Below are 254,188 nucleotides of genomic sequence, written 5' to 3'. Positions count from 1 at the left end.
CAACCTATTAAGAACTGTTTTGTCGCGAGGAGCGCGAGTGTTACGAAATCTCTTCCTAGCTCTGTTCTTCTCTCTGATCAGGTCCATAATATCCTCGGGCAAACGACCAGGATATTGGGAACAGGTTTATGGAAGGTTGCAACCGTTATAGCGGACTTAATCTGTTGGGTGAGGCTAGTCACTGCAGATTCCACATCTTCTGGTGTGCATATGTGAGGGACAGGTCCAATTTGATCCCTAAGTGCTTTAGACAATCTCTCACACGATATGCCTGAATGAAAGGGAGGAGACAGGCATTCTTGTTCTCCCAATTGCAGTAGAATTGGATTGTGATCCGATGACAATTCGTTTAGTGAGTTAAGGCTGTATTGACGTTTAATGTCTTGCAGGATAGCTATATCCAGGATTTCAGCAGTGCCAAACGTACTGAGATGAGTTGGTTCAATAAGTCCAGCCACAACAGCATAGTTTGATCCTGTGTAGTTGGAAAGGATGCGGCCATTTTTATTGGTAGATTTACTGCTCCAGGCAGGATGCTTTGCATTGAAGTCTCCAGCGATGACGACCGGTCCTTTTACTCCAAGGATGGCATCCAGATCTGAGGTCAACAATGTCTTTAATGGAGGGTTATAAGCAGAAAAAAATTTAAGATTTCTAATTGAGTTTGTGAGGACATTAATTCGTGGGATTTCGAAGTTGATGGTTGTAGGGTTGGTTATTGAATGATAGTTGATATAGTTTTTGATAAGGGTGGCTGTACCTCCACCGCTATACCCAAGCCTGTCGTTTCTGTAAATCTGATACCCTCTGATTTTCAGGGTGTCAGCAGGCCTCAGGTGAGTTTCATTGATTAGAAATATATCTGGGTTATATCTATTATTGAATTCCTGGATTTCCAACACTTTATTTTTGATACTGTTGGCATTCCAAGCGATAATCCTAAGCGAATCTGGGGCGATTTTTTTCCTATGCATCAGAGAGTGCAGATAATATGGATTGAGTTTGCTGTAAGAATCTTTTTGTAACACTTAGTGATGGATTTGAGTTGCTGAAATCCTGCAGCATGTTTGCAAGAGAAGAGGTGATAATAGCTGATAGATTTGAATGTGGATTAGCCAGGTTCTGGGTTTGTACTATCTGTTTGGAGCGGGCCACATCAGCATATGTTCTCGCTTGATGTTGAAGATTCATTTTCTTAAGGGGCTCAGTTAATGGTGGGCGAGCACCTGTTATCATGTTCTCACTCTTGGAGGACTGAGGAGCCTGAACCTCAGGAACTCTCGCACTAGATGACGAGGTAGATTGATTATTTGGATCGTTCCATCTGTTTTTGGGGTGATGTATACACCCTCTATAATTAGCAGGGTGAGGACCCCCACAATTAGGATACTTAGCCGGGGTGGATTTTGGCTTGGCGCAGGTGTTTGTAGGGTGATTCTCACCACATTTTAGGCATCTGTACTGGACTTTGCATAGCTTCTGGGCATGGCCAAATTTTTGGCATCTGTGGCACTGCCCAGAAGATGCTCTTTTTTCTCAGTGGTTCTGGGGTGATTTTGAGTCCACAGATTGATTTTAGATTGTATATGTCTTTGTAAATATTATGAATTTCTATTAAGACCAGAGGCATAGGTGCCCTATTTGATCTGAACATTCTAGTGACCTTTATGGGAGAGAGATCCTATAAGTTGAGGTCAGTAACTATTTCATCCGAGTCAATATCCTCGGAGACTCCTCGTAGGACCACTTTCAGATTTTTTTCGGTGGCAAGTGAAACGGTGTGATATCGTGTTCCTCTTGCTTCCAGCTCCTTTGTCAGATTTCTATAATCAGCCACCGTGGAGGGCTGAATTTTTATCCCCTCATCTACATTTTTAGCCGATCTATAACTTATTTGTAAGTTAGCCATGATGATTCTTAGTGTTGTCCATCTCTGCTTTTCCCTTAGGATAATCGGTGGCACATTTTCATTAGGGGAAGCAGAGGGGGTCTGAATTGGGAGCGTCTTCATCCATACCAACATCAATTGTTGGCTCAGGGAGAGTTTTTCGCTTCTTACGAGCGTGGATCTCTCCTTGATCAGAGGTAGAGACAACTAGATTGAGTTTTTCCTCCATTTGAGGAGAGTCTTCATTTTCTCCAACGTCGACTTCAGGTGAAGAATATAAGTTTAAGTAGCCGGCCCAATCTCGTTCAATTTTTTTGAGAAGCTTTTTGACAAAAGTGAGTGCTAACCCTTTATCGAGTGACTCGATAATGATGTCGGGGTTGATCATGCTAGTAGGCTATGTCGGCTTGAACTTCTTTTGGAGTTTATTTATGACTATAAGAGCCGGCTCCTTATCGAGTAAATCAGTGAATACGTCTAGGTCAGACACGCTCATATCGATTTAATTTCGTATGAGGGTTAGTAGAAATCCTGCAGGTCTAAAGACCTGCCAACAGAAATTTTGTAGAATATCCCGCAACCGCAAAGGACTGCCAGCAATACCAAACATAGGCTAAACGAAGCAATAGCAATTAAATCGCATCTAAATCAAAGTCTTACCTTGAGCACAAATCCAGTCATCATATACACCGCAAAATCATTCATTTAGCTTCAACTGAAAGCAGACAATTCTCTGACTCAACGTAATCTACTGTACAGCTATGATTTTTCAATTGCGAGCAAAGTGATTTAACAATAAAATACTATCTAGAATTATTATATATTTTATAATTAGGTGTATTCTTAATTTTTATATAATTAGGTGTATTCTTAATTTTTATAAAAAAAAATTATGTTTTTTTTTACGTTTATTTTTATTTTTTTATTAAAAATATCGAAGCTTTTAAGTAGATAATTATTACTTTTTGTTTATATCTGTTGGAACTAAATCTGAATATTTTTAAGCAAAGAAAAAAAAAACTTTTGTAGAAGGAAGTTCAGTGATTTCCAGTATTAACAATGTTAAATGCTATATCTATCAAAATAAACTCATTTAAACCATACGACATTATGAAAATTAGATCGCGCATTAATCATGTAAAAGGAGGTTGATTCGAATATCTTTTGCCGACTAAACTAATTTCTGGATTATTAATATTAATAATATTATTTAAATACTCGTGAAATCTAAAAATGAGCAATTTTATTAATTGCATTTTTCAAATATCAGTTGATTAAAATACTGGTGAATAAGGGTTTCAGTTAAATGAGTAACGACATTCCATTTAAATGACGAATTTTTCTTTCGAAGCCGTTCACTTACTGTGAGTGGGCCTTGAAGTAACTTTTCCATATACGCACTAAACCACCGGTCCATTCGGTGATGTAATCTGGTTATGTTGAAGGTCACACACATAGTATACGTTCCGTTTTGATTACTAGAACTTGAACTGTGGAATACGATTATCTATTCGAGTGTTTTTCGATTCCCTTTTGGATTCGGAAAAAAATAAATAAAAAATAATAAAAAATAAAAATAATAAAAAATAAAAAAACACGTCCATCGAATCCATCTGTGGAAGCAAATTACATTTGAAATTTGAAAAAAATCCCTATAGTTTTTTTTTTTATATATTTTTGTCTCAAATCAAACGACATACTGTATATCCAGCGTTATTTTTTTTATTCTTTATCTCATTAAAAATGCATAATATGGTGGTTTTTTAACTGCAAACTTTTATTTATTTACAAATTCACACAATAAAGATTTTCATCAACATTTTTTAAAAATATATTTTTTGAAATGTGAACGAAATAGTCTCGAAGGTACGTCAACATTTTAATTCGATGTTGGAATTGGAAAATCACTACTCCGCTGTGTAGTTCATGAAGTCCAAGGTAAATACGAGTAATCAGCAAGTCATTTCTAAAATTTCGGCCAATCAGACTGCACAGTTAGCCGGAAATAGGTTGATAATGGTGGTATGAGGATTGTTCTCGTGGACGTCACAGGGTCCTCTCATTCCCACTGAACACGCCTTGACCGCTAATTCTTACCTGGCGAATGTTTCGAACTAGGTTTGAGGATAGAAATGACAATGTTCCTCGATGGATCTGGATTTGTCCAGCAAGTCAATGCTCCGTGCCACAAAGCTCATACTGTGCAAGCTTGATTCGAAGAACATATCCAATCATTCTGTGTACTTCGCTAGCCGCTTAATTCTTCTGATTTGAATCCCATCGAAAATTTGTCAAGTGGAACTCAGCATCCCCTGGTCAGAGCCAGTGACTCGTTGGCTCACTGAACTCTGGGACGCTATTCTACTTGGTCCAGACTACCTTAATGATTTGCAGTTTATATTCATAACTTTTAACTTATTATAAAAATATACAGGGATATTTTATTTAGTTAAATGTTTAGCATTTCAGGTTCGGAGTAGTTATAGCTTTTTTAGTATAATATAGTATAGTATATTTTGTTTGTTATTTGGGGTGTTCTCCGGCCGATTTGCATGTATGCCGGATGAAAAACGAGTTTTCGGGAGGAATAAACCCTGCAACCCTCGTCTGAGATCGGATAACTCGATTTTTTTAAAAAAGCACGTAAAAAGATTCATTGTCAGGACGAGACTCGAATTCGGCTCTTCTGTAGTCAGAAATGTTCAGCCAGTCTACCAAATGTACTTATGGAGACGCTGTATAAGCGGTGACGGATTGCCTTGTAAGTGGTGAAATGTTACATCACGAGTTCTTACACGGAGACAACATTATGAGCAACAACCAGTAACAGAATAAGTTAGGCCTTATAGGATGAATGTTAAAAAAAAAAAAAAGAAGAAGAAGAAGAAGAAGATGGCTGTAAAGCTATGCTATAGCGTGCAGAAGAGAAGACAGGCATTGTATAGCACGTGACTGTTCCAATGTCTATATTTAACAGTTGCAGGACGTTAATGAATGAATGAAGCCAGATAATCAATGATTGTTTAGCTTTATTCATTCATGCATTTTGTCGTTACGTTCAAATGGCACGTGGTGTAAATGGTCAAGGGTACTTTCGATATTTCCGAATCTCAGCCACGACATTACTATTCTTGTAGTATATTCGACAATTAAGGCGAAAGAAAGTTTGTTGCTGTTACTTATATTGGCATCGAAAACGCGACTGTAGATATTCCTGCAGATAGCCAATACAAGAAGGCACGATTTTCGGCACAGAACTAGGCTACACCACGGAGTTATAAAACAGTGATGGAACTCATGTCCATGTCATTACAATCTTCATGCATGCTGAACGTAGACGGTTGAATTTCAGTCGGTCTGCAGCAAATAAGTCCACTGTCTGTATGGTAGGCCTGCTAGTAGATATAAATACGTCCTCCAAACGAGGACGAGGGGGGGGGGGGATGATTAAACCATGAGAGTAGAGTAAATTACCTAAGAGTGAACCGGTATAAGCAGTGTCAAGGTGTGGTATCTACGCCTCTCAGAGAGAGAGAGAGAGAGAGAGAGAGAGGTAAAACCTTGGTCGTACTAAGCAGCACTAGTGGGTAGATGAGTTTCATCACCTCCGCTCTGTTTATTTGGGGCTAGAAATGATCAAAAGCGACGGGGAAAAGTTTCGGATTACTATTTTATTTTCTCCATCATACAATATTTCTCAACATTTCTTTCTTTCAATGGTTTTAAAAGTTCAGAATCGGGCCGCTAGATCGGACCTAATGGCAATATTTTAAGAGGCTTCCATGTCGGCCAGTAAATCTCCTTATTGTCTCCTGATAACTGTCTGGAAGAGTTCACATAGTAGGATGTCTAGCACTTCCGAGATCTGAAGAGGAGTCACGTGAAAGTTCATATCAATTACCGTCCTATTGCGCTGATTTTAATCCTTTCAAAGTAATGGAGAAATTCCTGACTGATCAGCATTCATAATCGTCGGTATGGACTGCGATATTGTCGATTAACAGGAGGATATTTTTGCTTATGGTATTTTATGTATGTAGGTTTCTTTTACACATACATGTACCGTACATGTATGTGTAATTACATTATAGTGATCGGTACACTATAATGTACATAGTGATCGGCAAGCAACATTAGGTGTGTTGTTTAAAATGTTCCATGACTTCCTAACATTATAATGTTGTTGGTCTCAGTACGGTGGAAAGAATACACAATTAACATTTGTAATAGTTTCTATTCTAGCTTCAAGCAGAAGTCCATTTGTAATGTAATTGGTAATTCATTGCTATTTTAAATACTTTACACTTATTTATATATTATTGAAGTTTATATTCAGTTTATGTCTTTTTCATTACAGTAGTATTAATAATTAAATTGTAAATATGACAAGTGGAACGTGACATGACATACACATTGATTGAACATCTTATTTCAGACTAAAATCACGCAATGAAAGAATTGGACTAAAGATATTGAGAACGTGTCATATGATCTTACCAAGTTCATCTACCTGTCAGACAATATAGAGAAGAAGATGGTGGCTAGAGGAAGAACTGCTCTTATCATTATCCTTGATAAGTAGACGCATATTTCATTCAGTTTTAACACTATTGCTGATCTGGCGTATGTTTCTTGTTTATCCAGAAGATGATGGGTTCTTTCAAAAAAATATTATATTTATATGATTTTAATAGAGTAGTCGGATTTATATATTCATATGGATCAATATCGTTCGAGGAATAGTATAGATTTTATCCATTTTCTCTGATAGGATGCTAAAGGGTTGTTGTCCAGACGGAGCCTACGCGATGCATCTTGCTAAAATAGAAGGAGGAATGGCGCCTGAGTAATAGTGGTATAACGATAATAACTTCAGATGAAGGAAATGCTATCAATAACGTTTTTCAAGCTGTAGTCAGCATGTCAAATTATGACTGGAAACGCTCAGAATAAAAAGCAAATAGCACACCCAGTATAGGAATGAGACTTATCCTTGATTATTAGACCAATCGATTAGTGGCATTATAGCTATAGTTGTTTCGGCAAACGTCTTTATAAGGACTTTTCAGCTGAAGGTGAATGTGGAAGGAATTTTGCCTTCCAGAAACTGGGATGAAAAAAAAAAGGAAGATCAGCCCAAGTACACATAACACTTATTTTAATTGCTTCAGTCGTTTCAATCGACCTCACTTTAATGAAACAAATAAAAAATAAGTAGATTTTTTTTTAGAAACTGAAATTACAAAAAAAAGGGGAGGTTGGAGAACTTGGAATCGAACCCTAAAGTAGTAAACATGATTAAAACTGAAACCATAGATATAAAACATAAACAAAAAAGAGTAAAATTAATACTAAAAAGTACATGTTCTTGATAGAAAGAAATAAAAATCTCAAGGATGCAAAGAAAGAAAAAATATATAAACTAAAATGAATACATCTAAAAGAATAGAGAAGGTTAATAGAGTACATGAGAATGTTAGGAAGAACTGCTATTATTAGTAAAGAAGAACATTGCATAATGAAATCTAGAAATAAAAGAAAACATGCCAAGAATGAATAAATATTCAAACAGAGGAAATTGAGGTTAACTTTAAAGGAGCTGAAGAAAGGAAAATATTAGTTCCTATTGTTTTCTTTTCTTCGTGGTAAAATATATATTAAATGCCTGGTGGAAAGAACTGACATGAATCGGAATATTTGATAGATGCTTAAATATACAAACAAACAAAAAAAAAGTGTAAGACAAATGGACCAATGCAAAGATTTTGCTAAGTAAAACTGGCCATATAACTCATACCATTTTAAGACAACTTAGAGTTTATGATCACAATATGACGGCAGTTCTGTTATAAACTCATGCCTTCAAAATCATCGATAGCTGTGAGCTTTGCTATCGCAGCTAAGAGTGCAGACCAGCTGTCCACCGATTTCCAAAAGTATGTTAAGGATAACGGATCATTTCCTAAATCTCTTTAGAGAATAAAACGAATGAGAAAATTTATTTGTTTTATAAAAAGCACTTGATCATCAGGGAATAAAATATGCCTTATATACATATAAAATAGATTTACAGTAAATGCGGAGTGCATCCATACAGTTTGAAAAATCAAAAATAAACAAAATAAGGAGAGGAGTCAAGACAAGGAAATTCTCTCTCTCTCCAAAATTATTTGAATAGAATGTTATTACAAGAATAATTGAAAGAAATCTTCAAAAAAATTAAGTAAATGATTCCGAAACAAATATATTATTAATGAAATCTTCAGACTCAAATGAAACAATAAAGGAATAAAATACAATGGAAATATTTAAAATAATTAAAGATATGTAGATACCATCATTTCAGTTGTTATTAGTCAAGAAAAAAACTAGATGAAACGTTGAGTGACTTGATAGAAGAAGAGTTAAAGGTTTTTTTTTAAACTCTTCTTCTTGATAGAAGAAGAGTTTCAAATTTGTTTATTTTTGATTTAAATATATGCAGAATTTTAAAACATGCAAAAGAGAAAAAAAAATCTTATGAAAGTATGATCTACAAAAGTACAAGAATATAAATATTCATGGCAGTTAATAGAATTGGATTCGAGAATGATAAAAGAATGGAATAATATAATCATAGGAGGACAAGAGTTTGGTAAATTAAAGAAGCATATTTAAAGGGAAAAAAAAGATGTTTAAAACGAACGGCTTTAAGCTTATCATTATTTTGATGCGTTGTCTCAACAATACTTTATGGAGTGAAAATCTGGAGATTAACCATGAAATTAGAACAAAAATTACGAACTGCACAAACAGTTATGGAATAGCTGTTTGTGTAGTTCGGGCTGATCACGTGGTTAGACTGAATACGTCCAAACAACTAAATATATCTGAGGCGATCTCCATCACTTGAGACTCTTTTTTTTCTTCTTTTTCTGGTTCGGTGTATTTTGAAGGAGTTTCCGAAAGGATAAACTTTGTAGCTTTTTGTATTACATCACTTAACTCGCTTTCATTAAAAACAAGATCTTTTTCTCGCATCTCAGATGGAATTCGAACCCAAGTTTTTCCAACCAAAGAGCCCGTTCTCGATGTGCTACGAAGGTGCAACTCGTCAAATATCTGTAGATGAATTGGGAATACGCCAATCAACAAAAATCGAATTGCTGTTCCCAATTAATTTAAATATTCAGTTGGTTAATTCTTTTCTTTTCTCTGCCAATTCTGTATTCTTCAGCTGTTGGAGAACATGTTGTGCGCATATATCAATTACTTTTCTGTTTTTTTAAATACCCAGTTTGGATATTTCAGCATGAAAGACAAATAGAAGCGTAGTGATTGTGAAAGTGCTACAAGTTGCATTAAAAATAAATAAAAAAGAAAAGAAAGAAAGATAAAGAAAAAAAAGTCGACTGATTTCAATAGAAACTAAAATAAATATAATTGAAGCGGAAAATTCGCTTGCTTCAACTGGTGATGTTTATAATCCATCTTTACCGTTTGCGGTGACTTTAAAAAAACAAGCAAAAAATGTGTGATTATACTCGCAATGCAAACTGTTCGATCCGTAGTTATTTATAAAAAAATAAAATAAAATGTTGTCGAAGAAATGGAACGCTGTTTATCAATTTGAATTCACAATAAAAAAAAATAAAAAATAAAAATTAACACACTTTGGTTTTGAAAAACAAAGTTTTTTATTTGTCTATTAACGTAGTGTAGAAACACTACGTTAATATACAAATTAAAAAAATTAAAACTAATTCTCTTCAAATTATGTATTTTTAGAATAAACTTTTATTTTAAAAATCCTCAATTCTTTTGTATTAATTAATACGAAAATAACTTTATATCGGTCATGTAATTGTTATTACTGGAGTTAATTTCAATTTCTTTCGATTTAACTAAAACTATCTTGTTTGATTACTTAATCTAATTAATTTGAATTAATCATTTTTATTATCTTTGTATTTAGGTAATTTATGTCAGAAACGCATTAACTAACTTAAAAAAAATTACGAAAAAACATGAAAAAAAAAATGCATTTCCAAGAACGCATTGTATTCGTATGTATTGTATTCAGCTAAGCCAGTACATTTTAATTCTAAATTTACAGCAAATCACAGCGAACATGCCGTGATTCCCTCAAAATAAGTTTTTTTTTTTTTTGCTTTTTTTAAGCAGACACTACAAGGATACGATTCAAGGACAACACCATACTAATTGACAAGATACATTTTATAACTTGTTTGATACGATCTGCTAACAAAAGTCACCACTTCAATTACATTGTATTGTTATCCTGCATTTAGCTAACGCCATCTATATTTTCATAAAATCGAGTTCTCTCAGAAGCTTGTTTCATATAAATAGCTTGTTAGTTATTTTATTTTACTTTATTTTAAAGAATAATTTTTGGTACCATTTCTATGCAGTGTAGAATATAATTTCTAAATTGAACATTTATTAACATTGCAAAGTTCTACAGTTAGTTTTGGTTGAAAGGGAGAACAAGTATTTTTCCGAATAATAAGATTTTCAATTTGGCCAAAATATCTGTAAAAAATTAAACTTGTGCAAGAAAAAAAATACTACTTTTACATTATTCAAATTATTATTATTTTTTTTTAAAATTTTGACACTAGCTTAATAAGCTCCTTATTAACCTTAACGTTGGACGTAATACCTTCTCTCTTTCTTTGTCATGAGTGGTATACCGGACACTAGTGACAATATCAAGATAAGATAAGGAATCGTGACGTGATTGGTTATTTATTTGATGACGTCATGAGTTTATAATGTTAGGAATTTCCCTGGGGGCATATGTGTGTGTGTGACGTCACGTTGTTTGTTTTGTTCGCGTATGGAATTATGGGTGATGATTAGAGATAAGGATTCGTGTCGTGATTGGTGGTGCACTTCTGACAAGATCAAGATAAGATAAGGAATCGTGACGTGGGTGTGTGTTGTTATGAGATGTCGATAAGTAACTAATTTGCTAGTTGTAAATAAGTGACGTTATTGTTTTGAAAGGAAAGGAAGATATATTAGTGGATAAGGAATCGTGTCGTGATTGGTGGGACCCTTCTGACAAGATCAAGATCAAGATAAGATAAGAAATCGTGACATGGATGTTTGTTATTATAGATTTTGGAATGTTTGGAATTTCACTGGGGCCCTCGTCTGTCAGGGACATCACGTGGCATGTTTGGTTCGTTTTTTGCCTTGTGGGTGATATTTAGATATAAGAATCGTGACGTTATGTATTTGGAAATTTCTGGGGAACATATATCTCTCTGTGATTTCACATATTGCTTGTGGCAATTCCACAAGCTTGGAAGAACCTTTGAACAACAGTGCAAATTTCACAAAAAGAAGATTAAGGAACAAACAAAAAAAAAATAGATTGTATTTTTCACTTTATTTATTTTCTGTATGTTAGATTCAGTAAATACAATTTGTAAATAATATTTCATTCAAATAAAATGTGTAAATATAAATGAACAAATTGGGTGTCGTTAATGTGTTATACAAATTTGAGTAAGACCATAACATTTTTTTTTCTTCTTGTAAAATTTCATGCCACAAACTAATCAGGGACTTTTTTTTTTTTAAATCCACTCAATGAAACTGTGTCAACTCTTGGAAGCAAAAGGAAATGGGTATTAAATTAATAGGCAGAATATTAGTGAGAATATTTCACCTGAAAAATGATAATTTATTTATTATATATGTAGATACCTCCAATAGACTAGAAAAAACAATCGTACTTAAAGTACGACTGAAAATAATTTGCAAATAATCAAAATATCTAATGTCCGTTTGTTATTTACAAAGGGACATTAGATATTTTAACCCATCAAGTTACTAAACTCTTAAAAAGTTTGTTGTATAAATAAAAATGTATCGTAGCATGCAGATAACAAGTGAATCAACATGCATATATCAAAAACTACTCGCCATTGGAAGAGAAAAATCAAAAAACATTAACGAACTTAATAGCCAGACCCGGACTAACAGATATGAGTTTTACATAGTTGAACTATGTAAAAAACCATAGTTCAACTTCTTTTGAAATGTCAGATGGAGAAAAATCATGTGAATTACACGTGAGCACCAGTGGCAAATCATATACTATGAACATCAGCGCAAATGTTAAAGCAGAAGAATAAGAAAAAAAAACTGTCTTTTTCACTTTATTTAATTTCTGTACGTTAGATTCAGTAAATAATATTACAGTCAAATAAAAGGTAACATGGAAATTAACAAAGTATATATATTACAGAGCTAATATTCATTTGAAATAAATTCCAGTTTCCTAGCTACACAAAATGTAAACAAACAAACAAACAAACAAACCATCTACTTGAAAACAATAAGTGTATAAAATCCTTAATCAGAAATGAATCATTTTAGGATATGTGTTATAAGAATTTTACACAAAAAAACAGTCGTACTTCCCCGAACTGATAATACTGCACAAAACATCAAAGGGAGAATATGAGTCATGAAAAAGGTGATGATTGGATTGTGGTGTGTGAAATATTATCAAATCCTCAAGTAAGACCAGGAGAATTCCAATCCTCCCAGATGAATAAGTTTAGGATATGTGTCATCACAATCATGTGAATGCTAATCACTTAGTCATATGTAAGTGTTTGAGAAACAACCAACCATGGGAAAATGATTCCTTTTGAACAAAATTGCAACTCATATATTACAGAATGCGATTACTACAAACAGATTAAACTACAGTTCCATAGTCTTTTTTGTGTTGTGAATATATGTTAGCCCCAGTAACCTATAATGAAAAGTCAACTGCATTTTCAGGCTTGTTTGTGTTCTGTGCTGTGAATATATGTTAAAAATGAACAATTTGTAATATTCAGGAAACCTAGATAGTACCAAAGATGTTCCCATTCTGGAAAGAAATGTAAGTTAATTTTTTTAACTTAAACATAACAATTGATCATTGTAATTTCAATAATCACTGCTCGTATGTTTTGGTAAGCTTAATTCTAATACTGAATAGTTTTTTTATGCATTGTAAATAATATCTGTGAAATAAATGTGTAAACTTAAAAGAACAAAGTGTCGTTGATGTGTTATGTATGTTTAAGTAAGATCATTTTTGAAATCACTGTGAATTCACACACGATTTGTTTATTTATTGAACTTTAAGGTTTTAATTTAGACAAATCAAAATATTTGGATGAATTATGAATAAAATATGAATTTGAATTAGAATATGAATATAGAAGAAAATACGGATGAGGTATGGGAAAAAAAGTGTGTTTGAGGGACACCAGTATATAATTAAATTATTCAGAAAAACCTAATAACAGCCGCCATCACGACTTTACTCTAAGAATTCCCACCCTTTAACAGGAAAGAAATACCCCAAAATCTATTGGAAAATTAGTACAGCCATCAATAGACAAAACATGACGACAATGATGGATGTGTGTCACCCTGAGAAAATTCCAAGATAACCTATCTCAAAAACATCGCCCACAATTCCATAGCCAAACCAAAACACCATATGATATCACAGAGAGACATATGTTCCCCAGAAATTTCCAAACACATAACGTCACGATTCTTATCTCTAAATATCACCCACAAGGCAAAAAAAGAACCAAACACAACCAGGTGAGGTCCCTGATAGACGAGGGCCCCAGCGAAATTCCAAACATTCCAAAATCTATAATAACAAACATCCATCACGATTCCTTATCTTATCTTGATATTGATCTTGTCAGAAGTGTTCCACCAATCACGACACGATTCCTTATCCACTAATATATCTTCCTTTCCATTCAAAACAACGTCAATTATTTACAACTAACAAATGACGTCACTTATCTTCATCTGATAACAACAAACATCACGTCACGATTCCTTATTTTATCTTGATCTTGTCATTAGTGTCCCACCAATCACGACACGATTCCTTATCCACTAATATATCTCCCTTTTCCATTCAAAACAATAATGTCACTTATTTACAACTAACAAATTACATCACTTATCGACATCTCATAACAACACACACCCACGTCACGATTCCTTATCTTATCTTGATCTTGTCAGAAGTGCACCACCAATCACGACACTAATCCTTATCTCTAATCATCACCCATAATTCCATACGCGAACAAAACAAACACACATATGCCCCCAGGGAAATTCCTATCATTACAAACTCGTGGCGTCACGCCCACAATGACGTCATCAAATAAACAACCAATCGTGTCACGATTCCTTATCTTATCTTGATCTTGTCACTAGTGCCCAGTGTACTACTGTCATGTATGGACAGTGAAATAATCAACTGACTCAACTTTCTGGGGCATTTTATACTCCCAAATGATCTACAACTTACCAAGAAAACTGATCCTTAGTCTTGTGCACATTCACTGTCATATTTAGTCGTTGCACTTTTTTCGGGGGAAAAAAGTGCAATTTTTAGCAAATGTCTATTCTTCTTTTGAGTCTTATTTTCCACCTGCCTTGCGCCCTGTTGAAAATAGATTTAAGAAGGCAAGGAAGCAAATATGTTACGTTTTAGATACATCAAATCTAATACCCCAAAGAAACAAAAACTCTGGTCTCAGTGATATAAGCACCATATTGCTAAACTCCATGGTATGAAAATTCACTGTACCCAATAACTAGTATGGTTTGAGGAGTGGACAACGTCTCCAACCAGCAGCTTGTAGGTTTGAATCTTAATCAGATACATTTCATTGCCAAGTGTGAGATCATCACCCTCCTTACTGAAGGCCCTTGAGTAGCTAGAGAAGATTCCATGCTTGGTCCTTGATCACAATTTCCAGATGATCAAACTCTTAGCTCATCAATGCTACTCTAACTTTACAACCTTTCAGGAATAGTTCACGTATAAATAAACGATACATAAAATAATACTACCCAAAGGAACCACAGTAAATACTGCATAACCAAAAAAAAAAAAAAAAAATCACGCGGTACTTGGATGACAGTAAAGATAGTGGCGCCATCTCTTATTACCAACCTCTCTTAGGGTGTTTCCAAGCCAACAGTAACAAAACCTGCATCCGGGACTTGTTATTAAAATAGTCTTACTTAATAATCAATCCAACTAACATCAGTAGATCCCCATGATTGCCAATTTATTCCTATCTCTGATACGTCTATGTAGTCCATTTGAGTACAGAAAAAATCGTTTAACGCGATTAATCAATCCATCAATCAATGCGCGGTAAACGAAACCGCGTTAAGCGAATACAGTAAACAATAGGAATAATTAAAATTCTGCCATCAGTTAGCATAAATTGGGGGGGGGGGAATACAGTATAAGCTATATTAGAGGATAAAATCATCAAAGTTAATAAAATTGAATTGCTTAAATTTGTATTTAATGTCTAAACATTTGATTAAGCTACTTTCTTACAAAAAAAATTAAGTAAAGATGTTTGAATCCTGCTCGACGTTTTCATTTTTTCATGCAATTTGCGATAGCTGGCGATCGCTTTATCAAGATTTTGGCGGACTTCGAAGCTTCGTTCCATATCAGGATCAGCATCAAACAAAATTTCCTTTGCATACTCAATGCGATTGAAAACTAGCTCAAGTTCTTTTGCAGTTCGCTTTTAGTCGTAATATTCTCTTCTTGTTCACACTCCTTATCTTTTTCTTCATATGCACGCTGTTCTTCTAGTTGAAGACGATCATTCTCGCTTAACTGTTCTGAATGAGAATCGAGCAAGTTTCTCACATCTTCATTATCCAGTTCATTAAATCCTATTTCTTTTCCAATTGTGTTGATTTCTTCAATAATGTTAGATCTGGGATTTTGCGCATGATAAACTAACATAGGCTTGAATTTAAAGTCGCCTTCTGCATTGATTCCTAATAAAAGCGTAAGACGATCTTTTGATACTTTGTATCCTGGTTGAGATGTTTCAGTTTTGGCTAGGAAAGTTTTCTTTGGCATAGGCTTTCAAAAGAGACCAGTTTCGTCGACGTTGAATATTTATCGATCTTCATAATCACCCTCCTGAATTATCCTTTGCAATTCTTCAGAAAACTTGGCCGCAGAATCAGCACTAGTTGATTCTCCAGTTATTCTTACGTTACACAGTCCAGCTCGATTTTTAAAACTGTCAAACCATTCTGAACTCGCAGTAAAGCTTTTACATTCCTCTTGAAATTTGGTCTCTTTCAATGAGGTAAAAATATTGAGAGCTTTTTCCTGAATATTCATTGTACTAAGAGGTATTATTTTTTTTGCTTACAATCCTCAATCCAGAGTGACAGAAGACGTTCCATCCCCACTGCAGATTGGCGAGAAAAAATTTCGGGTAACATTAAAAAAATCGCGTTAACTGATTTATCACTCGCTTAAAGCGGGAAATAGTATCATTTCACTCAATCGCGCATATCGAATTCGCGTTAAGCGAAGTTTTTCTGTATTCCTTCTGTTCTACCCATAGTTCTTTAGGACCATTGGTCAGAGAACCGAGAAATTCGTAAGCTTTTTTCTATAGATTTCTGTTTCGCAAATTTCGACAAGATCTGACTGTAGTATCTCTACATTGCCATGGCTCTTGCAATCATGCAGCTTTCCTCTTCTTCCTGATTCTGATTCAAGATCATTCCTAGTTCTCATCAGACGTCCAGTTCGGCTGGACCTCTGATGATTCTTGCAACCACTTTTATTATGTATCTCGTTATCACTAGACAATACTTCATTCGGTCTTACAAAACTAAACAGATTTTTATGTAAAGATTTAATGTAAAGAATTTCGTTGCTAGGTGGGAACCACTTTGCACCAATTATATGCTAGTTACGTTTATGTATATGCAATGATTTTTAGCCACTTCACAATGCGAAAAAAAATCTTTAATGCACCATTTAGAAACTATGGTTGCATTTCTAGGATTTCAAGGACGCATTATTATGATAGCGTTTTTTTTTTTTTAAGGTTGTTATATTTCAAGGTTTCTCTTTTCTTTGTTTCTTTCCCCCCCCCCCCCCCCCGCTTCAGGAATACCACCATTCTTGGAACCAATCACGAGATGACAATTCAAGAACGTTTATAGCAACGTCACATTTTCACTTTCCTTTTTTTCACCTTCGTTGCGGGCACTGCAACACACCCAGACACTACTATTCAGCGAATGACTTTGGCGTAACTCCTTCACTGCGTGTATTCCAGGTTCGCTTATAAACCGCCATAAATAGCACTCCTACCATAGCAACATGTTGGTCCGCTACAACAGATCACCTAGTAACGTAGAGTCTACCCACTAATGCATGCGCACCAACACTTTCAGCTTTACTGACCCTTTTCTTTTATTACTCCCACTTTCTTTTCCTCCGTCTTATTTTCCGCCTGACTTGCACTCGGTTGAAAGTGGATTTAGAGGCCAGGGGCATATCTGAAGTTAACTTTTAGGGCCTCTCATATGTAGGTCATCCACTAGAAACAATTTATGATTTCGCATATATACTTCGTTGGTTACAACAGATTCGTGGCGCCATCTATTAGTATCCATTAGAGACAAAAATACTACTTACATATTTTTAAAGTACTTATATCTTTCCAAGTTAATCGGTGGTTGAGTTTAGGGAGAGAGGGGAAGAGATATTTGATCTTGAGAAAGGTTACTGTTTTTCTTGTTTTTGGTTCAATGAAAAGAAGAACCGTATCTCCGATATGAAATGTATATAGATGTAAATAATAAAACGCATGAGAAAGTTCCATTTTCCAAATTATTAAAAGAAAAAGTGCACCATATTTAAATTATGGTTCCTTCTAGACATCACAAAATGAGGTTACGTTCACTAGACAAGATAACTTCATTAGGGGATTCTGTCTGCTACGAGTGGCTAACCTATACGATTTATATGAAACACAATCTTTCTTGAAACCACCAAAATTACTATAATTACTGTAGGTGGTGATATCGATTCTTACTCAATCTGTCGATGTAACCTGATTATCCACTGTTAACCCTGACAGCGCCCTAACCTTGTTCTTGTTGCCCAAAGCTAATGCAGTCTATACGAATGAGATAAAAAGGCGCACCAGGATAATAATTTCAACCTAAACCATTCAATGAGAGATACATAATCTCTGATAATGCATGTGGTTATAGTTATAACATGCATTGTCCAATTCCATGCGAGCAGAGAAACAAAACTGAAATAACATTCGAAATTCTATCGAAAGATAGCTAAAAGCTCATCTGATTGGCCGAGTGGATAGCGTCCACGCTCTCCAACCAAAACAGGCTGGATATTATGTCAATCTTGAAATAGATGGACTAAGTTTAACACAAATGGATTAAAATAGATTATTTTCGTCGTCTGGTGTGAAACCACCATGCTTTCCGTGGGCGGAATTAACACACAAAAAAGGACCGTAATGAAAACGAAATTCTATCGAAAGACAGACATCTTTACTGCACTACTTAAAAGGCACGACCTCTGCCTGTGTCTTTTAAGTAATACAATAAGGATGGATTTGTACCTCTGTACCGAGCCTTGATAAGACCGCATCTCGACTACTGTGCCCAGATTTGGTCACCTCGGTTCCTTCTTGATGGAGAGGATCCAGAGGCGAGTGACTAAGATAATAACAGGTCTATGGAATGAACCATATGAGAACAGGTTGAAGATTTGTGGGTTGCAGAAACTAGTTGATAGGCGGAGGAGGGGAGATATGATTGAGACATTCAAATTGCTAAAGGGATTCTATAGGATTAATTCAGAGGATATTTTTGAGATCAGGACTGGTGGTGGGAGAACTAGGGGACACCTATGGAAGCTGGGCAAGAGTGTGGTTAGCAGGGGTGTTAGTGCTGGGTTCTTTACTTTTAGAGTGGTAAATGAGTGGAATAAGCTGCCAGAGTCTGTTGTGGGTGCTATGACGGTTAGCGAATTCAAGGCAAGGTATGATAGATACTGTGAGAATGTAATCGCATAGTTGTGTGGACATGATGTTTAGGGCTCGCCTCCCTCGATGAGTCTAAGGACTCCTGGAGTCGCCCGAAATAATAATAATAATAATTTATATCTCTCGTCGGCCATCTTAGTGTTTAATCCATTTAAAAACACTAACTGGTCCATTTTTGTCAGGCGATTACAGATGATAATCCCATCCCCCCCCCGCAAATGTTGATAGGTATTTTGGCACGTTGGACGCTCTCAAACATATCTTCTTATACATATCCTCTATACAGCAGCGTTTCCCAAACTGTTTTCCGTGAAAAATCGTAATTAATATTTTTTTTTTAAAAAAAGTATAATGCTTTCCAGTATTACGACTAATATTAAACAAATTTGTGATTCAAAGACAGAAACACCAATCCCATTAAAACTTAAAATTTTTCTTTTAAAAACAATAATTCGTGTTGTTGTGGTGTGTATGTATGTACTATATAACTTATGTAGAATACAGTTTTAATTTTCAAGTGATTTTATAATTTTTATACATATATTTTGATTTCAAAAATAAAATGCATTTCAGCATTAACTATAAGTGTTCCACGACTAAAAAAATTTGGGAAACACTGCTACGCAACTTGGATTGGAACTTCGTTTCCTCAGACCACATGCTGAAAAATGTCAGTACACTTTTTTTTTTTTTCTTGTGACTCCTACCTACAAAAGCTTGTAAACGTATATAGTACTTTTTTTTTAAAATTAAATTTATATTCCCACTCCAGATTCTGTATAGCTCACTGAGAGTGGCGTTTGCACTCCATGGTACTTGATCGAACCAATGAAGACTGGGATTCAAATTGGTCACAAACTAGAGAAACATTTTATAAGCTTTTTTTTTTTCAACCGGTTCCCGAGTTAGTCGATCACAAGAAATAGGCTTTTTTTTCTCCCGGAAACTCGGGTTTTTCGTTCCCTAAATTCAAGAAATTCACTCACGGCCGCTGTGAACGCAAGTTGAACGAAGTAGTGCTCGGGCAGACCGAGAGCTACTTAGTTTGCCCGCGACGGGCCAGAAGAGATCACTGCAGATGTTGTCATAAGTCGTATGCAATGTGTAGTGTATTCTCAGCTCTACTCAACTATTGTTGAGTAGAGTTGAGAATTTTCTACTCAACTCTCCCCCCCCCCACCCCAGATTAAATCCTGCGTGCGCCACCGTGCAGGTTTACAACCTTTTTGCTGTGATAATATAAGCTGGTGTCCAAAAGCTGACGAAGTACATTTTTATCTGTATATTATTATTATTACCTGACACCTCCAGGGAGTCCAAAGACTCATCGAGGGAGGGCACTTGCTCTACAACTCTCCGTCTCCACCACTCAATCCACCAACTACAACTACTTTCATCATCTACCGTCGCCCACCACTAGTATTTTCACAGACAAGCAAAAACACCCATGCCAACAGCAGGATTCGAACCAGCAGCCTTTTGGTTGGAGAATGGATATGCTAACCACTCGGCCAACCAGGCTGGCTATGAAAAACATTTTCTGACCACAGCAAAATGTGGATATAAATTTATTGCCAGCATACTAATAAATTATATTACATTAAATAAAAAAATGTGTTATAAATTTTGTACAAATTAAATTGCAATACAGCAAAAGTTTCAAATTTCTTAAGGATGTAATTAAGGAATTAATGTACAGTGCTTACAGAAAACTATGGGGAGAGAGAGACATTTCGGTATGGAATTTGTCCAAGCCAAACTGCAATGCAGTTCTCACAATGTTGTACCATGCATAGCACCAATTGATTCAGGAGTTCTTGAGGTAAACTTTTCCACTCCTCTTTCAGAGCAAGGATAAAGACTTGTTTTCTGGAGGAGAATTTTGAACAGCAATGGATCTCCATTTTGCATTCCAAACATGTTCTATGGGGTTGAGATCTGGGGAGAGTGTTGCCACTTTGCTCAGTGCAACCTTTTATCCTGTTGTGTGCTACCACGTGACCTCGCATGATTCAAAAATTTGAATGTGTACCTGCTTTCTATTCGAAATTGTGAGTTATAAATTTCTACAAGGTGATTCATCTGTCAGACTAATCACCTTGTAGCAATCATTTGTTTATACTTGCTATGCCACATTGTCACCAGCCATATGGTGGCAATGTGGCATAGCAAGGTGTTATCACTTTTTTTTTTTGCAATGGTGTCCAGAGTGAGTCAAGAGGAATGAATGTGCATAACTTTGAAGATTTTTTTTTTAAAAAACTTCATAGGACCATGGATCAAATAATAATGATAACAGAGTCATGACTGAATAAAAAAATGGCTATCAAGTTTTAATAAAATAAAAACAATCTTGAAGCAAATTAAGTGCTTTCTTCCTCACTGTGACCAGCCATTGCAATTTATCTTTCAGTGTGCAGTGGATATTTTATGCTCAAGCCTATTGCAATTGTCATGCAACAGCACTGCCAGTGAGCTACACTAAGTTCAGCTCACTGATCTGTTTATTTTCAAAGTGTACCTTATAAGTGTGACTCATCTATGAATATTATAACACAAGTTATTCTTAGATGATATACCTTTGTGCACAAGGTACCACATGAATTCTCAAAGATGGAGCTCTTTCACATTATCCTGATGCAGTGAAAAGCATCCCAATCATGTAAACCCTTCAGGCCTTTAAAGAAGTAGAATGGCAGGAAAAGATTCCACATGTTCTCCAGAGTAGGGTTTCTGGATTATGTAAAAAAATAAATTTAGCTCACCAACAGCATTAGTTTACTATAGGTTTATAACCTTACATCCCCTTTATGGGAGATAGTACTTTACAAATCAGCTAATCTTTCCTAACTTTTTATTGTATTAATTTTTTTTTTTTTTAGGAAAGTTATTGACCTTTTTTATTTATCTTACACCAGCTACTTAGGTGGCGCTTTTTGGAATTGTCAGTTAGTGTTTAATTTTGAGCTTAATGTACTGAAGATGGCTGTGACACACAGGTGAAAATTATACTATTAAATAATCTTTCTACGTGAGTTTTTTCCGTTATTTATTTTGTATCTTACATGTGCAGGAGGAGGGTGTCAGATAAAATAAATAAATATTGAAAAAACAAAAAAAGGTTGGCTGAAATTCAGATATTTTTGTTGCTGGTACTGCTATGGTGTTCAAACGTCAGGTGCGAGACATATTAACCACACTACCGGCCAAGATGTCAAGGTTATTGTGGATGCGAAGTGTACATTAAAATTGTAATACCATTGATTTTACATTGAAATATATGATGGATATGAAGCGTATGAGGATGTGTTTGATCCATAATGGCCGGTAAGGTGGTTAAAGCAATATTATTCAAGTGGAAATTTCTAAAATGTAGCTGATTTATTTTCTTGGTATTTTTTTTTTTTACACAGAAGATCATCCTCCTCTATACAAGGATAATGATTTTAAAATGGGGGAGGGAAGATTAAATAACTATATTCCAGATCTGGTTGAGAACTGCTATGTAAAATGGACTATAAATTTATCTGCATAGGAAATGACCATACCCAACATTATGTATGATCAGACTGAATTTCTCAGAAAGCATAAGGAATATAACTTAGTGCCAGTAGAAGAAATGCTACTCCCCCAGCCCCTTTTTTTTCATCTTTGTCTTTTTTTTAGAGGCATTTAAAACAATGCTTAACACAGCTATATTCCGTCACTGAAACTGGTATTTGTAAAGTCCCAAACTAATTCACTTTTGCTATAGGCCAATTAGGCTGAATTTCTAAGGAGACTTTTTTTTTGCAATGCAAGAGTTAGTGATATTCCATCTGATCAAAATCAGCTGAGAGATGCTAACTGTAAAAGGTGGTATCAATGATGGATGAAAACACCCCCCCCTATTTTTTTTAAAGCAATCATTTTGCTATTTTCCAATTACTCCAGTTCTTTCATTAATTAGAAATTACAGGAAATGACTTAAGAAGTCTGAGTCACTAATCATTCTTATTAAAAGAATTATTAGGAGGAGCAAAATTTGATCTGGTTCAAATTATTTTGACTATATTTGAAATACTGATAAGGATGCCCTGAAATTGTTGAAAGTTTTGATGCCTGAAATATTTAGCCTAATAGGCTAAATATTAAATAAAAAAGCCTAATAAATGCAGGATACAGGATGATTCTTCTGAACAAGTTGCATTAGCCAATTTTTGACTGCACTTGGGATAGTTATTTCTTAAATTGTTTATGCTCCCTCATCCAAAAATGGAGGGGAGGATTTGAAGAGGGAATGTGATCTTTACAGATGCCCTCTACAAGTTGCATTATTCAACTGTTTCAGAAAAATTTTTCTGAAACAGTTGAAATTTTTTTTCTGAAACAGTGAAAACAGCGCATTAAAAGAACACTAGAAATAGCATTCTTTTAATGCACTGAAATTTTTTTACAACTGAACTGAATGAAAAGGGATTGTAGATGGTTGCTTCCTTCAGACATTGTTACATCTATTTCAAACTAAATTTGAAATGGGCTTATCAATATAATGAACTCATCATCAAATTCCTGATATATACCTTCAAGGGGGCATACAGGATATAGCACAACATGAAAAATTTACATCATTACTATCTTCTTATCTACAATTTTCCTTAAAACTAGTCTGTTGAAGGTCAAGACTCCAATATTATCAGGTCTTATATTTCTATCTTCTAAGGAACTTTTTACTGTATCGATCCACCTATATCTTGGTCTTCCTCTGGGTCTTTTTCCTGCCAACCTGGCAAAGAACACTTGTTTTGGAATTCTTTCCTCTCCCAATCTGTTTAAGTGACCATTCCACCTGAGATTAGCTCTGCTAATGCATTCCTGGCTGCTGACAATATCAAGTTCTTACCAATATCCTAATTTTTAATATGATATTACCATTGATGCCATCTGTTCATGCCCCTAATCTTTCTCAGAACTCTCACTTCTGCTGTCTCTAGTCTTTGGTCAAGTGTTTTACTTCTGACCTAGCTCTCAGATCCATAAGTTAAAACTGGTTTGAACACTGTCTTATATATAGCTAATTTAGTGTTTTGACTAATTTCTCTCTTATTCTATATAAATTTATTCAGTTGACTTCCTACCATACCAGCTTTGTTCATTCTGTTGTCTATTTCCATATTTAATTTACCATCTTCACTAAAAATCGTGCATAAGTAGATGAAATGTTTTACTTGTTCTATAAGTTCTCCATTCAAAATGCAGTTGATATTTTCAATGTTTCTGCCTATTTTTATTCTCTTTGTCTTTTTAATGCTGACCGTCATACCAAATCTATTACAACAGTTATTCAATTTAGTCAGAGAATCTTGCAGACTTGTAGCGGATTTATTTAGAAGTATAGCATCGTCTGCATAAAGCAAAGAGCTGACATTAACACCTCCAATTTTAATATCAGGTTTAATACCACTTTCCTTCATAATGTGATCCATATAGATAATGAATAAAAGAAGGGATAATGTACATCCCTGTCTGCCACAAGATTTAACATTAAACCATCTTCCTGTACTTCCTTCAATTCTAACTGCTGACTTACTCCAATAAAGGCTAAGTATTGCTTCATATAATGTCCTATTAACACCATATAAGTGTAGGTTTGGAATAGCTTCTCTCGGCATATTGTCATATGCCTTTTCCAGATCGACCAAACTTAAATACAGATCTTTGTTATATTCCCATGATTTCTCAACTATATGTCGTAAAGTGAAAATATGATTCTGACAGCCTCTATTTGGCCTGAATCCAGCTTGTTCTTGTTCTGTTCATTCCCCCTAATCTTTCTCAGGACTCTCATATCTGTGGTCTCTAGTCTTTGGTCAAGTGTTTTACTTCTAACCAAGCTCTCAGATCTATAAGTTAACATTGGTTTAAACATTGTCTTGTAATAAACAGCCAATTTAGTATTTTGGCTAATTTCTCTCTTATTCCATATAAGTCTTTTGATGACTTTTCTACTTCAAGTATGGATATGTATTCCTTACTGCATGCCTGGTCAGTTGCTTGTTTCATTTAGCAGTTTTTCAAAGTAATCACTCCATACTTCAAGGATATCTTTTTCTCCTGTTTTTATGTCACCTTTATCATCTCTAATTCCTTTTACAGCACTCTTTCCTCCATTTCTGAGCTTCTTCAACAACCTTCAGAATATCTTGCTACCTTCTTGATATTTATTTTCTATGTTCTTGCCGAAGTCCTCCCATGACTTTTGTTTAGCCAGTTTTAAACAGTGTTTAGCTTTCTTACATTTGTCTTGGTATTCTCTAGGACAGGGGTTCCCAACCCTATGCCCGCGGGCACCCGTCGACCAATTTGTGTGTGCCCGCCACTGTTCAACTGTGTGCCGTATAGGTTGAAATAATCACGCAACAATTCATGGCATGCTATATGATGCATGCGTTAATGACACATGATGAGTATTAAATGCATACAATATAAAGTAGACGTGCATTTGAAGTTGTTCATTCCAGTTTAATAGTTTAAACTGGAATGTCATATTCTCCTAATTATGAAGCACTGGCCAATGAAATGCAATGCCAAAGATCACACTAACTTACATATATATTTAAAGTTTATATAATGTAAACATTTAAGGTCCGCACAGTTAGCCTAGTGGCTTTGCACCTCGCAACCATATGCCTGGGGAAGGAGTGTCCTAGGTTCGGTTCCTGTCCAATGACGTGAGGAGCTTAAGGATCTTCCTCAGCCATAGCCAAGTTAGCCGGTCTTGGGCGTGGGCAGCAGGATTTTTTCCGCCAGTTTATCTGGGGTTTTTCATCCCGCAAGCAGGCAAACCGGCCCCATGAACACACAGGTTACAGTCATAAATACTTACGGCAAGGAAGGCAACGGGAAACCACCTTGCTCATAATCATCTCTCCCTAGAATGGTAGCATATAGCTACCCTCCCGCGGCCGTATGGCAGATGGGAACCAGAAGAAGAAACCTTTAAGTAATAAAACATTTGATTATAATGCAAACTTTGTATGTATTTATTTAACAAAAGAATTCAAAAAATTTGCTTGAAAAAATAGATGGTGCCCATCGCCCTACCGGTATTTTAGAATGTGCTCTAGGAAACAAAAAGGTTGGGAACCCCAGCTCTAGGATCATAAGCTGACTTATTTGTCAGGAACTTTTGATATGTTTTCTTCTTTTCCTTCACTGTCTCTTTAACTTCCTGTGTCCACCATGGGGTTCTGATTTTTCTATCCTTGCACACAACCTCACCACATGCCTCTCTGTCTGAATCAACCAGTGTTTTCTTCAGGGCTTGCCACTGAATCTCCAAGGTTTGGTTCCTGCTCTTAAACTCTTTCCTTTTTTCTTGAATAATATTTGTGTATTTTAGTCTACAGTTCACATTTGAGAGCTGCTCATCTTTTATTCTCTTTAAAACTTTCTTACATGTTCTTCTTTTCAATATGAAATTCAATTTTATCCTGCTCAAGACTAAATAGTGATCACTTCCAATTTCAAATTCTCTGTACATTCTGGTGTCCTGCACCAGTGGGAAAACATCACTATCAACAATAACATAGTCAATGAGACTTTTATTCCTTGCTTCTTCTCTGGATGTGAATTTGTGCAATTTTTATGTTGGAACATTGTGTTATAATGAACTCAAAGATCAAAAACCTGATGATTTCACTACAGTGAAATCATCAGGTTTTTGGCTGGGAGTTTTAGTGATTATTTTTCATTATGAATGAGTTCACTATAATGGTATTGCTACAGAGAAGTGTGCATATATATATCCATAAGGGCTGCAGGCCCTTCAGTATAAAATGAAAGTTCATGTTTTATTATCGCTGTTCTTAAATTTTTATATATTTATCTAAAAACCATTATTTTCTTGTTTGTAATACAATACCACTTGATGGCATTTTACATAATTCATTTTGTAGCAATAATTGTATTTTGCAATAGTCAATGTGCTGTGTGGGCTAGTATGCTCAAATGCTGGAGCTGCATTCAATGCAGCCCACCCCCACACCACTACCTAATGGGGGTAATGCATGATTTACATGCAGTTATAGCCTCCATAGCTCAGTTGGTATAGATGAAACACTTTGGTCAGAAAGACCTAGGTTCGATTCCCATCCATGACATGAGTAAACCTTTATCTGGTCTTTCAACAAAAGATGAGTTAGCCAGTCTCATATGGAGGTAGAGTGCTTTTCGTCTCTCAGAACAGGTAAACCAGTCCTGTAACACACACTGATCTACAGTCATAAAATGCACTTATTCCCTCATTAGGAGGGCTCCTCCCGCCCTGAGTGACGGGGGAGGAAAGGGATAACCCTATACGAAATAAATAAATGCAGTTTGGGCTGGTAGCAATGCAGCCCCACCACTACAAATTCTTACGAACCACCACTGATACATATACACACACACACGTGTGTGTGTGCAGATAGAAACAAACTGCTTTCAGATTAGTGCAAATTAATACTGTACTGTCCATCTTTATCCGTAACAACTGCTTCATATCTCATACAAGATAATTATTCTGGTAGAGATTTGGTGGTACTGTACTCCACTTATCTTTTAAACGATTAGTAATTTAGCTAATGAAGAAAGCAGCCCTGGCTCTGTCCCAATTTCACATTCTCTCAGGTTTCTGTTGATTTACTTGCATATCTCCAGAGCATTCTGAATATTATTCTCTTTGAAGTGTTTACAGTCATTAATAGATTTAGTTTAATCCTTTATCCCAGTGAGAGCAAACAAAGTTTGCGCCTGAAAATATCTTCAGGACTAAATATAGTGTTGTACTATCTTATCCAGTAAGTAGTGCAACACCAAGGCAACTCGTGGCAAAGGTGGAGCAAGCTACCAGGCACTTCTAACCCAGTATCTCCCATAATGCAAAACACATTTCCTATGTGGATATGTATACTGTTATGCATTAAAGGGATTGGCCATCTACCCAGACTAGTTTCGACCTTTATTGAGGTCTCTTCAGTGGGAGCCAGGCCCAGAGCTGGAGATACCAGGCAGAAGCAGTAGTAAGTCATCTGTGCCTATGGGAATTGCCAAAAGGTTTATCACCTTTTTTAAAAATTACTCTGGATTTAGAGAAAGATGTTGAAAATTTATTGAAAATTTATTTATCACTAGGTTAGACTATAATAGATTTAGTTTAATCCTTTATCCCAGTGAGAGCAAACAAAGTTTGCGCCTGAAAATATCTTCAGGACTAAATATAGTGTTGTACTATCTTATCCAGTAAGTAGTGCAACACCAAGGCAACTCGTGGCAAAGGTGGAGCAAGCTACCAGGTAGCTTGCTCCACCTTTGCCACGAGTTGCCTTGGTGTTGCACTACTTACTGGATAAGATAGTACAACACTATATTTAGTCCTGAAGATATTTTCAGGCGCAAACTTTGTTTGCTCTCACTGGGATAAAGGATTAAACTAAATCTATTATAGTCTAACCTAGTGATAAATAAATTTTCAATAAATTTTCAACATGTTTACAGTCATGTTCTATGACATGGTGTTATAAAAATGTTATGAGAAAGTACCATAATGGCTAGTATCATATAGTCTATGGACTCCCTGGGGGTGTCAAATAATAATATAACTGCTACAATGCAGAACATGCACAACTCTCCAGAATGTCAATCTGGAGAGTTGTGCATGTTCTGCCTCTAGAATCTAGAAGCAATGATCTCATGAACTTAACATAAAATATGAGAAGCAGTCCTACAATAGACACACAGGTTGGAACAATTGGGACAACACAAGTACAAAGTATTCTTGGATCATCTATCATCAGAGAAACAATACACAGTGGACTTGTTCTTCCATGGTCAATGCAAATCAATCATATGCCTCCACTGTTTTCCATAAAAATTCATGGAACACAGTTCACTACACATTGGGAAACACTTATGGATTACAAGATGATAAAAGGAAAAGGTAATCAGGCTTCTTAAGGTGTGCCAGCTTTTCAGTCAGTATTTTAGTTCTACCTGGTCAAATCTTGATTCAGTGTCAGATATTCTGAAATCTGCAGGCATCAGAATGCCTAAATGCTACTCAGTGAGACATATGCACATTTCCTCTAAATGTTATGTTTAAAAATACTGCATCCATTTTCATGGATACAACTGTGGAATGTTCCATGCAATTTATGATATAGCCAAAGCAGCTAAGACTGTGGAGGTCAATGTATGCATATTGATCATGTATGTTCTTCTGGATGGTTCACCTTTTGTAGGATGAGGAAACTCATCTTCAGCTGAAAAAACCTTCATGAAGGATCTTTGAATCATGGACCAGATTGCAACCTATCTTTTCAACCATGCATAAAGCTTTCTGATGTTAAAACTATCATGATGATATAACTGCTCACACATTTTTCTTGAGGATAATGCCACTTCTACCCATTTTAAAAATTTGAGAAATGATTTGTTGATATCATCATTGTGAAATTTCTGATATGTACTCTCAAGGGGTGTGTGCAGAATACTATGATAGTACTACATAAATTTACATTATTACTAACTTCCTGTCAACAATTTTCCTCCCAGTTACTGTGTTATTTGCAAGGAATCTAATACTGTCAGATCATATATTTCAGTCTTCTGGCACTTTCAATCCACCTAGGTAGGTCTTCTTCAGGATCTCTTTTCCTCTTCCATTCTGTCTGGGATTAAACTACCTTAGCATTAAAGAATGTACAAGCAGAGCAAATCTAGAAATGTCAAATTCCTTCCTAATATCTTTTTTTAATACAATTCTATCAATGATGCCATATATTCACTTCTTTAATTTTTCTCAAAACTCTCATATCTATAGTATCTAGTGTTTGATCAACTGTTTTATTTCTAGCCCAAGAATTAATTCTGTAAGTTAAAATTGGTGAAAATATTGTCTTGCATAGAGCTAGTTTAGTGCTAAATTTCTCTATTATTCCATATACATTTCTGGTAATTAGCTTAAGGAATTAACAATGCATATAATGGATATTAATCAAAGCAAACTTTAATGAATACCTTCAATATTTCGGCAACGTCACATTGTCATCTCCAGGAACATACAAATATGGTATGTGCACGCAGGCACTAACAAAAGCAAATGAGGAAGAAGGCAAGAAACTAATATTGTTCCTAAAGTCCTAATGGTGCCCCTAGCGGGATAATTGGGTTGTCTTGACCATTGGGCTGAAGTTCTCATAATGTAGGTTTCCCAAATTTGTTGAGGTTTGGAATGTTTTTTAGAACTGCTGATGATTCCATGAATAATCTTTCATACTTGAACTTGCTGCGGTGTATTATTTTAGTTTTCTTCCAACGAATTCTATGGCAGGTATCTAAGGCATGGTCTGCCAGCCCAGAGTGGCTGTACTGGTGAAAGCGGATGCAGTCTTTGTGTTCTGAAATCCTGATATTCGCTGTCCTGCCTGTTTGGCCAAAGTAGGACAATTTACAGCTGCAAGGAACCTGGTATACACCAGGTAGGTCTAGGGGGAGTGGTTGGTCTTTGGTAGAGCGGATAAGGGATGCCAACTTTTTATATGGTCTATAACACGAAGTCAAGTCATATTTTTCAGGATATTGATTATTTTCTCAGAGGTGCCCCAGATGTAGGGGATGGTGATAGATTTGGTGTAATCTTTATTGTGGAGGGTTGTGGTTTACTGGTTTTAGTATTTTTTTGAGGTTGTAGCTAAGAAAGCGTTGAGGATGTGGTTTAGTTCAGTGGTTAGGGCATCCTGATCTCAGCAGATTAATTTTGCCCTGTTGAATAGTGTTTTTATCACCCATTATTGTTGTGAGAGGGGGGGGGGAAGGGGGATTGCTGGTGAATGTATCTGCCTGTATGGGTGGATTTTCTAAAAACAGAGAAAACCAAAGATCCATCTGGCGAGTGATTAGAGTGTCTAGGAAGGGGAGGTGTTGCTTTCCTCTTTTCTAAGGTGAACTGGACTCTGGGGTGTTTAAGTGTGTTAGGAAGGAGTGGAGTGTATCTGAGCCATGTGGCCAAATAGCAAACACATTATCCACATACCAAAGCCAAATAGTGGGTTTTTGTGGGGCAGAATTTAAGGCTTTCTCTCTTCAAAGGTCTCCATAAAGAAGTTGACCAAGGGTGGGAAAATTGGTGAATCCATGGATGTCCCCTCTATCTGTTAGTAGAATTTTCCTTGCCAAACGAAATAGCCTGAGTTCATTGTGAACTGAAATAGGGCTGTATATCAGGAGGAAACTTGGCTTGGATGAGGTGTAGTGTTTCCTTGAGTGGGACATTAGTGAATAGGGTCAAAACTGACCATTATGTCAGTGTGTTAGAGTGAGAGGTTTTCTATACTGGCTTTGAAGTGGGCTGAGTTTTTTATGTATGATGGTGCGTTGCCAGTATAGTGTGTGAGCGCTTTGGCTAAATGTTTGGCTAATTTGTAGGTGGGGGAATCAGTGTCATACACTATGGGACGTAATGGTACATTTTGTTTATGTATTTTTGGAAGTCCATATAATCGGGTGGGAGGGGGGGTTCTAGAGTTATAAGGTTTTAGTTTGTTAGTGACTTCCACAGGCAAAGAAGTGACCTTCTTAAGGAGTCTGTGGAGAGTTCTAATCTGAGAGCTGGTAGGATTATATTCAATAGGGAGGTAGGTGGTATGGCCTAATAAAGCATTAAGTTTACGTGTGGCGTTTCCTTATCCCCTTTGGTGATCTATTTTTATGCTTTTCTTCATTTGCTTTTGTTAGTGCCTGAGTGCACATACCATATTTGTATGTTCCTGAAGTTGGCAACATGATTTGCCAAAATACTGAAGGTATTCATTAAAGTTTGTTTTAATTAATATCCATTATATGCGTTGTTAATTCCTTAAGCTAATTACCAGTAATGTATGACCTACGTATAAGCCTTGCTACAAGAAATCGATATACATTTTAAAGATACAACTAGTTTCAGCCTTCTTCAGGTATCCACTAAAGGTAGAACAGGCAAAAAATGCAATACATAATTGACACAAAAACGTTCTATTTTTCAAGTCATTCTATCTAACGTGCTATTGTTTGTTGCATGCATGCTTGCAGGTTCTTGTGAGCACCAGTATTTAACAACTGCAGTATGGCTATCAGGGATGTTATAACTCAAATTGCTGTTCAAATGTTCAGGATTAAGGAGGATTTCTCTGGACTCCACGATTTTCCTTTCTAACTCATCACTACAAGTGAAAAATGTTTTTGGATTTATCCCAGCAAACTGAGTGACTCTGTAGATCATCATGAGGGTTATTAGAGAAAAGAACATGACAGGATAACGCAGATGCATGTGATCTTTTATAGGAGATGTCGCTCTTATGCTCCTCAATACGCAGTTCAACAGATTTGTTAGTCTGTCCAAAATAAGGAATATTACAGTCGAACCATAACTTGTAAACACCTGGATATTTCAGGTTATGATGAATAGGCTTCGGATGGCTTATAAGAGAACGGACTTTAGGGAGTGTAGTGAAAAACGTCCTGATGTTGTATTTTTTAAGGACTTTAGTCAATTTATTGGAGACTGAACTAATGTAAGGTATTGAGATGCTACCTTTAAAATAAGTAGTTTCTGTAGTATGCTGCCTAGGAGAATCCAGAAGAAATTTCTTAATTGTTTTTTCAGAATATCCATTTTGTTTAAAGATAAGAGAAAGTTGTTCAATTTCTTTTTGGAGTTCATATGGTTCATTTAAAAGAGATCGTGCTCTGTGTCCTAAGGTAGAAATAGTTCCAGGCTTTTGTGGTGGAAAGTGACGAAATTGACAGTGCAGATATCTGTTAGTATGAGATGGTTTCCGGTATATAGAGATTTTAAATCTCTCAGAGTATCATGTAAGAATTACATCCAGGAAAGGAAGGCAGTTATTTCGTTCTAGTTCGGCAGTGAATTTTATATATTAGGATGCTGGTTGTTAAAATGTTGAAGAAAATCCATGAGAGATGTGTGTCTGCGACTCCATATAATGAAAATGTCGTCAACATAGCATCTACAAAGTTTCGGCTTAAATGAGAAGGACGATATAGCTTTTATTTCAAAATCTTCCAGGAAAATGTTTGCTAGAACTGGGGATAAAGGGTTGCCCATTGCTAGGCCTTGGTTTTGTTTGTAAATGGAGTCCCTATATCTGAAGTAGCCAGACTGAATACAATGCTTTAATAAAGCAAATATCTTTTTAGACAATTTGTTCATAAGTAATGTTAATACCTCCTCAGTAGTGATGTTAGTAAATAATGAGATAATGTCAAAACTTGCTATGATATCATTTTCACTGATTGAAATATTTTTGATATGAGAAACGAAGTCTGTGGTGTTTTTGATGAACGATGAAGATTTATTGGAGAAACACTTGAGGTATTCTGCAAGGTGTTTCGAAAGCTTATAAGCAGGATCATCAATTCCTTCCACAATTGGGCAAAGACGGGTATCTTCGCCCAATTGTGGAATCCTTGTGTATCTTCGGAACTCCATAAATGCGTGGAATAAGAGGGTGAAGAGAACGTAAAGAAAGGCGCATATTGTGAGGAAGTTCGAATGTAGTCTTTAACAGATTGTTTGTGCAGTTTTGTAGTTCTCTTGTTGGATCATCCTGAAGAATTGAATATGTAATGTTGCCTTCAAGCAAAAACCTCCAAGAGATAATCTTTCTCCTGCAGAAAGCCAGGCCTTAAAGAATCTTAAAAAGAACAAAAACATCATTATTTTACCTGAAGATAAAGGCAATGCCACAGTCGTCCTCAATTCTGAAGATTACCACAATAAAATGCTTCAATTACTTGAAGACAACATTATATATTCAATTCTTCAGGATGATCCAACAAGGGAACTACAAAACCGCACAAATCTGTTAAAGACTACATTTGAACTTCCTCACAACTTCGTTTCTTATATAAAAAATATTTCAATCGGTGAAAATGATATCATAGCAAGTTTGACATTATCTCATTAATTACTAACATCCCTACTGAGGAGGTATTAACATTACTTAAGGACAAATCGTATTCAATTGTATTCAATCTGACTACTTCAGATATAGGGACTCCATTTACAAACAAAACCAAGGCCTAGCAATGGGCAACCCTTTATCCCTAGTTCTAGCAAACATTTTCCTGGAAGATTATGAAACAAAAGCCATATCGTCCTTCTCATTTAAGCCGAAACTTTGGAGATGTTATGTTGACGACATTTTCATTATATGGAGTCAGAGACACACATCTCGAACTAGAACGATGCTCTGGACACAGAGCACGATCTCTTTTAAATGAACCAAATGAACTCCAAAAAAGAAATTGAACAACTTTCTCTTATCTTTAAACAAAATGGATATTCTGAAAAAACAATTAAGAAATTTCTTCTGGATCCTCCTAGGCAGCATACTATGGAAACTACTTATTTTAAAGGTAGTATCTCAATACCTTACATTAGTTCAGTTTCCAATAAATTGGCTAAAGTCCTTAAAAAAAACAACAACATCAGGACGTTTTTCACTACACTCCCTAAAGTCTGTTCTCTTATAAGCCATCTGAAGCCTATTCATCATAACCTGAAATATCCAGGGGGTTTACAAGTTATGGTGCGACTGTAATATTCTTTATTTTGGATAGACTAACAAATCTGTAGAACTGCATATTGAGGAGCATAAGAGAGACACATCTCCTATAAAAGATCACATGCATCTGCGTTATCCAGTCATGTTCCATGATGATCTACAGAGTCACTCAATTTGCTGGGATAAATCCGAAAACATTTTTCGCTGTAGTGATGAGTTTGAAAGGAAAATCGTAGAGTCCAGAGAAATCCGCCTTAATCCTGAACATTTGAACAGCAATTTGAGTTATAACATCCCTGATAGCCATACTGCAGTTGTTCAATACTGGCGCTCACGAGAACCTGCAAGCAAGCACGCAACAAACAATAGCATGTTAGATAGAACGACTTGAAAAATACAACATTTTTGTGTCAATTATGTATTGCATTTTTTGCCTGTAATTCTCAGTTTTTTTGTAACTTCAATTTTTTTATTACTGTGTTCTACCTTTAGTGGATACCTGAAGAATGTAGTACTGTCATATCCTGTACACCCCTTGAGGGTACATGGCAGGAATTTGATGATGATGGCTGTAAAAGGCTGAAACTAGTATCATTATCATTAAAATTTAATATTTTATCTCGGTTTAAAGTTATTTAAAATTTATTCTTTAAAATATATAACAGCATGTCCAACTCAGTGGAAGTGACACATCCTCTGCACTAGGCTGCCCAAAGATACTTAAGTTCAAGTCTAGTCGCTGACTGCTGGAACTTTTGCTAAGCCTTTCTTCAACAGGTTCTCGAGCTAGTCAATCTCTGGCACAGTCAAGCAGGTTTTTTCTCCCAGAAACTATGGAACATTTACTGTAGAACCCACACTAATGTCAAACAAGAAAAATATCCTGGTAGGGTTAGGAACTAAGAGATGGCAGTACTTGTTTGCCCGTCTCTTCATTGGTTGCTGCTTATAATTAGTGAAAGTCATGTGCCAGCTATCTCTGATTGGCTACTGGCGGAGACTGAACTGCCCACTCCATCTCCAGAACCTGGATAAGGTTAAAAGGCAACCATATCAAGTGAAATATATTTCACTTGATAAGGAGTCGTTTCATTTGTTAATGTCCCCAATTGAGACTAAAATTAATTTGAAAACATACTAAAAACTTTTGAGATATTTTTCCTTTTAAAAATTTATTTTTTGAAGATATCATTGCATTAAGGAATTCCATTCAATATATGAAAAACAGTTTAACATTAGCATTGCAGTATATATTCAATTGTTTAGGATACATATTTAATATGGAATTGCTTGAAGTTCGTGAAAACATACTTAAGGAGTAGGGGCAGAGAGAAGAAAAAAGAAGGTAAATATTTTCTCACAGCATCATCTGAAATCACTGAAGAAATTCTGATTGCTTGAGATACTTGGGTTTCTTAAAATACAGGAATTTTTTTTATAGCATTATATGTGAAAACTGTAGTATGATCAAAATAGGGCACAAGATCTTTAAATAAGTCAAAGCCAAGCTGTTGGTTACTAGGATAAATAAACAAGATAGAACATTTATTTGGTTTGTTTAAAGAGCTACCTCTCTCCCTCCATAAAGTTTAAAAATGAAATATATATGTGATTTATGAAAAAAATACACATCAATAGACTGTACATAAAAATATGATTTATTCCACTTGATGCAAGTGAAAATAAAGTAATCTTGTATTTGTATCATACTGCTTATCTTCTATACAACAGATTATTGGTCCCACCTGCTTGCAGATTATGTCCATCACTTCATATTGCTGTTTAAATAAAAACAAAACATTAATTTTACAGTTAAGTTAATATAGCTTATGCTCTACGTCATGAATTAAGAAATCCATTGTCATATAACATTTTTAATTCCTTACTATTCAGGTTGAAATAGCCTGATGTTGGCAATATTTGCTTAGGAAATTTAAGTAACCAAACTTTAAACAATATTATTATTTCTGTTGTAAATATGAAAATATTGTGGAGATTAATTGATACAATTGTTGTACCATCATTTTATTCAGGCAATGACAATCAAGGAAAAGGAGTAATCATAATATGAAACACTAAATACGAGGCTAATTTTCTTGAATGGCAGGTAATATCGAGTAGAGTGATGTGGGCAAATATCAGAATATGGAACTGAACAATGAGACTTATTTGTGCCTCTGGTCTCACAGAAGGTTCTACTAAGGTAGAAGTGGAGGAATTTTTTGAGGCTTTAAAGAAAGTAACTGATACAATGAAAAATTGGACCTCGTTAGAGATCTAAATAACAGAATAGGAAATGATTGTCAGACATACAAAAATGTTTTGGGAAAATTTGCAGAAAACAGCAAAACTAATAATAATGGCAAATACCAGTTGGATTTCTGCTCGGGAAAAGGATTGGTTATTACTAACACCATGTTCCAACATAAAAATGTGCACAAATTCACATGGAGAGACGAGGCAAGGAATAAGAAAGTCTCATTGACTACGTTATTGTTGATAGTGATGTTTCTCTCTGGTGCAGGACACTAGCGTGTACAGAGGATGTGAAATTGGCAGTGATCACCATTTAGTCTTGAGCAGGATAAAATTGAATTTAATGTTGAAAAGAACATGTAAGAAGGTTTTAAAGTGAACAAAAGTTGAGCAGCTCTCAGATGTGAACTGTAGACTAAAAAACTCAAACATTATTCAAGAAAAAAATGAAAGAGTTTGAGAACAGGAACTAAACCTTGGAGATTCAGTGGCAAGCTCTGAAGAAAACACTGACTGATTCAGCCAGAGGCATGTGGTGAGGTTGTCTGCAAGGATAGAAAATTCAAAACTCCATGGTGGACACAGGAAGTTAAAGAGGCATTGAAGGAAAAGAAGAAAGCATATCAAAAGTTCTTGGCAAATAAGTCAGCTTGTGCTCCTAGAGAATGCAGACAAATATAAGAAAGCTAAACACTGTATAAAACTAGCTAAATAAGTCATGGGAAGACTTGGTAAGAACATAGAGAATAAATATCAAAAAGGTCAATATGTTCTGGAGGCTGTTGAAGAAGCTCAGAAATGGAGGAAAGAGTGCTGTAAAAGGAATTAGAGACAACATGATAACTGGAGAAAAAAATATCCTTGATGTATGAAGTCATTACTTTGAAAAATTGCTAAATGAAACAAGTAGTGACAGAACAGTTATAAAAAAAAACACTGACCAGGAATGATTTTTAGTGCAAATGGTAAATGAAATATAGAAATACACAACAGATTCAATAAAGATGGTATGGTAAGAAGTCAACAGAATAAATTTATATGGAATAAGAGAGAAATTAGTCAAAACACTAAATTAGCTATATACAAGACAGTGTTCAAACCAATTTTAACTTATGTATCTGAGAGCCTCGAGAAAGATTAGAGACATGAACAGATGGCAGCAAAATGTTAGCAGAGCTAATCTCAGGTGGTAGTATGGTCTTAAACAGAATGGGAGAGGAAAAATTAGCAAAACAAGTGTTCTCTACCTGGTTGGCAGGAAAAACTCAGAGGAAGACCAACATATAGGTGGATTGATACAGTAAAAAATTGCCTTAGAAGATAGAAATATAAGATCTGATAATGTCGGCATCTTGACAAGTAACAGACTGATTTGGAGGAAAATTGTAGATAGGAAGTTAGTAATGATGTAAATCTTTCATGTAGTACTATCATATCCTATACACCTCTTGAGGGTACATGTCAGGAATTTGATGATGATTATAATTGATACAAAATGGGAAAATATAATCAAATTCCTGAAATGTACCCTCAGAGAAGGTACAGGATAATTATGATAGTACTACATGAAAAAGTCAAACCATTACTAACTTCTGATCAACAATTTTCCTTCAAATTAATCTGTTATCTCCCAAGATTCTAATATTATCAGATCTTACATTTCTGTCTTTTAAGGCATTCTTACCATATCAATCCAAGTAGTTCAGGTGCACGAGGCTCAATCCCCCCCCCAAAAAAAAATTAGGGCCAAAAACAATGATGCAGGGGCCCTGGAGCACTCTAGCTAGCATCTCGGGAAAAGTGTAAGTATGGCCCTGCTATCAATCCAGTATTTTGACAAATTTCTTATTCCTTCTTATTCCATATAAAATTATTCAGCTGATTCCCTACTATACCAGCTTTACTAATTCTTTTATCTATTTCCATATTTAATTTACCATCTTCACTAAAAATCGTGCCTAAATAGCTAAAACATTTTACTTGATCTATAAGTTCAACAGGATACAGTTGATGTTTTCAATATTTCTGCCTATTTTCATTGTTTTTGTCTTTTTATTGCTAATTGCAAAAAAAGTAAAGAGCTAAGATTAACATCAGCTTAAGATATTAGATTTAATACCTTTCCTTCACAATGTGATCCATATAGATAATGAATAACAGTGGGGATTGATGTGTGCATTTGTTGCTGTTTTAAGGATACTTGTGACATAATACTGAATGATATATGCACGTAAATAAACACAAGAAAGATATTTAATTAACCAAATATTTCGATCTGGAAATAGCAGACCATCCTCAGTGGTATTACAAGAACAGTTTAAATTAAAAAAAAAATAAAAATACAAGCTAGAATACTAACAATAGATCGTTAAAAACAGAACACGGCACGTGATGTTATATCACTAAGTATTAAGTATAAAACGGAATATTTTGAAGTAGAGACGTGATTGAAAGGGAAAAAAAAATTAATGAGTAATCTTGATTAGACTTTCCCAGATTTTTGATATAGATATACAGTCATTACAATTCAGGTTGGGACGATGGAGCAAGGCCTCCACGTTTTCCTTGAACAAACGTTCGAACCTATAATGGGATCTATATAAGAGGCGGGTCATGGACCAAAAGATGCCGTGGTCAGTTTCAATCCCGTGTTGAGCCAATCCAGACTTTTCAGGTTTGTTGTGAAGAATGGAGGATTGATGTTCTTGGATTCTTTTTTCCAAGAGAACGTCCAGTCTGTCCAAAATAGGAGAGATCACAATTGCAAGGAATTTGATAAACTCCAGGAAGAGATAAAGTTGAGCGTTTGTCTTTAGGAGAAGGAAAATGAGAAGACAATTTGTTAATAGGTGAATACATAGTTGTTAAATCACATTTCTTTAAAATTCTTGCAATAGGTTCTGAAATACCGGAGATATAAGGAATAGGCACTCGACGTATTGAAACTTTGTTGTTGTATATGTGTGTGTGTGTGTGGGGGGGGGATTTTAAGAATTGAGAAGATGTTGAGTACTTTTTTAGAAAAGCCACTGAGTTTCATGTGTTGTTGGATAGCAGATAATCAAAAGTAGAACAATTAGTTTTGGCTCTTCTGATGAGGCATTTCATAATTCCTGTTTTTCGACATGGATGATGGGCTGATTCTTTAAGAATATAATGACCTGTGAACATTGGTTTCCTAAATTTTATGGCCTTCCAAAAATCCATAAGATTGACTATCCTCTTCGTCCAATAGTAGATTGTATTGATTCTCCTACTTACATTATAGCCAAATATCTAGCTAAATTATTGAAATCTTACATTGGCAACTCTAATTCTTTTTTAAAAAACTCCTCAGATTTCTTAGAAAAATTAAAAAATATCTCATTACAACCTACAGATCTTATGGTTAGCGTTGATAAAGAATCTTTATATACCAATGTACCTCTCAAGGAAACTTTAAAATTACTTGCTGACATCTTTCCTGAAGACATTATAAAACTATTCGATTTCGTAATACATTCTGGATATTTCGTATGTCAAAATAAATTTTACAGCCAAGTAGAAGGAACGGCCATGGGAAGTCCTCTTTCTCCTGCTTTAGCCAACTTTTATTTAGAACATTTAGAAAAAGTCCTCTTCTCATCTATTTTCTCTCAACCATCTTTTTGGGTAAGATATATAGATGACATCTTTACTATTTGGCCTCACAGCAAAAACTCTTTACCTTCTTTTTTAAACAGTATTAATTCCTTGCATCATCGTATAAAGTTTACTATGGAAATAGAAGAAAACAACCAGTTATCTTTTTTAGACGTTCTCATCATCCAGTCACCTTCAAATATTCTTACAACTATAGTATACAGGAAACCAACGTTCACAGGTTGTTATATTCTTAAAGAATCAGCCCATCACCCATGTCAAAAAACAGGAATTATAAAATGCCTCATCAGAGGAGCCAAAACTAATCGTTCTACTTTTGATTATCTACAGAAAGAACTTTCTACTATCCAACAACACACAAAACTCAATGGCTTTTCTAAAAAAAGTACTCAACATCTTCTCAATTCTTATAATCCTCCACAAAACAACAAAGTTTCAATACGTCGAGTGCCTATTCCTTATATCCGGTATTTCAGAACCTATCGCAAGAATTTTAAAGAAATATGATTTAACAACTACGTATTCACCTATTAACAAATTGTCTTCTCATTTTCCTTCTCCTAAAGACAAACGTTCAACTTTATCTCTTCCTGGAGTTTATCAAATTCCTTGCAACTGTGATCTCTCCTATTTTGGACAGACTGGACGTTCTCTTGGGAAAAAAAATCCAAGAACATCAATCCTCCATTCTTCACAACAAACCTGAAAAGTCTGGATTGGCTCAACACAGGATTGAAACTGACCACAGCATCTTTTGGTCCATGACTCGCCTCTTACATAGATCCCGTTATAGGTTCGAACGTTTGTTCAAGGAAAGCGTGGAGACCTTGCTCCATCGTCCCAACCTGAATCGTAATGACTGTATATCTATATCAAAAATCTGGGAAAGTCTAATCAAGATTACTCATTAATTTTTTTTTCCCTTTCAATCACGTCTCTACTTCAAAATATTCCGTTTTATACTTAATACTTAGTGATATAACATCACGCGGTGTGTTGTTCTATTTTTAACGATCTATTGTTAGTATTCTAGCTTGTATTTTTTATTTTTTATTTTTTAAACCGTTCTTGTAATACCACTGAGGATGGTCTGCTATTTCCAGACCGAAATATTTGGTTAATTAAATATCTTTCTTGTGTTTATTTACGTGCATATATCATTCTGCGCATTTGTTGCACACCTGATTTTACAAACCATCTTCCTGTACCTCTAATTCTAACTGCTGACTTACAGCTTAAATAGAGACTTAAATGGAAAAACATATATAATCTACATAAATGTTATATACAAAATGCAAGATAAGAATATTCTGAGCTAAAGATTTTGCTTAGAATTTTGTTCTGGGGCCCCTCCCTCATTATTTTGTGCCCTTAAATTGATGTCATCTAGGTGGGGTTGATTAGTCAATGTATAGTACATTGGTATACTGTCTATAGGTGAAAGTTGGGAAAGGAGAAACTTGTTCCCTGATTTGAAGATCTGTGTATTGTATGTTTTAGGATGCACATAAGAAGAGAGATATGTCAGAATACAGTTCATCTCTTACTCATTCTGGGAGTTAGGAGATGAACTGTGAAGGGATGTTGGGTGGCAGCTGTATGCATGTCAATGAATTCAGTAGAAAGTGGAGAAATTATTGATGTTAGTTCACATGAACAATTGTCATGATAATATTTATAGAAGATGCATGCTGCAGAGACTAAATGCCTGTGTGAAAGCGAGTGGAGCGAACTGGTAAGAGAAGAATCGTTATTCAACCTAATTGTCCTCTTCTATATTGAGTCAAGTATTTTTAGAGAGCTTTTAGGGATACCATCCCAAATGTAAGAGCAATATTTGATAGGTTGGCGGATTTGCAATTTGTGTAAGGCTAATAGCTATGTAGAGGTAAAGCAATGCCTTGAGCAAAAGAGCAATTCTAGTTTTTTGGATGCCAAGGAAGTGGTTGTAATGTGTAAATATGCTAAGAGAGGCTTGATGTTAATACTGATGTTCAAGTAATATTACAAGAAAACAGGGTTTTTTTTTTGGAAAATAAGGCAGAACTGTGATTTGCTAGTATTGAAATTGACAAGGCATTCTACAGTGTCTATTAAGCCCCACTGAAGAATGACATAGAGATCAAAATTGAGGATAGTGGGGACTGATGCTGTCTAAGTTGTAGTGATTTGTGTAGTAATTTTGTTGAATGAAAAGCATTTTGATGTGTTGTCATGACAAACTGTGCACTGGTTTGGCAGTTAACTAAAGTAGATTAGATTAAAATTATTGATATACAGAAGAAATAAGGTAATAATCTTATTTTGTGGTCAATGATCCAACTGTCACTACTTTGGAGTTTCGCTTCTAGTTGTTGACAAAATTGATTACCTTGTTTCTGCTGGGTGAAGGTAAGTCATGTTGGAAGCTTAATGGATTTTTTACAACACTCAAAAAGAATTAAAATAGAATTTAATACTTCCTATATTTCGTCCTAGTCACTATACGGGGATTACAAAAACAATTAATGTAACATATACACAAATAGCAAACAATACTAAGCCCAACCACGTGGGTGACACTAAAGTCCTATCTAGGTAGAGCGCCCTCTAAGGGCAGTAGTAGGTGGCCTGGAATGTAAGGTGGGAACTCTGTGATGAGTGTTTTCCAAATCTTCGGAAGCTTAATGCAACCGTATTTATTGAGATTTGGTTGGGTGAAGGTAAGGTTGGATGGGATTTATAGATGTGACTGAAGGGGGGGTCAGTGAACTTGTTCATGCTACAATTAAATCTGATGTACTCATCAGTGCATCACAGGTCACTTTGATGATGCACAAGAAGTTCATTGTCTTTTCTGTTCGTGGGTAATTTTTCTAGGATTGAAGTTACATTCACTATCTAAATTAAGATGTCATCCTTTAGCACACTGTCAGTTTTTGCATAAAGTTCAGAATGATGGCATGAACTTATTTTCAGCCTTCACTGATTTGTGTACCACTGATGCAATGGGGCAGTAGAGCTTGTTGATATTAATGATGGAGGGTTCATTTATATTGAAGTACTAATCATTGAGCAGTTTGGTGATCGAAGGATTACAATGATTTCACTTTGCAGGAGAAAATCTTGTTAATAGTGATGAGGTGCCACTCTAGGCTGTCAATGTGCATTCCTAAGTTTAGGAGTTGTTTTACTGAATGGAAGCACAGTGAACAGAAGAAAAGCTAATTCTGGTTGGTAAGCAGTTTATGTACCAATTCATCTGTATTTTTAAGCAAAAATGTGACCGGTGGCAATCTTTTTTGTATCAATGTCTTGCCTGCAGTGTGATACTTTGCATTAACATTGGTTTTGTTGTTGTTGTTTGACTCTGCTTTACTGACAAGACCCAAAATGTTCTGAGCTTTGTTGCTACCATCTTTGCTTTGTGTGGTAGGCATAATGAGCACTTGCACACAGCTGATATTAAACTCATAAAAAATTTGCAAAGGAATATTGAGCCCCTTAGGATTTGATGCTGTGATTTTGTTTTTGAAAGTGATAAAATATGGGAGCAGAAGTTAAGAGCAACTTATTCCATGGGATACTCCTTTTCATCCTACTCAAAACTAAATGGTGATTGCCTGCTCTTTCAAAGAAATCCCCTATATACTCTTGCATCATGAAGATTCTAGTAAAAGTAAATATGCATTATTAATTTGCTTTTTGATTCAAATTGTCTCAAAACATTCAAATTTTTAAATTTTTCTGCATCTCTATTTGAAATTGTATGCCATTCCAAAAGTAAATCTTCAACATTTAGTGTTGAATACTACAGCTATGTTTTTACTCAAATACCTTATAATTATTATAAAGTATTTGGGTAATACCTTATAATAACGAGAAGGTCCCTAATTTGTCTTGGTAACATTAATTTTGTCAATATAGGCAGTTCCCACCATCTGAGTCTTCATTAATTGATTCCTGTACTTCTGTGGCCTAGAATTGAAGAAATACAAGTAAATAAGTTCCAACATTTATGTTGTTTCTATGGCAATGTGCACAAAACTGTTTCCTCTTATATACTACTCAATGTGCCCCCATTCCTCTTTCAATCTTTTTAGTTTTATAGTATTGCTTCAATTTATGGTAATTTAATTTGCACATTATTATTGTACTCATTGGCTAGAAATCTTTAAAAAAAAAAAAATGATAAGACAGCTCCTGTGCATAAAAGAAACCATACTAGATATGGACTAGATGTTAATATAGATATTATTACGCATGCACCAAGTAATAAAAAGTTTATAAAAGTCATAAGCAAAGTAGTGAACAGTGTCATCTCTGGCATAACAAGGACATGGTCATGTACATGTTATGTCAGAGATGAAATTAATACTGTTCTTAAGAAAGCTAAATAAATATTATAGCTAAAAGATATGATAATGGTGAGGCATTTTTGAAGTAAACCTCATGCAAGGGAGTGATGCAATGAAGATCATTTGAGGGTTAGCCAAAAAATCTCCATAAGCTTAGTTCTCATAGGAAAAGAGCCTAATGACCTTCAACAAGGCTAGGATTCTCTGGGCATCTGATATCGTGGACGATAGGAGTAGTGGATAATCATCCAATTAGTTTTTTCTTCAGTTTCTGACTAATCCTAAACAGCAATTTAAAATGGTTCTTTTACATGCTTTCCATAGGTGTGTGTGTGTGTGTCTGGCTCATTTTTGGTCATAAATGTACTCTATTTCCTTTGTATTGCTTACTTTAAGCTGTACTAGATGAGTTTATACTGAATATTACTGAATATAATATTCAGTAATATTCACTATAATATAATACTAAATATACTGAATAATGAGTTTATACTGTTTATACAATAATGAGTTTATACAATAGCTTGCATTTTCCATTTATACAAGTGTAATATTAAACTCAATCAACTATTATGAAAATTTGATCTTTCTTATAAATGGCTTTTTCACTACTGATGGTCATTTTTTGGTCTATTATCCCTTTACAAAGAGGACCCCTGTATTACTGCAATTCTTTAGCTAACTCCAGTTCATTTCCATTTCTTCTTATGTTGACCATGTCTATTTTCCATTCTGCTGAGTTTAGGTTATTTCAGTAGTTTACTTCCATTCTGGTTCTGTGGTATTAAAAAAGTTTCTGCGATAAAATTATGTGAAACTGGAATGCAAATAAAGAATCTACTGACTATAATTAGTTACAAGCTGCCATTTCTTGAGCTCAAGCCCCAACATTATCAAAAACATTAACAATATACAGTCATGTGCATGGAGGGTGACAGTAGTACTCTTCATGGTAATCTTCACTGGTTTGGCAGTTAACTAAAGTAGATTAGATTAAAATTATTGATATACAGAAGAAAGAGGGTAATAATCTTATTTTGTGGTCAGTGATCCAAAGATGAAGATTACCATCTTCATGATAATCTTCATCTTTGGATCATTATATCTTCCGTTATTATTGTTGATATCTTCAACAATAATTTCTTCCTGTCAACATTAATAACGGAAGATTAATATCTTCCGTTATTAATGTTGACAGGAAGATAGGGAAGTATGCCAAAATGTATGCAAGTTCACACCATCAATTCTATTGTAGTTAATTGGGTATTGTATAGATTTTGGCACAATGCCTTATCTTCATGTCAGCATTAATAACAGGAGATTACCACCATGAAGAGTGCCACTGTTGCCCTCTGTACATGATTGTCCTTCCTCTCAAGGTCATCTATTTCCTGCCTTTGCTGACTGTATATTGTTACAAGTGCATTTTATAATGCTAGCTTGAGCTGGAAGAATGTCAACTTGTAAATAATTAATTTTAGTTAGCAAATTATTTATTTGTATTCCAGTTTCACATATATTCCAGAAACTTCAACATGAATTGAATGATATCTGTTATAACATTTTAGCATCACTGTGAGTGTTTTATGCTAATACAGAATTGCAATTTTGTTGGCTAAGTATCCAATTGACAGCTCATCCTTGTTGATTCAGTAAGCAAGAATATAGTAGAAATTTTTCTTAACTATTATACATGATACATACATAAATAGTATTAGTAATGACTGTATAGAGAACTGACTAGTCTGAAAATCTCTTCCTAACCAAAAAATTAAGAGGAGGGAAACAGAACCCATTCTTAAAGCAAAGAAAACATATTGTTCGAACAATTAAATTATCAATTTCTTCTTTCTTATCAATTCATAAAAATAAACATTTACATACATGATCGGTAATATCAACTTCTGGAAGAAGTGCTTTTATTGATGATTGCAAAATCTATAATGCATGAAGAAAGAAAGAAAATAAAAAAATAAATTAAAAATATGGTTATGCATAATTACACAAGAAATTATTCTCATTGATGAAAATACATTATTCAGAATGTTTCAGAATATAAATACATAATACGTAAATAGGAAGTGATTAAAATTCAGTTGGGAAGAAAAAATGTGCACAGTTTAACACAAAATAGTCATAACTGAACTGATTTAAAATGTGAGGAGACTACTGAAAAGTATGTATAATAAAGTTTATTATACACTAAATTTTCTGAAAAAAATCATGATACTCCTAAAATGTTTAGAGTAGGAAAGAGAAGCTAAGTTATTTGTAGTGATGGAGCAAGCACTTTGTAACAACTAGGTTTAAAAGTTAAATTTAACAGGGTTTATTCCATTGTCATAAATAGTTTATTATAGATACTTTTTTTTTGTATATATCATACATACACATTTTTCTTTAAAAAGAATCACAATTGAATAATTGTGATTCTTTTGTCTGAAATTGCCTGCATGGTTAAAAAAATCAAGACTCTCATGGTGGATTCAATTATTAATTTTCTAACCATGCAGACAATCTCTACGTTATCCCTGTGGTTCCTATGAGTTTACTATAGTCAATTCAACATAAGCTTTCATGGCTAATTTCCTAGGAACAACTTTCTTCCAAACTGGTTTATTATTTGTGATAATGGTTACACCTGGTTAAATGTATGAAAAGAGCTAATCTAAGGTATATCTAGGAAAACTAAGCTAATCTATAGTCATTAAAAACAGAAAGAAAGAAATGTTAGCAAAACAAGCATTTTTTTTTTTGCCAGGATGACAGGAGAAAGACCAAGATCTAGGTGGTGGTTTGATACATAAGAAGTGTCTTAGAAGATAAAACATGATACTGAAATTCTGACAGATAACAGATTAATTTAGAGAAAAGTTATCAACAGGAAGTTGGTAAGAACATAAACTTTTCATGTAGTATTATCATAATACTCCCAACACCCTTTTAAGGGTACATATCAGGAATTTAAGGATGACAGAAATATTTTGAGAACATCTGGAGAAAGAGCAAAGTCCTAATAATAATGATAATTACTTGCTGAATTTTTTGTTCAGGACCAAGAGTAGTCATTACTAATACCAGGTTCAACCATAAATATGCACACAAATTCATGCAGACAGAAGACATAAGAAATGATAAGTCTCACTAATCATGTTATTGTTGATAGCAATATCTTCATGCTAGTTTTAGACAATCTGTATACTTTTGTCTTTGTATAATTTGTGCTTTAAACAGGAAGTGATGGACAATTTAGTTTTGATCATGGTCATTGTATTTTTCGATGCTGTTGGAATTATTCACTATGAATTTGTTCCTGAGGGCACCATAGTGAATGGCCAATATTATTTAGAAGTAACACAACGTCTGTACACCAGCATGTAACATATCCGGAAAGAAAACTGTTCCACAACAACAATTAGTTTCTGTTGCACAAAACCAATTGCAAGTGCCCGTGCACTGCACACCGCCTGTGAAGCAGTTTCTAGCTATGAAACTGATCTGTGTGATCGAACATTCCCTCTATTCTTCAGATTTGGCTCCTGCAGAGATGAAGTGTGCCTTGAAAGGGGGAAGTGCTCAGCAACATTGAGGACATCCAACATGGTGTGACCCAGAGACAGAAGGAGGTTCCCATGCAGACTTCCACTATGCCTTCGAACATCTGTATGACAGATGTAAACATTGTGTGAAGGGAAATCATTTTGAATCTGTGTGTTTTGTTTTGATATAATAATTGTTGTCTCGTTACTTAACAGGCATACACAGTATGCCTGTTAAGTAATGAGACAATGAAAGATTTTTTATCCATGAAGGTAAAAACTATAATAATTTAGATATTTTGACATTTATTTTCTTTCTTTTTTGTCTAAATTTTTGATTTTAATTACAGCATGGTTCATTATGAAGATTTCAGGTAAACGATGATGAGTCCTGAGAAGTGTCATGCAATAATAAGTTATGCTGTGTAACATTTCAAAATTTAAACATTAATTCTTCATTTTTATAACTTTATACTCTTCTAGTTCTTCCTTATGCCTCCTATTATTGTTTGCATTTTTACTTTTTTCATGTGTTGTTTGTGCTTTATGTTTGTTCTGTCATCAACAAATGATTTCCCACCATTTCCTTTGTCTACTAATTGTGACATCATTTGCTAGGAAATTCAGTTCACAATCATAAAAGTTTTCAAGCTTTTACTGTCTCCAATAGTAAGCTTAAAATAGAAATGGTTCCATAGTGCTCAGGTTGAGATTTTTCAGTAGTTCATTATTGTGCATCGTTTCATTATGATAGTGTTTACCATAGTGCACACCCATTGTATACGATGCAAACTGGAAATTATATTAAACAACACGGTCTTTACTTGAGTTGTAAGTTAGTAGTTGGAAATTCAGTTCACAATCATAAAAGTTTTCAAGCTTTTACTGTCTCCAATAGTAAGCTTAAAATAGAAATGGTTCCATAGTGCTCAGGTTGAGATTTTTCAGTAGTTCATTATTGTGCATCGTTTCATTATGATAGTGTTTACCATAGTGCACACCCATTGTATACGATGCAAACTGGAAATTATATTAAACAACACGGTCTTTACTTGAGTTGTAAGTTAGTAGTTGGAATTCAGGGGTATAGGAAGATGGTTGGATGTAAAATCAAGTGAGATAAGGGTGCACACAATCTCCACTATTATCATTTATATGGATTACATTATGAAGAAAAGTGTCACAAAACCTGAATATGAAAACTGAAGAAGTTAAACTCAGCTCTTTACTTTAAAATGCAAATTATACCATACTCTTAATTAATTTGGTGCATGTTTCCAGCATTCTTTATCTAACAAATTTGGGATAAAAATCAGCAATAAGGCCAAAAATATGAAAATAGTCAAGAACACAGAAAAATTCAACTGCATTCTCAATGTAGAACTGTGGACCAAGTAAAATTTAAGCTATTTAGGCACAACTTGGAGTCCTGACAAAGGAGAGCAAGCAGAGATATACTGCTGATATACAGCATTATTTGAATAGGCTAGATGCATGGGGCCCACGATAACAGCTATCAATTCAATGTAAGTGTAAAGTTGCACATTTTGGTAAAAATAAGATATCCAATGGCATATTAATTTATACTGGTGGGATTATGCCTAGAGTAACTGATGAGGATAGAAATCTTGAAGATATAGCAAACAGAAATTTCAAGAATCACATAGCAAAAATTGCAAATACAAGTCAGAGGATAACTGTGATGTTGAAATAAACATTGACATGTAAGGATATGGAAGTTATTTTACCTGTGTTGATATGACTACACCTGGACTTCCATGCACAGATTTAGTCTTGTGGGTTCCAAAGAGATAAAGAAGCTGTGAAAAGGCTGCAAAGAGTTACAAAGATGATATTGGGATTATGGAACAGATTGAGAGAATGTGGACTGCAGACAGTGGTATAGAGAGATGATATGATAGAGGTCTATAAACTTAAGAGGATATTATAGGATATTGGGTGATAAAATTTTTCATTATATGGCAAGCGGAGAGAGGACAAGGGGGCATCTATGGAAGTCATGTTTGTGTGCAGTTAAGAAAGAGATAAGAGCTGGCTTATGCTTCATGTATTTTATAATTCTTCTCACTCTTATTCTCAGAATATTCTTTCCACAACCACTTCACTCCCATCCTATTTGTTCTTTGAACTCTAGAGATACATTCAGATACTTTCTCATTTAAGCATCTCTTCAAAGCTTCCTATGCACTGCCGATATCCTTTCTGTTCAGTAACCAATACCATGGAACTAAAAATAACATTCTCCCAAGTTTGTCATAATTTCTAGATTTGTAGTTCAGCATGTAATCTGTCCTGATTGGCACATCCATACAGTTGGCTACCTCTCGGGTCAGTACAGCATGATTACTGTCCCTAACTGGTGGTAAAATAGTCACATTCTTAACTGAGATCCTATCTGATGCTATGATTAAATCTAACATTGTTTATCCTTGAGTTGCTTTTTTCACATACTGCTTGAGAAAGTTGTTTCATGACAGCTCAATAAATCCTCCTTTGTTCTTATGAGTTTTCTCTGCTATCCAATCAATATTCAGATAATTTAAGTCACCCACAATAATTACTCATTTAGTACCCAGTAGAGTAAATTAGCAACACATTTCATCATTCCCAGTACATGAACTACCAGGTCTGTATCAACACCCTACCATATAGACTGAAACCCACTGCTACATGGGACATTACTACTTTCATGGATTTCTATCCTAACTATACTCAAATCATCCAAGCTCTACCAATCGACCAACCTTTGCCGGCAAAGGTTGGTCGATTGGTAGAGCCTCTGCTACTAATGGCTCAGTTAAGTAAGTTTGAGCACGGTTAGTAGTTGAAAGGGGGCCAATCGTTCGATGCTGTTGGCACACTCTCCCTCGATGAGTCTTTGGACTCCCTGGAGGTGTCAAATAATAATAATAATAATAATATCATTAGTAGCACTCTCTTTTCCTCTCCTATGTCTTCTGTCATTACTAAAAATACTGTACCCTTGATAATAGTTTCCAGTTACTACATCTGACTCTGAGAGCCAAATTCACTAATGCCAACAATTTTAGCCCACAATGTATTCACCAAAGCAATGAACTCAACCACTGATATTATTATTATTCTGGAAGAAAAAGAGAAAGTTGCTTAAGTGGGCCAAGAAGTTACCTCCTTGCTTTCTTTTATATATGTATAAATCTACAGTCTGCTTGGCCCAGTTAAGCAACTTTCACTTTTCCTTCCCGGACACATTCAAAATGCTTAAACCAAAAGCACTGTCCATCGTTTCGGCAGATTTCTAACCTTGTTCACTGCCATTCGTATCATTACCATGTCTGCACATCCTAGCTAAACTTATATACATATCCTCAGCATTCCTCCCAAGATGATCTAGTCTGCTTGCTTCTCTGTATTAGGTCTCATTGCAATAAATTATTTCACTAGGTACCTAATGCCACATTCATAAGTGCAGGCCATCCCTCTTATACAAGTCTTTTTTTACATCCAACTCACTCCATGCATCCAAACACTCAGACCCATTTTTTTATACATAGCCTGCATAACGAATCATTTGCTACCATATCCCCCCCCATGCTTCTTAACTTATTATTAACACATCTTGGTAATAAACTAACCATTTTTACTTTCCACTTTTCTTTCTCATCTTTCATCAAGCCTTTTGTATCCTCTCTCATACAATATTTATCACTATTTCCAACTGGCACTACCATCTTTTACTTTTCTTTTCTTCTATTAGCTTTATCACATCCTTTATTTGAGCAACCAGGAAGCTCGATGTAGTGACTGTCATCAAACATAAATGTAATTATCAAATAACCATAACTATACGACATCTTTCTTCCTTATATTTTATATTTTAATTGACATTCCTAGTTATTATTATTCACTGATAACTTGCGAATTTCTGAGCTTTTGTTCCTGTTATTGTTGCTTATTTTTCTTTTCTCGTCTTAATTCTTGTCAACATTTTTCTGCCTTCTTCAACTTCGATGGTTGATTTTTGAATAATTCATTTTAATCTTGAAATTTCAAGAGTTAATATTTCTTCATTTACATCATCATTATCAAAGTTTTAGTTCCACGCTATCATTATCCTTAACTTTTGATGCAACTTTATTGTTCTGTCGAGTTTTTGGTGCAATTTCTAAAAACTATCTAATTTAACATTATGTCTTAAAATATATTAGCAAATGAGCTATTCTGAATAGCTCATTTGCTAATATATATATATATACACAATAAAACCAGTAAAAAACACAATAATATAGTAAAAATACACCAACTAATCTAACCTCAAATTACATGACTGCCTGGTTGGCTGAGTGGTTATCATATCCACTCTCCAGCCTTTTCTATATAAAGTAAATACTTTCAGCATTTCTTTCTTAAAAACAACTGTATTCTGTAGCTAATTACAGTCTGCTTTTTTGCTTTTAAATTTTTTTATTGTTGCTGTCCTCAGTAACTCCCTTTCATTTCATGATATTTAAATTTTAGCTCTTTACGGACTGTACATCAATCTCATGGTGTATAGTCTGAAGGGTATCTGGTGGTCACCGTTTCAGTTGTGAATGGTGTAAAATGTGGCATTACTTTTTTTTTAAAAGAGCACACAGCTTTTTTTTTAATATATATTCTTAATCAGTTCATGCCATCATTCAGTTATTAGAATTTTAGTCTCTTACACATGTATTAATTCCATCTACTTTTCATAGTAAAATTTGTAAACTTTTATTCTGAAGCCAAAATAACTTTCAATAACATTGTAATTTATTATTTAATTTTTTAAAATGACTTTTTTTAATATTCATGAATTTTTAAAGTAACCTTACTACATAGAGAAAAGTAGAAAAATCAGAGGATCATTTAGTATCTACCATTATAAATAAACAAAGAATAACCTACTTACATTAACCTTAATTTGGCTTTGGTCTAGTTCCGAAATGTTAACAAATACTTGCAGACTCATTTTTGAAAGAGGTTTTATATCTTTTTCACAGTATTCACAAGAAACTGTTCCACTGAGGGTTGAAAAAAAATAAAAATAAAATAAAATAAAATGAAAATATATAAATATATTTGATGCAATAATTTACATTAAGAAAAACCAGTTTAATTTTCTAAATAGATCCATCCCCTACTTTTATACTAACACGAGACGAGACTATCAGTTGCATTATATTAACTATTACACAACTGGATGAATGAAACCAAAGAGCCAATACATTAAGAAGGTAGAGTTGTATCCACAGAGAGCTTTGGTCAGATATTTATGGTTATTTGAATTTGCTATGACGCCATGTAACCGACACAATTGTATTGCTATATGTTCTTCCACACATACAGTATTGGAATTAATCTCCAGTGCATCTCATACACTCTCATACATACATACAGGGTGTTCGGGATAAATTTGACATATTTATAATTAATTATATTTTTCCGTAAGTTACATGTATTAACACACACTTCTCTTCATTTAAAAGTTTGGACCCTTCTTCATTCATATACAAGATGTCAGAAAGGATGGATAGCTGGAACCCACCTGAATCATGGAAGAGAATAACTTGTATCATGATGATTCGTGCCCGCCATCAAAATAAGGATATTACGACTGCTGCCCAATGCTCCCTGAATACAGTAAAAACAATCAGGCATGAACTAGAGACTTGCAATGGTGACTACGAGGATGTAGCAGGAAGAAAGATCCCTAGCAGACGATCTGATTGCGTTCGTACAGCAGAATTCCTCGCAAATCTGCAGGAACAGGTGTTGAAGAACCCTGGCATTGGAATTCGGGCTTTGTTCGTGGAGTTGCTAACTGTAGTCAAGCCCTGGATAACAAGGGTAGCCAATGGTAGGCCGTATGTATGGCAGCAGGATTCGGCCCCTTGCCACACCTCTGGGAAAAGTCAAAAATGGTTGTCTGAAAATTTCTACGACTTCACCAGTCCAAATGTTTGGCCTCCAAACTCCCCAGACCTTAACCCCATGGATTATTTTGTATGGGGCGCAGTTGAAAAAGACACCAATCGCACTTCCAGTAATACAAAAGCCCAGTTAATGGATAAAATTAAAACAGTTTTTGCGGCCCTTCCCAGGGAGACTGTAGCATCAGCTTGTTCGAGGTTCCGAAGCAGAATTGAAGCTGTGATCGATGCTAATGGTGGTTATTTTGAGTAAATCTTGTTGATAGTATTGTAATTAACTCTGCCTGTAATCTGTAATGTTTTTTTGTCAATTCATTAAATTTAATAGATACAAAGAAGATTTTCTTTTTCCTTACGAAACTGTCAAATTTATCCCGAACACCCTGTATATACATACTCTGTAATTTATCTTGCTAGAATAAAAGCACTATTGCAAAGTATGCAGGCTGTAATTAGGGCTGTGGAGTCGATACATAAAACCTTCAACTCCAATTCCTTTTATATATCAACATAGGAAATAAATAATAAATATACTAATTATTTATTTCCTATATCGATTGAAAGGCACTCAATATACAAGGCATTTCATCATTGCCAGCATTGGTCAATTGAGGTTATATTATTATCAAAAAGGCTATAAATAAAATACTAGGCATATAGGATATGAAATAAAGAAACGATAAAGAAAAAAAAAAAAAAAGGAACATCTTTCTCTACCAGTTCTCTTCCTTTTCAAGATTAAAGTATTGTTTGGATATAAAATTTAAGTGAATGAACATGAAACATTACATGAAATGAAATAAAAATTATATTGTAGAAGATTGAAAAATTGTTCTCTACATTTTTAAAGTAACTTAGCATCTAGCTGCAGAATAGGGGTTAAATCAGAAATGAAATCCAAAATTTATTAACAAACTGTTCTTAGAAACAAAATTGCTTCTGTCAGATCCTCCCTCATGGAAGCCCTTAAATCTGATTTGACATTTTCAGTGTCAAAAACAGTCTTTCAACATTACTCGGGTAGGTGACATTGCTGTTGCAATTCTAGCTACATCACTAATAACCTCTGGATACAAGGATGGCCTCTACTATAGTCAGTTTCGATGAGTGATCATATTTTTCCACTTCTCATCCTTTAAAACACTCTTGCTGAAATTCCTTTATTTTCACATTTACTTTTGAACATTCCATTTTGTCCAAGTAGGCTTCAAAATCTAATTCTTCATTTGAACTCGAAGAGAGGATGATCCTAAATTACTGATGCTTCTAGCTTCATTCAGTAGTTCAGTGTTTCAGGTAGTACTTGTAACCGATTCATGCAAACTGCTACTTCACAGAGTTCCTGTTTTCCCGTAGTAATTTGGTTTACTGAACAAAGTACGGTTCATTGGACCGACATAAATAGCAGCTAACAGCATTTGATTATCCAGTAAGAGATCCTCTCTTTTCTTCATTGAAGATACAAATGCTATCAGCAAAATTAACTGTCCACTTTTGTTCAGGTGATACATCAAGCTCTTCAAGTGGATAAATCCACTCCAACAAGAATTTACCAGGTGTTAAATCCTCACATTGCAACTTCTTAGCGACAGTAAAAAGGTGAGAAAGTAGACTTTTTAACTATGTCACTTGCACCCACAGGCTTTCAGTTAGTGAAACATTTATGTTGTCTAGCTCTTCAAGCAAATGCCTTATCAAGAGCCTCTGTAGCTCTGTCAGTATAGACGACGTCCCTTGGTCGGAAAGACCTGGGTTCGATTCCTGTCAGTGTGTGAGGAACCTTTATCTGGTCTCTTTTGACAAAAGGTGAGTTAGTGAGAAACCCCTCATACAGAGATGGGGGTCTCTCACCTGGAAATCAGGTTTTTCATCCCTCCAGAAGAGGCAAACCCGCTCCGTGAACACACGCATCTACAGACATAGGACACACCGGGAGACATAGGGCTAACCACTTATCCTCGAGTTACAGTTGCAAAGACTCAGAAAGGTCATGGGTGTTTAAACATGTCATTGTGGCGTTGTAATATCTTATCTTTGTTCTTATTTTGTAGTGTGTGTGTGTGTGTGTGTGTGTGTGTGGCCATCTTAATTCCTTAATCTTTTCTTAGTATCACTTTAACCTTACAATTCCTACAAACGGTGACACTGCTGGTGAATAAGCCTATGAACTAAGCTTGTTCATGGGTACAGACAACTATCCCCTATGCTAACAGAAAACAGGAAAATTTATTTCATTATTGACTGTGCCACCTGAATTCTAGACGTAGAGCATCGTAGATATGTTATAGCACCTGTAAGATATAGCTAAAATTTTATCGTGGGATTAATTAACAGTTGTGGCAATTCCCCAAGTTCTAAACAAACAGGTTCGAAGTTTTTGTGAGGCAGTGCACTGTACAAAAATCAGGCAATAGTCGCTATGAAGCAAACAAAACACATTTTATTTTAACCTAAAGTAAATCTACACTAGTATACACTTTTCATAATCTTAACATGAATATCAACTTCTATCTAACAATATGTGGAGGTGAATAGTCTATTACAAAACCTCAATGTCAATTCATCTACAGGATTGGATGGTATACCAGCTCGTGTCGTACAACAAGCGGCTAAAGAACTGTCAGTGTCTTTGACCATTTTGTTTAATTTCAGTCTTGGGTCTGGATTAGTCCCAAGAGGGTGGAAAGAGGGGAAAATAGTTCCAGTGCATAAAGGAGGTTCCAAGACTGCTGTTGAAAATTACCGGCCGATCAGCATATCAGGAATTGTTGTCAAGGTCTTGGAGAAAATAGTCAAGAGGAAAATACAAGATTGGATAGATGAAAATGGGATACTGTATGGGGGACAGCATGATTTTGTGAAGGGTAGATCATGCCTCAGTAACTTGCTCACGTTCTATAACACAGTGACGGCTGAACTGGATAAGGGTAACGGGTTTACAGTGATTCTACTGGACCTTGCTAAAGCCTTTGATAGGATACCACATGGAATTCTAATCAGTAAACTGCAGCATATGAGAATGGATATGGGATTGGTGAGATGGATAGGAGGGGGGAGGGTTGATGGAGAGATATCAGAGAGTGGTTTATTCAGGAGTAGAGTCCAAAAGACTGCCTGTGACTAGCAGTGTGCCGCAGGGTTCTGTTCTTGGACTACTACTGTTTATTTTGTTCATTAATGATATAGGAAAGGACCTGTGCATCTGTTTGCGAATGATGCAAAGTTAGGTAGAGAAATAGTGAATGCTCAGGATGTCAAAATTTTGCAGGATGATTTGGATAGTTTGGAGGACTAGACTAAGGAGAATGGATGTCAATTTAATTTGGAAAAATGTAAGGTTTTGCATTTTGGGGTGAAAAGATTAGCAGCAATATATCACATTGGTGAAACTGTACTCCAGGAGAGTGACGAGGCCAGGGATTTGGGAGTGTTGGTGGATAGAGAATTGAAGTTTAGGGGGACACATCGCAAAAAGTGGCAAAATCAGCTCATCAAATCACTTGGCTGCTGAAAAACACTTTAACGAGCAGAGACAAACAGGTTATTTTTCCTCTGTATCAAGCTTTGATAAGACCCCATCTAGACTACCGTGCCCAGATATGGGTGCCAGGGTTTCTTCTCGATGGGAAGGAGGTGGAGAGGATCCGGAGACGAGTGACCAAGATAATAGCAGGACTATGGAATGAACCTTATGAGAACAGGTTGAAGATTTGTGGGCTGCAGAAATTGGTTGATAGGCAGAAAAGGGGTGATATGATTGAGACATTCAAATTACTGAAGGGTTTCCATAAGATTAATTCAGAAGATATTTTTGAGAATAGGACTGGTAGTGGGAGGACTAGGGGCCCATCCATGGAAACTTGGTAAGAGAGTGGTTAGCAAGGGTATTAGAGCTAGGTTTTTTACTTGGAGAGTGGTAAATGAGTGGAATAAGCTGCCAGAGTCTGTTGTGGGTGCCATGACTGTAAATGAGTTCAAGGTGAAGTATGATAGATACTGTGTGAATGTTGAATAGTTGTTCTTGACATGATGTTGGGCCTCCCTCGATGAGTCTAAGGACTCATTGGACTGCCTGTAATAGTAATAATAATATTAAACTTCCCATTATAGTGAGAGGAGATTCTCATATTATACAATTCTGGCAGTCACTATCCTTACTTATGCTATACTATCATTACAATCTCAATCTTTGCTATCTGCAACATTCTCATTTAGCCTAGTAACGTTATGTCCAGTGGACTAACAATCATCCTTTTGTACTTAATAATTAACACAAAGATTTCTACTCACAGGTCCTTGACAATACATATAGTCCTATTAGCACATAAGATCCTTAGCTGTTTCTGCCAACTTCTCCAATCCGTTAAGCGTACTGGAATTCCTCGTACTGTGCTCGACAGGCATCCTTCTGTAATTCATGTGTGAGAGCAGCAGCACATCTTCACCGAAGGAACTAGGTCGACTCACGGTGTCCTGCGTTCGTGGCATGAGGCAAGTTCCTTTACTTCCTATACACTGCGGAAACTTTCACTTCTTCTCTGGGACCGCCCGTTTCTCCACAGGTTACATATCCACGAGTCCAAACTGACCTGTGGACTGCAGCTAGATGACGATGTGTGAGTGAGAGAGAGAGAGAGAGCCTGTCCCTCAGGCCTCCTATATACGGTTTTCGGGAGTTCTGTGTTTCAGGATCAGAGATCCCCCGAATATCCTGCGATCACTCCGATAGCAGCGGTCTTGACCTTCAACGAAGGCGGAAAACTTCCTTGCTTGAATGACCTTCAGTGCTATAGTTAGCGTTTAGGTCACAAACATAATCCTTTTTAATTAAGGTAAACTTATTTTAATACTAGGCTATTTTTTTACAATATCAATTTGATAAGCATACATAAAGTGCACCACTTGAATATTTATACTAATTAATAATTTTAAGAACAATTCTGTGTTACTCTTTGTACCAGATACCCCTATGGGTTTACAACTAGTATGGCAACGTGTAGTTTGACTATATTTACACATTTTTAAGCCCTCTGTAAAAGTCGATGCTGAAAATTTAAAAATTTCTATTGCATCGAATTTTACAATGGGCGCTTAAGTGCCTGTTAGGACCACTGATAGGATAAATGCCTTATCATCAGATAAGTGCTTCCCCAGCATGTTGCCTGATCCAAAATGGCTCCTTTTTTTTTTTTTTATAGCAAATCTCAGCAGAATAGCATCTGTTTTAAGGACCTTAGCTGAAACAGCTACTTGCCTCAACTTCTCAATGAGAGTAGCTGATTGATGATCTTTCAATCCATCTCTTATTGCTAGTTACAGGCTAATACAGTTCAACATATGCATTGTACTGTTCATACTCTGCAACTACCAATAATTCACAAGCCACTAACAGTGACACCATCTAAAATTTCAATGCTCTTTTCTGTTTATGAATTACTTGCAGAAATGTCATCTTCTAATATTTGCGCGATTTCTTCATGAAATTTATTCATATTTGAACCATTATCTGTTACAATACATAGAACCTGCTCCTTTTTAATTTCAAATTCTTCTAAAACATCTTCAACTAACTTTTAAGATATTTGTTGTTGTTGTGATGTGTCTGTGTGTCATTAACTCCCAATGTCTGAGTTATCATTTTATTGCTTTCATCAACAAATCTAATATTAATAGTAAAATAAATGAACTCTGTGAAGTGTGCATCCATTTTAATAAAGACAAAACGTCCCTTCAGATTTTTTCGAAGTTCTTCTTTCTTACATTTGGCCTCTTCAATTATCAGTATCCTTATAGGAAGATAATAAATTGATTAACTTTTTTTTTTTTCAGCTTACATTTTAATTTCAATTTCTTTGCAAATTTCAAAATAAAACACATTTTATGATAATTTATATATTATATTACTGAAAGCAGCAAAAGATACCGGAGGAATGGAGAAAAGTATTCTTGTCTCAATCTACAAAGGAAGAGGAGATGTTCAAGACTGTGGCAACTATAGAGGAATCAAGCTGATGTCACACACATTAAAAATATGGGAAAGAGTAATTGAAGCAAGGTTACTGCAGGAAACGAAAATTGGTGAGGAGCAGTTTGGATTTATGCCAGGAAGAGGGACAACGGATGCAATATTTGTGCTAAGGCGATTGATGGAGAAATATAGAGAGATGCAAGTGGATCTGCACATGGTGTTTATAGACCTGGAAAAGGCATACAACAGAGTGGCCAGGCAGGAGGTATGGAATGAGGAAGAAGGGGGTGTCGGAGAAGTACGTGAGGTTGGTGAAGGAGATGTACGAGAGAACAGAAACTCAGGTCAGGTCTAGTGTTGGCATGACAGAAGGGTTCCCTATTGTCATAGGGCTACACCAAGGGTCAGCTCTGAGCCCCTACCTCTTTGACCTGGTCATGGATGTACTAGTGGAGGATGTCAAGAAGGAGGCACCATGGAGCATGCTGTTTGCTGATGACATTGTTCTATGCGAATCATCCCGAGAGAAGCTTGAAAATACCCTGGAAGAGTGGAGAAAAGCATTGGAGGAGAGCAGCATGAGAATTAACCGGGTGAAGACTGAATATATGTCAACAGGGAGTGACGAGGATATCGTCATACGACTCCAGGGTGAAAGGCTAATTTCAGGGAAGAAATTCAAGTACCTTGGGTCGGTTGTCGAGAGGAATGGTGACCTGGATGAGGAAATACAGCACCGAATAACATGCGATTGGATGAACTGGAGGAAGATGAGCAGGGTCCTGTGCGACAAGAGAGTGAGTTGTAAGAGGAAAGGAAAGCTCTATAAGATGGTGGTGAGGCCGGCGATGCTCCATGGTGCGGAGACGTGGCCTATAACCAAGGCACAGGAGAGGAAGATGGAGGTAGCGGAGATGCGGATGTTGAGATGGATGAGTGGTGTGACAAAGGAGGACAGGATAAGGAATGACTACATCAGAGGGACGGTTAAGGTGGGACCAATTGGCAAGAAGATACAAGAAAGTAGGCTGAGGGTCGTTTGGACATGTTGAGAGGAAGGGTGAGGAGTACGTTGGTAAACGAGTGGAGTATATGGAGTTGGAGGGAAGGAGGAAAAGAGGCAGGCCCAAGCTCAGGTGGAGGGATAAGATGACAGAGGATCTTAGGGAGAAAGGATGGAGTCCGAAGGATGCTCTGGACCGGAGCACTTGGAAGAGGAAGGTTAAAGATTGGTGCGCCGACCTCGTTTAACATGGGATAAGGCAGAGTGAAAGAAGAAGAAGAAGAAGATTAGTGAAAGCAGCACCCCATGTAAAAATTCACAATTCTGAAGGGATGTTTTGTCTTTATTAAAATGGATGCACACATCACAGAGTTCATTTATTTTACTATTAATTTATTATCACATGAAATAGGAAATTTTAACATATTATTATTATTAAGAGAGACCTCCAGGTATGTTACAATTTAAATTCATCAGGAGTCAGAGTCGGTATATTTTTACAGACTCCGACTCCAGTAAACCAAGAATTGCTTCTGACTGACTTCACATCTGATCGTAACTGCCTCACAGGTTAACAACATAGATGTAATTTTATATCAATATCATTACACTAATCCTGTTATTATCTATTGAAAAGCTTACTCTCACTTAGTAAAGATCGTTATCTTTATATTTTAAGTAAAAAAAAAAGTTCTTATTTAAAGAAAGACCAGAATTCATCACTGTTCATATACAGTAATACAACACCTTAAGATTATATGACGCTTTTCAATTATGACCAATGCTCATTTATATAATGCAACATGACACTGCTGCATTCATATACAGTAATACCCCCACCTTACAATGCTCCACTCACATGATGCTGCATTTACTCATATGATGATTTTAGTGACATCACTGCAGTGAATCAACAGATATACACTACTGTAGTTCCCTCCACCTTATCTGCAGGGGATATGTTCCAAGACACCCTCCACAGATACCTGAAACTGTGGATAGTACCAAACCCTATATACCACGTATTTTCCTATGCTGCACCACCTACCTGACTCAAGTAGCTCAGGGATGCTGATGATTGTATTCTCATAAGCTCTCAGGTCAACTTACGAAACTTTCATAGATTCTACATTTGGCTTTGAAATAATGTTGGATCTAATATCCATTTTGCTGATGTAATTAAAAATTGTTTATTTCTGGAATTTTACATTTAATATCTTTGGACCAGGGTTGACTGTGGATAGCAAAAATGTGCATATGGTACTCGTGAACTCAATTTATTTATGACACTGCAGCTCACTATATCTTTCTGTGTTTTGGCATTTCAATGTGAATTATAAACTGTTTATAACTATTATTTCATTGTTGTTAATAGTGCACAGATAAAATTCAAACTAAGGATAATATAGATTCAGCTAGAGAGGTATGTGGTGAAGTTGTCTGCAAGGATAGAAAAGTAAGAACACCATGGTGGACACAAAAAGTTAAAGCAGTCCTGGAAAAGAAAAAGGCATAACAGAAGTTCCTAGCAAATAAGTCAGCAGATGTCCTAAAAGAAGCCAAAGAAAAGTCATGGGAAGACTTTGGTAAGAATATGGAAAATAAATATCAGGAAGGTGACAAAATGTTCTGGAGGCTACTCAAATGACTTAGAACTGGAGGAAAGAATACTGCAAAAGGAATTCATGTAAGAGTTTTCATGTCACCTTTATCATCAAAGATGATAAAGATGACATGAAAACTGAAGATAAGTATATCCTAGATGTCTGGAGTAATTACTTTGAAAGATTGTTAAATGAACCAAGCAGTGACAGAACTATACTAGAAAATTTTCAAGAGGAATGCAAAGAGGAGTACATATCAATACTTGAGGTACAAAAAGCCATCAAAAACTTTAAATGTGGAAAGACAGCTGGAACAGATGATATCTGACCAGAAATGCTCAAGTATGAAGGCATAAAAGTTTTGCAGGAGCTACACTGCATAATTCAGAGGGTCTGGTCAGAAGGTCAAATTCCTGATGACTGCAGAAGAGCTATCATAATAGCCAGCTAAATAAAAAAAGGGAGTAATAGCTGAATGTGAGAATTACAGAGGAATTTCTCTACTAAGTGTCCAGGTAAGATTTATGAAAGCATAAATCTTACTTGGTAGATTGAGAAAGATTGTGGAAGAGAAACTCGGAAAAGAACAAGTTGGGTTCGGACCAAATAGAGGTTGTCATGATCAGATTTTCACTTTAAGACAAATAGTTGAGAAATCATTGGAATATGAAAAGGAACTGAACTTAAGTTTTGTAGATCGAAAAGGCATAAGACAAGGTGCTCAGAGAAAAGCTTTTCAAATACTTCAATTACATGCAGTTAATGGAACATTATACAGAGCAATACATAGTATATATTTAAGTTGCAGTCAGCAATTAGAACTGAAGGAAATACAGGAAGATGATTTAATGTAAAATCAAGGGTAAGACAAGGATGCACAATATGAAAGAAAGTGGCATTAGGCCTGATATTAGAATTGGAGATGTCAAACTTAGCTCTTTGCTTTATGCAGATGATGTATTCCTAAACACATCCAGTGCAAGTCTCCAGGATTCTCTAACTAAACTGAATAACAGCTGTAACAAATTTGGCATGAAAATCAGCAATAAAAAAACCAAAACTATAAAAATAGGCAGGGGCAGAGAAAACTTCTTCAGCTGCATTCTGAATGGAGATCCTGTAGAAACAAGTAAAATATGTCAGCTATTTAGGCACAATTTTTAGTGAAGATGGCATGTTAAATCCTGAAACAGACAACAGAATAAGCAAAGCTGGTATGGTGGGTAGCAAACAAACTGAATAAATTTATATGGAATAAGAGAGAAATTAGCCAAAACAGCAAACTAGCAGTGTACAAAACAGTGTTCAAACCAGTTTTAAGTTATGGATCTGAGAATTGATTTAGAAATAATGCACTCAACAAAGACTAGACTATAGATACGAGGGTTCTGAGAAAAATTAGAAGAGTGAATTGATGGCATCAATGGCAGAATTATATTAAAAACGAAGATAATAGAAAGTACAGTAGACTCTCGACTATCCGGCCTAATATGGCGGAAGGGCAGGCTGGATAACACAAAAGCCGGATAGGCCTAAGATGAAAGAGTAAAACTTAGTTTTTGAAAAAGTCCTTGAGAGATGACTGCTTCACCCTTTTAGCCCTCTTCCGCGATACAATGTCCCTCCACTTACGCAAGCAGATGATATCAGCTGGCGTTGATTCCTCCTGCTCACTAATGTACTGCAACGCTGCCTCCATCGTCTTGAACCCTTCTGAATGTGGGATGAGATTTTTCCTGTCATCTAAGGATGCCTCCTCCTCCTCCTCTTCCCTCTGTGTCACCATTTCCACAATATCGTTGTCAGTTATTTCATCAACTTCGTCGTTTGAACATCCATTCTGTAATGTCATCTGCATTGACATCGTCACAGCTCAGTACATTTTTGAGCAACGAAACAAGTTTATCGTTTTCATCTTCCACTTCGGTTTCACACAGGGGTTCAAGGTTGAAATGTCTATCTTCATGGTCCAAAAGAATTCTCCAAGACTTTACAAGTGATATGTTTCGAATCTCTTTACTAACAATTTACTAATAACCAGGAACAGTGGCAAACGTATTCTGAACATCCGATACACAACTGACGAAGCAGGGAAATCTGCACTTTGCATGTCTCAACTTGTGTTATGCACACGGCACGTAGGAGAATTGTAGCAGATGCCCGCTTGCAATGCCTTGGCAAAGTAAATTACAGAAAGTATTCCTCATTTTATCACGGAGAATTACTGTATAATAATTCTCCGTGATAAAATCCAGGCTCTGGATAGTCGAGAGTCTACTGTAGTTTGATATTGTTAGCATTCAAGAATGTGTAAGCAAAGCTCATCTAAGGTGATATGGCCACTTAAATAGAATAAATGAGGAAAGGTTAGGAAAACAGATGCTTGATGCAGAGATGGTAGGAAAGAGACCAAGGTCTAGGTGGAATGATTCATTTAGCAGTGCCTTAGAAGCATAAAATGTTCCTCATCATTAAATTCCTGCCATGTTCCTACAAGGGGATGTACAGGATATGATAGTACTGCAAGAGAAATTTACATCATTACTAACTTCCTATCTACAATTTTCCTCCAAACCAGTCTGTTAAAGGTTAAGACTCCAATAATATCAGGTCTTATATTTCTATCTTCTAAGGCACTTTTTACTGCATCAATCCACCTATATCTTGGTCTTCCTCTGGGTCTTTTTCCTGCCAACCTGGCAAAGAACACTTGTTTCACTGATCTTTCTTCTCCCATTCTGTTTAAGTGACACACTGCCTGAGATTAGCTCTGATAACACATTCCTGGATGGCGACGATGTCAACTTCTTTTCTAATGTCCTCATATTTAATATGATATTGCCATTGATGCCATCTGTTCATGCCCCTAATCTTTCTCAGGACTCTCATATCTGTGGTCTCTAGTTTTTTACTTCTGATCCAGCTCTCAGATCCATAAGTTATAATTGGTTTTGAACACTGTCTTGTATACAGCTAATTTAATGTTTCAACTAATTTCTCTCTTATTCCATATAAATTTATTCAGTTGACTTTCTACCATACCACCTATGTTGATTCTGTTGGAAATGTCTATTTCCATATTGAATTTACCATCTTACTAAAAATAATGCCTAGTAGCTGAAATGCTTTACTTGTTCTATAGCATAGGTTCCCAAAGTGGGCAGTACCGCCCCCTGTTGGCACTGAAGCCTTCTGGGGTGGGGGTGGGGGCTATACTGGGATCAGAAGCATTTGGGGGCATTCAGGCGGTCTAGGGGTCAGTGGCTCTTTATAGAAGAAATTAGTAATATATATTTAAAAATTAATTATTTTCGTGATTTTGCTATTAGATAATCATTTAAAATTTAAATATTGCATTTTAATTCATCTTATGTCCATCTTACACGATCAATTTTTTTTTATCAATTTTCTATTTCAATTATTTAATCATTTGAAAATTTACCATGTCAGATAGAAATAGATGTCAATTTTCTATGTCAATGAGAAAATAGAGCATGTACATGCGTGTATAATAGGTTATGTTTACAGTAGCAAATATATTCGTTATATTTCATTTCAAAATATATAAAACCACTTTTCTAATTGATTTGTAGAAAAATAAACCCAATTTTATATAATTTAATATTAAGAGTAAAAACGTGGAAAACCGGGGCGTTACAAAATTTATGTTTTGCAAAGTGGGTGGTGGCCCGAAAAAGTTTGTGAACCTATGTTCTATAGGTTCTCCATTCACAATGCAGCTGATGTTTTCAATGCTTCTGCCTATTTTCATTATCTTTGTCTTGTTATTGCTGACCTATATACCATATCTATTACAACAGTTATTCAATTTAGTCAGGGAATCTTGAAGACTTGTAGTGGATTTATTTAGAAGTATAACATCATTTGCATAAAGCAAAGAGCTGACATTAACACCTCCAATTTTGATATCAGGTTTAATACCGCTTTCCTTTATAATGTGATCCATATATATAATGAATAACAGAGGGGATAATGTACATCCTTGTCTGACACCAGATTCGACATTAAATCACTTTCTGTACTTTTTCAATTCTAACCGATGACTTACAACTCAAATAAAGATTAAGTATTGCTTGATATAATGCTCCATTAATTAATTATCGTATGATGATACGGGGGGTGAGTTCCCTTTTACGGGAATGTATGGCACCATCTCAGTCACCCCAAATTTTATCTGGGCTCCGGAACCGGCATAGCTGATGAATCAGATCTACGGCTGGGTCAGTATTCATGACTGTAATCCATGTGTGTCCATGGGCAGTTTGCCTGCTTGTGGGATGAAAAACCCCAAATAAACTGGTGGAAAAAACCCTGCTGTCCGTACTTAAGACCGGCTAACTTGGCTATGGCTGAGGAAGATCCTTAAACTCCTCACACTGTCGACGGGAATGAAAACTAGGACACCTTCCCCAGGCATATGGTTGTGAAGAGCAAAGCCACTAGGCTAACTGCATGGACACCATATGACTGCAGTGTTTTGAATAGCTTCACTCTTGGCACCTTGTCATATGCCCTTTCCAGATCTACAAAACTTAATTTTAGTGGAAGGGCTTAGATGTTGGTTATGCATCATTACTAAATAGCTTAGGGAAATAACAAGGTAGACTAGGATATACATTAAAATAAATTTTTAATACACTTCCAATATTTTGCCAACGTCACATTGCCATTTTCAACAGGAACTTGTGAGCAAGACACATGCACGCAGGCACAGCAAATAGTAAATGAGGACGAAGCAGGAAGCTATTCTCTCTCCTAAAGTCCTAATGGTGCCTCCTAGCAGGCAATGTTGGTATTCTTGGGCAATTGGGCTGGGGTCTTCTGATGTAGGTTTCCCAAATTTGAGGCAGTCTTATGCAGTCAAATTTGTTGACGTGTGGATTGTTTCTTAGGGCTGAGGCTGATTCCATGAAAAGCCTTTCGTACTTGTATTTACTACGGTGAATGATCGTGGCTTTCTTCCACCGTATTCTATGCCTGGTATCCAGAGCATGGTCTGCAAGACCAGAGCAGCTGTATTGGTGGAACGGGATGTAGTCCTTGTGTTCTGTAATTCTGATATTGGCTGTCCTGCCTGTTTGGCCAAAGTAGGACAGCTTACAGCTGCAAGGGACCTGGTATACACCAGGTAGGTCTGGGGGGGGGGGGGGGAAAGGTTGGTCTTTAGTGGAGTGGATAAGGGATGCCAATTTCTTATATGGTCTGTAATAAGAAGTTAAGCCTGTTTTTTTAGGATTTTTGTCATTTTTCCGAGGTGCCTCTGATATAGGGTATGGTGATGGATTTAGAGTAATCCTTGTTGTGAGAGGGGAGGGGGGTTGTGGTTTATTGGTTTCAATATTTTTTGGATTGTTTTGGGAGGGTAGCCATTGGCTGAGAAATTGAGAATGTGGTTTAGTTCTGTGGTTAGGCCATTGTCATTTGAACAGATAAGTTTAGCCCTGTTTTGTAGTGTCTTAATGACTCCATATTGTTGTGAGGAAGGGTGGTGGGATTGTTGGTGAATGCATCTGCCTGTATGGGTGGGTTTTCTATAGACTGAGAAAACCAAGGTTCCGTCAGGCTGGCAGGTGACTAGTGTGTCTAAGAAAGGAAGGCAGTTGTTTTTTTCTTCTTCCTGGGTGAATTTGATTCTGGGGTGTTGGTTGTTTAAGTGTGTTAGGAAGGAGAGGAGTGCATCGGAGCCATGTGGCCAAATAGCGAACACATCATCTACATATCAAAGCCAAATGGTTAGTTTTTGTGGGGCAGAGTTTAAGGCTTTCTCTTCAAAAGTCTCCATATAAAAGTTGGCCAAGGGTGGGGAGAGTGGAGAACTCATGGCTGTCCCCTCTATTTGTTTGTAGAATTTTCCTTGCCAAACAAAATAGCCTGAGTTCATTGTGAACTGAAATAGGGCTGTGATATCGGTAGGAAATTTAGCTTGGATTAGCTCTAAGGATTCTTTGAGTGGGACATTTGTGAATAAGGAGGAGACATCAAAACTTGGCTGGCACGATAATAAATGCGAAGAGCCTTTTGCGAAGAAAACCAAGCGTTGCTCAGGGAACAAATCGCTACTACTCACCATTTACTGAATGATGCTAACTTAGCTATCCAGGCACTCAAAGATGACCTTTCAAGCACCTTAAGCCACGAAATGGTCTATTTTGCACGACATCTCGTGCACTGCAGCGGAGAAAGAATTTAAAAAAGTATGAGATCGTCACATCAAAAAATTTGAAAATTTAATAAAGAAGAACTTGATCTCAAAACCCCAACTTCTTACCGAAACGGTAGTCAACCTTTCATCGTGTATTGCGAAACCTGAAGCACTCGACGCTCTCTCACGTGGTCACAACTTCGACATTGCACCCAGAAGAATACCTGCAGAGGATATTATGATACAAGTTGAACGCGGGATACACCTTCCTAACCATGCAGCAAACGATATTAGACTGGATGTGGCTTGTGTTCTGACCAAAGCAAAATCACCTAAAGCCAACATGCCCATTAAAGAAATTAAATCTCTACTGGAATTAAAGAAACACAAGGAAATAATAATCACCAAAGTGGATAAAGGGAACGCCACAGTATTGCTTAAACCAAAAGGATTATACAGGTAAGCTGAAAGCTCTATTGTTAGATCAGGCTACTTACCTCCCTATTGAGTACAATCCCACCAACTCACATATTAAAAAACTCCACAGGCTCCTTAAGAAGGTCACTTCTTGGCCTGTGGAAGTTACTAACAAATTAAAACCATTTAACTCCATACTCACCCGTATTTATGGACTCCCAAAAATACATAAGGAAAATGTGCCATTACGTCCCATAATGGATGGCATTGATTTCCCCACATACAAACTAGCTAAACATTTGGCCAAAGCTCTCACACACTATACTGGCAACACACCTTCATACATAAAAAACTCAGCCCACTTCAAAGCCAGCATAGAAAACTTTACACTCAAACACACTGATGTGATGTGATGGTCAGCTTCGATGTCTCCTGCTTATTCACAAATGTCCCACTCAAAGAATCCTTACAGCTAATCCAAGCAAGCTAAATTTCCTACTGATATCACAGCCCTATTTCAGTTCACAATGAACTCAGGCTATTTTGTTTGGCAAGGAAAATTCTACAAACAAATAGAGGGGACAGCCATGAGTTCTCCACTCTCCCCACCTTTGGCCAACTTTTATATGGAGACTTTTGAAGAGAAAGCCTTAAACTCTGCCCCACAAAAACTAACCATTTGGCTTCGATATATAGATGACGTGTTCGCTATTTGGCCACATGGCTCCGATGCACTCCTTTCCTTCCTAACACACTTAAACAATAAACACCCCAGAATCAAATTCACCCTGGAAGAAGAAAAAAAACAACTGCTTTCCTTTCTTATACACATTAGTCACCCACCAGCCTGATGGAACCTTGGTTTCCTCAGTCTATAAGAAAACCCACCCATACAGGCAGATACATTCACCAACAATCCCACCACCCTGCCTCACAACAATATGGAGTCATTAAGACACTACACAACAGGGCTAAACTTATCTGTTCAAATGACAATGTCCTAAACCCTCCCAAAACCATCCAAAAAATATTGAGACCAATAACCCCCCCCCCCTCACAACAAGGATTACTCTAAATCCATCACCATACCCTATATCAGAGGCATCTCGGAAAAAATGACAAAATCCTAAAAAAAACAAGGCTTAACTTCTTGTTACAGACCATGTAAGAAATTGGCATCCCTTATCCGCTCCACTAAAGACCCCCCCCCCCCCAGACCTACCTGGTGTATACCAGGTCCCTTGCAGCTGTAAGCTGTCCTACTTTGGCCAAACAGGCAGGACAGCCAATATCAGAATTACAGAACACAAGGACTACATCCGGTTTCACCAATACAGCCACTCTCACATGGTCTGCAAGACCAGAGTGGCTGTATTGGTGGAACCTGAGCATTTCTGGTCAAATACTCTGGATACCTGCCATAGAATACGGTGGAAGAAAGCCATGATCATTCACCGTAGTAAATACAAGTAGGAAAGGCTTTTCATGGAATCAGCCTCAGCCCTAAGAAACAATCCAAACCTCAACAAATTTGGGAAACCTACATCAGAAGACCTCAGCCCAATCGCCCAAGAATACCAACATTGCCCGCTAGAGGGCACCATTAGGACTTTAAGAGAGAGAATAGCTTCCTGCTCCGTCCTCATTTACTGTGCCTGCGTGCACGTGTCTTGCTCACAAGTTCCTGTTGAAAATGGCAATGTGACATTGCCGAAATATTGGAAGTGTATTAAAAATTTATTTTAATGTATATCCTAGTCTAGGCTGTTATTTTCCTAAGCTATTTAGTAATAATACAAAACTTAAGTATAGTTCTTTGTTATATTCCCACCATCCTTCTCAATTGTTTCTCAAGTATACTTGCCAGGAACACTAACTCCGTAATTCTCACATTCAGTTTTATTTCTCTTTTTATATATGGGTACTATGAGAGCTCTACTCCAATCATCTGGAATTCATCCCTCTGTCCAGGCCTTCTGAACTATGTAGTGCAGCCACTGTAATACTTTTATACCTCTATACTTGAGCATTTCTGGTCAAATATCATCTACTTCTGCTGCCTTTCCACATTTCAGGCTTTTGGTGGCTTTTGCTACGTCAAGTATGGATATGCATTCCTGACTGCATGTCTGGTCAGTGTTTTTTTACAACTGTACTACCATCACTGCTTGTTTCATTTAGCAATTTTTCAAAGTAATTACTCTATACTTCAAGGATATCTTTTGTGCTGACAAGTAATAGACTAATTTGGAGGCAAATTGTGGATGGGAGATTAATAATAATGTAGACTTAATCATGTAGTGCTATCTTAGTAATCTGAAAATCCCTTAGGGGTACATATCAAGAGATCGATGATGATGATACTACTGATGATAGTATTAAGTAAAATCTAAATTTTATTTAATACTAAATTAAACTGTTAAACAGCTGAAGTAAGAATAGAGACACAGGTTTGGTTCTGTATTCCAAGTGCATAGTTGAATAAATATATTTATAAAAAACGTTTATGAAGCAGATATGTAACAATATTATCAAATACTAATTTACACCAGATTTTGAATATAAAACAAAGTAAAAATGAAAATGTGACACATGAACATTTTAAAATCAGTCTCTTAGGTATTTTAATTTTTGATGGAATGTTGCTGGTTCAAAATAAATTTAGCATAATAAAATTTCAGAATATGTGCCCTCAAGGGAAGCGAGATATTATGACACTACCACAAGAAAAGGTTACATCATTACTAACTTCCTATTGACAATTTTCCTCCAACTTGATCTGTTATCTGTAAAGACTCCAATATTGTCAGATCTTATTTCAATCTCCTAAGTCATTTCTTAATGTATCAACTCTGGGTCTTTTACCTGTCATTCTGGCAAAAAACACTTTTGCTAACCTTTCATCTCCCATTCTATTTAAGTGACCATACCACCTGAGATTAGCTATGCTCACACATTCCTGAATGCTAACAATATTGAGTTCCATCCTAATATCTTCAATTTTTATGATTCAGCTACTGATATATTCACTCCCCCTAATCTTTTTTAGAACTCTCAATTCTGCAGTCTCCAGTATTTGATCAAGTGTTTTATTTCTAACCCAGCTCTCAGTTCTATAAGTTAAAATTGGTTTGAACACTGTCTTGTATAGTGTTGAGTGGTTTGACTAATTTCTTTCTTATTCCATATAAATTCCCATCTTCACTAATATTTAAGTTGTGTTTACATATTACTTGTTTCACAGTTCCACATGGAGAATTGCAGTTGAAGTTTGATGTGTTCGACTATTTTTTGTCTTTATATTGCAGATTTTCATATCACATTTATTGCAGTTATTCATAATTAGGGAATTCTTCAGAGAAACTGTATTTATTTAGGAGTATAACCTTATTTGCATAAAGCAAAGAACTGAGTTCTCCAGATCCACAAACTCAGATACAGATCCTTGTTATAGTTCCAAGATTTCTCAACTATTTGTCATAAGGTGAAAATCTGATCCTACCTTTGTTTGGCACGAACTCAGCTTCTCCAAGTTTCCCATCCAGAATTTTTCTTAATCTTTTCTCAAGTATGCTTGCATAAATCTTACCTGCATATTAAGTAAGAAATCCACACAATCTCACAATCACTTTTATAGAGCGGTATTAAAACGACTACTCCAATCATCTGGAATTCGACCTTCTGAATAGGCCTTGTGAATTATGTAGAGTAGTCACTTTAAAATTTTTATACCCATGTAGTTCATAGTTTAAGAGTGTAAGAGCCTGTGTAGTTAAGCGGAAGTGGTGTTTGCACTCTTCAGCGTGAGACAGTCCGAAAGTTTGATTACAGTCGCTGAATTCTAGAGGAACTTTTTCTTACTGTAGTTGGATTGCCAGGTTTCTGTCTGGATGCACACTATGTGTGATGGTAGAGTGTTTCTAAATCTCTCACCATCCAACTAATGCTAGGGTTTCACAAGTTCTGTTCTTTCACTAACATTCTTCCTTATGTATATATCAATGACCTACTTCAGTCCATCTCCAGCTCAATACACAGTTTAGCAGATGACAGTACATTGCATTCCTCCCTTTCATTTCATAAACCTTTACACAGCTGACCTCAACCTACAGAACATCAACCATCAATTCTGATCTCCAAGCCATCCTTGATTGGGGCTCAGATAACCTTGTCAATTTCAATGCTAGTAAAACTCAGTTCTGTTTTATTTCTCACAAAAAAGAACCATTTCCCCCCAGTATTATTTTTTACAACACTCAAATTTCCAGACAATTTGAGATTTCTCTTCTTGGAATCACCTGACATAAACACATCACAACCACTGCATCCTCAGCTTCCAAAAAACTAGGATTTCTCTTTTGCTCAAGATGTTACTTCACCTCTGAACAGCTGTTAACCTTATACAAATCACAAATTTACCCAGCTATCAAATACTGCTCTCACATTTGTAGTGGGGTCTCCTAAAAGCTCCCTCAAAATACTTGACTTAATACAGATGAGAGCAATTAGATTGATAAATGACCCATCTCTTACCAACTTACTCCCCCCACTTTCACACAGACATTTGGTCTCTGCAATTTGTGTATTCTAGAAATATTTCCATGACAAATGTTCATCTGAAATAGCATCAATAATTCCCCCAGTCAGTACTAAGCCTGTTGGAATACATACAGTTGCCACCCAACATCTTTTTACAGTACACCTCGAAACCCACAGAACAAGTTTCTTTTCCTCCTCCATCCCTGCTACTTCTGTACTGTGGAACAGTCTTCACCCTGATGTATTTCTGAAGGAATACAATATACAGGCTTTTAAATCAAATGTAAACAAGTTTCTCCTTTCCCAATCCACTACCCATATATGGTACTAATGCACTACAGGTTGATCAACAAACCTCTCACGTATGGTGGGCCCAACATAAAAAAAGTTCAGTTTTTCTGGCTAAAATAGCATCTATTTCAGCAAATTTTCCAGATTTCAGGTTTGTGATGGCTTTTTCTACTTCAATTATTGATTATATATACTCTTGGTTGTATTCCTCTTGAATGTCTGCTGCGGTGCGCTGTCACTGCTCATTTCATTTAGCATTCTTTCAAATTACTCCAGACATCTCAAATATATATCTTTTTATGTCACCTTTATCATCTGTGATAAAGATGACATAAAAATGCTATCTTCCTGATATTTATTTTCTATGTTCTTACTAAAGTCTTCTGATGACTTTTGTTTAGTTAGTTTAACAGTACTACATTTTTCTTCTATATTCATTCAAAGCACAAGCTGATTTATTTGCCATTAACTTTCAATACACTTTCTTCTTTTCCTTTATTGCCTCTTGACATTTCTGAATGTATCATGGAGTTCTGAATTTTCTTTTCTTGCAGATAATTCACCATATGGTGAAGTTCTCTGGCTGAATCAATCAATGTTTTCTTTGGGGGGGGGGGTTCTGCCACTGAATCTACAGCATTTCTGGTTCTTGTTTTGCAACTTTTTTTTTTTTTTAAATATCATTTGGGTATTTGAGTCTACCTTTCACCTCTGAAAGCTGCTCAACATGATTACTTTTAAAGCTTTCTTACATACTTCTCATTTCAATATGATATTCCTATTTCAAATCCACTGTATACTCGTCCTGACCAGAATGAAGATATCACTATCAATAATAACACAGTAAATGAGACTTTTTTATTTTTTGTGTCTTCTCTCCATATGAATTTGTGCACTTCTTTATATTGAAACAGAGTGTTAGTAATGACTAGTCCATGTCCAGAACAGAAATCAAGTAGGTACTTAACATCATAAGTACCTGCTGGATTTCCCAAAACATTTCTGTATGGTTGGATATAAGGAAATTATAATAATTTCCTTATATCGAAAAAGGAAATTATTGGATATAAGGAAATTTATTATTAAGGATTATATAAGGAAATTATAATAATTTCCTTATATGCTGTTAAGATCTCCAAGGGCCAATGTTTTATTTTCTTCATATCAGTGCCTTCTCTAATCCTTCAAAAATTCTTTAGTGAAGCTTTTAGTGGGACCACAGGCACTAAGAAGGCATATTGCCAACTTGCCCAAAGTGATATATGACCACCCTTGTTCAACTTAATATTGCCTGCCATTCAAGATCCCTGGTATTGTTGCCTACAATATAACATCTTGTATTTGTTGCTTAGAAAAATCTCACTTATTTTTGTCTTCTTTGTTTTGGTAGCACCTATTATGTCAATCTGGTACTTATCCAGATCAACTTATCTTCAGCCAGTCCCATTTCTTTCTCATTGATAGGCAATTTTAAATTTTGCTGATGCTGAGTTGGAGTTTGTTGCAAAATAAACTTAGGCACATATAAATATCAGCAATGAAATTGCAATAAACATGTGTAAAAGTATGACAAAAGCTACACGAATCTCTGTTGTGCTGAAAGCAGCAAAAGAAAAGAACCTCAACTCATAATGAAAAGATTCATAAACTTTCACAATTTCATTTGTATATTCACATCAAAAATTAGAAGAATCAGGAAGTGGAGTGTTTTGACAACAAGTGGTTAACTCTGTGCTAGGATGTAAAAATGAACTAAACTCTTTATTGCTGGTTCTAAACTTTTGTTTTACTCAAAACTTGCTGATAGGATAATGGATACACACTGCAATTATAAAAGATATATATATATATATATATCTCATTTTGTCTAACATGGAATGCAACTCCTGTATATTACTAACTTTCCTAGGGTGATGTTTCAATGCAACATTACTTGATGCAAAACTAGTTTGGCTTCCAAGGAAATCAGAAGAAATGCAACTAGTATCTTTGAAGATCAGCAGTATCCAGAATATCAATAAGACAGCAAAAAAATTCAGAAAACATGCCACTTAGCTGGAAAACACGGTAAACATCAGCATCAAATTCCTGATATGTATCCTCAAGGGGGAGGAGGAAATGTATAGGATAATTACGATAGTACTACATGTAAAAGTTACACCATTAACTTCTAATCAATAATTTTCCATAGATTACATTATAAGCAAAAAATATTAAAAGATCTGAGAAAGTATGTGCTATTATTGCTACTACTGACCTTTGATGAAAAAGGAAATTCATTTCATACAACTTATTTCTATTGCAGTGTTCTCCTTGGATTTTCATTGGGTTTTTGACAGAAGATGCATTTTTTTTAATATAAATTTTATTTATGCATTAATTTTTTTCATATTCCTCCATTAAAAAAAAAACATGCATAAACAAAAAAAACAAAACATTTACCAGTTCACTGATGATGACTCAAATCTGTGATTCTTCTTAACTACTAGAAATACTGCAATATTTTAATTTTGTATTTTTATGGAAAGGAAAGAGCATTCATTTCCAATAGTCACAATAAATAATAAATATCCTACCTTACATGCTGATACAAATTCTGACTATTGCATAATTCACATTCCATCCAGGAAAATGAAGCTTCTTCATCAACACCAACTATAGTACCTGCATATTAAGTATATCTTTTATTAGTAAATTAAATACAACTGAGGTTAAAAATCAGAAGAAGATGAATGCATTATTAGAATTTTTTTTTTTTTTTGCATTCTCCTATATCACAATTAAATGATTAGTTTCTCTAGGGAGATGATTTTACATAAGGCAATGCACATAGAAACAAGTTGTGCACACTATTTTACTTTTACTAACTCTAAAGGTAGCCATACTCCTTTCCAAATATATAAAAGGAAGATAAATTAGTTACAATCCTGGAATGACAGTTACATTTTTTTGCTTTTAAGCAAACTTAACCAGCTTTAGAGAACAAGAATGTGAACACAAACAATAAAACAGAAAACAATGATTCAGCTAATTAAAGTTCAAGCATTACACATAATTCATCACCTTGACCATAGCATAACTTTATACCATTAACAGGTATAAAGTTATGCTATCCCTAAATTCTTGGAACAACCTCTGTAACTCAGTCAGTTCTGATAAAGCCTGTTGGTTGGAACCTGGGCTCAAATCATATGTAGGATGCAAAAGAACCTTTATCAGAATTTTTCAGTTGAAGGTATCTTTAGCAGGTTTCATATGGAGGAGGTAAGGTGTTCCCTACTGGAAACCTGGGTTTTTCATCCTGCAGCCAGGCAAACTAGCCCCGAAAAATGAGAAATTTTTATATTAAGCCATAAAAGCCTAAGTAACGTGGGATTATTATCCCTAAATTATAATTTTTCTGTAGTTTTTTTTTTTTTTTTTACCAGATCTGATTGTAAACCTAAAATGTAATTATGCACATGATCATACACACATGTAAACTACTTAGCATATTCCCTTCGTTATACTTGCTGTAGATTTTCACATAAGATATTCTTCCTTGCTTTGGGTAGATAAGTTGAAACCAGTTAATAAAGCTACCTCAAAATTTTATCAAATAACACAAACATAACATAATATAATAATAACAAACACTTAGGAATATAAAATGATCTTGTACAAACCAAAGTTGGACAGCTCAAGGAGTGACAATCAGATAGGTCATAGCTAAGGACTGGATCAAGGACAATTTCTGTTGATTCTACAATTCTTCTTTCAGGTTCATCATAGCATGTAAAAATGTTTTCCAATTTGCTCCAGATCGCTGAATGAGTGACAGACTTTGTCATTAGGGTAAGCAGAATTAAGAACATGTTCTGTCATATGTGACACCTCTCATGTGCTCTTCCATATAAAACTCAATGGATTTCTCCATCTGACCAAAATAGGGCACACTGAGGTTATACCAAAGACAGTAAACTCTGGAATACTAAAGCTTTTGTGCTTCAGTTTAGGTACACTGAGTAAGGAACAAAGTTTGGACAGAGGAGTAAAAGAGATGAGGATTTTAAATTTCCTCAGAATTTTAGCTAACTTTGGTGAAACAGAACCGATATACAGTAGAGATATAAAACTATCTTCAGTACGGTAAGTAGGTGGATTAAATAGCAGGCTTACTAACAGTCTGTTTTAGGATAACTTTTTCTGAAAGGTTGTTGAAGAAACTAGTTTGATCTCTTCTTCACTGAGGAGGGAGTGAGCACATTTACCTAATGTAGAAATGATGCCAAACCTTTGGAGCAGATAATGATGAAATTGCACATGAAGGTATCTATTAGTATGTGTGAGTTTTCTATAAATAGAGATCTTCAGTTTTTCTGACATACAAGTGAATTTGACATCCAGGAATGGGAGAGAAGCATTAATTTCCAATTCCAAAGTAAATTGTATTCCGTAAATAGTTGAGATGGTTCAGAAACTCCTTTAAAGAATCTGGTCCATGGCTCCAAATTAAGAAAACATCATCAATATACCTTATCCATAACCTTGGCTGTAATAGTAAGGAAATGATTACTTTTTCCTCAAAGCTTTCTAAATATAAATTTGTTAATATAGGAGATAATGGGTTGCACATGGCCAAGTCAACGTTCTGTTTGTAAATAGTATTTTTAAAGAGAAAGTAACCAGAATTTATGCAATGGGGTGATAACTTTTTTTGATAGCTTATCTTTTAAAAGAATTAAAACCCCTTATGTACGCACATTAGTAAAGAGGGAAATAACATCGAAACTTGCCACAATTTCATCTTTTCGAAGATGAAGATGTGTGCATGTCTTTAACAATTGAAACAAAGTGTTCAGAATTCTTAAGAAGATAGTCAAACTTCTTAAAACTTTGGTCAAATGTTCGGAAAGCTTGTATATGTGGGAGAATCAATGTCTTCTACAATGGGTCTTAGTGGGTGTTTTCCTTATGTATTTAAGGCAAACCATATAATCAGGAGATGAGAGGATGAAGTGAATGAACAGATAATCTTAAATTATTGAACAGATAATCAGAATTTCTATGAAATCCTGTAGCAGTTCTTAGGAGACTGAAGTGTAAGGTATTTTCACAGGAGATGGAAAGAACTAGGTGTGAATGTGTCTAAATAACAGTGGTGAGATGACTTCACAAACTGTTTTAAATCACATGTGCCTAAGACGAAGTTGCTTATGACTTCCAAGCAAAAGGCAGCTAGACTGCAATGGTGTAAACAAAGCCTGTTGTGGGATCATAAGGACTGGAAAAGGGTATTTTTTTAGCGATGAAAGTATATTTTGTGTTCTATGGTCATCAAGGGATGTGTTTGGTGTCTTAAGCAAGAAGCATTTGATAAAGAATGCATGAAATGTTTAGTGAAATTTGCAACCTCTGTCATGGTATGGGCTTGTATGACTGCAGAGGGTTTAGGTAGGCTGTGTATTGTGTACGAAAGAGTAAATTCACAAAGTGCTCAAAAATTTCTACACTCTGTGTTACTGGCATCAGAAGATTTATGTGATGGTGATTTCCTTTTTCAGCAAGATTCAGTTTCTTATCACACTTCCAAGACCATTACTAGATGGCTGAAAGAAACGTAAAATCAGTGTAATTCCTTGGCTGACAAACTCACCAGATTTAAATCCCATTGAGAATTTGTGGGGAATTATGAGAAATGTCTTCAAGTGGTTGTCCCAAGAGACAAAAATAAACATGTTTCTAGTCTGCACACCATATGGGCATGTTTTGATAAAAAAAAAAAAAAAGACTGTGAACTGCTACTAAATAATATGCCCAATCATTTAGGAACAGTCATAAAAGCTAAGGGGGATTTAAGTACAGTCAGGTCTCTTTTTATGCGGTAGATACGTTCCACAGAAAACCGCATATAAAAATTGCACAAAAAGACCTAACTTATGTTGAAAAATTAGGGATATGTTCCATAATTTTCTAAAACTGCATAAAACTGAAGCAATGAATTAAAATAAACCTAAAATCGCATAAAATAGTTTATAAAAATTCAGGAAAATAAGAATGCCTAAGTTTGTTTTAAAGTTTTATTCATTTAATTTTAATGAAAAGTAATAATTTTTTTTTTTTTTTTACATTTTTTCATCAGAATTATCATCACTATTAGACAATATTCAGCAACATTTGCAAACTGGTGCAAAATCAATTTCATCACCAGAAGAGATGGTCAGCGCATCAGATCTGTATGATAAAGGCAATGGTTCTTCACAAACAGAATTAGCTTCACCCTCGTTCTGTGCTGATTTCCTCCCCCCCCCCTTCTGACAATGCAATCAGTGATTAAACTTTGCTATGATAATTTTACCAATTTTTTTATACAGCTCACAATATCCAGACATACAATTCTTCAGCTCACATTGGAATTTGAAGGCTTTAAAGGCTTCAGAATTTGTGTCATTAACAGGAAAATGATTTTCCAATTTATTGTACAGTTGAAGGCCTTCCTAAATTATATCTACTGCTTCACTATCGTTTTCTGGATCTTCAACAACATCTAAAGTTAATTGATATCCAATATCATTGTCACTTAAGGCATTATCCACAAGCAATTCATCTACATCATTCTGGTTAAATGTATCAAAACCTTCTCCACCAATTTCATGTGCCAAAGTAATGATTTCAACTGATAATGTAGATGTTTGGATGGTTGCAATGTTTGCAACACATCCAGGCCAAATTGCTTTCCAGCAGTCATTTAAAGTTTGTGGTCTTATTTCAGTGATAGCAGATGCAACATGATTTAAGCAGTCCAAAACAGAAAAATTTTTCTAAACGTCACTTACTGTTAATGATTAATTTTCTAGTTTATCCAATATGAATTGAAAAGCATGCTTAATAATATTTTTTAAAAGTAGCAATTACGCCTTGATCTAATTGGCTAAATAATGCTTGGTGTATGTATTGGGTGGAAAAAACACAACCTGCATATTTGGATGTTCTAAATGCGGATGACTTGGTGCATTGTCAACAAATCAAAAAGTTGGTCAAAGACAGAATTCAGAAAATGGAAGGATAAAAATATGATACTGTGTGTGTGTGTGTGTATAGGGGGCATGCCTTAGTATTTACTAACTCTTCATAATGGAGTGCTAGCGAGTTGGATAAAAGGAATGGCTACAAAATGATACTGTTGTATTTTGTAAGGAATATGAGATATCACATGGAACTCTGTTATGCAAATTAGATAAAATGGAGCTGGATGTGAAACTGGCAATATTCATAAGAGGGTGTGATGAACAGATACAAAAAAGTAATATATGGAGGAGCAGATCCAAGCAAAACCAGGTAACTAGGAGTGCACAAGACTGTGCTTGGACCACTATTGTTTCATTTGTATTGTACATAAATTATACAGGGAATGATTTGAATTCATTTTAGACAAATTATGGACTCTACAACCGTGTTATAAATAACTATTATAATATTAATTTAAAGGTGGCTTTAAGGTTGTATATACAACCTTAAAGCCATCTTTAAACCTCCTGCAAAATTAAAGAGCTTACTCAACTCATCCAAGACCCACTCCCTCTGCTGGCCCACCCTGGAGTATACCGTATTTATTGCACCTGTAATCTACCCTATATAGGGGAAACAGGACACACAATTCCTATCAGACAAAAGGAACATAAATGACACATTAAATATAATAACTATGGTGAAGCTGGCTTTTCTGATCATGCTCTGAACACTACATAGAATTGACTGGAAAAGCACTTGTTGTTTACATCACACCAAAACATGGCATGAATGTAAATTTAAGGACGGCTGTAGGATTCTTATCAACCACCCTAATCTTAACAATAACGATGGTCTAAAAATCCCAAGACTATGGAAGGCACATATTCTACCCACTTAACCTTACTCCCTAAGAGTTAACTATAAATAGGACCATAGGTAATCCAGAATCTTAAATCTAATAGCTATAATTAGATTTAACAACTGTCATGTTAAATTAGGACATGATTGTTACTATAATAAAATTATCTATATATAAGAATGTTTCTCTGATGTTATCTTAAATAGAATATAGCTTTGATGTAGTTTTTTTAATTCATTTTATTTTATTTTCACTAGAGGTCATGCCAGTAGAATAATCGTTGATCAAATCAAAATGTAATTCAGTTTGTCTTTGTATAAATGTGTATACTCCAGATGATGACCTTAATATGAAGATCGAAACATCGGGAAATTAAAATAGTTATTTATAACATCGTTGCAGAGTCCATAATTTGTCTAAAATGAATGCTGATCACCATGTAACACTAAAGGAAAGGGAATGATTTGAAGAGAAATATTCAGCTGTTTGCTGATTATATAAAATTAGGTAGGGTGATAGTTAATAAAGGTAATTTAGAGAGCTTGTAGGATGAGTTAAATTGGCTGACACTATGGATAAAGGATAATATGCATCAGTTTAATGCAAAAAAGTGTAAATGATTACTAAAGAACATACTAACAAGCATAGATAAGGAAGTTACCATTTCTCTTTATAAGACCTTGATAAGTGTTCAGGTCTGGTCTGAAGTTTCTTGAGGGAGTTGTGAAGAGGATTCAGGGTTGAGTGACCAAGATGGGGGAGTGCTCTATAGTGTGCTCCCCACAATGATAGATTGAGATGGGTTGTAAAAGTTAGATGAGAGGCAGACAAGAGAGAGATATGATAGAAACATTTAATTTACTAAAAATGTATTTTAGAATTGTTGCAGAGGAAATATTTCACTTGACTAGAAGGGACAGAACAATATGTCACCCTGAAAATTGAGTATGTGTGGTTAGCAAGTGTCTGATGACGAGACTTTTTTTTGTTTGGAGAGTGGTGAATGAGGAAAATGGATTGCCACAGTAAGATGCGAAGTGCTTTATCTGTCAATGAGTTCATGGAGAAATACAATACATATTGTGTGGACAGTCTCATGATGAGTTTTTGGCAACTTCCTGCAGGCCCATGCAATAATAATATTCAAAAATAATTATTATAACTGTGAAAAAAAGAATAACTGAAGCATTCAATATTAACATGAAGATAAATTTCTTAACTGGGAAGCAATTTCAAGTAGAGTGATACAGACAAATTGCAAACTGGGGTATTGGACAATGAAACTTAAATGTGCCTATTATTTCACTGAAGGTTCTACTAAAGAAGCAGTTCTGTTTTGTTTTTATTTTGAGTCAGTTTCCATCTTTAGATGAAATCTGATATAAAGGAAGTTTTAAAATGAATGAAAGCTGAGCAGCTTTCAGAGGTGAAGTGTCGACTGAAATACATAAATATTATTCAAGAAAAAAAATTAAAGCTTGACAACAAGAACTACAATTTGGAGATTCAATAGCAGGCCTATTAAATAATAAAAAAAACCTGATTGATTGATTCAGCTAAAGAGGCATGTAGTGAAGTTGTCTATAAGGACAGAAAATTCAGAACACCATGGTGGACTCTTCTTTAACAAGCAACAGCAAAGGAAAAGAAAAAATTGTACTGAAAGTTTCTGGCAAGTAAGTCATCTTGTGTACTGAGAGAGAGAATACATAGAAAAATGTAAGAAAGCAAAGCATTATGCAAAACTAACATTAAAAAAAAAAACATTGTGCAAAAATAAAAGTCATAGGAAAACTTAGGTAAGAACATAGAAAATAAATATCAGAAAGGTGGCAAAATATTTAGTGGCTATTCAAACAGCTTAGAAAAAAAATGAGGAAACAGTACTGTAAAAGGAATCAGAGATGATAAAGGTGACATGAAAACTGAAGATATTCAGATGTCTGGAGTAATTACTTTGAAAGATTGCTAAATGAAACAAGCAGCAAATGAATGGTGGTAAAAAACATTCAAGAAAGGAATGAAATATCAGGATACTTGAAGTAGAAAATGCCACCAAAAATCTGAAATGCAGAAAGGAAGCTGGAGTAGATAATATTCAACCAGAAATACTCAAATATGGAGGTATAAGTTTTAAGATAGCTTCATTGCATGAATTGCTCAATTTAGCAGGCCTGATCAGAGCATCAAATTCCAAATGAATATGAGAATTAGAGGAATTTTCATACTAATTATTCATAGTAAGACTTATGCAAGTATACTTGAGAATAGGCTAAGAAATATTGTAGAATGAATGCTGGAGAAGAATAAGCTGGGTTTAGACAAAATAGAGGTGGTCAGGATCAAATTTTCACTTTGAGACAAATAGTTGAGAAATGATAGGAATATAACAAGGATTTTTATCTAAGTTTTATAAATCTGGAAAAGGCATATGATAAAGTGGCAAGAGAAGAGTTGTTAAAAATGCTGCAGTTATATAGTATAAATGGGACATTATATTGAACAATATACAGTCTATACTTGAGTTATAAGTCACCAGTTAGAATTGAAAGAGGTAAAGGACCATGGTCTGATGTTAAATCAGGAGTGGGACATTATGAAGGAAAGTGGCATAACATCTGATATTGGAGATGTTAACCTTGACTCCTTTCTTTATGCAGATGATGTTATGCTCCTATATACATCTAGTATAAGTCTCCGGGATTCTCTAACTAAATTGAATAACTGCTGTAATAAATTTCACATAAAAATCAGCAATGGAAAGCCAAATAACAATGAAAATAAGTAGAAACATTGAAACATTAATATATATTGCTCATTAATATACGAGTATATAAATTCTGCCTCCTAACAATCAACTATAAGCTGCAAGATTCATAATTCCTGATCAAACATCTTTAACATTTTTTAAAGCATAAACATCTGTTTAACTAGCTGCTGGGAATGGATATCAGACATAATCTAATCATCAAATGATAGCCATTTAAGTTTTTCTTCCATCTTCATTGAATCATTAACTACAATACCAACAGCTTTCTTTAGTCCATTGCTGTATGATTGTCTCTCCATATTTTCTTCTATTTAAGTCCATCTTGTGCATCTCTGCTCCAAAAATGGATAATATCCTTTTATCTCATTATCTCACTCCATGTGTCTTGCTGTCCAGTTCCTGGTTTCTCATTACATGTCCTCTCTAGTCATTTAATGCCCATGTCTTTTTAGTAAGGCACCAAGTTTCATTACTAATATATCACTAGTTATAAATCTTTTTTTTTTTTAAAACAGTTTGGAAATTCCTTTAAATATATTTCTGTATTGGTAAAAGCTTCCATCCTGTTGCTATTCCAGCTGATATTTTTTTAATCTAATTTATAGTCATCACTTGTAATTAACTGTCTGAAATAGTTGTGTGAATTTATTAATTCAAGACTTCAAAGTTTTTTATTTATTTTTTTATTTGTCTATGTTTACTTATATTTTAGGCTTATTTCATAAAATTGTACAATTATGCGTTCTAATTTCTTTTGGTTAATGTTTCCATTAGTGTAATACTGGAAAACTGTAAATTACTCAGATATTTTCCATCTATATTTAATTGCTTTCTTCCTAGTTTACTTCTCTCATAGCATATTGAAGAGTTGCTGTAAAAAAGTTTTGGTGAAATAGTTTCCTTGCTTTCCATTTATATTTAGTACTACACCCCCTTTTTTTTTTTAATAAAAATGTGTTAGTGCATTAATATATAATAATCTACCATTCATCTGACTTTCAAAATAATGATCCTTAAATTAACCATCCCTTGCATATCAGCTGGTTTCAGGTAGAGCAACATGTAATTGTACTTTATCTGATCTATCTTATTTATCTGATTTATCTTTAACTACCATTTATCTGATCTTTCAATTATCAGAACTTGCTGTTCTGATAATTGAAAGATCAGATAAATGGTAGATTACTGTAGATATCACTTACTCCTATATATGTTAAGCTAACATTTTAAATATGTCTATTAAAACAAAGGATTTTAAATATTCTATAGAAACCAAGTTGATTAGTATATAACATTCTTCAGTTTCTCCTCCTCCCATTATTTGGTTTAGGGTTTGTAAATGATCCTCACTGAATACAATACACTATTTTACACAATACATTAAATATTTTATATTTATAAAATAAATAATAAAGAAATTTTCAGAACTAGTAATTTCACATACTAACCTTCTATTTGTACTAAATCACCAATACAACTCTCATAATTCAGCTTTTCTTTGCAGACATCGCTCAAGGAAAACTTACTTAGCAACTCTGCATTGCATTTATCAAAAATGCTGCAATAATTAAGGGAGTTTGGCTCACATTGAATAGAATCATTCATTAAAACAACACTGTATCTGTCAAGAAAAAGTGAACCTGTGAGGTTAAATAAGAAACAATTACTAGATTTAAATGGATTGATATAATGCATTTAAATAAACAATAACTGGATTGTTTACCTAAGTGTGAGCAAACAAAAGTTTGCAAGTGGAGGTAGATGAGTTCACATCAAACTGCCACAGTATCCCATCATGTAGGACAATATGCATATCTGAAAAAAGCGTGCTGTATATTCCACAGCTGTCTTTGTGATGATGTTACTTTACATGCAAACTTTTGCTTGCCAATGCATGGGTATGAGCTAAAAACAATAATTTCTTGTCACATACTTTCTAACAAGTGGAAGAAGCTTATTATTACTAAGCTTAAGTAAGAACTTCAATTAAAATAAACCTAATTATTCAATATTCTGACCATCACACCTGGAGTCACAGGAAAATGACAATGTAAAACCTAAAGGTGGAAAAAAAAAAAAAAAAAAAAAAAATCAAATTATTTAGATTTAGTTAACTTTACATTAATTTACATTAATTAACAACCCTATTGAATAAAATACTACAAACAGGAGAGATCCCAGATGACTGGAGAACTGGAAAGATCATCCTAATATACAAGAAAGGAGACAAAAGAGACTGCAGAAATTACAGACCAATCAATTTACTCCTGCACACCTATAAAATATTCATAAGAATTATACAAAATAGATTAAAAAACACCTATGAAGAAATGATAGGCATAGAACAAGCTGTTCTGAGGAAACTATTCAACAATAGACTAAATTTTCACATTGCACCAACTAGCAGAGCTCAGCTGGGAAGACCATAAAGAACTATATTGTTGTTTTGTGGACTTTAAACAAGCTTTCGATAACATCAGAGAAATCCTTCTTAAAATTCTACTAGAAAAAGCAAGAGACAAATATATAATACAGGTTCTGATAAAATATTACTCTAAGACAAATGCAATAATTAAAAAGGACACACTCACAACAGAACCCATAGAGATCCAAAAAGGAGTAATGCAAGGATGCCCATTATCCCCATGCCTATTCAACATATATCTAGAAGAAGTTGTAAAGAATGCAATAGACAATGAGCCTGGAATCAATTTCAATGGTTTAAACATAAATAATATCAAATATGCAGATGATCTCGTCCTTCTTGCAAGATCCCCAAATGAACTACAAAAGTTGATCAACAAGCTAAACGAAACCTGTAAAACATATGACATGACAATAAACATACAAAAGACAAAAGTGATGAAAATAGGGAGGAACGGAACTACCATCTAAGCTACCCTAAACGGAGGACAAATAGACAACTTCATATACCTTGAATCAAAACTAACAGAAACAATAGATGAACTCAAAACAATCAAACACAGAATAGCGATAGGATGGACCAACATGGGAAAATTACAGAAAATCTGGAAAACAAACAAGATATCTAAGCAAGCCAAAATCAAATTATATGAAGTAATAATTATACCAACAGTCATCTATGGAGCAGAAGCGTGGACAATTAAAAAAAGAGAGGAGAAAAAACTGTTGGCATTTGAAATGAAATGCTTAAGAAAAATAAATAGAACAAGTTGGATAGAAAAGAAAACAAATATCACAGTCAGACAAGAACTGTTGTATAAAAAGACAATAATAGAAAAAAATTAGAAAACAACAACTGAGATGGTTTGGACACACTGTACGCATGGACGCAGACAGACTTTCTAACATCCTAATCAATACTTTTCCAAATGAAAAAAGAAGACCCGGAAGACCAAGAATTACCTGGCTGAAATTAATAAAGAACATCTCGGGATGCAGGACATATAAGGAACTTTTTCGAACAGCAAGGAATAGAGAAGACTGGAAGATCCTGCTCAAGAGAAGACTCAACTCGTCTTAGATGGAAGAGAAGAAGAAGAGATTACATCTCCAGTAATGGAAAGACATTTATGAGTATATGAGTAGTTGGACTTGTTGAGATGGCTTTGTACTTATGAACATAAGAGTTTGGGAGTCCATGGAGTGAGAGTTTGTTGGAAATCTAGAGCCCTGGAATGAACAACTTCTGACCTAATTTTAATTTGGCTAATTAGTGTTAATTAGCATCGTAACAACAAAACGGTGGTGGCATTCATGATGTAGAAAGATTGTATACTTTTTAGAATAAGAACTTGGCTGAAACTAAGTCTAATGATTCATCATAAACACTTTAGTCTGCTGTGTGAAGATGTCATCATGCCAATGATGAAACTATACTAAAAACTATCAACAGCATGTGGGTGACTATCTTCTGCAGTCCTGATCTTGTACTCAGTGATTTCCATTATGTTGAACCACTGATGGAGCTAGCAAGCAACTTCCCAGACGGTTGCTCTTCAGCAAAAAATAAAAACGAGCAGTACATAACATGCTGTCATTAGTACATTAAAACTTGACCAAATTAACTTATAGATGCATTGATAGAGTTAACTTAAGTTATCTCTCCATGCATCTATGTCAGAATAAACTGTTTCACATAACTGGTTGTTATCTTATTTTGATATACCTTCTATATTATATTAGAATAAGAACAAACATTCACAGTAAAGAAGTTTAAATAAAAATCAGATAAAAATACTGCAGTTTATGTCTCATAAACCATCATCAGTAGAGATGCTCTAATCGGCAACTAAGTCAGCCACTATATCATCTCACACTGCATAATTTATTTCAATGAAGAATATGATTTTGTTAAGTTTCAAACTTTCATCAGCAATTCGTTATTATTCAGTGTCCAATGGATGCCTAATAACAAGATGCATCTCAGGAAGAAGGATTCAACTCAATTTCAGAAGTTCTGGTAATCTTCACATTTCTTGAACAAAAGGTTTATGGGTTGAAGTTATATAACTTCAACCAATCCCCACATATGTCTTCTCTTCAACCATAATTTTATGTATACAGATGTGTATTCCTAATCAAGTGTCATTTTCAACCACTTCTAATAAATTAACGTTTTGTAAGTCTTTTGAAACAATCATGTACATGCTTACCAAATTTCACCTGAAAAATTGATTTCAAGCCAATGGGATCTTTAGCTGTTACATAAATGACAAGCTCTATAAATTTGCTTAGGGCAATCAATGTCGCAGTGGTGATAACAAGCTCTAGTAACTTTAAAAAGAAGAAAGTAAATATAAGTAAAAAAAAAAAAAACTTCACAATTTTGAATATGCTTAATTAACTTAAAATGTGTGTATGCATGCATGTTTATTTGCAGTTGATAATAGCATAAAGGAACTTTGTGATCTCTTAATGATATGAAGCAAAGTAGTAATATTTGTAATGGTTTATAATTAATCTAAGATTTAAATAATTTTTTATTTTTAGTAAAAGAAAGGAATATTTCTATTGCATAATTCTGATTTTCAAAATGAACATGATCTCAAAAGAACTCTAGTTTTCTACAATTTTCCTACTGGTTACTAATTAAGAGGAAAAACATTACCTTCATAATGTACACAGTCCAGGACTAAAATAATATTATCTGATGAACCTTTCAAATTGGGCAAAATGAAATCAGGTTTTATGTACACTTCTTCATAAGGCCTTAGGTGATGACTTTTGAAACTATCTTTTTCTTGTTGCAGTAATGAGAGATCAGTCAAAAATAAGACATCTGCTTTGATCCAAAGTATTCTAGCCAGAAAACTGCAGTGTTCGTTATCAAATGAATTCTAAGCAGAAATAAAGCAAGACAGTTTCATGTCAGTAAATTCCAGAATAAACTTATAGAATATAAATGATAAAATTATACATAATTATATTTAAAGGTACAAAACACATGCATGCTTTGTTGCCTTATTTAATGACAGCATTAGTGAATTAGAAAGCACAAAATGTAAAAATACTAGAACTCACCGAAACAACTAACGGTTATGTTTTTTTTTGGGGGGGGGGGGACAAACAACAATTTAAAGTTAGTAGCAAGTGAGCAGATTTCCTGAATAATAGGATTATATTTATTTATTTATATGGGATTCCCCAATCCCTTTTTTTGTTTTGAGGGGTGAGGGTTTGAGCCCTCCTAATGAGGGATTATTTTTCAATAATCCCTCATTAGGAGGGATTAAAAATCTGAGAGAATTGAAATCCGAGAGATAAAAAGAAAAAAATACTGTTTAATTCAGCACGACTAGTTTCATCTTCAAGAAGACTTCTTCAGGTGTACAATATGAGAGAACAACCAACAAAAATTGTGAAAGAATAAAATGTCTAAACATCAGAGCATTAGTGTATGACCACTTGAAGCTGTTCTCTGTATCTCCTCATTGTTGGGTGTGTGCATGCATTCAAAATCTTGTGAACACTAAAGTTGGATGGCAGCATAATGGCAGTCTGAGAAATTATAACTGAGGTTGTTGTTAAGATGTATTTGATTGAGGATGAGTTCTTTAGATTCCACAATTCTTCTTTCTAGCTCATCATAGCAGCAAAAGATATTTTCAGATCTGTCCCACAAGACTGGATGAACGAGGTTTTTCTAATTAATGTTAGCAGAATTCAGTACAGTTCGACAGAGCACTAGCTCTTGTTATGCCATATGTGATGTCTCTTCTATGTTCCTCAAGACGTAATTCGATGGATTTCTCAATCTGGCCAAAATAGGATTTATAACAGTTGCACCAAATTCGGTAAATGCTGGAATATTTAAGGTTGTCATGTCTTTGTTTAGGCTACTTAGAATATTCTTAATAAGGGTTTTAATTTCGTGATGTCACCAAAATCCATCAAAGGAGCTGTTACTTAATAAAATTGAAAAGACTATATTTTTCCTTCCTACTCAAGAAGCTAATTTACTCCATATGGAATCTATTTTTATTATCAACAATGCAAAACCCCCTGCAGACAACATCTCTCCAGCAGAACATCAAGCAATTAAAAAAAACTCCAAAAAACAAAGATATAATAATCCTTCCTGCTGATAAAGGTAATGCCACTGTCATCTGAATACTGAAGATTATAACAACAAAATGTTAATTATTGAACAGATACTTACTTGATTCTTGACAGAGATCCAACTCAAACTCTATCACCATACAAACAACATTCTTAGAACAACTACAGTTTCCCAGAAATATTCAATTATCCCTTCATTCACTTCATGCTTCAATCCGTAGATTATGTGAATTATCAAAAATCCATAAAGAAAACACTCCACTAAGACCAATTGTAGAAGGCATTGATTCACCCACTTATAAACTGTTAAAATGTTTAGCAAAATTATTAAAATGTTTTTTTTCGGCTTGTCCATGTTCTACTCACAGATAGCTCACCACACAATTTACAGAGAACTTTATCGCCTCTATCAATAACACCATATTGTTCAGTCCAGGCATCATGGAAATTTCTTCCAATTCCTTTCTGTGATAATTTTAGTTTTTTATTAGTGCTAGCTGCCATTGTAAAAGGGTTCACAAATTAAAAAGAGCACAATTATATACATCGGTAATTAAGCAGTAATAATTAATAAGAACTAATAATTATTGGAAATGAATTATACACCAGCAAATCAAATTACTTAAGTGGCAAACCATGCAAGACTACCACTATATCTTTCAGCAGGGTTGCCAGATATATTACCGGTATGTTCGTAGCAACCGGGTTACATTTTACTCTCTATTATGCTACTAAATAGCAGCTATTTAGTAGGTTTTGTTGCGATGTCATCATAAGTTGTTACTATTTGCATTATTTTAAAAACTTTACTGAATTTATTGCAACTATAAAAATGTTATCATTATTTACTCAGATAAATTCAATATTTAATGCTGCAAATTATATTTTCTGTTAAAATGGTTTTAAATATGATTAGAACTTGTATTACTCAGTTGAGAGACTTGGAATGCATGAATGAATTTCACACAGAAGTCAAATGAAAACTTTAAGTTTATAATATATAAAGCATGTAAGTTTGTATCGTATAATATTGATAATAATTTTTATAAGTTTTCATAATATCATATGACTATGCAGAAATTATAATCATTAGGAAAGGAAACACAAATTTAAAACGCTGATTGTATATAGGCTAGTTACAAAATAAAATAGGCTAACTATAAAATATAATTTTATAGGGGTGCTTAAGGATCAAAGCTGTATAACTGAGAGGAGACCTCCACATAGCCTTTAAAGGAATGCAGAGAACCGACCAGGGCTTCTGACCTAATGTCCAATCCTCACCTTCTCGTGGTGCACCCTGTTGGGTATCTACTTGGATACTGAACGAGCGAGGATGGGCTGGCAATTTAGGATTTAGTCAACCAAATTGTATTCTTATTGGTTAAACCAAAATAAAAAATGATCGTACAACATGACAAAATTTTATGCCAGCTGGGGCGTCGCCTGGTTAAACAAGGCCCCAGTTGTTTTCACCAGGGAACCATGGCGAACAGCGAAAAGTCAGCTAGTGGAACAAATCTGAAAACAAACCCCAACTCAACATCACCAGAGTTAAAGATCGGTACTATCAACGTAAGAAGCCTGAATGGCAAAGAAATGAAGCTAGCTGAGGAATTAGATAAGTACCAGATCGACATAATAGGGGTGACTGAAACAAAAAAGACCAAAACTGGTGAGATCTTTCTGAGCAATAAATACAAAATGTTATATTCAGGCAATGACAATCTAGGAAAAGAAGGAATAGCCATAGTATACAACACAAAATACGAGGCTAATCTTCTTGAATGGCAGTCAGTCTCAAGTAGAGTAATGTGGGCAAATATGAGAATAGGGAACTGGATAATGAGACTTATTTGTGCCTATGGTCACACAGAAGGTTCTACTAAGGTAGAAGTGGAGGAATTTTTTGAAGCTTTAGAAAAAGCAACTGACACAATGAAAAAGGAAAAGTTGGTCCTTGTTGGGGATCTAAATAGCAGAGTAGGAAATGATTGTGAGACATACAAAAATATTTTGGGAAAATTTGGAGTAAAGAGCAAAGCTAATAATAATGGGAAATATCTGTTGGATTTCTGCTCAGGACATGGACTGGTTATTACTAACACCATGTTCCAACATAAAAATGTGCACAAATTCACATGGAGAGAAGAGGCTAGGAATAAGAAAAGTCTCATTGACTATGTTATTGTTGATAGTGATGTTATTTCCTTGGTGCAGGACACCAGAGTGTACAGAGGATTTGAAATTGGAAGTGATCACTATCTAGTCTTGAGCAAAATAAAATTGAATTTCATATTGAAAAGAATAACTTGTAAGAAAGTTTTAAAGCAAATAAAAGTTGAGCAGCTCTCAGATGTGAACTTTAGACTAAAATACACAAAGATTATTGAAGAAAAAATGAAAGAGTTTGAGAACAGGAATCAAACCTTAGAGATTCAGTGGCAAACTCTGAAGAAAACATTGATTCTGCCAGAGAGGCATGCGGTGAGGTTGTCTGTAAGGATAAAAAAATCAGACTCCCTGGTGGACACAGGAAGTTAAAGAAGCAGTGAAGGAAAAAAAAAAGCATATAAAAGTTCCTGTCAAATAAGTCAGCTTGTGCTCTTAGAGACTATAGAGACAAATGCAAGAATGCTAAGCACTGTGTAAAACTAGCTAAACAAAAGTCATGGGAGGACTTTGGCAAGAATATAGAAAATAAATATCAAGAAGGTGGCAAAATATTCTGGAGGTTGTTGAAGAAGCTTAGGAATGGAGGAAAGAGTGCTGTAAAAGGAGGTTAGAGATGATAACGAGACATGAAAACAGGAGAAAAAGATATCCTTGAAGTATGAAGTAATTACTTTGAAAAACTTCTAAATGAAACAAGCAGTGATGACAGCATAGTGGTAAAAAACACTGACCAGGCATGCAGTCAGGAATACATATCCATACTTGAAGTAGAAAAAGCCATCAAAGGCTTGAACTGTGGAAAGGCAGCAGGAGTAGATGATATTCGACCAGAAATGCTGAAGTATGGTGGTATAAGTCTTACAGTGGCTGCACTGCATAGTTCAGAAAGCCTGGACAGAGGGACAAATTCCCGATGATTGGAGTAGAGCTCTCATAGTACCCATATATAAAAAGGGAAATAAAACTGCATGTGAGAATTACAGAGGTATTTCCCTACTGAGTGTTCCTGGCAAGATATATGCAAGTATTCTTGAGAAATGATTGAGAAGAATTGTGGAATAAAAGCTTGGTGAAGAACAAGCTGGATTCAGGCCAAATAGAGGCTGTCAGGATCAGATCTTCACTTTACGACAAATAGTTGAGAAAGCATGGGAATATAACAAAGATCTGTATTTAAGTTTTGTCGATTTGGAAAAGGCATATAACAAGGTGCCAAGAGAGAAGCTATTCAATACGCTGCAGTTATATGGTGTCAATGGGGCATTATATCAAGCAATACTTAGTCTTTATTTGAGTTGTAAGTCAGCAGTTAGAATTGACGGAAGTACAGGAAGATGGTTTAATGTTAAATCTGGTGTGAGACAAGGATGTACATTATCCCCTCTGTTATTCATTATCTATATGGATCACATTATGAAGGAAAGTGGTATTAAACATGATATCAAAATTGGAGATGTTAATGTCAGCTCTTTGCTTTATGCGGATGATGTTATACTTCTAAATAAATCCGCTACAAGTCTGCAAGATTCTCTGACTAAATTGAATAGCTGTTGTAATAGATATAGTATGAAGGTCAGCAATAAAAAGACAAAGACAATGAAAATAGGCAGAATCATTGAAAATGTCAACCGTGTTGTGAATGGAGAACCTGTGGAACAAGTAAAACATTTCAGCTATTTAGGCACGATTTTTACTGAAGATGGTAAATTAAATATAGAAATAGACAACAGAATCAGCAAAGCTGGTATGTTCGGAAGTCAATTGAATAAATTCATATGGAATAAGAGAGAAATTAGTCAGAACACTAAATTAGCTGTATACAAGACAGCGTTCAAACCAGTTTTAACTTATGGATCTGAGAGCTGGGTCAGAAGTAAAACACTTGACCAAAGACTAGAGACCGCAAATATGAGAGTCCTGAGAAAGATTATAGGTGTGAACAGATGGCATCAATGGCAATATCATATTAAAAACGAGGATATTAAGAAAGAACTTGACATTGTCAGCATCCAGGAATGCGTTAGCAGACCTAATCTCAGGTGGTATGGTCACTTAAACAGAATGAGAGAGGAAAGATTGGCAAAACAAGTGTTCTCTGCCAGGTTGGCAGCAAAACGACCCAGAGGAAGTCCAAGATATAGGTGGATTGATATGGTACAAAGTACCTTAGACGATAGAAATACAAGATCTGATAATGTTGGAGTCTTGACAAGTAACAGACTGATTTGGAGGAAAATTGTAGATAGGAAATTAATAATGATGTAATTTTTTTCATGTAGTACTATCATATCCTGTACACCCCTTGAGGGTACATAGCAGGAATTTGACGATGATGATAAAATATAATTCTTTCAATGAACTGAAACCTACCTTTGCCTTAACTGAGAGCGATCTTACACGATTTATTGCAGTTTTTTCATCAGAATACCAATATCTTTCAACATCCAAGGTGTGTCACCTGAAACCCTCAAGTGTGTCAGTGCTGACATGTGTGCCATATGATTGCCATCACTGGTCTATACCAACTGAGCTACAGAGGCCTCATAAGATTATATTAAAATGAAGATATTGGAAAGAAACTTGGTATTTGGAATTATGGCTGAAGCAACTATGGTTATGAGGCTAGCATATTTATCAACATACAACTGCTCCAACAGAAAATGCCACGTCAGGTCAGGCCAAGCCAGGCAGAACAAAGCTTTCCAATTTTTTCTTCATGAACACTGTTCCAGCTCAGGTTTCACATTATGGGTTACATTTTTTTAAAATCTTCTCTCACCTGGTCTCTCCACCTTTTCATGGCCTTCCTCTTGGTCTCTTCCCCTCAATTTTCATTGAAAAATTTCAATTTACATTAAGCTAAAACGAAACAAAGGAATCAAATCCAACATATGTCTGAAAATTGTGTTCTTCTAGCAGATCTGCCTATTTTGCTGGATGGAAAGACCTGAATTTCTAGGGGGAAAACCTTAACCACTCACATATGAGACTGGCTACCTAACCTTCAAGTTTAAAACCTATAAAAGGTTCTATGCAAGCAGATCCAAGATGATATAAAATGGGAGAGGAAAGGTTAGTAACACAAACGTGTTTGATACTTAGATGGCAAGGGGGGGGGGGGAAATAAGACTAAGATATAGGTTGATGGATGCAATTAATAGTTAATGCTCACTACAGCAAACTCCTTCACTATAACAAATCACAAAAGCCTCCATAGGCACAATGCTATTCTAAACAAAATTCCCTATAGCAAACTATTCATTGTGGATTTGCTATGGTGAGAGTTGAATGTAGTACCTCGGAAGACAAGAAAGTAGTAATAAGGGAAACTTAATCATGTAGTACAATCATAGCATACTGTATCCCCCCCCCCCCCAAATTGATGGAACATATCAGGAACTGATGATGACTTCAAACCACCAATTAAACATGTGATGACCTTGCAATGGGCAATGAAAAATTCACATATCACATCAGCGAATACTTAAAAAGTTCTACTGATACTTGGTTGGAGAGAAGGAATATTATCTACTCAACCAGCATTTACATGCCTAAACTTCTTCAAATAAATAATTTATTTGAAGAAGTATTTGAAAAACTTAAATAATATAAATAAATAATTTAGTTTTTATCCCAAGGGATAAAAACTTAAATTATTTCTATATTCAAATTCCATGAAATACAGTAATGAACAATACTGGCATATCACACTAAAATTGCACAATTTTGACATTTTAACTTGCCTTCAGTATGCTTTCCAAATTTCCAGTGTGATGTGGAGAGTACAAGGGTAAGTCAACTTGTTCCACAGATGAAATCTCAGCTCTCTTTCCATAACAAGCAGCAAAAATATAAAATAAAGTCTGCTGAATATTGATTTCAAATAGTTCCTAGTGAGCACGAAACAAGAATTCAGTTAAGATTCAATAAAAAAAAAATGTATTTCAAGTAAATGTAATTTAAATTTTACTTAAAAAAATACTTTGCAGAAAAAGTTTCATTTGTATGGAGGAGGTTTGCCAAGGCCCAAGCTTCAAATCTACACCTGCACTGCACATTTTCACGTGATATACCAAACTGATGATCAACTTTAATGACATAAAGTATCCTAATATTTTATTTAAGGGTTTTATAATTAAAACAACATGAGAAGCAACAGGTCTTCAATCATTTTTTACCAAACATTCAAACTCAAATTAACAAATATTTCTCTCAAAAAATACTTAATCATCATAGTTGTGCTTTTCTAATTAAAATATCAGTAAAAATAATTAAGTTTTGATATGACCTAGCCAATAAATTTTCATTCATACCTTATGGAAATATTGCCAATCTTTGTTTTATACATATTTATTATCAGGCAATATATAAATCCAAATGTGAGACTAACTACCTGAAACTATGACAAGTGGATTTCAAGTTTCAAGGCTGCATGATAATATAATATTATTTTAATGAATTAAAATGAACAGAAATGACTGGTTGAAACTTTTAATAAAAAGATTTTACAGCTACTATGTAAAGTAACCCCTCACCCCCCCCCCCCTCTCGTAGGAAGAAGAAAGGAAAGAAATAGAGAACAGATTAAATTAAACATATTATAAAGGGGTAAAGGATGTCAAAGTTAAAATTGTGCTGTATGGGGATTCTATAATTAAGGGAGTGAAGGATGATAGAGTAATTAAAGAATGTTATCCAGGGTCAAAGATTAAGGATATAACCGAGGCTGTGAAATTGCAGCAGGATGGAGCGAGCGAGATTATTGCAGTTGTGGGGACGAATGATATAGGTAGTGAAAGATTTTCTGAGACAGGGTTTGAAGGACTTGATGATAGCAATAAATGCAAAGAGCAAGAGTGGAAAGATCGTGAGTGTGCTACCAAGATTTGACAGCAATTAATTAAACAGAAGAGCAATTATAGTAAATGTAATGATGTCAAGATTGTGTAAAAGCTTTTGTAAAAAAAATAAAACTGAATATTCATTTTATGAATGTCTGGGATGAGTTTGATTTTAAGAGAAATAGTTTGCGCTAAATGGATTGGGTGCTTGGCATTTAGAACATTTATTGATAAAGGATAGAGTAAATGGTCAAAAACAGGGAAATGGGATTTGCTAGGAAGGCAGGTGATAAAGTCGGCTTGTAAATAGTACTAAGGTCATTAATTGCTGTGAATTTGGGATTAATTGTTCTCGAAAAATTAACAGTATACAGAGTGGGCTAATTAACACACAGGGAGATTATGGGAGGAAGGGAGTATTGCAGTTTATGTATACTAATGCCCGAAGTATTCGGAATGTATGAAGAATTTTTGTCGTTACTTAGTACAACTTGGCCAAAAATTATAGGAATTAGTGAGACTTGGTTAACTAAGAATAATAGTTATAGGGATTGAATGTAAGGGATACAGCATTTTCAGGCAGGACAGAATTGGGGGGGGGGGGGGGTATTAATGATAGATGAAGTGTTAAAGCCAAAAAGGATAGAAGTGCCTCAGGGTGACAGGTACATAGAGGGCAGTTCATTTCAGGCTGTTTGGTGTGAGATAGAGATCAACAGGGTGAAATATGTAATCGGTTGTTGCTATAATTCAAGGGTATAAGGGAGAATGTAGATAGTATATATATATATATATTGGCAAATTACTATGATGAGTGAAGGTCGAGTAATTATTATGGGGGATTTTAACTTTTGGGGGGGGGCATAGATTGGGAGAAGGAATGGTCACAAGGAACCAAGGAAATGGAGTTTATAAAGTTGTTAACTACCTGAGACACATGTAATGGAAGGGACAAGAGATTCAAGATCTGGTCATAGCAGAGGAGAACATATCAATAAGTAATTTAGTTACACTGTCTCCAAAACAATCATGTGGTCTTGACCTGGGAGATTGTAAGATGTGCTGAATATTCTGTTAAGAAGAGGTATATGTGGAATCACAAGGCTGGTGATTATGACAAGCTGAGAAGTCAGCTTTCAGCAGTGCTATGGCATGAGAATTTGAAGGGAAGGGATGTTGATGGTGCATGAGAGATTGTCAAGGAGTATTTAAAGAAAGCAGTAACTGTATTCTGTATTCCCAGAGTCAGAAGGGGAATCAAGCATTAGTAAGATGGATGAATAATATTATTAAGCAGGAGTTGCAGATAAAGAAAAGGTTATGGTTGAAGTATAAAAAAAAGGTGATGAGTGTTCTTATGAGCAGTACAAGGTACAAGCAAAGAGAGTAACCTGTATGGTAAGGAAAGCCAAAGCTAATTATGAGAAGAAGCTAGCTGATGAGTCCAAAAGAAATCCTAAGGAGTTCTTTTGCTATATGGCAAATAAAAAGAAGAATAACCATGGAAGGATGACTTTAAAAAGTGTTGATGGCAGAGAAATTACAGAAGCAAATCGAATAGTTGAGTTACTTAATGATCATTTTGCAAAAGTGTACCATCTTGGTTGTGATATTGCAGTGCTGAATGTGTCACTGACTGATGAGAGTCTAGAGATAGATGAAATAGAGGTGTTTAGAATATTACAGAACCTTAATGCTAACACTGCCATTGGGTTAAATGGCATTTCGGCCCATGTGTTACGAGAATGTTCAAGAGAATTAACACCTCCTCTAATCAGGCTGTTTAATTTAAGCCTCAGTTCTGGTAAAGTTCCAATAGAGTGGAAAGAGGGGAAAATAATTCCATTGCATAAGGGAGGCTCCAAGACAGAGGTAACAAATCTGGAGTGGTGGTTAAAGTTTTGGAAAAATTGGTAAAAATTAGAATTCAGGACTGGGTGGACAGCAGTATGACACTTTATAAGGCGCAACACAGTTTTGTGAAGGATAGATCTTGCCTTAGTAATTTACTTTCTACAATTAAGTAACAGTGGAGTTGGATAAAGGAAATCCTTACTCAGTGATACTGCTAGACTTTGCAAAGCATTTGACAGGATTCCACACGGAACTCTGTTGCATAAATTAGAGCAAACGGGTATGGATCCGAAGCTGGTGATTTGGATTAGAGGGTGGCTGGTGGATAGATATCAAAGAGTTGTTTATGAAGGAGCTGAGTCCAGAAGAAGGCAGGTGACTAGTGGTGTACTTCAGGGCTCAGTCCTCTATTGTTTAATTTGTACATTAATGATATTGGAAATAATTTGAAAGGAAATATCCACTTGTTTGCTGATGATGCAAAATTAGGAAGAGCGATAGTCAATTCAGATGATGTAGATATCATGCAGGATGACTTAAATAGCTGACGGTATGGGCAAAGGTAAATAGCTGTTAGTTTAACGTGGCTAAGTGTAAGGTAATGTACTTCGGGAGGATGAGATCACATGCTGTTTACTATATTAATGGAACTGAACTGCAAGAAGTTGACGAGGCAAGAGACTTGGGAGTTATTGTGGACAGAGAACTTAAGTTTAAAGGGCTATTGCAAAGATTACCAAAACATCACACCAAATTGAAGATGTTGAAAGTTTATTTTCCACTTGGTTAGAGTATAATAAATTTAGTTTAATCCTTTATCCAAGTGTGAGCAAACAAAGTTTGCGCCTGAAAGTATCTTCAGGACTGGGTTAAGGTGATACAACACCAGGGCAACTCGTTGCAAAGGTGGAGCAAGCTACCAACACTTCTATCTTAGTATCTCCTATAATGCAAAACACATCTCCTTGCGGATATGTCTAATGTTATGCATTAAGGGAAGGGCCACTACCCAGACCGGTTTCGACCTTTATTGAGGTCTCTTCAGTGGGAGCCAGGCCCAAGTCGAGATATCAGGCAGAAGCATTAGCAGGTCATCTCCACCTATAGGAATTGCCAATTGGTGTGCCACCCTTTTTTAATAAATTACTCTGGATTTAGAGAAAGATGTTGAAAGTTTAGTTGCCCTGGTGTTGTATCACCTTAACCCAGTCCTGAAGATACTTTCAGGCGCAAATTTTGTTTGCTCACACTTGGATAAAGGATTAAACTAAATTTATTATACTCTAACCAAGTGGAAAATAAACTTTCAACATCTTTCTCTAAATCCAGAGTAATTTATTAAAAAAGGGTGGCACACCAATTGGCAATTCCTATAGGTGGAGATGACCTGCTAATGCTTCTGCCTGATATCTCGACTTGGGCCTGGCTCCCACTGAAGAGACCTCAATAAAGGTCGAAACCGGTCTGGGTAGTGGCCCTTCCCTTAATGCATAACATTAGACATATCTGCAAGGAGATGTGTTTTGCATTATAGGAGATACTAAGATAGAAGTGTTGGTAGCTTGCTCCGCCTTTGCAACGAGTTGCCCTGGTGTTGTATCACCTTAACCCAGTCCTGAAGATACAAACTTTGTATCTTCAGGACTGGGTTAAGTCCTGAAGATACTTCAGGCGCAAACTTTGTTTGCTCACACTTGGATAAAGGATTAAACTAAATTTATTATATCACACCAAATTACATGGTTATTGAAGAACACACTGACAAGCAGGGATAAGGAAGTGATTGTTCCACTTTATAAGGCATTAATAAGACTGCATTTGGATTATTGCGCACAGATCTGGTCACCTGGATTTATGATGATGAAGAAATGGTGGAGAGGATTTAGTGGCGAGTTACAAAGATTGTAGCAGGTCTGGTGTAGACCTGCAACTCCAATCTGATGATTGGAGTAGACAAGGATGTCTATTCCAATCATTATCTATATGAATCACATTATGAAGAAAAGTGGTATTAAACCTGATATCAAAATTGAAGATGTTAATCTCAGCTCTTTGCTTTATGCAGATGATGTTATACTTCTAAATAAATCTGCTACAAGTCTGTAAGATTCCCTGACTAAAGCAAATAACTGCTGTAACAGATATGGTATGAAGGTCAGCAATAACAAGATAAGACAATGAAAATTGGCAGAAACATTGAAAATATCAACTGCATTGTGAATGGAGAACCTATAGAACAAGTAAAACATTTCAGATACTTATTCACAATTTTTAATGAAGTAAATTAAATATGGAAATAGACAGCAGAATTAACAAAGGTGGTATGGTAGGAAGTCAATTGAATAAATTTATATGGAATAAGAGAGAAATTAGTCAAAACACTAAATTAGCTGCATACAAGACAGCATTCAAACCAATTTTAACTTATGGATTTGAGAGCTGGGTTAGAAATAAAACACTTGACCAAAGACTAGAGACTGCAGATATAAGAGTCCTGAGAAAGATTAGAGGTGTGAACAGATGGCATCATTGGAAATATCATATTAAAAATGAGGATATTAGGAAAGAACTTGACATTTGTTAACATCCAGGAATGTGTTAGCAGAGCTAATCTCAGGTGGTATGGTCATAAACAGAATGGTAGAGGAAAGATTAATAAAACAAGTGTTCTCTGCCAGGTTGGCAGGAAAAAAACCCAGAGGAAGACCAAGATATAGGTGGATTGATACAGTAAAAAGTGCCTTAGATGATAGAAATATAAGATCTGATAATGTTGGCGTCTTGACAGGTAACAGATTGATTTGGAGGAAAATTGTAGATCAGAAGTTAGTAATGATGTAAGTTTTTCATATAGTACTATCATATCCTGTACACCCATTGAGGGTAAATGTCAGAAATTTGATGATGATATTTTAACTATCAAAAATCTATACATTAGCAGAGCAGGGATCATCACTGGAAAGCTGTGAGGGAATACATAAGATGGCTATACTCTCCTTGCTGGCTTATTTTCTTTTATAATTTAAAAAAAAAAAAAAAAAAAAAAGGTAACCAATTCTGCAACCCATAAATTATGTTTTATTGAAAATTATGCCTAGCATTTTTTATAGAATACTGAACCTTTGCTATTACTCCCATCGTTCTTGTAAAATTTGGATGATATTTTTGAAATGGGTAGATACATAAGATACCCAACATTTGTCACATATATCTACTTTCTCTCTAGTTTTCTTCTTTTCAAATGAGATGTCTTGATACACATGGCAATACCTAAATTTTTCGTAAGAGCAGAAAGATGAATGTTCGAAAGTGCCTTCCATTTAATTTTGGAACATGGTTCATCACCAGGTGATGCATATCGCATTATGGTCATTGCCCTCGGAGCACGGAAGATTTAAAAAATTTCTCTTATGAGTGTCCATTGAAAATTTGCAAATATTACATTTTTCCTTGTATTTACTTCATATAACGTCTAAAAATTTAGAATTTATGTGCAGGAGATAAAAACAACTTTATGTACCACTCCAAGTCCATGCAAAAATGTTCAGCAGAACTAATCATCATGCCAACTGTTCACATTTTTCTTATTGTATTCTATTACATGACATAGATGATTCATTATCAGATTTGTCAAAACTCTCTTTCCTGATGATTTAATGCAATTATTATGACTATGTCAGCATGCACACTTACCATTATTTTCACTATGCACATGGGAAGACACTGATCATGTAACATCACCTGGGAAATTTTCTGATAATTGTTATAGGCAAAAGGGCAAATATTTTCCTCCAGAGCAGACAAAGAAATGCTTGAGTTTTACTGAATAATATTCAAAATAGATGTCTCCACATGCAATGAAGTTCAAACGTGTTTAAAAATTATTTCAGAAGAGATTTTAAATGCAAAAGTGTGCTCGATATGCTCAACCTCAGCAACAAAAAGGTTAACGATAACAATTTTTGCTTATATACACAAATATGCAATCCTTTTCGAGTAAATTTGTAATATAGAAAAAAATAGACAAAAATTCATTTCCAAGATGAGTAATAATTTTTTGTATGCCAGATACTATTAATGCCTTATTGTTTATATTCAGAATGCTAATGATTTACAAAGATGCCAAGTGAATTTCTTCTTCTAATTACCATGGAAGCCAAATTAGAAATTTCATGACAAGTAATGTTGCAATGAAACATCATCCCATTTACAAGCCTAAAAGCTACAGAAAAACACAAGTTTGGGGAACCATGTAGCAGTGAACAGGTTTGACTTTAAAATAGCTCATTCTTTCAGGCCATACTGGCCTGGTTGGTTGAGTGGATTACACTCACATTACTTACTACACTCTTCTGAAAATATATAATAATAATAGAAAAGTTAAACTATTCAAGTTTTGTATTAAAAGTGAAAAAAAAAAAAAAGAGAGAAAAGAAAAAAAAGAAGAAAAACAATAAAAATTCCTAATTTTCAAACATACTTTTGGACTAAATAGAATACATTCCCAAACCTCATGGATCATAATTGTAGAAATACTGCTCTACATGAGTCATGTAGCAGTAAATTTGAGCTGTGCTTAAAAAAAAAATAAATAAAAAAAAATAGTGTTTTTAATCAGTATATAGTGTTTTTTTGTCACAAATTGTGCTATTTTTTTCAGTTTGACACAGGTGTCCTTCAGTAGTAGTGTTGTTGTGGTTTTTTGTTGTTTATATTATGTTTTGCTGCTGGTTTATTCTTACCAAGAGAGCAAGGTCAGAGGTAGCAGCAAAGAAAAAAGATAAGTTTTCGTTATTTTTATTAGAGTTTTTCTACTTTAAATTACACAACGTAAAGTATGGTGTGTGGTTAATTTGCAGTAGGGGAAATTGTACATAAAAACAAAATTTTTAGTATAGTTGTAGTAGTTCTTAGTGCTTGGTTCTTCATGCGCTATCTGAATGATGGCAGCAGCCACAGTTCAGTTTACCAATAGCTTATCACTAAGTCTTCCCCCATTTAAGGACTACATTTTGCATAGCATACTATGGGATTCTGTAGTATGCAGTGCTTGTGGCATGTATACATCCTAGCAGTTGGATATATGGCAGGTGAGAGGTCAGGGAGTGCATAATGTGGAAAATGTAGTAAATGAGAAGAACTTTGTGAGTTGGAGATTAGTATAACAGACCGCGGCAATGTTGCGTCAGAGGCAGGAGAATACTGACCTAGAGAGAGATAAGTAGCATGATAGAGGGTGACGATAACGAGCAGAATGTAAATGTAAAAATAGAAGTGGGGAGTGTGGTAAGTTTGAATCATTGTGAAGATTTTGAAGATGGCCTAAGTTGCTTGGAAATAATGAATGCCAAGAGAATCAGGGTAGAGTGAAAGAGAGTTATGGGAATGATAGAAGAGAAGAGAATAGAAACAGAAGAGAGGGAATGAGAAAAATGAGGAGTGCTGGAACCAGGGATGGAGAGATGCCAAGACAACAGGTAAGTAGGGGAACAAAGAAAGTGTTAGAGGAGAGAGAAAGAGTGAGGGATGCAGGTGAGCAAGGAAGGAACAGAGTGGCAAGAGGTGTGATGTATGGAGACTTGACGATCTGTGGTGTGTAAGATAGAATGCCTGAGGAGTGTTTGCCTGGAGGAAAATAGAAAGTGTGACTATGGCAATTAAGTGGGATGAAAGGGTGGATGAGATGATTGTGATCATGAATGACTTAAGAGGTGGTGTGAATCAGGTGGCAACAGATCTGAGGTTCATGCTTGAGGCTGTACAGAAGAAGACTCATCAGAGAGGAAGACAGTGTGTTGCCCAGGAATGATAATGCAGAGTTGAGGAGAAGAGCATTAATATTAAGTAGTATGTTAGCTAGAATGTGTAAAAAAGAGAGGCTTGGAATATGTGGATGCTTGGAGGGCATTTGAGGACTGAGAGGAACTGTATGTGAGAGATGGCTTGCACTTGAACTCTGAACGAGTCAGTATGTCAATGCAGGAAAATTACACTGCTCAAAACAATTAGGGGATATTTTGATTTTCTTGTCAATTATAAAGTTATAAAAATAATTTACGAATGTAACACATTTATTTTAAAATATTCTTAATGTACAACAGCATAGAACACGAAACTGCATATAAAATCATGTTAAGATTTGTCGAAACGTGTCTTAGCCATATTAACATGTGAGGGGTATAAAAGTGTGGCTTGTTGTGCTCACTTCCACAGTGCATAATTATCACTTCAATTGTAAACTTGTGTCACCTACTACTCATCATTTTGTTAAAAATGGCAGAGCAACATGATATCCTAGAATCCATGGCTTGGAGAGCCACTGGTCGATTAGAAGCTGGACAAACGCAGCAAGTTGTTGCTCAAGCATGTCATGTATTTCAAGCATAATTTCATGACTTTGGAATTGCTCTCTGGAGATGGGAAATGTTCGAAATCGTCTTCATGCCATAGGTTTATATGCTCGAAGACCAATGGTTTGCATTCCAGTTACTGCAAATCACAAAAGAGCCCGAAGAATTTGGGCATAGGAACACCGCAATTGGATAAATGATAATTGAGTTTGTATACTTTTAGTGATGAGTCCAGGTTCAGTCTGCAACCAGATAACTGACGTATCTTGATATGGCATGAAAGTGGAACAAGAAATAATCCACAGTTTGTTCGTGAAAGACCCCCCAACATCAAGGTGGAAGTTTGATGGTATGGGCTGGAATAAGTATAGGTGGCCATACTGATCTCTATTTTATCAGAAACGGTTCCTTAACAGCCCAAAGGTATCGTGATAAGATTTTGGAGCCTATAGTTCATCCACATGCTGCTGCAATTGGCCAAGAATTCATTTTTATGGATGACAGTGCTTGTCCACACCTTGCAAATTTGATACAAGAGTGGTTTGGGGAAGAAGGTATTGAACGAATGGACTGGCCTGCCTGTTCACCGGATTGTAACCCAATCGAACGTGCCTAGGATGCTTTAGATAGGTGCATTTCTACTCTACTGGTGCTGCCACAATCGCTTCATGAGCCTCGAAATTGTTCTCACAGAGGAGTGGGGAAATATCCAACAAGAACTGTTTGATCATCTCATCCGGTCCATGCAATCAAGATATCCCACTGTTTTGGCTGTTAATGGAGACCATATGCCCTATTAAAAATTACCAAAAGCGTTTTTGGCTATTCTTGTTGTTATTCTTGTTAAAATTATTTCAAGCTAAAATATATAAGTTGTTAAATCTGTAATAAATATCGATTATTTAAACAATATCTCATCAATTACATCCTATCCATAAGTAAGAAATATTTATTCATGTATAAAGTACCCAATAGTTATAATTATTTGCAGAAATTTATAATTATATGACAGAAACTAAAATATCCCTTAATTGTTTTGAGAAGTGTAGTATTATCAGGGTGGATGGTAGCAGGGGGGGTGGCCTCTTGTGGGAATAGGTGCTTGGGAGAAGGGAGAATACATCAGGTAATGCTGAATCCAGTGGAGTCTAGATGGGATAATGATAGGTATAGAAATAGTGACTTTTTATAATACTAATGCTAGGAGTATCTGGAATAAAGGAGATGAATTGATGGTACTGATAGCATCAGCCTGTCCCAAGATTATTGGGATCTCTGAGATGTGGTTGACAGAAGATGATAAACAGGAATAGAAATAGCAGAGTACAGCATTTTTCAACAGGACAGGAAGAGAAATGCTGTGGTGGAGTGCTGCTTTTATAACTTATGTCCTCTCATAAGTTATACTTATGACTTATGTCCTCTCAGAGTGGAGGATTTGGAGACAATGAAAGTATATGGTGTGAGGTAGAGGTGGGCAGGACAGGATATTTAGTGGGCTGTTGTTACAAGCCAGGGAGCATACAGGGTGAGGAGCAGGAGATGTTCAGGCCGTTCAGCTTGGCAAGTGCAAAAAGAATGATTGTTGATGGGAGATTTTAACTACAGCAGTATAAATTGGGAAGAGGAAACTGAATGTAATAATAAGGGAATGGAATTTCTAGATTTCTTGAGAAACAAATATCTTATGCAACATGCAGTAGAAGGAACATGGGGTTCAAGAGTTTTGGATTTGGTCATAGCATCAGAAGAGCTGATTATAACTAAGATGGCAGCTCTCTGCTCCCATCTGGAGAGAGTGACTATGTGGTTTTGACTTGGTAGATGAATAGACATACAGGAGTATCAAAGAGAAAGGAATGTTTGTGGAATTATAAGGCAGGTGATTATAATAGTCATATATATCAACTTAGGGCAGTTCCATAGAGGGAGGAATTGGAAGGGTGAGATATCATTAGTGCTTTGGAATTTGTGAAGGAAGATTTATTAGCAACAATAGCAAGCTGTATACCACAAGTGAAGAGAACACAATTTGGTGTAAAGTGGATGACAAATAATATTAAAAAGGACCTACATGTGAAAAAGAGGCTATAGAAGAGATATAAGGAGATAGGTGAAGAGCAGATGCATGAAGAATATAAGACACAGGCCAGGAGAGTGACTAGTATGGTAAGGAAGGCAAAACTGGAATATGAGAAGAGATTGGCCCTAAGATCCAGAGAAAATCCTAGGGAATTTTTTTAGCTATGTGGCCAGTAGGAGGAGAAATGATTGTGGGATAAAAATGGGAATTGAGTGACTGATGCAGAGCACATAGTGGAATTGTTCAATGAACACTTTATTGGTGTATTTCATCCTGGAGGAGTAAATTTTAATACTAGAGGGATACAGCAGGTTCGAGGTTTAAAAGCAAGAGGAGAGTGTGGTATGGTAAGGAAGGCAAAATTAGAATATGAGAAGATTGTTTCAAATACCGAGTACTCTAGATGTCAATAAAGCAGTGGGACTGGATGGAATTTCGCCACAGGTTTTGAGAGAACATGCTAAAGAATTGACAGCTCCATTGACCTGGATTTTCAATGAAAGTTTGGCAAAGGGAAATGTATCCAAATGGCATTGCATAAGGGTGATAGCAGACTGGAACTGTCAAATTATAGACTAGTTTGTGTTTCATCAGTAGTTGTTAAGATCTTGGAGAAATTAGTGAGGGGCTATATACAGGATTGGGCAGATGGGGGTAATGTTATCTGTGAGAGTCAACATGGATTTGTTAAGGGACACTCTTGCTTTAGTAATATGATTGCCTTTCATAATGAAGTGACAAGAGTGGTTGATGAGACAAAGGCATATTCTGCCATTTATTTGGATTTTACAGACATCTGAGAGGGACAATATGATAAGCTCATATTTAAGTCGAAACACATGGGTTTAGATGTTAGGTTAGTGAACTGGATTCAGGATTGACTATGTGATTGGTATCAGACAGCTGTGTATGGGGGGGGGGAGCAACATCAAGGAGGCAGAAGGTTACAAGTGGAGGTCCCAGAGGGCTCAGTACTGAGACCTGGACTGTTTAGCTTTTATATCAATGATATTGTCAGTGGATTGCAGGGAAAGAACTTGACATTGTCAGCATCCAGGAATGCGTTAGCAGAGCTAATCTCAGGTGGTATGGTCACTTAAACAGAATGGGCGAGGAAAGATTAGCAAAACAAGTGTTCGCTGCCAAGTTGGCAGGAAAAAACGACCCAGAGGAGGACCAAGATATAGGTGGATTGATACGGTACAAAGTGCCTTAGACGATAGAAATATAAGATCTGATAATGTTGGAGTCTTGACAAGTAACAGACTGATTTGGAGGAAAATTGTAGATAGGAAGTTAGTAATGATGTAAATTTTTCATGTAGTACTATCATATCCTGTACACCCCTTGAGGGTACATGGCAGGAATTTGATGATGATGATATCTCTGTCTTCTAAGGCACTTTTTACTGTATCAATTCACCTATATCTAGGTCTTCCTCTGAGTCTTTTTCCTGCCAACCTGGCAGAGAACACTTGTTTTGCTAATCTTTCCCCTCCCATTCTGTTTAAGTGAGATTTTAACCACCTGAGATTAGCTCTGCTAATGAATTCCTGGATGCTGACAATGTCAAGTTCTTTCCTAATATCCTTGTTTTTAATATGATATTGCCATTGATGCCATCTGTTCATGCCCCTAATCTTTCTCAGGATCCTCATATCTGTGGTCTCTAGTCTTTGGTCAAGTGTTTTATTTCTAACCCAGCTGTCAGATCCATAAGTTAAAATTGGTTTGAACACTATCATGTATACAGCTAATTTAGTGTTTTGGCTAATTTCTCTCTTATTCCATAGAAATTTATTCAGTTGACTTCCTACCATACCATCTTTGTTAATTCTGCTGTCTATTTCCATATTTAATTTACTGTCTTCATTAAAAATCGTGCCTGAAAAAAGTAGCTGAAATGTTTTACTTGTTCTATAGGTTCTCCATTCACAATGCAGTTGATATTTTCAATGTTTCTGCCTATTTTCAAAAGTTTCTTACATGCTCTTTTCAATACAAAATAATTCAATTTTATCCTGCTCAAGACTAAATGGTGAACACTTCCAATTTAAATCCTCTGTACACTCTGGTGTCCTGCACCACGGTTGACTATTGTTCTCAAATTTGGTCCCCAGGATTTGAAGGGAATAAATTAACTGTGGAAATGGTGCAGAGGCAGATAACAAAGATGGTATCAGGACTGTACAATGTTAGTTATGAAGACAAAATTTGGTCCCCAGGATTTGAAGGGAATAAATTAACTGTGGAAATGGTGCAGAGGCAGATAACAAAGATGGTATCAGGGCTGTACAATGTTAGTTATGAAGACATGCTGAGGTCCACTGCAGAGTTTGGTTGATAGAAGGAGAGGTGATATGATTGAGACTTTTAAACTGTTGACACTAGTTACAGGGTTGACACTGGGGAGGTCTTTCACTTGGAGGAACAGGGTAAGGACAAAGGAGCCATCCCTAGAAGTTATGAAAGGCAGCTGTGAGCAAGAGGGTGAGGAGTGGTTTCTTTGCATGGAGTTGAATGGTGGAATGCATTGCCTGATAAAGTGGTGAGAGCACGAACGGTCAATGAATTCAAGGAGTGGTATAATAGACTTTATGTGTTTTCTAGGATGGGCCTCCCACGATGAGTCTTGACTCCATGGAATTCCGAATCATCATCATCATAATAATAATTTACTCCTAAGCCAAACAGTCACATTTTCACAATATATTTCACCAGGTATCTAGTTTACTATCTATTATACAAACATACAAGTTAAAGAGAATCCATATAGTATACACAAGATTTCGCAGCTTATGGATGGTGGGGGCAGAACTCTGGATCATAAATGGAATTGCTAAGAGTTATTAGGAAGTATTAGGGTCAGGTTCTTCTTGTGGGTATAGTAAATGTGCGGAAGGTGCTACCATTAGTGAATGGGTCTTCCCTGATGAGTCCTTAGACTTCCTGTAGGAATGCTACTCCTAAATTTCAGGTGATGCACCCAAAACCTCTAAGAGTACTCTCAATGATAAACAGATGAGGCTAATCTGATAAATCAATGACCCCGTCTTTCCCAGATTCAATCCAATTGCTTTTTCTCATAACTTTCTTCTCTATGTCTCTACTTAGGTGAACACTGCAAAAATGGCCACCACTATTCTTCCTCCCTCTAAGACTAATGATGAGGAACATTCACTATTCTTCGTTCCTTCAGTTTCTTCCAAAACTAACTACTGGATAATGTCCATTTATAGTCCAGTTCCAAACTTACCAAACCAACTTCTCTTTCTTTTCTTTCATCTACCTATTTCTGTTCTTTAAACAGCTTTCTTTACTGTCATCCAAAGACTACAACTGTCAGCTGTTCAAAAACTACATCAACTGGTTCCTTCTTTCTTCTTACCCACACATGGCATTCGTGCACTGTAAGTCATGACCCTTCGTGCATGAGTCTGATATAAAACCCCTTGGTATGACATTACTTTTTAAAAATATTTTTTTTTTTGTTTCCCTGCAAACTAATTATAAACTGATGCCAGTTTACAATTAGAATGGAAATATTTCAAGTAAAAAAAAAAACATTTTATGAATAATATTTGAAACACTTGAAGTCATCAAGGTGATTATAATATTTTTCAATAACTTATGCAACACAGAAATATAATATACAAAAAAATTTATGAACAATTATGACCAATGAAAAATAAAACCTTACTTTATCTGCTTTGTTTTGCTGGTGATAACTGATTCCTTTTAGTAAGGAAAATAATACAGGAGATCTTTAAAAAAATAATAAATGAATTAAGTATTGCAATAAATGGCTTCTAGGTGGCTAGTATAATATAATTATTATAATACATAATTATTTGTAATACAGCGAGTTCTCAGTATATGATCTATGCATTCCCGAGACCCTTATTTAATTGAAAATTGCATGTGTCCTTGAATGGGAAAATGGATTTTCCAATTCCAGGACATATAGAGTATAAGAGGTACAGTAGAAAATCTGAGAAATAACGTCCTTTTTAGTCATGGGCTAGTCATAAAAAAAAGTGCTATCATAATTATCACTTTATATTATGAAAAATTTATTATCAATTAAGCACTGATATCCAAAAATCTTACAAGCAACAATGTGATTAGCATAACATTAATATTTGTTATTAATAATTCACAGTTAAATATACACAGTTAAATATGTGTTGATTAAATTTATGATATATTATCCAAATGAAGTCATAAACAAAACATAAGAGCAACTCTTTTGAAGTCAGTTCAGCAGAGAAGACTAACAACAGTTTATAGACAATGAACATCAGGAAAGAGGATGACTCACTGATGTGGCTCAACAGTTATCAAATTTCCCTTCAATTCTTAACACAACTTCGAGTTGGGTGTGCAAATAAAATGAAAATGATCAAATATCAATTCACGTAAGTTTGAGTTTGTGTCAACCAAACACACAAACAGAGGACTTCACTGCACGTGTGTGTGTGTGTGTGTTGCTTCTAATTTTACATATGGAAGGGCAGCTGAAAACATAATCCAAGAGAATCAAATTAGCAGCCAAATTGATTATTAAACCCAATTCCTTATCCCACCAGTCATCACTTTTTGTGTATGACAAAACTAGTCTTGCCATTCATGGAGATCACCCCTACTATGCTATCATCCTCTCTCTCTTTCTTCATAATTATAATCACAATTTCAACTTTTCATTCTAATGTGCACACCCAAACATGTCTAGTTTCCTTTCTTTTAAGCTTACACGGTGATCTGAATGCATATTTTGAAAATTATGGAGACAACTACCGTGTTTGAATAAAAACTTTAGTTTAATATAACTAAAATCTACATTTGACGTTTCGACCTTTATGTCAAGATGCACTACAATCAAACTGGTTTGTTAAAGATACTGACCAACCGTTACAACAATTGTTGGCCTGACCTCTGGTGAAAAAAAAAAAGAAAAAAAAATTATACATCAACGCTAATAACCTATTATTAGTGTTATCTGTTGGTTGCAGAAATACATTGGGCGCAACAACAAGTATCTATCTATATACATATATTAACATCATGATTATACATGTACATTCCAGCCAGTTGGTATGGAATGGTTTCTAATACTAGCTGAAGATTGGTTAGAGTCCTGACTTATGTTGGATCTTATATATTAGGGCTGAACGTGTGCCATCCAGATCCTTGGAATTTTCATGCCATCTTTGTCGTTGATATTTGGGTGGTTTATAGGGATTTTGCAGGCTTCCTTAAATTTCCTTTCATACCAGGTTTTTGTGTGGTGTAAAGAGCGGGTGCTTTTCCAGTTGATTTGGTGTAAGGTGTTGAGTGCGTGGTCTGAGGTCGGCTTCACCATAACGGTTATATTTAATGTGTTCTTTCTTGCGTGTAGGGATTGTCCGTCCTGTTTCACCAATGTATGGTAAGTTACAGGTGCAGCGGATGCAATAGACTCCAGGATGTGCTAATGGGAGGAGAGGATCCTTAGAAAAGTTGAATATGGTTTTAAGTTTAGTGGGTGGTTTAAAGGTGGCATTGATGTTATAATGTTGTAGGATTCTGTTGATTTTTTATGATAACCCTTTAATGTATGGGATGGCTATGGTTTTACTGTAATCTAGATTCGTTTTTGTTGTTGTTTTACGGAGTATTTTATTAATATTATTTTTGTTATAGCCATTATTTATGAATGTGTCGCTGATGATCTTTAGTTCTTGTTTCAGGGACTTGCTGGTTAGAGCAAATTGTTGTAGCTCTGTTTTTAAGGGTGTTAATGACTCCATATTTTTGTGATGGGTGGTGGTATGAATTAGCATGTATGTATTGGCCAGTGTGCGTCGGTTTTCGGTAGACTGTGAAGGATAGAATAGACTGACTGAAGGAAGACGTGTGACTAGTGTGTCTAGGAACGGGAGCGAATTTTGATTTTCGATTTCGATGGTAAATTGTATGCGTTCGTGTTGTTTGTTCAGGTGGCTAAGGAATGTGTTTAGCGTTTGTCGCACATGCGGACAGATTGCGAACACGTTGTCAATGTATCTAAGCCAGATTGTCGGTCTTAGCGTAGCGGGATCAAGAGCCCTTTGCTCAAAGGTTTCCTTGTAGAAGTTAGAGATTGGGGGGGATAGCGGTAAGCCCATGGCTGTACCTTCTTTCTGTAGGTAAAATTTGTTTTGCCACACGAAGTAACCGGACTGTAGTACGTAGGCAAAGAGGGTCGTAATGTCGGGCAGAAATTTGTTCTGTAGTAGGAGAATTTTGTCATTGATGGGGACATTAGTGAAAAGGGCAGAAATGTCGAAACTGACTAATAAGTTGTCTTTGTCGAGTGTTATGTTTTTAATTTCGTTTATAAAGTGTTGTGTTTTTTAATGTGGGAGGGGGAATGACCTACCAACTCCTTGAGTGTTGCTGCTAATTTCTTGGCTAAGTGATAATTGGGACTGTCTATTCCCTCCACGATTGGTCAAAGGGGCACATTTTGTTTGTGTATTTTCGGAACCCCATATATTCTGGGGGGCGCACGGGCCTAGTGGGGTTTGAGTTTTTTAACCGTGTCTGGTGACCAAGAAGTGATGGACTTGAGTAGTTTCTCTGTTTTATCCTTTATCCTTTTTGTTGGGTTATAATTTACCAGCTTATATGTGTTGTTATCGGCTACTAGTTGATTCATTCAAAGTACGTATGTTGACCTGTCAAGGACGACAGTGGCATTGCCTTTATCCGATTTCGTTATTATTATGTTTTGTTTGGCTTTCAATGACTTAATTGCTGCTAGTTCTGTTTTTGTGAGATTGTTCTGTATGGTTTTCTTAGTGTTTAGGACATTACTAATTTCTAGTCGTATTTTATTGCTATATTGTTAGGTAGGAACATGATGCCTCTTTCTATGTGGTAGATAAAATCCAATTTGTTTACCTTTTTAGGTGCTACTGCGTAGTTAAGTCCTTTATTCAGTAGCGTAAGTTCGCCGTTGTTCAGGGTGTTGCTTGATAGGTCGATCGCATGGTTCTTGCTTGCCGGTGGTTGGTCGCCCCTTGTCTCCCTTGTTTGTTGTTCATTGTTGGTGTTTATCAGGGAGGAGGTCTTTTGATTGGATGGATTCCTGTGATTGGCCGCCATATTTTGCCGTTGTTTCAAACTGTGGAATTTGGTCTCGAGTTTTCCTTTATTCTTTTCCAGGGTATATTTGGCCGAATTGTCAGTAATTCTTTCAAGTACTTGTAGAATGTCTGGATTAATATAGTTCGATAGTTCGGATTGCAATTTTGAAACCAGATTTTGTTGTTGTGGCTAGGTTTTAGCGGGCTGTTTGAATCTGTTCTCTGAGCATTGCTTTTTCTGTGTGGTCATAAATACGGAGTGCCTTAGCGGACGTAAATTTCTTTTTTAGCCTGATGCAGATAGGAATAAGGTTATTTTCGCTGCATCTCTTTAAAATGGCCAGCTGATTGAATAAGAGGGAAATATGAATCTTTAACTTACCATAGCGATTGCAGCGCTTGTGGGTATCATTTCCATGGATGATCTGAATCCTTTCTTTTAAGCTTAAACGGTGATCCGAATGCATTTTTGAAAATTATGGAGACAACTACTGTGTTTGAATAAAAACTTTAGTTTAATATAACTAAAATCTACATTTGATGTTTCGACCTTTACGTCAAGGTCATCAAGGTCAATTCTGGAGCATACAACTACACACAGAAAACAAGCTAAATTACAATCAAACTGGTTTGTTAAAGATACTGACCAACTGCTACAACAATTGTTGGCCTGACCTCTGGTGAAAAAAAAAAAAAAAAAATTATATATTAACGCTAGAGTCCTATTATTAGTGTTATCTGTTGGTTATAGAAATACATTGGGTGCAAAAACAAGTATCTATCTATATACATATATTAACAAGGGGGGGGGGGGGAGAGAAAGCAGATGAAAATCTTAAAAATATTGCAAAATCTCAATGTAAAAATATGGTAATGAAAGCAAACTGGCTATCAACATGATTGAGTGAGTGTCACAGGAATAACATGAAAGATTTTCAAAAATGCATGTCTAGTTTCCTTAACTGTTTTATATATTCATTCTTTCACTGAAAATACTACCTCATAATAAGGGGGAAGAGACAGAGAGAGCAGATGAAAATCTTAAAAATATTGCAATAAAAGCAAATTGGCTTTCAACATGAGTGAGTGAGTGTCACAGGAATAACCTGAAAGAATTGCAATAACTTGATCAGGGTTATTTGAGTATCTTACTTCTAACACAGTGTCAAAGGAGAGGAGAATAAACATGCCCACTGTACAAGAATTATGTCAAAACATAGCAACTTTTAGGCCAGTTATTATTTCTAAAACAGATTTATAATCTTGGAAAAGTTGACTGGCGAGAATTCAGAAGTTGTAGAGCAGATAAGGATATTAAACTTTCTGAGGAAACACTAATGAGCTACAGTGGCAATAGTACATTAATGACTTCTCACTGAAGATATATCTTATCTATGGTTCTAATAATGACAGCACACACTCTGTTCCTCTTTTTCTTGTGTTAAACAACATCATCATCATCAAATTCCTGACATGCACCCTCAAGGAGTGTACAGGATATGATAGTTCTACATGAAAAATTTATATCATTACTAACTTCCTATCTACAATTTTCCTCCAAATCAGTCTGTTACTTGTCAAGTGTCCAACATCATCAGATCTTATATTTCTATCGTCAAAGGCACTTTGTACCATATCAATCCACCTATATCTTGGACTTCCTCTGGGTCGTTTTCCTGCCAACCTGGCAGAGAACACTTGTTTTGCTAATATTTGTTGTAAAGTGAAGATCTGGTCCTGACAGCCTCTATTTGGCCTGAATTAAGCTTGTTCTTCACCAAGCTTTTCTTCTACAATTCTTCTCAACTGTTTCTCAAGTATACTTGCATAGATCTTGCCAGGAACACTCAGTAGGGAAATACCTCTGTAATTCTCACATTCAGTTTTATTTCCCTTTTCATATATGGGTACTATGAGAGCTCTACTCCAATCATCTGGAATTCATCCCTCTGTCCAGGCTTTCTGAACTATGCAGTGCAGATATTATAATACTTTTATACCTCCATACTTGAGCATTTCTGATCAAATATCATCTACTTCTGCTGCCTTTCCACATTTCAGGCTTTTGATGGCTTTTTCTATGTCAAGTATGGATATGCATTCCTGACTGCATGTCTGGTCAGTGTTTTTTTACAACTGTACTACCATCACTGCTTGTTTCATTTAGCAATTTTTCAAAGTAATTACTCTATACTTCAAGGATATCTTTTTCTCTTGTTTTCATGTCACCTTCATCATATCTAATTCCTTTTCCCGCACTCTTTCCTTCATTTCTGAGTTTCTTCAACAACCTCCAGAATACCTTGCCATCTACTTGATATTTATTTTCTTTTTCTTATTAAATTCCTCCCATGACTTTTGTTTAGCCAGTTTTACACAGTGTTTAGCTTTGTTATATTTGTCTCTGTATTCTCTAAGACCACAAGTTGACTTTTCTGAGGAACGTTTGATATGCTTTCTTCTTTTCCTTCACTGCTTGTTTAACTTCCTGTGTCCACCATGGAGTTCTGATTTTTCTATCCTGCTCAAGAGTAAATAGTGATCACTTCCAATTTCAAATCCTCTGTACACTCTGGTGTTCTGCACCAGGGAGAAAACATCCCTATCAACAATAACATAGTCAATGAGACTTTTCTTATTCCTTGCCTCTTCTCTCCGTGTGAATTTGTGCACATTTTTATGCTGGAACATAGTGTTAGTAATAACCAGTCCATATCCTGAGCAGAAATCCAACATGTATTTGCCATTATTATTAGCTGTGCTCTTTTCTTCAAATTTTCCCAAAATATTTTTGTATGTCTGACAATTATTTCCTACTCTGCTATTTAGATCCCCAACAAGGACCAACTTTTCCTTTTTCATTATGTCAGTTGCTTTGTCTAAAGCATCAAAAAATCCCCCTACTTCTACCTTAGTAGAACCTTCTGTGGGACCATAGGCACAAGTAAGTCTCATCTTCCAATTCCCATTCTGATATTTGCCCACATCACTCTACTTGAGACTGCCTGCCATTCAAGAAGATTAGCCTCGTATTTTGTGTTGAATACTATGGCTCCTTGATTGTCATTGCCTGAATATAACATTTAATAATTATTGCTCAGTAAGATCTCACCAGTTTTTGCCTGTTTTGTTTCGGTCACCCCTATTATATTTATCTGATACTTATCCGATTCCTCAACTAGCTCCATTTCTTTGCCATTCAGCCTTCTTATGTTGATAGTACCGATCTTGAACTCTGGTGATATTGAGTTGGGGTGTGTTTTAGGATTTGTTCCAGTAGCTGACTTTTCACTGTTTGTCCTTGGTTCCCTGGTGAAAACAACGGGGGCCTTGTTTAACCAAGCAACACCCCAGCCAGCATGAAATTCTGCCATGTTGTACCATCATTTAATATTGTGGTTTAAACCAATAAGAATACAATTTGGTCGGCTAAATCCCAAATTGCCAGCCCATTCTCGTTCGTTCAGTATCCAGGTAGATACCTAACGGGGTGCACCACAAGAAGGTGAGTATTTTGGACATCAGGTCAAAAGCCCTGGTTGGTTCTCCGCATTCCTTTAAAGGCTATGTGACTGTGTCATCTCAGTTATACATCTTTGATCCTTAAGCACCATGTACACACACACACACACACACACACACACACACACACACACACACACACACACACACACACACACACACACACACACACACATCTTCAAGGCCCGCCTTTCCTAATTGGGTTGTGGGGGCAACAGCTGCAAGAGGAACTTCCAATGGTCACGATCCTCTACCACCAAGTTCAGGTGTTCTGGTGGGATTCCCAAACATGTCCACTCAAGGTTTTGAATATAATCTATCCAGTGAGTCCTTGGCCTTCCACGTGGCCTCCCACCCTATGGCTTGGCAAAGAGGGCCTGCTGAGGGAGCCTCTCTTGTGGCATCATGACCAGGTGCCCGTATCAACGTAACTGTGATCTCTCAACACGGAGAAGCAGCGGTTGAGTATTGAGGGTTTCCCGAATTACAGAGCTTCTGACTCTGTCGTTTATTATCAGCCCCGCAATCCCTCGAAGACCTCATTAACAGCTGCTTGGATTCGTGTCCGCATTCTTTTGGTCATTACCCAACTCTCATGACCATAGGTGAGGATGGAGACATAGACTGTATTGAAGACAGCCAGCTTTGCCTTCTGGCTTAACTCCCGCTTCAATACTACCGAACGGCCAAGCTCCTGCAATATTGAGCTTGCTAAGCCAATTCGAGTATCTAGCTTTTATGTCCCATTTTCCATCATTCGTGAATATGGACCCAAGGTATTTAAACTTCTCCACCTGCCTCATCGGGACTCCACTTACATTTAGAGTGCACTGGGATGGTTGTCTTGAGACCACAAATATTTCAGTTTTGGCCACACTGATCTTCATTCCGGGGTCTGCACAAACAGCTACAAACCTATCCAGGGTCTACTGGAGGTCATCTGTGGAAGAGCTAAGCAGAACTAGGTCATCTGCAAAAAGCAGACATCCAATGCTACATCTTCCAATTCTGACACACTCACTGCCTCGGCTGTGCCTATCAATCCAGTCCATAAATATTATGAAAAGGAGGGGTGACAGAACACACCCTTGGCAGAGGCCAACAGAGACTGTGAAAGGTTCAGACTTTGTTCTGTTTACCCTGACACAAAACTCTGGGCATTCATACGGGGACTTGATGGCAGCTAATAGTTGGCCATCCACTCCATACTCCTGTACTACTTGCCAAAGCTTATCCCGAGGAACCTGGTCATATGCCTTCTCAAGTTCACAAAACACGTGCAGACATTCTTGGCATATTCCCAAGATTTCTCAAAGACCTGCCTTAAAGTGAAGATTTGGTCAGGTGTGCTTCTACCAGGACGAAAGCCACATTGTTCTTCCTGGAACTTTAACTCAACTATGCTCCTGCACCATCTTTCCAAGCACTTAGCATACACTTTCCCAGGCAGGCTGAGCAGAGAGATGCCACGATAGTTACTGCAATCCTCTTGGTCTCTCTTCTTAAAGACTAGTATTATTATGCCTGTTTGCCATTGCTTTGGTGCTCGCCCAGATATCCAAGCAGTCTGACACACTTGAGTCAGCCAGAGAACACCGTCTCGATTTAAGGCTTTTAGCATTTCAGGCCGAATTTCATCATCGCCAGCAGCCTTGCCCGATTTTAGCGATTTTATTGCTAAATGGACCTCTTCTGCTGTGAGACTAATCATTACCCTGATCTGCACCTCTTGGATGTCCACAACTGCCTGACCACTCGGGTAAGAAGGCTCTCAAAGTGTGTGTGTGTATATATATATATATATACACAATATAGTTTATAAATATAGATGTAAATAAGTTTTTTTACCTTGGGAATAATGTATATTAGGGTTACCAAGTAATTTTATAAACTTGGTTATTTTGCTCCTAATTCCAAGTAAGCAAACAGTTAAGTTTGCGCCTGAAACGTAGTTCAAGTCTAAAGGTGGTGCAACACCAGCGCAACTCATTGTAAAGTTTGAAACCGGTCTGGGTAGTGACTGGTTTATAAAACTACTTGGTAACCCTAACATACATTATTCTCAAGGTAAAAAAACTTGGGAATAATATTGGGAATTGGGAACATCTATATCTCCTCCAGAGATTATTCAAAATAAAAACACTTTTTAGCAACTTACATAGGCAAAGTTGATAAGGCTATATTACTAAACGTTGGTATTTAGGGTCTAGTTACTCACTGAGGAGACCTCAAAAAAGGTTGAAACCGGTCTGGTTAGTGACCCCACCCATAATGTATTGCAGTATACATCTCTTAGTGAGATGTGCTTTACGTTATGGAAAATACTAAGAATAGTGATCAGAGCTTTAACCACCTTTACAATGAGTTGCCCTGGTGTTGCACCATCTTTAGACTTGAACTACGTTTCAGGCGCAAACTTAACTGTTTGCTTACTTGGGATTAGGAGTAAAATAACCAAGTTTATAAAATTACTTGGTAACCCTAATATAGTTTATATATATATATACACTATTGAGAAAGTTGATAGGTTGTTAAAAGAGGGCATAATATGTGAATAACAACTGTCTGACTTATGCAACACAATCATCATAAGTCAAACAGAACATGTAAAATGGTGGCTTGATCTCAGTGAAGTGATGAATGAACACAAATGGGAAATGTCTAGCAAAATCTAACTCTCTCTAAATAAAACTAATATCAGGGGTGTATATTCAGGATGTGCTAAGTGTGCAGCACACACCCACGGAATAGCAATATCACCAATATTATATTTTTGCATATTAAAGATGCCAAGAAATTATGTTATTGGTTTAATCCTTTATCCAAGTGTAAGCAAACAAAGTTTGCACCTGAAGTAACGTCAGAATTGTTTATATATATAAACAGTCCTGACTCATATATAAAGGCTAATGACTTCACATACTTGCCTTGTTATCCCATAATGCAAAGCACATATCCTCAATGCATGTATAATGCTATGCGATATGGGAAAGGATCCCCATCTATAAAAATAAGAGAATAAAGCTGAATATGAGAATTACAGAGGAATTTTTCAATGAAGTGATCCAGATAAGATTAATGTGCAAGCATACTTCAAGAGAGGTTGAGAAAAATTGTAGAAAAGAAACTGGGAGAAGAACAAGCAGGATTCGGGCCAAATAGAGATTGTCAGGATCAGATTTTCACATTACAACATTATTTGTTGTAATGTAAGATACCAAAGGAAACTCTATTCAACCCATATAAAATTCATTACGGTTTTATGGGGTAAATGGAACATTATTATTATTCCAGGCAACTCCAAGGAGTCGACAGACTCATCGAGGGAGGCCCTAACATCATGTCAAGAACAACTATTCAACATTGACACAGTATCTATCATACCTTGCCTTGAACTCATTCACAGTCGTAGCACCCACAACAGACTCTGGAAGCTTATTCCACTCATTCACCACTCTCCAAGTAAAAAACATAGCTCTAACACCCTTGTCAACCACCCTCTTGCCCAGCTTCCACGCATGGCCCCTAGTCCTCCCACCACCAGTCATATTTTCAAAAAAATCTTCTGGATCAATCTTATAGAAACCCTTCAGTAATTTGAATGTCTCAATCATATCACCCCTCCTTCGCCTATCGTCCAATCTCTGCAACCCACAAATCTTCAACCTATTCTCATAAGGTTCATTCCACAGACCTGCTATCATCTTGGTCACTCGTCTCTGGATCCTCTCCGCTTCCTCCCCATCAAGAAGAAACCCTGGCGCCCATAACTGGGCACAGTAGTCCAGATGGGGTCTTATCAAGGCTCGATACAGAGGAACAACAACTTGTTTGTCTCTGCATGTTAAAGTATTTTTCAGAAGCCAAGTGATTTGATGAGCTGATTTAGTCACTTTTGCAATGTGCCCCTTAAACTTCAATTCCCTATCCACCAACACTCCCAAATCCCTGGCCTCATCAATCTCCTGGAGTATGGTTCCACCAATGCGATATACTGCTGCTATTCTTTTCACCCCAAAGTGCATAACCTTACACTTTGCCACATTAAATTGACATCCATTTTTCCTAGCCCAGTCCTCCAAACTATCCAAATCATCCTGTAAAATTTTGACATCCTGTGCACTCACAATTGTTCTACACAACTTTGCATCATCAGCAAACAAGTGAATACTTCCTCTCAGATTCTTTCCTATATCATTGATGAACAAATCGAAAAGTAGTGGTCCAAGAACAGAACCCTGCGGCACACCACTAGTCACAAGCCGTCTTTTGGACTCAACTCCTGAATAAACCACTCTCTGGTATCTCTCCTTCAACCACCCTCCTATCCATCTCACCAACCCTATATCTATCCCCATCTGCTCCAGTTTACTGATTAGGGTTCCATGTGGTATCCTGTCAAAGGCCTTAGCAAGGTCCAGTAGTATCACTGTAAACCCATTACCCCTATCCAGTTCAGCCGTCACTGTGTTATAAAACGTCAGCAAGTTACTGAAGCATGATCTACCCTTCACAAAACCATGTTGTCCCCCATACAATATCCCATTTTCATCTATCCAATCCTGTATTATAGAAATATATTTAATATATTTCTATATTTAAGTTGTAAGTGAGCAGTTAGAATTGAAGGAAATACAGGATGGTGAAATCAGGTGTTAGACAAGGATAAAAATTATCTCAACTCTTATTCATCATCTACATGGATCACATTATGAAAGAAAGTGCCATTAAACATATTAGAATTGGTGATATCAAACTTAGATCTTTGCTTTATGCAGATGCTGTCATACTCCTAAACACATCCGGTGAAAGTCTACAGAATACTCTAAATAAACATCTGAAGTCTAAAAACTTCAAATGCATTCTCATGGAGAGCCTATAGAACAAGTAAAATATTTCAGCTATTTAGGCATAGCTTTTATTGAAGATGACAAGTTAAATCTAGAAACAGACAACAGAATATGCACACCATATGGTGGGGGGGGGGTCAGTTGAATAAATTTATGTGGAATAAGAGAGACCACAGATATGAGAGTTGTTAGAAAAATTAGGAGTTTAAACAGATGGCATAATCATATTAAAAATAAAGACAATAGGAAGGAACTTGATGCTGTTGCATTCAAGAAGTGACCCTGTGCTAATTCTAAGCTGGTATGGTCACTTAAATGAGAGAGGAAAGGTTAGCAAAACAGGTGTTTAAATGCCAAATTACAGGAAAATGACCCAGAGAAAGACCACGATAGATTAATTCAATGTCAACACTCCAATATTGTATCTAAGTGCCTTAGATACAATATTGGATGTTGACAAATAATAGACAAATTTGGAGGAAAATTATTGATTGGAGATTAGTAATAATGGAAATTTAATCATGTAGTGATTAAGTATCCTCTCCATAGTAGCCTAAAATATCAAAAATCAGATTATAAATTTTATATATCAAGAGATAAAATAAGATAATATAAAATATCTTATCTCTTGACATATATAACCTATTTAACTAAAATTTTTGGCTTGTTTCCTGTCTGGAATATGAAATCCAAACACAAATCATCCCTTCAATCCAGCAAATATAAACATGTATTATCACATAAGTATCTTTACAGATACTTACGTGATAGATTAGCAGCATGTTTTTACACACACTTTATTTTTTTAGCCCACACATGGCACCAACATGCTATAGGTCTTGCAGTATTTTGTGTCAGGGTTAGATATAAAAATTCCCATTATAGCCTTTTACAAAACAGCACAAAAAACAGATAATTATTCAACATATTTTAATAATTAATTATTGATCTTGGCTGAGTGGATAGCATCTCTGATCTCAAACTAATAGGTCATGGTTTTGGAATCCCACTATGGATATGGATGTTTGTGAAAAATCTTTAGGTGGGAGATGATTTCACTGCCTGGTGTGCAGCCACCACACTCACACTACTTATCGTGGATTTAAAGTGGCTTGAAAAAGTTTCATGCTGGTTTGTTGAGCATGATTTCTTGATTAAATAAGAAATAAAAATATTTAAACTGCCCAGAATACTGATTTACTAGAAGTTTGAGTTTTGTGGATAGGGATTGCATTAAAAATATCAAAGGAATAAACCAATGTAATACACTTCTTCAATATTAACTTTCAACACTACATTCTTATGAATTTTTAAAAAATTTAAATATATCAGAATTCCTGAAGATTATCAATTCTGTTCTTGTAGAAAGGCTTATACGTTGATTATTACCTTATCTATCCTCTTCGCTCCCTGCAGAGCATAGGGCCTCAACCATTGACTTCCATCTGACTCTATTCAATGCTGCTTCTTTTTTTTTTTTCTCTTTTCAGGAATGTTCCAGCCATCTTGTCTCTATTTATAGTTCTCCTCTCCATGTTATCCTGGGTCTGCCTCTTTTCCTCTTGCCTTGGGATTCCATTCTAGTGCAATTTTTGCTATTTCTTTATCTGGGTTCCTGATTGTGTGACCTATCCAGTTCCATTTTCTTTTAGCGATTTCATTTCTGATGCTGGTTTGACCTGTTCTCTCCCATAGTTCTATGTCTGTTATTTTATTTGGCCAGTATATTCCTAGTATCTTCCTCAAGCATTTGTTTATGTAGACCTGTATTTTATTTATGTTTTTCTTTGTTAGTGACAATGTCTCAGCTCCGTATAGTACAACTGGTTTAACATTAGTGTTGAACAGCCTAATTTTGGTTTTTAATTTTATTTCTTTGGACCCCCCAAATTTTCTTCATCATATTGAATGCAATCTGTGCTTTCTGGATTCTATTTTGTATGTCCTGTTTGGTTCCTCCTTGTGTGCTGATCACAGGTACATAAAGTTATCTACCTGTTCCAGTGTTTTTGCCTAGCATTTAAGACTAATTCTTGTTTGGGGTTTATCTTCATTACTTTGGTCTTGTTATGATTTATTTTCAATCCGCATTTATTTGTTTCCTGGTTTAAATTATCTATTTTCTTTTGAAGGTGTTGATGTTTTTGTGCCAAAAGGCATATATCGTCTGTAAAATCCAGATCACTGATTTTATTTGACCATTCCCCATTGAATGCCAATTCTTTCTTCAGATGTTTTCTTCATCACCCAGTCAATGACAATCAGAAAGATGGTTGGAGAAAGTATACATCCTTGTCTTACTCCTGTGTTTGTTGCAAATGGTTCTGATAAGTTGCCATTATTTATTATTTGGATTTTGTATTTTTCATGAGTTTTCTTTGTTATATTTATGATTTTCTGAGAAATCCTGTAGTGCTTCATTAACTTCCATATAGTCTTTCTGTCTATGCTATCAAATGCACGTTCAAAGTCGATGAATCCCAAATATAGGCTACTCTTCCACTCTATTGATTGTTTGACAATTATTATTAATGTTATTATCTGATCAATACATGATCTGTTTGGCCTGAACCCAGCCCGTTCTTTCCTCAGTTTAATTTCAGTTTCTTGTTTCATTCTTTCTAGCAAAATTCTAGTAAATACTTTACTTACAACATTTAGAAGTGAAATCCCTCTCCAATTTTTACAGAGTGTTATATCTCCCTTTTTTTGGCAGTTTAACCAGGAGTCCTGTATTCCAGTCTTCTGGCCATTCCTCCTTTTCCCATATTTGATTAAATAGCAGGTGTAGCATTTCAACAGCAGTGTTCATATCTGCTTTAAGTAGTTCAGCCTGTATATTGTCACTTCCAGCTGCTTTATTGTTTTTTGTTTTCTTTACTGCATGAGTTATTTCTAATTTAGTTATAGTTCTTGTATTTATTTTAAGTATTTCTTCTTCTTCTGGTGTTTCTGGTATTTCTTATCTCAAACAACCTCTTTGGGTCAAATTTACTTGCTGCTTCTTCAGCTTCTTTACACATTTCCTCCAGGAAAACTCTTTTATCTTTCCTTACACTTTTTTTTACCTGTCTGTTTTTAAGCCTGTATCTTTCATTTATCATATTTCTTTTGTTTTCATCTGTACTTTGCAGAAGTGTATTCCATAATGCTTTCCTTTCTTCACATAATTTGATGGTTTCTTCAGAGATCCATTGTTTGTGATTCCTACTCTGCCTTCCCAGAACTTCTTCAGCGGTACTATTAAATATATTCTTTATTTTTTCCCAGTTCTCTTCAATGTCTATTTCCTTATGTTGTTCTACAAGGATTCCATATTTATTCCTTAATGTTACTTTATATTTGTCTTTTGTATCCTTGTTTTTCAGTTTGGATATATTGTATTTAATTCTTTGGTTCTTGCCTTTAAATAATTTTCTTAGTTTCATTTTTATTTTTGCAATCAATAATAAGTGGTCTGTAAAGGCATCTGCACCTCTCCAAACTCTTACATCCATCAAAGAGGTTCTCCAAGGTCTGTTTATTAAAATATGGTCTATTTGGTTTTTGGATTTCTTATCAGGTGATATCCAAGTCTGTTTATGGATGTCTTTATGTTTAAATATGGTTCCTCCTAATGATCATATCATTAAAGTGCAAACGTCTTTTAGGATTTCCCCACTTTCATTATTTCCTAAACCTTCTTTTCTCATTATTCGTTCATATCCGGCATTACTATTTCCTACTTTTGCATTCATGTCACCTATAATTAAAAGCCTATCTTTACTTTTGACTTCATCTACTTCTTTTTGCAGCATGTCATAGAAGTCTTCTTTCTCTTCTGTTTTTGCATTGTTTGTTGGTTCATATATGTTTATTATAGTCATATTTCTGTATTTAGTTTTAAATCTACCTTTGATGATTCTTTCAGAAACTGGTTCCAATTGAGTTAGTGCTCTTCTAGCATCTGTTGTTAGCATGAAAGTTACAACTTTGCTATGTGTGCCATCTTCATTCTGGTTTCCAGAATATAAAATGCATTTGTTTGTTGTTAGTTGGATTTCTCCACTACCATTCCATCTTGTCTCGTTAAGACCTAGTATTTCTATTTTGTATCTTTCCATTTCTCTGCTTAGTAAGTTAGCTTTTCCACTTTCGTACACAGTCCTAATATTCCAGCATCCAATTTTGGTTAAACGTTTTGGGCTAAATAAGTTTTTTCTTGAAGTTTTCCACCTGTCAGCTTCCCCAATGGGGCTTTCGCTGGCTTGCTTCATTTTTCCCAGTACTTCTCCCTCTTGATTTTGTGTCGGTTTTCCAACAATGGTTGAGGTTTCTGTAGCAATATGTTTTTTCCATATTATGGTTGCTAGCCACAAGTACAACCCTCCTCCTTTCTCATCCGGGCTTGGGACTGGCAATGGCGGAGTTGTACATTGATTATACATGATTATTAATTAACTAAGGAATTAATAACGTACACTAGAATATAAATTAAATTAAACTTTAATATATATTCCAATGTTTCAGCAACGTAACGTTGCCATCTTCAAAGGAACTCAAAATAAAGACATGTGCATGTGGGCACTACACACAGTAAATGAGGACGAAGCACAGAAGCTATTGTTTCTCCTAAAAATCCTGATGGTTCCCCCTAGTGGGCTATGTAGGTATTCTTGGCTGTTGGGCTGAAGGTCTCCTGATGTATGTCTCCCAAATTTGGGGCAGTCTCATGCAACCAAATTTGTTGAGTTTGGCATGTTTCTTAAGGCTGAGGCTGATTCCATGAAAAGTCTTTCAAATTTGAACTTGCTATGATGTATTATTGTGGCTTTCTTCCAACGTATTCTGTGGTGTGCATCCAGAGCATGGTCTGCAAGACCAGAGTGGCTATACTGGTGAAAACGGATGTAGTCCTTGTGTCCTGAAATTCTGATATTCGCTGTCCTGCCTGTTTGGCCAAAGTAGGACAGCTTACAGATGTAAGGGATACACCAGGTAGGTCTTTAGTGGAGCGGATAAGGGATGCCAATTTTGTTGCACGAGACTGCCCCAAATTTGGGAGACATATATCAGCAGACCTTCAGCCCAACAGCCAAGAATACCTACATAGCCTGCTAGGGGGCACCATCAGGACTTTTAGGAGAAACAATGGCTTCCGTGCTTCGTCCTCATTTACTATGTGTAGTGCCTGCATGCATGTCTTTATTTTGAGACATAATAAACCCTTTGAAGATGGCAACGTGACATTGCCGAAATATTGCAAATATATATTAAAGTTTAATTTATATTCTAGTGTACGTTGTTAATTCCTTAAGTTAATTTATAATTATTTTATTTATTTAATTAATTTAATTTAATTAATTAATTAACACTGATGATTATAATCATCAGTTCTGTTGATTGGGACAAAGGACATGAAGCCTCATCTTCATAACTGATGACATGATAGTTGTTGGAAGTTTTTCTATTTGGTTATACAATAAATTAAAGATATACCAACAAATTATATTCTTGGTTTAATCCTTTACCCAAGTGTAAGCAAACAAAGTTTGCGCCTGAAGTATTTTCAGGACTGGGTGTCACACCTTTTGGCTACTCGTATATGAAAATATGACTTTTGCATTACTCCAACCTTGATATCATTTCTGGATCTGACCCCTATTGATGAGACCTCAATAATGGTTGAAACTAGTTTGGGTAGCGACCCTTCCCATAATGTATAGCATTATACAAATCCAAAGGATATGTGCTTTGCATTATGAGATACTAAGGCAAGTTATGTGAAGTCATATACGAGTTGTCCCGTCCTGAAAATACTTCAGGTGCAAACTTTGTTTGCTTACACTTGGATAAAGGATTAAACCAAGAATATAATTTCGTTAAATTATATTATATTAAACCAAGAGCATCTTTAATTTATTGTATAAACAAGTGGAAAAACTTCCAACAGCTATCTCTAATCCAGAGTAACTTAATAATAAGGGGTGGCACGTTTTTGATACTCATACATGAAAATATGACTTGTGAATTACTTCAATCTTGGTATTACCTATGGGTCTGGTTCCCACTGATGAAACCTCAATAAAGGTTGAAACTTGTCTGGGTAGTGACCCTTCCCACAAAGCATAGCATTATATATGCCTGTAAGGATATGTGCTTTGCATTATGAAATACTAAGGCAAGTGATGTGAAGTCGTTGGCTTCTATATACGAGTTGCCCAGCCCTGAAAATACTTCAGGAGCAAACTTTGTTTGCTTACACTTGGATAAAGGATTAAATCCAAGAATATAATTTCTTGGCATCTTTAATTTATTTATGAAATGATAATCTTGTGGAAGATGAAACTGGCATAAGATGTGAGGGCTCTTGGAAATTCAGAGCATATCTGAGGTAATCTATCCTAAAGATCTCCCACACCCCACCTCCTCTTTTGAGTCCTTGATATATACCAAGTTCTTTGCACTTGCAACTTGTCTTATTACAAACTGAAAGATCTGCAACATTTGTCAGGAAGATAGTAAGAAATACATCAGTTGCCACAACCATCATTATCCAGGTCTAGAAGACCATGCCTTGGACATCCTGCACAGAATCAAATTGAAGAAACTACTATACTTCAACAGAAATGGTAAAAAATTGATTGACTTTGTAGTTTATAACAACCTAAAAATAATGAATTCCTTCTATAAACATAAAGACATACATAAATATACTTGGGCGGCAAGAGGATGGAAATCAATATTAGATTACTTCATATTAAATGAAAAGACATCAAAATTTTCACTAGATGTTAGAGTTCACAGAGGATATGAAATAAGCAGTGACCACTTCCTTGTTAAAATAAAACTAAGATTACCAACTAAATGGCTACAAGTAACAAGAACAGAAAGAAAAATTGAAACATTTGTTTATAAAACTAGACTATTGAATGATACAAATGTACAATGGCTATATGAACAAAGAATTAACCAATATCTAGATAAAATAAAACAAAATGAAGAAATAGAAATAGAATGGCTTAATATAAAAACGATACTAAATGCAGCAGCAAATGAAAGCTTAGGAAAGACCAAAAAATTCAATAAAAGAAAAAACTGAAGATCTGGGATGATACAATCAAAGAAATAATCAAAAAGAAAAAAAAAGAAGCCTATCACAAATGGTTAAGCAGTAAAAGATTAGAAGATGAAATAGAATATAAAAGAATAAGAGCCTAGCTAAAAGAGAAGTCAGAAAAAGACAGAGAATCGTGGAATAAATTTGTTTCTAATTTAGAACATGATTTATATAAAATAAGACCCAATGTATATAAGATTCTGACACACCTAAATGCAGATACCAAAGAAAACATAAAATTAAACACTGAATTGAAATTAGAAGAATTTCTAAATTACTACACAGAACTGTGGACAGACAAATATTTTAAAAAAGACAACTGGCAAACAATTAACGAAAATGAAAAGGAAATAACTGAAGAAGAATTAGAAATCAGCCTGAAAGAAACAAGAAATGGAAAATCACCTGGAGAAGATAAGCTAGGTTCAGAACTATATAAATATGCAGGAATAAAATTCAAAGAAAGACTTATTATTTTAAAATAAAATTTACTCAACTGGTATCCCCCCAATAGAATGGAAAAAAAGCAATTGTGATTCCTATCTTTAAGAAAGGTAATAGAGATGACCCTAAAAACTATAGAGGTATTAGTATACTAAATTCCTGTTACAAAATATATAGCAGAATCTTAAATAACAAACTAATGAAATATTCCAAAAACCTTATTCTAGAGGTACAGAATGGATTTAGAAAAGGATGATCATGTATAGACCCAGCCTTTTGCCTAAAATTAATAATAGAGAAAAGAAGAGAATATAATTTAGAAACCCATATTGCATTTATTGACTTTGAAAAAGCATTTGACAAAGTTAAAAGAAACATATTATTTAACATACTAAAAGAAAGACAAATACCAAATAATATCCTAAACGCTATCACAAGTATATATCAAAATAATCAAATACAAATAAAATTAAATCACGAGTTATCATATACAAGAGAGATAAACCAAGGGGTCCGACAGGGGATGTCACCTCTCAGCAACTCTTTTTAATATCTACTTAAATGAAATAATAATAAAATGGAGTAAAAATTTACATCAAGGAATTAATAATAATTATATAATAATTACAAATTCTGAAGATAACTTACAGAAAGCTATTTTAGATCTAAATGAGATATCCAAAGATTATGGTATGATAATATCAACGGAAAAATCAAAAACTATGGCCTTTAAAGGACAAGATCCAGCCAGAACTAAAATAGTAATAGATAACACGATCTTAGAAGAGGTGAATTCATTTAACTACCTAGGATGTATGATCACATATGAAAATGAAAAAGATATAAACGTAAAAATTGCAAAATATTTAAAAATAAGGTGTAATTAACTATATTTAAACCAAACCTAGTCCAAAAACAAACCAGGCTAAAAGTATACAATACATTAGCCTTACCGGTCTTAATGTATGGAAGCGAAATCTGGACAATAAAACAAAAAGACAAACAAAGATTAACAACAGCAGAAATGAAGTTTGAGAAAAACTGCAAAGTATACCCTATTTGATCACAAAAGAAACGAAGATATTATGAAAGAATTAAACCAAGAACCAGTAAAAGAAAAAATTAAAATATATAAACATTAATGGATGGAACACGTTCAAAGAATGAAAACAGAAAGATTACCAAAACAAGCCTTAAAATACAAGCCATTAGGAAAAAGAAACCAGAACACCATCTTAAACGATTCAATGATGACTTCTAAGGACGGAACAGGCCATGCTAGGCCTAAATCCTTGATGATGATGATGATGATGACTATACTTCAACAAATTAAATATAAACACAAAATACTTTCAGGGAATTAGCAGTGGATCTAATTGCTAATTCCAACAATGAACCCAACTAAACGAATGCCATCTACTGCCCAACACCACCACTAGTATTTTCACAGATAATCACAAACATCCACGCCCACAGCGGGATTTGAACCTGCAGCCTTTTGGCTGGAGAGTGGATACGCTAATCATTTGGCCAACCAGGCCGGCATATCAATGGAAAGATACATCGAATTTCAGTAGAAAGATTAATTTTCAGTTTCTTTTTCATAATTTCATACTGCATAATACAATCATCATCATCAAATTCCTGCCATGTACCCTCAAGGGGTGTACAGGATATGATAGTATTATATGAAAATATTACATCATTACCAACTTCCTATCTACAAGTTTCCTCCAAATCAGTCTGTTACTTGTCAAGACTCCAACATTATCAGATCTTATATTTCTATCGTCTAAGGCACTTTGTACCATATCAATCCACCTATATCTTAGTCTTCCTCTGGGTCGTTTTCCTGCCAACCTGGCAGAGAACACTTGTTTTGCTAATCTTTTCTCTCCCATTCTATTTAAGTGACAATACCACCTGTGATTAGCTCTGCTAACGCATTCCTGGATGCTGACAATGTCAAGTTCTTTCCTAATATCCTCATTTTTAATATGATATTGCCATTGATGCCATCTGTTCAGGCCTATAATCTTTCTCAGGACTCTCATATCTGCAGTCACTAGTGTCATTCGTCAAGTGTTTTACTTCCGACCCAGCTCTCAGATCCATAAGTTAAAACTGGTTTGAACACTGTCTTGTATACAGCTAATTTAGTGTTCCGACTAATTTCTCTCTTATATAATATGAATTTATTCAGTTGACTTCCCACCATACCAGCTTTGCTGATTCTGCTGTCTATTTCTATATTTAATTTACCATCTTCAGTAAAAATCGTGCCTAAGTAGCTGAAATGTTTTACTTGTTCCACAGGTTCTCCATTCACAACACAGTTGACATTTTCAATGAATCTGCCTATTTTCATTGTCTTTGTCTTTTTATTGCTGACCTTCATAGCATATCTATTACAACAGCTATTCAATTCAGTCAGAGAATCTTGCAGACTTGTAGCTGATTTATTTAGAAGTATAACATCGTTTCCGCATAAAGCAAATAGCTGACATTAACATCTCCAATTTTGATATCATGTTTAATACCACTTTCCTTCATAATGTGATCCATATAGATAATGAATAACAGAGGGGATAATGTACATCCTTGTCTCACACCAGATTTAACATTAAACCATCTTCCTGTACTTCCTTCAATTCTAACTGCTAACTTACAACTCAAATAAAGACTAAGTATTGCTTGATATAATGTCCAATTGACACCATATAACTGCAGCATACTGAATAGCTTCTCTCTTGGCACTTTGTCATATGCCTTCTCCAAATCGACAAAACTTAAATACAGATCTTTGTTATATTATCATGATTTCTCCACTATTTGTCGTAAAGTGAAGATCTGATCCTGACAGCCTCTATTTGGCTTGAATCCAGCTTGTTCTTCCACAATTCTTCTCAACTGTTTCTCAAGTATACTTGCATAGATCTTGCCAGGAACACTCAGTAGGGAAATATCTCTGTAATTCTCACATTCAGTTTTATTTACCTTTTTATATATGAGTACTATGAGAGCTCTACTCCAATCATCGGGAATTCGTCCCTCTGTCCAGGCTTTCTGAACTATGCAGTGCAGCCACTGTAAGACTTTTATACCACCATACTTCAGCATTTCTGGTCGAATATCATCTACTCCTGCTGCCTTTCCACATTTGAAACCTTTGATGGCTTTTTCTACTTCAAGTACGGATATGTATTCCTGACTGCATGCCTGGTCAGTGTTTTTTATCACTGTGCTGTCATCACTGCTTGTTTCATTTAGCAGTTTTTCGAAGTAATTACTCCATAAGGATATCTTTTTCTCCTGTTTTCATGTCTCCTTTATCATCTCTAACCTCCTTTTACAGCACTCTTTCCTCCATTCCTAAGCTTCTTCAACAACCTCCAGAATATTTTGCCACCTTCTTGATATTTATTTTCTATATTCTTGCCAAAGTCCTCCCATGACTTTTGTTTAGCTAGTTTTACACAGTGCTTAGCATTCTTGCATTTGTCTCTATAGTCTCTAAGAGCACAAGCTGACTTATTTGACAGGAACTTTTAATATGCTTTCTTCTTTTCCTTCACTGCCTCTTTAACTTCCTGTGTACACCAGGGAGTTCTGATTTTTTTATCCTTGCAGACATCCTCACCACATGCCTCTCTGGCAGAATCAATCAATGTTTTCTTCAGAGTTTGCCACTGAATTTCCAAGGTTTGATTCCTGTTCTCAAACTCTTTCATTTTTTTTCAATAATCTTTGTGTATTTTAGTCTACAGTTCACATCTGAGAGCTGCTCAACTTTTATTCGATTTAAAACTTTCTTACATATCATTCTTTTCATATGAAATTCAATTTTATCCTGCTCAAGACTAAATAGTGGTCACTTCCAATTTCAAATCCTCTGTACACTCTGGTGTCCTGCACCAGGGAGAAAACATCACTATCAACAATAACATAGTCAATGAGACTTTTCTTATTCCTTGCCTCTTCTCTCCATGTGAATTTGTGTACATTTTTATGTTGGAACATGGTGTTAGTAATAACCAGTCCATGTCCTGAGCAGAAATCCAACAGATATTTGCCATTATTATTAGCTTTGTTCTTTTCTCCAAATTTTCTCAAAATATTTTTGTGTCTCACAATCATTTCCTACCCTGCTATTTAGATCCCCAACAAGGACCAACTTTTACTGCATAATACCATATTTCTAAAATCTTACAATGTTTGATATTTTGAAATTGATTGTTTAACTGATTTAATAAACCATATTTAAACTTACCTTACATTAGTCAACTGTTCAATAATTCGGACATCTGAAAACCAAAATATCTCTCCTAATCCATTATATACATCTTGCCAATATTCTTCATAAGTAAAATTAGAAGTTATTTCTGAAAGCTGCAATTCACAAAACACTTTGTCAGCATCCTGAATCAAAATGGAATATCTGAAATTAGCAAATGGAAATAGTAATAATAATCCATAACATAACTGTTTCAGAAACAAATGTCTATAGATTCTAAATAGTACAATAAATAAGTACAAGAAATATAACAATAAAGCTAACTTTTGATAAAAGTTATTATTCAATTCAGGAACTTTGTTTATTACCTTTTCCCAGATTCTTCTATGCAGTGCTTTTTTTTTTTTAAGCCCCGTCCCCAATTAAATTCACAATAGCCAGTCTTGTGTATCATGACTTTAAAATGTATACCAGAGAAGCTAGGATAATTCCGAATTGTGGCTTGGAATAAAGAGAAAATGATATTACAGAGGTAGAAGTTAATCTGCATAAAACCTGGTTGAAGACTAATTAAGCCAGTGCTCAACAAACATGCTCACTCACCCACCCACCCTGTGACAGGAAGATTTTGCCAGACAGAGAGTATCTGTAAACCAAACAAAATTAAATTAAATTTATAAATTGAATAAAAAATAACTTTCTGAACAATTTTTTTTAAAAATAAATTTAGTTTAATCCTTTATCCAAGTGTGACCAAACAAAGTTTGTGCCTGAAAATATCTTCAGTACTGGGGTAAAGTAGTACAACACCAGGAAACTTGTAGTAAAGGAGGTGGACCAAGCTAACATCACTCCTATCTCAGTATCTCCCATAATGCAATTGGTATAATGTTATGCATTAAGGGAAGGGCCACTACCCAGACTAGTTTCGACCTTTATTGAGGTATCTTCAGTGGGAGCCAAGCCCAATAGTGGAGATACCAGGCAGAAGCAATGGCGAGGTCATCTTTACCTACAGGAGTTGCCAAAAGGTATGCCACATTTTTATTAAATTACTCTGGATTTAGAGAAAGATGTTGAAAGTTTATTTTTCACTTGGTTAGACTATAATAAATTTAGTTTAATCCTTTATCCAAGTGTGAGCAAAAACAAAGATTGCGCCTGAAAATATCTTCAGGACTGGGGTAAAGTAGTACAAATGGGAAACTTGTAGCAAAGGTGGACTGGCACACCTTTTGGCAACTCCTATAGGTAAAGATGACCTCGCCAATGCATCTGCCTGGTATCTCCACTATTGGGCCTGGCTCCCACTGAAGAGACCTTAATAAAGTCGAAACTAGTCTGGGCAGTGGCCCTTCCCTTAATGCATAACATTATACATATCTGCAAGGAGGTGTGTTTTGCATTATGGGAGATACTGAGATAGGAGTGATGTTAGCTTGGTCCACCTTTGCTACGAGTTTCCTGGTGTTGTACTACCTTACCCCAGTCCTGAAGATATTTTCAGGTGCAAACTTTGTTTGCTCACACTTGGATAAAGGATTAAACTAAATTTATTATAATCTATCCAAGTGAAAAATAAACTTTCAAAATTTTTTTTTTAACTTTCAGGAAACACAGAAGCATATGCATAATATAAAAGGCCATTCTCGTAACAAAAAAAATAATGTGCAAAAATTTTATTTTCAAAAAATTGTTGTTTTTACAGTTCTTATTCTTATTATTTACTGGCTTCTCCTTCTTGGAATGGTTCTCAATGAACAGGTTCTCCAAACAATTTTACAGCACCATTAATCACTTTATGTAACTTTATTAACTTATTGGGACATATCATTAAAAAAAATGGGAAGGCTCATGGGCAAGTATTTTTTTTCCTTGTAAGTAGGATTTTGCATAATTTGTCAAGGTCTGGCCTAAGCATTACATAATACTGTAGAAAGACTTGTGAATATTGGTATCAGGCAAACGTTGAGGGTTTAATGGCTTATTAAACTGTCAAGGTTTAATAAGCCATTATTAAACCCTCAAAAAGCAAATACTTTTATTACCAATATTTTGCTTTCAATTTCTGAGGTATTCCCAAGGGTTTAGCAATTGCCATATGTGATCACAAAGAATGTAGAAATGAGGAAGAGCACACAAAATATTGAAGTTAGCATTTTAAATCATTAATGTGTACATCTGTTCACTGAAATACATAAATGCTGAAAAAATATAATGTAATTGCTCTGTAACATTAACTTTGAAAATATTTCAGTAATCTGAGGAGAAATGCTGGTAATAAAATATCTGTTTCTTTTATCTATTTTGCTATGATAAGCCATTGAACTTAATGTATAACTGACACAAGTCTAAAACATGACTCTGTAACATTGCAACATACATTATGAATAATGTTCATGTATTTTATAGCTTAAATTTATTCACTAAAATTTCTTAAACAGTTTTCTGCAAATCTTCCACTAGTGTAAGCAAAACAATGATCAGCCATCAAACCATCATTGGCACCACAAATTCAAAACCAAAGCTAAACTATTCCTATTCCCTATATCTTGAGTACATTGAAGAGTCAACCCATGTGCTAAATAAATATAATCTCTACACCCTGTCCAAACCATGTGACTATTACCATTCACCTAAGAACAAACTACATCCGCTGTCACATCCAGGAGTACATAAAGTGCTCTGTGCTCATAACTTGACCCACTGTGGACAGACAGGAGGATCTGTTAACATCCACTTAAGAGAAAATAAAAAATATGTTCACTACCACCATTATCACAGGTCAAGATAGGCAGACATCCTATTACACAGGATTAGATGAAAGAAAACTACAGTGCCATATATTTATGTGAATTCCTCCCCAAGGTGAGATTACTGGATGGGCTAAGGGTTAGTAACCCAGGTATCCTAATCTAGACTAAACATGGAACTTTTTTGAACCCACTTTCACTAGAACTTCATGTATTAAGAATGATTATTGATATGCACTTCTGGATGGGTGATTGATGGAAGGACACCAATTACAACTGCCTCGGCTGAACAAAGGAGATGGTCTTTACTGTTGTGCTAAGTGGAGAAATTCATGGGACTCACACTTCCTGCCTGGATTTGAATATATAAATTTAATTAGGATAAGAATCAATGCTCTGCTTACTCTAGCTTGTACAATTCAGGAAAGAAGTGATGCTAAGAACTGCAGTGCAGGCTGTGAGAGTATAGAAACTTTGACTCATATTGCTCAATATTTTTATCTCACACAGATGGAGTGTATGTGTCAGAAGATACAATGTGATAGCAAGGGTTTTAAAGAATAGACTGAAGAACAAAGGTTGGATAGCAGTAGCAGCAGACCCCAACTATAAGACTAACATTGAATCTAGGAAGTCTGATCTGTAGTGAAGAGAGGAGATGAGTTAGTCATTATTGATGTACAAGTTGTAGGTAGTGGTAGCCATTCACTACCCTCCATAGTTGCCTACTATGTTGAAAACCGACTTGCTGAAGCTACTTCAAGAACACCACACCATACCATACCAAAATTTAACTCTCAACTGTATCCTTTAAAGGTATGGTTTCAGCAAAGTTATATGGATTTACTGAACTTTGGACTCTCTTAGGAAGATTAAAAGATACTCTATTTGCATACCTTGCAGGGCACACTGGAGCATGGAGGACTTAATAGAGAATGACTTCTTGAGACCATAGTATGTGTCAATGTTTTCAGTGTAAAGTTAGGAAAATAAAAATGAACAACAAGCAGGATGGTGGTCTCATCTGGGTGATGAAATGTATTTGCCTCCTAAAGCTATTCCCAAATATCCATGCCTGCAATCAGATTTGAGCTCTTCGCCTATGGGTTGGAGAATGGAAACACCATCCATTCAGCCAATCAAACCTGCAAACAAAAGTCATTACAAGTGAAATCGGTTTTAAAGTCAGGAGTAGTAACAAAGCACTTCCCCATCCCTCAACATGCATAGCTGCATTAATTAACTAAAAAGTTGGGAAAGTTCATTTTAAGACCAACTACAACCTAATATTTGTTGTTAACTTTTTTTAAAATCCAACATTAGAAGGTGCCAAAATAGGATTAGTTCTTTTTCTCCATTACAATTTTGAAATATTTCCTACTACTCAATTGTCAGTATGTGTACTGTAACAACTTGTTTGTACTCCGAAGATGTCAATTTTAAATCTAGCAAATATGATTGTATTTATTCTGTTCTTGTGGTTTTGTTCTTAATAATGCCAAACCTAAAATGAATAACTGACATTACTAAGCCTTTGTATATCTAGAAGTTCGTACCACTGAAATGCTAACACTTTATGCCATAACAAAAAGACTCTTCCTCCTCACATGAATTACTGACAATCAGTGGAGCATTCAAACAGAAAAATATGAAAGAAACCACATTGATAAAATCTGCCACATCCCTACCCATGGAAATAAGTGTTTCGCTTACATGATACTGTCAATCTCCCTCTAAGGATCACCTACTATAAATTCTCCTATAAATTAAAGATGCTAAAAATTATAGGGGTGCTTAAGGGTCAAAGCTGTATAACTGAGAGGAGACCTCCACATCGCCTTTAAAGGAATGCGGAGAACCGACCAGGGCTTCTGACCTAACGGCCAATCCTCACCTTCTCGTGTTGCACCCTGTTGGGTATCTACCTGGATACTGAATGAACGAGGATGGGCTGGCAATTTGGGATTTAGCCGACCAAATTGTAATTCTTATTGGCTTAAATCCAATTATAAAATGATAGTACAACATGATAAAATTTCATGCCGGCTGGGGCTTCGCCCGGTTAAACAATCCCCTGTTGTTTTTGCCAGGGAACCAGAGTGAACAGCGAAAAGTCAGCCACTGGAAAAAATCTGAAAACACACCCCAACTCAAAATCACCAGAGTTAAAGATCGGTACTATCAACATAAGAAGCCTGAATGGCAAAGAAATGCAGCTAGCGGAGGAATCAGATAAGTACCAAATCGACATGATAGGGGTGACTGAAACAAAAAAGACAAAAACTGGCGAGATCTTTATGAACAATAAATACAAAATGTTATATTCAGGCAATGACAATCAAGGAAAAGAAGGAGTAGCCATAGTATTCAACACAAAATACGAGACTCATCTTCTTGAATGACAGGCAGTGTCAAGTAGAGTGATTTGGACAAACATCAGAATGGGGAACTGGACAATGAGACTTATTTGTGCCTATGGTCCCACAGAAGGTTCTACTAAGGTGGAAGTGCAGGAATTTTTTGAGGCTCTAGAAAAAGCTACTGACACAATGAAAAAGGAAAAGTTGGTCCTTGTTGGGATCTAAATAGCAGAGTAGAAAGTGATTGTCAAACATATAAAAATGTTTTTGGAAAATTTGGAGAAAAGAGCAAAGTTAATAATAATGGCAAATACCTGTTGGATTTCTGCTCAGGACATGGACTGGTTATTACTAACACCATGTTCCAACATAAAAATGTGCACAAATTCACATGGACAGAAGAGGCAAGGAATAAGAAAAGTCTCATTGACCATGTTATTGTTGATAGTGATGTTTCTCCCTGGTGCAGGACACTAGAGTGTACAGAGGATTTGAAATTGGAAGTGATCACTATTTAGTCTTGAGCAGGATAAAATTGAATTTCATATTGAAAAGAATAAAGTGTAAGAAATTTTTAAGCGAATAAAAGTTGAGCAGCTCTCAGATGTGAACTGTAGACTAAAATACACAAAGATTATTGAAGGAAAAATGAAAGAGTTTGAGAACAGGAACCAAACCTTGGAGGAGATTCAGTGGCAAGCCTTGAAGAAAACCCTGATTGATTCAGCTAGAGAGACATGTGGTGAAGTTGTCTGCAAGGATAGAAAAATTAGAACTCCATGGTGAACACAGGAAGTTAAAGAGGCAGTGAAGGAAAAGAAGAAAGCATATCAAAAGTTCCTGGCAGATAAGTCAGCTTGTGCTCTTAGAGAATACAGAAACAAATGCAAGAATGCTAAACACTATACTTGAAGTAGAAAAAGCCATCAAAGGCTTAAAATGAGGAAAGGCAGCAGGAGTAGATGATATTCAACCAGAAATGCTGAAGTATGGTGGTATAAAAGTCTTGCAGTGGCTGCACTGCATAGTTCAGAGAGCATGGACAGAGGGACGAATTCCCGATGATTGAAGTAGAGCTCTCATAGTACCCATATATAAAAAGGGAAATAATAAAACTGAATGTGATAATTACAGAGGTATTTCTCTACTAAGTGTTCCTGGCAAGATCTATGCAAGTATACTGGAGAAACAGTTGAGAAGAACTGTGGAAGAAAAGCTTGGTAAAGAACAAGCTGGATTCAGGCCAAATAGAGGCTGTCAAGATCAGATCTTCACTTTATGACAAATAGTCGAGAAAGCATGGGAATATAACAAAGATCTGTATTTAAGTTTTGTCGATTTGGAAAAGGCATATGACAAGGTGCCAAGAGAGAAGCTATTCAATATGCTACAGTTATATGGTTTCAATAGGGCATTATATCAAGCTATACTTAGTCTTTATTTGAGTTGTAAGTCAGCAGTTAGAATTGAAGGAAGTACAGGAAGATGGTTTAATGTTAAATCTGGTGTGAGACAGGGATGTACATTATCCCCTCTGTTATTCATTATCTATATGAATCACATTATGAAGGAAAGTGGTATCATCATCATATTCCTGTTATGTACCCTCAAGGGGTGTACAGGATATGATAGTACTACATGAAAAAAATTACATCATTACTAACTTCTATCTACAATTTTCCTCCAAATCAGTCTGTTACTTGTCAAGACTCCAGCATTATCAGATCTTACATTTCTATCATCTAAGGCACTTTGTACTGTATCAATCCACCTATATCTTGGTCTTCCTCTGGGTTGTTTTGCTGCCAACCTGGCAGAGAACACTTGTTTTGCCAATCTTTCCTCGCCCATTCTGTTTAGGTGACCATACCACCTGAGATTAGCTCTGCTAACGCATTCCTGGATGCTGACAATGTCAAGTTCTTTCCTAATATCCTCATTTTTAATATGATATTGCCATTGATGCCATCTGTTCATGCCTCTAATCTTTCTCAGGACTCTCATATCTGCAGTCTCTAGTCTTTGGTCAAGTGTTTTACTTCTGACCCAGCTCTCAGATCCATAAGTTAAAACTGGTTTGAACACTGTCTTGTATACAGCTAATTTAGTGTTCCGACTAATTTCTCTCTTATTCCATATGAATTTATTCAATTGACTTCCCTCCATACCAGCTTTACTGATTCTGTTGTCTATTTCTATATTTAATTTACCATCTTTACTAAAAATCGTGCCTAAGTACCTGAAATGTTTTACTTGTTCCACAGGTTCTCCATTCACAACACAGTTGACATTTTCAATGATTCTGCCTATTTTCATTGTCTTTGTCTTTTTATTGCTGACCTTCATACCATATCTATTACACTTTGCAATGAACAGCATAAGTTCACTAAACGAAGGTCATGTTTTAGAAACTTGCTTACATTCTATAATAACGTTAGCAGTGAGTTAGTCAATGGAAATGTATACACCATGATATTTTGGATTTTGCCAAAATATCATGGTTTGCCAGCATGGAACTGTTGCATAAATTGGAGAATATGGGTTTGGATTATAAAACATTAGCGTGGATAAGAGGATGTCTGATTGACAGATATCAAAAAGTGGTTTTTTGGAGATGGCTTGTGAATTGTGAATCTGCAAAATTTAAGGTGGCTTGTGGAGTTCCAAAAGGATCAGTCTGTGGTCCACTGTTATTCAATCTGTACATTAATGACATTAGAAAGGATCTGACAGGCGATAAACAGCTATTTGCTGATGATGCAGAGATAGGCAGGGAAATCGGGAATGCGGCTGATATGCAGTACTTGCATATCAGCTGCAAAAAGTCACGCACTTTGCTGTGATTAGATATCCAATATTGTATTACATTGGTGAGATTATGCTAGAAGAAAAACTGATCAGGATAGGGATCTTGGAGTGCTAGTATATAGGAAGTTAAAGTTCAGGGGCCATGCAGCAAACATTGTGAATACAACTTAAAAGATAATTGCAATGCTGAAGTGAACTTTGACAAGTAAAGATGTCATTTTGCCTCTTTACAAGGCCTTGATAAGACCTCATTGGGACTACTGTGTGCAGATCTGGTCTCCTGGTTTCTGTTGTGATTCTGATACAGTGGGTAGAGTGCAAAGGAGAATGATTTTAAAAATGATATCAGAATTGTGGAATATTGATTATGAAGACAGAATGAGAATTTGTAGACTGTAGAAACTAGCAAACAGGAGAAAAGAGGAGTATATGATTGAGACTCACACACTTCTGAAAGGGTCATACAGGATTTCAGTTGATTGAATTTTTCATATGGAGGGTGGAGAAAGGATGAAAGAGCATCCTTGGAAGCTGAAAATGAATGCTGTAAAGAAAGAGTGAGATCTCAACTCACCACCACGAACATCAAGAACAAGTATGACAGCTGGTGAGTGTAGCATGTGGCCTCCCTCGATGAGTCCCTGGAGGTCTCTTAATAATAAATATAATAATAATGTGTTGAAAACACTAGTTGATCATGTTTTAGGAAAATGAGAACTTTGGGAATTTCTTCATATTCTTTCAGAAATTTAATTCTGCTCGCCAGGGAATTTTTTTTATTAGTCTGTTATGAAACTGTTATTTAACATACTTGATAAGTGTATGTCACTATAAGCCCTTTTAAGTTGTACCAGAAGCAAATTTTTCCTCTATTGGGCCACTATTGTTAATGTTGTTCCAATAAAATGATGCGCTTCTTTACATGTACTGTTATTTGGCTTAAAATAAGGTCATGTGGAATACAAGTCTTTTGAATACATTAAGATAACCATACAAAAAGTGAAATGTGATGACAAAATTTGGATTCTGAAAATGAATGCTTCTTTAGCAGGCTTTTAGCAAGTTGTGTTTTCTTTTTCACCTTGCCTTTTCAGAACCTTCTCTAAATTCATCACTAGACACTACTAGTCCACAATGGCATGCAAAGCAACTATTTTGCTGTCCCCACATATAACTTGGTGTAAATATTATAGTTTATATATTTCACATTCTAGTTGATCTAAACTTTCCACATCGCACAGTCTTTTTTGGTGAGTGTCAATAAAACATACATTTCATGCAATGTCAAATCAATTTTATCATGTGTTCATTTTCACATTTTCTAATTTTTTACTAAGTGAAGAACAGTCAGATGGAATTGATGTGCAACAAAGTGAACATTTAACAAGTCCTCAAGATTTTGAGTCATCTGTGTTACAAAACCATTAGCACACCAATAATATTTGTTACTTATCATTCCTATTAATGTAGGGATTTGATATAAGATTTCTTTGAACCTTGACTGCAATAATTTTGTCCAGAACTCATGTAGCAAAGACTTGGCACTCTTCCAATGACAAAAATAGAAAGACATATTTCCTTCACCATCCCTTGTTTTATAAAATAAGCATATAATAAGAAGAGCTCTTCATCATCAGAATTGTCTACTTCAGCTTACTTGGAAAACAGCTATATTCAGCTGTTCTTGGAAGTATCTGCTATTCTTGGAATTATGACATGATGATGTGAAAAGAGAATGAATGTGCAGTATCTTTCACATTTTTACTGCACTTTGCTAAAGGAGCTTCCTGGATTTCTTTCTACACTTTTGGCCTCTTTGCACTTTATTTGCAGATATGATTTCTCACATTTTTTTTAAAGCTTCCAGTGTAAATGGAAACTTTAAAATAAATCCTGATACAACTTTAGAATTTTAGTCTGCAAGCATAGGAAACAAATTGCACGTGTCATAATTCAAACTTTATATTGCAACCAGGGCATCAGTTCTAAACAATTAAAATATCTATTTACCTTCCGTTGATGACAGAGAACAGGGCCATAATTTCAAGACACTAGGATCATTTTTACATGAAGTTGGCTAGTCACTATTTTCTCTAACAGTAGTAATGGCATTTGTTTTATTTTTTCAAAAAAGTACCAAATTCAGTACTTTTCAAGAAAAATTATATCTGTACTAATGAAATCAGTTTGTTTTATATTTCCAGATGAATTTACAATGAAATCTGTAAGTGTACACTTATTTAACTGCAGCAGTCAATTATTACTGTTTTTCTCATTTCATTTTATGAGGGATCTCACATAGGTTGAGATATTTAGCACACAAAACTAATAAAATGCTAGTTGAGCAGAGGAATGAAACCATGACAAGATTCATCACACTCCTGTCATGAACTCGAAATGTACTGACATGCATTACCACTATCTATGTTCAGATTATGAATTACCGCTGCAAAATACACGATGCGTTGGTGATGAAAAAAATTGATACTGGCATCTTTTGTCCTGATTTTACTGTACAAAAAACATAATTGTACTAACTGATTTATTAAAGACGGAAGCAATATAACAGAAATCCATATTTTGAAAAATAAAATTATATTTTTTTGGAAAAGAATTTGAAAACTCAGGTAGCAAGATCGGTACTATCAACGTAAGAAGCCTGAATGGCAAAGAAATGGAGCTAGCTGAGGAATTAGATAAGTACCAGAGCGACATAATAGGGGTGACTGAAACAAAAAAGACCAAAACTGGTGAGATCTTTCTGAGCAATAAATACAAAATGTTATATTCAGGCAATGACAATCAAGGAAAAGAAGGAGTAGCCATAGTATTAAACACAAAATACGAGGCTAATCTTCTTGAATGGCAGTCAGTCTCAAGAAGAGTAATATGGGCAAATATGAGAATGGAGAAATGGATAATGAGACTTATTTGTGCCTATGGTCCCACAGAAGGTTCTACTAAGGTAGAAGTGGAGGAATTTTTTGACGCTTTAGAAAAAGCAACTGACACAATGAAAAAGGAAAAGTTGGTCCTTGTTGGGGATCTAAATAGCAGAGTAGGAAATGATTGTGAGACATACAAAAATATTTTGGGAAAATTTGGAGAAAAGTGCAAAGCTAATAATAATGGCAAATATCTGTTGGATTTCTGCTCAGGACATGCACTGGTTATTACTAACACCATGTTCCAACATAAAAATGTGCACAAATTCACATGGAGAGAAGAGGCAAGGAATAAGAAAAGTCTCATTGACTATGTTATTGTTGATAGTGATGTTATCTCCCTGGTGCAGGACACCAGAGTGTACAGAGGATTTGAAATTGGAAGTGATCACTATTTAGTCTTGAGCAGGATAAAATTGAATTTCATATTGAAAAGAATAACGTGTAAGAAAGTTTTAAAGCAAATAAAAGTTTAGCAGCACTCAGATGTGAACTGTAGACTAAAATACAGAAAGATTATTGAAAAGAAAATGAAAGAGTTTGAGAACAGGAATCAAACCATGGAGATTCAGTGGCAAACTCTGAAGAAAACATTGATTGATTCTGCCAGAGAGGCATGTGGTGAGGTTGTGTGCAAGGATAAAAAAATCAGAACTCCCTGGTGGATACAGGAAGTTACAGAGGCAGTGAAGGAAAAGAAGAAAGCATATCAAAAGTTCCTGGCAAATAAGTCAGCTTTTACTCTTACAGAATACAGAGACAAATGCAAGAATGCTAAACACTGTGTAAAACTAGCTAAACAAAAGTCATGGGAGGACTTTGGCAAGAATATAGAAAATAAATATCAAGAAGGTGGCAAAATATTCTGGAGGTTGTTGAAGAAGCTTAAGAATGGAGGAAAGAGTGCTATAAAAGGAATTAGAGATGATAAAGGTGACATGAAAACGGGAGAAAAAGATATCCTTGAAGTATGGAGTAATTACTTTGAAAAACTGCTAAATGAAACAAGCAGTGATGTGAGCACAGTGGTAAAAGACATTGACCAGGCATGCAGTCAGGAATACATATCCATACTTGAAGTAGAAAAAGCCATCAAAGGCTTGAACTGTGGAAAGGCAGCAGGGGTAGATGATATTCGACCAGAAATGCTGAAGTATGGTGGTATAAAAGTCTTACAGTGGCTGCACTGCATAGTTCAGAAAGCCTGGACAGAGGGACGAATTCCCGATGATTGGAGTAGAGCTCTCATAGTACTCATATATAAAAAGGTAAATAAAACTGAATGTGAGAATTACAGAGATATTTCCCTACTGAGTGTTCCTGGCAAGATCTATGCAAGTATACTTGAGAAACGGTTGAGAAGAATTGTGGAAGAAAAGCTTGGTGAAGAACAAGCTGGATTCAGGCCAAATAGAGGCTGTCAGAATCAGATCTTCACTTTACGACAAATAGTCGAGAAAGCATGGAAATATAACAAAGATCTGTATTTAAGTTTTGTCGATTTGGAAAAGGCATATGACAAGGTGCCAAGAGAGAAGCTATTCAATATGCTGCAGTTATATGGTGTCAATGGGGCATTATATCAAGCAATACTTAGTCTTTATTTGAGTTGTAAGTCAGCAGTTAGAATTGAAGGAAGTACAGGAAGATGGTTTAATGTTAAATCTGGTGTGAGACAAGGATGTACATTATCCCCTCTGTTATTCATTATCTATATGGATCACATTATGAAGGAAAGTGGTATTAAACCTGATATCAAAATTAGAGATGTTAATGTCAGCTCTTTGCTTTATGCGGATGATGTTATACTTCTAAATAAATCCACTACAAGTCTGCAAGATTCTCTGACTATATTGAATAGCTGTTGTAATAGATATGGTATGAAGGTCAGCAATAAAAAGAAAAAAACAATGAAAACAGGCAGAATCATTGAAAATGTCAACTGTGTTGTGAATGGAGAACCTGTGGAACAAGTAAAACATTTCAGCTACTTAGGCACGATTTTTAGTAAAGATGGTAAATTAAATATAGAAATAGACAACAGAATCAGCAAAGCTGGTATGGTGGGAAGTCAATTGAATAAATTCATATGGAGTAAGAGAGAAATTGGTCGGAACACTAAATTAGCTGTATACAAGACAGTGTTCAAACCAGTTTTAACTTATGGATCTGAGAGCTGGGTCAGAAGTAAAACACTTGACCAAAGACTAGAGACCGCAGATATGAGAGTCCTGAGAAAGATTAGAGGCATGAACAGATGGCATCAATGGCAATATCATATTAAAAATGAGGATATTAGGAAAGAACTTGACATTGTCAGCATCCAGGAATGCATGAGCAGAGCTAATCTCAGGTGGTATGGTCACCTAAACAGAATGGGCGAGGAGAGATTGGCAAAACAAGTGTTCTCTACCAGGTTGGCAGCAAAACGACCCAGAGGAAGAGCAAGATATAGGTGGATTGATACGGTACAAAGTGCCTTAGACGATAGAAATATAAGATCTGATAATGTTGGAGTCTTGACAAGTCACAGACTGATTTGGAGGAAAATTGTAGATAGGAAGTTAGTAATGATGTAATTTTTTCATGTAGTACTGTCATATCCTGTACACCCCTTGAGGGTACATGGCAGGAATTTGATGATGATAACTTTAACCATATCAGTTTTAAAACCAAATCACATAAATGGCTAAGCATAATTAAATAAGGACTACTAATTCATGTACAATTAAGCATGATGAACAAAACACACAATTCATGGGCAATACAAAATGCACATACCTAATATCTTTTGCAGCTTTTTTTAAAGCAGAAGCATCAGAATCAATTCTAAGTGATGGCAAAGGTGCAGATTTCCATATTCGTTGTATTCGACCACAAATTCTAATGTTAGAAGAATAAGCTCTTTCTCTTGTTAAATCTATAGCAGATGAAATAGTACCTTTATTTATTGATGAAAGGTGATATGGTCTGTAACCGAGCAATCCACACTGAAGATTTTTAAGGTGCTCATCTGACTCTGAGGATTTTATTTGATTAAATTTATCAGATACTTTAGCACTAATAGAGTCATCCTGGAATAGCAATGAATGAAACGATTTTGATTTAGCTCGAGGACATGGAATAGGTTTCATACATGAGTCTGTAAGAAAGATACAATACATTTTAGTAAAAGACAATGATGAGAGACAGATTGCACTGTTTCAAGTGTGTAGCATAAAAGTAACAATATTTTTTGTAATGTTATGATTTTATGTTATAAGTTTGTTATGTCTATAAACAGTGGGTGGCAAACTATCACGTTTATATTATAAAATGTGAATTTCTTAAGCAAAAAAATAAACCATGGCATTGGTTTTATTTTTTAAGAAATATTCATTCCAAGAAAAATAGACAACAAGAAAGAAGACTAAAGTTAATCATCTTAATTATTTGACTATAAATTAAGTTACGCTGAAGATCCATAGTTATATATCTGACAAATAAGCTCTCTCAAAACAAAAAAACAAACAAACAAACAAAAAAAAAGACTGACTGAGAATGTATAATTTATGAAAACTAGCACTGCTATATGGAAGAAAAGAACCAATTCAGCTGATATGAAATATGAGGGCAAAAATAACCCAACAAGTTATAACATGATTAGACAAAAACAAAATGATGACCTACCAAAAGAATTAAGCCAGATATGAATACCATAAATAATAAAATACAGAAATAACTGAAAACATTATTTAAAAAGAATAATGGACTTACAGACCAAAATCAATAAAATGATAATTAATGAAACTATGGGTAAAGATCAAAAGACTTGGTCTAAATTCACGAAAATGAAATCGTAACATAATAAATAAGAAAATATGTTCCTGGCTATCATTTATATAACCACAGATTTGAAAGAAGAGAGGAATCTTTTATAGCAAGTAGATTAGTATTCCAATGTATATATTTATACATTGTATATACTTATACAATGTATACAATATACAATGTATATATTTATATATTTATATATTTATAGGACACAAATCTGAAAATAAACCCCAACTCAACATCACCAGAGTTGAAGATTGGTACTATCAACGTAAGAAGCCTGAATGGCAAAGAAATGGGGCTAGCTGAGGAATTAGATAAGTACCAGATCGACATAATAGGGGTGACTGAAACAAAAAAGACCAAAACTGGTGAGATCTTTCTGAGCAATAAATACAAAATGATATATTCAGGCAATGACAATCAAGGAAAAGAAGGAGTAGCTATAGTATTCAACACAAAATACGAGGCTAATCTTCTTGAATGGCAGTCAGTCTCAAGTAGAGTAATGTGGGCAAATATGAGAATGGGGAATTGGACAATGAGACTTATTTGTGCCTATGGTCCCACAGAAGGTTCTACTAAGGTAGAAGTGGAGGAATTTTTTCACGCTTTAGAAAAAGCAACTGACACAATGAAAAAGGAAAACTTGGTCCTTGTTGGGGATCTAAATAGCAGAGTAGGAAATGATTGTGAGACATACAAAAATATTTTGGGAAAATTTGGAGAAAAGTGCAAAGCTAATAATAATGCCAAATACCTGTTGGATTTCTGCTCAGGACATGGACTGGTTATTACTAACACCATGTTCCAACATAAAAATGTGCACAAATTCACATGGAGAGAAGAGGCAAGGAATAAGAAAAGTCTCATTGACTATATTATTGTTGATAGTGATGTTTTCTCCCTGGTGCAGGACACCAGAGTATACAGAGGATTTGAAATTGGAAGTGATCACTATTTAGTCTTGAGCAGGATAAAATTGAATTTCATATTGAAAAGAATAACGTGTAAGAAAGTTTTAAAGCGAATAAAAGTTGAGCAGCTGTCAGATGTGAGCTGTAGACTAAAATACACAAAGATTATTGAAGAAAAAATGAAAGAGTTTGAGAACAGGAATCAAACCTTGGAGATTCAGTGGCAAACTCTGAAGAAAACATTGATTGATTCAGCCAGAGAGGCATGTGGTGAAGTTGTCTGTAAGGATAAAAAAATCAGAACTCCCTGGTGGACACAGGAAGTTAAAGAGGCAGTGAAGGAAAAGAAGAAAGCATATCAAAAGTTCCTGTCAAATAAGTCAGCTTGTGCTCTTAGAGAATATAGAGACAAATGCAAGAATGCTAAACATTGTGTAAAACTAGCTAAACAAAAGTCATGGGAGGACTTTGGCAAGAATATAGAAAATAAATATCAAGAAGGTGGCAAAATATTCTGGAGGTTGTTGAAGAAGCTTAAGAATGGAGGAAAGAGTGCTATAAAAGGAATTAGAGATGATAAAGGTGACATGAAAACGGGAGAAAAAGATATCCTTGAAGTATGGAGTAATTACTTTGAAAAACTGCTAAATGAAACAAGCAGTGATGTGAGCACAGTGGTAAAAGACATTGACCAGGCATGCAGTCAGGAATACATATCCATACTTGAAGTAGAAAAAGCCATCAAAGGCTTGAACTGTGGAAAGGCAGCAGGAGTAGATGATATTCGACCAGAAATGCTGAAGTATGGTGGTGTAAGAGTCTTACAGTGGCTGCACTGCATAGTTCAGTAAGCCTGGACAGAGGGACGAATTCCCGATGACTGGAGTAGAGCTCTCATTAGTACCCATATATAAAAAGGGAAATAAAACTGAATGTGAGAATTACAGAGGTATTTCCCTACTGAGTGTTCCTGGCAAGATCTATGCAAGTATACTTGAGAAACGGTTGAGAAGAATTGTGGAAGAAAAGCTTGGTGAAGAACAAGCTGGATTCAGGCCAAATAGAGGCTGTCAGGATCAGATCTTCACTTTACGACAAATAGTCGAGAAAGCATGGGAATATAACAAAGATCTGTATTTAAGTTTTGTCGATCTGGAAAAGGCATATGACAAGGTGCCAAGAGAGAAGCTATTCAATATGCTGCAGTTATATGGTGTCAATGGGGCATTATATCAAGCAATACTTAGTCTTTATTTGAGTCGTAAGTCAGCAGTTAGAATTGAAGGAAGTACAGGAAGATGGTTTAATGTTAAATCTGGTGTGAGACAAGGATGTACATTATCCCCTCTGTTATTCATTATCTATATGGATCACATTATGAAGGAAAGTGGTATTAAACATGATATCAAAATTGGAGATGTTAATGTCAGCTCTTTGCTTCATGCAGATGATGTTATACTTCTAAATAAATCAGCTACAAGTCTGCAAGATTCTCTGACTAATTTGAACAGCTGTTGTAATAAATATGGTATGAAGGTCAGCAATAAAAAGACAAAGACAATGAAAATAGGCAGAATCATTGAAAATGTCAACTGTGTTGTGAATGGAGAACCTGTGGAACAAGTAAAACATTTCAGGTACTTAGGCACGATTTTTAGTAAAGATGGTAAATTAAATATAGAAATAGACAACAGAATCAGCAAAGCTGGTATGGTGGGAAGTCAATTGAATAAATTCATATGGAATAAGAGAGAAATTAGTCGGAACACTAAATTAGCTGTATACAAGACAGTGTTCAAACCAGTTTTAACTTATGGATCTGAGAGCTGGGTCAGAAGTAAAACACTTGACCAAAGACTAGAGACCGCAGATATGAGAGTCCTGAGAAAGATTAGAGGCATGAACAGATGGCATCAATGGCAATATCATATTAAAAATGAGGATATTAGGAAAGAACTTGACATTGTCAGCATCCAGGAATGCATGAGCAGAGCTAATCTCAGGTGGTATGGTCACCTAAACAGAATGGGCGAGGAGAGATTGGCAAAACAAGTGTTCTCTACCAGGTTGGCAGCAAAACGACCCAGAGGAAGAGCAAGATATAGGTGGATTGATACGGTACAAAGTGCCTTAGACGATAGAAATATAAGATCTGATAATGTTGGAGTGATGACAAGTAACAGGCTGATTTGGAGGAAAATTGTAGATAGGAAATTAATAATGATGTAATTTTTTTTTTCATGTAGTACTATCATATCCTGTACACCCCTTGAGGGTACATGGCAGGAATTTGATGATGATGATGATGTATATATTTATCAAATCTACCCATAAAATGTTGTAAACTTATTAGTATCATGGGTGGATCAATAAGTTTATAACTAGTAAAGAATTATTAGTTATAATCTGTTGAATGAAATGTTTTTCATTCAGCAGACAGTAGCATTGAATTGCATGGAGTGTTCAAGGTCAACACTCTTCAAAGCATGCAGGTGTGCAAGGAATACACCAATCAAATAATAAATTTCTGTCCTCCTAATTTCACTGCCCAGTGAGAGTTTTGTTGGTATGTCATGATTGCCATATCACAAAGGGCGAGAGTAATCAGATATATTATCACCAATTTATGTGATACAATCTGATTTTGCATCCCTGTGATTTAGTATCCACTTTTTTTTAACAGGTAATGTGCATTTAAAGTCACTTTATGCTGCTCATTTATTGTTATTCCATAAAGAGCAGACTATACTGATTGTATTGCTGCCTGAATGATTACACAATGTCTCATAAGTATGTAGACTCACTATTTGTGTGACTTACATTAAAATCTATGAAATTTATTTATTCGTGTGGGGTTCTCCCTTCCCTCCACCATCCCTCAGAACTGTTTGAGCCCTCCTAATGAGGAATTAAGTAGATATTTTATGACTGTAGATCCATGTGTGCGTGTGTTCACAGGCTGGTTTGCTGGTTCTGAGACACGAAAAACTCAAGTTTTCAGGTGAAAAAACCCTCTACCTCCGTATGGCTAACTCACCTTTAGACAGTCAAAAGAGACCAGGTAAAGGTTCCTTGAATGATGGACAGAAATCAAACCCATGTCTTTCTGAACAAAGAGCTTTGTCTATGCTGAATGGGAGATATGGAATTGACTCAGATTTCCACATTTTGCACAGCATAGTAGTTAAGAGTATGGTTGATGAACCACATTTGTAAATGTTATTCGATATTCTAACAGTGCAGGGTGAACTTACAGATCACACAAGTCATTGGTCATTGCTACTTCAGTTCAACAAACATTTTTGTCTTTTCTGCAAAAGTCACCCATTTAATAAAATATTCAAACTTGCCATGAGTCACAAAACTAATAACTTATGACAGTACATTTTCACTATATTATTTCAGGAAATTACAACGTACTAGGATATACATTAAAATAAATTTTAATATATTTCTATATTTCGGCAACGTCACGCTGCTATTTTCAAGAACTTAGGTACAAGATATGTGCACGCAGGCACAGCACAAAAAATAAATGAGTAAGAAGAATGAAGCTATTATTTCTCCTAAAGTCCTGATGGTGCCCTCTAGCAGGCGATGTTGGTATTCTTGGGCGATTGGGCTGGAGGTCTTCTGATGAAGGTTTCTCAAATTTGAGGAAGTCTCATGCAGCCAAATTTGTTGAGGTTTGGTTCGTTTCTTAGGGCTGAAGCTGATTCTATGAAAAGCCTTTCATATCTGTATTTGCTACGGTGTATTATCCTGGCTTTTTTCCACCGTATTCTATGGCAGGTATCCAGAGCATGGTCAGCAAGACCAGAGTGGCTGTACTGGTGAAACCAGATGTAGTCCTTGTGTTCTGAAATTCTGATATTTGCTGTCCTGCCTGTTTGGCCGAAGTAGGGCAGCTTACAGCTGCAAGGGACCTGGTACACCCCAGGTAGGTCTAGAGGGGGAGGTTGGTCTTTTGTTGTGCGGATAAGGGATGCCAATTTTTTATATGGTTTGTAACAAGAAGTTAAGTTATGTTTTTTTAGGATTTTTGTGATTTTTTCTGAGGTGCCTCGGATGTAAGGTATGGTGATGGATTTAGAGTAATCCTTGTTGTGAGGGGGAGGGGGGGTTGTGGTTTACTGGTTTTAATATTTTTTGGATTTTTTTTGGGGGGAGTAGCCATTGGCTGAGAACGTGTTGAGGATGTGGTTTCGTTCTGTGGTTAGGGCATTGTCATTCGAGCAGATAAGTTTAGCCCTGTTGTGTAGTGTCTTAATGACTCCATATTGTTGTGAGGGGGGGGGGGATTGTTGGTGAATGTATCTGCCTGTATGGGTGGGTTTTCTATATACTGAGAAAACCAAGGTTCCATCAGGCTGGCGGGTGACCAGTGTGTCTAAGAACGGAATGCAGTTGTTTTTTTCCTCTTCCAGGGTGAATTTGATTCTGGGGTGTTGGTTGTTTAAGTGTGTTAAGAAGGAGAGGAGCGCATCAGAGCCATGTGGCCAAATAGCGAAATTACAATACATCATCTACATAGCGAAGCCAAATGGTTGGTTTTTGTGGGGCAGAGTTCAAGGCTTGCTCTTCAAAAGTCTCCATATAAAAGTTGGCCAAGGGTGGGGAGAGTGGAGAACCCATGACTGTCCCCTCTATTTGTTTGTAGAATTTTCCTTGCCAAACAAAGTAGCCTGAGTCCATTGTGAACTGAAATAGGGCTGTGATATCAGGAGGAAATTTAGCTTGGATTAGCTCTAAGGATTCTTTGAGAGGGACATTCGTAAATAAGGAGGAGACATCAAAACTGACCATTATGTCAGTGTGTTTGAATGTAAGGTTTTCTATGCTGGCTTTGAAGTGGGCTGAGTTTTTTTTATGTATAAAGGTGTGTTGCCAGTATAGTGTGAGAGAGCTTTGGCCAAATGTTTAGCTAGTTTGTATGTGGGGGAATCAATGCCATCCACTATGGGACGTAATGGCACATTTTCCTTGTGAATTTTTGGGAGTCCAATCGGCCAAACAGCAAATATCAGAATTTCAGAACACAAGGACTACATCCGGTTTCACCAATACAGCCACTCTGGTCTTGCTGACCATGCTCTGGATACCTGCCATAGAATACGGTGGAAAAAAAAAAGCCAGGATAATACACCGTAGCAAATACAGATATGAAAGGCTTTTCATAGAATCAGCTTCAGCCCTAAGAAACGAATCAAACCTCAACAAATTTGGCTGCATGAGACTTCCTCAAATTTGGGAAACCTTCATCAGAAGACCTCCAGCCCAATCGCCCAAGAATACCAACATCGCCCGCTAGAGGGCACCATCAGGACTTTAGGAGAAATAATAGCTTCATTCTTCTTACTCATTTATTGTTAGTGCTGTGCCTGCGTGCACGTATCTTGTACCTAAGTTCTTGAAAATGGCAGCGTGACGTTGCCGAAATATAGAAATATATTAAAATTTATTTTAATGTATATCCTAGTACGTTGTAATTTCCTGAAATAATATAGTGAAAATGCATAACCAACGTCTAAGTCTTTCCACGAGAATTATGACAGTACAATGCCAGCAAAAGCCACTTGAGACGAGGACTGTAGGATAAAGGCAACTAATGGTAAAGCTGAAAATTATGTGAGCAAATGATAATGGCTATCAATTCAAACCAGCATATATATGTGGGATCATGCTTGGAGAAACCAATGAAGCTAGGGATCTTGGAGTTATGGTAGACAGGAATTTGAAGTTTAAAGGTTACAAAGCAAAAACTGTAAATAAGTTCATAGGATAACTGCAATGCTGAAATGAACATTTCATTATGCAAGGATAAGGAAGTCATTTTGTCTCTTTATAAGCCTTGATGTGAGTAAATCTGGACTACTAATTGCAGATTTAGTCTCCAGGGTTCTGAGGGAGTTGAAGACACTGTAAAAAATCCCCACCCCCTCAAAAAAAAAAAAAAAAAAGTTAAAAGGATGATATCAGGGTTATGGAATGTAGATTATGAGGACAGACAGAGTATGCAGACTGCAAACACTGTTAAATAGGAGAAAGAGGAGTGATATGATACAGGTCTATAAAATTCTGGAAGGGTATTATAGGATATTAGTTGATGAAATTTTTCATTATATGGAAGATGGAAAGAGAACAAGAAGAGGCACCTGTGGAAATTATAGTTGTGTGCACTCAAAAAATGGGTGACTTATAGAAAAGTGATGAGTTTAAGAGAATATATGACATCTGGCATAGGTAATGTATAGCCTTCACCCAATCAGATCTTGACTACCTGAAGGTCTCTTATAATAATAGTCAGCTACAGCTGACTTCTACTATAGAAAAAGTCATAAAACATAAAACACAGCTGATAAAGAATACAATGCTTATTAAGGATGCACACACAGTTCAAGTAGCTCTCAGATATGATAGTAAGATGATGTGTTTGAAACAAGAGGGGGGGGGGCTAGCACCTTCTCAAATGAAATTTATCAGGTCAGTACTTGAGGATACTGATTAAATACAAGATGTGAACAAAACTGGAAGGAGCATGTGAAGAAAATATCTGATAACAGGTTATCAAATAATTACAAATTATTATTATTATTATTATTAAGAGAAACTTCTAGGGAGTCAAGGACTCATTGTTAAATTGTGAATGAAGGATTTTATGATTATTAATACTTCATTCATGATTTAACATGAATTGCATTTCCTGAGCTAAGTTTGCTCCTATGTAAATTTTAATTTAAACACTTACTGTTATTTGTTCGTTGAAATAATAATTGTAATCTTTTTTTTTTTTGTTATTTATTCTGTATAAATTCTTTATATAACTTGTAAATGTATTCCAAGTGAACTGCAATATATGCATTTTATTTGTTATTACAGAAAGTGAAAGTATTTTTAACGGACTCTGCTAATGTGATTTGATTGGCTGCTGTCAGAAAACAAAGTTATTTTTAGATAGCACGTGTCTTGGCGTAGGAAACTGTACAACGATCACGTGGGAATTTGGTTGAGAACTAAATGAGTGGAAAATAAAAACAAGTTTGGGCATGAAAAGGAAGGAGAATTATGAGATAGTGGCAGAATGAACCAGAAGGAAAATGGAGAGAGTGTAAGAAGGTTGTGAGATGTGATCTATCCTGGGATCGTACGCCGTAACAAGTATTTGGAAACTTGTTCCGATTTTCATGAATCTTACTTCGAACTCATAATTATTTATAGTTTCCTGTTACCTTGTAGAAGAATTTACCCGAGTGAAGGGATGACAATAATGAGTGAGATTTATTGTAAGACAAGTTATTACGAGCAAGAAAATACATTTTCCAGTCTTAACAAATAAGTAATTGAACTCGGGGTTATTATAAGTTTTGTGTTGCCTAAAGTGGAAGATTACCGAGTGCCTAGAAGTGTTATAGGAATTTTCCATAATGTGCAAGCTATGATGATCATACCGGTAAGAATATCTATTCTATAACTAACATGTGATAGTGTTGCTTGTCTCTGGAGAACTTGGTCAAATTTCATGTTGCTGGAGCCAACTAGTCAAGCTTGAATGAGTTCTTAAAAGGAAATGTTTTATGATATTATAAAACATTTCCTTGTGAAGCTAATGTGAGACACCACATTGAAGAATTAGTTCGTGTTTGAATGTGTTATCTCACAACGTATATGTAAATTCAAGACTGAGCCTTTTAAGAACTATTTTAATCCTCTGATAAATATTGGTAATCCCAGTTAAGTGTTTGATAAATTGAAAATTATGAACATTTCTCTGAGACTAAAAGGAATTAACTTTTAAATGTTTTGTTGAATACTGATGTTGCTTAAAGTGAAACTAAGTTGAAATCCTAACGGATGAGAATTGTGAAAGCCTCATACATAAGTTCTAGCAGTAATTTTGTGAGAGAATTAAATATCTTGTTTAACTTGATTCTTGTGCTTGCCTAATTTCAGTTTCATTGCACCGCTCATTAGAATATGAATCTTGCGGGAAACCCTAAGTATAAGCAGAAATTATTGGCCTCCAGTGAGTTCACGTTAATGTTGTGCTAATCGATGCTTGATTCCTTCACAATAATTATGTAATTTCAAACATAGAGTGGCGCAGTGAAATAAAAATTTTCTTTATGTTTGAATGTGGGATCAACCAACAGCTAGCAAATGTAAAGTTGGATGAATGAAAAAACCAACATCATCGAGGGAGGCCATACTATTTGTACCAGCTGTCATACTTGTTCTTGACTTCATCCATGCTACTTGCACATACAACATCCAATGGCAATCCATTCCAATCATGCACTACTCTATGAGAGAAAAATCTAGCTTTAATTCTTCCCCTCCTTCTTGACACCATTAATTCTCAATTTCCATGGATGCCCTTGCATCCTTTCTTCAACCCCCATAAAATGAAAATTTCCATCTACTGAAATTCCATATAACCCTTTCAAGAAGTTTGTAAGCCTCAATCATATCACCACTTTTCTGCTGTTTGCTAGTGTCTACAGCCTACAAATTCTCAATCTGTCTTAATAAATCAGTATTCCACAATCCTGATACCATTTTTGACACTTTGCACTCTCTCTCCCTCTCCAGTGTATCAGAATCACCACAGAAACTAGACCAGACCCATGCGCAATAGTCCAAGTGAGGTCTTATCAAGGCCTTGTAAAGAGGCAAAACGACTACTTTATCTTTGCATGTCAAGGTTCATTTCAGTATTGCAATTATTCTCTAAAGGTGACTTCTACTATAGCAGTCATAAAACATACCACACAGATGACAAAGAAACAATGCTTATTAAGGATACACACAGTTCAAGTAGCTCTCAGGTATAGTAGTGAGTAGTAAATCAGTAGATTAAAGATCTAGATGTCTCAAAGAGGTGGAAAGAACAAGGAAGGAGGGAGGGAGGGGGGGATGAAAAGAGAGAGAGAGAGAATGATATAATGTCTATGAACCTAAAATTCCTCTTGCACTTTGGCAAGTAGCTATTTTGATATGGTTAGTTTCCTGAGTAGACAGAGACATATCCCTAAGTTTATACTTTGTTTCAAATGTACTAACTAAAAAAAAACTAAAATTGAACCTATTATAATAGGATTATTCATGGACATGTGTATTTGTAAAAGGAGTAATGTATCATTAAAATAAAAGAAAATTTATTGTTAGAATGAAATGTGGGATGGGGAGGTAAGAACACAAGTAACATTAAAAGAAACTGAATATTACAGAGTATAAATATTAAGGATAAGAATCAAAAGAAGGAAGCAGAGAAAAGAGAGTAAATGTAGCTTAGGGATTTCAGAATATGAAGAAAGTCATTTGAACCAACTAAAACTAAAAAGCAAAAAAAAAGTTTATTTTTATTATTACATTTACTACTATTCTGTCATATTATGAGTAGATGCTAGCACAAACTAATTAAAAACTGCATAATTTCTGTGGGTTGCTAGAAAATTTCTAAACAGTTATTTTGCATTTGTGCAAAATAACTATTTAGAAATTGTGTTTGACCATTTCTGGAATATGAAAAGGGTTGGGAACTAAACATGTATGATATGTATTAATTTGTAGGGAGATATTCAGTTGTTTGCTGATGATGCAAAGTTGAGTATGGTAATAGTTAACGAAGCTGATGTAGAGAGCTTGAGGGATAAATGAAATGGGTTGACAATATGGGTAAAACATAATGGATGTGAATTTAATGTAGAAAAGAGTAAAATTATGCATTTTGGGATACAAAGATTACAAGTGTGTGTGTGTGTGTGTGTGTGTGTACCACATTGAGGGAAATGTATTCCAGGAAATTGATGAAGCTAAGGATTGGGGGGGGGGTAGTAAAAGTAGTAGACAGGGGATTGATGTTTAGAGGACATATTGCTAAAGTAGCCAGAGTAGTTCACAGGATTGCTTGGCTAGTGAAGAGCACACTAATAAGCAGAGAAGGCAGTCATCATTTCTTTTTATAAAGCCTTGATATGACCACACCTGGATTACTGTGCTCAGGTTTTGTCATATGGGTTTCTTAGAGATGTGGAAGTGGTGAAGGGGATCCAGAGGAGAGTGACCAAGATGGTGAGTGGTCTGGTGGATGCACCCTATGTGAATAGACTGAGGGTTTGTGGGTTGCAAAAGTTGGTTGATAGGTGAAAAAAAGGTAAATACGATAGAAACATTTAAGCTACTTAAAGGATTTTTAGGATTAATACAAAGGAAATATTTCAACAAGTAGCTAGAAGGGACAGATCAAGAGGTCATCCCTGGAAGTTGGGTAAGAGTGTGGTTAGTAAAGACTAGATTTTTTTTTTTTGGAGAGTGATGAATGAATGGAATGGGTTGCCTGAATCAGTTGAGTGCTTTTTCTGTTAACACTTTCAAGGAGAGGTAGAACAGATATTGTGTTGATAGTTTGGGTCTCCCATGATAAGTCTTAGGCCTCCATAGAGGTACCTGTGCTAAAAATAAATAAATAAAAATAAATAAAAAATAACAATTATGTATGCTGGCTCCCCTATGAGTCAGAAAAGAATAAGACTAATGGACACACACACCTGTTTTTTAGCTTGATCATCTACCAGCATTACCTGAAGACCAGTAAACAGAATCCTATTAGAGAAACGGGAGGGAAGGGATACTCACTATGGTTCATAATAGTCTTATCACTATATGGCCAGTGCTAAATTGCTGCTTACTCGGTGTACAAGCTTAGAATTACACAATGAGAAATATTTATGCATGTAGTCCTATAGAAGATTCTATCAAGGAAAAAAGTGAGGGGAATTTTTCAGGTCATAACAGAAAACAGCTGATATAAAGAAAAAAGAAAACTTGATCCATGTTAAATATCTAAACAGCAAAGCTGGAAATTAATACCAGACATATAGAAATCTGTTGGAAAAATTTGGAGAAAAGGGCAAAGCTAACGAGAATGGTAGGTATCTGCTGGATTTCCATTAAGGACATGAACTAAGACTGCATTCCAACAAAAAGATGTGCACGAATTTACACAGAAGATACAAGAAATTAGGGAAAATCACAATGACAATGTTACTGTGATAATGATATCGTCAAGATAGTTCAGAACACAAGATTATACAGGAAATTTGAAATAAAGTGATCACAATTTTGTTTTGAAGCAGAATAAAACTGAATATTACACTGAAAGGAAAAATAAATAAGAAAGTTTTAAAAAAGAATCAAAGTTGAGCAGCTTTCAGAGTGAACAATAGATTTAAGTATACAAATATCACTTGAAGAAAAATGAAATAACTCCATGGTGAATTAATTATTCTTATATACTTATGAAAAAGGCAGTCCTGGAAGAAGAAAGCATGACAAAAGTTCCTAGTAAAGTAAGTTGGCAGATGCCCTAAGAGAATACAGAGAAAAATATAAGAAAGCAAAGCAGTGTGTAAAAGTAGCAAAATGTAAGTATTGGGAAGACTGGTAGTTATACTAGATTTGTGGAATCAACTACCAATTTGAAATAAAAACTTTAATATTAGAATTTTACATTTTTTTTTCTTCGTCTTCTCTTCAAGAATTAGGCATTTGCCTGTTCTGGCTTCACTGGTCTTCCCCTCTCTCTCTCTCTCTCTGGTCACGACTTTTCTTTTGTGAAGATTTTAAATTGTATTGTTGGCTTATTTTGTTTAATTCATGAACTGATTTTTGAAGGTCATCTTCATTGTCTTGTAATATATTCTGATCATCTGCATTCAGCATGGCATTGATAACAGTTGTTCTGGTGAAATGGATACCTTGCATATATTTTCTTCTTCTGTTTTATTGTTGTTTTCCATATTTTAATAATGTGATCAATATATATATATATATATATATATATATATATATATATATATATATATATATATATATATTGAATAGAGTTGGAGATAAGTTACATTCCTGTCTGACACCCTGATTTCAATCTCTTCTGTTAATTTATTACCTGACTAACTGCGTTTTTGTATCTTCATATAAACTTTGTATAACTTATACCAAATGTGATATATATTCATTATGTTCCATAATTTTTATCTGTGTATTCTATCAAAAGCTTTCTCATAATCTATAAAGGCCATATGAATCTCTAAATTAAATTCTCATCTTTTTTCAATAATTTGTTTTAACACAAATATTGTCTATAAATGATCTTCTATGTCTGAAACAATTTTGTTCTTCTGAGAGTAGATTGTTTGCAATATTTCTAAGTCTTTTATTCAGGATTTTACTGAAAATTTTGTAATTTTCACAATCGTTTCTGTCTCCTTTCTTAAATATAACTTTAGCTTTTAACCAGTCTGATGGAACCTCACATTTCCTCCAACAATTATTTATTAATTTTTAGAATCTGTGATGTAAATATTCTCCATCATATTTCAAAAACTCTGCATTTATGCTATCTAATCCAGTTGATTTTATATTTCACTTTATTACTTCTTTTAGTTCTTCCAATTTTATTAGTTCTATATCAGTATTGATTTCTTCATTATTATTTTCTGTTATTAAATTTGGGTCACACCATAAAATCTTATAATGTTCTATTCATTGTTTCTCTTGTATTATGTTAAATTGTGCTGTATTTATTTTTTCATTGTTTAATTTCCTTAATATTTTGTAGGCTAGGTCTTGTTTTCCATGTATGTATGTCTTCTATTTTATTAATAAATCTGTCCCAAGAATTCTGTACTATGGTTTTAGCTTTGTATGTTTTTGTATATTTCTTCTGTTTCTTTTGTATAGTTTTAAAAAAGTAATTTGTATGACATTTGTTTTTCTTTTACTGCATTTATCTATATCTTGTTCCAGATGTTTAATGTTTTTCTTTTTAATATTTTATTTTTCTTTCCAACCACTTCAGAGGCTGCTTTATGGATTATATTTATTAAAGTTTTCCATTCTTCTTCTATATCTTCAATGATTTGGGCTTCTTTTGGGTAATTTGTTAATAATGACTGATATAGCATTCTACTGCTTTCTTCTTTAATAGATATACTTTGTATACTTGTTCTATTTCTTGTTTTTTCTTATTTAATTCCTTTCTCCATTTTGCTAGTATTTCTATTTTAGAGATTACTAAATAATGATCTGAAAAGATTTCACTTCCTCTGTAAACATGTACATCTCTCACACATGGAGCTAGTTTCTGATTAGTAATGATATAATCAATTATAGATCTGTTCCTCTGCCATTTCAAGTATATTTATTTATATTATTTTTTCAGAAAAAAATATTGGTTATTTTAAAATTATTGAAAGTACAGAAGTCTAATAGTTCTTGACCATTGTTATTCATGCAAATTTCTCCATATTTTCCTAAGACATTTGGGATTGGATTATCCAACTCATTAAGCATTAAGATCTCCTGCTATTAATATTTTACATTTTTTTACTTTTATCTTCAGGTCATCTTCAGGAATATATATATCTATTGGTAAGAATATATAAGATAAATATCAGGAAGATGGCAAAATGACAAGTATTTAGATGCTTAACATCTATGGGAGGGGCTAAAGGTTCTGATAAATACCTTAATTGAAGTTTATCTCAATTCCTTCAAGGTGCGAATATCACAACTTTTCAGCACACTCTCGTCATATGAAACACACTGATAAGGACGTTATTATACTTCTTTATAATGCTTTGTTATGACTACAGTTGGGTTTCTTAGTAGATATGGAAGTTTTGGAAACCATAAGACAAGTGACAAAATGATGAATGTTCTGTTGTGGAGTCCCTATGAGCACAGACTAGAGGTTTGTGGGTTGAAAAGTTTAGTTGACAGGCAGAAAAGATGGGATATGATAGAAACATAAATTACTAAAGTGGTTTTACAGAGTGGATGGTGAAGAAATTTTTCAATACATGATTACATGGAAGAGAATGCAGGATCACTTCTGGAATTTGTCTAAGAGCGTGCTTAGCAAGGATGTGAGAACAGATTTTTTTGCTTGGAGAGTGGCAAACAAGTTGCCATAAACAGCCCTGATACTTGTCAGTGAATGACATTAAGTAGAGGTATGATAAGGATTGTGTAAATAGTGATTAGCATGGGTCTCTCATAACAAGATTTCAGATGGACATGTATAATATAATAGTAAGTACAAAATTATTATGATACCTGCAATGCAAGGGCATAGCCATGTACTAATTACTTTTTCATGTTGAATTAAAACTTTGCTGTTATCTTCTGATAAAACACCTTCACCATCCTTTAATATATAGGAACCAAATATAACAGGATAAAATTTTGAAGGAATTCTCAATGACTGCCTGAAATAAGAAACAATGAAGAATATATCTCATTAAATCTAATCATTTTGTTTTATAAATAAAATTCATAAGATTTTTTAATTTTAAGATAATACAAATATGATATCGATATCCATGTGGGGTATATTTATAACATAAGGAAATGATGATTATAAGCAATAAGAATAAAGATGCATTTTGTAATGGCAGTTCTTATGGTGACATCGTTCATTATCAAAATAAACAAATCTATAGCTGTTTTTGGCAGCACGTAGACATTAGATAATTTTTATTAATTTAGCATTTTGAAATGATAAAACTGACATGACTTGGCAAATTTTAACACTGAGTCTATGCAACAAATTTCATTAAGTCGCAGAGCAGTGCAGATTTACATTTTATATGGCCCCAGCCTAGAAATAACTATAAGGGTGTACATTTCAAAATGAACTTTTCTACTATACGAATTATTAAAGCAGCAAAACAGTTTGCAGTGATTGTGGTATTTATTGAATTAGAATAAATTATAACCAAATATATGTATTAACAATATTTATTTTTCTATATCTAGAAAAATTTATGTTTATCATTCATGACTGACACTTTTAAAGTCATGAATGATTCCAATGATAATCTTTCTATTTTTGTTAGGTCATAATTTTATTGTTTTTTAAAAGCACAAATGACAAACATATTTTGCAAATGCTCTCAACATTATAACAGCTGTTGGAAGAGGTAGAAACAGATGAAATAACTACAGGAAAGTGTAGAATGGTGATGTGACAATATGTAACAGCAACTGAGCATGAATAAATCTTCACTTATAAAACATCAGCAGGCATGAAGGTGGATTAGCTAGTTATTGATACCAAGTGCCATGTTTTATGTTGATATGGGAGGAAGAGAAAAAGAAAGAAAACAGTAATAAAAATAAATAAATAAAGGAAAAACATACACATGCCAGAGAAATGATTAACATTGATGTTAAAATTATATTTTTTGGTCTCACACTTTTACCCAATGCTTAAAATTTAAGATGTCCAAAAATAATTTGAAAGTAAAAAAAAAAAATATTAAGTGCAATATATAAGACTTAACAGTTATGAGGCCCCTAAAATACTGAGATCCTACATAGCAGCCTTCAGATAAATTTAGCACTGTTCTCAAGGGAGCCCAAAGATTCATTGCAGTTATGTTCTCTCTAGTGATATAATGAATAACTACTCTTTCATTGAACATATATATTAAAAGACACACAACAACCAAATAGTTTATTCCAAATGCTTACCACATGCCTGTAAAAGCACACCTGAACCTCACATGCTTCCTTGACAAAACAATACTCAGCTTTCAGATGATTTTGTTCTGCCTCTCCACCAGCCATAATGTGTAAAATCTCATTTGTATTTATACTGTAAGATTTCCCTTACCAACCTGTATGCTTTATCATATCTCCTCTTCTCCATCTATTTCTGAAATTATGAAGGACAGTTTGACCATTCCCTTGATCTGTCCTAAGATACATTTCATACACCAGACATCATTACTTATAGCAAAATTGTTTGACTAAATCTTCATAGAAGCTAAATGATCATATCAGCATGGTGTAGTCCAAATGTGGTCTTATAAATGCCTTGTAAAGCTGGAAGAATATATTTCTTCTTCTTACAAGTTAATATGCTCTTTAGTAGCACAGTTATCAGATGTGCTGACAACTACAATAGCTATGTAGTTCCTAAGCTAACTCTTACTCAAGTTTTACTCCCAGGTCTATCTAGCTTCATTCACCACTTGCAGCAATTCCCATTAGTATAATATCCTGTAGTAATGTCCTTGGTCCAAAATACATTACTTAACTCTTAACAGACATTCAATGTTGCTGGAAGTTTTTCCACTTGGTTATACTATAAATTAAAGATACCAAGAAATTATATACTTGGTTTAATCCTTTATCCAGGTGTAAGCAAACAAATTTGCTCCTGAACTATTTTCAGGACTGAGGCAACTCATTAGCTTCTTTATACGAGTTGCCCCAGTCCTGAAAATAGCTCAGGAGCAAACTTGTTTTCTTACACTTGGATAAAAGATTAAACCAAGTATAAAGATACTTGGTTTAATCTTAAACCAAGATACCAAGTATATAATTTACTTGGTTTAATCTTAAACATTAAAGATACCAAGTATATAATTTCTTGGTATCTTTAATTTATAGTATAAGCAAGTAGAAAGACTTCCTCTAATCCAGAGTATTTTAACAATAAGGTGTGACACCTTTTGGCTACTCATATACAAAAATATGACTTCTGCATTACTTCAACCTTAGTATTACCTCTGGGTCTGCTCCCACTGATGAGACCTCAATAAAGGTCAAGACCAGTCTGGGTAGTGACCTTTCTCATAATGCCCTGTATGCATAGCATACAGGGCATTATGAGAAGGCCATATATGCTATGCATTATATATGTCTACAAGATGTGCTTTGCATTATAGGATGATGCTAAGGCAAGTGATGTGAAGTCATTAGCTTCTTTATACAAGTTGCCCCAGTCCTGAAAATAGTACAGGTGCAAACTTGTTTGCTTAGACATCACAATGTCATTTACCAATAGAATCAGCCTGGAAGAGATTCTGTATCAGCCATGTCCCTTATAACCAATTATTCTCTAGACTATACCTAATAAACTTAATATACAAGTTAAACAACAGGGGACCTGCATAACATGTGGAAACAGCATGTGCACTCACTGTTAGGCAATCCAAATAAAGACTGTTTTAAGTTTGATTCTAGTCACCAACTGGAAGAACTTTTTCTAAGCCTTTCTTCAACCAGTTCATGAGACATTAACCTGTGCCAGACATTAACTGATGTCTGGCACAGGCAAGGGTTTTTCCCCTCTTGGAAACTCTGGTTTTTTATCCTATAAATTCAACCACAGAACCCACTATTTCAGACAATAACACACTGTGCTTGGGACCATGAGATGGCAGCAGGTGTCTACTGTGCTCTTTTCACCAGATGCCATTTTAATATCACTGATAGTTTGGACCAGCTATCTCTGAGTGGCTATGGACAGATTGATTGCCCTCAGTCTCTAAAAGTTAGATGAGGCTAAAATGGCTTCTACTCTGTTTGGGAAATACAAGGCATTGATTATTTTTTTATTATAAGTTAAACAACAAAGATCCAGGTACAATACCCTATGGTACACCACTGGCCACCCTCCTCTTACTCAACACCTCCAAACATTACTTTTTTATATCTGTCAGTCGGCCACTCTTCTATACATGTTACAAGCTTATTTTTGTATCCATCCTTTTGAGTTTGTATAATAACCTCCTGTGAAATCCAATCCAATGCATTTAAAAATCCAAAAGCATTAGTATAGCCATTCTCCTATCCAACTCTGTTGTCAAGATATTATAAAATGTGATCAGATTATTAAACAAAGGCCCTATCTTAAAGAAAGCTATGCTGTTCTCTATAAACAATCATAATACTATTCATCCTCCTTGAGAAGCAAGTCCTAATACCTCTCTAATACTTTGACCACTGCAGAGATGCTTACTGATCCTCTTTTCATCAGTCCCAGCTGGAATTATCATGCCTTTCATGCCTTCCTTCCTTCCACTCATTAAGAATCATGCTTTCAAGTAAAACAATCAGGCCAGGTAAGGAATGTTTCTTCAGAATCCATGCAAACATCTCATATAACCAAATGTTGTTTGAGTCACGGCTCTTATAACAGCTTTGATACTTAGAACTCATCCAACCTCTATCCTTTTGTACAGCATAGCAAAAAAAAAAATACCACTGAATATCATAATTTGTACAAACTTTGGAAAGACTTGAAAAAACCTTGCCTGCTGTGATAGCCTTGTGAAATTTGAAATGGCTATCCAAATTGAAACAGATAAAGTCTGCTGGAGAGCCAAGTCAGGGGAAGCTGGTTGAGTATTGTAATCTGCTTGTGGGCCAGCATATTATCATGCATTAGCTGCCAACTAGACTGTGATTGTTATGGGTCTTATTTTGTACATTTAACTCACCAGCATTCTCAGTGTTAAACAGCAAAGTCACTTGCTAGTAAACCAATTTTTGGCTGTTTTCAGTCATCCACGCTAAGGATTGCTTGCTACATTTTCTCTATCTACTCTCTTCAAAATTGTTTACCTACCTACCTAATATATTTGTACTAGAGACAGCCTCATTCCCATAAGCTCTTTAACATTTTGTGTGCCCAGTGTGAGAATTTTACCTGCTTCACACACAAAATAACACTGACCATTGTTTTATTCTTTTGTTTCTGATGGTTATTAGAAACAAAGAGTGTCTGTACAAAAATCTTAAGGCTAACTGATCTGGTGGGATTGTCATGGTCCCATGTCTACAGTGCCCTCTCCTGGATCTCCATTGTCCAACCAAAGCTAAAGAGCAATCTCCCAGTCAGATGAACAAATGGTTGGATAACAGAAGATACAATTATGTGGTGCTATAGAGAAGTCATTTTGATACACTAACTAATTCAAGTGTCAGTTGATTGAAAGTTTGTTCTTTTGAAGATTGGATAACTGAGAGATCAGTGTACTTTTTTTGAATGTAAAGCACATTAGACACAGCAATAAATTTCTTGAAATTAGCAAGAAATATCTCATACTGAGGTTAATGATATGTCATCAGTGTGGAACAAACATGATACTGAAAGAGAAAAAACCTGGTAAATGGAACAATTGGCTGTTTGATTACCTTGTTCTAAAGTGACCTAGAACCTAGAAAAGTATATGAAAAACAGAATAAGGAATGCCACTAAGAGATGAATAGCTATAGCCTTTTAAGTGCTGTTAAGTTGAACATATTAGAATGGGATATATTTGCCCAGAGGAATAGCAACTTTTCCATGGATAATCCATTTCTAATTGTATCTTCAATAATAACAATAAAATGCAAAGAAATCCTCACTGAATTTTTTGATGTCTACACAGAAGATTCTTGAAATTTTGGCATTATCTATGACAAATCCATTGTCAGAATTTTTCTGTTCTTTTGCTTTTGTAGGATTTATCCAATCGCCAAAAGTATGAGATCTTGTATGTCATAGAAGTATGTCTATTTTTATTTGATTTGGGGTAGCATGGATAGCCAGCCAGTTGGGTGCATTATGCATATACAGAAAAATACTTTCTTTACTGCTAAAACATTAAATATTTCATGTAGAAAGGCTTAGACATTGGTTAAACATGTTTATTAAATAATTTAAGGAATTTACAATGTACACAGGATATAAATTAAACTTTAATCTATATTTCCAATATTTTGGCAACGTCACGTTGCCATCTTCACAGGAACTTAAAATAAAGACACATGCATGTGGGCACTACACACAGTAAATGAGGACGAAGCAGGAAGCTATTGTTTCTCCTAAAAGTCCTAATGGTGCCCCCTAGCAAGCTATGTAGGTATTTTTGGCAGTTGGGCTGAAGGTCTTCTGATATAAGTTTCCCAAAAACTTATTCTTAGGGCTGAGGCTGATTCCAGGAATAGCTTTTCAAATTTGAATTTACTATGTTGTATTAAAGTGGCTTTCTTCCACCGTATTCTGTAGCGTGTATCCAGAGCATGGTCTGCATGACCAGAGTGACTGTATTGGTGAAACCAGATGTAGTCCTTGTGTTCTGAAATTCTGATATTCGCTGTCCAGCCTGTAGGACAGCTTACAGCTGCAAGGGACGCCAATTTTCTATATGGTCTGTAAGGTCAAATCATGTTTTTTTAGGAATTTGGTAATTTTTTCCGAGGTGCCTCAGATGTAGAGAATGATAATGAATTTGGTGGGGAGAGTGGTGAACCCATGGCTGTCCCCTCTATTTGTTTGTAGAATTTTCCTTGCCAAAAGAAATAACCTGAGTTCATTGTGAATTGAAATAGGGCTGAGATATCGGGAGGAAATTTAGCTTAGATTAGCTCTAAGGTTTCTTTGAGGGAGACATTTGTAAATAAGGAGGAAACGTCAAAACTGACCATTATGTCAGTATGTTGGAGTGTAAGGTTTTCTATGCTAGCTTTGAAGTGGGCTGAGTTTTTTATGTATGATGGTGTGTTGCCAGTATAGTGTGCAAGTGCTTTGGCCAAATGTTTAGCTAATTTGTATGTGGGGTGAATCAATGCCATCCACTATGGGATGTAATGGAAATATAGATTAAAGTTTAATTTAATTTATATCCTGTGTACGTTGTAAATTCCTTAAATTATTTAATAAATATGTTTAACCAACGTCTAAGCCTTTCTACGAGAATTACCATCATCCACGGAGATTCCATTGCACGCAAGGTCCGCCATTACGGTAAAGCGAAGCTGAAGCTATCAAAGACAACTGATCCATCTGACCTTCCTAAAACGCTGCCGGGATAATCAGGTAATTCCAAATTGTGTTAAATTCAAGCACCGTTTCTTTTCTCAAAAGGCTCTCCGCATTTCTAATTTCGCCAACCAAGCTTTGCTACGAGAACAAATTGCCACCACCCGTTTTCTCCTAGCTGAAGCAAACTTAGCAATTCGGGAGCTCGAAGAAGAGCTTTCCAGCACGTTAAACCATGAGCTTGGTCAATTTTATACGACATCTCGTGCACTGCTGCGGATAAAGAATTTAATAAAGTACAAGGTTGACATATCAAAAAATTTGAGAAATTAAAAAAGAACTCGACCCCCGAACAAAACTTCCTACCGACACTGTAGTCACCCTTTCTTCAGTTAATTTGAAGCCTGAAGCACTCAATGCTCTCTCACGTGGCCACAACTTCGCCATTTCTCCAAGAAAATTACTGGCCGAGGATATAATGATCCAAATTGAACGCAGGATTCACCATCTTCCAAACCACGTCACTAACGATATTAGACTGGATGTAGCTTGTGTTCTCGCCAAAGCAAGACCACCAAAAACCAACATATCCAATAAGGAATATAAATCTCTGCAGGAATTGAAGAAGAACAAAGAAATAGTAATCACCAAAGCGGATAAAGGTAATCCTTTTGGTTAAGTACTACTTAACCAAAAGGATTACACAGGTAAGCTTAATGCTCTACTATTAGATCGGGCCTACTTACCTCCTTATTGAGTACAATCCCACCAAGTCGCAAATTAGAAAACTCCACAGGCTTCTTAAGAAGGTCACTTCTTGGCCTGTAGAAGTCACTAACAAATTAAAACCATTTAACTCCATACCCCACAGTATACGTGGACTCCCAAAAATACATAAAGAAAATGTGCCATTACGTCCTATAGAGGATGTCATTGATTCCCCACATACAAACTAGCTAAACATTTGGCCAAAGCTCTCACACACTATACTAGCAACACACCTTCACACATGAAAAACTCAGTCCACTTCAAAGCCAGCATAGAAAACCTTACACTCCAACATACTGACATAATGGTCACTTTTGACGTCTCCTCCTTATTCGCAAATGTCCCCCTCAAAGAAACCTTAGAACTAATCCAAGCTAAATTTCCTCCTGATATCTCAGTCCTATTTCAGTTCACAATGAACTCAGGTTATTTCATTTGGCAAGGAAAATTCTACAAACAAATAGAGGGAACAGCCATGGGTTCACCACTCTCCCCATCCTTGGCCAATTTTTTTATGGAGACTTTTGAAGAGAAAGCCTTAAATTCTGCCCCACAAAAAACAACCACATGGCTTCGCTACATTGATGATGTGTTCGCTATTTGGCCACAGGGCTCCGATGCACTCCTCTCCTTCCTAACACACTTAAACAACCAACACCCCCAGAATCAAGTTCACTCTGGAAAAAGAGAAAAACAACAGCCTCCCTTTCTTAGATACACTAGTCACCCGCCAGCCTGATGGAACCTTGGTTTTCTCAGTTTATAGAAAACCTACCCATACAGGCAGATACATTCACCAACAATCCCCCCCCCCACCTCACAACAATATGGAGTTATTAAGACACTACACAATAGGGCTAAAATTTTATGTTCAAATGACAATGCCCTAACCACAGAACTAAACCACATCCTCAACCCTTTCTCAGCCAATGGCTACTTCCCCAAAAAAATATTGAAACCAGTAAACCACAACACCCCCCCACCTTCGCAACAAAGATTATTCTAAATTCATTACCATTCTCTACATCCGAGGCACTTCGGAAAAAATTACCAAAATCCTAAAAAAACATGATTTGACCTCCTGTTACAGACCATATAGAAAATTGGCATCTCTTATCCGCTCCACTAAAGACCAACCACCTTCCCTAGACCTACCTGGTGTTTACCAGGTCCCTTGCAGCTGTAAACTGTCCTACTTTGGCCAAACAATCAGGGCAACAAATATCAGAATTTCAGAACACAAGGACTACATCCGGTTTCAACAGTACAGCCACTCTGGTATTGCAGACCATGCATGCTCTGGATACACGCCACAGAATACAGTGGAAGAAAGCCACGGTAATACACCATAGTAAATTCAAATTTGAAAGGTTATTGCATGGAATCAGCCTTAGCCCTAAGAAACAATCCAAACCTCAACAAATTTGGTTGCACGAGACTGCCTCAAATTTGGGAGACTTACATCAGAAGACCTTCAGCCCAACGGCCAAGAATACTTACATAGCCCGTTAGGGGGGGGCACCATCAGGACTTTTAGGAGAAACAATAGCTTCTTGCTTCGTCCTCATTTACTGTGTGTAGTGCCTGCGTGCACGTCTTTACTTTAAGTTACTGTGAAGATGCAACGTGACGTTGCCGAAATATTGGAAATATAGATTAAAGTTTAATTTATATACTCTGTATGTTGTAAATTCCTTAAATTATTTAATAAACATTAAATATTTCAGAATCAATAATTTATTTTATCTTTGGTGAAAAATGAAAAACTAAATACCTTCAACTTGGAATTCTTTGTAAAATTCATGTAAATTAAGATCTAAATTTTCCATACCACTGGCATAGATAATCCATCCATCAGAGCAAAGCTCATTATAATAATGACACATAAAACTCCAGGCATGTAATATTAAAACTAGATTTATTTATATGTTCCTGATAATAAAATTTCCTCTGAATTTTTTATGTTAGGGCAATGCAACTGAACATCTAAAATTGTTTCTATGAACGAGTTTGGTGCCTTTCTAGTATCAGCCCATGCTGAGCCAGACAAGACTAATATGATTCACTAATCCTCTTCTGAAATGAAGCAGCAAGTTTGATGAAAAGAGATTACAATCATGTGCCAACTGATATATATATATGGTAAATTTGAACCTCTTCAAAATTCTGCAATGGCAATATGTTCAGAAATACCAGATATATAAAGAGTTGGAATTCTTTCATCATCAGCAGATGATGGTTAATCAGCTACAATTTTTTTTGGAAAACATAGGGGTTGTACTCATCCTGCTATTAATGATTTGATACTAAGGCATTCTTGAAAGGTCGCATCAGTGGAACAAAGGGTGTGGATTCTGATGATGGGTGCATGTTATTTTTAAAATGTAGATTTTTTTTTTTTTTAAATTCACCTGGAATTTTTACTTGTTTTCTTTGACTCTGAGGATACAGAGATATCAATCCTCTCTACACAATGGTAAAAGGGAGTTTTTCTCTTGGTGCTTTTCTGGTAAGTGTTTATAATGATGACCTTTCTGGGATCATGTCAGGAGTACCTTTTGATGCTTTCCATTACCTTTTGAGGAGGTGATAAGGACATAATGAAAAGGTGGTAAAAAGATAAGATGTTTATTGAAAATTCCTCATGAGATACTCTGCCCCTTTCTTCCTTCCATCATGGCATACTTTAGAGTATGCCAGTAGGAAAGAAAGCCTTTGTTCTCATGCTCTTTGCTACTACATTAAAAGACACAATGCAAACCATGATAATGCTTGAGCATAGTGACAGTTTGGACTTATACAACACAGTGTTGGATACATTACAATTTTGGTTAATTTGAGATGACATACACTGGATATTTGTTGGAATTAAATATAAGGATATTGGAGTAAGATTACCCTCCCTGCATATCAGAACATGACTAATAGGCATTACTGTTTGATCTGAAAATTCAGAGAAAATTTCATTATCAGAACATAAGTAAATCCCCTTCTACTATTACATCCCTGAAGTTTTATGTAGCATTACTATAATGGAAATGGACATTGTTCTAATGAATGGTTCGCTTGTTGAATGAATAATAAGGAATAATAGAATATTTGATGTTTTAACTGTCACTTATGTACTTTGGATCACTTATTTCACTGTTAATTCTTGACATGATGAGTTGAAATTTTTGAAACAAATTTTACATTCAGTGCTAGGGTTCCTCATATAGGGATGTCCATAATCCAGCAAGAAATAATGTGCATATGACTGGAAATCCAGGATACCTATGACTTGTCCCTGAACCATGAGGAAAGAACCCCATTGCAATACTGACTCCTGAAGGTGTCAGGAAATCAATGGAAAATCTTTCATGACTAACCAATGGAAAAAAAATTCCATTGGTTAGTGGTGAAAGATAATGGAATGATGTGTTCCACATGTATGAAATACAGAAAGAGGCGACCCACAAACAAGGAAGTGACTTGGGTAACTATGCCATGCACAAGACTTCGAAAAGAAAGCTTGGTTGACCACGAACAAAGCAAGTTAAACACTGATTCTTGTTCAGATATAATTGAAATATGTATACTAGAAGAAACTGGAACAGGGCAAATTGAAAAATCAATTTCAATTTTGAATAACTTGAAGAGAGATGCTTTTCTGGGAGCTTTAAGATCTATGTATTGGTTAACGAAAAATGAGTTATCACATACTACATTATTTGAAAAATTGCTTGAGCATTGCAAGCTATGGGCTGTTCCTACTTAGAACATCTTAACGTTGATAAAATTGCACATTATATCTCAGAAAGAATAATGCAAGAGTTAATTGATATTTTAGCATCAGAAATTAGATCTGAAATACTGAAACATATGCATTCTGCAGATTATTTCAGTGTTTATGTGATGAAACTACAGACATCTCAGTTTTAAAACAACTGATTGTGTACATTAAATATGTTTGTCAACTTAGAAAAGCGGTCAGGGTTAGTTTTGTATCAACTTGCAATATCACTGATGGCAAAGTGAAACTATAACTAACAAAGTAATTGAAACCCTTGACAGTCTAGGCTTAAAAACGTGTAATCTGGTGGGCCTATGATCTGATGAAGCAGCTGCCATGATTGGAAAGCAAAAGGGAATTACAAAACTGCTCAAAGATACAACAGATGGACTCGTGGTACTGTCATTATGTAAACCACTGACTGGCTTTTGATTGTGCCCAAGCAGCTGCTGAAGTGCCTTATTTAGTCATGTTTAATGATATCTTAAGGCAACTGTTTTTCTTCTTCCAAAATTCCTCAGTCAGGAATTTTGGAATTCTGGTTTAATCCAAATCCAAAATATACTGAACAGTCCTCAGATTAAACTTAAAATGGCTAGTGACACTAGATGGCTCTCTCATGATTCTACAATACAGTCTCTAAGAGAATGCATGGTGAGTGTTATATTGCATTGGAAAGAGAGGCCACAGAACAAAATATCACAGCTGAAGGTTTAAGTAAATATATCAGAACATACAATTTCATAGCTTCACTAATGATACTTTCAGATGTGTTACTGCATTTATCTAACTTGTCTAGATCATGGCAAAGGCAAGACTTAACTGAAATACAGCCAGTCTTAGAAGCCAGAAAACTATCCGTCATGGAATTGAAAGACACTCCTGGCAGTCATTTTCAAAATCTTTATCAGCATCTTTCAGGTGAATGATCAGACCTTCACATTGATTATTCAGATTCTAATGTTATTACGTTTAAGACTACAATATATGATAAATACATAGACACAGTTATTAAACACCTAGAAGCAAGATTTCCAGATATGCCAATCCATTTCCTATTTTTCAAGACTTTTCAATGCAGAAAGTCATGACATGAGGCTTCTGAGATTCCTTTTGATTATTATTCTAGAAATGGAAGTCCTGCAGTTTTAAACTATGAAAGTACTAAACTAGAATGTACAGTTGCATTAAAAATGATTAATGGACAGTCATCCAAAATCTAGATCCAAGACAAATACTGCTGAAATTAGCAACAACATCTGAGCTCAATAAGTCTTTTCCAAATTTAGCAAAACTAGCTGCTGTTGGACTGGCCATACCTGTGAGCACAGCTGAATGTGAAAGGAGTTTCTCTGCATTAAAAAGGATAAAACCTATATGAGGGATAGCATCAGCCAGAACACTCTAAATAATCTGATGCTGATTTCAATGGGGGGACCAGATTCAACAGATTTTAATTACAAAAAAGCTGCTGACAACTGGGCTTCTAAGAAGAACAGAGAAGAATTAATGTATAGAATTTTATCTGATATATTTACTTAAACCTTCAGCTGTGATATCATTTAAAATTACAAGGTTTTTCATTACTTAATGAAAAAATAAGAAAAATCCAGGTCTTGTTTGTTATAATTACTATATAAAATATTATCCTTGTTTGAAGTAGCCTCTAATAAAATTACTATTTTAATTTGTTATGAAAAAGGGTCTTTCTTAACTCATTCAAAATTTTTGTACGCCCAGCTAATGCTTCATTCCACCCGGCTGGTAAAACTTTCTGGGGGAGTTTTAGAGAGAATATACAGAAGAAATGTGATCAGAATACTGGTGAATGGTGCAAAGCAAGGCAAGAAGAATGACATGCATTGTGAGAAAGGTAAAATTAGAATTGCATAGAGAAGTCCAAGTGGAGAAATAAAAAATAAAATAGATTATATACTGTGTAATAATAAAGAAATAGTTCAAGATACCTCAGTACTAAATCAAGTAAATACATGAAGTGATCACCGACTGGTAAGAGCCAAAATTAAAATAAACCCCAAATTGGAAAGAATAAAATGGCTAAACAACAAAAAAAAATCAAGAAGTTTGACTTAAAATCTATTGAAAACAAGAAGGATTACAAACAAAAAACCCAATAAAAAAACTAGACAATAAATATATTTGAAGAAGAAGACAAATAAAATAAGCAGAAACCTAACAGAAGTAATAATCTCAAAAGCCAACGAATTCAAAAGCAACAAACAATAAAAAGACCATAAACTTTCAGAGGAAACCTTACAACTACTAAAAAAGAGACAAAATATGAAACAAGACAAAAACTTAATTTCTAAAATAGAATACGAACTATGCAAAACAATAAGGGAAAAGATGAGAAATGAAATAAGATCTTATAACACTAAAAAAATAAAAGAAACAATTGAAAACAATAAAAATACTAAGAAAACATTTATCAGTTGGCAAAAGTCAAATAACTGCAATAAAAGATAAGAATGGAACTATAATAAGGAACCAAGAACAAATCCTAAGCAGGCTAGAAGAATTTTATAAAGAACTCTATAGTGATCCTTCAATAGATAAATCAAATATAAATAACTCTTCTCCAATGCATATAGAATTCATCCCTCCCCATTCACTTCAGATGAAATAAAACAAGTATTAAAACAAATGAAAAATGTCCTGGTGAAGACCTAATTCACATACAATTAATTAAATGGGGAGGAAACAATATAATTCACCATGTCACAAACTTATTAAATCTATGCCTAGAAGAGGGGAAGATACCACAAAACTGAAAAAATGCTACTCTGATACTGTTATTTAAAAAAAAGGGGACAAAAAAATAAAGGTAAACTATAGATCAATTAGTATCCTCTCTAATCTGTACAAAATTCTCACAAAAGTAATAACAAACAGGTTAACCCTTCTTCTAGTCTCAAATCAACCAGTAGAACAAGCAGGATTCTGTAAAGGCTTTAATACAATTGATCATATTCATGCAGCGAAATAAATACTAGAAAATGCAGAAGAAAACTAATTGCCTCTCTGTTTAGCCTTTATTGATTATGAAAAAGCATTTGATTCCATTAAAACTAATGCAATAATCAAAGTACTCCAGAATCAGGGAATTTGTGGAGAATATATGGACCTCATTTAGAAAATATACCACACTGGAACAGCAACAATCCAACTTCACACAAATAGCGATAAAATATCAATTGAAAAAGCTGTCTGACAAGGAGATGTTCTATCACCCAAAATCTTTATAGCAATCCTTCAAGAAATATTTAATAATATAAACTGGACAAACCTTGGTATAAAAATTAATAACAGAAACTTAACACACCTAAGATATGCAGATGATATCATAATTTTTGTAAACACTCCAGAAGACCTTAATATAATGATAAATGCCCTATATCATGAAAGCAGAAAAGTTGGTCTAAAAATAAACAGAGAAGAAACTAAAATCATGTTTAATCATTTTGTAACACCAAGAAACATAATAATAGAAAACAATTTCTTGGAAAGAGTCTCTTCATATACATACTTAGGTCATCTCACTGATCTAATCTGTGGACTCCAAAAGGAAATAAATAGGAGAGTTCAACTTGCCTGGGGTGAATTCAGAAAATTGAAAAGTATTTTTCAAAACAATTATGTTCCACTCTGTTTAAAAAGAAAGATATTTAACCAGTGTATACTTCCAGTCATCACATATGGTTGTGAAACTTGGTCGCTAACAAAAGCACTGGCAAATAAACTAACAACAACTCAAAGAAAAATGGAGAGGTTGATGCTAGGCATTACATTAAAAGATAAGAAACCAGACTCACATTACTGACATCATTCTTTACCATAAGCGACTAAAATGGAAATGGGCCGGACATCTATCAAGAAGAAAAGATGAGCGATGGACCACCACACCAATGAACTGAATTCCAAAATAAGGGAAATGAGGCAAAAGACATCCTAAAAGAAGGTGGAGTATTGAACTGTCAAATTTTGTTGGGAAAAATTGATCAACCATTGCCAAGAACAGAGAAAGGTGGAAAGAACTGGAGGAGGCCTTCGTCCAGCAGTGGACAGAAAATGGATTGGATGAAAAGAAGAAGATTTGAGGGAAGAATTTTATTTAATCTGTTACTGCAGTGTGCAAGTATGTACATAGTTTATGTTTAATGAGTTTACCCAGTAATTGGGAGTTTTGTCATACAGATTGCATTACCTGTTTGAAAAAGGGTAATGAAAATGATAATTGCAAAATCTCTCTAGTGTAAATGTAGTTCTTGTCCAATAAAATAAATGATTTTGTTTTGTAACTACCTGATCTGTTCTTTTTGGCTAATGCACTATCTCCAAAAAAATGTGAATCTGCAGGCATAATGAGATACTAATAGTCACGACTTGCATATAGAAAATTTGGATATATTTAGTGATTAATTCCTGTTTTTCCTCACCCTAACTTTCTAACAAAATCTGATCAAATTAGATGGCGCAGTCAATAAAAAAATAACTTTTCTAATTCGATTTGAATGAGATTAGGGACTGCACACATTAAATTTACTTATAATACAAAGTTTATTTAATAGTAAGGGGGGAAGGGCAGAAATTAGTCACGCTTAACCTTAAGAGGTTTATGTTCAAGTAGTTTATAGGCCTAACCTAGTGAAGTTGAAAGAAGTAGCTGGAAAAAGTAAAGTCAAAGTTAAGTTTAAATAATTAATGTTATTTAACCATGGCGCTAACATTTATTTAATTAACATAATATTTTACAATAGTCCCTTTTTCCAGCAGTTGTAGCTCAGTGTATCTATTAAGCATAATGCCTCTCCACACCATGACCCTAGCATTGTTATATCTATCCGTTACAAGAACATTATCGCAATGGTAAGCAGTGCCACTCTCACACCAGATCAAGTGTTGTCTAGAATCGAAAAGATGAAAATGACTAATCTGTAAAGAGTACATTAGCCCATTGGTGTCTTGTCCAATTTTCATGGATACAACACCAATGAAAATGTGCTCTACAATCAGCTGTGGATAAAAGGATGCAGACTACAGGCCTATTTGTCGCAGATGTCTTGCCACAGTTTGTTGAGATATCTGCGTACCTGTGCTCAAATGGAGCCAACTTGTATGCTGACGCCTGATGGTGCGTCGATTACATTTTGCTGTTAACCAAAAATCTGTCTTCATGCTTTGTGGTAGATCAAAGGCGATGTCTCAGCAAACGTCTGGAACACATTACATTGATTTGAAACACTGCCCCGAGTCTGGATACAATGCTATGTGAGATTCCAAACTCTCTGGCAATATCAGTAATTCTGCAGCTTTCTTCAAGCTTTCCAATAATTCTTCCCTGCATGAAATCATCAGATGATGCCACTAAGAGATGACAAGACATCCAAGTTTGCAACTTTATTCCTACACAAAAAGAGCTTCCGTTAATCACAATTGGCTAAGTGTACCCTTTTGCCTTTTACCCTGCTGAATGCTACCACATGATACCTTTGTGATTCAAAAACTTGAACATGTACCTGCTTTCTACTTGAAATCATCAGTTATACAAATTGATACAACTGATTTGTCTGAATTTGCAAGTGTAATCTTCAAAAATAGTGTTTATCCTTAAGTTTTGAACACCAGTCTACTTCAGATTCCCTTCTAATTTTTTACTTTTAGCTAATGCAACTATACTCTTCATTTCAATATGTATTACAGACAATCTTTGCTGATTGACCACTCAGTGACAGACTATTTAGTTGCTATCTCATTGAAACACCAGTTAAAATGATAATGTGATCAGTTTGTGGTATAAATTGGATACCGAGTAACCAGATATATCAATTATTGTAATAGACACATTAATGTTATGAAGGTATTAGTTAGATTATGATGATACAACAGCAGTCAGGCCCAGTGAGGTACACCATCTTAAGATATCAATATAAACCCATTCGGTAATATATTTTTGTCTGCAATTTTGTGTGTTCTCCTGGCTGGTTACCTAGTTGCCGGATGAAAAAACCTGAGTTTCCAGGAGGGAAAACCCTGCTACTTCTCTATGAAACAGACTAACATAGCAGTTATCATTCATTTCCATATCCAATACAACCTGACATGATATTTGGTTACTCAATATCCAGCATATACCACAAACAGGTCATATCATCTCTAACTGCTCAATTGATGAGCTAACAACCGAGTAGCCTATCACTGAGTGACCAGTCAGCAGAGATGGTTTGTAGCATGTGCAAGAAAATGAGCATCTGGATATCACACATTAAGTACTGTATTTAGATATTAACAATTTTTAACGCTTGTAAAGATATAATTTCTGAGTTATATGAAAAACAAGTTAAACATTCTTACGCATAAATGAAAAAAAGATGGAAGAAATTACCATGGAGGAAACATCTGAAAAATGCTGCCACTTGAAAGTTTCATTTCATTGTATTTGCTGATATCAATCAGTACTGTATAAACTGAAGAAACACTACTTCCTTGAGAATGGACTTGGATAATCTTTTTATCTTCTACCAACAAACACTGTTTAGAGTTTTCTATATAGTTATCAGGTGAAGTATGTCCATTTAAATGCTCATTATTTATTTCACTATGAGTTATTAAACACTGCAGTTCATTTGTTTCAGCTTCAACCGTATTAATCTGATTATATATTCCTAAAACTGAACAATGCACTAAAACCACTCCGCCTTCAACATTAGCATTTAACACTTTCAAATGGAGTGCCTCGGTTTTACCTGTGAAAATAAACAAATAGATAAGATCAAGTTCTTAGATGATAATAAAGAAGCATTTTAAAACTAATCAAATTCACAAAAGAACAGAAAATCACATACACATTTCATTACATAACACACAACTTTTTTTTTTTTTTTTTAAATGCATAAGTTGCTAGTGATTTTTGAATCAGAGAGACACACATGCTGCTTCTTGGGAATAGCGTCCTTTTTTTGCAATTTGCTTAAAACTAATGCAGGAGATGACAAAGTATTCAAAGTGAAGTTATTAAATAATGCAGAATTTATTAAACTTTTCTCACTTGTAGGGAGAAAAGTTTTATTTCAGTAACATAACTACAATCCATTTGGTTTTTAGTTGTGTTCCTGTTCTTTATCATCTATACACTATATTATACTCAACTAGCATCCACCCTAAAGAATGGAAGTGAGCTCACATACAGCCATTTCCAAAAAGGTATGTGCCTACCTTCATACTATCAATCTATTGCTCTCACATCAGTGCTATTTAAAGTAATGGAGGTCATCAATAGTAGACTTCGATTTTGACACCTGTTAAAATGTCAACCAATCAGTGATCACTAAAGAATTTGCCAATCAAGATCCATAATAGATCTCCTTAACTAGGTTATTCACCTCTAGACACATGTCATGGAAAGATTTGGAGAAATTGTGTTTGCACTTGATATTTCCAAAAGCATTTCATAGGGACTGGCACTGAGAGCTTCTCAGCAAATTGTCATCTTGTGGTCTATTCCTTCTTTTGTAATTAAGAGTGTCAGTTTTCTCTCAGATCATTCATTACATGTAATGGTGGATAGTGTTCCATCTTCAGATTTTCCTATTAATGGAAAATTTTAGGAGTCTGTCATTTCCCAAACCCCTCTTCCTTATGTACATAAATGACTTGCTCTCACTAATCCTATTTACAGCTTTGCTGATGATAACACTCTCCACTCGTACAACAAACGGCAGTACTCAAACTTCATGATTATCTATGATAAGTGTCCTAAGCAATGATCTCTATGCCATACTTCATTAAAGAAATAACAGCCTAGTCACTTTTAATGTTTCCCAAATACAGCTTTGCTTATTTTCTTGACATCCTCAAAATAGAGGTTTCAGATGTCTACATTTAGCATGTCTTTGAAATATATCACTTGTGCTAAATGGAAAGCATAGGGGATAGAAGCCTATAGCACTGGTCACTTCAAGCTTCTAACAAGCAAGGTGGTGGTGTTTCACCAGGTGAAGATTATCTGCCACCTAGTAGATCTGGAGATACCCTTTTACAGCAGAAATGTTTATTGATTTCACCAGAATCCCTTTTGTGAAAATAGGCCACATCACAAAAAAGGGAGGTTCGACCAATGACAGGAAGAAACTATATGATGGTATGTGTCCTGTCCATTATTGGGTAGTTGAGGAGGCTAAAAGTGATGGATTAGAAATACTTAATCGGTGACAGGAGACCACAGATGAATCCTGAGAAAGATTATGAGTGAGAACACATGGCATCAGCATATTAAAAACAAGGATATTAGGAAAGAACTTGACGTTGTTTAGCATATAGGAATGGGTTTGAACAGCTAATCTCAGGTGGTATGGCTAACTTAAACAAAATGGCAGAGGAAAGAACAGCTAAACAGGCATTTGTTGCCTAGATGGCAGGAAAAAGATCCAAAAAGAATGACCAGGATGTAGGTAGATTGATACAGTTAGAAGTGCCTTAGACTATTAAAATATAACATCTGACAACATTGGAGCCCTACAGATAACAGATTAGTAGATAGGAAGTAAATAATAAAGTAACCATTTCATATTACTATCGAAATTTGCTGCACACCCATCCACCAAGGTACATATCAGGATGATGATTAAATTAGAGGTCCTCCAATGGTTGATGCTTTATGTACCTGTACATATATATTTTTTTCTTTTTAAACATTCATTCATTTATTTTTTTACACTCAAATTTGTTATTGCCACATGGTACACCACTCATGATAAAAAAAAAAAAAATCTGACTTAATAGGTGAGTGTGCAAAACACAACAAAAGATGCATAAAAGAATTGCATTCTTCATTTTCAAAAGATTGAGTTGATGAGATGAAAATAAACAGAACAAATTTTGCTTTACAGCTACTACCAAAAGTCTCTTTCAAAATTTAAAATTTTTATTTGGTTCCCAGATAACTTCTTTGGGCTTCTAAGTCAATTGTTTCTAATTTTTTGAAACTTTGAAGCAATTTTTTTTTTCATAGAAGAAGCACTTTCAAAAAAAGTGATTTTGGACAGACATATTCCACTGCACACAGACAAAGCTAAAAAAAATCAGCCTTGTGGATCCAACCTGGAGCCTAGAGAGAAGAATACAAAATTAGGAAAATATCACTTGGAAACCCTAAAGTAGGTGATTGCCATCTTTAAAAAAATTAGTTTGTCTGAAAATGCAAATAAAAAAAAATCAAAAAGTACACACACTGAGCATTAAAATGAGAACAAAAAATCAGAAATTCAACTGGAAATAATCTGCGATTAATTTTAAAACCCTATGAAACTGTAAAAATTCTGTGGATCTACCAAATAAAAATGGCTGCCATAACAGGATATCAAGTAAAATCTAAGAAAACATTTTCTTCTATCAAAAGGATAGGATACAACTCAATTTCATCAAAATACAAAATTATGCACCTTCAATTTAATTTTTAATTTGATGATTCCACATGGAATGACCCATATTAAAAAAGAAAATAAACTTTAAGCAATCATAAATGCATGTATAAAAGTAGAGACTCCTCATTTAAATAAATAATGCTAAACTCTCATGAATAATTCTTAGCCAATTATTGGCATTACTGTTTTGGTAATTATCCCTCATAACTTAATTGCAAAACTGGTCACTTTTTGAAAACAGGTAAACACTAAATGTGATTAGAAAATTAATGTAGAACCATGAAATGCCATTTAAAAAAACATGCATGTGGAAATGCTTAACAATTACACTAGTCAAACATGCCAGAAAAGAGCTATATTTCTACATAGTTCGTAGGCAGGTGAACCTGGAGAAAATGTATATCTTTTTAGATATACAATGTGCAAATTTTTTTCTAGTTCAGATGACTATAAAGAACACTAGTTAGGTAACTCTTGATATTAATACATATCATAATAGCAATCTGTTATTGATGTTCACTTTCAATTACAAGTTTAAATTATAGTTTGAATATTGGCAAAGTACAGCAAAGTCAAATCTTTCATGCTGGCAATGATAATGTTCGTGCATGCATACCAGCCTCTGAATTAGAAATCTTCATGTAGATGTATGTAACCTTCACTTACACAACATATGTGCAAAATACTTTTCAACTATTTAAAAATACTGCTGGTCAGTGATCATCAATAATGTTGATCACAATGGAAAAACAAAGGATTATAGACAACACCTATAATAAGCCTTTTATCAAACTTTTAACAAAGTTTGATAAAAGGCTTATTATAGGTGTTGTCTAGCTGGGGCCACAATTTTGAAAATGGTAAAAATATCCCAGGTGTTTAACCAGTGGAAAAATAACACATTGCTTGTATAAGAGGCATAACTGTGGTCCTAAGATAATTTTTCACGAACGAGATCACAGTCATCTGAGAAGGCTTGTACAGACAAACAGAACTTCCTGTGTGTAGCTATTGATTGAATCATTTAATGAAAGCTACTCCTGACCCATATCTCACTGAACTATGCACAGGGAATTGAAGAGGATCAGTATTGGCAGACACAGTGGTTTCCTATATGGAAACTGCTGATTTCTGTGAAGATCTGGAAAGTCTGTCTACAGCGGTGTCAGGAAAATTGTGATGAAGACTGGAAAAAAGTCGTGTGGTCCAACAAGTCATGGTACATGTTGGAAGTTTTTTCTCCACTTGGTTAGACTATAATAAATTTAGTTTAATCCTTTATCCAAGTGTAAGCAAATAAAGTTCGTGCCTGAAGTATCTTCAAGACTGAGGTAACTCGTAAAGGTGGACTAAGCTATCATCACTTGTCTTAGTATCTCCCATAATGCAAAGCACATCTCCTTGCGGACATGTATAATGCTATGCATTAAGGGAAGGGCAACTACCCAGACCGGTTTCGACCTTTATTAAGGTCTCATCAGTAGGAGCCAGACCCAGAGGTGTATTACACTTAGATAAAGGATTAAATTAAATTTATAGTCTAACCAAGTGGGAAAAAACTTCCAACATCTTTCTCTAATCTAGAGTAATTTAATAATAAGGTGAGAACCTTTTGGCAACTTGTATAGGTAAATATGACTTCTCCATTACTTCCATCTTAGTATCATCATCTCTGGGTCTGGCTCCCACTAACGAGACCTCAATAAAGGTCGAAACTGGTCTGGGTAGTGGCCCTTCCCTTAATGCATAGCATTATACATATTGGCAAGGAGATGTGCTTTGCATTATGGGAGATACTAAGGCAAGTGATGAGAGCTTAGTCCACTTTACCACGAGTTGCCTCAGTCCTGAAGGTACTTCTTCTGGAGCAATATTTGTTTGCTTACACTTGGATAAAGGATTAAACTAAATTTATTAAAGTCATGGTACACTTTGCTCTGTATTGACTGTAAGCAGAGGGTTTGGTGAGATCCACATGAAGCAATGAATCCAGATTGACTTGAAAACACAACTGTAGGTTGGAGGTGGCATTATGGTGTGGGAAATGTTCTGTTGGTCTGGAATGGGTTCCCCAGATATTTCTGGAAGATAAGAGTGTCCTCTATGAATATCTGGTGATGTTTAATGTACAACATTGCTATTGTCTAACATGGGAGAATTGTTCAACAATGATTTTTGTTAGCTTTTTCAGATGTGCCCCGGATATAAGGACTGGTGATAGATTTAGTGTTATCTCTGTTATGAAGGGGGAGGGTCGTGGTTAACTAGTTTTAATATTTTCTGGATTTTTTGGGGATTGTAGCCATTGGCTAAGAAGGTGGTAAGGATATGGTTAAGTTCAGTAGTAAGGCACTGTTATCTGAACAGATTAATTGAGCCATGTTATATAGGGCTGTTAAAATCCCATATTGTCGCGTGGGGGGGGGGGGATGATTGCTGGTGAATGTATCTACCTGAATGGGTTGGTTTTCTGTAAACAGAGAAAGCCAAGGATCGGTTTACGTCACCACTTCGTGGCTTTGTTTTAATTTATATTTGTTTTTCCTTATTTAGATCTAATTTGCCTTTACCCTAATTTCTCTCAAGATCTAAACCTAAATTTTGCCTTCAGTACATGATATAGAAAGACTATCTATATATCTGGCTGATTTCTAGATTAATCATGTGTATCAATTACTCGGACAAAGGGTTTATCCTTTGTAATAACTGTCTAAGCTTGTCTCCTGATCAGATACTGGCAAATTTATTTCTTATGCTGCGTCAGCCAATATCTTAGGTTAGAAGGAATTCTTAACCAGGGAAACTCTCTCAGATAACATACAGAGATGAAGAATCTAACTTTTATTCTTAGTACCGAAATTCTCAATTACAACTATGTTTAATATCATTTGCAATCGTGGCACTTAATCATCAATTCTACTCTGCATAGGTTCCGTTTTTATGAGTGGTAATTTGAATTCATACTCAGGCTAATATCAGGTACAAAACATAAAACACATTTATTGAGATCTTAAAGTTATACATTTACAACATTCATGCACTCAAATCAATTTTATGTCATTCTAAAGTAAAGAACTAGTTAAACCAACTAAAACACAAATGGATACAACATAAGCTCCTTCTATAAGATTAAGCATTAAACTGGACATTATACACGTTTTAAATTTCATCCATTCAATTCTCTTCTAAATTAAGTTAGTTATTCACATAAGATTCTTGTCACATATCACCTATAAACTTTCTCTAACAAAATGCTCAGTGGAGTTAAGCCACTGCTATCATCGATAATCACCTAAGAGTTCTATACCACATTGACTAACTATATAACATTTCTTCACTCTAAGTGGGAAAGGAATAACAAAATTCTGTACGTTACCAACTCTTGGGAAGAATAACAGATCCGTCACTTAATTCACATTTTCAACTTACACAGCCCAATCCTTCTTCCTTGAATTGGGGTCAGAACATCTGAGCTTGGCTTTTATCCACTATCCACGTGGTTACTCATAGAGGTCATCCTACTTGGCTTTATCGTACATCTGGCGATGTGTCCACATCTGCTTGGTTCTGATGCCACCACTCCTCGTCAGAGTTGCCGGTTTAGGAATTCCGTTCCAGAGGAGATAGCTAGTCAGGACGCTGGAACTGTGGGTGCCGACATCTAACATCTTAGGGTGATCCGGAATCCATCAGAAGGTGAGAGAGAGAGAGACCCAACGTCCAACCACGTAAAACACCTGGAAAGGGTTAAGAGAACAAGACAAAAAGCCAAAAGCTTCGAGAGAGGGAAGCAAACCCCTTTTATTCTGCATTCTTGGGCCCTCTTTACTGCTGCGTTCTTCCGCACGGCACCTGTCTCCTTTGCCCGCGAGATGATCTGGTATACCGCGTCTCCTTGTATAGCGTCGTCACGGGAAAATGAACTAGCACCACTTTCTGTGTAAATGCTTATGCCTCAAGCCAAAAGTTCACCCAAACAGTCTGCCCATGAATTTTGGACTTTTGTTTACACTTTAATAAACATTTCATTTCACATAGAATACCCTTTTTTAGTTACTTTTTTACAAACTGGAAATTTTTACTTAGAATTGAATGAACAAGTTTCCTTTCATAATTCTACATATACTTTCAACAAATTTGGGTGCATGAGACCACCCCAAATTTGGGAAGCGCACATCCTAAGAACATCAGCGAAACAGCCAAGACAACCCAATTTAGCCTCTAGGACCTAAAGGGCACCTTTAGGACTCTAGGACCAATGCTAATTATCTTCTTCAGTATCATTTGCTCGTTGTTAGTGCCTGCATACACATATCATAGTTTTATGTTCCCAGAGGATGGCAATGTAACATTGCCGAAATATTCGAAGGTATTGATAAAAGTTTTTTAATTAATATTTTAGTATACATTGTCATTTCCTGAAAAATTTAAAGTCAAGTCATGCAAAAACTTAGGGTAGGATTCTCACTTGCTCCTCAGAGAAGTGCCACATGAATTCTTGGCAGGTGGTCCTGTCAAAGGTTTCAATTCTCCAAAGACCAATCACTCTAGACACACCATTCATTCCACGAGGGTGCACTGCTTCCTCTTTTAACAGAACCTCTTATTACTGTTTTGAGAAGCACTCTCCTATTATTTCTATGGTCAAAAGTGTTTAAGCTTTCTTCTGTCAACACCTTTATGGAGTCTTAAAAAGTACCACCAATTTTGAAAACACATCCAATTGTCCACCGTTCAAGTATATGAGATCTTCAATAATCTCTTGTAACAACACACTCAAAAGCAGCAATCCTTTTCCTATCAGTCTTCTTTATTTGCCTGTCTACAAAGGAGTACTGTATTATCAGCTGACTTACATTGGCACATAGATAGGTCAGCTGACCTACCTATCCCAATTTCCATCATAAATTCATTGAATGCTACATGCATGATGTCCTCAGAATAATAGGTGGGGGAGAAAGCAGGCATCCTTGGTTAGCAAATTCAAATTATCAGCCCCACCCTATTTATTTGTTCAGCATTCAAATGGATACCTAGCAAAGGGATGATTACTGGAGACTTGAGTTAGAAGATCCAATCAGTTTCTCAGAGGTTATGTGAGTCTTATCACAGTTTAACTAGCTTAATCTGTCGGTATTTCCGCTTGCACTCTAAATATCAAACTTCATATATTCCAAGCGGTTTGTTTTAATTCTCCTAATTTTGATACTTTATATTCTATTTATTGATAAATATGCCTGCATTTTGTTTAACTGCTAATAAACAAAATAGGAGTTAATGCATCACTTTTTAATAACATTATTATTTTACGATATGCTGTTACAACAGAGATTTCAAGATTGCCAGATTACCTTGCTCAGCAAATTTAGATTTCTCATGTATCCATATATTTCTCAATGACTTCTCCCTAGCCTGTACTCTTATGGCTTGTTCTGCAAGTCCTCCACTATAAATAGATATAAACATTATTATTACTACCACTTATATGCTTATGTCTTTCCACATCCAATAATAAATCAATTATGAAGTCAGCTTGATCAGTCTTACAACTAATTTCAAAGTATCTTGTAAAACTAACAGAAGACTCAAGGCAGTAGTATTCACTTGTCTCATACTGGTGTCCAAAACCCAATGATGAATAACATTTTTACCTGTATATGAAAAAATTTCATGACTACAGCCAAATGTGGACATAAATTTGTTTCCAGCATACTAATAATTTATATTACACAAAAAAAATGTTATAAATTTCGTACAAATTAAATTGCAATACATTTTTGGCAAAAGTTCAAAATTTCTAAAGGAAAATTTAGGTTAAGGAATAAATGTACATGCTTACAGAAAACTATGCAGAGAGACATTTCAGTATGGAATATGTCCACCCAGAGCTGCTTCACCACGTCCAGAGCATGCTTCATCTTCGATGGACTTACACCCACATTTAAATTCATTTATCCCAAAATAAATAGTCTTAAATGATGGTGCAGAGTCCCCATGAACTGCATCTAACTCGCCTTTGATCTGCATGGCCGGCCACTTCTTCAAACGAAAGTTTTTCTATCACTGCACGAAACTCGTTTTTCACCATTTTATGAAAAATGTGAACACAGTCATTTTAAATGTTTGTCAAATGAGAACTACTCATAGAACATGGCTAAAATTTTGCCATGGGTCATGAAAAAGATGATACGTGCTGACACTGGTATGAATGAATGAATGAATGGTGTCACTGTCTATTAGAAATTTACCTAACTTTTCCAACAATCCTCGTACAATGTTATGGATAAAGGGATGCAGACTACAAGCTTTCAGTGTACAGGCCTGCTTGTTGCAGACATCTTGCTACGGTTTGTCGAGATATCTGTGTATCTGTGCTTAAATGGATCCAACTTGCAAATTGACCCCCATGGTGAATCAATTACATTTTGTCTTCATGTTCTGTATTCATGCTTTGTGATAAAGGAGAGTGACCTCTTAGCAAATGTCTGGAACACATTACATTGGTTTGAAATGCTGCCAAGAGCCTGGATAAAATGCAATGCGAGATACTAAACTCTCTGGCAATATCAGTAATTTTGCAACCTTCTTCAAGTTTTCCAATAATTCTTCCCCATGTGAAATCATCTAGATGATGTCTTTGAGACATTACAAAACATCCAAGTTTGCAACTTTATTCCTACATGAAAAAAGCTTCCTTTAAACACGATTTGCTTTTTATCCTGCTCAATACCACATAATTGCTTTGCATGTGATTTGAAAATTTGAAGGTGTACCTGTTTTCTAACCAAAATCATCAGTTATACAAATTAACACAGGCTGATTCATCTGAATTTGTGGCTGTAATCTTCAGAAACAGTGTTCATCCTTAGGTTCTAGATACCAGCAGAGGAAAATTCTCCATGCTTGCTGTGCAAGCTCATTAATTGAAAAAGAAGTAATATTTATTTGTTAATAAATGAATGCATTTATAAGCATTCCATTTAGGCTTTTATTTTTGTAGACAGATGATGTCTTAAGCTTGTGCAGCAATAATTGAGCTTTGTATTGTGTATCAAAAGCCGATGCTTGCTCGTCTAGTCAAAGCTACCTTGGCTTGCTCAGTTGTAGGAGCTTCCAGCAGCACTGTGATTTCATGCGTGTGCATAGCCATTTCATGTCGTCTCACTCTGTTGCTTAAACACAGCCATACACAGTCAAAGTAGCTCTAGCCAGTGAGCTTCAGCCAGCATTTACAAGTGCGTGTTGCTTGGGAAAATTCAGTTCATAAAGAAAAACTGTAGGTTAGAATTTGTATTCAAGTAGCTAAATTGAAAAGGATAGCATATCCTTTGTAAAATAAATGTTGTATTTGTATGATTAAATGCACATAAATTTCTAAATATACAGTTTTAAATGGTCAGTAATTCGTTATTCTGCTAATTAGAATTCAATCATACCTCTCACTCCCTGAATGATAACAAGAGCAAGCGTGAATTTCAAGACCAGCATTCGCCCCTGGATACCAGTGTATATATAAGAGAATGAGCATAAGCAAATAATTATTTATGGTGATTTAGTGATAAGGGGAGTTCTTTGTGAAAGTCAACAAAATGTTGTTTCCCTAGTGAAAATTAATATTATTATTAATGCTGTCAGAATGCAGAAAGGGAAGGTGAAAGAACTGATTATTCTGGCTGGAACCAATGACCTGAGTGGTGTGGAGTCTTGAATGAGGGAGGATGTGAAAGTTGTTAGAAGCAGCAAAAAAAGAAGAGCGAGAGGGTGAAGTTTGTGAGTCTGCTGCCACACTATGATAGAGATGAACTGAAAAGTAGAACCATAACTAATAAATCAATATATATAGGTTGTGCAGGGGGGTAATGACGTAAAGTTTGTGGACCTATGGCCTGAGTTTGATGGATGGAAAGATTTGTACAATGCAGATGAACTGCGCTTAAATGGATTCGGAGTTAGGTTTCTGAGAGAGCTTTGTTCACTGAGAATGTGGAAGTGCAAAGTCAAGAAAAACTAAAGCAATTAGAGTGGATGTAGACAAGTGTATGCATGTGAATGAACAAAAAATGTGGAATCCCGGCAATAATATTGAATGGGGTAGTTCAGGGGTCAGCAACCAGCAGCCCAAACGTGCATTTTTGGCGGCCCATAAAAGGTTGACCATACATGGCATGTGGCCCGTATGTTGAATTATTTAAATACAGGAATACCTCGATTATTGCGGCTCCGATTAACGCGATTCTCGATTTATCGCGGTTTATAATTTGATACCAAAATTCTAATTATTGCGGCCACGAGATGTAGCCCACTATATATGCAACCAGTTCGAGTAGCCACTCTCCAGGTATCGCTCTCTTGTAGCACTTTGTTTTTATCCGACGCCGCCTTCTCACCACTTACCAGTAACTATCTGCCCTTGCCTGAAGTACATGTGGATATTTATTTCTCTTGTTATTTACCCCTACAGTGAATGCTAAAAGAAATAAGGATGATTCCAAGTCTACAGCTATCAAGAAGAAATGTAGAGTGATCAGCTTAGAAGATAAGTTGCATATGATAAATAAGTATAAAGCAGGCATAACCAAAGCCAAAATTGCAAGAGAGTACGGTCTAAATGAATCAAACTGTTCGCCATATTTTAGACCATGCTGCAAACTATAAGCAACTAGGACAAAGTGCATCGACCTCGTCTGTGTCCCAAACTATGAGAAACAGAAGCCATCCTATGATTGAAATGGAAATGCTATTGTCAGTGTGGATAGAAGATTGTAACCAAAAGAGAATTCCTCTTAGTCAAATGACTATAAAAACAAAATCATTGAATTTGTTTGAAACTTTAAAAAGAAAACAATTAGAAAGCGAAAATGATTCGGCATCAGTAGTGGAAGAAACTTTCTCTGCAAGCTCAGAGTGGTTTGATCGGTTCAAAAAGTGATCGAGCATTCATAGTGTTCGTGTACAAGATGAAATTGCAAGTGCCGATGAAAATGCAGCAGCTAGTTTTCCTGGTGAATTGCAACAGATCATTGAAGAAGGAAATTATACCAATGATCAGATATTTAATGCTGACGAAACAGGCTTATTATGAAAAAAAATTGCCCACTAAAACATTTTTAGCAAAAAATGAAAAATCACAGCCTGGCTACAAGGTTTCTAAGGAGCATGTAACACTTTTACTATGTGGCAATGCTTCTGGAGATTACAAGATGAAGTCTCTCTTTATTTATCATTCACAAAATCATTGCCTGCTTAGAAGTTTAGATAAAAATTTTCTCCCTGTTCATTGGAGATTCAACAGGAAAGCTTGGATGACGAAAACTATGTTTGAGGATTGGTTTAAAAACTGTTTTTGTCCTGAAGCTGAAAGGTATTGCAAGTCATTAAATCTTGATTTTAAAATCTTGTTGATATTAGATAAAGAATCTAGTCATCCAAGAGCACTGAATGATTTGCACGAAAATGTAAAAGTTATTTATTTACCACCTAATACCACTTCCTTCATCCAGCCAATGGATCAAGGTGCAATCGCATCCTTTAAGGCATATTACCTACGAAGAACTTTTTCACAAGCAATAGAAAAGACTACAGGAGATGAAGCTATAACTCTGACAGAATTCTGGAAGGCATTCAATATCAAAAATTGCATTGAGAATGTCAAGGAAGCATGGAGTGAAGTAACGTCTAGCAACCTGAGAGCGGCGTGGCAAAAGATTATTCCTCATTGTGCAAATGATTTTAAAGGATTTGAAAATAAAGTAACTCGTGTTATCAATGACATAATTGAGCTTGGCTTCGATCTAAGACTAAAAGAAATTGAAAAAGATGATGTTCAGGACCTGCTTCGGTCATGATAAGGAGCTGGATGATGAAGACCTAATTAACCTCGAGAGAGAATGTGCTTATGATGCGCAAATCGATGATAATGGCGAACAAATTGACTTGGCATCGAAGGAATTTACCCTCAAAGAAATGGACGAAATGTTTAGAATTGCTGAAATTTTAAAGAAAAAAATCTTGAACGGCGATCCTAATCTCGAGCGATCACTGAAAGTTCGTCAGGAAATTGAAAATTCCATCCGTTGCTACCGAGTTTTATACGAAGAAAAAAGAAAGAAAAAATTCCACCAGACAACTCTACACCAATTTTTATCCAAGAAAGAATAATTGTATGTACTTCTTATATATAAATAAAGATTAAAGAATAATCTTGTTTTCTTAATGAACCTTCATTTTTTACTTAACACGTTTCACACATTTCTTTTTTACTTGATATATAAAATTTACTTAATAGATTTGAAAAATCCTTGGCATTGATCACCCATTTTACATGCATTATTTATCCCGATTATCACGGTATTTTTCGTAGCAACAATAACCGCGATAATCAAGGTATTCCTGTAATACATTTTATAATATAATAAATTAAAAATTTATTTTAATTTGTTATTCATATTATAATAGGTATAAAATTTTAATATGCTTCGTGATATTGCCGTGCAACTTGGTGCAAATCAACCGTGTGAGTCATCATGAGTGGGGATAACATCAAACAAGGATAACATCTAACATGAGTGGGGATAAAATTGATATAATAAAAATTGATAACTTAAGTGTTTTTTTTTCACTCACAATTTTTGCTTAATTAAACGTGTGCAGTCCGATTATTAAAAATAAAAGTTGAATGTGGCCTGCGAGTCTGAAAAGGTTGCCAACCCCTGGGGTAGTTAATTCAGGATGTAAAGGTGGTTGGGGGACCTAAGGGAATGTTACATTGGTTAGTGCAACCTTGTCAAAGGTTACAGGCATTAGTGAGACTTGGCTAAAAGTACATGACATAGGGACAGATTTGTACAATGCAGATGAACTGCACCTAAATGGATTCAGAGTAAGGTTTCTGGAGAGAGCTTTGTTCACTGAGAGTGTGGAAGTGCAAAGTCAAGAAAAGCTATGTGATGGGTTTAATATTTTCAGTTTTTAGAAAACAATTACAGGAAACCATAAAATTTTACAAAATTGGACATAGCCTTTTAATCAGGCATATAGCTATGGAACCCATACAATGCACTGTAATGAACTTGATATTTTCTCTGTTAATTGAATTAATATAATAAACTTCCAAAATGCAGTTTTGTATGTTTTGCATAAATCTGCTTACTTTTGAAAATGCTGAGCTCAACAGTCAAGACCAAATCTCTCATCTTCGACTGACTCTTACTCCAAACCTTACCTGGCAGAATACATTACTTCTATAATATCAACAGCTTCCAAAAACTTGGCATCCTTTTCCAGTCAAGATGGCACTTCACTGCCAAACAGTTACTTACTCTGTACAAATCCCAAATCCAACCAACATTGGAATATTATGCTCATGAATAGGGTGGTGCATCTAAGACCTCCCTAAAAATGCTGCTGTTCAGAGAAAGGCAATCCAGTTGATAAATGACACTTCTCTTACAGACTCTTTAGCCATTATTTCATAAAAGATCAATTTTGACATTGCGTCTCTTCTACAGATATTTCCATGGCCAGTGTTCGGCAGAACTAGCATCCATTATGCCTCATATCTCTGCTAGATCTAGAGGAATTCTGGCCATGGAAATTGAGCAAACTTGATGTGTTAACATCAAGTTTGCTCAATCAAAGGCTGTGAGAATTGATGTTATATCACCACATATTTTGAAGGAATGTGTCAGGGAATTGACATTTGCCTTGGCATTTGATATGTCTTACAATGAGTCAAATTCCAAAGGAGCGGAATGAAGGGAAAATTGTACCGCTTCATTAAGGTGACAGAACGCATCAAATTATAGGCCAATCTGTGTGTCAGGCGTTGGGATTAAAGTGTTGGAGAGGCAGGATCCAGAAATGAGTTGATAACAGTGGTATTATCTTTGATGGACAGCAAGGATTTGCTAAAGGGAGGTTATGTTTTAGTAATCTAATTACTTATTACAACAAGATGACACAGCAGCATTAGATGTGTGAGATGGGTACACAGTAGTATACTGAGACTTTGCAAAGACTTCTGATAGATTAATTACCACATAAATTGATAGTCAAACTAGAGCAGATGGGACTGGATATTAGGCTAGTGCATTGGATTGGAGATTGGCTATCAGATAGGTATCAGCAAGTTGTGTATGGGGAGCAATATCCTGGAAGAGGAATATCACTAGTGGTGTGCTTCAGGAGTCTGTTTTAGGGTCATTGCCTGTTTAAACTACATGTTAATGATATTGGAGAAGATTTGAATGGATATATTCAGTTATCTGCAGATGTGCAAAGTTGGGAAGAACTACGAGTAGGGTAGGGTAGAGTAGAGTAGATGTTGTGGCCTTACAAGACTTGAATAGTCTGAGTGAATGGGCATGGGAATGCCAGTTCGATGTTGCAAAATGTAAGTTTTTAAAATCAGAAAAACAAAGATGGGATGTAGTTGGTGGGGATATATTATTAGAGGTGGAGGAAATAAGAGATCTGAGGTGATGGTGGATAAGGATCTAAAACTTAGAGGAAACACTTCCAAAATTGTGAGGACAACACAATCAATTTTAGCAATGATGCAGAGGATATTGCCTTGTAGAAATAAGAAGATTCTGGTTCCATTGTATAAGGAATTAATTAGGCCACATATGGATGATGCACAGATATGGTCACCTGGTTTTCAAAAGGATGAAGAGATACTGGAAAGGGTCCAGAGGCAATAGACTAAAGTAGTTTCTGGTCTCTGGAATGTAGAGTATATAAAGAAAGGTAGAACATGCAATTGGCAGTCTAGTGGATAGGAGAAAGAGGGTTGATATGATAGAGAGATGTATAAGTTAGTAAGCTGTTGTTATAGGATTAACGCTGATGTTTTTCAAAAAATGGTGGGAGATGGGGACAGGGTAAAACAAGAAATCATCCTTGGAAGCTCTATAAGAAGGATGTGTGAGCAAGGGAGTAAGAGGCAGTTTTTTTTGCATGGAGAGTTGTGAATGACTGGAATGCATACCTGAGAGTGTGGTGTTTACAAAGAATTTGAATGTATTTAAGGCATAGTATGGTGTGTGTGTGTATGACAAAGGGACCTCTGCAATGAGTTTTTGACTGCATGGAGGTCTTGGGATGATGATGATGATCATGATAATAATAATAATAAAATTCACTATGGCAAACTATACATGGTTTTGACTAATTCAAATGGTAAATTGGTAAATTACTATTGATAACACTCTATGAACCACTTCAAGCCATATACCTTATGAATTTCTTTCTTTTCATGGATAAATCCAAACAAGGATGTTCAATTTTAGGAATTTCTGGTTCCCAGCAAATGGATCCCAACCATTCACTGCCTGTGGGAACCGAGACTTTCATGCTTCCTGCGGGAGACTGTGGTGGTGAAATACTGGGGGAATACGGATGAGATTCTAACTGGGAAAAGCATTTCAAACTGTCAATATCAGCAGTGAATGTAACAAACAATGTTTCTTATGTTACTAATATGTTTAAAACTGAAAAGAAAAAAAGCTAACTGCAAATTTATATCAATAGTTAACTGATAAGCTTGAGAGCAAAACTGATTGAAAGGAAAGATAAACAAAACAAGTAACTTTAATAAATCCAATCAATTTTTTTTCCCCTTTAGATCTCACAGTTTTTTTAAATTTAAAAAACTGTTAAATTGTTAAAAACTTAAAATTAAAAAAAAATTACAGAATGTTTTGTTTTTCAGAGGTCATTGAATTATTTAGATTAAGTGGCTTGTCACAGCCAAGTAACTTTGCTTGTAGAAACCAAATTAATGCTATGATACTGCAGTTTGTCTTATCCATAATAGCTGTCTGTCAATTGCATGTATTCTCTGGTGGTTTGTCTGTTAATCTTGTGGGATGAAAAATCCAATCTCAGATACAGAGAACCTTTATGAAGGTTCTCTGCATACTAGATTGGATTCAAACACAGATCTTTTCAACCAAAGCATATCAGTGATGCTGAATTAACTATTGCTTGTATTTAAGATATGTAGTGCAATATCTGTGGTGGCTTAACATCACAAACACTCATTCCATACAACCATTCATAGCATGGATTAAGTCAATGGTATTCAATTTTCTTCCACATATCTGGTGTCAGACAAGGATGTACATTATCCCCTCTGTTATTCATTATCTATATGGATCACATTATGAAGGAAACTGGTATTAAACCTGATATCAAAATTGGAGATGTTAATCTCAGCTCTTTCTTTACGCAGATGATGTTATACTTCTAAATAAATCTGCTAGAAGTCTGCAAGATTCCCAGACTAAATTGAATAATTTTTGAAACAGATATGGTATGAAGATCAGCAATAACAAGACAAAGACAATTAAATAGGCAGAAGCATTGAAAATACCAAATGCATTGTGAATGGAGAACCTATAGAACAAGTAAAACATTTCAGCTACTTAGGTACGATTTTTAGGAAGTCAATTGAATAAATTTATATGGAATAAGAGAGAAATTAATATTTTTGTGACTGAAATAATTATATTGAACTTCTTAACCACAGAAACTTCTGCCGGAAGAGAGAAATTAGTCAAAACACTAAATTAGCTGCATACAAGATGGTCTTCAAACCAATTTTAACTTATGGATCTGAAAGCTGGGTCAGAAGTAAAACATTTTACCAAAGACTAGAGACACAGATATGAGGGTCCTGAGAAAGATTTAGGGGCATGAACAGATGACATCAATGGCAATATCATATTTAAAATGAGGATATTAGGAAAGAACTTGACATTGTCAGCATCCAGGAATGTGTTGGCAGAGCTGATCTCAGGTGTTATGGTCACTTAAACAGAATGAGAGAAGAAAGATTAGCAAAACAAGTGTTCTCTGCCAAGTTGGTAGGAAAAAGACCTCGATATAGGTGGATTGATACAGTAAAACTTGCCTTAGAAGATAGAAATATAAGATCTGATAATGTTGGAGTCTTGACAGGTAACATGATTTACAGGAAAATTGTAGATAGGAAGTTAGTAATGATGTAAATTCCTGCCATGTACCCTCAAGGGTACATGGCAGGAATTTGATGATGATGATATTTATCCTCTGACAAACAGCAGACCATTGGCTGATGTAATGCATTATCAGATGAACAATGTCTTGTACAATTGTGGGATACTTTTCTTTTTGCATAACCTCCACAGAAAAAAGTTGCAAGTAACAAAGTAGGTTATCAAGAATATTCAGAGAACCCAAACTGGAGCATGGTCTGATGAAGCAACATTTCACAAATCAGAGCAAGTTAATAAACAGAATTTTTGCATCTTGGAAAAAGGAAATCCATATCGCCAACAAAGTCAAAACAACTGAAAAGTTAATATATGGGTCTTACGTGCAACAGAACTGTTAGGTAATTCTTCTTTGCAGAAAAATCTGCAAAAAATCATGCATGCTCAGACATGGTTCAGCTGTTTGTAGCATCATAATTAGAAGACTGCTAATCTACCTCATATTTCAAAGGAATAAATCCACCTCTAGCTGCTAATGCCAGACTAGGAAGTAGAACTGGCATCCAGCCAGGCAGCCAGAAAAGCCAGGCAATCTCATCCCTTGGCTACTGAGATTGCCTGGCTTTATAACCCCTCCCCCCCCATTGGGATGTGAAAGGTACACAACATTTTTCAGCTAAAGGAGCACTTCATATCAGCAGTGGCCTCTAATCACCATATATGTTAGTGTGTAAAGGAGAAATCGAGTGACATTGCGACTTAGTCCATGCTAAGTATAGGCACACATTAAGGGTTGGGTCTACTTCTCCCATGGTGACCCAGTCCATCTTGGGGGAGAGTGTGTGTGTGTGTGTATATATATATATATATATATATATATATACTTGGATGAACGAATGTATGAAGGTGAAAGACAATTATGAAATCCATGCCTAGGCAGGATTAAAACTCGTGGCCTATTTGGCTGCAGAGCGGATATGCTAACCACTCGGCCAACCAGGCCAGCCTATTCCCACATATCATATGAAACTGAAACATACAGACCATGATCTTAGTGAATAATCTTCTTTCTGCATTCTTTAATAAAAAGTTAACGTTTCAAAGTTTTATTTCTATGCAGACACCATATTGTGTACATAGATTATACATTATACAGGGCATTTCAATGATGGTGAGTGAGCTGGTCTCATACAGAGGTGGAAGGGTTTTCCCTCATGCAAAATAAGTAATCTGGCCAGAAGAACACATGCAACTGATAGGCATAAAAACTATGCAGACAGGTTTAATCACTCTATCAGAGTATTAATCAAGTTTCAAAGAAGCCAAATGACTTTAGTGTGACAGGCCATCAACAATGGGAAAACGATATACACACACATATACAGGAATTTAGATATTATAGAATAATAACTATCCTATAGTTAACTTTCTTTTAACATCAGTTGACTTAAACAGAGTAGCTCATTAAGGAAAAATGAAAAAGTCAGACTTGCACTGAAAAATTCTACAACCATCAGTTAAAAAAGTTCTTTTATTTCAAAAAACATGACTCCTAGCAGTAACAGAATTCATCTTTTTTAGGACTACTCTGACAGATGGCATTAATAATAACATGAATAGCTGTCAAATTCAAACAATACTTACAGTATTCTGACTAGAAGACAATTCTATATCAGGATTTTGTTTCAAATGTGCTTCTACTGGGTTCATTTTGAACTCTGACAAAGGGTGAAAGCATTCTGAACTGGAAGAGTCACTACAACTTAGAATCTGTTGCCTTTCTGATTCATGTGACTCCGAAGCACTATTATAATTTATGTTTTCTGGTTCTGATTCAGTACTTTCAATTAATGACCAATCAACTTCATCATGATCTAGAACAAACAAGAGAAGAAAAAGAAATTAAACTGATAAAACTTTAAATGTACATTTCAAAATGCAAATGAAAACTATCATAGAACAATAGCTGTACCAATATTAGCGAAGTAAGATTTCTTGTAGGAAAAAAGCTATTCAGAAATTACCAGTACTATTTTATATTTTTTCTGAGTCTGTGCTTTGGAATGATGGAAATAAATTCAAAATGCATAGGCAATTATTGGACTATTTTTATTCCTGAATGTAAATAACAAGAGAGGTATTCTGCATCTTCACTAAAAGATTATTGTTATTGTTGCACAGGCACCTCCATAGAGTTCTATAACTCACTGTGGGAGACCCAAACTATCCACACAATATCTATCATATATCTTGAATCCATTAATACACAAAGCACTCAAATGATGCTGGCAACCAATTCCATTCGCTTTCCAAGTGAAAAATCTAATCCTAACAACCTTGCTAACCACACTCCTACTCAATTTCCAGGAATGACCTCTTGTTCTTCCCCCCCTCTAGCCAAATGCTGAATATTTCCTCTGTATTAATCCTATAAAATCCTTTAAGCAATTTAAATGTGTCTATCTTATCCCTTATTTTTTGCTTATCAAACAATTTTTGCAACCCACAAACTGAGAGTTTATCCTCATATAGACCACTCATTATCTTATTATGTCACTTTCTTCTGGATCCTCTCCACCACCTCATTCTCAAGAAACACAGGCAATCAGACCTGAGTACACTAATCCAGATGGGGGTTGCATTGAGGCTTTACAAAGAGGAATGATATTTCTGCTTGTTAGGTTAGTGAAGAATAACCAAGCAATTCTGTGCACTACTCAAGTTACCTTACCAATCTGCCCTCTAAACTTCAACTCTCTATCTACTACTATCCTCAAATCTGTGGGTTCATCAATTCCTTGGAGTATAGCTCCCTCAACATGGTACACAGATTTTTTTTATCAAAAAAAAAAAAAAAGGGGGGGGTGACTTTCCACTTTTTCACACTGAACTGACATCCATTATGTTTTACCCATACCACACACACACCAGCCACTGAATTAGAAACCATTATGCAGATGTATGTAAACATCACTTACACAGCATATATGCAAAATACTTGGTAGCATGTTCTAGGCAACTATTTAAGTATACTGCTGGTTAGTAATTTGTCAATAGTGATGACCACAATGGAAAAAAACAAAGGATATTTCAGAGTTTGATAAATGGTGTACCTGTCTGGCTGGAGCAATGATTTTGAAAACAATAGATAGAGCTGACTGGTTTCTCGAAAGTGAGACAGGCGTTTAATCAGTAAAAAAATAACCTGTAGCTGTGGTCTTAAGACAGTGTCAGGAATGAGATCACTATCATCCGTGAAGGCTTGTAGACAAACAGTACTTCCTATGTGCATCAATGGACTAAGCATTTAATGAAGGCCGTTCCCGATTCATATTTCAGCAAACTATGGGCAGGGAATTCAAGAGTATCAGAATTGGGAGTAGTATGCCTACAAAAATCATTGATTTCTGTGAGGGACCAGAAAGTTCATCTACAGTTGTGTCAGGAACATTGTGACTAGAAACAGAAGACTGGAAAAGTCTTGTGGTACGATGAGTCGTGGTACACCTTATTCTGTACCAACAGCAGGCAGAGATAATAATGATTTATGGTTTTAATGGCATAAGGACAGCAAAGGTCATACTGTGCCATATCAAAGGTTAAATCAGTACACAAGTTAAGACAATTACAAACATCCATGTCTGCAGTAGGATTTGAACCAGTGACCTGTTGGTTGGAGAGCAGGTACGTTAACTACTTGGCCAACCAGTAGGTAGAGAGTTTGGTGAAAGCCGTACGAATCAATGAATCCACCTTGCCTTGTAAACACAACTCAAAGTTCCAGAGGTTGTGTCATGGTGTAGGGCATGTTTTGTGGGTATAGAGCAGGTCTCCTGAATATTGCTGGAAGATCGGGTGTCCTCTATGGAATATCTGAACATTGATGCTAATTAAGTCCATCCTGCAATGCTGAATTTTTTTTCAACAGTTGGTTGTGTCATGGATGACAATGCTACTGTCCATTGCACAAGAATTGTTCAGCAGTGGATCAGCAAGCATGACAGCAACTTCTGCCATCTTCACTGGCCACAAAGCCAGAATCTGAATCCCATTGAGAATGTATGGGACCTGTTAGACAAACAGACTCTGGGAGCCAAATCCTCTTCCATCAAATGAGCCAGTTAAAGGAGTCTGGTGAATGTCTAGTATTTTGTAGACATAGATGCAATCCAACAACCTTGTGGAATCTATGCCAAACTGCATATGTGCTGTAATTCAGGCTAAAGGAGGTCTAACATGATATTAAATAAAAGTTTCTAATTCAGTGGCTGGTATGTGTATCAGTATCTACCCAACAAACAACCAACAAATATCTGAATATCTCCCTTCAAATTATTTTCTATATATCATTTATAGACAAATTAAACAGCAGTGGTCAAAACACAGTTTGCAGCACAACTTTAGTTAACTGCTTTCTCTTGAATTCTGATCTTCCATATACTACTTTTTTTTTTTTTTTTTTTTTGGTATTTATCCATCATATTGCCTGTTTCATATCCACCCCTGCTTGTTCCAGTTTGCATAAGAATATTTCATGTAGTGTTTTGTCAAATGCCTTTGCAAAATCCAGCAGCATCATTATGTAGTCATTTCCTTTATCCAATTCAGCTTTCACTATATTATAAAAAGTTAATAAATTACTAAGGCATGAGAGCTTAAAAAAGCTATGCTGCTTCTCATAGAATATCATATTCTTATCCACCCATTCCTGAATTCTCTTTTTGACCAACTTTCCCAATACTTTTATTGCCATTCTGAAGATAGTGATTAGTCTATAATTTGCTACCAGACATATATCCTCCTTTATGCAAAGGAATTATTTTGCCATCCTTCCACTCTACCGGGACTCAAAGGTATCGTGAGTTCTCTTACACATTCTCGTAAAGCCATTTTTACAGTTCTGAACTCTGTAAGACACTGAATTGTCTAATAAATATTCTGGTAAGATTTTGAATTAAGTCAAAAGTCCAAGTAAAGCTAGTAAAGCTCATTTTTATAATTCAATGTTGGCATAAAGGTAAACTAGATGAATATAAAATGAGTGAAAGGAAAATAACCCATCAAACTAGCTCTATACAAGTAAATGTTAAAACCAGTTTTAACATATGGATCTACAAGCTGGACCAGATGATGATCTTGATGTGAAGATCGAAATGTCGGGATAATAAAAAAAAAAAAAGTTTTTTTAACACAGTTGTAAATTCCATAAATTTTTTAAAACAAGAATGCAGTTGTTTTATTGTTTTAGAACAAGTAAAATATTTGGGCATTTATAAAGACAATTTTTAGTGAAGATAGCAAATTAAATATGAAAATAGGAAGCCAATTGATAAATTTATATGAAATGAGAGAAATTATGGCAAGATGAGGTAACATACATCTCAAAATGCATTGGCACCTTTAAGTATTTTGGGCTTACCTTGCTGTATCTTGAGCTATATATGTCAATAATATATTCACACATTCCCTGTGGAATAGGGAATACTTAACTGTTGGGCAAATAAACTGATAAATTTATTACACAGACATTTCTCCAATGATATTTGACTGCATTTCTTTTTGAAACTAATAGAATTTTAACATTGATTAGCTAGATAATTGACAGATCACTATATAACTGATGAATTATTCTGAATAAAGGCTCCATTTTATCAAATTTAGAATTAGCACCTTTTCATATTTTAGATCAGAACTAGCTGGAGCACAAATTTCAATTAGCAAAACTTAAATAGAGATACTTATTTACAGATTGTGATTTCTTGACTATCTGGTGAAACATCAAAAAGGCTATGGCTAATCATTAAATGGAAAACTGGTGAAGAACACTTTATTCTTTACCAGTGAATTATACTTGACAAAAAATATTCTTGTTTCAATCCTTTATTCAATCGTAAGCGAACAAAGTTTGCATGTTAAGCATCTTCACAACTAGTCTACTTGTATAAAAAGACTGTTGACTTCACATCAAATGCCTCAGTATCTCATGATGGAAAAACATTATGGGAAGGGCCACTACCCATACTAGTTTCGACCTTTATTGAGGTCTCATCAGTTCAGTGGGAGCCAGGAAGATACCATGGTCAAACCAATTGAGAAATCACATTTTTTATATGCAAGTAATAAAATAAAATTGGCCCTTCTCATAATCTTTTTCCATTATGGGATACTGAGGAAGATGACATAGAGCTAACAGTCTCTATACAGAAGTTTTATTGCTTTTATTGAGTAAAAGATTAAAACAATATAATTTGTCAAGTATAATTTACTTTGTACGTCATCAGTAAAACTTTCTGTAACTATAATGCTCAACAAAATTAACGTTTAGATGTGGTATAATTTATGCAGTTTGTAATGAAGCAGTAAAAAAAAATAATAGGGCGGTATTGGTATACAATAGAACAACAATGAAATGAGGAGACAACAAGAAATGCTAGGCATGTATAAGAGAGACTACATAGGGATGTATAGAAAATTATCAAAAAAACATTACAGAAATCAACACATGCTTAAAATTTTGGTCACATAACATCAGTTCAGAATGGCATAATGATCCCCTCTAACAGTTAAACAGGTTTGAGAGCAGTGAACTGTGCTTGACATAAGTGTTGATAAGATTCTGTGGCAGCAAATCTATTTTCCCAACAGAGCAAATTTAGCTCACCAAGTGAATGATAGTGTCTGTTGGTATATGATGAAATGTCCAAGGGTGTACTACAGATGTCCAATCTGATTCAAGTTTGGTGATCATACTGGCCATTGGAAGTCATTTGGATATCTGCAGTTTCAAGGTATGCCTCACCACTTCAGCTCTAAGGTTAGTGGCATTATCATGCATGAAAAAAAAGTCACAAATAGGGTTTGAGGATCTCTTCTGAAAACCTCTATGCAGTTACAGCATTGCTGCTATCAAAAACATGAAGAAGGGCTCCAAGTCACATGTTCATAGCACCAGTTTCGACAAGCACTGCAGTGGTTTGTGGTTAATGGGATACAAACCATGGGCCTCCCTGTACAGAATCCACTTGAATTGAGCCTTCTTAACATAGTACAGCTGGAAATGTTTTCACTTGTGATTGCAACAGCTCAAGAGACAGCTGATAACAAGATATTGTCAGGTTTTGTCTTTCAGTTAGGGCCAGATACTGCTTCTCAGGTGACCTTGGCCAGCACTTCTTGTAATGGTTCCTGTATTCTGAAACTACATCTACAGTGCTAAGATAACACTTTGTTACACTTTATGCAAACTTGCCACCTCTGTCTACCTGGCATCAAGTCATCCAATGGTCTGCCATCTTAAAGAATCATCTAAACCAGTGGTGGCGAACCTTTTTATGTGTGCTTGCCGAAAGTTTACAAATCGAGTTGCTAACATGCCAGCGCGTGCCAAAAATTTACAAATGAAGTTGATGACATGCTGGGCAGTTTTTAGTAGGGAAAAAATTAATAGAAAATCTAATAATTAATTTATAATAATATATAATATTTTATAAATAATATTAATTTATATATAAATTTATAATATTACTCAGTGTAAAATTGATTATTGTATTATTAAATTGATTTTAATGTTGGTTTGAAAAAAAAAAACGGTAGTAGTGAGAAAAATATTTATGCATCGTAACTCACCACAGACGGCAGCTGAGCAGAAGCTCAACTTGTCGGCGAAATACTTACTGTATTTACTCGAATATAATTTGCCTTCAAGTAAAACTCGCACCTCTGATTTTATTTTACAAAAAAAAGACATAAAAAAGTTTTGAATATATTATCGCACACAAAAAATGTTTAAACATGTTCACGTCGAGGTGATAGTAACTCGACTCCCCCCCTTCGGTTAAAAACACACCTGCCCCAAAGCCATTATACTGCAGATGCTAGAAAAGCAAGTGTAGTTTTATTGTATCCCTGAATAAGGTACAGAGGCTTTTGCAGTCTGTGTAATCTACAAGGTGGCCATAAAATAACTTTCCTCTTTGGAGACATCTGTAGCTAAAACCAATAAACGGAACGAGACCAAATTTTATATTGAGACATTTGAAGGCATGGGGAGATGATTAACGTGAGGGGAAAAAAAAAAAAAGATTTAGTACCAAAAGTTGCCAATAGGGGAAATTTTGGCACTGGCATCCTCCATCAGCCAATAACAAGTGGATAATTACATTAAAGGCAGATAAAATGGAATAATAACATTTCAACGGTGTAAGCGACAGCTGCATCACTCATTCCAGCTGAATATGTGGCAAAACAAGTGGATAATTACATTAAAGGCAGATAAAATGGAATAATAACATTTCAACGGTGTAAGCGACAGCTGCATCACTCATTCCAGCTGAATATGTGGCACGTTACCATGATAATAATTAAACTAAAACAACAACTTCCGAGACACACATAAATTAATGTAGTGATTGAACTCACAGGAAATAATGTTTTATTCATCAGAATCATCGCCCTGGACCACATACACGATTTTCAATGTGCTGACCTTTCTTGTGTACAACAAATTGCATCTGTGTGCGACATACTCTACAGCTGTGCGTAAGGAGTTGGATTGGATGTTTATAACAGTCCGTTTTATGTTTTCTTTGCAAGTTGTGAACTCCACCAACATACACAACGGATTTCATATCCCCACAGCCAAAAGTCACATGGAGTGATGTCCGGGGATCAAGGCGGCCATGCTGTCGAAAAGAACTGACTGATAATCCTCTCATTACTGAAATGCTGGAGTAAAAGGTGCTGTACTGAACGTTCACAATGTGTGGCCGTGCCTACATCCTGCATAAAAATTATGGAGTCCAAACATTGTCTTTGCTGCAATGCAGGAATGACAACATTTTCCAGCATTCGTCGATAAATCTCTCCAGTAATGGAGCAGGTTACAGGACCTGTAGGGGTAATACACTCAAAAAAATTGGTCCTATTATGAAATCGGCTGTGAAGCCACACCGCACAGTTACTTTTGGAGAATGATGTGGTACTTGCTGAATTGCTTAGGGATGTTCAGATGCCCCAATTCTGCAGATGTGAATGTTGACCGACCCATTCAGATAAAAATGAGCCTCATCACCCCACAATATTCTCCAAGGCCAGTCATCGTCAACTTCCAACGTTAGCGTGAAGGTCATGCGCTTATCATAATCTGCGGTAGTTAGTGCCTGCACACAACTGAACTTATACAGATAGAAGTGAAGCATTTTCTGTAAGATTTTCCAGACTGTACCATAAGCCATATCAAGTTTGCGAGGTATGGCAAGCGCTTGGACCAGTACTGGTCCCTGTGTCGTCAAACACCACAGTAGCAACGTCTGTTACTGTCTCTTCTTGCACTGCTTTCTGTCCTCTGCCAGGTCGACCTCCTAGTGATCCACTTCTTCAAACTTCTTAATCATGGCTCCTCAGTGCTACAGCTGACATAGGACCTGTACGCAGGTTATGAAGCCTTCTAAATTCCTGAAGGGCTGCTACGACATTGCACTGTTTAAGGTAAAACAACTTAACAAGTAAAGCACGCTGAGGCAAGGTAGGATGCATATTGAGCACAATTCATCAGTCACTCGAATAACTACCTGAACGTTCCCAATCCCTTTTTAAGTGGAATTGGTGGCGCTGCTGTCACATATGTACAGTAAAATTTGCATAATCTTTTTTACCTGCGTTTACTGCAAATATTTGACTGCTTTCAGATCTGCCAGTGCCTAAATTTCCCCTATCAGCGACTTTTGGTACTAAATCTTTTTTTTTTGCAGAATTCATCTCCCCATGCCTTCGAAAGTCTCAACATAAAATGTGGTCTCATTCCGTGTATTAGTTTTAGCTACAGATACTTCCAAAGAGGGAAAGTTAATTTATGGCCACCCTGTATTTCTCAAAAAATAGTGTGATTCATTAGTTGGCGTCATTTTTATTCCAGCTGTCTCTAATTGCACTATTATTGTCACCTCCCACAGAAACTATGCTGTACAGACTCAAGTCAACAACTGTGTTTCAGTGCAAATATATGTTGCACTGAAACACAGTATATAACTAAAAACTATTGTTCAATTTTTCAATTACATGAAATAAGTGTTTATTTTATTGCATTTGAAACTCTCGATGTCATTAAGAAAGATCACAAAGACTAACTTCAAATAAAATTCTACCACGAGTTGAACCATCCCATATAATTATGGTGATCATAAATCCTTTATTTAAGAGGACATTTCTTTATTTTACTCTGTTCTTTAGATTTTTTTTTTTTTTTTCTAAAATGGCCATTTTGTCCTTTATTTTGTGAATTGAAATAGTAAATTGAATATTAGTGCCAACATATTTAAAGATGCAATTCATAAATTTTACCAAATTTGCATTGATTATTTAAATAACTGGGACAACTCTTTTGTGGAAATGGAAGTATTTGAATGGGTCGTACTACGAGAAATCTCTTTGTGGGAAAAGATCGAGGAAAGTGTTTTGTTTATTTCCAGTCACTGAAACTTAAATATAAACAATAGCAAACTATTTCATGAAGTTTCGTGTATTAAAAGTTATGTCACCAGTGAAAAGATCGAAGAATGACAACAAAATGACATAGTAGGGTTGAATATTTTAAATATTTTGCAGATAAACATGTATCTTTTAAAAACATTTTAAAAATCGTTGAATTTTGCTTATGCCTCCGTGGATCTAATGCCCCCCACCGAACGAGTGTTCTCATTAGTAAACAATATGTGGACCAGCGAAAAAATCCAATTAAAAATCGAAACATTGAAAGCATGCATTTATACCAAATAGAACTTTGACATGAATTGAATAGTTTTATGAATTTATGAAATTTTAAAACACAAACCTGATTTATTAAAAAAAAAGTTCATACTTGTGTAAAGCATCAAAATTAAGTTTTTTTAAGTAATAATATGATTGTTTAAAATGCTATGTATATGCTTATAATTTATGATAAACATTATAAAAATTTTTAGTTTTAGTGAAACAAATAAACTCAACCTGTTTTTTTTTTTTTTATTTATTGTGAAACAATTTCTGATTTGTCCTTTATTTTCTCCAAAAAATACGGTCACTATACATAATATGCGTGTGAGAGTTCGCCTGCCAGCTCAACCCAAACAAGCAGGAATAAAATTCAACCAAGGGTTGAAACTTTGTGTGAGTTGAGCCTGCTGGTAATGAGAAGTTCCGTCGGAACGATAAACGACACCCCATCGTGAATGTGTTAAAACTAGGAAATATATAGTGAATGTTGTTATGACAGCTTCAGATGTTATGGAATTCGGTTGAAGAGAACTAGCATTTCAACTCAACACTTGTCGGTTGTCTATGTCTTTGGGTAGCGTGATCTTTTGTTAATACAGCACCAATCATATGCATGTCTTCATAGCTACTCCCTTGTGTAAAATAAAATTTAATTTGTACGTAGTGTAATAATTTAAAAAAAGTTGAATAATTTATAAGCGTATAAAAGGATATCACCTGTAAATAGTTGACGTTCCACAGGTTCGCCAACTATGATCTAAACGATGATGACATCATTTTGAAGATGCTGGATATGTGGCCAATTTGTATATAGATGAATTAATGGCATCTACAATTAGGCATATCACATTCTGTTTGTGGATTTTAGGTACTCCGTGTGTGTGTGGGGGGGGGGGGAGGTCTAAAGTTACACGACTTTATTAATTTATTTATATTTAGTTTATTAGTAATTTCAATCAGGCCTGAAGGTGACCTTTTAAAGGAGTCTGTGAAGTAACTGTGGTTACACATTAAATTTAGAATTACTGTAGAATTCTCCTTATCAGATTTAGTAATTACTATTTTATTCTTCTTCATTTCCAGTAATGTTTCATATTTATAAGGAGAGGTTATTTTTTGGGGGGTGCTGAAGGGTCAAAGCTGTATAACTGAGAGGAGACCTCCACACACATAGCCTTTAAAGGAATGCAGAGAACTGACCAGGGCTTCTGACCTGATGTCCAATCCTCACCTTCTCGTGGTGCGCCCTGTTGGGTATCGACCTGGATACTGAACGAACCAGGATGGGCTGGCAATTTGGGATTTAGCCAACCAAATTGTATTTTATTGGCTTAAACCAATATAGAAAATGATGATACAACATGACAAAATTTCGTGCCGGCTGGGGCGTCGCCCGGTTAAACAATCCCCCGTTGTTTTCGCCAGGGAACTAGGGCGAACAGCGAAAAGTCAGCTACTGGAACAAATCTGAAAGCACACCCCAACTCAACATCACCCAAGTTAAAGATCAGTACTATCAACCTAAGAAGCCTGAATGGCAAAGAAATGGAGCTAGCTGAGAAATTAGATAAGTACCAGATTGACATAATAGGGGTAACTGAAACAAAAAAGACAAAATATGATGAGATCCCTCTCAGCAATAAATACAAAATGTTATATTCAGGCAATGACAATCAAGGAAAAGGAGTAGCCATAGTATTCAACACTAAATACGAGGCTAATCTTTTTGAATGGCAGGCAGTCTCAAGTAGAGTGATGTGGGCAAATACGAGAATAGGGAACTGGACAATGAGACTTCTTTGTGCCTATGGTCCCACAGTAGGTTCTATTAAGGAAGAAGTGGAGGAATTTTTTGAGACGTTAGAGAAAGCAACTGACACAGTGAAAAAGGAAAAGTTGGTCCTTGTCGGGGATCTAAATAGCAGAGTAGGAAGTGATTGTCAGACATACAAAAATGTTTTGGGAAAATTTGGAGAAAAGAGCAAATTTAATAATAATGGTAAATACCTGTTGGATTTCTGCTCAGGACATGGACTGGTTATTTAACACCATATTCCAACATAAAAATGTGCACAAATTCACATGGAGAGAAGAGGCAAGAAATAAGAAAAGTATGGAGGTATAAAAGTCTTACAGTGGCTGCACTGCATAGTTCAAAAGGCCTGGACAGAGGGACAAATTTCCAATGATTTGAGTGGCGCTCTCATAGTACCCATATATAAAAAGGGAAATAAAACTGAATGTGAAAATTACAGAGGTATTTTCTCTATCGAGTGTTCCTGGTAAGATTTATGTAAGTATACTTGAGAAACGGTTGAGAAGAATTGTGGAAGAAAAGCTTGGGGAAGAATAAACTGGATTCAGGCCAAATAGAGGCTGTCAAGATCAGATTTTCACTTTACGACAAACGGTTGAGAAATTATGGGAATATAACCAAGATCTGAATTTAAGTTTTGTCGATTTGGAAAAGGCATATGACAAGGTGCCAAGAGAGAAGCTATTCAATACGCTATAGTTATACGGTGTCAATAGGGTATTATATTAAGCAATACTTAGTCTTTATTTGAGTTGTGAGTCAGCAGTTAGAATTGAAGGAAGTATAGGAAGATTGTTTGATGTTAAATCTGGTGTCAGACAAGAATGTACATTTTCCCCTCTATCATTTATCTATATGGATCACACTATGAAGGAAAGTGGTATGAAATCTGATATCAAAATTGGAGATGTTAATGTCAGCTCTTTGCTTTATGCAGATAATGTTATACATCTAAATAAATCCGCTACAAGTCTGCAAGATTCCCTGACTAAATTGAATAACTGTTGTAATAGATATGGTATCATCATCATCATTAGTGTTCTGTCTCTTGACAGGTCAAATGGTATAACTCAGCAGATTCTCTTCCCCCAATTTCCTCTGTCTCTTGCTTCCTCCTTCATTTCCTGATATCTTCTTGTTCCCATTATATCATCAAGCATTGTTAGTCGTCTTCTTCCTCTTGGTCGCTTTCCTTCAATTTTCCCTTCTATCATTCTTTTCAGTAGGCTGTCTCCTCTTAATACATGTCCTATCCAGTTATGCTTTCTTCTTCTTACGGTCTTTAGTAAATTCCTTTCTTCTTCAACTCTTTGTAATACTTCCTCATTGGTGATTTTTTCAGTCCACTTTATTTTCTCCATTCTTCTCCATAACCACATTTCAATTGCCTCCAACATTTTAGCTTCTTTCTTCCTAATTTTCCATGTTTCTGACCCATATAAAGTCATACTCCAAATATAGCACTTAATAAGCCTTTTCTTTAGATTTTTATTCATTTTATTAATAAACAAATTTTTCTTGGTATAAAAGGCATATTTTTCTTTGTTAATTCTTTCTTTTATTTCCATGTCACATTTTCCATTTTTTTGTATTATACTACCAAGGTATTTGTATTGTCTCACTTGCTCTACACTTTCTCCATTCATCATCAACTTGATACTTCCTGGTTTTCTGGAGACTCTCATCACTTTTGTTTTCTTTGCGTTAATTTTCATACCATATTTCTTGCATATATTTTCAAATTTTTGCATTAGGTGCTGTAGTTCATCTTCGATATTAGCTAATATTGCTTGATCATCTGCAAATCTAATATTTTGTATTGTTCTTCCTCCACTAGTGATTCCTCTTCATAAAATGCTTCTTTTATCATTTCTTCTGCAAATATATTGAAGAGCGTCGGTGACAGGCAGCATCCCTGTCTTACACCTCTGCCAATCACACATTTTTTAGTTTTTCCTACTTTTGTCTTTATTATGGCTGTCTGGTTCATATATAATTCAGCCATTAACCTTCCGTCTCTCCAATCTAAACCTATTTTGCGTAATATTTCCATCAGATTTTCCCATTTCACCATGTCAAATGCTTTTTCAAGGTCGAATGAAACAAATATAAACTTCTTTATTTACTTCTATATTCCTTTCGCATATGGTCCTCATTACTCCAATTGCATCTCTGGTTCCTCTGTCTTTTCCAAATCCAAATTGATCATCCCCCAGAAAATACTTCACTCTATTATACAATCTTTGATTTAATATTCTTAGCAGTACTTTGGAGGCATGTGAGAGTATGCTTATAGTTCTGTGGTCACTGCACTTAGCAGGATTTCTTCTCTTTTAAATTGGTATAAGAATACTCTCTGTGAAATCTTTAGGCCATACTCCTGTTTTGTAAATGAGGTTGCAGAGCTTCCATGTTTCTATTATACCTTTGTTCTCTAGTTGTCTTAGGATTTCACTAGGTATTCCATCTGCTCCTTCCATCTTTCCACTTTTTAATTCCTTAATTGCTGTTTCTACTTCTCTCCTTAGTATTTCAGGACCTCTTTCTTCTGTTGAGATTTCATTTTGCTCTTCCAATTCAATTTTTGTTGGTCTTTCATTTTTTGCGTAAAGTTCTTCGATGTATTCCTTCCATCTTTCACCCTGTATTTCAATATCATAAATCAGTTTTCCTTGCTTATCTTCTAATGGCAGATTTCTTATGCTTTTTTTAATATTTGCAATTTCTTTTGCTTTTTCAAACATTTTATCATATCGCCCCCTTTTTTCCATTTCTTCAATTTCTTTACATTCTGTTTTCAACCATTCCTCTCTTGCTTTATCAGTTTCTCTTCTCAGTTCATTATTTAATACTTTGTATTTTCTTTTTCCCCTCTTCAGTGTTTACATTTTTCCATCTTCTTCTTTCTTCTATTTTTCTTATGATTTCATTTGTAATCCATGGCTTTTTAATTCTCTTCCCTTCCACAAAACCTATCTTTTCAGCAGCTGTTTCATATATCAAGTTTTTCAGTTGATTCCATTTTGCATTAACATCCATAGTTTCTCCAGATATATTCTCTTTGTTCCTTATTTTATTTTCCAGTTCTTCTCTGAATTTCCTACCTGCATCTCCTTGGAGTTTTTCTAGGTTCCACCTTTTCTTGCTTTTACCTTTGTTTATTTGCTTATATCGTATTCTTAATTCCATAACAAGCAAATTATGGTCTGAGTCAATATCAGCTCCTGGATATGTTGATATCCTTTTTACACTGTTTCTGTACCTGTTTTGTATTAACATATAATCAAGCTGGTATCTTGCGATATCACCTGGCATTTTCCATGTATATCTTCTTTTCTTTGGAAGTTTAAATCAAGTATTACCAATGATTAGTTTGTGTCTTTTACAAAACTCTATAAGTCTTTCACCTCTCTCATTCCTTTTTCCAAGGCCATATCTTCCTATTATTCCTTTCTCTATCTTTTCACCTACCACCACATTCCAGTCTCCCATCCAAATGGTACACCTTTTAGTTCTGTCTTCTTTCATTATCTCTTCTACTTCATTTTCATCATGGTCACTCATATCTGTATAATCATTATGTGCACAGGCTTTGCTTTCAGTTTAATCATAATCACCCTGTCACTTTGATATATTATTTTTTCTACTGAATTTTTAACCTTTTCATTCAAAACAAATGCTACTCCATTTTCCCCCCAGTGTTCTACAGGAATATATAATTCTATAACAATCACTTTCAAAATCTCCTATATCTTCCCATCTGACTTCACTTAGACCAACCACATCCAATTTATTCCTCTCCATTTCTTTCTTCAAGTTCTCTAATTTACCAGCTCTTAAAATTGTTCTTACATTCCAAGTTGCAACATGTATAGTTTATATCTCATTCTCTCTATTGTCTTATTTTCTTCCTATTTTCCTCAATACTTGGGATCCCATCCTCATTGTCCATTTGAGGATTTCGTAGGTTAATGACCTGAGAAGCCTCATTTCTTCTTCTGCCGGGCATGACATCCATCGTTTGCCGATAGACCCCATTTTTGCCAATTGTGGAAACTAAATTTGCCGAGTTAACCATATTTTCTTGGAAATAATACTGAGGTGGTTTCCAGTTGCCTTCCTCAGGAAACCATTATGGTATGGTTTCAAACCTGGGAGAGCAGCAGACTCCCACTGCTTAAAATAGGCTACTCCTCTCATTACTAAAGGTAGAAAATAAAGTAAATAGAAAAGATTCACCCCTGGCCCTCGAATTACTCTAATAGCATTGGGGGGAAGGAACAAGAAGAAGAGAGGAAGTATAAAGAAAGAAGATAGGGACCAGTTTACAGATAATATAACAGACGTACATTACATGAAGTAAGGCATGGTCCAGCATCAGGTACCTCGGGTTTGCCATTCCCATACTCACTAGAGTGAGCCCTTGAGGACTAGATATTGTATGAAGGTCAGCAATAACAAGACAAAGACAATAAAAATGGTCAGAAGCAATTGAAAATGTAAACTGCATTGTGAATGGAGAACCTTTGGAACAAGTAAAACATTTCAGCTACTTAGGCACGATTTTTAGCGAAGATAATAAATTAAATATGGAAATAGATAACAGAATCAACAAAGCTGACATGTTGAATAAATTCGTATGGAATAAGAGAGAAATTGAATGACACTGTTTAAACCAGCTTTAACTTATGGATCTGAGAACTTGGTCAGAAGTAAAACACTTGACCAAAGACTAGAGACCACAGATATGAGAGTCCTGAGAAAGATTAAGGGCATGGACAAATGGCATCAATGGCAATATCATATTAAAAAACAAGGATATTAGGAAAGAACTTGCCTTTGTCAGCATCCAGGAATGCGTTAGCAGAGCTAATCTCAGGTGGTATATTCACTTAAACAGAATGGGCGAGGAAAGATTACCAAAACAATTGTTCTCTGCCAGATTGGCAGGAAAACGACCCAGAGGAAGACCAAGATATAGGTGGACTGATACAGTAAAACTTGCCTTAGAAATATAAGATCTGATAATGGTGGAGTCTTGACAAGTAACAGACTGATTTTGAGGAAAATTGTAGATAGGAAGTTAGTAATGATGTAAATTTTTCATGTAGTATAGTACACCCACAGATTCGAAACCCTTCGACACTTCTGCGCATGTCAACAGGAGGAGAATCCATTCCGATAATAGGGTAATCGGTCCGTATTGTGGGATGAGTTATTTATTATTACACGTTGGAAAATTAACTTCTCTTTTATGATCATTGTAGTTAACTATGTTGCTTGTATAATAGTTGGAAAATTTTACCTATAAAGGACGTGATTTCATGTATTGGCAACCAATTCATATGTGCTTCATTTCTTTCTCCCCTTCAGCATGAATCGACTATTCTTGGCAAGATGCCAAGCAGAGATCTACAAACTGTGTGGGAACTATACTATCATATCCTGTACACCCCTTGAGGGTACATGGCAGGAATTTGATGATGATGGATGACGGTTATTTTTTGGCGGCTTTTCTTGTGTCAGTACACTGGCAACATGCAGGATGATACTGTTGGTAAATATGGGTAGGACCACTAAGAATCAGATGTTCTGCAGTAATTTTTTTAAGGTAAAAATGTGTAGTATTAGCCAAAAATTTAGCTAAGGTGCTTTCCCAACATACTAGCAAAACCCCTTTACACATAAATAACTCAGCCCACTTAAAGCCAGCACAGAAAGCCTCACACTCCCAGCACACCGACATTATGATCAGATTTGATGTCTCCTGTCTGTTCAACAAATGTCCTACTTAAGACTTTAGACCTTATTCAAGCTGAATTTCCTGAAGATATTTCAGCCTTGCTTAAGTTCATTACGAACTCTGGCTACTTCATTTGGCAAGAAAAATTCTACAAACAAATAGAGTGGACAGTCGTGGGCTCTCTCTTTTCTCCCTTCCCATGGCTAATTACTTCATGGAAACATTTGAAAAGAAATCTTTAAGTTCTGCCCCACATGAATCCACTGCTTGGTTATGCTTTATTGATGATGTGTTCTCCATTTTGCCACATGGTTTCGATGCTCTTAACATATTTTTAACATATCTAAACAGTCAACATCGCAGGATCCAGTTCACCTTAGAAAAAGAAAATAACAGCCTCTCCTTCCTAGACATTTAATTATATGCTAGCCTAATGAATCCCTGTCATTCTCTGTTTAAGAACAGTATCCACCAAACAGTCACCACACTCCCTAAACAGTATGAGGTTATTAAAACTATATAACAGAGCTAAATTAATTAGTTCAGATAAGTGTCCTCTCCATGGAAATTGATCACATCCAGAAAACCTTTATAGCCAATGGCTACAAGTCCCACCATATTCAAAAGAACAGAGAATACACCAAAGCTATCACATTCCATATATCCATGGCACATCCGAAAACTGAAATCCTAAAAAAAAACTTCCAACTACTTACATACCATGTAAAAAATTAGTATCCCTTCTCAGCTCCCCGCAGCCCCTAGACCTGCCAGGTGTTCACGAGATCACTTGTAGTTGTAAACTTTCCTACTATGACTAAACAGGCAAAACAACCAACATCAGAATTGCTGAAAATAAGGATTATATCTGTTTTCACCATTGCAGTAATTCAGGACTTGCTGACAATGCTTTGGCCACCACCTGCCATAAGATATACCGGAAGAAGGCCGCTCTACTCCTTCAAGCAAATATAAATGCAAAAGACTTCTACTTAAATCTACTTTTGCCATAAGAAACTACCCAAACCTCAATCAATTTGGGAAACTCATCTTCTGTACGTCATGTCCACCCAGGGTAGCCATTTTAGCCCAGTATACGTGCACATACACTGCTTGAAAAGAACTCAACAGACACCATAGCAGTGGCAACTCGTCCATAAGGGCTGCAGCCCCCTCCAGTATAAAATTAAAGTTCCTGTTTTATTATCGGCGTTCTTAAATTTTTATATATTTATCTAAGTTATTTTCTTGTCTATATATAATACAATACAACTCGATAGTATTTTATATAATTCATTTTGTAGCAATAGTTGTATTTTGCAATAGTCAATGTGCTATGCAGGTTAGGGCTAATATCAGTACTTGCTAGTATATACTCAATGCTGGAACTGCATTCAATGCAGATTGCACCAAACCGTTACCTAGTAGGGATAACGTAGTGGGGGTAACTCGTGATTTACGTGCAGTTTGGGCTGGTAGCATTGCAGCCCAAGATATGATGCTACTACATGTGCACAAACAATACAAATTAACATCGTTGTCATTATCATACATAAATATTATGCATTTACTAGCATTTAGTTTATATCTTGGTAGAAATGAACAAAGAGAAGAATTCTGTTAAATATTTGCAAAATATAAAATTTTCATGCCTGGAACCTTTTTAAGAAATTTAATGGCACAAAATCAACTTACTGCTTTAGACATGTTAAGTATAGAGAAAAACATGACTACAAATATGACAAATCTTAATGATAAAGTCATAGATAAACAAAGAATAGAATTTAAATATAAATAGATAATTATCTAAGACGTTGACGTTGTTTTTCTTTTTACATTCAATTGTATTTATGTATATAACTTGACTAAGCAAAGCAAGTAAATGATATAATTTTTTCAATTCATATTGATTTTTTTTTTTTTTTACTTTTATTGCTACAGTCCAACCACAACAAATTCTTACGAGCTGCCACTACACACTAGTGTGAGAACAGCCATAATGGCCACCTTAATAAGATGCACAACCAACATGCAGTATTGGTCTTAAATTCATTGTGATGACTGCAGCAATCCTACAGGGATATACTGTCTACAAGTATATAACAGCGATCAATGGTATGTAATGATGTCCTGGAGTATTGTGTGGTAAATGTCCCTTTATCTCACCTGATGCTCTAGTTCATTCCACAGATGTTCAATACAATAGGATTGAGATCAGGGCTCTGTGGAGGCCAGTCAAGTGTGGTGATACTCATGTCCATAAACTATGCAGCAGACTTATGACATAGTGTATTGTCTTCTGAAAAGAGACAATAGTCAGTTCTGTAGAAATGCCACCTTTTCTACAGAATTGAAGGCCAAACCAGGATAAACAGGACAATACATCACACCACCACCACCACCAAATTTCATAGTTGGGGTTGAGCACTCTGGCAAGAGAGAGACGTTCACCAGGCATCCACCACCTGCTCAGTAGAGGTTGTAGCATGATTCATCACTTCATAACAAAGCTTTTATCTCTCACTGTACATGCTCTTTGTGCCACTGACGATGATGCTGCATGTTGGTTCAGATAATGTGTCTTGCATACTGCAGTCCTATGGAATTCCATGTTGTGAGCGTCAGTTCTGAATGTTTTTGTGCAGATTCATGTTCAAGTCAATGCCGAAACTCTTCATCAGCTGACAAATTTTACATATTGTCCTTCGTCGCACCCTAGGGTTACATTCAGTGTGTGTGGTGGGTCGTCCATTGCAGATAGCACTTACAGTTGACTCCATGCACTTCAATATCTCAGTATGATATCACTGACTGGCCCAATTTTTCAAAAATTTGCCAAACTAATAGGCCTGCAACATGACATCCAATCACAATGCCTCTTTCAAACTCTGTCAGTTCCCTTCTCACAACAATTTCATCTGAACACAGTTTGCACTGACTTGGAAACATAATATTCCTTTAATTTATACACCTACAAACACGTGACTTGTTACATAGCACTATGCGCCTTGTCCACCAGGGTCTGCTGACTTCTTTCCAAAAAATGTATATTATATCGTGTTACCTGATAACTGATAATTGCATTTGACCTTGAAAAATATTGGAAGTCGTTTTCTTCCTTAGCTTGCTGAGCCTCTAACATTCTTTGCTTCATGCACTAACTTCTTCCATTCCTCTCTGTTTTCAGCTCTTTCATTTCAGTACTGGTGTCCCATCTCAGCAAAGGTCCTTTTGGATATTTTCTTCCCAATGCAGCTGAGGTCTATCGCTAAGTCGCTTGTCATCATGCATCATCTTGAATGTTTGTTATAGAGTTCATATAGTTCTTGATTATATCTTCTCCATTCACCTGTTGTGTTATCTTTTAGAGCTCAATAGACTTTTCTAAGGATTTTTTTTTTCAAAGATCTACAAAACTTTTGCATCTTAGTCTGTTATGTTCCATATAAAACAATACGTCTACTGATTGTCGTATAATTCTGTTTTAACTCTTCTTGACAGAATTTTGGAAAATAGTAAATTATGTAGTGCATGTTAAGATATATTGGAGGGATGTATTCTAGCTTTTAATTCTCTACTAATTTTATTATCTTGAGTAATCAACATTCCAAGAAATTTGAAGGAAGCAGCACTTTTAAATTTTAGGTTAGCAATGGTAACCTGGTCACTTTCCCTTAATTATGATTTCTGCAAATTTTGAGTATTTTAAAGTTTAATGTCTTCAAGCATTTTCGTCAACGAGGCACATATCACCTGCGTATTGTAATGTTACTGTTCTGTTAGTGTTATCTTTTACAGTTTCTCAAATACATTTTCTAATGCTAATTTAAGAAGGATGAGCTGCTAAAGGATATCTTCTTGCTTCTATCCTGTTCTTAATATGAAGGGGTTAAGTTCTAATTCCATTTTAGCCAATACCATGCTTTGGCTGTCAGTAGTACAAATTTTGATTCAAGGTATTATCTTATGAGGTATTCCTAGTTCATCTAATACTCCCCAAAAGCATATTGATGCTATCATATGGTTTTCTAAAATAAATAAATAAAATATAGACCTACAGATTATATTCCCATTTTTTTCTGATATCTGTCTAATTGTAAAAATTGCTAAACTGTCGATCTGTTTCTTTGAAATTCTGCTTGATATTCACCTTTATTTTCTTTGCAGAAAAGTAAAATTATTTTTAGTGTAATATTAAAAAAAATATTGGAAGTATTAATTAAATCTAATTCAGTTAACATACTGTTAACTAAAACACACATACAGTCAATGTTGTAATTTCCTCAAAAAATACAGCTATGAATAGCTACAATATATGAATTACCCCAGACTAACTAGTCAATTATATTTATTATCATCATCATCGTCATCATCAAATTCCTGCCATGTACCCTCAAGGGGTGTACAGGATATGATAGTACTACATGAAAAATTTACATCATTACTAACTTCCTATCTACAATTTTCCTCCAAATCAGTCTGTTACTTGTCAAGACTCCAACATTACCATATCTTATATTTCTATCGTCTAAGGCACTTTATACCATATCAATCCACCTATATCTTGGTCTTCCTCTGGGTCGTTTTCCTGCCAACTTTGCAGAGAACACTTGTTTTGCTAATCTTTCCTCGCCCATTTTGTTTAAGTGACCATACCACCTGAGATTAGCTCTGCAAACGCATTCCTGGATGCTGACAATGTCAAGTTCTTTCCTAATATTCTCGTTTTTAATATGATATTGCCATTGATGCCATCTGTTCATGTCTCTAATCTTTCTCAGGACTCTCATATCTGCAGTCTCTAGTCTTTGGTCAAGTGTTTTACTTCTGACCCAGCTCTCAGATCCATAAGTTAAAACTGGTTTGAACACTGTCTTGTATACAGCTTAATTTAGTGTTCTGACTAATTTCTCTCTTATTCCATATGAATTTATTCAATTGACTTCCCACCATACCAGCTTTGTTGATTCTGTTGTCTATTTCCATATTTAATTTACCAACTTCACTAAAAAGAAAAGAAGGAGTAGCCATACCTTCAAGGAAAAGAAGGAGTAGCCATAGTATTCAACACAAAATACGAGGCTAATCTTCTTGAATGGCAGTCAGTCTCAAGTAGAGTAATGTGGGCAAATATGAGAATGGGGAACTGGACAATGAAACTTATTTGTGCCTATGGTCCCACAGAAGGTTCTACTAAGGTAGAAGTGGAGGAATTTTTTGAGGCTTTAGAAAAAGCAACTGACACAATGAAAAAGGAAAAGTTGGTCCTTGTTGGGGATCTAAATAGTAGAGTAGGAAATGATTGTGAGACATACAAAAATATTTTGGGAAAATTTGGAGAAAAGAGCAAAGCTAATAATAATGGCAAATATCTGTTGGATTTCTGCTCAGGACATGGACTGGTTATTACTAACACCATGTTCCAACATAAAAATGTGCACAAATTCACATGGAGAGAAGAGGCTAGGAATAAGAAAAGTCTCATTGACTATGTTATTGTTGATAGTGATGTTTCCTCCCTGGTGCAGGACACCAGAGTGTACAGAGGATTTGAAATTGGAAGTGATCACTATTTAGTCTTGAGCAGGATAAAATTGAATTTCATATTGAAAAGAATAACATGTAAGAAAGTTTTAAAGCGAATAAAAGTTGAGCAGCTCTCAGATGTAAACTGTAGACTAAAATACAGAAATATTATTGAAAAGAAAATGAAAGAGTTTGAGAACAGGAATCAAACCTTGGAGATTCAGTGGCAAACTCTGAAGGAAACATTGATTGATTCTGCCAGAGAGGCATGTGGTGAAGTTGTGTGCAAAGATAAAAAAATCAGAACTCCCTGGTGGACACAGGAAGTTAAAGAGGCAGTGAAGGAAAAGAAGAAAGCATATCAAAAGTTCCTGGCAAATAAGTCAGCTTTTACTCTTACAGAATACAGAGACAAATGTAAGAAAGCTAAACAGTGTGTAAAACTAGCTAAACAAAAGTCATGGGAGGACTTTGGCAAGAATATAGAAAATAAATATCAAGAAGGTGGCAAAATATTCTGGAGATTGTTGAAGAAGCTTAGGAATGGAGGAAAGAGTGCTGTAAAAGGAATTAGAGATGATAAAGGTGAAATGAAAACAGGAGAAAAAGATATCCTTGAAGTATGGAGTAATTACTTTGAAAAACTGCTAAATGAAACAAGCAGTGATGACAGCACAGTGATAAAAAACACTGACCAGGCATGCAGTCAGGAATACATATCCATACTTGAAGTAGAAAAAGCCATCAAAGGCTTGAAATGTGGAAAGGCAGCAGGAGTAGATGATATTCGACCAGAAATGATGAAGTATGGTGGTATAAGAGTCTTACAGTGGCTGCACTGCATAGTTCAGAAAGCCTGGACAGAGGGACGAATTCCCGATGATTGGAGTAGAGCTCTCATAGTACCCATATATAAAAAGGGAAATAAAACTGAATGTGAGAATTACAGAGGTATTTCCCTACTGAGTGTTCCTGGCAAGATCTATGCAAGTATACTTGAGAAACGGTTGAGAAGAATTGTGGAAGAAAAGCTTGGTGAAGAACAAGCTGGATTCAGGCCAAATAGAGGCTGTCAGGATCAGATCTTCACTTTACGACAAATAGTCGAGAAAGCATGGGAATATAACAAAGATCTGTATTTAAGTTTTGTCGATTTAGAAAAGGCATATGACAAGGTGCCAAGAGAGAAGCTATTCAATACGCTGCAGTTATATGGTGTCAATGGGGCATTATATCAAGCAATACTTAATCTTTATTTGAGTTGTGAGTCAGCAGTTAGAATTGAAGGAAGTACAGGAAGATGGTTTAATGTTAAATCTGGTGTGAGACAAGGATGTACATTATCCCCTCTGTTATTCATTATCTATATGGATCACATTATGAAGGAATGTGGTATTAAACCTGATATCAAAATTGGAGATGTTAATGTCAGCTCTTTGCTTTATGCGGATGATGTTATACTTCTAAATAAATCCGCTACAAGTCTGCAAGATTCTCTGACTAAATTGAATAGCTGTTGTAATAGATATGGTATGAAGGTCAGCAATAAAAAGACAAAGACAATGAAAATAGGCAGAATCATTGAAAATGTCAACTGTGTTGTGAATGGAGAACCTGTGGAACAAGTAAAACATTTCAGCTACTTAGGCACAATTTTTACTGAAGATGGTAAACTAAATATAGAAATAGACAACAGAATCAGCAAAGCTGGTATGGTGGGAAGTCAATTGAATAAATTCATATGGAATAAGAAAGAAATTAGTCGGAACACTAAATTAGCTGTATACAAGACTGTGTTCAAACCAATTTTAACTTATGGATCTGAGAGCTGGGTCAGAAGTAAAACACTTGACCAAAGACTAGAGACCGCAGATATGAGAGTCCTGAGAAAGATTAGAGGCGTGAACAGATGGCATCAATGGCAATATCATATTAAAAATGAGGATATTAGGAAAGAACTTGACATTGTCAACATCCAGGAATGCGTTAGCAGAGCTAATCTCAGATGGTATGGTCACTTAAATAGAATGGGAGAGGAAAGATTAGCAAAACAAGTGTTCTCTGCCAGGTTGGCAGGAAAACGACCCAGAGGAAGACCAAGATATAGGTGGATTGATACGGTACAAAGTGCCTTAGACGATAGAAATATAAGATCTGATAATGTTGGAGTCTTGACAAGTAACAGACTGATTTTGAGGAAAATTGTAGATATGAAGTTAGTAATGATGTAATTTTTTCATGTAGTACTGTTATATCCTGTACACCCCTTGAGGGTACATGGCAGGAATTTGATGATGATGATGACTTCACTAAAAATTGTGCCTAAGTAGCTGAAATGTTTTACTTGTTCCACAGGTTCTCCATTCACAACACAGTTGACATTTTCAACGATTCTGTCTATTTTCATTGTCTTTGTCTTTTTACTGCTGACCTTCATACCATATCTATTACAACAGTAATTCACTTTAGTCAGAGAATCTTGCAAATTGTAGCGGATTTATTTAGAAGTATAACTTCGTCTGCATAAAGCAAAGAGCTGACATTAACATCTCCAATTTTGATATCAGATTTCATACCATTTTCCTTCATAATGTGATCCATATAGATAATGAATAACAGAGGGGATAATGTACATCCTTGTCTCACACCAGATTTAACATTAAACCATCTTCCTGTACTTCCTTCAATTCTAACTGCTGACTTACAACTCAAATAAAGACTAAGTATTGCTTGATATAACGCCCTATTGACATCATATAACTTTAGCGTATTGAATAGCTTCTCTCTTGGCACCTTGTCATATGCCTTTTCCAAATCGACAAAATTTAAATACAGATCTTTGTTATATTCCCATGATTTCTCCACTATTTGTTGTAAAGTGAAGATCTGATCCTGACAACCTCTATTTGACCTGAATCCAGCTTGTTCTTCACCAAGCTTTTCTTCCACAATTCTTCTCAATCGTTTCTCAAGAATACTTGCATATATCTTGCCAGGAACACTCAATGAGATATACCTCTGTAATTCTCACATTCAGTTTTATTTCCCTTTTTATATATAGGTACTATGAGAGCTCTACTCCAATCATTGGGAATTCGTCCCTCTGTCCAGGCATTCTGAACTATGCAATGCAGCCACTGTAAGACTTTTATACCACCATACTTCAACATTTCTGGTCGAATATCATCTACTCTTGCTGCCTTTCCACATTTCAAGCCTTTGATGGCTTTTTCTACTTCATGTATGGATATGTATTCCTGACTACAGCCTGGTCAGTGTTTTTTTGATCACTGTGCTGTCATCACTGCTTGTTTCATTTAGCAAATTTTCAAAGTAATTACTCCATACTTCAAGGATATCTTTTTCAACCGTTTTCATTTCACCTTTATAATCTTTAACTCCTTTTATAGCACTCTTTCCTCCATTCCTAAGCTTCTTCAACAACCTCCAGAATATTTTGCCACCTTCTTGATATTTATTTTCTATGTTCTTACCAAAGTCCTGCCAGTGACTTTTGTTTAGCTAGTTTTACACAGTGTTTAGCTTTCTTACATTTGTCTCTGTATTCTCTAAGAGCACTAGCCGACTTATTTGCTAGGAACTTTTGATATGCTTTCTTCTTTTCCTTCATTGCCTCTAACTTCCTATGTCCACCATGGAGTTCTAATTTTTCTATCCTTGCAGACAACTTCACCACATGCCTCTCCAGCTGAATCATTCAGCGTTTTCTTCAAGGCTTGCCACTGAATCTCCAAGGTTTGGTTGCTGTTATCAAATTCTTTCATTTTTCCTTCAATAATCTTTGTGTATTTTAGTCTAGAGTTCACATCTGAGAGCTGCTCAACTTTTATTCGCTTTAAAACTTTCTTACATGTTATTCTTTTCAATATGAAATTCAATTTTATCCTGCTCAAGACTAAATAGTGATCACTTCCAATTTCAAATCCTCTGTACACTGTAGTGTCCTGCACCAGGGAGATAACATCACTATCAACAATAACATATTATTATTATTACGGGCGACTCCAAGGAGTCCTTAGACTCATCGAGGGAGGCCCTAAAAATGATGTCCACAGATCTACACGACATTCTCACAGTATTTATCATACCTTGCCTTGAACTCACTCACCGTCATAGCTCCCACAACAGACCTGATCTTAAAAATATCCTCTGAATTTATCTTATAGAAACCCTTTAGCAATTTGAATGTCTCAATCATATCTCCCCCTTTCCGCCTATCAACTAATTTCTGCAACCCACAAATCTTCAACCTGTTCTCATATGATTCATTACATAGACCTGCTATCATCTTAGTCACTCGCCTCTGGATCCTCTCCACCTCCTCCCCATCAAGAAGGAACCTAACTGACCAAATCTGGGCACAGTAGTCAAGATGAGGTCTTATCAAGGCTCGGTACAGAGGTACAATAAATTGCTTGTCTCTGCTCGTCAAGGTATTTTTCAACAACTAAGTGAGTTGATGAGCTGATATAGCTACTTTTGCAATATGCTCCCTAAACTTCATCTCCCTATCCACCAACATTCCCAAGTCCCTGGCCTCATCAATCTCCTGGAGTACAGTTCCACCAATGTGGAATACTGCTGCTAATCTTTTCACTCCAAAATGCATAACCTTACATTTTGTCACATTAAATCGACATCCATTCTTCTTAGCCCAGAACTCCAATCTATCCAAGTCATCCTGCAAGATTTTGACATCTTCTGCATTCACTATTACCCTACCCAACTTGGCATCATCAGCGAACAAATGAACTGTTCCTCTTAGATCCTTCCCTGTATTGTTAATGAACAGATTAAACAGCAGTAGTCCAAGAACAGAACCCTGTGGTACACCACTAGGTACAGGCCATCTTTTGGACTCTACTCCTCAATAAACTACGCTCTGATATCTCTCCATCAACCACCCACCTATATATCTCACCAACCCTATATCCATTCCCAGATGTTGTAGTTTATGGATAAGAATTCCATGTGGTATCCTGTCAAACGTTTTTGCATTTGACAGTATCACTGTAAACCCATTACCCTTATCTAGTTCAGCTGTCACCTTGTTATAAAACTTGAACAAGTTACTGAGGGAGATCTACCCTTCACAGAGCCATGCTGTCCCCCGTACAGTATCTCATTTTCATCAATCCATTCCTGTATTTCTCCCTTGACTACTTTCTCCAAGACCTTGACAACGACTCCTGATATGCTGATCGGTCGATAATTTGCAACCGTAGTCTTCTATCCTCCTTTATGCAGTGAAACTATTTTCCTCTCTTACCACACCTTCAGGACTAAACCAGACCCGACACTCAGATTAAAGAACATGGTCAAGGGCACTGATAATTACTTAGCCGCTTCACACAAGACCCGTGACGGTATACCATCCAATCCCACAGATGTATTCACATTAAGATTCTGTAATAGACTATTCACCTCCACTTCATTCATCACAATTCCCATATAAACTAATGGTTCCTTCATTTTTTCAATGTCACCACCTGGATGATATACTTTTGCAAAGTGCTCGCTCAGTAACTCCACTATATCGACTGATTTAGTGACCTCCTGACCATCGTCATTCCTTAAAATCATTTTGCCGTTTACAGTTTTTTTCTTGCTTGCAGCATATTGAAAGAACTGTTTGGGATTCTCTTTAGCTTGCATAGCTAGTTTCCTTTCATTATCCACTTTTGCTTTTTTTTTTACCACACTCGTTACCCTTCTGGCCTGCACTTTATACCGTTCGCGTGCCTGCAGGTCACCCCTTTCTTTAAATTCCCTCCACAGTTGTTTCTTTTTTTGCAGCTCAAGCTTAATGGTGTTATTCATCAATTTAACTCCTACTTGTTTTACTATTCGGACCCTAGGTATACAATCAGCCATAACCTCCTGTAAATGCTCCTTGACCACTTCCCATGCTCTATCGACATCTGGCCCTTGCAGTTGTACATGCCATGGCACTGATCCAAGCAATCTCCTAAGCTTATCATACTTGCCAGCACGGTAATTCCACATATACCCTGTCTTAACCGAAAATTCCACACCTTTAACCACCTTCCAGGTCAAGACCTTATGATCACTCTCACCAATAGGCAGCAACATGGTCATATTCATTACAGTCAAATTCTGAGATGCTATTACCAGGTCAAGTATCTCACACCCCTATTATTTTCAATTACATGCTGTCTCAGATAGTTATCCCTTAATAGTTGAATAAAATCCATTTCCTTCCTCACATGTGTCCTCTCCTCCTTCCAATCAATGTTACCATAGTTGAAATCCCCCATAATAATTACCCTCCTTCCACTCATTTCATCAATTTCCCTATGCATACTATCTCCACCATCTATTCCATCACCTGGTCTGTAGCAGCACCCAACTGTATATTTTATTCTGCCAGTCTCAATCTCACACCAAATAGCCTCAATGAGCTCTTTTCAGTATCCTGCGATACAACTTCAATTCTCCTTGGCTGCAGTTCATCAGCTATCATCAATAACAACTCTACCCCCATTTTATTCTCTCTGTCCCTCCTAAACACACTATAACCTACACATTCTATCCCACTAACTATATCATCTTCGGTCAGCCATGTTTCACTAATGCCAATAACCTATGGCCAAGAAGAGCAATCAAGGCCAAAAATTCTTCCTTCTTGTTCCTAATACTCCTGGCATTAGTATACATGAAGTGCAGTGATCCCTTTGTCCCATCCCTATCTTGATGCGTTATTCTAAATATCCCATTCCCATATTTTGTCCATAGTACTGGCTCGGGTACATTATATAAATTCTTACATTCAACTGTCTCACTGATGTCTGCATATACACTCCCCCTCCCCTCCTTGGTAGTTCTAGTTTCCCTGGTTTTGAACATCCATTTTCACTTCATTCAGCAACACTTTTTCCAGTGTGTCCGCACACCATAGTCAATGAGACTTTTCTTATTCCTTGCCTCATCTCTCCATGTGAATTTGTGCACATTTTTATGTTGGAACATGGTGTTAGTAATAACCAGTCCATGTCCTGAGCAGAAATCCAACAGGTATTTGCCATTATTGTTAGCTTTGCTCTTTTCTCCAAATTTTCCCAAAACATTTTTGTATGTCTGACAATCACTTCCTACTCTGCTATTTAGATCCCCAAGTAGGACCAACTTTTCCTTTTTCATTGTGTCAGCTGCTGCTTTTTCTAAAGCATCAAAAAATTCCTCCACTTTTAAACCTTAATAGAACCTACTGTGGGACCATAGGCACAAACAAGTCTCATTGTCCAGTTCCCCATTGTCATATTTGCCCACATCATTCTACTTGACACTGCCTGCCATTCAAGAAGATGAGCCTCGTATTTTGTGTTGAATACTATGGCTATTCCTTCTTTTCCTTGATTGTCATTGCCTGAATATAACATTTTGTATTTATTGCTCAGAAAGGTCTCACCAGTTTTTGCCTGTTTTGTTTCAGTCACCCCTATTACATTGATCTGATACCTATCCAATTCCTCAACTAGCTCCATTTCTTTGCCATTCAGCCTTCTTATGTTGATAGTACCGATCTTGAACTCTGGTGATATTGAGTTGGGGTGTGTTTTAGGGTTTGTTCCAGTAGCTGACTTTTCACTGCTTGTCCTTGGTTCCCTGGCAAAAACAACGGGGGTCTTGTTTAACCGGGCGACGCCCCAGCTGGCATGAAATTTTGTATTTGGTTATTATAACCAATAGGAATACGATTTGTTCGTCTAAATCCCAAATTGCCAGCCCATCCTCGTTCGTTAAGTATCCAGATAGATACCCAACAGGGTGCACCACGAGAAGGTGAGGATTGGACATTAGGTCAGAAGCCTGGGTCAGTTCTCCGCATTCCTTTAAAGGCTATGTGGAGGTCTCCTCTCAGTTATACAGCTTTGATCTTTAAGCACCCCCTTATATTTATTATAATTGCAATTATAAAATGCATTCCTAACTGATTACATAAATTGACTGCAGTGGATGATTCATATGCAAGTTTGTTAAACACTAACTAATGAGCTGTTAGTATGTAAACACAAGTTTACAGTTGACCATTGTACAGTTCGCTGTTTTATATGAGGCTTTATTTTTTTGTTCTACTCAAACAGCTAATGAACAGCTTTTGTAATAAGCAATTACATTACTATGCAAGTTAGCTAATTCTTATGTATGATATTCACAACTAGCTTAACAGTACTGTAAAATAATGTTCCAGAATAAATGTTTATAATCATGAAGATTATAAGAATATGTATAAAACACATCAGAAAAGAAAAGAAAACATTTTTCATACTTATTAAAAATACGAGGGTCGTCTGAAAATTGTTGGTCTCAACCATAAATGGCAACACTATCGGCAAGATTTTTTTTTTTCTAAGTTGGTACATCTGTCATAAGCATCCAAGTGAAATTGCAAGTCATTCTTACAAGTAGTTTGATTTATACAACTGTCTGATGCAAAAGTTTGTCTGTATCCCTTGAAATGGATAAAATTGAGTATTGTGCAGTTATAAAATTCTTTGTAAAAGAAGGTTTAATGCCAAAAGAAATTCATTCAAAGTTCATAAAAGTTTATGGGCACTCTTCTCCTTCGTTTTTGACAATTAAGAAATGGGCTGCCGAGTTTAAACGTGGCCATACCAGCCTTGTAGATGATCCACATGAAGGACTCCAAAAACTGTAACAACACCAGAAATCACTGATCAAGTGCACGATATGGTATTGAATGAGCAGTGAGTCATAGTACGTGAAATTGCTGAGAACATAGGCATTTCAAAAGAATGGGAAGGATATATTTTGCATGAAGAATTGCAAATGAAAAAGTTTTGCACAAGATGGGTGCTGCGCTTGCTCATGGCAGATCAAAAATGCACTCGCATGAAAATCTCTGAACAGAGCTTGGAGCGTTTTAACAAGAATAAAACTGATTTTGTGTGTTGATTTATTACTATGGATGAACCTTGGATTCACCATTACACAAGAATCCAAAGTGCAGTCAAAACAGTGGAGAGAAGTGGGTTGTTCAGTTCCAAAGAAGACAAAGTCGGTTCCATCAGCAGGAAAGGTCATGGTATCGGTGTTTTGGGATGCTAAAGGCATTTTGTTTATTATCTTGAAAAGGGTAAAACAACAATAACTAGGGAATATTATTTTGATCTTTTAACCAGACTTTTATTAAAAAAAAAAAAAAAACATGAGAAAAGACCTGGTTTGCAGAAGAAAAAAAATCATCTTTCATCAGGACAATGCACCTGCCCACAAAGGTGTGTTGGCAAATGGGAAAATTAAGAGATCTGCACTATGAATTGTTGGAACATCCACCACATTTCCCCAGATTTGGCTTCGACTTCTATCTCTTCCTAAAACTCTTCCTCGCTGGTCAGAGTTTTTCTTCGAATCAAGAGGTGATTGCAGCTGTAGGGGAGAATTTTGCAGATCTTGAGAACCACTACAGGGACAGGATAACGGTGCCGGAATAAATGTATTAGTCTTAAGGGAGATTGTGTTGAAAAATAAAAATATTTTGAAATTATAAATTCGTTTTTTCATTATTAGACAGAGAACATTTCAGACCAAATGCTATGTAAAACAAATGTGTTACTTTCCATATATGTAAGCAACATACAGGATCACTTGTTTATACACTATAACGAAGCATGAAGCAAATACTATAAGCTTCAAACAGGAAACAATGCTATCCTCATAATATCTGATAATAAGCTAACTACATGTTACATCACGATTAAATTTGAATGGTGAGAGGTGTGATTTAAAAAAAATAATAAAATAAATAAAAGCAATGTTCATAATAAACAAGTTTTTAGCTTAGCATATTTTTCAAACAATATGCAGTAAACAGTCATTTTTATTTGTGTGTGTGAAAGATGTTGCATTTCCTTATTAAAATGACTACAGAAAGATCTAAAATTATGGATTATTGTTCTTTATTACTAACACAAACTTAAAATAGTATTTGCTGTTTAATGAAACAACTTTGGTTATTCTAAGAATATTCTATGCTATATGAATTAACCATACCATCCCAAACAGTGAAGGAATTGGAATGCTTGTGAATTAACGGCTTAGTAACTTCATCGATTGGGGTTCCAAATCCATCAGCACAGGTAGACCATCCTTTCAGACCCTTCTGTGATTTAGCTTTCATGAAAAAAAAGTTTGAATACTGTGGTCTTTGTGTATTAGGGCTATTTTCTAGTAAAGGTTTCTTCTTTTTTCTATATCTAGAAAGAATATCATCTTCATCTGTATCTGAGATGTTATAGGTATCTTCATTTTCTACATGATACTACAAGGGGAAAAAATTATTACTCTATGAATTTTACACAAAATATTTTAATATTAATAAATGCAAGGTGTTGCAACTGGGAGTACAGAAGTATAGGGTTGTGTACTGTGCTGTTGTGTACTGATGGATAACATTAGCCTGAAGTTCAGAGGGTATACTGCAAAGAGAAAAAATAAATAACCAAACACACAATGGTACTATGATAAGGGGCACAATGACAAGTAGAAATAAGGAGGTAGTTATATCACTGTACAAGGTACTGATCAGACCATACAGATTACTACGTGCAAATCTGGTGACTGGTTTTCAATTGTGATAAGGGAGGGAACTTTGGAGAAGGAAGATTAAAGCACTATTAGGACTCTGCCATGTTGGTTATAGGAGGAAACTAAGAAAATATAAATTAGAATTTAGAGGATAGGCAAGGATGATTTTTATAGGCCTAATATAGAAAGAGGGATAGCAGATGGGCAAGATGGAGAATGAGACCACCTGTGAAATTTATACACAGGTGTAAGGGGCAAGGAATGAATTGCTGAAATGTGTGGTGAATGGTTGAGATATGTGAATGAGTTTAAGGCTCAATATGATATATGTATATACTGCTGGTTGAGTGAGACCTCTCATGAGTCTGCTGATTATGAAGGTTTATTATTAATAATACTAATATATCAAAATATTTAATAACACAGATTACAAAGTATTTCTAATGGCTCAATTTAAAATCATGTGCAAAACAAAGCAAAATTGAATATGAAATTACTGAGATAAAGAGCCAAAAAAGGCTTCACTTTGGTGATGTAAAATGATACACAATTATACAATGTATAATTGAATATGAAATTTTTTTTATTGTTTGTCAAAATGTTTTATATTACTTAAATATAAAGAGCCAATAGGCTTCATTTCGGCGATATAAACATTATTTAAATTAAGGGGATATTAAATCCCACATTGTTTTAAAACCGAATAAGAAACTCAAAGATTGGAATCAGAGAGTTTCATGCCGAATATAGTATAGTAAACTATAAAAAGTATCGGCGACTACTAGCGTGAGCTAATGCACGTAGTACAAACTCACAACTTGCCCGAGTTTGTACTATTGTCGTTACTACCTTTGCTGCGAGTTGCCCGAGTTTGTACTACAAACTTGGACTACGTGCATTAGCTCACGCTAGTAGTCGCCGATACTTTTATAGTTTACTATACTATATTCGGCATGAAACTCTCTAATTCCAATCTTTGAGTTTCTTATTCGGTTTTAAAACAATGTGGGATTTAATATCCCCTTAATTTAAATAATGTTTTATATTATTTCAGAAATATGACCATTCAAATATCTAAAGCTGTGAATTTGCCAGAGGACAAGAGCTAATATTTTCTGATCCTGATAATTTAAAAAATTAAATTCATGAAAATAATGACAAATAATAAATTCTAAGAAGAGAAATTAATAACCCTACACTGAAAAAATTCATTCTCAAAAGCAACCATGAATACTATTTGCATAATTCACAGTATTTGTCGTTTCTTAAATACTAATAAAAATATTGACTGACATTCATTTATCCGATTCCTTGAATATTTAAATATATTTTTATTATTATTATCCAAACCTTCAGGGAGTTGAGGACTCATCGGGGGAGGCCATAGATCACCTGTATACCAGCTATCATACTTTCTATTAAATTCATTCATGCTGGATGCACTCACTACTTCCACAGGCAAACTGTTCCACTCACTGAGAGAAAAATTTAGCTCTCACACCTTACATGCACACCAACAATTCCCATGGATGCTCTCTCATCCTCTCCCCACCTTCCATATAACAAAAAATTTCATCAGTTCCTATAACACCCTTTCAGAACTTCACAGAACTCTATCACATTATCTTCTCTTTCTCATGTTTGCCAGTGTCTGCTGCAGTTCACATGCTTCTTACTCATAACTACTCTTGTTACTCTTCTTTGCCCCCTTTCCCCAGCTTCTTCATTCCCACTGACCCCCCCCCCCAAGAGACTAAATCTATACACAGTAGTCCAGGTACAGTTCATATCAAGGCCTTGTAAGGAGGCAAATTGACTTCCTTATCCTTATATGTCAATGTTTATTTCAACGTTCCAATTAACCTCCAAATTGTGTATTTGTGTTTTTGCAACATGACCTTTGAACATCAGTTTCTAATCCACTATCACTCCAAGATCCATAGCCTTATTAGTTTCTTGTAGCATAATACCACCAATATGCCATTGGTAATCCCATCATGCCAAAGTGCATGACTTTACACTTACTAACATTGAATTGACAGCCATTATCATTTGCCCCTTATTCCAGCTTCTTCAAATCATTATACATCAGTAGTATCCCTGATTGCCCTGTCATCTTTGTATCATTAGCAAACAATTCAACATCTATCCAGGTCCTTCCCAATATCATTGGTATACAGATTAACCACCCAACTGGCCACACAAATAAAATACATGCTTCATATTATTTCCAGAATATCCAAAGGTTACACTGACTTCAATGAACACTTCACATCCATCCAATTATGGATGGATGTACACATCAAGGCCAGTACCATGGTTAAACAACAATAGCTTATGATTTGATCCCTGAAGCACACCACTGGTCATCTTAAATCTGGTAGATTCACATCTACCACATACTTTTCTGTTCAGCCAGACACCCATTTATCCAAGTTAATCATTTATATTCCAATCCCATATTCTCCACTTTTTGTAACAGCCTTTCATGTGGTATCCTATCAAAAGCCTTGGCAAAATCTAACAGTATCAAAGTATTTATTCAATATTAGAATGTTATTTCTTACTAATGCTTCTTTGTTTTCATGAATGCATGAAAACGGATGCAGGCTGTTTCAATTTCAATATAATCTCTTTTAAAAGGAGGAGGACAGAAATAAACACCAATTATTAAATTAGGTGTAACCAGCGGATGTAACCTGTACTCCTGCAACTATTTTTATTTTATACAAAGTATTTTAACTTGGTTACAAAGTAAATTATATTAAATCATAATTATATTAAGCACCTTCATAATACAACTGGAAGAGCAAAGGTCCATTGTGACTTTCAAATGGAAAAGACTTGAGTTTGATTCTCATCATGAGGAAAGGAATCTTTAGATGGGATTTTTCAACTGAAGCAGGGCAGCAGTGATTTTTTTTCTCATGGAAACTCAGGTTTTTCATCCCACATACAGGCAAATCAGCCAGGAGAACAAAGAACACATGCAATTTAGAGGGGAAAAAAATAGTGGTGGTGGCCAGCAGATGGCAGTGTATTATTATTATTACATGACGTCTCCAAGGAGTTCAAGGACTCATCGAGAAAAGACACCTACTCTACAACTCGCCATCTCAACCATCTACAACGAACCACCTCATACACACAAATGCCATCTAATGCCAACTACCACCACTAGTATTTTCACAGACAATCGCAAACATCCATGCCCACGGTGGGATTCGAACCCGCAGCCTTTTGGCTGCAGAGCAGATGAGCTAACACTTGGCCAACCAGGCTGGCTGGCTGTATGTATGTAGATGATGGTGGTGACACGTGTAGTTGATGTATTCAAGTAGTGGAGATGAATTGTGTGTTGTAAATTAGAGTGCTCTCCCCCCCCCTTTCGATGAGTACTTGAAGGTGTCACATAATTATAAGAATAATAAGAAATTCTTGATCAATCATTTATCCAAGGGTAAGAAAACAAAAGTTTGTGTGCAAAATATCTTTGTGACTAGGCTGCTTGTATATGAAGTGTAACTTCGCATCAACTGCCTTAGTATCTCATAATGCAAGGCACAATTCCTTTTGGATGAGTATACTGCTATACATTATGGAAAGGGTCACTACCCAGACCAATTCTGACTTTTACTAAGGTCTCTCCGTAGGCTTGCTTACACTTCGATAAAGGATTAAACAATATAATTTTTTGTTATTATTTTTACTTTGCATTAAGTCAAGAGTGTTCTTTTATCACAATATTTTCACACTATTCAAATATCATTTTTAGAACTCCATATAGAGTCATGCACTTACTATATTGAAGACCACTCTAGATTCAACAAAGTCAAACATATACACTCGGGTCTCTTTTTTATGTGGATTTGAAGTTATGCGGTGCATAACTTCAAAACGTATGTACCATTGTACATAATGAACAGCACGTTGCAGCATATTCTGGCATAACGTGAGTAACGTTATGCCAGAATAAGGCAGTGAGTGTCTGTGAACTTTAATTTTGCACGTGAGTAAGTGTTTGTATTTTCATTATCGAAAGTATAAATTCTGCTAATTGTTATTTTAAAGATTTAATTTGGCCCACTGGAGGAAAAAAAGCACCAAAGAAAAGCAATTTCTTTGGAAATAAAAATTGCAATTTTAGATCGCTTAGCAAAAGGAGAGTGATCTACGGCAATTGGTAAACAGTTTAATTTAGGCGAATCTACTATAAGAGCAATTAAAAAGAATGAAGTTGCAATAAGAAAATTGTCATTTCTGGCACGAAACTAAGTGCCAAATTATCATCATACTCAAGAGATGCTTTATTAGAAAAAATGGAATGAGCGCTCATAATTTTGATTAAAGAATTAACTCAAAGAAGAATTCCTATAAGTGGTTATTTAATTTAAAAAAAACCTCTTTGGTTTTATGAACAGATGAAGCAATTGGAGCCATCTACTTCTGCTTCCCAGGCTGATAAAGAATTTTTGACTAGCAAAGGATGGTTACCCGGGTTTTTAAAAAGGAATGCACTTCATAACGTGAAGATTACAGACGAGACTGCAGCAACAGATGAAGCAACATCCAAAAATTTTCAAGAGAAGTTAGCCACAATTATTGAAGATGGTGGATATTGTTCCAATCAAGTGTTTAATGCTGACGAAACAGGATTATTTTGGCAGAAAATGCATAGTCGAACTTTGCGATGCAAGTTTCTTCGCAAAGACATCGCAAAGTCTAAGAAAAAAGCAAGTCAGTTTAAAGCGAGTAAAGATCGAGTAATGTTGTTATACTTTGTAGCAGTGCATCAGGGGATCGAATGTTGAAACCATCCCCTCTAGTAAATCGATCTCTAAGACCATGTGCTCTAAAAGGCAAAGATCCAAAAGAGCCTGCCAGTGCATCGAATGGCTAATACCTGGGCATCAACTGCTGTATTTACTGAATGGTTCAATAAATGCTTTGTACCAGAAGCGGAAACATATATGAAGCAAAAAGCTCTCGATTTTCGAGGGCCATAATCGCAAATGACATTATGCATAGGTTATGCAGACGGTGTGGTGTGGAATTCATGGACGTGTGGAATGAGTTTGAAGGGCGAAAGGACTTATACAAGATGGATGGCCTGCATTTGAATGGACTTGGTGTGCAGAGACTGGAAAGAGTGTTGCTGAATGAAGTGAAAATGGATGAGCAAAACCATGGAAACTAGAACTACCAAGGAGGGGGGGGGGGAATGGATATGCAGACATCAGCGAGACAGATGAGTGTAAGAATGTATATAATGTACCCGAGCCAGCACTAAGGACAAAAAATAGGAATGGGTAATTTAGAATAACGTATCAATATAGGGGTGGGACTAAGGGATCACTCATTTCATGTATACAAATGCCAGGAGTATTAGGAACAAGAAGGAAGAATTTTTGGCCTTGATTGGCTCTTCCTGTCCACAGGTTATTGGCATTAGTGAAACATGGATGACAGAAGAAGATATAGTTAGTGGGATAGAATGTGTAGGTTATAGTGTGTTTAGGAGGGACAGAGAGAATAAAATGGGGGGAGGAGTATTGTTGATGATAGCTGATGAACTGCAGCCAAGGAGAATTGAAGTTGTATCGCAGGATAGTGAAAGGAGCTCATTTGAGGCTATTTGGTGTGACATTGAGACTGGCGGAATAAAATATACAGTTGGGTGCTGCTATAGACCAGGTGATGGAATAGATGGTGGAGATAGTATGCATAGGGAAATTGATGAAATGAGTGGAAGGAGTAATTATTATGGGGGATTTCAACTATGGTAACATTGATTGGAAGGAGGAGAGGACACATGTGAGGAAGGAAAAGGATATTATTCAGTTATTAAGCGATAACTATCTGAGAGAGCATGTAATTGAAAATACTAGGGGTGTGAGAGTGCTTGACCTGGTAATAGCATCTGAGAATTTGACTGTAATGAATATGACCATGATGCCACCTACTGGTGAGAGTGATCATAAGGTCTTGACCTGGGAGGTGGCTAAAGGTGTGGAATTTTCGATTAAGACAGGGTATATGTGGAATTACCGTGCTGGCAAGTATGACAAGCTTAGGAGATTGCTTGGATCAGTGCCATGGCATGTACAACTGCAAGGGCTGGACGTCGATAGAGCATGGGAAGTGGTCAAGGAGCATTTACAGGAGGTAATGACTGATTGTATACCTGGGGTCTGAATAGTAAAATGAGTAGGGATTAAATGGATGAATAACACCATTAAGCTTGAGCTGCAAAAAAAGAAACAACTGTGGAGGGAATTTAAAGAAAGGGGTGACCTGCAGGCACACGAACAGTATAAAGTGCAGGCCAGAAAGGTGACGAGTGTGGTAAAAAAAGCAAAAGCGGATTATGAAAGGAAACTAGCTTTGCAAGCAAAAGAGAATCCAAAACAGTTCTTTCAATATGCTGCAAGCAAGAAAAAAATTGTAAACGGCAAAATGATTTTAAGGAATGACGATGGTCAGGAGGTCACTGAATCGGTCGATATAGTGGAGTTACTGAGCGCGCACTTTGCAAAAGCATATCATCCAGGTGGTGACATTGAAAAAGTGAAGGAACCATTAGTTAATATGGGAATTGTGATGAATGAAGTGGAGGTGACTAGTCTATTACAGAACCTTAATATGAACACATCTGTGGGATTGGATGGTATACTGGCACCGGCCTTGCGTGAAGCGGCTAAAGAATTATCAGTGCCCTTGACCATGTTGTTTAATCTGAGTCTCAGGTCTGGCTTAGTCCCGAAGGTGTGGAAAGAGGGGAAAATAGTTTCACTGCATAAAGGAGGATCCAAGACTACGGTTACAAATTACCGACTGATCAGCATATCAGGAGTCGTTGTCAAGGTCTTGGAGAAAGTAGTCAAGGGAAAAATACAGGAATGGATTGATGAAAACGAGATACTGTACATGGGACAGCATGGCTTTGTGAAGGGTAGATCATGCTTTCGTAACTTGCTCAAGTTTTATAACAAGGTGACGGCTGAACTGGATAAGGGAAATGGGTTTATAATGATACTGCTGGACTTGGCAAAGGCGTTTTACAGGATACCACATGGAATACTAATGCGTAAACTACAACATATGGGAATAGATATAGAGTTGGTGAGATGGATAGGTGGTTGGTTGATGGAGAGATATCAAAGAGTAGTTTATTCAGGAGTAGAGTCCAAAAGACGGCCTCTGACTAGTGGTGTGCCGCAGGGTTCTGTTCTTGGACCACTGCTGTTTAATCTGTTCATTAACGATATAGGGAAGGATCTAAGTGGAACAATTCATTTGTTCGCTGATGATGCAAAGTTGGGTAGCGCAATAGTGAATGCAGAAGATGTCAAAGTCTTGCAGGATGACTTAGATAGATTGGAGTTCTGGGCTAAGGAGAATGGATGTCAATTTAATGTGACAAAATGTAAGGTTATGCATTTTGGGGTAAAAAGATTAGCAGCAGTATACTACATTGGTGGAACTGTACTCCAAGAGATTGATGAGGCCAGGGACTTGGGAGTGTTGGTGGATAAGGAGATGAAGTTTAGGAGGCACACTGCAAAAGTAGCTAAATCAGCTCATCAACTTACTTGGTTGTTGAAAAATACCTTGACGAGCAGAGACAAGCAAGTTATTGTACCTCTGTACCGAGCCTTGATAAGACCTCATCTCGATTACTGTGCCCAGATTTGGTCAATTAGGTTCCTTCTTGATGGGGAGGAGGTGGAGAGGATCCAGAGGCAAGTGACTAAGATGATAACAGGTCTATGGAATGAACCATATGAGAACAGGTTGAAGATTTGTGGGTTGCAGAAACTAGTTGATAGGTGGCGGAGGGGAGATATGATTGAGACATTCAAATTGCTAAAGGGATTCTATAGGATTAATTCAGAGGATATTTTTGAGATCAGGACTGGTGGTGGGAGAACTAGGGGACATTTTTATTTTGTATATTCTTACTAGTCTTGCCATGACTTTTGTTTAACTACTTTTACACAGAACTTAGCTCGCTTACATTTTCCCCTATTCTTTTAGGACATTTGCTGACTTATTTGCTAGGAACTTTTGGTATGTTTTCTTCTTTTCCAGAACTGTTTATTTAACTTCTTGTGTTCACCATGGGATGTATTTTTCTCTCCTTACAGACAACCTCACCCAGTGCTGTAACTAGCTTTTCATGGGCCCTGTGCAAGATTTTTGGATCCTGTTTTTTGGAAAAAATAAAACAAATACGATAGAAATAGATCGATTAATTTTTAACTTTAACCAAAAATGTTACAGAATTGGCCCCACATGGCAGCAAAATTTAAAATTTGAAAATGAAAATATAATACTGATTTTTTTTTTTTTGATATCCCATTTCAGGCCCCTTTGTCCTGGGCCCTGTGCACCTGCTTAGTTACACCACTGACCTTATCACTCCATAGCTGAATCAACCAATGTCTTCTTCTGAGTTCGCCACTGAGACTCTAAAATTTGGTTCCTGTTTTGAATTCAATTTTCATTTTTGTCAGAATTCAAGTAGATCCTCCGATAGTAATATTCATTATTATTACTGGAAGTTAATAATAATATATGGACTCATGCTATAGCAGGAATAGTTTCGTCATTCTCATGCTGCTCTATTAATTTCACTTTCATTCCTAAATGAATTGTCTTTCTGTTTTTCACACCACTATAAGAATCATTTTTTGTGTGCTGGTCATTTTTGCAAAGAAATAATGACACTAAAAAAATGCAAGCAAAAACTTTTACATACAGATGAAACTGCTACAAGACACTGGCCAACATATGGTCAATGACTGAGAATAATTATAAAAATATAATTATATAAACATAAAAATATTATTATGGGCTATTCCATTGAGTCCTTACACTCATCGAGGGAGGGCCCTAACATCATGCCAAGCACTATCCAATATTTGAGCAATATCTATCATACTTTGTTTTGAATTCATTCTGTCATAGCACACACAACAGACTCCAGCAACCTATTCCACCCATTCACCACCCTCCAAGCAAAAGAATCTAGTTCTAACATCCTTGCTAACTACACTCTTGCTCACTTTCCAAGGATGGCCCCTAGATCCTCCGCCAACAAACCTGTTCCGAAAAATTTCCTGTATATTAATCTTCTCAACACCCCTCAGTAATTTTTATGTCTCAATCATATCAGGCTTTACCGTCTATAATATACATAGCTGTCTTTCAGCTACTGCTGAACTTCGGAAGTTGAATATAATATAACAAGATTAATGGGATGGCGTTGTCAGTCAAAGACTGATTATTTTTACTATTAAGCAATAACCATGAACTATGGGCGACCATGTGTGTTCATGACAAATTACATAAAGCAGCTTATTTTTAGTGAGGATAGGCTTACTTTAATTCAATTTTCATTTGTGCCCAATACATCAAAAGAATCAAGAATGACAGAAAACCGTACCTTTCTTTTAATCATTCTTCAAAAGGAGCTATTCAAGTTCAAGTGAATTCATATCACTGAACATTAATTAATTAAATTATATGCGAGTATTCCTTAATAAGTCCCAATTGGCAAATCAATAATCCACGTGCTTATTTTTGAATTGAAATGTTTATCATCTAAGAACCACATATATTCAGTAATGATAACTTGAACTACCTACTACATAACACAACTGAATACAAGCGCCAAATACTACCACACTGCCACCTCTGGGATATGAATACAAGTGTCAAACAGAGCCAACATCCGAACCCTGTATTACTATTACTATTATTACGAACAACTCAGGGAGTCATTAGACTCATCGAGGGAGGCCCCAAATCATATTCATCACAATTATTCAACATTCATACAGTATCTATCATACCTTGCCTTAAACTCATTCACTGTCACAGCATCCACCACAGACTCAGGGAGCACATTCCACTCATTCACTACTCTAAAAGTAAAGAACCCAGCTCTAACACCTTTACTAACAACACTTTTGCCCAGTTTCCATAGATGTCCCATAGTCCTCCCACAACCAGCCCTGTTCTCAAAAATATCTTCTGAATTAATTTTATAGAAACCCTTCAGTAATTTGAATGTCTAAATCATATCTCCCCTCCACCGCCTATCAACCAATTTTTGCAACCCACAAATCCTCAACCTGTTCTCATAAGGTTCATTCCACAGACCTGTTATAATCTTGGTCACTTGCCTCTGAATCCTCTCAACCTCCTCCCCATCAAGAAGAAACCTAGGTGACCAAATCTGGGCACAGTCGTCGAGATGGGGTCTTATCAAGGCTCGATACAGAGGAACAATAACCTGTTGTCTCTGCTTGTCAACGTAACGCATTCTTCAGCAACCAAGTGATATGATGAGCTGATTTGGCCACTTTTGCAATGTGTCGGCTAAATTTCAATTCCTTATCCACCAACACTCCTAAATCTCGTGCCTCATCAATTTCCTGGAGCACAGTTCCACCAATGCAGTAAACTGCCGCCAATCTTTTTACCCCAAAATGCATAACCTTACATTTTGCCACATTAAATTGACATCCATTCTCCTTAGCCCAGACCTCCAATCTATACAAATCATCCTGCAAAATTTTGACGTCATCTGCATTCACTATTGCCCTACCCAACTTCGCATCATCTGCAAACAAATGAACTGTTCCTCTCAGATGCTTTCCTATATCATTAGTGAACAAATTAAACAGCAGTGGTCCAAGAACAGATCCTTGTGGCACGCCACTAGTCACAGGCCGTCTTGTGGACTCTACTCCTGAGTAAACCACTCTCTGATATCTCTCTGTCAACGACCCTCCTATCCATCTCACCAACCCTATGTCCATCCCCATATGCTGCAATTTACTGATTAGAATTCCATGTGATATCCTGTCAAAGGCGTTAGCAAGGTCCAGTAGAATCACTGTAAACCCATTACCCTTATCCATTTCAGCCGTCACTGTGTTATAATACGTGAGCAAGTTACTGAGGCATGACCTACCCTTCACAAAACCATGCTGTCCCGATACAGTATCCCATTTTCTTCTATCCAATCTTGTATTTTCCTCTTGACTATTTTCTCTAAGACCTTGATAATGATTCCTGTTATGCTGATTGGCCGGTAATTTTCAACAGCAGCCTTGGACCACTTTTGTGCAGCGGAACTATTTTCCCCTCTTTCCACCCTCTTGGGACTGACCCAGACCCGAGGCTCAAATTAAACAAAATGGTCAAGGGCACTGACAATTCTTTAGCCACTTCACGTACGACACGAGCTGGTATACCACCCAATCCCACAGATGTATTGACATTGACGTTCTGTAATAGACTAGTTACCTCTACTTCATTCATCACAATTCCAGTATAAGCTGTTGGTTCTTCCATTCCTGCAAAGTCACCACCTGGATGATATACTCTTGCAAAGTGCTCGGTCAGTAATTCCACAATATCGACTGATTAGGTTATCTCCCTACCCTCAGCATTTTCTAAGATCATTCTACCATGAGCAATTTTCCTTTTACTTGCAACATATTGAAAAAACTGTTTGGGATTCTCTTTAGCCAGCATGGTCAATTTTCTTTCGTAATCTGCTTTTGCTTTTCTTACCACCTTTGTTACCATCCGGGCCTGAGCTTTATACTGTTCCTGCGCCTGATGGTCACCTTCTCGTTAAATTCCATCCATAATTGTTTCTTTTTTTGCAGCTCAAGCTTAATGGTGTTATTCATCCATTTAACCCCTACTTGTTTTACTATTCGGACTCTTCGTATACACTCAACCATTGCCTCCTGCAAACAGTACTTAACCTCCTCCCATTCACTATCAACATCCAGCCCTTGCAGTTTTACATGCCATGGCACTGAGCCAAGCACATACCTAAGCTTGTCATACTTACCAGCCTGGTAATTCCACATGTAGCCTGTCTTAATTGTAAATTCTACTCCTTTAGCCACCTCCCTACTCATGACCGTATGTCACTCTCACCAATTGGTGGCAACATGGTCATGTTCATTACAGCCACATTCTCAGTTGTAATTACAAGGTCCAGCACTCTCGGCCCCCTGGTATTTTCCACTGCATGTTGCCATAGATAGTTGTCCCTTAATAACTGCATAAAATCCAATTCCTTCCTCCCATGTGCCCTCTCCTCTTTCCAGTCAATGTTACCATAATTGAAATCGCCCATAATAATTACCCTCCTTCCACTCATTTCTTCTATTTGCCTATGCATACTATTCCCACCATTTATTCCATCACTTGGTCTATAGCCGCACCCAATTGTAATTTTGTTCTGCTAGATTCTATCTCACACCAAACAGCCTCAAATGTGCTCTTTTCTCTATTCTGCAGTTCAACTTCTATACACCTTGGCTGCAGCCCATCAGCTAACATCAATGACACTCCTCCCTCCTTTTATTCACCCTGTCACTCCTGAACACGCTATGCCCGTCGCATTCAATCCCACTAGCGTTATCATCTTCTGTCAGCCATGTTTCACTAATATCAACAACCTGTGGCCTGGAAGTGCCAACCATGGCCAAAAACTCTTCCTTCTTGTTCCTAATACTCCTGGCATTAGTGTACATGAATTGCAGAAGCCCATTTGTCCTATCCCTACTTTGATGCTTATACTAACTATCCGATTCTGATTTGTTGTCCTTCGTACTCGCTCGGGCATAATATACTCATTCATACACTTAACTGCCTCCCTATAGTCTGCATATCTACCCCCCCCCCCCTTAATAAATCTAGTTTCCCTGAGTCTGTACATCCACTTCCACATCATTTATCAACACTTTTTCAAGTCTCCGTACACCAACTCCATTCAAATGTAACCCATCCATCTTATATAAGTCCTTTCGCCCATCGAACTCATTCCACACATCCACGAATCCCACACCACTCTCCATGCATAACCCACGCATAAAGTCATTGGCAATTATGGCCCACCTTCTAAACACTTCGCTGTCATACCGCGGTAAGATACTCACCATCCTAACTCTTTCACTCTTCTCTTTTGCTACCTCAAATAAATCCCTCACATCCTCTATCATTTCCATTTTGTCCTCTTTCAAATCATTTGTTCCTGCCACGATTATCATCTCTTTCACCCTCTGTTTTTGCAGTCGAATAGATTCGCTGACATCCTTTATGTTCGCACCCGGCTAGTACGACTTCGTTAAACTCTCAACTATTACACCTCTTAATAGCGAATCCCCATACAGCACTCGTTCCTTCATTTTATTGACGTTTACGAACCTTCCATTATTTGTCGTCGCAGACTTTCGCCGGTTATTTGTCGGTACGTTCAGCACACATTTTGCCATACGCTCCAGTTGCCTTTTAGCTCTGTGTATCGCATCATTCAATCGGGCAATTTCACTACTCGCATTTATCTCACCATTTTCATTATCAATGAAATCATCCATTCGTTCTGTATTTCTACTCTCATTTACACTTTCAACGACGCTCTCACACCTATCTGGCACTACCACGCAATTCTCTAGCACACCGCCATTTTCTACATTCTGACTATCGTTAACGCTATCACTCTCGCCACACGAAACACGCTCGAAATCCTATTTCTCTTTACACTTTCTGCACATATTAACTCCAGTATCACTTTCTAAGCAGACTCCCACCGCTCTTCGCAAGGCATAAATCTCACAGACAGCACATTGCATAAATTCGTTTACATTAAAACTCTTAAACAAACATGGCGACCCGGCCGCCATTTTTTTCTTTATCGGTGCCATATGTACGCTATCTTATCTTAAAATTAATAATTAAAATAACAGAAAACACTCAAAAATTGCACATACACACCAAGAAACAAAAAGCAAACAATACTACTTAAAATTCTAGTAAAATTTCTAATGTTAACACAAAATACTACTAATCTTTTCAGGAGCCCTCGACAAGCTGACGATCTAATCAGTGCGACACCGATATATATACAGTATATATATAAATGCATTAATGATGCTTCCTCGATTTTGCAGACTGGAAAGACTTTGCTATTGGTAGTTTAGCAATGGCATTACTAAACTGTCCGCGCTGTTAGCCTAGTAGCTATGCGCTTTGCAACCATATGACTGGGGAAGGAGTGGCCTAGGTTCGATTCCCGTTGAAGACGTGAGGAATTTGAGGATCTTCCTCAGCCATATCCAAGGTAGCCGGTCTTGGGCGCGGGCAGTTGGGTTTTTTCCGTCAGTTTATCTGGCATTTTTCATCCCGCATGCAGGCAAACCGGCTCTATGAACACACACGGATCTACAGCCACAAATACTTAACCCCTATGAGGGGGCTCAACTCGCCCCAATAGGGACGGGGGGGGGAAAGGCAGGAACCTCCATATGAATAAATAAATGAATCGCTAAACTTGATTGGTCTTATGTGGGAAGTCTTGAGGCGAGAGATCATGGTAATGACACAACGATTAAACTTGGAGTTGATGGTAGCTCCTAGTTTTTCTGCTGAATATCAGTGAGTCATGTTCGGCAGAATCGTTATTTTATTCGTTATCTATTAAAATAAACATATTGAATGAAAGTAGCTTGTTTATTATTATAAACATACTACATTAATGATATGCTGTTAGAAATTTGATTATGTAAATATCTCGATTTTTAGGTAAGTTATAAGCAGCTGTGACAACTTATCAAAAAAGTCTGGATTAATGAAACAATTCCAGATGAATGGAATGCGAGCGTCATATGCCCCATCCATAAGAAAGATGATGTAATGATATGGTCTAACTATTGAGGAATTAATTTATTATTTATAACTTATAAAATTTTCTCTAACATTCTATTTAAGAGACTTTATCCCTATGTAGAGAATGTTATTGGCGATTATCAGTGTGGATTCCATCAAGGAAGATCTACGAATGATTAGATTTTTAATATACGCCAATTACTTGAAAAATGTAATAATTTGGAATTGAAATACACCACCTTTTCATAGATTTTAGAACCGCATATGATAGATCTAACTTATTTATTGCAATGGAGGAACTACAGATTCCACGAAAACTTATTGCTTTAGTTAAAGCTACAATGAAAAATACTCGTCGTCAGATCAAAATTCAGAACATGTTGTCTGATCCAATATATATAAAAAATGGTGCTCGACAAGGGGATGGCTTAGCTTGCCTACTGATGTTGGATACCTGTCTTCTGGATAAAGAACACAAAATAGTCTATGAATGCATATGAGATATCAAACTTTACTTCAATGATTGGCAAAGTCAATAAAACATAAAAAGTAATAAGCTAACGCCTTTTTATTCCCTTATAGGGAGACGGCGGGGTCTTTAAACATTATCTGGCTTTTGTAGACTGAACTGCAAACTCAGTTCAGTCTCCACTGGTAACCAATCAGAGATAGTTGGCCCATGTCCATCACTAATTATAGGCGCGCACCGATGAAGAGATGAACAAACAATTGGTACCATGTCTTGGTACCTAACCCAAACAGAATATGTTATTGTCTGAAATAATGTGGGTTCTATGGTCTATTTTCTTGAGTTTATGGAATAAAAAACCCGCTAACCCGTGCGAGAGATCGAATAACTCGGGAACCAGTAGAAGAAAGGCTTAGAAAAAGTTTCTCCAGTCGGAGACTAAATTGGAACTTATAAGTCTATCTTCGTGCGGTCAAGAGCAAAGGTTGCAAGGGTCACTTCCAGTGAGCTACACTGTCCTAGCAAATTCAATTATCTTATCTTTTCTATGGCATGCATGATTGCTTCTGATTTTGCCAAATTTAGCCTCTTGAATAGCTTGAATCTTTCTTTGTAAGGATAAAATTCCACCATCTTTAACGTTAATGATAAATTAAAGTGATTTTCAGAAAATTGAAAGCATGACAGAAGCCCTTCAACAATGAAGTTATGAGAATTTTAAGATTCTGGAAGATTTTATGCTTATTTCCCGAGGAAAGGATAATAAACTCTAACCTGTTTATCGAAGATAACCAACACCTACGAGGCATATGTTAGTAATTTAAGAAATATATATATTAGTGAAAGAATTTTCTGTGGATTATCAAACATTTTAAATGGTGAAGTACATGAAAATATTGAGGATAAGCTTCAAAAAATACAATAGTAATTTTGTATAATCAGGTTTATACTGTATGTTAATTAGGAGCTCTTTCAGGGAGAACATTTTGACCGACTTTTGGCACCACATATAGTTTGTAATACTCTGGACTAACTAACATAACAATGATTTACATACTATTAATTTCGTCATCATGTCATTCGGAAGTTTTTTCAGCATTTTTTTTCTGTGATAACATAAACAGAAATCCACTAAAGATGGAACCAAGATGTGATTAAAACAACACGCCTATAATTTTTAACCAAATTAACTATGCTGCTAGTGAGTAATCGTCATAGTATGATTACAATGGGAAAAACAAAAACAGAAATATTTCTGATTTCGAAAAAGAGTTTATTGTCGGTGGCAGTCTGACTGAAGACACTATTTTGAAAAAAAAATCTGACTGGTTTCTCAAAAGGTGAAAGATGAGATATCCTGAGCGGTTCATCAGTGGGAAAATAACCTACACTGCTTGTCTAAGAGGTATATCTTTGGTCCAAAGACATTCTGCTAAGAAAATCGAGATTGCTGTAGTCTGGGAAGGCTTGTGCAGACAAAGAGAACTTGCTTTGCATAGAAATAGACCAAAGCATTTAATTCAGCCTGTTCCCGATTCGTATCTCGCTGAACTATACAAAACCATACATACAAATCGGCCCTTCAGAACACACGCAATTTACAGACAAAAATTACTAGTTGTGGTGGTGTTGGAGTTGGGCGGTAGATGGCGTTGATGGAGATGATTCGTAGTAGAGGTTAGGTGTAGAGACAGTTGTAGATGTCCTCCCACGATGAGTCTTCGGACTCCTTGGAGGTATCAGGAATAATAATAATAATAATAATAATAATAATCATAATAATAATAATAATAATAATAATAATAACTATGCCAAGGGATTTCAAGAGGCTTGGTATTGCCAGTACTATGCTTATTCGGAAACCCATGGTTCTGCTAATCGCCGGAAAATTCGTCTACAGTGGTGTTAGGTACGCAATCAGAAAGGACTGGACGCTGAAAGACTGGCAAAGAGTCATATGCTCCAACTAGTTACTGTATGCCTTGCTCTGTACCGACGGTAGGCAGAGAGTTTAGCTCGATCCTCCATTAAGCAATGAATTCAGATTGCCTTGTAAACAAAATTCGAGGCTGTGGTAGTGGTGGTGTCACTGAGTGGGATATGTTCTGTTGGGTATTGAACGGGTTCCCTGATATTGCTGTTAGGTCCGGTGTTCTCCAAGGAACATCTGTACATTATTACCGATCAAGTCCATCCTGCAATGATGACTATTTACCCATCAAGTTATTTCATGGAGAACGATGCTACTGCCCATCGGGCAAGAGGCGTTCAGTTATAATGGCAGAAAATTCCATCATATTGCCTGGCCCACACAAAGCCCGGATCGGAGCGCTATTGGGAATGTATGGGACATGTAAGAAATACAGATCTGGGATCAATGTCCTTTTCTGTCGAATCAGCCAGTTAAAGGTCTGTCTGGTATATTGTAGATGTAGATGCTATCCAAAATCTTGTGGAACGTATGACAACCGGATAAATGCTGTCATTTGAGTTAAAAGAGGTGCAACGCGGTAATAATTAATTATCGTATGATGATACACGGACGTGAGTCCCCTTTACGGAGAGGTACGGCACCATCTCAATCCCCCCATATTTTATACGGGCTGGGAACCGGCATAGCTGTCGAATCAGACCTATGGCTGGGTCAGTATTCCTGACTGTAATCCCTGCGTGTTCACGGGACCGGTTACCTGCTTGGGGGATGAAAAACCCCGGTTAAACTGGCGGAAAAAAACCCTGCTGACCACGCCCAACACCGGCTAACTTCGCAATGACCGAGGAAGATCCTTCAGCTCCTCACGTCACCGACGGGAATCAAACCTAGGACACTCCTTCCCCTGGCATATGGTTGCGAAGTGCAAAACTACTAGGTTAACCGCGCTGACAACAACGCAGTAATAAATGAAGTTTCTTAATAAGTTGCTGTATCTCAACACTCCCACTGCCTGGTTTCCTCAATATCATGTTGTTGCAGGTAATTATCTTTTATCGAGTGTATAATTTCACGTTGATCCTGCTATTTCCCCTCTCCTCCATCCATTCTATGGTCCTATATTTCACACTTCCCATAGTAATGGCTCTGCTTGCCCTCATTTTGCTAATCTGCTGTTGCAATGTATCTCCATGTTCCTAGAGACCTCAAGGCCTGTAGCAATGACGAACAATATATTCTCTTCCGTTCCTCTCTATTTCACACTGGACAACTCCAAAAGAACCATCTCCACCAGACATATTTTTTTCTTTAATTTCTACTTTTGTTGGTTGGCCGTTTCTAGTTAACATCAGTAAAATCCTACCTCCCCAAAACTTTCCTCTATCCTCCTTGAAAATACAATACCCTTTACATTCTATTCTTGGAATTATATCGTATTACGTGAATGAAATATCACTGAAACCTATAATTTTTACAGCTGACTGACCAATTCTCGAAACCCTTCTCCTTTATTCCTGATAGTTCTAACATGTGTGCATGCAATTCAAAACCTTCTTGAGCCCGAATGTAGCCCTATGTGATGTCACTACCAACCCATTTGAACAGGAAACCTGTTAAATATCATTTTGCAGTAATAATTTCTGTGCACATGCTCATTTATCCGATGGGGTGGCCGTACA

General features: G+C 35.7%; 1 protein-coding gene across 3 annotated transcripts; it reads right to left on the bottom strand.

Moving 5' to 3' along the window:
• Positions 1–36,048: 36,048 nt before the first annotated feature.
• On the bottom strand, positions 36,049–244,967 carry LOC150103296 (DNA repair-scaffolding protein-like). Of its 3 annotated transcripts, none has more exons than XM_090397895.1 (17): positions 244,856–244,967; positions 234,874–235,141; positions 202,628–202,857; positions 199,243–199,418; positions 191,360–191,454; positions 182,972–183,332; positions 165,545–165,696; positions 149,478–149,838; positions 135,867–136,034; positions 112,273–112,336; positions 97,188–97,334; positions 89,819–90,047; positions 86,175–86,366; positions 76,684–76,771; positions 53,102–53,213; positions 46,517–46,570; positions 36,049–36,175 (listed from the first exon to the last, which is right to left on the bottom strand). In XM_090397895.1, the coding sequence occupies exons 1-17, from the start codon at positions 244,868–244,870 to the stop codon at positions 36,056–36,058; spliced, it is 2,832 nt and encodes a 943-aa protein (XP_090254021.1). In that variant the 5' UTR covers positions 244,871–244,967; the 3' UTR covers positions 36,049–36,055. The 3 variants fall into 3 exon arrangements, with proteins under 3 accessions (XP_090254021.1, XP_090254022.1, XP_090254023.1); XM_090397896.1 differs by lacking the exon at positions 244,856–244,967 and adding an exon at positions 243,000–243,280; XM_090397897.1 differs by lacking the exons at positions 36,049–36,175; positions 46,517–46,570; positions 53,102–53,213; positions 76,684–76,771 and having other exon boundaries at positions 86,292–86,347.
• Between the last annotated feature and the right edge of the window lie 9,221 nt (positions 244,968–254,188).

The sequence above is a fragment of the Typopeltis vanoorti genome, chromosome 9, assembly GCF_054136105.1.
Source record: "Typopeltis vanoorti isolate ZY-2024b chromosome 9, IOZ_Tvanoo_1.0, whole genome shotgun sequence".
In the NCBI taxonomy this organism is placed as follows: Eukaryota; Metazoa; Arthropoda; class Arachnida; order Uropygi; family Thelyphonidae; genus Typopeltis; species Typopeltis vanoorti.
The sequence above is the reverse complement of the archived record's forward strand: the minus strand, read 5'-3'. Positions and strand labels throughout refer to the sequence as shown.

Excerpts from the sequence above, each read along its gene's own strand:
- LOC150103296 (XM_090397895.1), bottom strand. Across the intron at positions 199,419-202,627 it reads TGTCTTCTAGTCAGAATACT|TTAGAATCTCATCCGTATTC; the intron begins GTAAGTATTGTT and ends TGCTTTTCCCAG. Across the intron at positions 165,697-182,971 it reads TTTCAGATGTTTCCTCCATG|GCAGTCATTGAGAATTCCTT; the intron begins GTAATTTCTTCC and ends TTCTTATTTCAG.